At 38.8% G+C, this 209,517-nt stretch overlaps 2 protein-coding genes, 1 long non-coding RNA gene and 1 other non-coding gene across 9 annotated transcripts in view; 2 read left to right on the plus strand and 2 right to left on the minus strand.

Annotated features, from left to right (window-relative positions):
- Positions 1–3,192: 3,192 nt before the first annotated feature.
- On the plus strand, positions 3,193–139,732 carry adamts3 (ADAM metallopeptidase with thrombospondin type 1 motif, 3). Its single transcript, XM_044195949.1, has 22 exons — positions 3,193–3,594; positions 3,996–4,017; positions 12,123–12,559; positions 28,996–29,152; positions 60,036–60,229; positions 71,627–71,710; positions 73,334–73,490; positions 82,451–82,556; positions 89,156–89,299; positions 91,227–91,359; positions 97,587–97,700; positions 98,186–98,331; positions 99,341–99,516; positions 101,547–101,680; positions 102,743–102,866; positions 108,781–108,861; positions 115,186–115,349; positions 118,205–118,361; positions 118,907–119,039; positions 129,003–129,210; positions 131,752–131,869; positions 134,962–139,732. Exons 1-22 carry the CDS (start codon positions 3,535–3,537, stop codon positions 135,444–135,446), a joined length of 3,534 nt encoding a protein of 1,177 aa, XP_044051884.1. The 5' UTR covers positions 3,193–3,534; the 3' UTR covers positions 135,447–139,732.
- On the minus strand, positions 52,624–52,705 carry trnal-aag. The gene has a single exon. It is a non-coding gene; the product is annotated as a tRNA-Leu (tRNA).
- An 11,265-nt stretch (positions 139,733–150,997) lies between the features above and the next one.
- The window catches only part of LOC122876069, an 85,086-nt gene continuing 26,566 nt past the window's right edge, over positions 150,998–209,517 (plus strand). For 3 of the 5 annotated variants that reach the window (XR_006377994.1, XR_006377995.1, XR_006377997.1), the window contains exons 1-5: positions 150,998–151,157; positions 151,277–151,324; positions 153,181–153,272; positions 153,776–153,856; positions 179,939–180,034. This is a non-coding gene — a long non-coding RNA (uncharacterized LOC122876069). Of the gene's footprint in view, positions 151,158–151,276; positions 151,325–153,180; positions 153,273–153,775; positions 153,857–179,938; positions 180,043–184,120; positions 185,695–209,517 lie in introns of those variants that run through there. The other 2 variants (XR_006377996.1, XR_006377993.1) reach the window with 2 other exon arrangements.
- On the minus strand, positions 166,480–188,718 carry npffr2a (neuropeptide FF receptor 2a). Of its 2 annotated transcripts, none has more exons than XM_044195953.1 (4): positions 188,432–188,718; positions 179,821–180,155; positions 172,666–172,765; positions 166,480–169,081 (listed from the first exon to the last, which is right to left on the minus strand). In XM_044195953.1, the coding sequence occupies exons 2-4, from the start codon at positions 180,146–180,148 to the stop codon at positions 168,229–168,231; spliced, it is 1,281 nt and encodes a 426-aa protein (XP_044051888.1). In that variant the 5' UTR covers positions 180,149–180,155; positions 188,432–188,718; the 3' UTR covers positions 166,480–168,228. The 2 variants fall into 2 exon arrangements, with proteins under 2 accessions (XP_044051888.1, XP_044051889.1); XM_044195954.1 differs by lacking the exon at positions 188,432–188,718 and adding an exon at positions 184,044–184,076.

Below are 209,517 nucleotides of genomic sequence, written 5' to 3' on the forward strand. Positions count from 1 at the left end.
TCAAAACTTAGAAACCTGACTTGTTCTGACTTTTGACTTGAAATGATGAGTTCACTCAACTCATTCAATACATTTTCTAAAGAAACATGATCAGCATATTTGCAGACTCACTGATTGAGGGTTAGAAACTCTCCAAAGACCCCTCTACATACACGATAGAAACATGCTGGGTGTTTTTAACATGTTAAACTAAGTTACGGTATAATAATGAAAACAACGAGAACCACAATGAAGTATCGAGGTCAGTTCCAACCCTCATATACTTTTAATTTAACGCGGTCACTGGAGGCAGCCTCGCACGTTGTCTTTCTACTAATTCTGCTACAAAATGGCTGACACAACAGTTGTTGATCCAACTAATATCAAGTTTATCGAACTTGTTTTCTTAAGTTCAATGAACTTGTCTCAGGGCAGCCGGGAAACTTACGTGTTTCAGTTGAACCAGCTTGAAGTGTTTTACAGGAGACATTTCCCCTCTAAACTTCAAATGAAAACTCATATGGTTTCATTTAAATAACAGTTTGAGGCCCAAAGAAATCAAAGTATCCAATATTTCACAACAAAGCAAAGATTATTGAAAAAAATGAATACAGATTTATGTAGCAGAACTTTGTTTTTCCTCTTTACCACCTAATTAATCATCTCATGATCAAATTTATAGTGGGACCCTCTGGAGGGGGCCCTGACCCCTAGATTGGACTAAACTACCTATCTGTATATAAATATGGACAAAGGTCCAGTGCTAAATAAACACTGATGCATCAGTAACAATCTAATGGTGTAATAATAATAATAATATGTCAGTCACAGGGGCCAACTTTCTGCAGAACCAGTAGTTTTACTTTTGAAACTTTAAGTGCATTTCAGATTATACTTACGCACTTTCACTTAGGTAGGATTTGAATGCAGGACTTATAATTGTAGTAGAGTGTTTTTAGATCTGAATACTTCCTCTCAGTAGGTACCTGCTGCTGGGAAATCACGTTTGCAGGTTAGAGGTGTTTAATTAGCATGCCCTGTTCATGAGAATCCATCAGTATTTAGAAATGTATTCAGAAAGTGTGGGCCCGAGCCATTTGTCTGCTTGTTCAGTCGACATTCAATGGAGACATTTACAATAATTTATTCTCCCAAAGTTTCACAGATCTCTCTGCTGATCTGGCCGGAGGTGTCCCTATTTGCTCATGCTGAGTTTCTGTATTAATATTCAAACGCCACACTGGACCTTTCTTAAATCTGACGTAATGGCATTTCTACCTTAGCGAGAACCCTGGAAGAAGACAGAGACAGAGAGAGTCAGAAGCATATGATTTGCAGTCAGTAATGAGGCAGACTACAGTTCATATTATTGTAAATGATTGCTAGGCCCCCCCCAACCTGATTTTGCATGCAGCTCTCGCCCTCTTGAGCTTTTCGGTCTGCTGAGAGAGGAACTCTGCTGCGCTCACAAATGGTTCATGTGTAATGTATTCAGTTGTTGGAATATTTCACGACTTACAGTCAGATACATGAGAAATGTAGCAGAAGAGAGAAATATTCAACTGTAAAAAGCATCGATTATAAAACGAAAGCAACTTCTGAAATTTCTTCCAAAATTTAAAGCTATTTGAGTTATTATTAGTATATAACTGCTTGATTTAATAGAGATTCATGTATATTTTATAATGCATTGCCTTATAATTACCAGTATTTGTTCACTTTTCCTTATCAGTTTGGGTTGTAGAAATTGGGTGCCTCTCCTTGTTCTCCTGTCCCACCATGTGTTCAGATGAGGAAGGGTAGGCGTTATAATTATTATTGCTAGTAGCACTTCAATCAGTATTAACACGCACCACGGCAGTTTCCAACATATGGGTCAGGACCTCACCAAGATTATTAAAGAAATAAGAAAAAAAAGATGTTTCACAAAATTCTGTTTATTTTTTATGACTTTTATTTCTTTTCTTTTTTTTTTCATTTTTACCAGTTAAATATTGAATTCTTTCCTGCCTTCAGGCCTCTAAAAATCCATCAAATGAAACACTCTGAGAAATAAAAATCGTTCTTCGGTTGAACTGCTCACAGCTAATCTCAAATCTCAAAGCTAATTTAAGGAAATAACCCGTGATAAGGGGTCACAAAAAAGTTTGGCAATGTGTAAGAGCTGTATTGGTCAGAGTGGGAGTCAGCGCAGTCTAGATTAGAAATGTGTTTCAACCCCTCTTCTCTGTTCCTCTTCTCTTCAAAAATGTCAGTTCAGGGTTATTTTATTTTTATTTTTCATTGTGGTATTGTCCCCCTGCTCTCTGACCCAACTCTTTTTTTTCTCTTTTTTAACAATGGAAGGTATCAGGCATCAACCAGCAGCTAAAGTCTGGTCCCAGACCTCTGGATCAGTTACTTAAAGCCTTACTTAAGTAAAAGTATAGTATTATCAGCAGAATTTACTCAAGTATCAAAAGTAAAAGTACTCATTGTGCAGTAAAATGGTTCCTGTCAGTGTTGTACTGTTATATATGATGTTTTTGGATTAATATTACTGCCGTATTAATGTGTATGTTGCATTTTACTGCTGTAGATGTTTAAGGTTGAGCTACTTTTAACTACTTTATGTACTGCTGGGTAGTTTTCTTCTACAGCAATGCATCCTGGTCTATAAGAACATCATATGTTTGTAGCGTCGCTGTCCTGTGAGAACCACGTATCAAAGACTCATACCTCCAAGGTGTTCCACAGAGCGGCACAGGAAATCCTTCCTGCCGGTGGCCATCAGACTTTTTCACTCATCCCCACTCTGTGCAGTGTGGACATCAGTGGACCAGGAGGCTGCTGAGGTCCTACTGGACTCTAACTGGACCTGCAATTACATTCTCTGTAACATGAGAATTTCCTCCTGGGTCTAAATAAAGTAGCCTATCTATCTATCTATCTATCTATCTATCTATCTATCTATCTATCTATCTATCTATCTTGAGTAATTGCACTTAAATGCTATATGTGTGGGGGAGGGTTAAAATGAAGTTACCATATATTTATCATTAATGTTGAGCCTTGTGTCTCATCCTGTCCTGTCCTGGGATGAGGTTAGGGAAGGGGTGGTCTTCCTCCTCCTCATCCTCCTCCTCTTGTCCCTCCATGTGTTCAGGCTCGAAGAAAGGCCAGCGTGACGTCACGCAGGGCTGGTCTTGCCGTTTATTAGCCAGGGGAGCCAAGTGCCAGGTTGCAAGAGCTTCACACTGCAGCTCTGTCCGGCCAGCGGCAGAGGGGATGTCCTACTAACTCCACCAAAACTTTCTAGAAACTCAGTCAACAGAAAAAACACTGACTGACAAAAGTGTCGCAACTCGCCTCACTCCTGTTTTAATGAAACTTTAACTACTTTATGTGTGTTTTTTTTTTTGTTGGTCTTTTTTTAACTAAAACAGAGGCAGTCTGCACATCCACTTTGATAACTCCTGAATGAGCCGGGTCACGTTTGCGTAGAGCTTTTTCCCCCCTTTTATTTTAATTTTTTTACGTTGGGATAAAGCTTTTCTTTATCATTTAAGACTCGTGATGGCTGTCCTGTCACTAGCGCTACTACTTGTAGGATTTGTATTGACTTCAGCTGACAAGGTAAGTGTCTGTATCGCTTTACTCTCAAAGTGTTTTGCGCAATATTGCCCCTCAAACTGAAACCCCGGTAATATTAAATAAATTCAGCTTTAAAGCGGAAAAAAAAGTGGGCCGACACAGCAACAGGTTTTCAAGTGGCTCACAACTTTCACATTTGGCTCTGTGAATGCGCACACTGCTTCCTCTGTGAAATACATGTTGCTACACACGCACAAGTTTAGCCTGTTACATAAGACATGTAAAATAGAGGCATTTTTGTTAAATCTTTACAAGCAGCTCAGCCTCCAGTAAACTGCTGCAGGGCGGTAGTGTGGCTGCTGCTGGACATCTCAGACGCTCACATTATGATTTCCTTCTGGCTTGTACCGCATTTAACGGGCTTTTTTGTTTCCCTCTTACAGGCTGGTGAAGTAGATAGAGAGGGTAAGTCCTGTTTTAAATGTTTGTGTTAATAATTAAATGTAAGTTGTTAGAAAACTGAAGCAATGTGCCTCCAGACACTGATACAAACTCAGGAGAACAACATTGGTACACTGAGATCAAAGTGGGAGGGGAGTTGGTGTGCGAGGAGCTCTGTAATACACCAACTCCTGTACCCTCCGCTTCCCCCACACACACACACACACACACACACACACACACACTTACTATATTACATGAGCGAACTGCTTCAAGGGCTTTGTTATACGGAAAGAAAATTCCACTAAATCCTGCACATCTGTTATCCATTCTGAGGTTAAGAAACAAGTGAGCTGCAACAGTGTCCACGTAGGATCCTTTTACACCCTCCGTTATCTTCTGAACACCTCAAGGGTCCTCACACAGCAAGATGACAGCTGCCAGTTGGACCGCGGTGGGCGTTTGTGGTCACCCTTTGCCTGTAGTTTGCCACTGTTGGCTCTTCTTGGCCATTATCAGCCTTTTAAAGCAGTTATTTCACCCATTAAGTGTGGTTTCTCTTAAATTTTCACCTCTCACTTTTCTTCTTCCTCAAGTTAAAGTCTGTGGGCCTCGTGCAAGAGCCACTTGTACGAACATATTTTGTTCCTAAGTGATTTACGAGAACTTGTTGCATTCAAAAGTGTTCTCACATTTAGAGTTTTCTCTAAAGTTCACGAAGAGTACAGACCTGTCATACAAGTCATGAACAGATTTTAATGGCATATTTTGGCATGAGAACTTACGTATTACTGGTTAAGTTGCAACTTAAGTATTCTTCACGCAAAGTGCTTGTCAGGTCGTCTAACAGCGTCTGAAACCGCCTTTCGGCTGTGGAATTGGTGTCAGATAATCCAGTACTCATGCCTGTTTTATGCAGCGATTGGCCAGGTATGTAGAAGTGTGAAAGTAGGCGGATTTGAAACTTTTTTTAGGATTAAAACACAGATTAGTTTTCTCCTCGCACCTTCATCCACCCCAGCGGTCAGCTGGTCGCTAAAGTCTTTGTGGTTTGTTTAAGTTCACAAGCTTTAAAGTTGAGGTGATGCATCACTCAGTCATAGTCGGCGCTAGTTCTTTGAGGGCAGCTGGGTGTGTCAGGGCTCTAAAGGCATCAGTATGCTACAACTGAAGTGCTTGTCAGATGATCGAATAGCATCTAATATCCAGCTCCCCCCCACACCTGTCATCCAACACCGGCAATCTGAAAATTACAGCCACTTTGCAGCGGCCAGCCAGGTGTGCGGAGGTGTGAAAGTATGCAGGGTTGAACATATATCTCAAGCTCTCTTGCTTCACACAACTACTTCCATCCAACAATTGAGTGCAACACCATGAATGCCTGAGGAGAGACTGTCTGAAAGTGTGCGCAGTTATCCCCGTTTATACAATTCATCCCTACGACGGCAGGCTTTTTGTCCTGACCTTTCGGCTATAAACACTTTTGCCTTCAGACGTGGTCAGGTAACACATTGTACAAACTAGGTTGTTGGAAGCATACTGACACCTTAAGCTTATAACGAGCCTGTGCAATCATATTCATGGTGGCGTGAACATGGTTGGTTTGTTGGTTTTGTCTTTCCCCGTCGGCTAAAGTCTCTGTGGTGTGGTCAAGTTCCCAAGTTTTCAAGTTCAGCCATTCCTTGTCACCGCTACTTCTTTGAGGTCAGCGTGGTGTGTCAGGTCTTTAAGACGTACAGGTGTCCATAAAGGCTGGTGACAAATTAAAGGAACATTAAGTGTCTTAGTAAGGTGTTGGGCCACCGCAAGCTTCCAGAACAGTTGCAGTGCTCCTTGGCATAGATTTTCCAAGTTTCGGAAGTCTACTAGAGGGGTGAACACCATTCTTCCAAAAGATATTCCCTCATTTGGTGTTTTGATGAGGTGGTGGAGAGTTGTGTAACATATCGCTTCAAAATATCCCAGTGGGTTGAGATCTGGTGACTGTGAAGGCCATAGCATTTGATTCACATCGTTTTCGTACTCATGAAACCATTCAGGTGCGCTTCGTTCTCTATATGGCAGCATGTGCATACTTAAGTTTCTCCTGTCAGGTTATCCAGGTTTTTCCTTTTAATTTGTCACTTGTTAATATCTTGAATCACCAGATTGTGAACATGCATGGGGAAGGGGGAACACAATGTTTTTCATGCCCCCTTTTCTGATGGTGCCCACTAAGTGCTTTCTTTATACTACAGATTCATCAGCCTTTATAGAAAAAAAAAAATCTATCCCTCAGTCCCTCTATTCATTTATTAACTGAACTTTAAAACAGCTACTGATGATTTGTATTTGTGGGTTCAGATGTGGACAACAATATACAGTATATATTTTGCTGGTTTGAAAACACAAGGTGTTCAAGCGTTTTAAAACTGCTACAATAAATGTCAGGATTAAATGTGAGACCCTCACAATCAAAGAACAAGAGCGGCTTTGGAGAACTGCCGTTTTGCACCAATCTCAACAATCATGCAGATGGAGAAATCCATCACAGCAGTGGTAGAGTGACCAATTTTACCACTCACAGTAGCAGAAAGTAGACTGTACTTGTAGTAAGGGACGCCACTTTTACCTTTGCTCTTTGTCTGCACACTGGCTCTGCAAAACAAGCCCACAGACTTTGAGTGTGGTCTGACAAGGCTGAATGGGCATTTGTTGAGGACGGGGAGGTCGTGGAAACCAGAAATACCTTTAATCAATCAATTTAATGAAGCAATTCACTTTCTTTCAGACCTGAAAGGTCCAGTGTGTAACATTTAGGAGGAGCTATTGGCAGAAATGGAATATAATACTCGTATGTTTTCATTCGTGTATAATCGCCTAAAAATAAGAATCGTGTTTTCATTACCTCAGAATAAGCCGCTTTTATCTACAGAGTGAGTGGGTCCCCTTTCACGGAGGTCGGCATGTTTCTACAGTAGCCCAGAATGGACAAACCAAACACTGGCTCTAGATAGGGCCTTTCACGTTTTTTGCGAGTTTCGTGGCCACCGTAGTTTCTCCTTCACGCTTGGAAAGGGAGGATGAGCTGAGCGGTATTCAAATGGTTGCAAACTGTAATTTCACCACTAGATGCCACTAAATCCTACACACTGGACCTTTAAGTCTTACGTTTAATAATAATAATGATAAGACAAGAAAACGAGACAAAAGAAAGAAGAGAAATATAGACAGATCTCCAGATCCAGATGTGCATGAAAGTACATACAGAATAGACAATCATCCAATTAAATTACATCCTGTCCAGTAATATTAGGCCTGAAATAGGATTAGGGATTAATTGTGCCAAATTTATAGTTAGTCAGACTAATGACCACTTGCCTTTGGTTATTCAAATTTATCTTGATGAGGTAGCACCATCTATAGGTGTTACGGACAGAACAGACCGGAGACACCGTGAGGAGACTGAGATTGTTTATTGCACACAAGGGAATATGAAAAGGTGAAGATGATAAAGCTACCGTCCTTTTAACTGGGAGTAGTGGAGCTCTGGGGTTGAGTAGACACACACAGGAGAGTTGAGACACACGGGCGACTGGAGATGACTGGAACCGGGATCGAGGCTCTGGAGACGGTTAGGTGATTTGCTGAAGCGTAGGTGAGTCCGTGGCTTAGTGGGGGCAGGATAAAGCGTTCTGTCCTTAATCCAAACGAGACCGGACACTGACTGTGGTGAGGGATTGTGTTTTATAGGGGAGTGGAGTGATGATTAGGTGCAGGTGTGTGATAGGTGACAGGTGATGGGAATTAGTACTCGGGTGAGGGAGTGCGGTGTGTGTGTGGTGTAGTGGAGCCTGGCGTGTCTGTGACAATAGGTGAAATTCCATCAAATAATGCAGGATTGCTTGGATTAGATGTGTGCACCTATCATCAACATTTGGTTGCAATTGTATAATGTATTTAGGAGTTTTAGCAATTTATGTCAAATAGGCAACCTCTACAATAATTTGGTGATTTATACTGGAAAATGATATGGTTGATCTAATTTGGGCCTGCTAAAAATAGGTGAAGACTGTATGAAATTTGTAGGAGGACTGGTGAATATACTGTTTAGCAAAAATTCTAAATGGCACTGAATCTGTTTAGGCGAGAATTGGCAGTGCTTTTACCTAAAGATTTGCCTTGTACCAAAGAATCTAGGAACAAGGCTTGTATCTACACCTCATAGTTCAGGAGACATGAGCTAATGTGCTTTATAAATTACCACATGGTGGCGCCGTCTGCACCAAAAACTAATCACATATGCCTTGGGCTATGGCTTTCCACCAAATTCAACAGAAATCTCTCATATAAATAAGCACGCAAACAAACAAACTTACGGGACTGATAACCATTGTGGAGACAGATATGACTCTATTTGACTGCTGTCATCTGTATCTGATGCTAATGTGTCTTCTGAGGGTGTGCTGTGTTGAAGCTGCAACAATGAACTGGGTACCTCATGAAAGTAGAGATGTGTGGCTCCTAAGCATCTCAAAAGCCAGATACCATTTTATTTTAAATTGAAAATGTTCCTTTCAGTGTGCACATGCAGTATTTTATTTTGAACATTTTCACTGCTGTTTGACATGTGTACATTATAGGTGCTAACAGTTTGAAATGTTAGGATTAAACAAGCCAAATCCATTTGCTAACTACTCAATCTGTACTTTCATTGAATTATTCTCAGGGTAAAAACTCTTAACAGTTTATGCTGTAATAAACTGTCTAACATTCTAACATTGTAGCTTCAGTGTTATATAGTTGGATGATATTGGTATCAATTGGTTTTAGATGGTGTTTTATTACCTTCTGTAACCATGGAAGTCAATGGAGAAAGTGAAAAACCTTCCACATAAACTTTTCTAGCCTTGGCTTTTCACAGAATGACAGAATGCATCACTTCGAATCGACTCAGAGAAAATGAGAGGTACTGTAAATGCATTCTGAACTAACTTTGCAGCACTGAAGTGCCAAATCATATTTTTTATTTTTTTGGTGACACAATGAAGGATGGGCCTTGGAGTGGATGACCTTTTAGAATAATCTAACGGGAAGACTGTAAGTGCTGTCTGGCCTTGCTACTCACTGAATGTATTTCATATTTCACTCAAAACTGTGAGCAATTCACAGTTAAAATGTGACTTTGTAAAACTTCCAACTGGTGTTTTTCTGCTTTTTTCAGAAAAACACCAGAAAGTAAGCCTTTTTTCTCCTTTTTAAAAAATATATGAATTCAAATCCATGGTTCAATATTTCCAGCTCAGTTCAGTAGATCTTTATATTCCCTCAAGAGCAAGTCTTTAGGGTCTATTCAAAGTAAATGTTCCTTTAAATGTCAGTCTCTAAGAAGAATACCCTCAATACTTAAATCAACAGCACTGAAAATTCATTCGAGGCAGAACATTTTCTCTAAATTTGCTCCAATCCCATTTCATTTGCTAGGGTTGGCCTAGACTCGTTGCCTCGTTTTGTAGATGCATTTTTGTTGCTGCACTAACCACAGTGACACATTGCTTTTCCTGTGGCTGCTTCACAATAAAATCCACCAGTCAACTGGTGTTTTGCCAGTTGATGTGAATCAGTAGCTGTAGGACGTAACTTAGGAGATCGAACATGAAATTATTAAGCTGTTACTGGTGACATAAAATTGCGCTGGATTTCATGCATGCATCGCTTTCCTGTGAATCCCTCGTGCTTAGGTTTGCAATCTGAATCAGTGTGGGAATGGCGGACTCCACCACTGCCGTTAAAAACTACTAAATAGAGAGATAATTAGTAAATGTGAATGCATTCATTGGCTATTGCATAAAAAATGCTGACCGTAAATAGTATCTAAATGGGGTTTGATTTCATGAAAATCTTAAGGATTATAATTTAAATAAATGATAACTAAAGATGTTATTTCTGAAATCTTGATTTTTGCTTATTTTGTCATAAATATTTGTAGGTCTGAATAAAGTAGTAGAGCGTACAGAGATCTGCTCTTTTTCTTCTATGTAAGTAGGAGAAATGGCTCTTGAGATTAGACCCGGGCCTCCTGAGGATTAAGCAGTGAAACCCTGCTCTTCAAATACTCACTAATGAACAGAGCTAATTCTTGGCTCCTCTTTGACCCTATAGCTTTTTCATCCCTTAAAGATTTGTCACACCAGCTTTACTACAGAAAGCAAACCGTGGGGAAATGTGTAATACTCTGTCTAAACTTACATCAGTCCTACACATGTTGCACAACCATTTCACATATCAGTATCAAACAACCAACTCTGTGTCATTCATGTTTGCAGAAGAGTAAAGTTAACAGGATGTATATGTGAGGTATTTTCCCTGTAAAAAAGTGCCTGCAGTTTGCTTTGGTTGTGGAGTTATGACAAAAGTGCTAAAAGTTTCCTTATCTGTGTAAACCCTCACAGCTCAATGTGTGTAATTTTATCAGAATCATCATCAAATTGGCTGTATGATATCTGCATGTTTTTTTTTCTCAAAAGACTGCGTTTTACATTACATTTGTCCTGAGTGTGCACACTACAGTAAGATTTATAAAGCATGTTATTTCCTCAGACGTGTAATTTGAGTTTCACCATTGACACCTGTTTGAATGTCTTGTAGTCAAAACCTACAAGATAATTACAAGGTTTCGATATTCATGTTACATTTTTTCCAACCAAAACCAACGCAAGATTTTTGAATGTGTCTGCCATTGCACACGTTTAGAAAAGCAAACCAAGCCTGGGTGGAAATTTCCTTTTAAACTGAGTGTTTCAAGGCCCACAGATTTCCTTGTACAATTGAGTTGACCACAAATTAGCCAATGAACAAGGGCCTGAGGGTAAATGATGCACTACGCCAAGATGATATTGATTACCGTCCAGTATAGGATGCATATTTTTGTGTGTTAGGTATTTATTTTGGACATTTTAAAGGCAGTAATGGCTTCTCATGAACTTCGGGAAAGGAGGTTTTTTTATTCTCTACGCTCTGTAACTGAAATGCTTCAGCCTGTAGTTCTAAAAGCATCATGGCTTAAAAGAGACATTGGCATCAGTCTTGATGAAATTCTGGTCGTGCCCATCTGTAACAAGGCCATGTATAGAACGATGATAGCCCAAAAAAACCACAGCCTCCCTATTCATTTCAAAGACCAATGGATTGGCAACATTGTGCCATTGCAAAGAAACACAGGCTCGTCAGGCAAAACAGGCAGTCCTGGCTTAACTTTTGCCTAAGTGCTGTCCAACGTCCATTGTACTGGCCAATCGAATATATGCAAGCTCAAATTCCAGGTCGAATACCTTGTAGTGTGTACGTGTGTATCATGGTGCTAACTCTATGGTTTACCTTTAAAGTATCGAGACAGAGCAGCAAACTAATGCTGTCATGATAGCTTTGCAGCTTTGTTTAATCCAAATCTTGCCTCAAAGGAGAATTAATGCTTGTTTAGTGTCTTGGCATCTTTAAGTCTTCAAACGGGACTTTCTGGTTTCTATTTCATCTTCTCACCTGTACCTGGCTCTCACCTACCCTTTTTTTGTTCTTTCATGATGATAAGGATGATAGTAATATTGATACTAATAACATGGCCTAAAGCCTCGGTAAAGACCTGATGTTAGATCGTGTGCTGAAACTATTTGTCGATTAATAAATCAGTTGATAGAAACTTCATCATTAGTAATTTAGTTAGGCAAAAATACCAAACATTCCATGGGTCCAGCTTCTCAAATGTGAGGATTTGCTGATTTTCTCTGTTTTACTGTATATAATTTTAATTTGAATATCATTGGGTTTTGGACTGTTGGTCAGACTAAACAAGCAATTTAAAGACGTTAGCTCTGACTCTGGAAACTTGTGATGGGTATTTTTGTTTTTTCAAACTTTTTTTAGTTGCAACCCTAGTTAGATCCACTCAAAAATAATGGCCACGTGGAGCATGGAGCCACAGATATAAGAGACTTCATTATATTCTCTTAACATCACATGAAAATTTTGACTGAAAAAGACATTGAAAAAGTTATTGCACTTATTTTAGAAACATTCAGTAGTGTGTTCTTAATTTTTCTACTTCCTGTTGCCTTGAAAAAAAAAGGTCTCATTGTTATTATGTTATTTTACAGACCAGCTGAGGAGCCGGCTGAAGGAATACGGCCTCGTCACTCCCTTCAGCACCGACTCTCATGGACACTACCTATCACACCTGCTCTCTGCCACTCACAAGCAGCGCGTCAAGAGGGAGGTGTTTTCTTCTGGTGAATCCGAACAGAAACTTTTCTTCAACATCTCCGCCTTTGGGAAGGAGTTTCACCTTCGTCTGCGCCCAAACAACAGGTTGGTGGCTCCAGGTGCGATGGTGGAGTGGCACGATGAGGTCCAAGGCTTTGGGAACGTCAGCGACAGCGCTGAAGATGCCAGTACAGGCGTCAACCAGACTGAACCCACCAGCGGGACAGAGAGGATACTGCATCGTGAGCTGCTAAAGACAGACTGCACCTTTATCGGTGACATCACAGACGTCCCTGGGGCTGCGGTTGCCATTAACAACTGTGACGGACTGGTAAGTGCCCTTCATCCATAAAGCGCCTTACTCCCCCACCCCCTCAAACCCTGTCTTTTCATTACAAAAGTGCCATGACCTTATCAACTGACACTAATGGATTTAAGATGTTCGTAACTCCTTTAGTTTAGCCTTTCTTTACGTCAGCACTCAGCATTTATACAGCACATTGTTCTCGGAGATATTCTTCAGGCGGGTAGACGGAATAGCTTTTTGTACAGAAGTTTGTCACGGGTGAGTGGCCATCCATTGCACCCACAAATCCAACGGATTTTCCCCCCAACCTCTTCCCAACATAAAACACGAGTTCCCTTTGTGCTGCACAAAAGTCTGCAGTCCTATCCTCCCAATCACCCCTCATAAAACACTTGAGCAGTAATTGGTGAATGACCTGGGCCAAAATCTTTCAGAGTAGGCCAACGAAACATCTCTGGATTCAAGGAAAAGACTGTTAGCCAAACCCAAAGACCGAATGAAGTTATCTGCTGAAATGCTGCAGACTTTAAAAGCAACACAAAGGATGAATTGTAACTCATGACTCTTCATACGCATTCAGAATCAACATGTTAAAAAGATAAAGCTGGTGTTATTTTATCTTTTTATTATTAACAGCAATTCTGCTGAAGAAAGTGAACCAACAATTAATTAAAGTGTAGTTTATTCCCTAAGAGGATGTTAGTTTTCCCCAAAACAGATTAGAAAAAAGAACAAGAACAAAAAAGTCAGGAATTGGTAATGACACATTGGTACAAAAAGTAAAATGATCATGTAAAGTCTTGTTCATTTACGGTAAGCATTATACCTGGAAAACGTCAACATGTTAGCGTTGTCATTGTGAGCATGTTAGCATGCTGGCGTTAGCATTTAGCCTAAAGCACCACTGTGACTGATCACAGCCTCACAGAGCCATTAACATAGCTATAAAATCTTTGCCCTGTTAATAATTTTGGACGCCAGTGGAGGTGTATGGCATGAAGGCCATCTGCCGCTGCCGTTGGACATACATGCATACAGAGAGACAGGGACTCCTTCCATCATCTCCGGTCACTCTTTCTTTATCTGTTCTTGAATGTCCTGTAGCGAGCTGTACCCAGCATGCAGTTAATAGGGGTCCCCTCTCAGTACACTACACCTGTGTGTGCTTCTGCGGTAGTAGTGCACTACTAATAAATACGTCCCGTAAATCTCAAGAGCTCGCACTCAACACTGCACTTCCATCCTCAGCAATACACCCACCAAGTGTGAAGTCAATTGGATGAACGGTTGTCAAGAAAACTGCAGGACAGACAGACAGACAGACAGACAGACAGACAGACAGACAGACAGACAGACAGAGAGATACTCCTTTCATTTTAGTTAGATGTGTGTGTGTGTGTGTGTGTGTTTCCTCAGGATTTGATTCTCAGAGGATGACCAAAGGTGCTCTGCGGGGGTTCACTTTATTCTCTCCACATTACAAAACTTGTTACAAGGCAGCACATGCAGAGAGAGATTCTCACAGGCAGGCGTGGGGGTGTGAGGTTTTGACAATGTTGCTGGCCAGCCAAAACTGACTATGTGCTATTGACCTGCGTTTTTTTAAAGGTGGTGGGAGGAAAGTCTCATGAAAAATCACATTTTTAGGCAACAACAAACCCTCCAGGAATTGTAAATGACTATCATAGTGATGAGAATTGTATACGATTATATTACATAATACTTTTCAAGCAAAGGTTATAAAGTGTTTTTACAGATACCAATTATTAGGTTTAGGGGGCAATCACTTTTTCACACAGGGCCATGTAGGTTTGGATTTTGTTTTCCCTTAATAATAACAACCTTCATTTAAAAACTGCATTTTGTGTTTACTTGTGTTATCTTTGACTACTATTTAAATTTGTTTGATGATCTGAAACATTTAAGTGTGACAAACATGTGAAAAAAATAAGAAATCAGGAAGGGGGCAAACACTTTTTCACACCACTGTATATAATGGTTGCACTTGCAGATTTGCATATCATAGAAGACTGGTCTGCGCTCTCCGAGTGCCCTTCTAGTCTGAGAATAGTTTTGTGACATTTAGCTGACGTCTGACAGGCAGCTCTGTATAGAAGCAATTAAAGGACATTTTGTATTTCCAAGTGATATGACCTAAGGGGGAGTATATATACAGGAGAGACAAAAGAATCAGAATATGTATGAAACCTTGCTGCATGACTCATGTAATGTGTAGGTCTAACTCAGTTATTAAACCTTTGTTTTTTTTACCCCAGAGGCCTCAGCTCTGCCTTTGAGAAATGCTAATTTGTTCAATAACTAAGTGAGTGAGAAGACATGTCACAAGACATTTAATACTGTACAGAATAACAATCACTGTATTGATTTTATTTTTGGATGCCAAGCCTAAAGGAGTTCATGTTTCTGTCAGTGCATCATCAGGGACAGTGTAATGAAGTATGAAGCTCACACTGTATCACACTAAACCAAATATTGCAGCAGAAAACTCTGATTCAGAGTTTGAAGTCATTTTATTTTACAGTTGAATTTCAATTTGAATTCTCTTTGTGTCGCTCACAGGACAATATGTTGACAATATGGACGTATTTTCATGTATTCACTGTTAAAGCAATATTCTGTTTCTGTTTGTCACTCTTTGTGATGCTGCAGATGAGGTTACTTCAAAAATCAAAGCTATAAAGATATATATAAGCTAGATACAATGATATAAAATATCAAAGCAGTCTAACCACTTCATTCTTTCTGAACTGAACAACTGCAGCGTCTCTGTGTGCACTCCTAAATATAATCTCTAAAAATAGTACAATGTCAGTGTCAAGCACATATCCTAAACAAAGATAATGCCAGTCTGACCTTTAAGTCACTCCTCTGCACTACAGGAGTTGGCCATTTCCTTTGATTGGAGCAGGAGGAAGCAGTTCATCACTTGGGCAGATTCAGTCTCTCCAAGACATTTATAGTTGAACCTTCAGGCCTGAGAGGGGGCCACACAGGATGTGAGAGTTTTGCTTTGTAAATACTGTTGTGGCAGGATGTCACTTTGAAGACGCCAACAGCCATCAAAGCTCAGTCGCTTTGCCCAGGGGAAGGCTGATTTGAAAAGACTGCTGCTGCATACAACACTGTATGATATCTCACTATAGTGTACCATACTATCAGCGGTTATTTTGGTTATTTAAAAAAAATCAACAATTAATGATACTAAAATCTGGATCAAATCTGAATTTAAGTCAAATACTTATTGTTGTTTTAGCACACACTGTAATCAGAATGTTTTGATTTGTCCCTTTGTCCATTTTTTTCTCTCCATTTTCTGTTAGCGGAAGCATTTTCTAAGCTGTCAACATCACAAGAGGACTTTCTTTACTATAAGAAAAGCAGTGGTCTGGTACAACACATCTAATTTCCAAATAATGTGATTTAAAAAAAATAAAATCTGGGGGAAAGTTAGTTTAACCTGACCAACCTTTTAAATTTTTTTATTTTTGTCAGTAAATAAGTAAAAACCAAAATAATTATACCATACTATACTAATAAAATCCAGGAATTTATTAGTGCTTGTTTTTATTGGAAAACAAATTAATTGGAAAACAGACAATAATAGAAAAAAACGTGGAAAATTATGTTGACAATTTGTCAACTGTTGTCAGTTGTTAATTTGACCATTTCTTGCTTGTATAACTCAACGTCTTCAAATGGAGACTAGCACATATTCAGCAGCTCTTTTTTTCTTTTTCTCCAATTTTTCTTGTCTCTTTCTCTGATCAGAAGTATTTTGTCAACATCACAAGACTTAATTTGCTGCAGTGATCAATGCCCTGTTACAACAGGAAACAACACATTTTGGATGTGTTTGGGACATACAATAGTCCAAAAAATAATACAAAATCATTTTAAAATGATCTGCCTCTAACAAAAAAGGTAATTTTAAAAATGACTGTTATTACTCTTAAAAAAAAAAATTGATTAGCATACACTATACTATGGTACTACGCAATTCTAAATATACTGTACTATACTCTGCACCTTTACTGATTGATCTTCTGGCTGCTGAATGCAGGACATTATCGTCTTTTCTCCTCACATTGTTTGCAGCCTGAATGCAAAGCATGCAGGACTGCATAACTCGAGATCAAACACTCACCAAACCAGTAGTTGCTGATGAAAAAGCCTGTCGTTGAGGGCCAGTGGTCTTTGATCTCAAGTGGTAGCCCTAGCCCTCGCTAGGTGTGTGTTTTACTGTTTCCTAATTATAGCCAGGCTGCTGTCTGGAAGTCTTTACTGGAGCAAGGAGGCAGGCAGTCAGGCCGCTTGAATGCTAAATGCTTATGAGGCAGATACTTCCTCTGCTTCAGCAGCAGCGTGTGGGTGTAGCGCGGGTGATCTTCGCTGGCCTGTGTGGGAGTCAGCCTTCATGTTGCATGTATGTCAGAGAAACCAGGGAGAGGGGTTTCTTGATAAAAGCAGATGAAATATATTATTGCTGAGCTCTGTTTTCTGCCTCTTTTGGTCTAATGTGTGGAGTAGAAACAAATCTGTCAGGGTCACAGCAGAGGGCACATTCAAATGTGGTGCAAAGCAGAGTCTGTCAGCGCATTAGCCCATTTATTTCACATATTCACTCCAATGATTTATTATAAGAATCCTGCTACAACACCTGAATCATTTTCCAACTCATTACCAGACTTAGGGCTTTACATTCTTTAAGTTACATTTTTTGAAGGTCTGAGGTCCATAACGCCGTAAATAAAGTGAGTACAAGTGATTGACAGTGTGCAGGATTTCTTTTGGTTCCTTCATAGTCTGAATTTATGATCCAGTGCACCTGTATAAAAGACTTTCTGGAGCACACATAACATTTTCAAGGATTGATTACACTGATGGACTACTAGATTGCTTTAAAGGTAAGGAGATGGTATATTTTGAAGATTCCAATTGCAAACTCTGCTGTACAGTGCTTTCTTTTAAAAATGACCACACTAACTGTTGATATCTCTCTCCCTCTGTAGATATAATCCGCTTATTCTAAGGTAATGAAAACACAACGATTCTTATTTTCAGGCGATTATACACTAATGAAAACATACTTAGAAATATTATATTCCATTTCTCCCAATAGCTCCTCCTAAATGTTACACACTGTAGATGTGTGGAGCTTTATGAAGATCGATTAGACTGAAAGGTCCAAAAACTTACAACCCTGTACCCATCTTCTGTATCTTATGCATGTACAGTAAAGATCAAAGAGCAGACACACAAAACTGGTGTTAGTCTGAAATCTTTAAAACGCGGCCTGTCTTTTCAACTTTTTCAGTGTTTTTGGCTCCATGAAGGCATTTGCTTCCGTTTACTAGATATAATGACAGTGTTTGATCCTTGAAACACACCTGGTCTGTATGAAAGATTTTTGTGAAAGGACGGAAGTACAGAAAGTACAGTACATCCATCGTAAACAGTCAGAAGGAGGGACTTTTTCACGTGGATGAAACATACAGCACATGGCTCTTTAAAAAAAGGGGGATTAGAGCAAACAACGAAGGAATGCGACTGACCTCAAGATGTCAGAAGTGGATGTAAACTGTATCATGCCTATCCTCTTCCTCCTTCCCCAACATGACTCTAAGTTCGTGTCTGGCCTCTCCTCATGTACACTCGCGTGCTCACAGGGTTCCCTTGTCACAGATTTGATGGTTCACATACTGCAGATGTTTTATTGTGGAGTTGTCACCCTGAAAGGAAAAGAGGGGAAGCTTCTCACGTCTGATGTATTTTTGGATTTAAGGACTCAGGACATAATCTCGGCATCTGTTTTTTGTCTAGCTGTGCAGCGCAGGGAAGACGATCGAGGAGTATAAATTAATCATCTGTTTCGCTAACTGATTTGAGCTGAGTAACTCCCTCGTGCTGTTATAAATGACAACAACGGTAATGAAGCCCCTGGCTTCAAAAACATTCAAACTTTAATTTCCTCTCAGCCTTCAGAGGCAAACATTGAAATCTGTTAAGCCACCAGTGAACTTGATTTTAATTTTTAAATTGATGCTTTGGGCTGGTGGTAATTTATTATTTTGGAGGATTCTTAATATGTCCTCTAGGATGTAAGGCACATTTGACACCAGTATTTACTCACAGCGATGTTGAAATGCAACACTTGCAGATTAGGAATAACTATACAACTCACCTCACTTCTGGTGTGAGTTTTAAATGCATTAAGATGTATCCTAAATACCATTTAAGTCATCTGCTTAGCTCTGTATGTTTTTAGCCATGCTGGCGGTGAGGCTCTAGGGATGGCAATGACGGTCCACCACTTTGGTCCAGGCTGAAATATTTCAACAATTATTAGATATATTACCATGAAATCTGGTGATTATGACTTTGGTGATCCTCTGACTTTCCCTCTAGAGCCACCATGAGGTTGATGTTTGTGGTTTTGAGTGAAATGTCTCGATAACTGCTGGATGGATTTCCAAGACATTTGGTACACTCATTCATGTCCCCCTCGGGATGATTTGTAATAACTTTGGTACTCCCCTGACTTTTCTTCTAGCACCACCATCAGTTCAAAATTTAAATTTGTCCAATACTTTGGTTTATAATCAAATACCTGCAAAACTAATGACATTTTCATCAGCTTTATCTCTATTTTGTGCTTAGTGCTAATTAACAAATATTAGCATGTTAACATGTCAAACTAAGATGGCAAACATGGTAAACATTATACCTGCTAAACATCAGCATGTTAGCATTGTCATTAAAAGCTTGTTAGCATGCTGACATTAGCATTTAGCTCAAAGCACTTCTGTGCCTAAGTTCAGCCTCACGCAGCTGCAGGCATGGCTTTAGGCTGTTAGTCTTGCTATGTAATTCTTCCATGCTAATGTCTGCTGGGCTTTACTGGAATAGTTAGAATAAGTTGTCTTGATGAATTATGCAGTTTGTTATTCTCACTGTTTATATTGAGGCAGATGCAGGCTTTGTTTACTTGATAGGTATCAACTGTGTAAAGACTGATCTAACTGCGATCTTTATTTGTTGTAAATCATTGCGCTGTGAATATGTCAGCTGTTGAAAACATTCCAACACAGTAGAACCAGAGTGTGGCGATATGCGAGGTAAATGAGATTTGTAAACTCCATAGAGAGGTTGTTATACCATGGCATCTATACCTTTAATATCACTGCTTGTACTTGTGTTGCAGATCAATGATCAGGACTGCCTCACGGCAATATTGGATTTGCAGAATTTTTGTCCCTTGATTTGTCAGGTATTTAATTCACTAAATCTGCCAAAATAACACATTCCCGTCTCGTTATCTTATATACAAACATCTCTCCCCACATATGACCACTTATCACATGGCCGAAGTTCCACACTTGGGTCACGCGATGACGCCTGAGTAAACTCCGTTCACTAGCGACAACCATAAGATGCGTTTAAAAAGCTCAGAGAAAAACTAGTTAGTGGACCTTTGCGTTGAGATTAGTTTGTCACAAAAGGTCAAGAATGGACATCAGACATCATGTCTGTTTGCCCTTTTTTTGAATGAGATTTTGTAGGCAAAAGTATGTGGAGTGCTGCTTTTGTAGATGAGAAGCTGTACTTTAACTTCGGTATTTTTTCAGATGAAGAAAAGCTGTTAAAATCCTCTCCAAAACCTCCTCTCCAACAGATCCACTTTGATCTCCACTGATATTATACAAAATACTGTCGAAAACTATATGAAGCACTGCAGGAGGTATTATAAAACACCACAGAAAAGCAGAAAAGCTGTCATGCAGGCCAGGCTGTATTTTTTTATTTCAGAGCTTAGGATGTCAACGTAAATGTGATTGTCTTTACAGTCACGTATAGGCATGAATATAGGCATACTTTCAACACACATGCTCCAGCTGTATTATGTAGGAAAATATACAGTAATTTTCAGACTGGTCTAGTGGCAGATATTTATTAATAAAGGAAATTGGGACCAGGGACAAGAAAATCAAAGTGGCATACCTCCTTATTGTCATTGCTTCGCTGACAGATTGTGATTTGAGCGTTCAAATAGAAATCTGTTTGATTTGGTTCTGTATATCCATGTGGCTCAGAACTGCATGCAGGTTTTTCCAATTCCTGCTGATTACGGAACATCAGATCTGTGTCACATGTGAGAGGGAAAAAAAATCAGACTTTCAGCTGCAGTATGAAGTACATCTATGTGCCATGAATTACCAGCTTTTATTTCATCTTGACAAACAAACTGTAAGCTGCCTGGAAATGCCTTAAAGCAACCATGAAATACTGCTTGAGCCTCACTCATTTGTTTCCATGAAGCAGGACAGCTGGAACAAAAACCTTCTCTTACCCTGTGTTGCATGAAGGAGAATGTTTTTTTCAAGCAGGCCTTGGCAGACGGACCAACTGATCGACTGACAGATACAGACAGACAGAGGCAGAGCTGACCTGAGAACAGCACCGACTGGATGTCTGACTGTTGATATTAACCTTTACCTCGCCAGAGGCTCTGTAAAACTTGGCCACCTCTTAATGTGTGTCATGTTGCATAATCGTCTCTGCCAGCCAAAAGGGTGAGGCACTGCTGTGTCTGTGGCGTGTGAGACTCACAAGTGTAAACACACTACAGGCCTGATGGGTAATGCATCAGTTAGAGTATCCTTTCAGAGCAAAACCCTGCCTGTTGGAGGACATTTTTACTGAAATCTCTCCTGATCCTTCGCTGTCAGTCCAACCAGGCAGTTTTAACACCTCCTCCTCCTCAGACTCCTCCGGCAAGACTCGCCTCGGAGGAAACGTTTACAACGCTGAGATTCATGAAGAGTGACAAAATGAGCAAATAAGATATGTTAATGTTTTGCTAAAAGCTACGTGTGTTCAGTGGCCTTAACTTTTGGCCTTGGAGACATAAAAGAGCATTTTGGACGTGCACAGCTCCTGACATATCTGGAGCTGCCGTGGAGGGGAAAAAAGCAAAGAAAATATCCTATTTGATTAGAAAGAAAGTGAGCCAGTTCCTCTTTGCAGTGAACTGTAGTCAGGCACAAGAGTTTTATTCACTAATAGTTCTTAATGTTCCTTGTTGACTTAGCCAAGACTTGTTGCAGAGGCTTGACCCCAGAGCTGTTTGGGTATATGGTTTGAGGTACATGAGGGGAGGCACACCAAGATATGCAAAGCCTAGCTATTTCTTCCAAGTTTTCTCTTCAGCAGTGGAAGGTTCAGTTCAGTGTGTACTGCCGGGGTGCTTTTATTGATATTTATGTGTTTAAACATTTTTAATCATGACCTATATAAACTTAAGAGGAGCCCACATTTTCTGTTGTCGTTACGGACAGACATTGAGAGCCATTCACCGGCATGAGGTTTTATTTTAAGACCTCACCGCCTCCTCAAAGCTGTCTGTAAATGTTTGCTCTGTTTGGCGGAGCAGCACAAAAAGACAAACCTAAAATACATTTTTATATTGTTTCTCACAGTGCAGCATGTTTCACCTTTCTCTGCCCTGCACTTTTACCAAATACTCCAGAAGGCAACAAAACCTGCTTGAATACATCTGAGGTTGAACACACACAGATATGCAAGAAAAAGCAAATGTATTGACGATATGGACAAGATGATTTATTATCATGTAAACTTCTGAAATATTTTTGCAAATGTCTGTTTATTATTGTTAAACATTCTCAAAAATAGTTTCTACTTCTCCTCAAATGGATTGAAGACTTTCAGTAGCCCCCCTGCAAATCACAAGAAATTAACTTGTGTATTTTTTTCCCCTTAAAGTTCCTTTAAAGGTTGGGGATGAAAATGGCAGGTAACGATGACGAAGGTTTGCTCACATTTTTGAAAGCAAACACACCTTTGAACAACACCGAGGGTGAAAGGTGGCAGTGTCCTGGCTGAATTCAGACCTTTTTCAACGTTGCAGTACCTCAACCTTTTTTTTTCTCTTTTAAACGAAAGCACGTTCATACCGACCTCCTTAAGAAGTTTAGACTGAAAGAGACTGTTTTTGAAAAACTGGAGCCCTTCAGCTGAATCCCATATGTTTTTTTTGGCAGACGAGTGCTGTCTGCTTGGCTGGGACTGATGTTGGGGATATTAAACTGATGGAACACAGGACTCTTGATCCCTTTTTTGAGGGGTGTGTTTAGGTACCAACTGGCTGAGCCTCTGTCAGACACCTGTCATTGTCTCCTCTGACATTGGTTAACACCGAATACTGGGTGGCAAAGAATGTGCCATCAGAACCCCTTCTGCTGTGGAACCAAACTTGAGATCGCAGAGAGGTTTTTTAAGAGTTTCAAGTCATGTGTAATGTGAAAGTGTGTTTTTAAAACCAGGTGTTGCACTACGTTATGGGATTGTTGCCAAGTAATCATCCACAAGGCATTTTATCTTGCAGACTTGCCCTCCCAGAGATGTAATTTCCATTTGGAGATGTATTTTCCTGATGTTTTTTGTTTGGAAAAGAGATTCCTGCATGATAATTAGTAGTTTTGATGAGGGTGATGTGATGCATGAATACCATACATAGGGGTCTGTTCAGATAATAACATGCTTGCGTTGGTCCACACATCAGTTCACCTGAAGTTGACCTTGCTGATATTCAGCAGATTAAATAAAGTCATTGGAAAACCAGACTGGTTTGAGGTTATGTTAAAAGGTTAAAAGAGAAGAAAACAGAAAGAGAGGCAGCAACAACCAAAGCTCAATCTGCCATCTGAAACTACCTGTCCTGAATGCGGAAGAACTTTCAAAGCCAAGATTGGACCATCATCCTCGACCTTGAGGGATAGCTATGATATAATATTTACTTTGAAATACAGCCTTAAAGGTGCAATAAGTCCGATTTTTACAGCCTTGTAGCACTATATGATCTTATCTTTGTGGGTTCAATTACTTTTAGGGTTGCAACCCATAATTATTTTCATTATCCATTTAATCAACAGTTGTTGCCAACCTTTTTGGTTTGTTACTTTTAAAACAAAGCTATGTCTACTCAGGCCCCTCATTTAGGGGTGGCTGTGGTGCAGCAGGTACAAGGAGTCACTTGGTGGTTCGATTTCCGATGTCCTGTCCACCCCCAAGTGTCCTTGAGCAAGAGAATAAACCCAAATTGCTCCCAATGGTCAGGCCAGTGCTGGGGAGCCGGCGGCGGGACAGCCGGACAGGGAGACGGGTGCCCCGGTATGGATTTGGCCCTGTGGGCTGCTTATCTAGCGCCAGTGGATAAAGCCACAGGACGCTGTTCCTATCCACCTCCGAACCAAAGAAGGGTGCCGGTATGGCCCGGGGCATGGCGTAACTGGAGGTGACAGAGCGACTAAGGGAGTGATGGTTGTAATCCTTCGGTATGCAGGAGACACCGATAGGGAGACAGATGTAGGTTTATTAGGATTATAGCCAGAACAGACAGGTGTGCAGGTATGGAGAAGGGGAAGTCCGTTGGAGTGAAGACTCGCTGTCGTGAAGATCGCTGGAGAAGACTTTAGGGGTGATTAAGAATAGCATGTGGAGTCCTTAGATTAACGAGGTCGGACAAATGGCTGAAGTGAGTGCTGGGCTTTTATGCTGGCTGTGATTGGGTGCTCATGGGGAGCAGGAGTGTGATAGGGAGCAGGTGTGGGTGATTAATAGACGGTGGAGCCTGGCGTATCCATGACACTTGCATGGTAGCTTTGCCGCCATTGGTTTGTGATGGGGGAATGAGAGTCATATTGTAAAGTGCTTTGTCTGTGAAGGTAGAAAAGTGCTATATAAGAGCAGTCCATTCATCATTTTAGCTGCAACCTCTTGTCACCAGTTCTATGCACTTATTTCCACAGGTTTTTACTTTATTTTAGAGCCCTGAGGAGATAAGATTGTCCAGGAATCCACAAGAAAAAAACATTGTATTGTATTTTTGCTGAGGGTTTTAGAGAGAAATGTGTCTGACAGTGATCACATAGTATAACCTTTGGCCTGCTCACTCGAGTTGGGTTTCAAGCTTTCAACTTGACTTTAAAACCATCATCAGGACCAGGCAGAGGTGACGGGAAACAACTTCTAATAAATAGCGGGTGTGCTATCTTAGGCTGATCAGTTAGCCTGATGATGATATCTCAGGCCTAAACTGCTTGGAATAACACAGGAACATCCAAAAAACTGATTTCTAAAGTAAAACCGAAAGCTTGAAACTGGAGTAATGCTTATGTCCTTTTTTGGTTCTGGTTCATATTTCATCATATTTTATCTGGATGGGTCATTCACTTGATTTTTCACTTCCTGTGAGCCACGAAAGCCTTCTCGCTATGAGGCGACAGTGCTAACTGCTGGCCTAAAACAGTCACGCTGCACAGTTCTCTAATTAATAGATAATTACATTATGTTACTCCAGGTAAAATAATTACTCAAGTATTTCCTTCAATTATTCATCCAGCAGCCGTCCAAATGACTTTTTTTAATAAGGATGTTTCTGTGTGAGTGAGAGAAAATCACTGTGCAAAGAGTGACTCCATAATCCTATTTCCTTTAATTTTCTCTTTTATTTTTTCCTTTATTTTTTTGTCTGTTACAGCAGGTAACACACAGATGATGAATCATGTTGAGATAAAGATACATCTGGACAGTACTGATGCCGCCCTTGACCTACGATTTAATAATATTGACCGATTGAATATTCCTGCTTCATAGTCAGTATTATAAAGAGCCGAAGAGCCTGTTGATTGGACTTGACATATCTAATTTATTGTCAGTATTGTGGTAAATGCTGTCTTTAAATCTTTCATCATCTTAAATCTGTCATTCCAAGTACAGTATTACCAGCCCAATTACTAAAAAAAAAAATATAGAAAAAGTCTTTTCACAAATAGCTTCATTGACCTGAAAATGAACTCTCTGGCTGTACACAGTATAGTCTCATGTCCTTTTGTCCAGAAATGTTCCTTTGTGTCCTCCTAAAGGCCACAGTGGCCCAAGACAAATACTATTGGTCAATAATAACTGTACCTTGGAGATGGAACAAAATAATGAAATTTTCTCCAAATGTGTGGTCGGTAGTATTCGTCTCAGAGGTCTCAATTTCTTTTTAGAGCAACAATGTGCTTCAGTGAGCTAAAAATATCACATGTAATATTTCTACACCAAAAAACACAACATAATAAGTGTGTAATATTGCTGGCTATGGTAGTCAGATTTTGATAATGTAACGCGACACACCGTGAAACACTGCATTGTAGTTTCTTTCCTTGCATGTCAGAGACAATTTGTGTGTGTGTGTTTGGTTTGTGTGCACCTCAATAACAACATTACACTTACTTGAGTTAAGTATCCAGTTATTTTTACTAATTGTTGGACGTACTACCATAATCATTGCAGCCAAGTTGTTGCTGAATCACCAAAAAACACAATGTATCTGAACTATGGGCATATGGAAATATGTTAAACTAATGATTGTACAGGTTTTAGCTGTTATTAGATTTGATACAGCCATTCATGGTCTCCAGAGGATGAATACTAATGACTTTGTTGATCCCCTGACTTTTCCTGTAGCACCACCATGAGGTAAAAATGTCCACACACTTTGGTTCATGGCAGGATACCTCTAAACTATTGACTAATTTCCTGTTAGCTTGTTTGAGGTTACCGAGAGCCCAGACTGAAAACAGCACTTTGTTAAAAAAAATGCAAGGGCCGGTGTTGTCAGGGGCGTTAAGGTTTTCCCGTTTCAAATTGACAGTCAGCATAGTTTTTTTCAAAGCATGGCCATGGCTGTTCCATAACCCCAACCACGTGCTTATTACAGCCTTAACAAAGTACTTATTTTAACCCAAACCATGATGCTACTCGAAACCTAACCAAACCTTAACCATAACATTGTCAAATCATAAAACAGATTTATTTTTCAACGTTGATTTGTAACGGTTTTGGGAGGCTGATGACAAATCATGTCATCCTGCTGATAGTGGTGTCAGATCGGAAAACCGATTATGTGTCGTTTTAGAGGGCATGGACCAACTACGTATTTTGTCATTTAATTCAGAGGACTTGTTGAAAGGGAGGCTGTTTGATGTTCCTTAGTTTCACCACTATTCTGTTAATTGACAGTTAGGGGAAATGCACCAGCAAAAGATGGGAAAGAAGAAGACTGCTAGCTGATGGAAGCATGGATGTAAACAATGCAGGTTTCAAAGTATTGAAAAATCTCTTTGCTAATGTTTTATGAGGAAGGAAATGCATGCAACATGTTTATTAGACCTCAAGGATACGCACCATATGTTTTGGTTAGAAACACTGAATGTAAACGTAACTGTGTTTGTTTACAAGGAAACTCAACAGGGTGCGTTTAAACAGGTGTATCCAGGGCTGGAGGGTGTGCCAGCAAGTCATTTTTATCATTTTAATGTTAAAGCAGAGGTTTGATGATTCAGTCACAAGTAAATTCCGTACATTTTTGCAACATTTTAGTCCCAAGCCGATAGAAATAGATGCATTTTCAAGATATTTATTTTCGGTTTGTAGCTCCTCATGTCAACACCCATGATGAGAAATGATGCCAAATGACAGGTGGCAGTGCAGCTGGCAACCCGAATAATCCAATTTTCATGTGACGTATGTCAGCATCATAACCTGGTTTGAATACTTTGGCAAGGAGTAAACCTGGCTGCGTTGCCAGAAGAAACCTGGTCCTGTTGCAACAAATCAGACTAACACAGCATTATCGCTACATTATGATGTCAGAAAGTGGCAGCAAGCCCTACTAATTTGTGGGATGATCATGTCTGCTGCACAAGTAAGAGGTCATTTGGATGCTGAACCTTTTAATTTACTTTTACTGGCAGTTCATCTATGTATAGCACACCTCTGGACATGAATGTGTGTTAATGTGTTTATTAATGGCAGTGGGGAGACTCAGTTGCACAGTATCAAAGTTACATTTAAACTTGAATAAGAGCTTAAATTGGAGTCCAGCAAGTAGTGCATGTAAATAGGAGGCGAGAGGGTGGGAGTTGGAAATGAGTTCAGTGTGCGTGTTGGTTGCAAAGCACCATATGTGCACAGCCCAACAGAGTGTTAGTGAAGAGGCCAGAGCGAGGTAAGGCCTGCGAGGTGCAGCAGTGGAGCTGGACCAACGGATCAGCCGGCTGACCGAGAGCTGGAACAAATTCCTCTGGAGCTCTGTGAGAGGTGGCTCTGTCTGCGTACAGGTGCACAGTAACAGCATTTTTTTCTGCCAAGGCAACCCGCTCTCTGGATGAATGTGATTGTTAAACATTAAATCATTAGTGCTCCTTTGTGTCTTTGTGGATGCCGCTGGATTTCGCAGCAAAGTGACACATATTTTGAGCGCTGCACAGCCCAGATGAGCAGATCACACATATTTATTTGTCTTTGAATCAAAACATCACACAAGGCTGAGGCTTTATTAGCATTCTGAATTGCATTTTTGAAAGTTCTGAAGGGCACATTTGTAATATTTGTGTAGGGAACATGCTCAGTAATTACAGAAAATGCCTATAGATGGTTTAGCAAAGTGCAGTGCTAGGTCACATGCTCTAGCAGCTTATCATGGTGTGTTTTGACGCAGCTTCACTCGGCCTTCACACGTGTGACACCTGCTTTAGCACATCATTTGGATTTGATGAGCTGTACATCCAATTCGTTTGTACATCATTATGTTATCTGGACAGTGTAACCCTTTATTTCCAGCCTAAACTACGGGCATCACTGGCAATCTGAAGGCGCCACGTAGCGATCACAAAACAATTTCGTTCCAATGTGTCACTGATGAAGTCGAGCTTTCTGATCACCACCTAACCAGCTGATGATTGCAAACAGATTGTAAGTTGCAGGAAAAGAATCAAAACAACATGCCACAGTCTCACACGGAAAGACCTAAATACATTTTAGCAGGTAATTAGTACCTAGAAACATTCTCTCTTGAATAAATGACTAAATATTACATTAGCACATCTGTCTTTTCATTGTCATATATTTTATGCATCTATGTGTTACTAGGACATTGTTGGGTAGGGCATTATGGTTTCATTATTTATGTCTGTCTGTCTGTGTGCTCAGAAGTTAAGACAAATAAATGAAAGAGATTTAATTTCACCAGAAGTCGATGTGGCATTAGATTTTTGAAAACCCTGCTGCATAAATTTACATTAAAAAACAGATTTTTTTGAACATACTGTCACAGCTTAATACAATAATTATCTTGATTGATTTGTTACCCTATTAGCATTGGTGCTTAATAGATCACGGTAAATTATGGTTGGGCGTAAAGAGGTCTAATGCCACTTTTTGGCAATGTCAGAGCCTTAATGCTATTCAGGTATTTGGTGAGCAAGTTTCCATATCTGTCCATGCATACTCTTTCCTCTCAGTACAGAAGCAGGTTCACATGCTGAATGAGTAGCGTGGTTCTGCACACTCACTGAAATGGTAATGTGTTGCAGGCTGGGATGATCCGCACTGACTCAGATGAGTACTTCATCGAGCCGTTGGAGAGAGGCGCTCAGGAGCTGGAGGACCAGGGCAGGGTCCACGTGGTTTACCGCAGGTCGGCTCTGCTGCAGACCCCATCCGACATTTCTGTGGACTACCAGATACAAGGTAGGACATGCAACCGCAACATTTACTGCTACTGGGGCAGATAGCAGTCCAGAGGGTGTTGCTTCAGTAGTACTGCTAGTACTTTTACCTACTGCTGTTATTTCTATGATGACACTACACTACTTTTTATACTACCACTGGCCAGTTCATAATGTGACTTTCTGTTTTGGTTTAATCTTTCAGATGAAGTGAGGAGTTATATTTAGGGTTCTATAGTCAAGCAATCAATTTTCTATAAATAATCAATGCTTAATTCAACTCAGTGATGTGTGTCATATGATACGACCTGCTGTCAAACTCAAACATCACGCCCATATGGGAAAACCTACTGACTTCTCTCAAACTGTTCAATACAGAAAGAAAAATCACTTGACGATATGTCTTCACAACCACAAAACTGGTTAGCTATTGTATATCACCAAAATAAAAATCAAAAACTGTTTGTTCACATATGACACAAGGAATTATACTTCATTATATTCATGGATTTAGATGATGAATCTGATAGAAAGCTGGGAGGCTTTTTATGAAAAGCGGATGGTTTTTGTAATTATTTTCAAGAAGGGGGGGGCATTAGCCTGGTCCCAGACCTATGAAATACTGCCCACAATTTTTCATCGATTCAGATTTGGTGTTGATGGCTTTGTGATGAATAGGGACATCATCTTCCTTTGCCAGAGCCAGAAAAATAGCTACATTCATGAAAATTAGAGACAGAAAAAATTGCCAAAAATTGTGACATTTTGACAAGAGATTGACTCAGCTACACAGGTTGTTTTAAGTCGACTTAACAGAAATAACTTTTAAATATTGTATATCTGGGATCGTTATGGGAAACTGCTCCTAGCAACCACTATCACAGCTTCTGTGTTGACTGAAAATGACGTCAATGGGGCAGATGTGTCACCAGCTAGTGATTGCTTAGGGCAAAACAAAATAACCTCCTTCCAAACAGAAATCAGCTAACATGAACACAATGTCAGGCTGAATATGGAAGTGAAATTAAATGGCACTTCAGTCAGATTATCAGGCTGGGATTGCATCCCCTTCCTTCCCTTTTCTGCCCTGCCTAGTACTGCAACTACCACTTCTTCTACCGCTTCTCCTACAAGACAGTCTATAGGTTACTAGTGTTGGTAATAAGGCAACTCTTTTTTTCTGCTGCAATAACAATTAGTGCTTCTTGTAACTTATACCTATGCAGCTGTTGCCATTATCACTGTGACTAACTTACTACTTCTTATTACTGTTTAGTACTATTTCTACTAGTACTGCTAGAGTAGCATGTTTCTTACAGGGCCATCCAGAGGGTACAAGTGCTAGTGGTAATGCTACCACTTCTACAACTACTTTTACTACAACTACAAGTACAACTACAAGTACAATTACTACTCTCAGACATGGAAGGTCATGCTTGACCTGACTTGGGAACAGTATGCATGACAAAAAATCTCATCTCAAAGGTCAACTTATTAGCTTTCGTAAGCTTTCAACCATGTCTCATGATCTTCATCAGCTAATAGACCTGATTCAGGTGACAGTCCTTCCACACTTCACACGTCACATGGTGAAAATGGACCCAGTTCCATTTGCCACCGAAGACCTTGTGAGATGCAGTTAAAAGCTCAGAAAAAGCTAATGATTTTTTTGTCACACAAATTACTCGTTCACTACTGCAGCTGCTGCTACCATTATTATTAATGCTGACAGATGTCACTGCTTGCTCTAAATACACAGCTTGCCCTCTATTTATACCAAACAAATGTCACTGTTGCTGCTGATGGAAACATGTAATGCATCACATCCAATGTGCCCAGAAAAGACTTCTTTCTGTGAATCACTTTGTGTTTAGGAACAACAAATGTTAGAGCTTCCATGAGTCACTTTTTATGTTTTATCAATTTGCTATAAGGAGTAGTAAAAATTGAAAGTTATTCATATTAAAAGGTTTCCCAGTGAGCCAAAATATATATTAATCCTTCCATTGAGAGTCACACTCAGTTGGTAAAAGTACTTGGCTGAGTCGCGCTCCATCTAGATTTGGCTGTGGTGTAAACAGAGCTGAAATACTGGTTTTGAGCCAGACAGGCTGTATCATCATGTGCATGATGTGCATATGTATGCTGTGCTGATGAATGCATGAGAGTATGATCTGAACTTGTCACAGCAGCTTCTGACAGACTCACTAAGCGTTGCATATCCTTTGAGATTTCCACATAAAATCATCTGCCAGTGGAGATATTTGCCCTGATTGCTGCTATAGAAACCATTTTCTCTGACTTCACAATGGGTCAAAACTGGCAGTAGTTATTTAAGACATTATGGAGCATCTGAATTCATAAATAGAGATTGGAGAAAAAGGGATTGTTTTTGGCTGATAAAGTTCATATCTCCAATAGCTCCAAAGGTTTGAGGAGCAGCAGCTGTTGCGCTATATTGAATATTGAATAAATAAAAAAGACATTATGAAGTAAATAATAATGTTATTTCATCATTCATTTTCATAATAAATGACGTTGCATACAGCTTAGTGCAGTGAGGAAGAGATCTCCTAAATTTAAGACACATAAAACGTAGATAGAGAAATATTTGGCCAAATAATCACAAACTCACTATAGGGACATTGTGTATTTGAAGTAAAAAGTTTTTAAACTTTTTCTTTTAAACCTACAAATGGAGGGAGAAGATAAAATGAACAATTTAAATATTTACAAGATCAAAGAAAATATTTACATATTTACAACATGTAGTAACATCTTAATTCAGTGAGAGAGAGAGAGTGAGAGAGAAGCACAAACAAACTATTTACATATTTCAAGCTATAAACATCCTACTCCAGAGATCCGGAGGGAAAGAGTGAAGACGCCACACACTGACTACAGCGCGAGAGGAGAGGAGGAGAGACACTGTGAAGAGCCGCAGCATGCATGGGAATGAATTACAATATAATATATTTAAATATATTTCTCGCCTTTTCCCTGATGGTCTGAATAGGCCGCTAAATTTGTCGCTAGTCGCTTTTTAGAAATAAATTCGCTAAGAGGGTCTGAAAAGTCGCGAAATCTAGTGACAAAGTCGCCAAGTTGGCAACACTGGTTATCTGCCTAGCCAGCTAATTAGCTAGATCGGCTTGTGAGCTTGGATTATTACTCAGCATCCAAGTAGACTTTTTTTGAAGAAAAAAAGTCTTTCTTTGAAGAATATCATAGATATTCGAAGCAAATCTAAATTGACCAGCTAAAGTTAGCTGCTTCTATTCACACCGTCTCTTCACTTTGATGCTGAATAATAAACAGTGTTGGGGGTAACAGTAATATATTACTTTTAGCAGTAACAAAGTAATATAATGCGTTACTAATAGTATTCTGTAATATTATTATTATTTATTTATTTATTATTTGGTATATTATTATTATAATATATATATCCAACGGGGAGGAATAAGCAAAATCGTGGTGGAAATAAACACAACAAGGCTGTCACAAGCAGCAAACGACGATCTGGTGATCTGAGAATGCTTTTGTATTTGAATTATTGATGGAGAAGAAGATTCAGTATGAAGCTGCACTGATTGCAGTGATCACAGGAGGTTCTTGGTGTGTGCAGTATTGTTATCAGATTCTGTGAATGCATGTAAATGGTCAACTAATTATTTTATGAGCTGTAATCAGGAAGCTGCAATGTAGAGAAGCTTTCCATCCCTCCAAGTGACAGGAGCGGCAGGAGATTTAGAATCAGCTTTATTGCCAAGTGGGTTTTTGGTGCAAAACAATAAACATAGTAGAAATATAAAGAAAGATAAAGCAAGTACTGCAGGTCAAGAATCATAAATATAAAATAGAATTGACAATAATAATATTAAAGAATACTAAAAAAATATAAGAGAATAAGAATATGTACAATATATCTAGTTATTTAAATTACAGTTAAAGTTTGTGCAATGTGCAAAGGTTTACAGTTTTACTGTACTTGTTGATGAGGCCGGCTGCAGACCGAAATAAACTGTTTTTGTGGCATGAGGTTTTGGTCCTGACGGACTGCAGCCTCCCACCAGACGTGACTGTCTGAAACAGTTTGTGTCCAGGGTGGGAGGGGTCAGCCACAATCTTTCCTGCTCGCCTCAGGGTCCTGGAGGCGTACAGGTCCTGGAGGGAAAGTAGATTGCAGCCAGTCACCATCTCTGCAGAGCGAATGACACGCTGCAGTCGGCCCTTGTCCTTGGCAGTGGCAGCAGCGTACCAGATGGTGATGGAGGAGGTGAGGATGGACTCAATGATGCCGGTGTAGAAGTGCACCACTTCAGCTGCCGCAGGAAGTACATCCTCTGCTGGGCTTTCTTGGTGAGCTCCCACTTGAGGTCCTGGGTGACGATGGTGCCCAGGAAGTGGGCACACCTGTAGGCGGACTCATCCCCATCACAGATGAACCCAATGAGGGTGGTGTCATCCGCAAACTTCAGGAGCTTAACGGACTGGTGACAGAATGCAGTCTTGGGGGGAACTGGTGCTGATGGTCCGGGAGTCAGAGACATGTTTCCCAGCCTCCTGTTGGACAGGAAGTCTGTGATCCACCTGCAGGTGGAGTCAGGCACACTCAGCTGGGAGAGCTTGTCCTGCAACAGAGCTGGGATGATAGTGTTGAAGGCGAAGCTGATATTCACAAACAGGATTCTGGCGTAGGTTCCTGAGGAGTCCAGGTGCTGGAGGATGAAGTGGATGGCCATGTTTACTGCATCGTCTACAGACCTGTTGTCTCTGTAGGCGAACTGCAAGAGGTCCAGGAGTGGGTCGGGATGGATTTGAGGTGGGACAACACAAGGCGCTCAAAAGACTTCATTACCACAGAGGTCAGGGCGACGGGTCTGTAGTCCTGTGGTCCTTGGTTTTTAGGGAACAGGGATGATGGTGGAGGATTTGAAGCAGGCTGGCACATGGCATGTCTCCAGTGAGGTGTTAAAGATGTCTGTGAACACCGGAGACAGCTGAGCAGCATAGTGCTTCAGGGTGGATGGAGAGACACAGTCTGGCCAATTAAATTAAATTTAAATTTCCACACATGAAGTGATAAGATGAACATGTTTCATCTTATTCCTTCATGCATTCACTCCATTTAGAGAAACCTGGACTCCCCGCTGTCACCTCTTTTTCTTCTCTGATGTCTTTGAAATTAAACACCACGGAACAGCCAGATGTGGTAAACATGTGGTGTACAGTGCTAAACAACATGCTCATGTCCTGATGTGACCCTTAATAAGTAATTATAATCCCTGTGTTAATTCTGTGTCAGAACAACCACAGCAGATGTGTGTCCTACTGCTGCAATATTTTTTCAGAAAATCAATTCCACTCAACACCTGTTAAGTGTTTACAGGTTACATGGATGCTAACGTATGATAGTCAAAGGAGATAAAGGTTTGCTGCTCCTCTTACACAAATTAAGCATCTTAGTGAATGTAAAAACAGCTTGGTAGTGTTAATTCAATCTAAAAATATTTTTATGTGGCACAAATCTGCTCAACAGCCCAGACCCACTTCTTAATACAGTGTTCATTTGACCATGATGGCGTGCCACTTGCTACATAGCAGCAAGGGAGTGCAGGTGACATATGAGGTGGGAGGTGTGACATTAACCAAAAAGCATGCTGCGGTAAACTTTGATTTCATCTTTTTACAGCTATTAAGTGTTGCCAGCGACAGTGCAGCGCCTTTTCCATTTGGATTCAGCCAACACAAGCCATGGGAAATTGACAAGTACATGATTGTGAATATTAAACATTAAGAGTTGTAGTTGCTTGTTGCCTCTTTGTAGAACCCTGTTTTAGAATCCTGCTTATACATGGAACAACAGTTCATTTTAAAAGAAGTTAATTTGCTTTCAGATTCTAGGTCAATTTTGGATTAATTCAGCGACACTGTCACAGTGTTTTTTTGCAGATTGTAATGACGTTGCATTCTGAAAAATACTACAGCTCAGATTTGTGCCTCTGGCTGCCTTCTTTACCACAGCAATTGCTTCTGAAGCTCACGGATATCACTGTATTCAGAGCAAATCCCCATGTCAAACTGATCTGAAATAATCCATTTTAGGTTTAAATATTTTTAACCAATTGCAATAATAAGCTTATAGTGTTAAATAATTAAGGAGATTCCACTGCTTCTATGTTACGTAAAATTGAGGTAGTTTAGAAGTGAACAATGAGGAAAATACTTCTATTACTGACTTAGCTGCTCTGTGTGAACTGACATTATGAGTTATGGTGGAGCAAGAGCTGGCAGGAGAGTGGAATTTGCAGTGCCGTAACGGGGTTTCTCGTCTGTTTTCTACCTTTTTAGATGTTGTTTTAGAAATGTTGAACAGTGACAATGAATAACAATTTTGATTTGAATAATATTGCTTGCTGTGCTCAATTGTGAAGTTGGGAACATTTCTTTGATACAGATTTTGTGGAGCAGGGTTTCAGTATTAGACCAGCATCACATGACAAAGACTCACCATGCAGACATGTTCAATACTCTCTCAACATTTTAAGGCCGACCTGCTACTTCCATCATGGGAAGTTACCAAGTGCAGTTTTACCTTATTACATGAGATATAGCATTAAGCTATCTAACAAACAAGTAAAAAACAACCTTCTTCTCTTGACTAATAAAGGGTTAACATTGATCCTGGCAGGTGCTGTGGAAGATTATTTGCACTGTACAGCAGAACCATCACCGCTGTTTGATTCTTGGAACTGCTCCCGTCTTGTGATATTTTGGTGTTGATTGGATTTCATACCTTGAACCAATGTTATGTCCTGTGACTAGAGGATTGTAAAATTGATTTTCCAGACTCACTCTGGGTGACGGCAGCGGGTGAGTAATTCCTCCCTTCTCTTAACAAGAACTGCTCTGATGTCTCTGAGCGAGGCACGTCCTCCATTTGAGAAGCGGCCCAAGCAGGTGAAATCTGCAGCTTTCATGGGTGTTATTTTGTAGGTTAAAACTTTATTTCATATAACAGTACATAAGAGTTTTCCTGACATTGGAATATCTAATCTAAGCCCATGATTCTCCTTGGATCCACATGTAATGATTTTCATATATTTCACTTTAATGAATTTCTGATCATACTGTAGACAAGGCAGCACTGTGTACGTCTGTTTACCACACTGGGAGCTGATGGTATGCAACCTTTGATATGTTTGCATTTAATGTCAATGATATTGAATAGTTTCTGTGAATTTATACAATGAGCCAGAGTCCTGGTTTTCCTCCAGGCAGTATTAGATAAGTCAACATCCACTGTGAATGGGCTTCACAGGAACAGAGAGGGCGAGGGGAGGTTAGAACGTGTTGCTTGCCTACAATCCTCCTGATCTCAGTAGTGTGTGCGGTTAAGACGCTGTGTTTGTTTCAGCACCTCTTTCTCCTGAGAGTCAGATTAAGAGCAGCAGCGGTTTGTGAAAACAAAGATGCTGAGGAAGCTGCACCTTAGCAACACTTGGCTTCCCAGAGTTTTGCTCAGAGTAACTGTTTTTTTCTTTAACTTATAATGTGCATGAAAAGAAACTAGATGGCCAAAAGAATGTAGACACTTTAACCAAGTATGTTATCTGTGATAAAATATTTAAAGCTCAAGGTTCTCATACTAACTTTTACTAGAGTTTCAACAGTATCCCATAGCTTCTACAGCAAATACAACTTGCTCAGGTGTCATCACATAAATTAAAGGGACAGTGCACCCCAAAATCATAAATACATAATTTTCCCCTTACCTGTAGTTCTATTTACCCATCTAGATTGGTTTGGTGTGAGTTGCTGAGTTTTGGAGATATCGGCCATAGAGATGTCTGCATTTTTTGAATGTAATGGGACTAAATGGAACTTGGCTTGTGGTGCTCAAAACACCAAATAAATAAATTTGAAAAACTCATTACGAACAGCATTTCAAACTCTTTTCTTTTGACCGATATTTCCTACATAAAACTGCTCACAGCAAGGTCTGTGGATTATCTTAAATAATCGGGTCATGATTTCTGGAAAGAGACATTGGATAAATAGCACTAGTAAGTAAGTAAGTAAGTGGAAAAATCTGTATTTTTGATTTTGGGGTGAACTATTCCTTTAAGCACAAAACTTCACATCATAATGTTGGTCCAGAAAAAAGCTAGTGAACTTTGAGGCTAGAATATTTTATCAAAGATTTGTGTTTCCAAGGCCAAGAATGAATCTTCATGCTTAAGAAGTACTTCATGTATGACATGAAACACACACATTTCATTCCAAAATCCTGGTCTGCTGCTATAACAGCCTCCACTCTTCTGGTTTCAGGCCAGAGTGAGGTCCAACACTGATGTTGGGCGATAAGGCTGAGTTCAGACAGACAGTATAGCACTGTGTGAAAAAATGCAGCCCACCTTTATCATGTTGAAACAGGAAAGGGCCTTTGCCAATACAGAGGACCCAGCTAAAAAAAAGGAGGGTCATCCAGCAGCAAAGTTGAGCCTGGTTCAATTTTTGCTGTAACACAATGCAGTGTCATCTAGCAAGGTTTCAAATCTAGCAAACTTTCAGTCTCAACTTCCTTATAGTAGTAGGTGCATAGTGTTTTGGCATTTGATAAGCCTTCAAACTCATGGACCTAGGAAACTGATCTTTCTGGGTTGATTTTCATCGTCATACCTGATACAACAAACCCCTATTAACACATTTCTTTAATGCAAGTGGCAGTCGGTGTTCCAGTTCATCCCAGAGGTGTTGGATGGGGGTTGAGGTCAGGGCTCTTTGCAGACCAGTCAAGTTCTTCCACACCAAACTTGGAAAATCATTTATTTATGGACCTGGCTTTGTGCACAACACAAACAGGAGAGGGTCTACAAGACTGTAGAATTGATAAAGCATGTCCACATACTTTCAGCCATAAAGTGTATTTTTCAGCATGGTTTTTGATTAGGGTCGACTTTCGCTTTCAGCCGATAGTGAGGGAGTATTGTAAACTTTTGTTAAGGTTACCTTGACTGTGGGAATTGTGCCTGTTGCGGCCTCACCTATAACAAAAGATTATCTCGCCGTTTGTGGAACAAGATTCTGAATAAATAACTCTCAACGTCTTTGCTTAATTTCTCAGTTTTAACAATTCAGTTTGTAGAAACGGGATTCTGCTGACACTCCTGCAAGTAAAACAGCCGTGAGCATTTTCTGTTTTCCTATATAACAAATTTCTGTGATATGAGATGCCAAAGAAAGCAAACAAAAGCCAGAGGATTACACATGGAAAAGTGCTAATAATTATCCAAAACATTGTTTCTTTTCAGAGCTCCACTGGATCAACAGTTTGATTCATGGAAGAGATTTTTATCTGAAAAGGACTCTTACAGATCACAATGTTGTCCATGTTTGAAAGTTACCATAAATTTTCTCACTAGGGACTCAATTACTTATCTTCTGGTATTTTGTAAAAACTGGACTAGCAATACAATTCCTTTAAATGGTGCTTACTTCATATTATCTTGCAAAATTTAGACTGCAGTAGATCACACACACTATGAAAATATTAAGTAAGTACATAAAGTTAGGGTTTTAAGTTAGTTCTTGTTTAATGCAATTTAAAATTGTTAGATTTTTTTGCCTGCATGTCGGCAGGTTTTCAACACAGGCTAAATATCTGTACAGGAAGGGATAGGGGAGAGTGTCAGGGTTCTTTAAGTGGATTTAAGGATGTTTTTCCACAATGGACATCACAGATATTGATATCTCCAGAAAGGGAGTCACGCTGAAACTAAAAATATGCGTACCATGTCTGTATGTGAGTATGAAATGTACGAGTGTCCAAAAAAAAAAAGGAACGTTGAAAATCTACAATTCCATGGCAACAGGGTAAACTCTATTGGCTCATGAAGATCATGTAATATGATAAAAAAAGCTCCAGAACAGCTACAAAGTTTACCTTGTGATGAGATTGTTTGCTCAACCAAATGAAATTGGTGTTTGTACATCAATTGCAAAATGAAATCACATTGTAGACTTTCTGTCAGCAATGATTCTGAGAAAACGCTAATCCCGTACTGCTCACACCCCAGTCCTGTATCCATCCTGTGAACGCTCTCTCGCACTGTGAATACTCCTGATTTTCCCAGAGGGCTCAAAGGAACACGCAAACAAAAGATGAGAGATGCTCACTGTGAGCAAAGAAGTTTTCTGGAGCAAAAACAACAAACAAATGGAAAACGTGCCTGGAATCACAAAGTGAAGGGGACTGATTGTGTTGGTGATAAATTGACACACCTCCACCACCTTCAGCTCTGCTCCTTGGTGGAAGAGAAGAAGTCCTCGGGGTGACTCTTACTATGTATACCAGGTAAAGGCATAAAGAAAGATATTCAATTCTGCTTTTGTCCAGGTTTCCAGGTTTCTGCCGCATGTTGGTGTTTCTCCAGGGAAGCTCCAGTAATTTCCCACAAACCTCAATGTGTCTGCAAAAGCGAGTTGTAATAGATCAAACAATTTCTCTGAAAGCTCGAGGAGTGAGAAGGCTCGGCTCAGGCTCATCCAGCCGGGGAGTAGACTTTATTAGTAGTATTACTATTGTCATGTATCTACTCGAGGTCTTCCTTGACAATAATAATTAAAACATGTGACCTTTTGTCATAAGGGACATTCCAGATTTGTTGATCAATTTTTATTATTTTCCCTCTTCCATAAATCATTATATAGTAAGACAGCTACAGTATATGTCATGATCAAAAGATTACATCCTTTTTGCATCATTTTGTTATAAAACTCCATGGTACTATAGGGTGTATGGCTCAAAAAATCACTTTAGAAATTGTGGCCAGATATGTAGATATATTGTACTTTTTTCTTCACTATTCTGACTTTGACTCGGCTTTGTATAAAGATGGGCAGGTGGAGCGGTACAGTATATTATTTTCATTGCAGCAATGCAACATAGACAATAAGAAGAAAAGTGCTGTTTATATAAAAGCAACATTAATGTGCACATCAACTTAGTGACTAACAATAAACTGTCTCTACAATATAAATCAACAATTTGGCACCCATAGGAAGAACAAAAATGCCGGTATTTCAAATGAAAACATTTAGCATTTTTACATCAACGCTTGACCAATACTGAATTTATGAGGCCAATACTAATATGGATATTTTACATGATATTTTACTGATAACAATATATCAGAAAATATACATTTTTTTTAACATAATCGCATAACATAAACAAATATTTTTGACAAGTATTCCTTAAAGTTGGTTATTAAGTGGTGTCCAAGATACTGTATGTACTGAACAGGATATTTTAACTTGTCAGTGATCTCTGATGGACAAATAATGTAATGGTGACACAGTTTGTAAATTACATTAAACATATCTTCAGCATTTTTATATAAGCGAACGTAAAAGGACACAACCAAGTGAGATTTGTGTTGCAAGAGGAAGGAAAAGTTTTGTGGGTCATGTAGTCTTAAATTTGAGGAAACTTGCACTAACAGTTCCTCTAACACTTGATGATAATATATAGGGCTGCAACTAACAGTTGCTTTCATTATCAATTAATCAGTCAATTATTTTTTTCCCAATAAGTTAATTAATAGTTTATTCTTTAAAAAGTCAGAAAATGTGAAAAATGCAAAAAACACAATTCCCCAAGAGTCCAAAACCACATGGTATTCTGTTTTTATTACAATCACATAAAACAAGAAAAATAGCAAATCCTCACACTGCAAGAAACTGCAACCTGCAACATTTTTACATTTTTTCTTGATAAATGACTCAACCAACTGATTGATTAAATTATTTATTAAATTATTATTATTAAAATTGTTGCTGATTAATTTTCTGTCGGTCAAGTAATCGATTGATCAATAATAGCTATAGCTCTAATAATACATAGAAGTTTAAAATGCTACCTGGAGCCCCCCTAATAGTCAGGTTATCACACACACACACACACACACACACACAGTCAATCGTGTTTACAGAGGGGTGTGTATGATCCCAGTGTGCTCCTGAGCTGATCTCCTATTATCTGGCCTGACGCCCAGGTGAGAGATTCACCCTCTGCAGCACTTGGATATTAGGTTTTATTTTCACATGGTAGTGAAAATACAGTGAGAAACTAGTGAAAGACCTCGTGTCTGAGGGCGTATCGATGACTTTCACGATCCGGTGGCGCTCAGGAAAATAAGCCGAGCTCTGAGAGAGACAGACAAAGAAAAAAAAAGATTCAGAGGGAGAGAAAGAGAGATCCTTACGGTAAAGGAAAACGGTGATTTATATTTGTCACACAGATGTGTTTAGCAGAGTGGGGACTGGCTGAGTGTGGAGGAATTTAGTGAGCTGGCAGGAATGAAAAACATTCAGGGGAGGAAGAGACAAAAAAAGCAAAAGAAAATAGTCTATAGTTTATAATCTTGCTAAAAAATTGCCTGAAAATGTGATCTAGCAGGGAAGGGGAGTAAATAAAATGAAGTCTGTAATTCGCAATAGACGATAAGCTGGAGGAAGACACCTTCACCGCTGCTGGCTTACTATTACTTATTTACTAATTATGAATAGCTGTGAATAGCTATTACTAATAGCTATTCACTATTACAGCAGACAACTCACAAGTGCAGCTGAAGCAGACACAAATCTCAGTGTAAAACCTTCCAATTTTCCCCTGTTAGACCTATACAGTCCGGAGGCAGGTTAGAAAATGCACGCAGAACTTATTTCATTGGCCCATCGCAGCTGTTAAGAAATCGATTTTGAGGTTGGGTCAGGTAATTACTTCATACATTGTAGTTAGCTTCCTCTTGTGGGTAGTCAGGGCAGAGGGAATTGAATGACTTAAGCTGCTCAGTCAATGTGTCCAATGCAAAGTAGGGCGCTGCTAAACGCAAGCATGTGTGCTCAGCAAACCTCGCCTGGAAGAAAAGGTTTTTGCAAGGTACCTGTGTGCTTGGCTCTCTCTTTACGCTTTTGTGTGGAGGTTGAACGTACACAGCCTGGCCCTTTTTTCTCCCTGACTTTGAATGCAGATACTGTACTCTTTTGTGAGAGGATCAACCAAATCAGTCCTCCTCTTCGGGATCAGGATTCCTTTGATTTCCAGAAGAGCTCCACAAAAGCTTCCAGAGGTCTGCGTTAAACCAGTGATGTCGGTGAAAGATGAATGCTGTTTGATCATCTGTTTCCAGGTGAAGCAGACGGAGGTCACGCTTCTTTCTTTCTGAGAAGGGTTTTATGTCTGCCACGGGCATGTGCCAGACTGAGAAATGGAACAACTTGTCACTTGCTGGCTGTAAGAGATGGTACTCTTGGGGATGAAAGCCAAGTGGTTTTCACTTGTGGAACTTGTGAGGCTCAGCAGTTATGTTCCTGAGATCTTCAGGAAAATGCACACTTGCTTCTCTTTCTAAATTGCATTTGAGCAAGGTATATCACATTGAACTGCTCTAGTGAACCTGCTCAGTGGTCATTATTAGGAGATAGGTTAATGTCATGCTCATGTAGGACTGATTGTTTCCAACAACATCCAAGTCATAGTTGGCCAACCCTCTGCACTGCCCCTTTTACTCAATGCACCAATCATACATAGCTAATCGTGAACCCACTAAACCTCTGACAACCTTGATTCCGTTCTAATGCTCTGATTCAGCCACCGAGTGCTTACATAAACATGCCTTGCCTTGGGGATATGTAACAGCAGGGATGGAAAGCGTACTAGAATATTATACTCAAGTAAAAGTATTGTTACTTTAAAGACATTTTACTCAAATAAAAGTAAAAAGTAGGTCAGTTAAAATGCACTCGTTACTGCGTTTGTTGTTGTTTGTATAACCATTCTGTGAGCCTTGAGCACCACAAAGTCCTTTACAATCTGCACATTCATTCTCAAAGCATAATATAAGCAGTCCACTCAACCTCTCTGTCCCACTATAACCAGTCCACTCAACCTCTTTTGTCCCACTGCGTTCCTCAAATAGTTTTCAAAGTTTTGAGCTGAATGAGCCCCCAGCATACATCTCACTGAAGGTAGAAGTAAATGTAGAAGTCACCGCTGGAGGATCCATCATGAGCGTCTTTGCATTTAGCATGTTAGCCAGACCCAGCGTGCGTTTGTTGGTCATGCGACATTGTGGGTGTGTTTCATTTGGGTCACTAAAGCTGCATTTCCACCACGCATTCCAGTTCAGTTCCGTTCGTTACACATTAGAACGGTTATTTTCGCATTTCCATTGGCAAAAGTTGTGGATGGTACTAATAGAACCTAGCACACTGATCCGGGACTTAAAGGTGGAACAAGAAACACTGCAGTCCATTAATTGGTCAACAGAATTTTTACTTCTTGCGCGACACAGGGATGCATAAACTCTTGTCTCCTTGTTGTAATAAACAGCCACATACCGAGAAGAAAGAACACAAATATGATGTCATGCTACTTGACGCGGCTATCTCTCCTACATTTAAGAGTACTGTCTGCGGTGGAAACGCAAAACAGATCTAGGGTTTAGGTAGGTACAAGTTAGGTATGTGTTTCAACGGTACTATACCGAACGTGTTTGGTGGAAACGCAGCTTCAGCGTGCTCAGTGGGTGCTGCATTAAATCAGTGATTTATTAGGGTAGATGCAATGTTTTTTTAACTGTACCGAGGTACAGTGCTAACCTTACCATACCCCATAATGTCATGATCCTTAATTTAATTGCATTGTTGTGCTCTTCACTAACTTCTGGACCCGGTCCGGGTGCCAGTGAACATAAACACGAAGAACATGTATGTTTCAGAGTGTCAGCTGAGTGCAGAGTGTCACCTCTCTGGACACGGAGCTCTCTGGAGCTCTGCCCTCCTGCTTCTTCTCTGCTGCAGCTGCTGATTTGGCTCCTTTCTTTTGTTCCTTTCTCACATTATTTATCAGGACTTTTTAATGTGACTTTTGTTCTTTGTAACGGATGCGACTTGAAATGTAGCGAAGTACAATACTTGTGATAAAAAGTACTGAAGTAAAAATAAAATTACAGATACACAAAAAGTACAAAGTACACAAAAAATGTCTTTGTTACGAGAGTATTTGTAATGTGTGTTTCCTCCACGCATGTGTAACAGTGACACACAATATCTTGACTTTGTAGACTAGGATCAATTGTAATTATGACAGGGATAATCAGATTTTTCTGAAATCACCAATATATTCTAAAAATAATATAGGCTTACCTGAAAACAAACATGCATGCCTCGCCTCATCTAGACTCTGTTGTTCAAGGTGATCAAATGCTGATTTAATGATTTAGTACTATATTGACCACGTACAGTATTTAGTAACCCTCACACGACAAACTCTACCATTATACCGCAGTCACACAGTGAACACAGTGTTCAAATTATACCTGTTATTAGAAGCCAGTAATAGAGAGTTTTGCTAGCAAAAATGTGTTAGCTAGGTAGTATCACTTGAGATATACTCTTAAGAATTATAGCTAATGTTTGTGCTTCTTTTCCTTTTTTGTCAGTATTTATTAATGCCAGTGTGGTTCTGATTTGGAATCAAAACAACGATTTAAAGTAAAGACTAAGACTTTAAGGCAACTGGAATTTTATTACTTATTTATTTTATTTTTGTCATTTTCAGTGCATAACTTTGTATATAGTCTCATAATGTATATAATATTCTTTTTAAGGATACTTATCAATGCCATGCGTGTTCTTGTATTTCCTTTGCTGCTGTGGCACTTCAATTTCCCTTCAATACAGTGGATATTATCTTAATCTCCAGTAATGAATAAAAAGGAATAAGAGTGGGAGCAGCAATCTTGTGTTGTCTGGTCTAAAAAATTGAATATGTCCCATCTCCCTTCAATCCACATGAACGCAGCATTACCTGTACTAAATGCTAATGTTGGCATGTTAACAAGCCTACAGCTAGCATGCATGTCAACGCTATTTGTAAAATAATGAATAATAATTTGTACATTTTATGCACAGTATCTTTATAATTATATTATCAGTTCACTCAGTATATAGTGTTCTTTGCAACAGCAATTATTTGCCTTTTAAAGTGAAAATCTATTAATTAAACACTCAAAGCCAAAACAAAATCTGTGACATAGCCTTGTACTCCACGCCCCCAAAGCAAAAGTATTTAATATCTCTTTCTGCCGTTCTTTCTATGAATAGCCACAACTTCATACAGTAACCCAGCCCAGCATATCACCAACTGAACACACCCACAGCCAGTGACTTGTACGTCAGAACATCGTCAACCAAGTGTGAGGTATCAGACTGAGGACAACACACAATTGCTTGTTTAAAGATCAGTTTATCTCCTAACCATAGCAATATTTAGTTACAGAGCTGCACTGAATTGTGTTCATATTCCTCAGCTTCTTGAATCTTCCTCACACAGAGAAAGTAAGCTGTAGGTAATCTGCCAGCGGAGTGCTGATATTATGCTGCAGTTGTTGCTGTACAGCCATTTTCTTTGCCGCTTGCCAGCTGTTTTCTGTCGTTTGTTTTGGTTTATTTGTGCCCTGATGAACTTCAGCCTCGTTAACTTCATCACACCATCCACAGCAGATGTGTTTTGCAGCATTGTTTTTTTATGTGTTTGATATCTTGAGTTTAAATACAAAGATATATCACCACAGGTTGGGCAAATAAATTCTGTGTACGTGACAATGCTGAGATTTAATGTATTTTGTACTCATTTCACAGTTTCAACAGTTGTTACTTTCTGCACAAAGCTCAGCACTGCAAGCAAAACAAAAGAGCTTGTGAACTAATTAATTGCTCTGTCTGCTGTGCTGAGCTTTATTTAATGAATAGCTTGTGCTCTCACGTTTTGTGATAACAGCAAATGAATCCTCAGAAGAAGCTAATGGCTTTTACTTCACACTCAGTAGTGTTGTAATTTGACTTCCTTGCACAGGTATCTAAAACATAAAAACACATCACTCTGAACTTTTCTTTCCCATTTCAAACATGATTGAGCTTGACGAACTCATAAAAAAAGGTACATCACCTTCTGATTTCTATTGTCGGGACGTGAGGCATGTGTTTTAAATTACAGTATGTGGATGTGAGAGGTGTGTTTAGTGATAGGAAAAGCAATTTACCTTAAGTAATTCAAAAACATTAAAGGTTTTCAGGTGTTTGCTTTGTGCATTGTGACATTTTAGCAATGTCAGAGGTGAGTTGGAACACTCACAATCCTCTCCCCTCAGGAGTGTGTGTGTGTGTGTGTGTGATGCCTGAAAAAAATGTAACCGACCACAAAAGCTTTGAAGTCTTCTGCAGATTCTCAATGCTCAAGATCAGTGCAGCGTAAATCCAGAGATGCCGAATACAACGGACGCCCCTCGCTCTTCAGTGTCAGCAGCAAAGTAAATCATTCTTTAACCAAGCTGATTATACGTCTGATATCTTTACCCTTCCCTATTTGCATGATGAACCAGCAGTTTGGAAAGATATTATCCACAATGCCTCGCATCTTCAGAAGTATGAACCCTGAATGCATCTGATGATTTCTTTCCATTTGAAACCTGGTGATAATTAGCGTCTGCGGCCCAAGCCAAGGATCTGGAGAAAGGGTGGAAAAGACCTTGGAAGCATTGAGCAATATTTTGAATCAAGCAACGCTTGGTTGTGTTCTCTCCTGACTGTGTCATCGAGTTGCTTTCCAAAAGTCACATGGCTGCTGGAAGGGGCTCATGAGCGTCTCTTTCTCTTCTTTCCATCGAGTCTGCATGCCTGCTAGAGCAAAATACTTAAAATTCTTGCTTCTTGTTGCGATACTACATCCACTGTGTCCTTTACAGAGAAATACAGATCCAAATAAAAGAGAGAGGAGACAGGATTGCAGCTGTTTGTGGGAGACAAATGGAGATTTGTGTGTTTAGCATTCCCGGGTATTGCAACACTTGAGTTTTCTTCGCCTGACTCGAATGTCTCTGAATTGTGTAAGAATCTGAAAGCTGCAATAACACTGCCCATATGACTAGAAGTTACCACATGCACATCAAAGAAATAGCCCAGCACTCGTTTTGTGATGTGTTGTTGTAAGTGTTGTTGAAGGTGGGAGATTTTAATCTGAAACACTGCTTTCTCAGTTGTTTATAATCAGTGACAGGAGTTGTACCTCATGTATTTCCTACCTACTTTTACTACATAGCTTTAGCTCTTCTATATATATATTTATATTTGAAATCCTTGTTTTAGTGTCAGACTGTTGTAAATTATATATGGACATTTAGTCTTTTAGGAAGAAGAAGGAAATGAATGGTTTGCCAAACATGTAGTTATTGTTGTAATTACAGTTGGCTGTTACATTATGGTCACTAAACTGACATCATAGTATACTCATCTTTAGATTTACCACTGCACTAAAACAGTTATTTCATGATTTATTGATTGATTTTCAGTAGGATTAGAAACACAAGTTTTTAGTTTGGCAAAATAATCGTATCACAAGATAAATGTACTATTTTTTCCAGCGCTTTCTACCGCATCTCACTGTCTTCATCAGCAGTTTTGCTCAGTTGAAAGCTCTGGAAAAAGCCAGTACAGTAAGTTTATCTTGTGTTTGTGATTATTTTGTCAAACTATTATTCCCAAAGTCAAGAATAAACATAAACACTCCAAACTTTTTAAGGATTTTCATCACTGAAATGGTATAATAGTAAAAGAATAGAGTTGATTACTTCAGTGATATATGTATACATGTGTGACAAAGTTAAAATATGTGAACTGTGACCTGAAAGGGAAAATCACACTTAAGAGCTGTTGTGAATTTAATCAAAGGTGTAATTTCCACTGGGGATGGAGGGACATGTCTTCCTCACTTTTGAAGATCCTGTTTTTGTCCCCTCTGCTTTTACAGTTTTAGTTTGATTTACTTACTAGAATCTCTCTAAACAGTGTCATAATTGGGATAAGTTATTAATATGCTCATCTACGTTGCCTTCGATTCATAGTGCATACTCAGCAATTAAGCTTTACGAGCAGCAGAGTTATTTGTAGACTTTTTTTTGTTCTGGGTTTTGCCTCTCATACAACACTGAAGCAGTTCTATCTTACTGCTGGATGTGAATTACTGATACAGAGATTTACATTTCATTTTATATAATTATTATGGAAAGCACAATAACCAGGTTCATCATATTTGTTGCCAAAAAAACTGCCCTGTTTTATTCAGAGGAAGCTCCCGCACCAGTCAGTTTCACTACCAAACCCAGCCACCATTCAAGTAAGCAGAAAACATTTGGATTGACAAGACGAGGCATTTGTGTTGGCTGGCTGCCTCGTCACTTTTGGTCAGGCTGGACTATAACGGACAGGACAAACTCATCGGGGAAGTCATCAGCAGTAAAGTCAGCTGCAGCCGTGATTACTTGGAAAAACCTGCAGACTCTCAGTCCTCTGAGCGATGCCAAAATTATAGTTTTACATTTCATTTCGTCAGTTAGTTTGTCAATTTCTATTTTTTATTTTTTCACTTTCAAATCAAGATAAAAGATGAACTTGAAAAGAATAAAAAAAGATGAACTTGAAAGAATAAAACAAAAAAACTCTCTGTCAAGGCTCCACACTCTTTAAAATGTGTTATTTTAAAATAACTTTTTCATCTGCATCTGGATCCGGGCCTGCTTTAAAGAAACATAGTGGTAGACAATCATGGGATATATGTGCCAGAGTCAAGTAACTAGTATGACCTAATACTCACAAAATTTCATTGTACTTATAGTTTTCAAGATATTCTGGCATTCATTCATATTCATGGCAGAGATTAAAAAAAAGAAAGAGGCTTTATTCACAATCTTACATCACCCCCAACTTTTTTGTCGTTTTTTGTGTTTTAGGTTCTTACATTTCTGCGTTTTATCAGTTGTGTTGGGCAGGGAGAGAGAGTGGAAACAGTTTGTCACTTGACCGATGACATTGGGTTGTTTGTTGTTTAAGAGAAAGAGAGAAAAAAAAAACGGATGCAGGTCACCAAAATATATTGAACTCCCTGAAAGGAAATACAGTGAGCATTTCTTCCAAAAAGGCAGTTCGCACCCTTCCATGAATGAAGCCTAAGTTTTGCTGCATGTTGAAACTGACCGACCCCAACAAGGCCTACCGTTGTCTGCTTCAAGACTCTCTCCCTCTCTGCCTCTCTTAACTCACACACAAACACACTCCACACAAGTTTAATATTCTGTTACTCAACAGCACAACAACTACAGCACAACACCAGACAAGCAAGTTTGCAACAGAGAAACACTTAAACTTGTGTCTGAGTGTAAACAGTACGCAGGTTCAAGTTAAACAAATAGGTCTTATTGAAAGCGAGATAAGAAGATTGATATCACTCTCATGTTTTTGCCAGTACGAAGCTCGAGTCAGAAGACTGGAAGCAGAGGAAAACAGCCTGGCTCCGTCCAAGTTTTAAAAAATATGCCTATCAAACACCTCTAAAGCTCACTATTTAACACGTTTTATCTCATTTGTTTAACCCGTACATGAACATAAATGAAAAAACAACAATTTGTGATTGTGATTTTGTACTCTACGAACAACAGCTGCACAGAAATACAGTACCTCTGTGTGGCGTGTCAGGCTGTTGTGTGGGTTGCCAGAAGCAGTGCATGAGCACAGGTTTTTATTCTGATGTTAATATCAGAGCTGTTTTTGAGTTTGTTCTCCAAACACAAAAATAATGGAGAGGCCAAGTGCTCAATCAGTTTCACGTCCAGGGGACCTTAAGGTGCTCTTGAAGTTGAAAAGTCAGGTCACAAAAAAGAAAACACTCCTCAGACGCAAAACAAAGAGAAAAGGTTTAATGGTTTAAAACACAGAAACCAGCTGGTGTTTTAAACAATTATGGCCTTTTTCTACTTGCTGTGCCTGAGAGTGCCTGAAGAACGTTTTCTTTTCTGTGACCTGTGTTTAAGTGTTTTGAGGCAAGTAAAAGTCAAGTCTCAAGTCTGTTAGTGCAAGCCTCAAGTAAAGTCAAGACTTCGAAGTCTCTGAATCCTGACCATTAAAATGGCATGGCATTAAGACATTTTTCTGTCATAGCTGTTAATAGTATTAGTAGGGGTTTCTCTATTCTTTAAGATTGTTGACCCCAAGTCCCTTTAAAGTAATAATTATAGAATAATTCCAGTTTATAACATCAAGCTGGATCTTATTTTTGTAGATTTGGTCATCCGCTCTTTGAGTTATGATGACATTGTTCCCACCAAAGTGATTGCTGAGATCTGGGAAAACATCACTAAAAAGAAGTCAAGCGGGGCAAGAAACAGGAGCAATCTTGATTATGCTATCGTGATTATTTTCAGTTCTTCTGGGATTTTACCAGGTCAAAACCTCATTCTTAAATGTTTTGCTTTCATGTCAGTTGTTTCTCAAGTTGTCTCAAGTTGTGATTTTGTGACTCAAGTCTGAGTCAAGCCCAGGTCTCAATTCTAAAGCTCAGATTCAGTACCCATAATAAACTTTCACTTTCTTAATATGTTACTTTAATGTCAAAAATCAACAAAATCATTGTCATTAAAACAAAACAAACTCAAGTGCATCTCAGATGCATCAGTGTATGGGTACAACAAATTTCTATTTTAATTATTGATTAATCTACCGATTTATTTTTCTAATAACTGATTAGTTATTTGGTATGGTGGCCCTGAGAGCTCAACACACTGCATCTTTACCACTTTGACAACACATGCTCAGCATTTAGAAAAAAATGCTACAAAGTGAGACAACACAACCAAATACAGAAACGCTGCAAGTACCACACACAACATCGGAAATTGTTTCCAGGGGACACTAAAAAGTGATGAACATGCTGGGACACGCTTGTTTTTTTCTATTTGCATGTGTTTTCTTAAGTTGCATTGTGTTCATCCATTACAGTTTAAAGGGTCCATCGTGACGTCTCCAAATGTCTTGTTTTGTCCAACCATTAGTCCAAACCCCAAATTTATTCAATTTACTATTATAGAAGACTAAGAAAACCAGCACATTTTCACAAGATTAAAAGGTCAAATAAAAGGCTTATCTTAGACTTAATGCAAGATCAACAGATACTAAATTAAAGAGAAATGGCCAACATTGTTGAAGAGCAAGTATCAGCTGTCATCAGGATCCTGATGAGCTTTTAATCAGATTAAGAGACAGCTTTTTCAAAATAGCCCCATGAATGACTTGTTATTGCTTGTAATTATTATTTATAAGACCTTTGCATCACTAAATACACTACTAGTATTAATTAGCTGAGCTCCACAGCTACTGTCATGTTCATCAAAGGGCTGCAGTAAGAATAGTGTCTTAATAGTGTCAAATTTGAATATGCTAATTTTAATAGTCACAGCAAAAATGGGTCTCAGCAGCACTGTATGACATATCAAAGTTGCTTACTGAAATGGTAAAATGTTTCATTTTTCCATTATGCATAACTACACAGCACACACACAACCTTCAAGTTTAGGTGTGCCGATTCTCCGCTGTGACCAGCAGCATCTGAGTTTATTTTCCAGCCCTCAGTGTCCTACAGGCATACAAAATGACTCCTTTAGAAGCAGACACATTGGCAAATTGTCAGATACCACCTTGGTGTGTTTGCTCCAGTATATATTTGATGTCAGCAAGTGTTATTTTTACCTTTTCATGTTGTCAGTTTTGCCTGCTAACCATTAACGTGACATTTTTCCTACCAAAGAAGCATGACCACAAAGATTATGTTCCAGCAGGATAATAGAGCAGGTTTTGACTGTGGCGACAAATTTTGAATTTGATGTTAAATCCTCCAGCAGGTGGTTAAATTAAAATTTAATGAGGGAGTGAAATTTTATTGCAAGTTTGATGTGAAGATGTTCCTGTTTGTCTTGTGTAAGTTATTTTTGCATCCCTGGCCTATATGAGGATAAGTTTGGCTTATCCATAACCTCAGGACTGCACTCTGTATCACCCATGCAATGTCCTCTTGCAAGGTCCGTTTGCCTGGTAGACCTCTATTGGCTTTCGCCAGCCTGCGCCTCGCTTGATGTGGGAAGTTCAGGTTTTATTTAATGGGTTAAAGGGTGGATGCCAAAGTTCAAAATTGTTACGCAGTCCAAAATAACAAATTACCCTTGCTGAATCGTCCCAGTGTGGCACAAACATATATCCACCATTGCTCTCCTGGCTTCTCCCGAAGGTGCGCTGCATCAGTAGCTAACAAATGAGCTGATCCTCCTATCTTCTTGCATCCTATTGAGTTAAATTATAATTATACATTTTGTTAAAATATAAATTTCTACGACAATTGTTTTCATGTACTGCAGATTTTCAGGGTCCGCAGGCTAGCTAACTAGCTTACCTGGACAGCTAATGGCTAGTGTGGCTAGTTTGAACACAGAAGGTGAGCGGTATCAACTCAGATTGTGGTGTTTTCATTAGTTGAAGCAGTATTAGAATCAGAAATACTGATCCCCGTAGGGAAACTCTTTAAAACTACTCACCACGAAACACTGGCAGCGGTGGGATTCGAACCCACGCCCCCTAAGGGACTGGAGCCTTAATCCAGCGCCTTGGACCGCTCGGCCACACTACCGCAAAGTTAATCACTATTAATAGATAGTTTTGCCACTTAGGAGCAGCAACACAAGCTGATAACTCAACACTGACATATTATGACATATTACCTTTAAAAGTTGTTATGGTGAACGTGTTAGCAAACAGTTGCCTATTTACAACCAGCGGACACAGAGCAACATTAGCATTCCTTTGAAGTCGTGTTTCTGACCACTTGACAAATGTATGTCGAATATTCACTTTCCTTTTAGCTCTGTTTTTGGTCTCCACCAACTCCTGAGGGAAATATCTGAAAACAGTGAGACTGAACGAAAACATAAAGTTGCGGGCAGTTAAACCAAAACAATGAGCTGAAATATGCTAAAAACCTCCATGGGTTACATGCAGAGTCAGGTGATAGTTCTCTGTGGGCTGTTCAGTATTAGCGACACCTTTCACATTAGCATGTGGTCATTTGACCTATTGTTGAATGATTGATTAGAGCAACTCAAGTGCCTCTAAACATCTTCTTTTGGACTGGAACTTTTGTAAACTGCTTCATACAGCAAGTTAATTGAATATCTAATCCTGCCTTTGTTTCAAGCGCTATTGATGGCACTAATGGTACTTTGATCCATATGTCCTGTGCCATATTGTGTCTAAACACCAAAATCAACCTTTTTTTAATTTCCATTTACATACAGTATGTGGTGACAAGCATTCTTCACCATTAGTGTGGGTAAAAGCATCTCTGACAAGCTTCATAAGGAACATTTCTATGATAAATGGTCCTTTACTTTTGCAATGAAAGACTCTTGAGTTTATGTTCTTAGGAAATCCAGCCAAGACTTAGAAATCATTAGTAATGCTTTAATATAAGGCCCAGTGGGAGCAGGAGTGTTGGCTTCAATTTTATGCCTAAAACTCCCCACGAGCCGGGTTAATAGTGTTTCAGAAGCTTCGGGTGGGCCACAGAGAATGCACATAGACACAAACACACCTTTTAAAATCTCCAGCCCACTTCAACACAGAACCACAAACCTACACGACGTCTCCACCATGTCAAATGCCTCGGCCAGCATCTTTTCTCCTGTTGCGGGGCTCCGCTGGTAATTAGGCTGCTGTTGTTGCTGCTGTCACCACTCATTTTCAACTCTATTCAGACAGAGGGAAGAAAAAGGCTAAAACAATATTGCCTCGGTCATAAAATCCAGTGTAATTATCCTAGGGTTTATGTGCCCTAGGGAGTCAAAAATTCCCTTACATGACAAGAAGTTCATTGCCAGCAGTAAATCAACGGCAGCTTCAGAACACCTTGGTGCTGGAACCACCACACTGCCAAAATGATAAAGCTAGAAATTATGGTAATTTTGTTTTCGATTCGATGTCAAGGTGTAATTTGTGGTCTTGTGCACATACTGAAATAGGGCATCTGATTTCAGGCCATTGTTCACTGACCCATATCCAGCTCCAAACAAAATGAAATTGTGCAGCAACAGCATAACAAACATTATTCAAGGCTACTGTAAAATGAGATGTCAACCAAGAAAGATTTGTGGCATTAATGGCTTTGGTCACACATAATTTTCTTCGTACGGACTAATAGAGGACATACATCAAACCATTTGGTGTTTCATATTAAGAAAAATGGGAAGAAAAGAAACCCCTGATCAGCACCATGTTCTGCCCTTCCAACAGCTGTCACACATCGCTGCAATGATTAAAACAAGGGACCCACAGTGTCCCAGTGTTAAAGCTGACCAAGCAGGCATCAATGTCAACTGCCTGTGGTTGATTGATGGAGAGTGCTTTCCATGGATAGTGTGTTTAAGTTGGTGTGGCCAGGTTATTGACATTGTTTTAGCTGAATGTTTCTGAAAATATATCTGGACAGCTCGTGTGATAGGACAGGGGACATTATCTTGTCTGACACTGTGACTTATTTTTGAGTTTTGGACAGTTGGCTAGATAAAACAAGCAAATTGATGACATCACCTTGGATTTAAGGGAAATTATGAAGGCCAATTATCACTATTTGTCGATTAATCAAGACAGCAATCAACAATTGAATCAAAAACGAAAAAAAATCATTAATTGTAACACTAAACACTGAAATTATGTTGAAACAGTGGCTATGTAATCTAAATGTCTAAAAAAAATCTTTCATTTTACAACCAAATTTAGTTCTGAATGCTTACTGGACATGTATGATGGCATGATGGGAGGTTATTTACAACAAGGGTCCCCAACCTTTTTTGCACCAAGGACTGTTTTTATATTGACAATATTCTTGCGGATCGGCCAATGGAGAGGGGGCTTTATCGCACCTGAAATAAACTTTATTTACCCTACCTCCTCTAAACAAAACTTTGAAGCAGCATTTGGTTTTGGTTTTTATCCATTTTAGCCAGTTAGTTGCCGCAGTAATAGCAATGCAGCATACACGGATCGAGTAGCTAGCAGGATTGTGACAGATTGGTGACATTATGTACTGGTGATGCACTTTAAAATCTGTATCTTTTGTTTGTCTTAAAGGCAAGCAGTCTCTCTATTGATGAATTCACTATGTCTGACCTTTGAACCCTCTCCTGTGAGAGAACCATCAGCTCATCAGGCTCAAACTTGGTTAAAGTATGGTTTTACCATTAAGTCCCTTTCAGATGCTCAGTCATTAAAATAATGTCTGGTATTATAGTTTCAACTGTGAAGCTTCTCATCAAGTATGAACAGTCAGTGACATCATTTCCATCTGCTCTAACAAAACAACTGCAGAAAAATTATCCAGCTCCCTCCTGTGGTGTGTTTGTCCCACTTTGTGAGCTGAAAGTAATTTGTCTCATGTGGCAAAACTAAGGGGTAAAACAGAGTAGATTTTATGCAAATTCCCATCCCAAGTTTAAATGTGCATTTCCTTATCATTTCATACACAAGGTACAGTATATAGGCCAATCCTGCAGCCCCACTACATAGCAGAAACAGATAAAAGGATTATGGCCCATATTTTAATCCAAAAATGCTGCTTATTGTCGCTGTAATACCCTGGATACTTGTAGGGCATTTTTCCATAAATGACGATGTTGTGTGCTTTTTCTGTCAGATGTACTAACATTTATGATTAGAAATATATAGATCTACATCCTCAGAGAAGCTTTGCCTTATATGTTTATGCAATTCAATATGAACAAACAAATGCAAATTTACTCCTCTTTTTTTCCAGCCAGGTTTTACAATATACAGTATGTCATTCTGGCGATATCTGTGTCCATTCTCCTAATGGGATTGCTGGAGTGAGTGTCTATGAATGGTGGAGTGTGGATATTAATGCCATCACAGCAGACACAGTAGATTTCCACTCTAGGCTGATGGCAAGTTGCCTGTCGCCTACCCCTGTGCCATTTTTAGTCTGCGGCGGCTCTGGCTAGCCTCGTTGTCACCTTGCCGCACAGTGCCACGTGTGGGCAAACGCAGGCTGGGGGCCTCTCCCATCTCCTGGGCTGCTGCTGCTGCTACATGGTGGGGCTCCCATGGGACTGGGCTGTGTGTGTGTGGGGGGGGGGGGTATACTCGCCGCTGACTGAAGCACACTAGCGGTCTTAAGGAGCGCTGCTGAGGGGAAGTCCTGTGCGTTTGAAGTAAGGACCTCAGAAAGCCTGTTTACTCAGGAGGGGGAGGGGGGAGCTGGCCCGCTGCACAAGAATGCCTGTGTCATGACGGGAGCGGCGGAGAGGAGGAATGCACTCCACAATCCCAACACTGTCGGAGCTGGGCCAGGGCTGAGGTGGCAGCCATTTCTTCCTATTTATTTTAGCTCCCTCTCCACTCAATCACTGGCCCTGTCTGTGGCCCTAAGCATCCCTGGAAAAATGAAAAATGGCCTGCGCTTTTATTTATGGCTTGAGATTTCCAAGTATTTGCCAGCGCAGTATCTTCACCCAATGTGGATGAAATATAAAAACTTTTTTTTTTTTTTTGATTTAATCATTTATTTATTCAGGGGAAGTTCTCAGAGCACAGAGGAGTTCTCTGCCTTACCTTCTTCAAGTACAGACATTCATACTTAGGAGATTTCAGCGGAATCATAGTTCAGTCTTTCACACTAAATATATTCTGGGTGCTTTGCAAAAGAATTTAGTCTTCATATTCAGTTAATTTGATCAGGTGAGAACTCAAAAAAACTTTACTGAGATGCATGAAAATGTCCCAGAGCCCTGCACCGTGGGTCAGTACCAGTGCATAAGGTGGAATGATTATAAATAGATGCTTATATTCATCTGATTCTTCATGTGAGCTTAACTGGTTTGAAGACCAGAGAAGGTTAATTCTAGTACAGAGCGCAGGTTCAGCTAAATTCACAGGCACTAGAACGAGATTTGTTTTGACTCACCCCGCTGCCAAATTTTATAGCAAGGCAGGATGAAATGACCAAAACGTCTTTAATACACAAGTTACGTGTGAGTCCATGTGACATTTGTTTACCAACCCTGGTTTGTTTGTAAATGGGCTGCGTGAACCTACATGAACCCAATTTTTAGTTCAAGGCTAGCAGTGTGCTGGCAGAGTACAGGCAGAGGTTTATGGACATTACCAAATGGAAGATGACCTCCTTCGCCTTCAGTTTATATTTAGTGCTGGTTGTAAACAAATACAAAAGGACCCCAGGTGGCCACAGGCAGGGGGGGTCAATTTTTTTCTAAAAAAAACTTGCAATTCTACAAGTGGGGACCATTTCCACCAAGCTGTGCAATACAAAACATATACCACTGTGTGCATTTGTAGATGGATCTTTGATGACTGACAGAGAGGTTTTGTTAGCATTTAACAAGAATTAAAAGTTAATTTCATTGTTTGACAGTCGTAAAAGCATTACAGGGATTACATATTCACACCATGTACTTGTTTTTTTTGGGTGGGGGGGTTTTTCAAGATCATTTTTTTGGGACATTTTGCCTTTAATGGACAGTGATAGCTGTACAGACTTGCAGCAAAGACTGCTAGAATCTAAGCCGGGCCACTGCGGTAAGGACTCAGCCTTAATGGTTTGCGCTCTGCCAGTTGAGCTACAGGGGCGCCCTCACACCATGTACTTGTAAAATGGAATTTTTAGTGCACAGAAAAAGCTAGCAGAAAATTTGGATCCTTTTCTTTGCTCATGGAAAAATTCAAATTGCAGTGTTTCTGTTTATGAAATGTTTCAGAGTTTAATAAACTGTAGATTATAATAAGTAGCAAACTTGTGCTTGAGTGATGTTGTAATAACGAAGGTCTCAACAATCTCTTCTGCATGAAAACACTTCATTTTAATTTGAGATTATGTCAAACGAGATTAAATGGATCAAATACAAAACTAACAAACAGTAGGCGTAATCACAGCCTTACTGTTGGCCAGCAGTTCCAGCAGAGCAAAAACAGTCTTGCTCAAAGAGACCCTCATGATTCATTCACATCCCTGCCAAGTTTTTCCTCGCTGGGTTTTCAACCTGCAACTGTACTGCTGGCTACTACTTTCTTTTTTGGGGGGCTTTTTGCCTTTATTTGATAGGAACAGCTGAAGAAAGACAAGAAATGTAAGGGGGTGGGGGGACAGGTTGGATTTGAACCCAGGCCGCTGCAGTAAGGACTCAGCCTTGTAAATGCGGCTCGCGCTCTGCCAGGTGAGCTACCGGGGCGCACCGGGGGTTTGTTTGTCAGTCATTATGGTGGAGCTGTAAAGCAGCAAAGTGTAAAGTAAGGGATATCACTCGATCAGTTCTCATAGTAGGAGTTGTTTGCTCTCAGGATTACAGAGGGGACCAGATGAAGGATTTCATAACAGCAGTGCTCCCTGAGAGGTTTGACAGAGACGGCCTCAGCCTTCAGAGTGTAAAGCTAAGCAGTATTAGGGGGTTGTTAAGTACTGGCATGCCATTCCATCAAAGGAGAACTATTAGCAATTTCATGGTCTGATTCAGCAAGTGCAGAGGGGACCGAATACTGTCAATTCAGATAATTTACTTTATCTCCATATTGAGTGGAAACAGAAACTTGCTTTGAATTCAAATCAGATTTTCCTGTTATATAACCGCAGCAAACAAGAGAATTTACAAATAGAATTGTAAAAATGCCTTAGAATAGCTATAGATTGTTTTATAGTGCTGTTACTGGCAGTGAATCACATCAGCTTTTATTCATAAAAAAAATTTGCCATGGTTTGAATGACCTGATAGCAGTTCAGCAGTGTATGCTTTTACTACAGTGTCACTGCTATCCCTGCACACTCAAGAGATTTCTAGCATTAATGTTGGCTTTCAGCATCATGAACTCTTAAGTCTTCAGGTTTTTCAGAACGTTTATCTGACAAAGCCAGCAGCCCAAGGCCTCATTAACATCCATCAGTGAAAGCATAGTATGTCAGAAACATTCGCTGTGTGTGGTACAGTATGTTGCATGTTAATTGAAACACACACTTCTACTTCAGGGCATGGATGTGAATGCACACTAAAATGTGAAAGACAGAAATGCAAACTACTATATCAGTGGTTTTGTGCCATTCTGACTAAATGAAAAATACGTTCACAATGTTACAAATGTAAGATTGACTGTTTTTTTGATAAAACCCTAATCAGGTATAAAGAGCAGTTTAAAATAAAGAGTATTCTATAGCAAAAGCAATAAAGAGTGTTTCCAGTTGGAATCAACTTATATAAAAACTAACAGAATAAAATGAAGTCAAACACTTTCACAGACAAAATAAAAAATGTATTTGTAAACAAGTGTTGTATGGCCAACTTTTTTTGTCTTATGCTTTTCAGAGTCTGTTTTTGTAATCAAGTTTAGGGCTACAATTTAAGATTCTTTTCACTTTTGAATAATCTGAAATAATTGATCAATTGTTTAGTCTATAAAATGTCAAAAAAATAGTGAAAAATGTCCATCATAGTTTTCCAGAGCCCAAAGTGCCATCTTCAGATTGACTTGTTCGACCAACAGTCCAAAACGATATTCAAATTACAATGACATAAAACAGAGAAACGCAGCAAATCAACTTACTTGAGAACTAAACAATGAACTTGGCATTTCAACCAATGACCACCATCGACAAATGGTTGGGTGGTTTGTTTGCAGTTGTCAAATATAAAACATATGTATAAACAACCAGGAATCACCATGTCATTAAAATGTAACATAAAAGCCCTATAGCAACTGTTGTAGACGGAAACATTTGTGTTTTTCAGGTAACCATTTGTGATGTGACCCATATCCAAAATGATTAAATGTATTTGTTGTTATTTTGAGACTAAAATGAAAAGGCATGCAGTTTGCAGCTATCATGAATTCTTGTTTTTGTCGTCCACGTTAACACTTCTATCTCCCCTGTCTTGATCCCTGTACAGAACCAGATCTGGATGTACCCGGGACTCTCGACTCTGTGGCCCGGCAGGTCAATGAGACTGTCCGCCACCGTCGCCGCCGAGACGCCGGAGAGGACGACTACAACATTGAAATCCTGCTGGGAGTTGATGACTCGGTGGTTCGATTTCACGGCAAGGAGCACGTGCAGAACTACCTCCTCACTCTCATGAATATCGTAAGTCACTGCCGCTTGTTTTTGTTACTGGCTTGAATACTGGAGTTGCAGTGTAATGCACTTTGAATCTGAGTTGTGTATATGCATTGGTCTTCGTGCTGGACAGAATGTAACAGGGATGTGCATTTTAGTAAGCATAGTAGGTACTGTGACTTTATTAGACATGCCAGACTGTATTTATACCAATGTAAGAAGCTTGAAAAGATAAAAACTGTGGGAATCCAGATATAGAAAGCCAAAATCCTCACACCACTTCCTGTCTGGCATCTCTTCCACTATCTTGAGTAAAGCTTTGTTTTCCTGATGATCAGTATCCATGTTCTAAGAGGAGTATCTACTAGAGTACTTGATTTTAGGAGTTGAAACGTTTATTTTCTTAACCTCATTAAACATTAACATCATTTTCTTCAGTTGTGTCGAGTCAACATTTCTGTTTTTAGCCTCTTTTAGCCAGTAGTTTTGATTTTGCAGCACATTTACTGTATGGTTAATCTCAGTACTCGCATCAACCCCTGTTTCTAGAAGCAGCAACAGGCAGCTGTGTTCAGCCGACAAGCTCTGATAAACACACTGTACACTACCTGCTCTGCACCAAACAACAAGCAGACAAAGTTAGTGACTAGTTGGTGAAAGAAGGGGAACATCTAGCAGCTAAAAAAATAGATATTATTCTCAGGCTCTGATAGAGATCAGTACAGAGCAAGAAGAAGACTGAATATTGGACTTATTTCTTCAATCCACTGAGCTACAAAGAAAACTCCAAATTAATACGTTTCCCTGTGTTTGTTCTTCTACCAAGTGTCCAAAAGAATCAATGAATCCGTCTTTATATAGAGATGTAAAGGAGGCAGTGGTAATTATTTATCCAGATTTCCTTTTTAAATCGCATTGGTTTAAAGTTTTCAACATAAAACAGAAACTTCAGTTTTTCTGTTTTTTTCCCATGCCTTTTGAGAGCTGAGTCAGTACTTTTCCCCACGGCTAGAAACAACACAGAGGAGGTTACAGTACTCTCTAATCAGAAATAATATGCCATAACAATCACATACAGTTTGTGACTGGTCATGATTTGAGTATACGAGCCGTCAGCTTTAACAACAGTTTCTCTCGTGCAAGCCCTCTGCTGTGGTTCAGTGTTATAGACAAGTGATCACAGACAAACACACAGCTGTTGGGAAGACTAAAGCATCTGTGAATTTACACTGTTGAACGCACCAGGATGCCAATGCTGCCCTCTCTAGAAATGATTACCTCTGTTCAAACACAAAGGAGTGTACCATCAAATCCCAAGCAGGGATTATCGTACCTTCTGTGTACATCTGTTTTTGGCTGTAGTTGCACCTCAGCAGGGTCATTTAATCAAGATGCTCTTCATTGGCATTTGACAGTCGATTCAGACATTTCAGTCATTTGCTTTGTGGGGCAGATTCGAATTGTAGTGTTTACACAGATGCCATAGAAAAGCCACAGTAGTGGTGGAAGAAATTGGCCATATGTGCCACCATTTGCCAGCTACACAGTGAGACATTCCTTTAATGAGACATTTTAATGCAGATGGAGAATCAGCCACACTGTTTTTAATGCTTTCTGGGGAGAGTGGCTTCACTGTGGAAGCTGCTGTTCTCAGCATCAAGTCTGCTGATGATCAAAGCCTCCTCGAGGGATTGGGGATGGGTTGAAGATGATTGTGTGCCGCACATAATTATACACACACAAATTCTGATAGGCGTTAGATAACGTTTTTTTATACTGTCGATGACATGTTGCGGGGGAGAAGACGTGAAACATGAAAGCAGCGAGCCGACAAAAATCAAAGAAACGAAAGTAATCGTTGACAAGAAGGTGGAGATATATGAGCCAGCCATGAATAGGATTGTGCTGTCGTTGATTTTATCAGGGTGATATTGAGTGTGTGTCATTGTTTTGGCCCACTAACTTTTGACTGCCAAAAGAACTGGCTGTATTCCTGATGACTTGCCATGCGCTTCCTGTGAAGGCATTGTCCCAGAAATATTTAAAAATCCCTTTTCAGCCAGCACTACAAAAGATAATCCTTTCAAATACATATGTTCAGAAGCAGTGAATGAATCATTTTGTTTACACTCTTTCTCCACAGTCCTTTTGTCTTGTGTTCTTGTTTTGTCTGAGGATGTGGGAAAACACAGGACTGTTTCTCGCAAACCCTGTTTTTATTGAGCATTATAGTCCCATGTAGTGTGTATTGTGTTATTGAAATGAATGCAGTAGTCAAAAGCTGAAATGAATGCCTACATTGAAAAACTGTCACAATACTGGACCCTGACTGGCTTCCACCACTTCCACCACCACTATCACATAATATTGACTTGATACCTTAGAATTTTGACTTACCATCTCATAATTGTGGCTAAATAAGTCAAACATTTGACTTAGTATTTTATTTATTATCTCATAATTTTGAATGAATTTTGAGGCGCGGACCATGAACTACAACGTGCCCATGTCCTGCTGGGGGCCTTTGTTGCTTGTCATCTCTCTCTCTCCCCTAGTTTACTGTCGTCTCTCTACTTTCACTATCTAATAAAAGCATAAAATGCTCAAAAAATACATCCTGGCTTCGACTGGAGGCAGCTTGGGCTCTGGCCTCTGAACACTGATTGACAACAGTGTCCAGTTCCAGCCTGCTATGTGTGTGTCTGGACCTGTATCTGCTGCTCTCTCTTTCTATCTGGCTCTATCTCTCACGCCCTCTCTGGTTCTCTCACACTCTCTTAGATGCACTCAGACCTGCAGACACACTCTGCTCTCAGATAAACCTTTTTATTTCCTCGCCTTGTCCTCACCTCTTCACTCTTCTCTTCCCCTCTCAATTCAATTCAGTTCAGTATGCTTTATTGGCATGAATGTCGGGTGAACAATAGGGGCCTATCCTATTCAAGGATAATACAATTCAATAATGAGATGAAAAAAAGGGAAAAAATACAATTCATTAAGTAAAATAAATAAATAAACAGAAAGAAAAAGAAAATGGCATGCCGTGTGTGTGATAGGCTATGTCAGGGTAATTATTTCTCACATTAAGTCATGTTGTTTTAATTATGTGTACCTCAGTTTGTGACATTCATATAATCATATTGTGCAGCTGCATCTGTTGCTTTTCACTGTCATCTAGCTCTGTGAAGTTTGATTTGAACAAATCCAATTTCTTAGCTTCTTAAGTACTTCTTAAGTACAAGTGTGTCACTAGAGAGGTGTTTTCACATTCCTCTACTGAAGGGGGAGATGGCTGTACACTTAAAATCTGAGAACCAAACAGACTCCAGGCGAGCTAGATTTGGGACGTCACAAATTCGAAAACCAGTCGCAATGCCACTGGCAAAAAACCCTGAAACCTCCAGCGTAGAACAGACGTGTCAGCACAGATGTATAGAGTGTGCAGTTTTTGGATTTAAACCAGACCCTGGAGTTTCCTTCAACTATCTACTAAGATGCTGTGTCAGCCACTGCCAGTTGCAAGCTAACAAGCTAACAAACACCATTTTGATATGTATGCTAGTCGTCGATTTTGGTGCACAATAGACTCCTCATCTGGGTCTGACTGAGGCTCAAACATGTACGGCTGAATCTGATGTTTCCTGTAAATCTAGCCATGTAGATGCGCACCGCTCTCTAACCCACATCCATGCTCTCGCCAGCCCCTTTTCAGAGAGTTTTTTTACTTTTTATGTGTGATAACCATGTTAATCAAAATATTAATCATAGCAGAGTATTTTTTACGTAAGTTCCCCTCCAAAACGTGTCTGGAGGGGAACTTCTAAGTATTCCACTCTGATATTATATATTTGTCACATATACCTCACCTTTCCTCTGTTGGTGGCCAGCACTTCTTGTGTCGTCCTTTCTCTATGGCTAGACTGTGGTCACTGAGTCTGTATTTATCTGTCCTCTCTTCTTCCCTGCTGTCTTTCTTTCCCCCTGCCCCCCTCTTATCCTTCCAAATGGTAAATGGCTGCATTTATATAGCAGCTTTTATGCGAAGCGTTTTACAATTAGCCCCTCATTCAGCCTTTCTCACACACTGATGGCAGTGAGCTACCATGCAAGCTGCCCTCCTGACCGGGAACAATTTGTGGTTCAGTGTCTTGCTCAAGGACACATCACCAACCCTGTGATTAGTGGGTGACCCGCTCTACCTCCTCAGCAATGCCGCCCTCTCTTCTCTCCCCTCATCTTCTCTTCACCTTTTCTCTCCTCTTCCCTTCTATCCGTTCTCCTCTACTCTGCTCTCCTTGCCTCTTTTCTCCCCTTCTATCCTTCTGTTAGCTGCTCTCCTCTCATCTTCTCTCCTCTTTTCTCTTGTCTTCTTTTCTCCTCTCCTCTCTCCTTCCATCCTTTTTCCCTCCCTCCTCTACTGTCCTCCTCCCTTCTACCCTTCTAGTCTCCCTTCTTTGCTGTCATCTCGTTTTGTCTCATCTCCTTTCTTCTCCTCTCCTTTTCTCACCTCCTTTTCACTTCCCTTCTATCTTCCCTTCTCGCCTCTTCTTCTCTCATCTTCTCTTTTTCCTCTGGTCTCATCTCCTTTTCTCTTCTCTCCTGTCCCCTCCTCTCCTCTTCCCTTCTGTCCTTCTATTATCCCTTCTCTCCCTTTCTCTTCTATCCTTCTATCCGTTCCTCTCTCCTCTCATCTTTTGTCCTCTTTGCCTCTTATCTCCTCTTCTCTCCTCTCTTCTCTTTTTTCTCCTTTTCCCTCCTCTCCTCCACCTTTAAAATTTGAAAATTTAATGAGCTTGTATGTAGGTACTGTATGTGTGTGTGTGTATGTATGTATGTGTGTGTGTGTGTGCATCTAAACCAGTGACATTACTGTCAAAAATGTGATCAACAACAATTTAGTTTTTAGTGCAGACACACACAAACCTATACACACTGTATTACTTTAATCTGTTTAGTACTGCTCCAGCTTTACATTTGGTCCCAGATCTGCCACAGTAAATGAGATAAGAATAAAGTCCCGTATTTTATTGTCACATCCTTCGTCATTAATGAGACTCCATTAGCGAGTGTAGCGCAGGCTTTCCTACTTATCACTACTGTCAGAGGGAGGGAGTCGGGCAAGTCTGCTTTTTTGGGACAATTTGTCTTCATTGAATCAGCGATCTGAGCTCCCATCGCAGGAACTGTCCTCTGTATTTTTTCTCTTCTCTTTGATTTGTGGCTGTTTTTGTCCGTCTGTATGTCCGTCTGCATCTCTCACTCATAACATGCATGGCTGCTCTGTGCATTCAGCTGTACTCTGCAATAGTTAAATGCATGCTTCATTTGGTTCTGTGATGTTCACAAATTATGCAAAATGAGTGCTCAAACTTTTGAGAATATGTCTGTATAATTTTGATTTTATACGTTTATTTTTGTTATATTTTATGCTTAAAATTGTTGTAATTTTAAAATTTTGACCTGTCTGTTACAGTGAAGGGAAATGTGCCTCGAAGGTCTCACGCCATTTCTATGTATGGATCTTTTTTCACTGGAGTCTTGAATCAAGATTGTGCCTGCTGCTGTGTACACATAAAAAGACACACATGGGAATGAAATTGCTTCCCCTGGTGGCATTAGTTTTTTTTCTCTCAAGCTGTTAGCGATCAATAACAGCTTCATATTTGGTTCACATTTCTCATGAAAGTGTTGGACGGGAGCTATTACACATCGACTCATTCACCATGATGGGTTATGTCCTGTGCAATCTGTTTTCTCCAGAAATTACACCTCTAACATCTAAGATAACTGAGGCAGTGCAGAGTTTGTAGTGTTTTGTCAAGATGAGAATCTGTATTTCCGCTATCAGAATCAAAGAAAAAGATACAAATTGTGTACATATGAGTTTAGAGGAGAGGTTCCATATTACCAGTGGTGGAATGTAACAATTCATTTACTTAGGTACTGCACTTATACATATTTAGATTATTAATGCAAAATATAAATCAACTAATACGTTATGATGTATTTTTATGGATTAAGCTATCCAGCAGTGTATAAAGTAATCAAAATTATCTCCAACCCTGTGATTAGTGGGTGACCCGCTCTACCTGCTCAGCAATGCCGCCCTCCCTCCTCTCCCCTCATCTTCTCTTCACCTCCTCTCTCCTCTTCCCTTCTATCCGTTCTCCTCTACTCTGCTCTCCCTTCCTCTATTCTCCCCTTCTATCCTTCTGTGTTAACTGCTCTCCTCTCATCTTCTCTCCTCTTTTCTCTTGTCTTCTTTTCTCCTCTCCTCTCTCCTTCCATCCTTTTTTCCTCCCTCCTCTACTGTCCTCCTCTCATCTTCTCTTTTTCCTTTTACCAGCCGCAACATTAGTGATGTTTAATATATATTATTCTGAAATGGGCCATTCTGCATAATGAGTACTTTTACTTTTGGTACTTTAAGTATATTTTGATGCTAATACTTCAGTACTTTTACTTAAGTACATTTTTTTAATACTGGACTTTTACTTGTAACAGAGTATGTGTACACTGTAATATTGCTACTTTTACTTAAGTAAAAGATCTGAGTACTTCTTCCACCACTGCACATTACTGAGCTTCACTAATGAGTCCTCTTAATGGGACATAAAGTCATGCGTGACTTTTATGGACCTCTGTTGGTGACATTTAGGTACTGCAACAACATTCACATTTAAATATATACTGAGTTGCCAGTTTATAAGGCATACCTTTGCAATTTAATTCAACCCAAAACAACAGCTACGTTTCAGAAAAGTGTCTTGTTCACTATAATGGAGTCCAGTACAACACCATGTCTCACTACAGGCTCAAGTATCACTATAGAGTTCAATCAACACCCCTTTTATGACACAGTGTCACCATTAACTAAACATTACAAGCGTCAATTTATTGCACAGTTGTTGTATTGGATTGCATTATCATCATGTAGAAAATGCAGGAGAAAGTGTTGCATGCTTGCTACTGTAGACCTGGGTCCCACCTAAAAATAATACTTATCACAGCAGGAAAACAAAACACTGAGGTGGTGGTCACTGCTAGAAAAGCCTATGCAATATGCCCTTTTCCATGCAGTATGTAGACAAAAATATAAGGACACCTGAACATTTTACCCATATGGAATTTTTCAAAATCTCATTCAAAAACCATGGACATTAATCTGCTGCTATACCCGCCTCCACTCCTCTGGTTTCAGGCTTTCCACCAGATGGTTGCAGGGATTTGCTCACATTCAGCCAGAGCATGAGTGAGGTCCAACACTGATGTTGGGAGATATGGTCTGGCTCGCAGTCAGCATTCCAGCTCATGCCAAAGGTGTTTGATGGGGTTGAGGTCAGGCCTCTGTGCAGGCCGTTAAGTTCTTCGACACCAAACTGAGAAAACCATTTCTTTATGGACGTGGCCTTGTGCATTGTCCTGTTGAAACAGGAACGAGCCACAAACTGTTGCCACAGGTGGAGGCACACTATTGTCTAAAATATTATTGAATGCTGTAGACTTAAGATTTCCTTTGGGTGGAAGTATGGGCAAACCACCAAAACATGAAAAATAGCCCCAGACCAAAAATACACAAAAGCAAGTGGACAGGGGTGTCCATATACTTTTCACATATACAGGTTAATAGGCTATTATCGTATTCCTTCAGTGTAACATGCTTTAGAGGAAGACTGTGATCCATTATCTGAACGTAATTGAATTTAGTGGGGGAAAAAAAAGTTTAAAAAAAAGTTGTCTTTGGCTAAAAGTCTTAAAGCGGAACTCCACCGATTTTACACAACAAAGCTTGCATGAAGTCTGAAAAATTGCCTCAAGTGAAATCACTTAAAAAGCAGTGAGGCTAGTGGCTACATTGGGAAATGTAGTCAGAGTTGTATTGTGGGTAATGTAGGCGATGCGTTTTGACAAGGAAGAAGAATTCATACATTTTTTTAGCTGTTGCTTTGATCAGTTTTGCTATTTTCAGGGTTTAACTGTCTGTTTCTCAAAGAAAATCTGTTTCTGTCCTATAACTTTGGGATTGGTGGTCTATTAACTAATCAGTACTGACAGCCTTCATACAGTATGGCATGACACACATGCAGACTCTCTTTATGTTTCTCTGTCTGCAACTACTTTTGTCTATGTGACGCCTGTGCATCTCATGGGCATAAAAGACAGCAGGACAAACAAACATTGATGCTGCCACCTGAGCTGTGATGAAACACTGAAATGTAATTGAAAAATGTAAACTGAGTTTTATATCATTAGTTGCCATATGATACGCCACGGATGGCACTATGTAAGGGAAATCCTGCTCTGTATGCACTGTTGCATTAATGTCTTACTAACACATTAATCAGCTCAGATGAACCAGAATTTAATGCATCAATATAGATGGCCCTAGAAAGAAACCTTTCTAGATTTAATACAAAAGTAAGTTTTGAGATGGACATGTCAGCTGAGGAAGCAGTCAAGTTAGTGGTATTGATCGGTGACCGCATCAATCGCCCGCTTACCTCTGAAGAGATGTATTCTGGTCATTTTGAGCTATGGACCAGTGAACGTGAGCTGGACAAATAAAATGTGAGACTGAACACATTAAGTGAGATGAAGGGAGTCCTACTGTAAATGGAGGGCTGCGGAGGAAGCTGTTTATAAGTTGCTGTGATGTCTAGTACATAGCTATGACCAACCTTTGAAAGCGAGCAGATCAGTGTGTGGGAGAAAGATAACATATGATGTTAGGAGAGGCTCACGATGCAGCTACTGCATGAGAAGCAAGTTCCGAATAAGCAATGTTTATCTTTTTTTTTCCTCTTCTGAATAAAGCACCCATCTGCGGCGCTGGTAATGTTCAGCCAGATTGTTGCTTCATACAGTCCAAAGCGGTGAGCAATGGAATCTGCTGGACCTCAAGAAATACCGCAGTTTGGAGTTTGGTGCCCTGCTCCTCCGGCGCCGTGGCACCCTAAAAAGTCGATAAGGCGAAAACAATGCTCTGAGGACAATTTAGTATGGGATTATATGCTGCTGGAATATTTTTTTTTACCCTGTGTGGAGAACACTGACATATTGTGCAATGAGGCGGATAAGCTCAATTAGAAATCACTGGCCCAAAGATAATGAGAACCACTGTGACGCTGCCTGTCACTTCAGTCCAAATGCTCCTGTTTGCTAATGAGGTCTTCTCATATACAGTGTCAGAGAGCTGGACAAGATGTTGATTTGTTCACTGATTCGATTGGTACTGACTGAACGGTCAGTCAGTTAGTGGCAAAACAACAGTGCTAAAGATGGAGTGATGGGCGACCACACACATCACACTGAGCCTTTTAAAGGTCAGCTGTCAATAAAATGCATGTTGCTCTTGTTTTCGGTTGTCAAGTGATACAGGCATGACATCTCTGAAAAATATTTAATATAATATAAAGAATTATAGGATCAAAAATCTAAATCAAAACTCCCTTGCATTCCTGGCTTGTTTTTATATATCCAGTAATTCTCTTGCATCTGTCAATAAGTCAAAACTCCAAACAAGGGTGAAGCGCTGGTCATCTGATGCTTTATTAAACAGTTTGCATTTTGGGAAATAAGCGTATTCGCTTTCTTGTAGTAAGTATGGAGTTGCAGCTGGGAGGCGATTAGCCTAGCTTAGCATAATGCTGTGTTCAAAATTCCCAAGTATGTCTACCAGTATCTAATACACAAGTTTCAAAATGTAAAACTAATGTCAAAATGATTCTCGCTAATAATAAACAGAATTATCATAATAGTTAAATTCCCAGACCTATGAAATAATACAGTACACAATAACAAGCTTAACTTAATGGAGTTTTGCGTTACTTAAGGCAGAGCACTGAACTTGCACTTACTTCAGCTGTTTCATTCATGCTTCGCCATCACTACCTCATTCATCAGCTTGGCTACCAGCTGACTAGTAACATCCAATCAAATTCATGCAGGTGTACATGGTGGCCTTGTTAAGGGGGGATTTGTTCTCCCAGCAGAATCCTCATTGCTAGTAAGATTATAATATATTATATAATATAATACAATATCATTTCTATTATTGTTGTTGTCTGTTAATTTCTCTATTATTATATTACATTTGGATATTGTCTGGCATGAATTTCTTACCAAGGTTAAGTGTCTCAAAGATATATAAAAAATACATGCAAACAAATGCATCTTCAGCTAGATAAGTGCATGCATGTGGACTAACAGCAAATCCATCAGTGTATATATTATGTCCCAGATAACTGCAGATAAAGTGAGCAAATCTGACCCCTGAAGGGGAAATTTGATCCCTGTGGCTGATTAAAAAAACACACACAAAACATGTCTGTGGAAGATAACAGTGTTGAGAAAATGAGGTGTAAAACAGTGTGATGAGTGCTAAAAACGGGGGCCACAGTTGGAGCTTGTGTGCTTGAAAAGGAGCTCACTTGACTTTTTCCCTCAGGTTTTAGCCTGTGGAAAACGTTAGTAAGGCTACCTGTAGAGAGTCCATCATCATCTCTCACCCAGTTCTCTTTACATTACTTCCGAGGCTGCAGGGAGCTATAATGACCTGAAAACTAAACATGCTTCTTTCTTGCTCTTTCTGTTCCTCTATGCATCTGTTTTATTCTCTGCAGTCTTTTATCATTTTAAAGGCAGAAATTATCTGTGAGGCTGTCCCACTCTCACATAAGAACATTTTACCCATCTCAAGGAGCTTTACAATCTGTTTAGCATATGACCCTCTGTCCTTAGACCCTTAATTTGGAAAAGGAAAAACTCCCCCCAAAAAAATGGGAGAAACCTCAGGAAGAGGAACAGAGGAGGGATCCCTCTCCCAGGACAGACACACATGCAATAATGTCTTGTGTACAGAATAGACCAACATAGTAAATAATTACAGAATGGACAATCAGGATGCTAAAATTACAGATATGTTGTAAACATATATGATACCTACAGTATGTTTACATATGTCACAAACAACCCTAGTTTTCATAAATCCAGACATGGCTATGCATCTGCACGCACACACACACACACACACACACACACACACACACACACACACACACACACACACAAACACACACATATGCATATCCAACCAAAAGCTCCTTTTTCCTGAAAACGTATGTGTGCACAAACTGCAGGCACTATTATTTAGATGCTGATTTTGTCTTCTTTTTTTAATTTTCTGGTATGGCCACCATGTCTTGCGAGGAACATGGTGATAGGACACTCCTCTGTGATTACAGTCATTCATGGAGTGGTTTGTAATGAGTAGTTTGTTTCTCTCGCTCTCTCCCTTTGATGAGTGGAAAGTAGAAGCCCAGAATTAACAAGACAGGGGATGTAGCATCAATGACGCAGATGCCTTAAAAGAAATGCTATTTCTGTGAGCAATTGAAAATCCTCTGTCTCTTCCATGCTTCTCAGGTGAACGAGATTTACCATGACGAGTCACTGGGAGTCCACATCAACGTGGTCCTGGTGAGGATGATCATGCTGGGGTATGCCAAGGTGAGTTTCACAGTTAATTTCTGTTGATTTGCCTTGTTTTTGAAATGCAGAAAAACTATTATTAGAAAATGGTAGAAGCTCAGTCAGAAAAGCATTTCCCCCCCAGAGTGCAACATGATGGGTGTGTGGGAGAAGACTACTGTAGCTAAGAGACAGAAAAATGTTCCACACCTCTCCATGGACTGAGTTTGATGACATCACAAAGAAACTGAAGTCTCAGTGCCAAAACACTCTTCATAACAGGGCTGCAACTAGTGATTATTTTCATTATCAATTAATCTATGAATCATTTAAACCAGCAAATGTTTAAAAAACAAATTGAAAAATTGGCCTCACAATTTCCCAGAGCCAAAGGTCTTCTGCCCTCACTATGCATGTATGTGCACAGCTGCAGTATGGAGCCACTAAACACCCTTCAAATGAAGGTAAAAGACAGAAATTGGCCCTTACAATCTTTCAGTTGAAGCAATTGTGAAAGTGCAGTTTTGCAAACATAACAAATTCAATAATAGTGGTTACAAATTTAACAAAAAAGATGCAGTATAATAAAAAACAAGTTAGACAAGGGAAGCCTATAATAACAGTGAATTTGTACAGTAACAAGAAAACTGAATGGAAAATGGAAATGACAGGAAGAAGCAAAGTATGTCCAGTGAAAGAACAATATATAGTAGTTCCCATAGGAACAACATAAGTACAAGACAGCAACTAATAAACATATACAGAGTCCACAAGAGTAAACGTAATAAGAGGAAAATACATAACATCAGTTAGCTCAACACTTAATATATATTAATATGTGTTGGAAATTGATTTAAAAAGATTCACAGTAGCTACACATTTTGTGAAGTTATCCTCAACAATTGCTGTCATTTCATGTATTTTGCCGTTTGATATTATATGAATATTTTCCTGCTTTGCAGTCTTGAGCCCAGATAACCGTTACCTTAACCCATCATCACTTTCTGTAACAGCAAACAAATAGAAAAAGAAAGGCACAAACATTTCTGCCTCAGTTGGATAAAAGTGCAAAAATGTCATCCCAGGAGAACACAAACAGAACCAAGACTTCTATAGAGCAATACATTGTCTATTTGCAATGCAAAATTCATTTTTAATCTGTTTTATATGCAAAATCACAATAAAACCAATTTACAACACACAGCATTCAGTCCACACAAGTCATAATTTTGTTAGCATTAATGCCTTTTGTTTTCATGCTGATATTTCAATTAGAAATGTGTATGCATGCTAGCGATACGTCCATAGCCATTAATGATGGAGCAGAGATGCTAAATAGGGAAGAAAATGTAGGCAGATTGCAGGGGTCAACCTCTCTCGCTTCCTTTCATACACACTGTAAAAACACATGCATCCATGCTCCCATTCCATCCAGAAAATCTGTAATCTGTGATGACATATCAGTGATACATGTTTGCCCAGCCTTTTTTTTAGATTTTAGAGAGGAAATTCTGTTTGCTATACACGTATTATCACCCCAGAGGTCCCATGTTTAATCAGTGAATACTGCTCATACCTGCCAGGATTAACAATCTATGTAATTTTTGGCTGCTGACAGAATACTAATGTTAAGCATTTCTCTCTCTCGCTCTTGCCTGTCAGTCCATCAGCCTCATTGAAAGAGGCAACCCATCACGGAGCCTGGAGAATGTGTGCCGCTGGGCGTTTGTGCAACAGAAAGGCGATCCTGATCATGCCGAACACCACGACCACGCAATTTTCCTCACTCGCCAAGGTTTCGGCCCCACTGGGATGCAGGGTAAGGCCCTGGAGGGCACACTGGCGTGGTTCAAATGAGAATGTGTGGTTGCCTGCAGCATTTTGACCTGCCCTGTGTGGTTGATCTGAATACAGTTACAAGAAGTTATCCATCATAATACACAGCAGTAAAAGCATCCTATCTGCAACATTTGCAATTTGTTAATCAGGACTGATTCTTTTGTTTAATCTTGAAGGGATTACACATCTTGTCTTGAGGTTAAAAGTTGAACTATTAAGCTATTTTAATGTTGCAAGTTTCATTCGTGAATTCTGTCCAGATTCTCTCTGATTGCATTTTAAATGCAATTATAACAAGTCTTTTTGCCCCAGTTGCTTGAGTTAAAAACACATGGCTTTTGTCTGACTCAGAAAAACAAGCCTTGAAAAAGCACTGAAGCAATCAAAAAGCCCCTTTATCACCACTATCAAACACAAATAGCACAACCGATCATCCAAGGGTAACACCCCAAAGCCCTCTTGTGCTTCATATTTGGCACATTTTCTTAATTTCTATTCCTGTGAATGCAGACCTTGAAAGGCGTCTCAAGGCATTTTACACACGTCTGCCAGATACTGACTGCTCGCCGCGCTTCTTATTTCCTCCACATCAGCCAAACTGATGCCAAACAATGAGAGCAACTAACTGTCTAGGCCCATTCAACTTGCCTTTTTTATTTGCCCCTTTGAACATTGAGCATTTATTCTTCACTTGAAAGTGAACATTGTGTGCTTTGGCTTTGGCTAATCTGCTAATTCTTTTTGTGGAGACAAAAGGGAAGGAACTTATAAAGTGTAGTATATAGGCATGTACCAGACATGTTTTACATTACCTGACAAGAACCCTAAAGCACAAAATATCATGGGCAGTGACGGAGTTGTATCTAAAATGAGCGCCAGAAGAGGTAAATTACTGCAGACAGTGTAAATGAGATTGTTGTGATTTGCTGAAGTTACATGGATTGGAATCCTATTTCTTTTGACACAGCTAGTTTTGCAGTGGTAAAACGGTACAATTGGACGATAATGGAGTCTCGTATTGTGTAGTGGTGTGGTCGTCCTGATGTGGGTGTGTTATAAATATTCTACTAACAGTGTTCAGCTTTTTAGGAAGTCAACTTGCAAATTAATCTTTTCTGCTTCATTTGTAAAAAGAAAAAAAAAATTAATAAAATACAACTCTGGACAGAAGGACGCCCGGACTGAGTTGAAAATATAAACTGCAATAAAAGCCAAGAGGACTGAAAACATACCAGAAAAAATATCATAAACTCCTTGTGGAGTAGATGTGTTATAATATGATGTGATACAATCAGGAGGTATGATATAAACAAGATTACAGAGTCTACAGCCATGCTCTGTGAGACTGTACATGAGCTAATTGCTAACATCAGAACTGCCTTCTTGATGTTCAGCAGCCAATCAACAGGACAAATGACCACCATGTGACCGTGACAGTTCTACAGAGCAGGAACTGCCACTGCCACTCACAGATCAGCTGTTGTGTTGTCATGATTTTAGCTGCAGGTTTAACTGTGTTAGAAAACGTTTTGCCTTTACACACATGGACAGAGTGGGCCATCTCATTTGACCTTGTAGACATGGAGTAATAGCTCTTTATTAGGCTTTGTCAATGGTAAAGTGGTAACATTAATACAATTGTATACATTTATACCAAGGTAGCTATCCCTTTAATAGCGCTGGTTGTGGGCAATCAGTAAGAAGCACGTATTTATGGCAATATTGGATTGACAGGATTTTTGCATCATTGTGATGAAGTACCTTTTTTTAGGAAGGCTATTTAATTCACTGGATCAATCAACAAAAAACAGACATTCATATGTGGTTATTTATATATCTATGAACAGTTTATCCTTTTTAATTCAGTTTTTATTGCGATATAAAATAAAATACACTGTGATAAAAGATTTTATCCATATCGCCCACCCCTACTCTTTATGTTGATGACCTAATCTGATACTGATTATAGTCTGGCCTTTGTAAACCACAATCCAAAACTTGCATCCCTTCTTTGACCAACAGTTTGCGTGATATCAGATATGGCGTAGTTAGTGGTTAGTTAGGTTCATAGTTAGTGAGGTCACCCCAAGTTGAGGGCTTTGGTTTGATCCCATGAGCAACACACTGAACCATTTCAGGGACACAAGCTGAGGCAGATTGCGTAATTAATAATCAGTGCTTGCCTGCACACTGTAAGTGGACAAAACCTTTTATCTTTTTCATCTTCACTTCACTATCGCCTTGTATATAAAGTACTGTGTTAAGAAAAATAGTAAAAGGATCCCTGAGGTATTTGCATTCCCCACTAGGCCTGGCACACATAGAAAAAGGTCAGTTTGTGTTCGTATTTTAAATGTGCAGCAAGCGATGCATCTATTTCACAGCTGAAGCATCAGTGACAGCTAGAAGATCAGCTCGTGACTCCTGCACTTTATAAAAGCCAGGAGACGCTGTACTGTAGTGGTCTGTTCCCTGTGGGAATGCTCTGTAACTGAACTCCAGTTCAAAGCTGCATCAAAACATTTTACCCACAGGATTAAAACTGTTCAACCAATGTCTTCTTGCCTGCAGTCACTCACAGTACAGAGGGGTTGTTTTTTGATGCCAACTCTTGCAATTTCTATCTGTCTAGTGCTTCACAGTTCTTCATAGTAACTAGAATAAACAAAAAGAGCAAGCAAGCATTATTTCATTGTGAAAATTCACAACAGTTTTTTCATGGGACCAAGTCCTTACTTTGCTTGTTGTAAATTCTCATTTGAGTCATGGAGATTTTGTCAAAAGCAATGTGATATGCTATATTTTATTTAGGCCCAAGGTGTGCAATATTAAATACATTTAAAAAAGAAATTATCATATGAATAAATACAGCATCTTTTATGGCAAATTGCCTTTTCTTTTAATTTCTCACATTTTAATTGAGATGTGTAGTAATTCAGAGGTCTGGAACCAGGCTCTAAAGTCTTCCTGGTGTGTTAAAAGTATTAGTTATTCTAGTTCATCATATAACATTCTGTGCATGTTTGTACAGCAGCCTTTTTTGAAGAACAAGAGGCAGAAAGCTGGTTTTGTACTTTTATTATACTGTCTGACACTGTTTCAACCTATCATTGATTTTCAGAATATAGAATTTACATCTCTTACTGAAGTCTTCTGTCTTTTATTTCTGTGCAAAACCCAAATCTTTTGAAGCTCCTTATCATTTTTTTCCAGTATAAGACACAGGAGAGAGTGTGCTATCATCCTCCATCCACCACACACAGCTAGCCAACACTTATTTCTCAAAAGTGGAGAGAAAAATAATTTGTTGAATTGAGTTGTTCTGTATATGGCACGCTTACTGCCAGGCCATTTGTATTGTAGACTTATGAATGAATACAAGGTGATGTTTAATGATATATGCTCTAGCTACAGGGTTTCATCAGTTTCAAGCTGAAATCTATTGGGAGAAATAAACCAATAGCTGCTCACGTTGTATATCAGTCAAATATGACAATTCCCACACCGAGCAGCCTCAGTTTTCTTTGATGGCATTAAGGACATCAGGGCATGAATGGCTTCATGGCTGCTTGTAGGACTCCATTAGTCAAAGGCAGAATTAATTCAATGCTGTCCGGGGGAAACATCTTACAATCACTTCTCTGCAGTCTTCTTTTGAGCCATTGTTAGATTTTGAAAAGCACAGAGCCACACTGTAAGCATGATATTATTAAGCTTCTCTGTTTGAGTGTGCCATGTTTTGAAATGGAATCATTTTCAAAGGCTGAAATAAACAAAGCAATTGACCAGATTTTACCCCACAGACAGTGAACAGACAATAAGGGCTTGATAGAAAATGTTGATGGTAAAGATGGAAATGCCTTCCCTAAATAGCAAATCTAATCCATCAAACACCACACAAACAAACAAAACCTTTTCCCGCTGCATTACATTGGATCCTTTTACAAGGTTGTGATCCTGCATTCCCTCCAGTAAATCTACTTACATACTTAAGCAACATAATTAACGTCAGATATCCTTCACTCCTTTCTTATCACACAATGGAGACATTCCTCTCCAAAAAAACCTCCAGCAATATAGGTCTTTTGTCCATCCTAAAACAACCTGTTCTTACAACTCAATTATACGTTAACAATATGGCTTGCAGATCAGAAAACGCTCATTCTTGTTTTGTCATCAGGACTTGTTGGCTGTTGAGACTTAAACTTTGAGAGGCAGAGCAGATGTTCTGACCATTTCCAGCTGATGTCTTAGTATGAGCTACTGTAGAGTGGATTAAGTGCTTTAAAGTGAGACATCTAATTCTGTAACGTGGGAAATAGTCTGTCTATTTAAATGGACTACCAAATCTGCTTAAAAATAAGGCAGGTCATTCTGTCAAGTGGAGAAAAGCTTTCAAAAACCTGAGAAATTAGCTTCCTTTTTTAAGCACATTTATATGTATAATACTTTTCGAAGTAGTAGTAGTAGTTTAGTTTCGAAGTGCTGAGAGACATTTCAGATGCAATTTTCTGCACAGACAACTGTATGGCAGGCAGTTTGAGCACTTCCATGGCTTGAATGGGCACGAAACTCCCCTCTCTGAATCATCAGTGCCTTTGGTCATACAAGCAAATGATGTGCGCCATTCTTCGAACCCACACTGTCTTTGGTGAAAGTGCTTTTAAAGTTTTTTCACCCTCATCTTGATGTGAGCTACAGAGTCACCTTAACCTAGATTATTTTATAAGCATAGAAGAATATAAAAACGGGATTTAGGACTATTTGACCACTGAATGCACATGTCCTGTTACTGAACACTGCTAATTCATTGTTTGATGTAATATGCTGTTTAAGTTTGTTGTTTGTTCTTTTATGTGAAACTTTTTATGCTGCTGTCTTGGCCAGGACTCCCTTGTAAACGAGATTTCAGTAAAATAAAGCTTTGAAAGAAAAGATGAGCAACTGGGCTCTTTGATTAAAAAGTCAAAAAACTGTCAAACAGGAATTTCTGTAACCAGTGGCTCCTCTCCCACTTGATATCTATTTCCTATACATAATAGAAAGACCTACTTTTTAAATAACTCAATGATACAATGACAGAATTGGCTCCATTTAAAGCCAATTAATGTCAAAGCTGTGCAAAAAAAACATGTTGTCACTAAGCAGCCTACTGTATTGCTAATGTTAGCCAGGTAAGCTAGCTAACTACTCTTTGCTGTTGGGGCAAAATGATCAATTCATCGCATTACGTTGACCAACATTCTACAAACATCATCATTCGAAACATACTTTCATTGTGTTTTGTATTGCTAGCTGTTTGTCAGTTTGTTCAGAAATGTAATACGGTACATGAAACTTGTGAGGAATGCTAATGTTAGCTTTTACTGCTAGCTGGATTCTTGTCTGTAAATATTTAGTAATGTTTGGTAGAAATACAAACATTTGTTAATGTTCAGCGTCAGGTTTATCTGTGAAGCCAGCGGTAAGCTTAAAATTTAGTCACAGAATTTGCTTGGTTGAGTACACATGTTTGCTAATGTTGGTCACTACTGGTTTTACTGATAAAATCTATGCTTTATCTCTTTTAATTGGCTTTTATATGCATTTCTCTTATCTAAGATCATATTGTTTTCTTGTATATATATCTGGCAACACACATCTACAAAAAGAAGGAAGAAATGTATTTTTCTAACACAGGGTTAGGCTTGTTATTCATAACAACCAGAAATAAAGTCAGTTTTTTATAACTTTTTTCCTCTGATAAACATAGATATAAGGTAAGAATAAATGGTCTCCCAGGAGAGTTACACTCTTTTTACAAAACAAAGAGACTAATCAATGTCTACCAATTACACTGAGGCAAAACACACGTAGGCCTACCATTCATTCACACATATCTTATAGACTTTTCTCCAGGCGATAATGGCTCCTCAGATGAGCTTCTTTCTGTACTGAAACCTTTCAGAGTAGACTGTATTCTGAACAAGGTGTCTCTGTACTGAAGTGGTGTATTGGGGTTGTGTGGTCTGGGGGGTCCAGATGTGGTCATTGTTCCAGGAACATCCTGGTTCCTGGATTTTAGATGTTTATCAGGGATTATCTGCCCTGATGCCCTGCCTCTGATTCACATGTTGTTTCCATGTGTGACAACACTATCATGGACTACATACTTCGCTCGGTCATTCTTCCGTAACGAATATAGATGCTTTCTTAATTATTGTATTATTAATGCATTAACACTTCTGAACAACACATGATATAGACCCTAGCTGCTATCCTTTCAGATGGTGCTTATGCATATCTGCAAAGCAGTAAGGCACTGCAATAAAGTGTTGAAATTGACCTTTGAAGTTATAGACATATTGTCAATATTGCAACTTGAGTTCAAAACTGAAAGGGTTATGAAATGTAGTATAAACAGTTTAGTTTAGGTTATCAGTGATTAGGACCATGGCTTGAGGATGCTAATCACAGAAAATGAGCCCAGACTTATGTGCTACCCGAGGCCTTAAAATGATCCCAGGTTGCTCTCCACTGCAGCTTTTGGTGTGAGTGCATATTAACGTTGAACTAATCTGGATATTTATATATCATTCCATAATATTTTCTAGATTATGGCAGCTGGGCTGAAAGAGGGCACTGTTTAGAGATTCACCCAAACTGTAAATCCAAGAGGGAAAAAAATAGATTTTGAGAACTTTAACCCTCCCCCCTCTCCAATTCCCACAGTAAATACACCCTTGGGAAAGCATAAGTCAATTATGTTTGTTTGAGGTAGCCCTGAGAGTGTTTCCCCTGCTGGATGCCACAGAGCAGGGTTAATTAAGACATGTTTTTCTTTGCTTTTCCATTCAAGTTTCTTTCCTCTTTCATTCTTCATTTAATGTTAAGAGTTTTTGTTGTTTGTTTTTTATTTAATTTCAGCTACAGTTTTTGTATTTGTTGTAGAGATGCAATTGTTTTAAATATGAATGACTTCAAAATAGGTATTAGGTAACATTTATTCTGTTATTGTCTCCAAACAGACAGGCCAAAGTTAGCTTCAGTTGAACAAAATCAGCAGTTTCTTTTTTACAATAACACTCAGTTTTCATCTTTTCTATACTCATCATCTTTACTGCAGTATGATAATAGATGAAACTTTAAAATCCAAAGCAGAAACCATGGAGACAGGAGACATCTATTCAATCAAGCAGTTCACAAGAAGAATGAGAAATGATGAAAAGAGTGATTTGATCTGCAGCTTGGAGGTCTGCATGATCAACAATTTTATTTTAAAGTCAGTACAGGTCATTATTAGTGGCACTGTGCCAAATGTATATTAGCAGTGCAGCGGCAAAATCTATAATCCCTAATGTCTATCTTTGGCTGGTAGTCTGTGGTTCACTTCTTGTAAAATGTATCAACATTTGTGGTTTGGTGACAAGCAAGGTTAATGTCTATTCATTATGTTGCAGCTACAGTAGGTGTGTTACTTTCAGTAAAGTGACAGAGCAAGAACTAAACGAGGAAACACATGTTTGTTCTAATTTTGGCACAGTTAAGGTTCGTCAGTGCTTCCAGCTGTAGGTTCCATTCTGTCAGTTATCAATGTCAACAATGTGTCCGCATGCATATACAGTATAGCAGGAAATAGATGAACAGATGAATTTCAATCATCATTAATAATCATGAAGCTGACAAACATGGAAATGCTCCCTTCCTTCCATGACTGTCCCGGTTTGCCTCCCCCTCCTGCTATGTTTGTATTATCTGTTACCTGTTTTTGTTGCAGAGCTCATCATCACATGTATCATCACAATCATGATGCCCATGTGACACGCGTAAACACACAGAGTACATACACAGACAGAAATACTTACGGATCTGTCCTACTTAAAGGATAAGTTCAGCCCCTAACCCGTTTAGCCGTGCAGATAGCTTGAGTTTTACCTGCCTGTGGATGGGATTTATCTTGTGGGGCTCAAAGCGTGGAAAAATTACATTTAAAAAAACTCAGCAGCAACATCTCTCTCCGGAGACATTGTCCTAGTTACTCTGAATTATCTGCAGACTATTTCTTTGGGAGTAAGTGTTTTGACTGAAAACTGTTGATAGCAAGGTCTGTTGATTTTCCAAATAACTAGGACAGTGTTTTTAAAAATACGAGCCGCTTGAGCTGTCAAGTTTTTTAAATCCATTTTTAGTGCTTTGATCACTGCAATAAAACTCTGTTTGCCTCAATAGTTTTTGGACAAGAGCAGAAATCTCAGAACCTCCAGAGATAAAACGAATGCTATCTGCATGTCTCCTAAAAATTATGTTCACTTACAATTAATTTCTAATCTAATTACAACTAATCATACGAAAAAAATCTAAATAACAAGTAAACTTATATGTTGAATGAATCTGCAGTGTCACTGCCAATGTATTTCATTTGTTTTGCCTACAGTATTCTGGTAACGAAAGCGTGATGAATGTTTTTGTAATAATTTTTTGGCATCTTTGTTGAGGTCAGGGAAAGATTGTTATCTTGTTTGAATATTGAAAAAGTCAACGCTGACTTAAAGCATGAGAAGGGCTGTGCTGACTTTTTCGATATGTAACCAAAACCTCCCTCTTTTCCTAACCTTAACTTTGCAAGTGTTTTAGTAGCCTAAACCTATCAACAGGATGTTAACCCCAGTCTCTGGTGTTAAAGTCCTGTGTTTTGCATGTCCAACCATCCACCCTGGCTACCTAACTTGTGCAGTGTAAGGAGGTTTTGTAACAACATTTTTGTAGAGGATAGGTTTGCTGTAATGCACATAGGGCTGTGTTTCATTTGAATTAAGCAGCCATGCAAGAACTTTGCTTAATAAAACAGTGTAAAATTGGGAAACTCGTGATGTAAATCAGAAACTGTTTGATCGAAGAATAAGGAATGAAGAGTAATCATTTCATACAATAACCTTCATCCTTTCTCCTGATGTCCTTCAGGTTATGCTCCAGTCACAGGAATGTGCCACCCAGTCCGGAGCTGCACCCTCAACCATGAAGACGGCTTCTCCTCAGCCTTCGTTGTGGCTCACGAGACTGGACATGTGTAGGTTCTTATGTTATGTTATGTTCTTCCTTCTTTGTCTGTGTATGTGTTTGAAGCTCCTAAACACACACATTCATCTTCTCAAGATGACACTGTAGTAGCGCGAGGGACATTATTGTCCTTCAGCTCAATACCTCAGCTGCACATGTTAAGTGTGAACATCTTTCTGGGGCTTTTTTTCCCGTGATCTCGATGTTAACTGACGTGAGGGTCCTTGAAGCAGATTGGTCTTTAGCACTCTCACAGTGTTAGCCTTTATTGAATTTCATGGTTTGTTTATCAAGCGCATGTCCAAAAACACAAGCACAGTCACTGTTTGTTATCATGTCTCTTTTCCATTTTCCGGCCCTTGAATACATCTTACACATTTTCCACACTTCCTTCAACATATTTCACGTCTGAAGTACAGATCACAACACCACCACTTTCTCTCACTTTCTCACACACACATAAAGAGACACCAAACACACTCACATGAGCTGGAAACACAGCTGGGGGAATGATTGAAGCCTGCAAACAACACCAGAAATAAGCACATATTGAATGAGTAAATGCACAACAACGCACTGAGCAACAGGTTATGTTTAGTCATGTCACCAAATGCTCAAAAATCAAACGCACATTACCATCAAAAACATGCAGGTTGAACTTGCCTTGCTCATTTATGCGACACAGAAAAGGTAAAGAAACAGAGAAAAAGACAAATTTGGTGGGAATTATGGATGAAGTGTGGATGCATTAAGAGAGCTTATACAGGCTATGTCTGAAATCACTCACTTTTTACTACCGTAGTGCACTACATTCACCAGCTGCCATTTTATTTGAATGTCTAAATCTTGTCTAAAATTGTTACACAAAAATTTTGATGTTTCTTTTGCGTAGACTGGAGGAAAATAACATGAATTCCCTTATTTTCTGCAAAGAAACATACCAAAGTCAAATATTTACTACATTGTTTGAATTCTCAGTGTGAAATGTATGAACTGTATAGTTGTCGACACCTGGCACGCCGATGTTTTGGGTCACAGAATCTGATGGGTCACAGATTTTTGAAAGGACACAGCGAGCTGAAGCATCCTACCAGTCTTGGGGAAATATCTGTGAGTGAATGATGATCACAAGAAATCATTAAAGAGTAAGACCAGGAGCCAACAGCCGCAAAGTTCCTCCACCCAAGTCAAACTCACAGCATTTTGTAAAGGAAAAAAACAGAAGAAATGAACGTGAACTAGTTTATTTTATTTGAATGTTGAGTTTTTAAATTTATACACATTTTTACGTAGACTGGAGGAAAATAACATGAATTCCCTTATTTTCTGCAAACAAACATACCAACGTCAAAGAATTTGCTACAATGTTTGAATTCTCAGTGTGAAATGTATGCACTATATTGTTCTCTACTTTCTGCTAACAGTTCCACAAAGCAATAGTCACATTTGATAAATGCTGAAATTACAATCATGTGACACTACCCCTGGCAGTGATGATGCAAAATGATGATAATTAACCAGGTCTGAAATCTTAATTTACTGCTCATTATAAAGTCTATTATATAGGTAATAGTGAATGAGTGACAGCCTACGTTTAGAGTCATGTTGCTTGCCAACCCCCAAATCAGGCGAAAACACAAATTCTCACACATGATGCAATCCAAAACAAAAATAGACATCCATCAAAAGATTAATTACCATGATAATTAATACTCATGCTCCCACTGAGTCAGACAGCAGCTACACAACACAAGAGCCACAGACTTTGAACAACAACCCACATTAGCTTCATGCTAAAGTCTTCTTCTTATCTAACTTACAAACATGAATCTTCTTACTGCACCTTAGCTTGTTGAACATGCCACCAAACAAACATTCACTGAGGAAAAGCGCTAACGTCAGTTGCGTGAAGCAGTATCATCAGGACAGAGGCAGAGATTCAGCCGATCTGATCACCATCTGCAGGGCAGAGCCAAACTAACAGGACAGCAAATACAACTATATATTTGTTGCTGTTTTTGTTTGTGCTTGTTGGAAATGAAATGATTTGGAAAGGGAGGCAGGACGGTGGTGTAGAGAAAAGAGAAGCTGTCCTTCAGCAGGAGCAGCAGCTGGTTGACAACCAGTCAACCAGCTGAGACAGCAAGGATCTGTCCTGCTGAATGTCCCAGAGCGAGACACCAAATCCGCCAACTTCACAGTTGTTGCTCTGCAGCTGACCCTGGGGCAAGTGAACAGACGGTTTCATCTTCAGGGATCAATAGAGTTTCCCAGGAAACAAATCTGATAAAAACAATGTGGAAACCAGAGGCTGTACTGCATACACACACAGCTTTCTTGTGCTGAGAGGCGATCCTACAGGGGGAATTCTGAGACAATTCAGTTTCAACATTAACTCTTAGTAAAGTTAAAATAAAATCCTGAGACAGCTGCTAAGCTTCTAAGCTGAAGAACAGTTAGGAAAAGGACGAACGATGTTTGGAAATCTTTAGTGCTTCCCAAGTTGAGGAGATAAATGCATGAGGCGGAGATATTAAAATGCTGCTAGTGAAGCACAACAATTGGCGTTCTCACAGGTTGTGCGGGGTCGTCTTCCACCAGTGTGTTTTCTAGTGTCATAAGGTTTATGCTCAAAAAATCTGTACACATTGGTGGAAACAATTCTTATGTCGTTTGTTCAGTCTTCGTAGGTTTCAGTTCTTCAGGTTTGTCCCAAGCTTAAGCCACGAGGGCTCCACCTTTAAACGTTTTTAACAATGATTCTTTAATCAAGTATGTCAGTTTAAGAGTTGTTATTTCCGTTAATTGGCTTACAAAACCCCTTATATCTGCATCACTCTTATCCACAGTTGTGGCCATTTTTTTGTGTTTCCATATTTCATGGATGCGCAAGCTAGCTAGCTGTGTATGAAGATAATAACGGGGGAAAGGGCCATCAATCCGTCAGTTAGCATAACACCAGACCTATTTGAATCGGAGATGTGGACAGTAATTCAGAGGGCTGGAAAAACACTTGGCGCTTCCCTGCTTTTGCAGTCAGCTCACCACATAGCTGGCCTCAACTGCGGCATCACAATCAGTTTTTGTTTGCTGCATGGACAGGACTTTCTGTCTTTCCCTCCTTTCGCCTCTACCTCATTCTGTACCAACTGCTCCACATTTTTAGTAAAGTAATGCCGCTTGAGATTGTATTACCAGCAGCAGCTTTTTCCTTTCAGATGAGACAGCTAGCTGTCTACCTCTCTTGAAACAGTCTGTGCTCCATGTCAACCTTTCTGTAAGTTTACAGAGACTTTTTGATGCGAGGTGCACCTCCTCCTTAGCTGGGGCTACTTTCTAGCTCCTTGCTTCTCTCAAAACAGAGATGTAAGCGTTGTTCTTAAAGGACTGAATTATTGCACTTCCACCTAACTTTTGTAAAATTAGTCCTAAACATCTGTACAATGGGATTTTTGATTGAGGATGAGCAACTTTGGATCACAAGGGCGCTAGCAATATAATGCAAATGATCATCTTTCAAACCAGGACTAATTATATTGAGGTGATGAGATGAGCAGTGGTGGAGCTTCAGGACCTCCTGTCTCCTCATTTGACTCCCATACTGATGTCTTCAGTGACCACCAACAAAGGATATGAAATCCAAGAGCAGACACGTACCGTCTTTGATTTTAATACATATTTTATAAAGAACTATATGAGGTTTCTGAAAATGTAGTCCATTTGAACACTTACACAGTACGAGTCCGAGGGGACTTTGATTTAATCAGCAGCAAAGAGAACAGAAGACAGACAGGGTGACAATGAAGAGATGCACTGAGAAAACCAACAAAGAGGAAGTCGTGAACAAGATGTGTCAGACTCACTCACCCATACAGTACATTGTGTTGAAAGCTGAGTCTGGGTGCGTACTTGGTCCTTTTTGCTGAAAGACAATCTGTCACCACCATATGTAAGTGATAACATAAAGTGCCCTGATATATAGAAATAAATATGGACGAGTTATGAACCCCCACAAGCTGAAACCTTTATTTGATCAGAACTCCTGAGGGTGTGTTATTTTGTTTATACCATGGCCATTTACAACAGGCAAAAAGAGAAAGCATGCAAATTATCAGACATTTTTTAAAGCTTGTTTGTAGCCAGTTTTAGGACATCATCATTATGCTTCAAGTGCATAATCAAGTGCTTGTCAGTTCTAACAGCATCTGAAGCCCCCGCACTTTTCTGATGTCAACAATTTTTGTGACTTTCTGAAACCGACAATACGACAATCACACCCACTTCACTCAGCTATTGGCCAGGTGAGCAGGGTGAGAAAGCAGTCAGAATTTAAATTTTTTTATGACCTCTTTTTTTTTTTCAATGACCTCATTTTTCACTTGTACAAACGAGTGCCGCACAGAAAGTGCGTGATTCATTGCATCAAGACAACAAAGATGCACAAAATTCCTGAGAAATCAGGGATGCAGTGTGATGCAGCAGGGAGGGGGCTATGACCTGCTTCGTTACAAGCATACTTAACCTTTAACCCGTGCATAGGTTAATTTATCTTATAATTGTAACAAAGCACAAAGCAGGGGAACAATTGCTGTAATTTTCTGCAATTTAATAGAACTCGCACACTGCTTTAGAATAGCATTTAAATACTGACTCAAGCTTAGGTTTGAAGTTTCCTGATATACTACATGTTTTTTAACAGACATCCACCAGCCATCAGAAATTAGTACTTTCTATTGCATTGCTTAAGTTGACTAAATATCAGTATTGTTGATAAAATGTGATTATATGAAGGCCTTAGTGAAAGGAATAAAAAGTAAATAAAAGTAAAAAGTTATGTAACAAACTAAACCAGTAAGGTTCAACTCTCCCTTACCCAGAGGTGAGCATTAATAAATTGTATTCTAGAAAATTGTTTAATTTTTATGTCAAACTAATTTTGACATAAAAATAAAAAGTATACAACGCAATATAGTTAAAAATGAAGCATATTTGAGCATGAAAGTTCATTCTTGACCTTGGAAATAGCAGTTTGACAATAAAAATTAAAAAAGTGGGGACAATTTCACAAGCTGATATCGCAGCTGCAGAACGGCTTCAACATTTCATGCATTTCTAAGAATAACTGAAGAGGAATTTGTGTTGGTAGCGTTGGAACACACAGTATTGATACCTCATCTGCTGACAAATATTTTTTGATGCTCACTGTGCGTTAGAAAAGCATGACCTCTCATTCAGAGCAAGGACAGTACGGGATGTGAGGCAGAGCACAATGAACACATCAGCTTCTATCAAACCTTATTTTTTAAGCTTTCACTGTTCATTCAGTCTGTGTGATGTGTCGGAGGTTGAAGAACAGCAAAGAATACATCCTCAGTATCGGCTGAAAATCCAAAATGATTAGAAAAAAACCATATAACTCTATTAAAACTCTATGGTAATCTATAATGTGTTTTCTCTCAACATGCAGCATTCAACTTTCTAATAAGGAACTCTAACACTGTGTTTACTAGATTGTAAATGTGTATGACAGGAGATGCAGCCATTGGAAAGAACAGAATATCAAGACAAATGATGCATAATGAGTGTTAAAGCCCAAAAGAGCCACATGCAGTAAAAACTCACTAAACAAAGAGGAGCACCATCTGTCCTCTTTATAAACCTATTCTTTTTTATTGTGATTATATATTATTATGATTTTATCCATTGCGCTTTCAGGACTTCTCGTCTGTGTTAATTTTGAAATTTCATTCTTGACCTTCGAGATAGTCGTTTTATAGAACAATACCAAAGCTCCATCCACTGATGAAGACTATGTAAGTTGAAAGCACCGGAAAAAGCAAGTAAGCAGACGTTAACGACCATTAACTGCAATGTCCCCAGATGAGTTTGGATTGTTTTGTCAAACATTTTGAATATATGTCCCTATTTTCTGTTTCTCAAGTGAACAACTTAATAGGATTTTGAATAAGTGTGTCTTCTAGTTAAAAAGTGACATTTACATTCTTACTTCTGAATGGATGATGGTAAGCTTTCAAAGATCCACCTGCTGCAGAAAAACAAAGTTGTTTGGAAATGTCACGCCAAACAAATGTAACAAGATTTTTTACATTTGAGTAGAAGTCATTTGTTTAGTAATAAATCAGGACAGGTAAAGAATCACAGTTACAAATGCCACTGGTGGAAAATAGTCATAAAATAGGGTGCTGTTTTAATAAAATGTGAAATATCTCTGTGGTTGGACTAACATGCATCCCGAAAGAAACACTTCACATTTTCAATGTCGTGAAATATTTAAAAATATCAGTATCATGAAATATCAAGAAAGATGGAAATGACAGAAGGAAGACAAGAAAGTAAGAATGCAAGGAAGAAAATATGGAAGGAAGAAAAGGGACACAATAATACTGATATTTACACATATAGTTCACATAGCTCATATAACAACTGTAAGATACTGCAATAGTAGTGGAATTAAATTAGATAACACAAGATTTTGTATTATAAAAATGGTGTGAAAGCAGCTTATTTACTTAAAACTCCTTGGGGATTGCCATATCTTGATATCCAGCAGTTTTGTAAATGTTTGCTTGTCTCTCCCTACGGGAGCAGATTGGGCATGGAGCACGACGGCCAAGGCAACCGCTGTGGGGACGAAACGGCAATGGGAAGCGTGATGGCTCCTCTGGTGCAGGCGGCCTTCCATCGATACCATTGGTCCATGTGCAGCGGACAGGAGCTGAAGAGATACATCCAGTGAGTTCATGTTTGCAGTTAACATTCACAGCAAAGTGTCTGGCCGGTAACAAACAGCCAGTATTTTTGTAGTTTCATAGTTTTGATATGGCATCCAAAAGAGTAGCAATGCTGTTCTGTTATTGACCATATTTGACTTCATAGCTGTCTTTATTCTGTCTACTATTTTAGCAGTGGTAAAAGATATCTAAGATGGAGCCTAAATGGATGAAAGGTTGAAAGGATTATGGATGTGACACGGTTGAAGAGTCACAGGCATTGATGACAAAATCATTGCTTTATATAAAGCACTCAGAGAACTCATGCCTCTACCAAGGCCACACAACCCTCCAAATTGGTTATTTCAATGCTAGAAAATCATGCTGAAAAAGGTTTTCACTTAAATCTTTGTTAGTAAGCAGGATATCTCAAAGAATTGCTCCAGACAAACACATATTTGGGGCTGATAAAATAAGCTCAAGGAGGTAATAATTATCACTACACTGTATTACATTATGTTTGAATTTTAAGTAAGGTGAGAAGAAAGCTTCATTTTATTGTCTTGGAAACCAACTTGAGGAAATCTGAATCATTAACCTGCAGCTGAAGTAGCTGAAGCTCATGATTTTTCTCAAAGCATTGACAATGTTGGATGCACTTCAGCATTTGAAATGTGTTCTTTTAACTAAAACAGCATCATGCCATCTGCAAACAGCACACTGACAGAGCTCGTATGAGCCTCAGCAAATGCATCCGTAGTGTTCAGTTCATGGACATCAAGTTTTTTACTTAGCTGTAAAAGATTCAGTTTCTGACAGCAAATGGCAAAGTGAAAGTGAAAGTGCGTGATGACAATGGCAATGTGCAATCATTGGCCATACAGTATACTGTTTTTAGAGCAGCTCCTGGCTATTATGAGTGGACCTATTGCAGAGAAAAATCAACATATATCGTGTGAAAGGTGTTACTGCAGCACGATAACAAGAGAAAGCTTGGCGAGGCACCTGTGAAATCATCAAATCATTTTATAAAATAATGTTATACTTACAAAAGGCACATATGACTTGTCTGACTGAGCAGGGTTTTGCTGAGTCCCTTGCCTTGAAAATTTTTTTCAAATGAGCCACTTTTCACCACCTGGCCACATGCAGCCAAATCTGTCCATAACCTGAAATATAAATGCATAACTCGTATTGAAAAAGGAAACAAAACAAGTTGTTACAGAGTTTATCTGAAAGCTTTGTGTAGCATTTATTAACAATATTCACAGGTATCAAAGTGGTGCATGTTTAAACAAGTGAGCAATCAGGAGCTACATAAAACCAAAATACTAAATTGTAGGATGTTTGCTGCTTACTTAGAGCTGAAATTAAATGTTGAATCCAGGCACATTCAATCTGTTTTCTATTTTCAAAACATGGCTCTCTTTTGGTTTGTTGGCTAATTAATTAGGTGGTAAATTAAAGTGTGTGATGCGACCTCAAGGCCCAAGCATGCTGAGGTTAGAACATACAGTAAATTCTCAAATAAAAGCCAGTATTCAATGGTGGCCGAGTCTCAAATAAAGTCCATGTAAAAAAAAATTGAGAGCAGTGACATTACCTGTACAGCGATGACTTACGTGGTAAATTCCACATTAATATACGTTTTTACAGCACTAACCTTCATCAGTACAAGAGCAGTCCTGTCATATTCCATTCAGAGTTTCCATTCACTTATACTATGCTGTTTTTTCTAGCAATTTTAAATTACTGTCGATGAAAATTAAAGGAGCATTGTCTTCTCCGTTTTTGCTCTAATATGGTTTGCTCTGCAGCTGAGGTAAATAAAGGCCCCAGGCCACAAATCCATTTCCAAAAATACTTTAATGTCTTAATCAGGATGTTCAGTATTGAGTCTCTGTTCAGTGTTTGACACCAGTGACACCTCTTTTTTCATTTCTTGACAGCACGTATGACTGTCTGCTGGATGACCCCTTCAAACACGATTGGCCGCAGCTTCCTGAACTTCCTGGCATCAACTACTCGATGGATGAGCAGTGTCGGTTTGACTTTGGAGTGGGCTATAAGATCTGCACTTCAGTGAGTATAGGCCTCAGGCTTCCATTTAGTGGATAGGTGCAAACTGCACAGCATGTACCCTGTCCCAAAAATATGTCTGTAAGTGAAACTCAGCAGAGAAGAAGGGAAAAAATAGAATCCATAGAACCTTAATTTGTCCTCAAAGACCTCAGAAAAATAAGATGTCATCCAACTGAAAGTGTCTCTGGCTTTAGATCTGGGACTTGAGATGAGCAGAATTGAGAAGTTCTGGTGAGCTTTTTGCAGAAAGACGTGCAGGAGCCTTCTGAGAAACTGACTTTTAAATATCAGCAGACTCATATGAGCAGAATCAGATGCTAGATTAGTGAGCACTTCAAACAAACGTCTGCGTACAGTACTTTACCGCAGTCACACTTGCTATCTGGCTAGTTCTCTGAAGATGGCTATATTCTGTCATCACTTTCACTGGTCACATCACCTTGATCTACACTGGCCTATCATTGATGTCACATTTTTATCGAAGGGATAAGTGAAGATGCTAATTAGAGTGGTGATCTAACAGAAATACAACGTTGCTCTATCACAAAATACTGGAAAAGTAATATTTTATCGTTTGCTTTTTTGTGTTTGTCAGAATGTTTTATGACGAGGTTTGGTTCAATTTTGAGCAGCTGAAAATGAAAATAGGTGGTAGTTCTATTTGGTGGACTTGAATGGGAACGTTTTGTTCTAAAACAGAGTACAGGCTACAAAAGTATGTTTAAAAAGTCAGAAATTGCAGCACCTGATGAGTATTGATTTGATGATGTTGATCGTGCCCAGCCATGCAGAAAACATCAACAAGACTTGTTTCTGTCATTTATTACCTTAAAAAAAGCTCAAAACTGGCAGGGGATGAGTCATCTTAGTAGTAGAGTGTGTGTATACTGTAAGGACTGTGCAGAGACCTTGGGGTGGGGGTGGGGGGTTCTGGCTGAGATCTTCACTTGATGACTAAGCGCTTGACTTTAAATCAAGGTTGAAATTTCTTTGAAAGCATTTTTGATTTTGACGAACTCCTGGTTATTCGGCCCCACTAGGGATGAAGGCTGCATCGTTTGATTTCAACATATAAAAGAATCAGGAGGTCAGCCGGCTCCATCTGAGGTTTAATACAATCCTGCTGGATTTTTCAGTTGACCCAGAGAGGTTTTGTTGCAGTTTGCTCTTTGTAAATTACTCTGAAGGTTAATTTGTGGTCCTTATTATACATGGTTTCTTGATATATTACACTTTCCCTTTTTTGTATTTTTTTTTTACAAGACACCAAAACTGCTAAGACCAGCCACTGCCTAGGAAATGTAATTTGCTTTTTCTTAAGCAGCTAAGGATTTTACAAAACTCCAGCAGTTATTCGTATCTGGAGCCATTACCAGTGGTGGAAGAATTACCAATGCATCAAAGTACTTGTGCTGTATGTAAAAGAGGGTTGCCCATCATAAGTGACAAACCCACAGAGAATTCTAGCTGAATTATAGTGAGTCGGGGCCGGGCATTTTGAGGAGGAAGAAGAAGAGGGAAAAACAGAAGACAAATGCAGTGCATCCTAGACCAAAGTTATTAGATCTTGAAGTCACACGTCTCTAATCCGCACAGCTTAATGCCTGAGTAGTCATTAGCATGTTTAATCTGCATCCTCCAGGGATCGAGCTCGCAACCTTAGACACTAAGGGAAAGTCACGATCTTGCTAAGCTACCTTCCAAGGAAGAAACCTTTTCTTAGTATGGTGATAATTGAGCAAAAAAACGTGGGAGCAAGCAGCTGAATCTTGTCAAGGGCTGGATTATGAGTTAATAATTAGAATCAGGTGTGTTAGAGTGGAGAGATACCTAAAATATGCATGGCAATAGCTCTCAAGGAGCAGGGTTGATGACTACTGATATAAGATGTTCATTGTGAATGAACCGGGGTTGTGTCCTTTGCTGGCAAAGCTCTATCTGTTGACGCTGAATCCTGAAAAATGAGATATATTCGAGAACAATTCAATCAAACACACACAGCACCAGACCCATGCAGACATAAAAAGGACATCCTTGTTGTTTTTCTTTCTTTCTTTTAGCCTTTTTTAGAATGAAATAAAATCTAGGAATGTTTTGTTTCCAAGTGGATAATATCTATCAGTAAACTGAATGCTCATTGACATTAATAATCACCAACATACATTTCAGGGATCTGCTCATTTTTAGTGCAACAGCAAAAATTGAGAGGCCTTATGTGAGCATAAAAAGAATGAAAAATTGGGTCTGAGGGAGTGCATCTGCTGTGGAAACATTGTAATGGCCATGAAGAATGAAAGAAGTGAGAATGAGATAGCACCAGGCACTTTCAAAGAATGTGTGTGTGTGTGCCTCCTGATGTTTGCCTTTTGAAAGCAGACCTCATGTAATTAGAAATGCTGTATAAGGTACAACCATCTTGAGAATGTTAGAAAAAAGACGTCCAGTATTTTTCATGCAGGTGTGTCAGAGAGGAGCTCAGTATTTCATAGAAAGAGATTCCCTGCACACTGAATCAGTGCATCAAATGAACGATTCAGTCCCTGCAGACTTTGCGAATATACTCTGATAATACATGGACTGAATGCAAGAGCAGCGTTGGGGATATGCAACGTAGTGTAATAATCTTGTTTCTATTCACTTCTGGAATAAAGTGTCACTGACTCAACAAAAAAAAGTTGCTGGAAACACTCAAAGTGACAGATTTTTCACTTGTTTTAATGGAAAAAAAGATATTTAGACCCAGAACAAGTGACTCACTAAGTGACTTGTTAAGGCAGGTCTTTCTTGCAGTGTGGAGGTTATAACAAAGGTATGCATTGATTTTATATTTGAAAATGACATTTAGATTCTTTGATTTCACATTTAACAACAGGCTGACTGTTCCTTTCAAACTAGCTGAGATTTAAACCCCAACCTGCAATTGCTGATCACGGGTCTGCTGATGCCGAGTGAAGAATTACAAACACACAACCTTTCAGTTGTTTTCTCCACCGCCTTCACACACACACACACACACACACACTCAAAATTGAGTCCAACAGAATGTCACAACAAGCAGTTATCAATTTTCTTTCACCATCATAACCAAAACATACCACAATTGGGGTCAGCCTCCCTAGTTAGCCTGAAGTGACAAACATGCACAAGCTGTTTGAGCAGGCAGTTTTCTAGACTCCTTTGTTTACACTCCATGTAAACCAGAGATGAGAGCCAGAGCTGCAATTGGAGTATTGGGGGCCACCGCACAGCAATTGTGTATCGGGGCCCAATGGATTATTTTCGTGTCACAAGCTAAAAAGGTTTTTGTTTTTTAGAAAAAAGTAATTCAATCCAGCTAATTATCATGTGTGCTTCTGCAAACAAAGGAACCAAATGTTCAAGTATTTTAGTTAATTCTGTCAATTCCTAATAAATGAGATTGATAGAGGAAGTGGTTCTAAATCAGTGACCCTTGTATAGGTGAACTGAACACCGATAGGCGACACTCCTTTTGTGAGAATGAACTGGTGTCATGCCAGCATTTAACTGCATTGTGTAACAACTGGTAAGTCAGAGGAAATGGACTCAACTTCAAACACAGTACGCCAGGAGATAAGGTAAGAACAGTCTTTACTTTCCAGTAAGCAGGTTCGGTACATAGGCAGGCAGTCAGGAGATAGCAAACAAATCCAACAGGGTAACACAGAAGAAAGGTCAAAAACAAAGGCAGGGTTCAAACATCCAGGAATACAGGAAATGACTGCTGGAACATGAGACATAAGTGTACTGCAATGAACTGGCACTGAGTGCAGAAAGACGGCAGACTATATATAGACTATACACAGGTGAGTGAAGACAATAGGACGCAGGTGCATCTAATTAAGGCTGAGCATGCAGTCAGGTTGGCAGGAAAACACACGAGGGGCAGGAAGTGAAGTGATCTGAAACGAGAGGAGAGAGGAGTAAACAGTATAAAACAGGAAACACTCAATATAATGGAAATAAATTTACTGGAAGACTCACGTGAAGTGGAGGGGCAATTGGGTTCTCCCAGAAGTAGCAATAATAATACATATGATTAAAGGTCTGTCTTCATCTAATACAGAATTTCCACCAATCTGATGAAACTCAAAGACCTCCAATACCTCCGGCAAGGCCTCGACATACACCTAACAATAGACAATGATGCTGATTGTCTGAGGATGGCCAGTTTTTTTAGAGAGTATTTAAATCTTGTCCAGGAATATTAGAGATTTGTACAAGGATGAATTCATTCATTTAAGTGAGTCAGACTTGTGAGTACGGAGCTATTAAAATTTTAATTTATCACTCTGCTGTAGCGCAGTGAAGCAGAAAGTATGGTGCTAATTCAGTGGGGGGATGGATGTGTAATGCATCCAACTTTCATCCAGGAGACCAGAGTTTGTTTCCTGTCACAGTTCAACATTAAAGTTAAATACTTTATTTATCCTTATGGAAATTGCTCGTTTGCTTTTTTAAAACTGTAACCACAGTCTTTCCCGAACTTTACCCTACTGTTTTAGTTGCCTAACCCTTACCATACCTTAACCATGTGTGGATTAACCTGCTAGAGTGCGCCAGCTAAAGATGAACTGCTAGGCTCCTGTCAACCACCCATTCCTTCTCTCTTTCTTAAGGACCTTATCATTTTCAGTTGAAATTAATCAAATCAGTAGCTGGGATGTGCAGATCCGGAAAGCGGATGCAAACAAATCCCTGTTTTTCTGAAGAGCTGACGCACGACAAGGCTAAGACAGCGATGGGTGCAGGTGTTATATGGCGCTGCTGTGTTTTGCCCTTAAGAAAGAGTGGAGTCAGGTTCACTTTATGAACACCAACAAAATGAAAATCATAAAAATCATTATATTTGGCTGATCGTAGAAAAGGTTTCAGTCATAGTCATCTGGACACTGTTTTCAGAATCAAGACGTTTCGGCTCCCATCTGGAAGTCATTCTCAATTGTGAAAAAATTGGACGGGAACTGGAAATTTAAGCTACTCTGAGTTACATAAGCCCTGCCCTCAGGAAGGAATCTGCCTGAGTATCTTCCTGAGGGCAGGGCTTATTGACTTCCGGATGGGAGCCGAAACGTCTTGACTCTTGACTATGACTGAAACCTTTTCTACAATAGAACACTCCTGGACGAATGAAGGACTACACCGTCATATTTGGCTGAGGTATATAATTTTTTTGCACCTTCAAAACAAATTGTTTTCAGAGCACAGACTTTCATTAGTGTCATGTTGTGGTAGAAAGATCAGCTACAGTAGTAAAATCAGCTTAGGAGGCAGTGGTAGGTTCAGCATAAGGTGGTTATTAAAAGAAAATGCATGTATATATACATTTCCAGCAATTTTTAAATATGGATGTCTTAAATGTATGGATTTGATAAAAGTAATTACATAATAATGCTGGTTAAGGTAACTTAAACTGGAGTTATTTGATCTCACCTTGAGTAAAAACTGCATTCTGAATATGCTGCAGATGAGAAAGAGCAGAGAACAATGTCAGCCAGAAAAGGAAAGCGATTGACCAGTTTGAGAAATATGTTGAAAGGAACAGGTCTTAAGGGTAATTTTAGGGCTCATGTTGTTCACAAAGCCTCTTGGCAAAGGGATGCTCCAGGCAGCTGAAAGGCCCGTTTTTGAGTTCTCTCACATCAGTCTGATGATCCGTTCTAATCCTTGAAAAAAAAAAAGAGGAGGTTAACAGTAAACTGTACCCAAAGAAAACCTTCTCAATCTACTCTGCTTTAGTACCTCTGATAGTGGAGGCCATAACACTTATTGGGTCTGCAGGGTGTCAGCTGTCTGTTAGATATAGAGGACTGTCACTGTGGGATACTTTTAGTGAATCTGCCTCTTCTATCAGACTTTATAACACCAGTTTTTATGTGTATCAAACCCATTTTAATCATCATAATCCACAATACTGGGCCTTAATTGCATCTGTGCATAGTGGGTAATAATGTCCAGTTCTTGTGCAATCCTTAGTATAGGCATTTTTAAATGTTACAGCTGGATTTATTCTTTGAAATCAGTGATGTAACACAATGCAGGATACAGAATATATGAAAATCTGACAGTCGCTATTTCTCAGAAGGTGTTACAAGAAAACATTTTCACAATTTCAGCCTGTGGGTTATGCATATACAGTATTTCAGTTCATATACAGTACGCCAGCTCAGTTACCTTAAGGCGCGATTTTCCTCTTTTTTGTGTTTCAGTTTCGTACATTTGACCCATGTAAACAGCTGTGGTGCAGTCACCCGGACAACCCTTACTTCTGCAAAACCAAGAAGGGGCCTCCTCTCGATGGGACGGAGTGCGCTCCTGGAAAGGTAAGTTTGTCTTTTACATATACAAAAGTATGTGGACACACAAAAAAGTGCCTGGACATAGAGGTGATTAACATGTTAATTACAAAAGCCTTGTTTCATCCCTTGTTTGAAGTAAGTCAGCATCAACATTACATCGATATATGTTATTGTTGAACACTTCATTACAAAACCAAGGGCCTCCACTCCTGAAAAATTTTCCACCAAATGTTGGAACCTGAGGGGATTTGCTCCCATTCAGCCACAAGAGCATTAATAGGGTCCAACACTGATGTTGGGCGATAAGGTCGGCTCGCAGTCGGTGTCCCCGTGTATCGCAAAGCGTGCTGGATGTGACTGAGATCAGGGCTCTGTGCAGGCCAGTCAAGTTCTTCCACGCCACAGAGGGAAACTATTTTTACCCTGTATTATCATTTACTGAGTCTAGAAAGGTGGCTTTTATGTTTGGCTTACTTTTCCTCTCTCTTCAACCCTTTCATTCTCTGTAGTGGTGCTACAAAGGTCACTGCATGTGGAAAAACCCTAATCAGGTCAAGCAAGACGGCACCTGGGGCTCCTGGAGCAAATATGGCTCCTGCTCGCGCTCCTGTGGAACTGGAGTTCGCTTCCGCACACGTCAGTGCAACAACCCAGCGTAAGTGGCAAAAGCAACAATAACATGATTTGATTCTGTGAGGCATCATGAATGATTGTCGAGTCAAATCATTTTTTTTTTTTAAATATAGCGCAATATCAGAAATCACAAAAGTGGCTTTACAATCTATATAGTATTTGACACCCTCTATCCTTAGACCCTCGATTTGGATAAGGAAAAACTTCCCCCCCAAAAAAAGGAAGAAACCTCAGAGGAGGGATCCCTCTCCCAGGACAGACAGGAAATTAGAGCCGAGAGTTAGATGAGAACATTGATACCACTCTCGTGTCTACAGAAAGTAAGGGTTCTGATTCAGTGTAACTATGGGCATTTAATACATCCGACTTTAATGCAGGTGACCATAGTTCACGCCCAAGCCCAGTTAGATAAAGTACTTTATTAACCCAATGGAAAATTGCCAACCTCAACCAAGTGTAATACGAAGCTACAGCTAGCAGCCGGTTAGCTTAGCTTAGCATAACGACTGGAAACAGGAGCAAACAGCTACTGTAGCCTGGCTAGCTGTTTCCCCTGTCAGTATGTTGTATTTAAATACATACTGACTTGTATTTAAATGGTCAGATTAAAATTCAGGTAGGCCTTCAAGCATTATTCATTACACATTAAAATATCAAGAGGGTTGAAATAAATCATGTAAGCACCTCATAGAAAAAGTCTATATAGTAAATTAATCACTCCATAGGTGGGTGATATTAATGTATGGTGGTGTCAATGGTCATTTAGCTGCATTTGTAAGCCATGACAAACAGCACCTTGATATGTTGAGTTTTTTTAAAGCAACGTGAGACAACTCACAGGGCTCCAAAGAGGCTGAATCCTTTTTGCCCAAACTGCAGGTGCAATGTTAAAAATAATCCCAATCTTTCATATAAGCTTCTTAGCATTTTGCATCACTTTTCAGGGAGGATTTGTTTTCACATTCTTGGTTTCAAAGAAATACCCACCGTCTAATCAGCTTCCCTGATGTTCGTGTGTTTCCTTCCCCCAGGCCCTCCAATGGCGGCCAGGACTGCCCAGGAATAAACTACGAGTTTCAGCTGTGCAACACTGACGACTGCCCCAAGCACTTCGAAGATTTCCGAGCCCAGCAGTGCCAGCTCCGCAACTCCCACTTTGAGTTTCAAAATGCCAAACACCATTGGCTGCCCTACGAGCATCCTGACAGTAAGCCAGAAAAATGTCAACAGATTATTTTGTTCAAACATCAGGCTGTTGTGTTTTTTTTATGCCACAAAAGAACAATAAAAGTCGACGAGGGCAGGGGATCTGGCTTCTCACAGCCAGAGCTGAAGAAAGGTATTGTATATTCAAAACAGGGATGTTCCCTGCAGTTTTGGACAGTTTCAACATACTGACGACACTCTATTGTGTAAAGGGAACATCTTCAAGTTTGTTTTGTGTCTGGTTTTCTTTTTTGTTTGTAGTTTCTGTATTCTCTTCCATTTGCCTTCTCTTTTACTTTCTTTGGTCTCCAGTCACAAGCTCAAAATGTGCCCTTTCTGCAAAGGTGATGGATCTCTACAGTGCAGATACAAAACCTGTATCCTATTTCAAACTCTGCTCATTTTCAGACATTGCTTTTATCTGGCTTTGCTCCATGGAGCTGTTTGCCACTTATTGCACCTAAATTGGTCTGGGTTTTGAAAGTCTGTCATGTAGAAAAGAAGTAGGAAAACTTACTGAGAAACTGCAGGGAGGCCAGACAGCACAGTAGGAGCCCATTGTTCCTTGGAAGGTTAAGAGCTTTTCTGAAGAGTGACTTACAATTTGACAATAAGGTACAATAGAAAGTCCATTTGGTTTTATATGGGGTTATGTGTGAATTCAGATTGTACTGTTAATGTCAGGGCTTAATATGTACTTTTTAGAGTAGTGTGTATGCACAAATGAATAACTTTAGTGGGACTTTATTGTTTTTGACTGTTTTAAAGGTACGACAGTAGTAGTACAGCAGCTGACTGGACTGTACGTGTAATTAATCACCACAGCCTTTCATTTCTCCTGTACCCAACTCTTTAGTGCATAGCTTGCTGTGTTAAGGTTACATTAATGAAAACAGCAGAAGCACTGACGTACATTTTCCACAAGTTTTGCAAATAATGTACCGCTTTTTATTGGTCATTATTACACAGTTAGAGGGTCTCTCAATTGTATTCATAACCTGCCAAGTCAGCTAGTGACCACAATTATTTTTTACCTGAATTAGTTTTTTATGGGTGTTAATTTCAAGATTGTTATTGTCAGTCGGCGATTTGAGGGGGGACGAGAGGGGATGCCATCTCCCTTGTTAGCAAAATGACCAAAATCCATCTGCTCAAAAGATGCTCTGTGCTTTGTCTCGTAGTTGTGCTTTACATTGCCGCTTTTAATAATCACCACGATCTCGGAACATATGAGACACACTGGTTTTGAACTGCCTGTGGGAAGATTGGGCATGTAAGAGTCTGTCCATTCTTCATTAAAAGCTCTGTTTCCGCTTTCTACTTATCTTTTTTGTAGAGCAGGCCAAGTGAACTGATTTCTCCGACTCGTCTCGTCTCAGCCTGTGTGCGTAACTTACCTCACTCACAGAATCGACTCGCTGGCCGTTAAGCCAATACCGTAAAGGAAAGAAAAGCTGCGCCGGTTCAAATAGAAACGCTCCATCAAAATGGAATAATTCTCAACAATTTACAGCAGATGGGGAGAAAGAGAAAGTGTGACAGCAGCATGACAGAGGCCAGGTTAGAAATTAACAGAGCCTGAAAGTGCCCTCACGATGTTTTCTTTTTCCTTTTTATGTTCTCACTTATTTTTTTCATACATTATTGTTTTGTTCAAAATTAACAAATTGCCTTCTGGTTATTGCAATCCCTGCAGCAACAGCAGTGGGAAAGTGTGTCAGTCCTTTGGGCAAAAAGATTAAAAATTTTGGTCATTCTAGCAGTTGCCATTTTAAAAACATAATGCATGGGTTTAGAAGTATAAACTGGTACAATCTGACAGAGTGGGTGTAGGCTTACTGTGATTCATTTCCATTATGTGACTCAGATCTTTTAATGTTACAGGAGATATGTTTTACTTAGGAAAGTATGTAAAAAATTATGTAAAAACACATTAATAATCTATTAAATTTAAAAAAAACCTTTCATAATATTCAGTTTTTCCAAGATGGACTTTCTACCTAATAATTCTAATAATCTTTTGTCTTGTAGCCAACAAGAGATGCCACTTGTACTGCCAGTCAAAGGAGACATTAGACGTGGCGTACATGAAGCAGTTGGTGCACGATGGGACACGATGCTCCTACAAAGATGCCTACAGTATCTGTGTGCGTGGAGAATGTGTGGTAAGGACGTGTTTAGACTACATGATTTTGACATACTATATTAAAAGCTGCATTAGGCAAACATGTTAGTAGCCGCAGGCTGGTTGAATTTCACAGGCTTCGAAGGATTTAATTAAATTACACATCATGATGTTGGTAAAATGTATTTTCATCATCAGGTTCAACTTTTAACGTGCTGTGATTAGTTGCAGAATGCTCGCTCATTACTTGTTTTAGAAGCAGCATTATTACACAGCAGAAACTTTTTGATTCATTACTACTCACGTGTCCCTAAGATTCCCCCACCCCCACCCCACCCCCGACAGCAGAAATTAATTATAGCAGAGTGTCATACATAAGTACATGTAGGTAGGTACATGTCATTCCTGTTGCTGCCTTCTTTTCATGTAACGTTAGCTGCTATTCCACTGTGTGTTCAGGGGTTATAGAAGTTTAGGTGAAATATTCCACAGCTAGAATAATTTGGCAACTAATAGCAGTAAAACAGTATGTCAAATCAAAAGCAAATGATGTAAGTAAGTAAATTATAAAAGCAAATTGTTTCCAGTTATGTTAAATACCAAATTTGGAGAAGATGAGATGGATTTTGTAAAAACTCACGGTACGAGAATTATGAGTCACCTTATAAAGTACCTTATGAACGCCCACATGCTGGCACTATTATAACTTGACCTATATAACTTGTTTATTGGCACACAGTTCAACTTTTCACCACATTTAATTCAAATCTATGAACAACATTTTGAGATATCCTGCTGTCCAACAAACAAACTCTTGGCTGAGTTGACAGAGAGATTAACTCGATGTGTCTGAATGTCTAAATGAGGACATGCCTCCTCTGACACCTCTGAACAAATGACAGCATGGGTGTGAACTTGTCCTCCAACTCCAGAGGCAGTCTGCTAACACAAGCTTGTGTCCAGTCAGCACTGATAATCCGATAGCTAATGAAGTCTTTTTTTAAAACATCTGACAGGTCGGCTCTCATCAAACCATGTTGTGAATTTTACAGTTACAAAAGGAATCTCAGCTCATCTGTCTAATTGGTTTCTTGGTCTCCAGAAAGTTGGCTGTGACAGAGAGATTGGCTCCATCAAAGTTGAGGACAAATGTGGCGTTTGTGGTGGGGATAATTCCCACTGCCGCACAGTTAAAGGAACCTTCACCCGAACACCAAAGAAAGCTGGTAAGAACTGAAACAATTCTTTTATAACAAAGTTTCACAAAGATTATTTTTCCCTGCATGTTTTCTCCAGTTTGTTCATTGATGCAGCTTGTCATTAATAATGAATGTTAATATTCCGTGATACACTGTGACTAAATGATATACCTTAATTAGACATATAAATACTGAACTGTTGTTTTGCAATCATGACTACTTTAATAATTTATTAATGACAATATAAGAAGATAATTGATAAGGTGGAGGCAAAGCTTTGACGCAATGCAGCGTGGCATTACCTGTCCATTGTTTTACATTTACATGAATTTATCTGGCAGAAGCTTTTGTCCAAAGAGACATACAAATGTACACATTTAACTGCATTATCGTGCTTAAACCTCTCCATAACTGATTTACCATTAAGGGATAAGGCTGGTGTTATTCTATAATTTTTTATCGTCAAGACCAAAACCAACAATTTACTTAGTCCGCCTCTCAGTACTTTCTGACTTCCTGACTTTGTCTGTGGCACTCAGCCCCAAAAGTAAATCTTAAAAAATAGCTCACCAATACATTTAGAAAATAATTTCCCAAAACAGCAAAAGTATGTACAGAAGCAGGACATGTATGTAGGACTGAGTCAAAATAAACTACAGTGTCCATGTTAATCATAATGAAGGAACATGTCACCCAATAGTTTATGGACAACAGTGGAGCTCTGTGGCACAGAGGAATACGATATATCAGGCTTTGGCTACCCGGAAAACACTGGTTTGTAGGATACATTCATTATTGGTTTTGGTCTATTATCTTTCAATGGGATATGTTGACAGTAAGACAAGTATAGCTTAGCTTCAGCCTTATCCTTAAATACTGATTCATCACTGTCTAACAGCATTCTGTTTCAACATAAATTACATCACAAGGAAGTATGATTAAATCATTAATATAGAAATTATTATCCAATGTATTTTTTAGTCAGTTTAACCCATGGTTAAGCAATCTGGTAATGTAGGATAAAGCATTAGGGTTGTTGCAATGGTACACCATGCACACTGCTTTGAAACGGTGGTTTAATTGTTAAAGACTCTCAAGAAACCGCTATGACCTACAGACAGAGACAGCCAAAGACATCAATAGGCCACTTTTTGGTTAAAAAAAAAACAACACATAAAACAACATGATATAACCCACAGCCAGTGTGGTCTGTAAAATAACACTGTAATAGTAGCTCGCACAGCTAGTGGTAAACTAGCAATGAACATTCTAGCAGATTAGCTCACTAGCTGGAGTGCTAGCTTCATTCACATTACCCTCACCTTGCAGGTCATATCGTTTCCTGGAGAGTCTCCCTAAATTCTTGCCCCCATGTTTGAGGTGTACCGATATATAATCTGAATGGAAACCTACCAACCAATCAGAAGTCGAAGCCTCTGGATTATCTGCCTATACTGTTACAGAGGAATTTAAATTCCCATCATACGTCCCCTTTAATTTATATTTATCCATATCTTCCTTCGATTTAAAGGGAACTCACACTATTTCCTCTACATGTGACATACACTTCTGATAAAATCTGAGCAATAATTGAGGAAATTAAATGTGGAGTGCAGTTTTTCTCCGCCTCCATAACTTTGATGAGAGCATGCAATCCTTCAAGCACTGATTAAAAAGCAAAGTGGCTAGAGCTGAAAAACAGATCTCGATTAGCCGACCTTTAGTTTTCTTTTTTTCCCCCATTATTGAAATATTTTTTTCTTGTTTGACTTCTTTTAACATGACAGCATCCCCTACTAACAGAGTCTGATTTCTGAAAAAGAAGAATAGCCGTGACTCATGGTCATCAAGGCTAAAGTGGACCAAAAAAACATTCCTTTTCCTTGTGGAATACTAATTCTGATTCACTGAGAAACTGCACTTAAAGGTCCATTGTGTAGGATTTAGTGGTATCTAGCAGTGAAATTTTGCAACCATTTGAACACCGCTTGCATCACCCTCCCCTTCCAAGTGTGTAGGAGAAACTACGGTGGCCGCGAAACTCATGAAAAATGCGCACAGCCCTATCTAGAGCCAGTGTTTGGTTTGTCCGTTCTGAGCTACTGTAAAAACATGGCGGTACAACATGGCAGCCTCCGTGGAAGGGGACCCGCTCCCTATGTAGATATTATTCTAAGGTAATGAAAACACAACAATTTTTATTTTCAGGTGATTATACACGAATGAAAACATACTTATAAATATTAGATTCCATTTCTGCCAGTAGCTCCTCCTAAATGTTATACACTGGACCTTTAATGTAAAAAGGATAAGTGTCGAGTGACCTGTCATAGCATCTTTCCAGATTCCATAGCTCAGATTCGTCTGGTAAACAGCAGAAAGCTCACTGACGTGAAGCTAAACTGAAATAAGGAATTTATCCATCTACATTTTCCTGGCAGCTGGCAGTTGACTCTGCAGTGCATTCATGCAGCTGGGAGCAAATACAATAATAACCCCATGAACACATTCATCCTGACTACTACAAATGAGCTTTCTTAGTAAAAAATTTGAAAAAAAAAAAGATGATAATTGCATTAACGTCACTCTTCTGGAGGTGGATGCAACAAACAGACTACACCTATGTACATTTTAGATAAATAGAAAACTGTACAAACAGTAAATATTAATGCAGTTTAATAGATACTGGGTAGCATCAGTAATGTTGTTAAGAGTGTGAGCTGTACTGTTGCAAAAGTAAAGCCAGGAAAAACTTTTGCCTGAGCAGTGGTCGCTTCAAATAAAGGAGGAAGCCTGCATGTGATTTCTTGCCGCAGTGCTGTTGTCTCCTTGAAGGGGCTCTTAAACTATAGCCATGTTCCAATTCCTTACTGTATACTAATTATAAGCAGGTTTTGAGTTGAGCTTGAAGGTTCATTCTTGAAATAGAAAATTTTTGCTAACATGCTCACAATGATATTGCTTAAATGCAAGAATGTGTTACTAATTTCATGGCATTCCATCCAATAGTTGTTGAGACATTTCACTCAAAACCTCATGGTGGCACTACAGGAAAAGTCAGGGGGCCAGCAAAGTCATGAGGATCCATCCTCTGGGGACCATGAATGTCTGTACAGAAGTTCATGGCAATCCATCAAATAGTTGTTGAGATATTTCAGTTTGGACCAAAGTGCTGGACCGATCGGTTGCCGCTAGCATGGCTAAAAAGTCAGTTTGCATACTGAAAATTACTTCATTTTGTGTGTGATGTACACTATTGTCCCACAATGCAATGCACAAAAGATTGAGGAGCTACTCACAGCTGCAAAAACAAATTATAAATTGCATGTGTGAGTGAAACGGCAACAGAAAGCTCTAGGAACACAATAACAACAACAACTAAGTATAAGTATTTAATCTTTGGCAAAGAAGTTCTATTGGCAGTGGCATTCCAAGTTCACAGTTTGATTGATGTCCTTTTATTTAAAAATAAAACAAACGGTTAACGTGTACTGTGCAAAAACAGTATATTTTGACAATTAGTAATAAGTGTATACTACTGTATTTGCAGTTAGTACATAGTATAGAATTAGGACAAACAGTTGGGTTCATTTGGATTAAGGCCCTTTTTAATTAGCAGAGAAATAATTAAGCACCTCTTTTATTTCTTTCTTTATATATTTAGTGTTTAAGTTCATTAACAAATAATACTTTCCCTTTATACAAACGTCTTTAATTCAAGCTGCTTCCCTCAGGTTATCTGCCCTCTGCAGACACACAGGGCACACACACTTGCTCGCACACACACACACACACACACACACACACACACACACAAAATTAGAACACAACTTGGTCCACTGATGTTTTGCCTGCCAATACAAAACTCACCCACTGTGCAGTGTTAAGCGGAATGAGTAAGTGGTTAATTTCTTTTTTGAAAAATTTGTCACATTAACCGCCAGCATGAAGAAAATAACTTAATGAATGACCAATGCATTTACTTAAACGGTTTCATGATGATTCATCATCATGTCTTCTAAAATCCATTTCTGATGCCAGCCTCATCTGTCATGAATAATTTGTCATCAGACTTTTATTGAAGCAAAGTGATGTCATAAAGTGAATAGAGAGTTGAAAATGGACTTTCTGACACCCTCGACATGACGGCTTCATCAAACCGTTTCAGGATGTGCTTTATCGAAACTGTGATCATTCGTTTTTTTTTCTTAACATCTCACTCTCATTTAACCACTCACATTTTTCAACAGGGAAACAGTTAAGCAAGAGAGCCCAAAAAGAAAACCCTTTGTTGGAAAACTCAATATGCAAGTATCCAGTGTTACTGAATCCCTCACAACCTCTTTTCCAGCATTTTCTGTCCAGCTTGTAGTGCAGATGGATGACTAACACTGTAGAGACCTAGAGACATGAGTGATATAAGCTGCTGTTTCCTCTGATCCTTGTTACTAATTAAGTGTCTATTTAGGTCCGACTCAACTGTCGTGACTGTTACAGGGTGATTATCCCATCAAGTCTCTAAAACTCTATAAGAAGTTATTTTTACGTATGGTCACTTAATGTAAATGTCTCTTGAGCAGTTGCTTCAACAGCCTAACAAACTAACTTTAAAGTCTTTGTGTAGTTGTCACATTAAACAAACCTGCAGAGGCAATCTGGGATGTTGTAGGCCATTTACAATCTGACTTATTGAACCTCAACTGGCATGCTGATGCTCGGTTCAACCCAAGCATCCTCACCTAAAGGGTCTTTTTAGACAACTAGTTTGTCCAGTATTTCCTGTCAGTCTACCAAAAACTCTGTAATCAAACTGTAATTTCTGTCGAGCGGCTTGTGGTTCTGAAATTGGCTGCCATCACAGGATGTTCTCTCAGAGGCGAGAGGGCATCTTTTGCCATTTTCCAAAAGTTAGATTGCAATTTATGTTTTCAATATACTGTAGAGTGAGCAGCTCCCGCTATTCTGCCACCTGTTGTAACCTTGTGTGAACCCTGCCACAGTGCGTCACTTGCATTCATAATCACCTCGGTGACACCGCTGTGTCTGCATCAGCAGGCCCCGAGTGCCGGGCCTGCCGGTCAAATTTAAGGGCGAGTAATTACACTGCTGCAGTTCAGTCCTGGTGATTGGCAAGTACCACCCTGCCAGCAAAAATACTTTGCCTCCTCATCCAATGTGAATTCCCCTGTTCCCTGCTATGCTAATTAAATATGCCTCCACTGTAGGTGATGTTTTTGCAGAGAAACAGTGAGACGGTGAAATGGAGAGAAGAGGAAACACTGCGAGACTAACTGATTCATTTCATTTTGAAGGGAAGACCAGAGGAGCCTTCTCTTTGCCCAAAGGAGCTCGAAATGTGTTTTTAAATGAAACAGAAGACTTTAGAAATGTACTTGGTGAGTCACGGTAGGTTTGTAAGCGGTGGACATCCCTGACAGAAGGCGACTTTGCTGCCCTATAGTCTGAAAAACCTGTTAGCTTATGATGCCTCATTGAAACATGACTGAAGGCTCTTTTTATTCATATCCTGTCTGCACACAGTCAATATGAACTCAAAGGAAGGGATGTGTAGTTCATTTGAGAGACTTTCTGCCGTGATAATACGTTGTGAAATAGCAGTAAAAGGACATACTGATATTTCTAATAGTCCTTTGATGACACAACAGATGGATGTGAATGAATGGCCTGTTTCAATGAAAGTTTTACCTACAGGCTTCTATAAACAGGAGGAAAGCAGACATAGACATTTACCATCTTTTTTTCTCAAACTTCTTCAAACGCCTTTGTAGAGCAAAGTGAACAAAACTTCTGAAACATGCGTGATGTCCACCACTGCAAACAAACAGATTATTTCTGTATCTGCTTAACTTACCTCTCTCTGTCTTATCTTTCATAACCCCCCTCTTCTGCTTCTGCTGCTGCTGCTACAAACTTGGCAAAGGTTACCTTAAGATGTTTCTCATTCCTCCTGGAGCTAGACATGTGATCATCCAAGAACATGAGGCCTCCCCTCAAATTCTTGGTAAGTCTGACTTCCTGACACGAACACATGTATGAAAGAGGATGCCTAAAAATAGCTCATCACCATTTTCCACATGTTTCCCTTGAAGACTAATGGGAACATATATTGTAAATAATAGATTATAGACTTTGCATCATTTATCACTTCCCAGGCTGAGAAAATGAGTCTTCATATTGCTCATTTGTTATTCACCAATCTGTTAAAGTACTGTGAAGCATACTCAGAAAGAATCAGACCAGGATAATAGAAACATGGAATAAGTCAGTATGGAATATCTTCAGATTCATATATAAGTGTAACCTCTGCAGAATCGTGTCTAGAACATTTTGACATCTGGCACAGAGTCAGAGGAGAGGAACCATGATCAATTTGTACAGTAGAGAAAAACAACAGCTGTCTGTGCAAATGCCCAATATTGGGATATGTTTATGTTCAAGTGACAAAGACCTCTAATGGCTATAGGAGTTGGCTGTTTGAGAGCAAAGGAGGAAGAAGTGTGGCGTTATTATAGAGCCACAAAGTTCTCAGAAGGGGGAGGTAGGGATAGACATGTCTCTTGACGACCGCCACGAACTAGAAGGCGAGGGTCACATGACCGACAGCTGAAAGCGTCAGGCTTGTACTTGTAGTATAAAAGAAGGTAAAGAGTGAAGAAGCACATAACACAACTGTCCTTGAAAATTAGTACAACTCCGTACAGCAAATGAAAAAAATGCACTAAAGTTTGTTAGTCAACTTTCATTCTTTCATTTATATTTAGTTTTGACAACTAACAATTTTACCGACTATAAACATTGGTTTCTTTTAACCATGATAACAGTCGTTCCCCATGTTTAGTATCCCAACAGTAATGAAATATAGGTCAATTATTTGAACCTAAACCATGATCTTTCCCTAACCCTAGTTGAGTAGTTTTTGTGCCTAAACCTAACCAAACCTTAACCATAGCAATGTCAGATCATTATTGAAGGGCAAACAACGTATTTTGCATTTACATTTTTTTGGAGGACTTGTTGGTGGAGTATATAATGTTCATAGGTACAGGGCTTTTTCAGACCATATATTGAATCTTGGGGCGTAGGCACTAGTGTTGGTCAATCAGATTGCAGTGGGGCTGGTAAAATAATGTTAAGGCTGCCTTCATCGTTTTTCTGCCACTGGGGGCAGAAGAACCCCCAAACAAGCTGACAGACATACAGTCCTGACATATTTTAAAATTTGTAATGGCTAGGTGTTAGTAAAAACATTCACATTCATTTGGAGTTGTGTCAAATGTAACTCCATTATTAAGTCTCCTTTTAGCTCTGGTTTGGTCTTCACTGAGAAAGGCTCTGTAGCTGTTTGATGCTCCACCATGTTCACCAACTAGTATCTAACTTTGTCTTCTTCCAAAGTTGGGTGTTAATTCTTTCTGAGTTTGTCTTTTTATCCAGTGTTAGTATAAGGAATACTGGTTTATAGAGCTTTAAATGAACAAACACAACTTATCAGACATTCAAAGTTAATTTGTAACAAACAAATTAAGTGAGCACATCTGCGTACACCTGAAAGCAAAGTACAAACGTAAGCGTTCAAAAAAACACATCAGAAAAATAGATAAAAGTTATTTATTCCCTGTAAACAAATAAGCATAGGATCCATATAAAGACTTTGTCAGACGCTATAACGAGTAATGAGTTTGGTTGAAGTATCCCAAACCAAATAAAGAGCAGGGCAGAGCTGCTATTACTCTAAACTCATCTCAACACAGTGGCTGTTCCAAAGCTATGATTGGGTGATTGCTGTTCAGGAAAAGGGGTTTAATAAACAGTCAATCGTGTCTTTCTTAAGAGGAGCTTGTCATATATGTATTTGAAAGTCATGCTTTGGAAGAAGATATTTTTACCCCTTATGAGTATAACTCTTAATCAAGTCAAGTCAGTTGTAATAAAAAGCCATCGAGATTGTCTGATATAAAGACTCTGTCGCTACATTTATTAATCCACTGCCAAAGTATAGTGACCATCACCTTCCATTTTTCATAAATGCATAAATCAAATGTAGGTTAAGTGTGACGCATTTCACTGTCTTATTACAAGGTGTTGACCCCTGCTGATCAAGATGAAAATGATGCCATCAGAGGCTCTGAATAATTGGTAATTTCCCCTAATTTGCCTCCCCCAGACTGGGTTTCATGACAAGCTTTGACAGGCAGGAAGACGTTTTCCAGCTCAATCCCTAATTAGACTCAATCACAGACATTCAAGGAGGTAATTCTAGGGTGGATTGGCATGGACTGGAGAGACACTGATTTTTATTTCATATATGACAGGAGGATGATTAAAAAAGAAAGAAAAAGGAAAGGGATTTATTCGTAAAATGTTTATTTAAGTCATTTTAGTGATGTACTTATGCATCTACAAACTGCAAATGGAACTAAAACCTGGAATGTTTGGCATTTTTGTCCTTTTATGTTGCAGATATATAACCTTGAACTGTGTACCTTCCTGTGAAAGAAGGTGCATATGGGCCATTTAAGTAATTTAGAGGAAATTATCATCACATTTGTAGCCAAATTTACAAAACTGCACAAGTGTTGTTACACTTGAAAGGCTGTTGTTGACTGCTGTTTTGAATTTGAGAATTTGATAACTTTTGTTTTCAGGACAAATTAGATTTGTTAGGTTTTCAATTTCATACAAGAAATTTGCGATAACAGTAATAACCTCACCCTTAAACTGACTTTCTAGTGTTAATGAAGGCTTTCTCTCCTAAATTACTTCTTTAAAAAAGCTTTCAGAAACAGCCTCATCAACTACTTTAAACAGCTGAGCAAGAGGTCGATGCACATTAACTTTAGTTGTTTCTTAAAGCTGAACTGCAGTACCCCAATAATGTAGCAGTAGACATCTCATCAGTGGAGATTCATGCCCCTCAGCTACAGCGTGCCTTTATTTGCTCTGAGAGAGAATACTGGTCTGGGAGGTCGACTTCAAAGAAACTTAAAGGATAAGGCTGGTATTATTGTGTATTTTCCTGCTGTTAAAACATATTGCAAAAAGACCAAAACCAACAATGTATTACTTTCTGACTTCCCTCCGTCTGTGGAACTCAGCCTCAAGCCCGTTGGTTCACAACAAAGACACAAATCGTTAAAAAATGCTCACAAATATATAGTTTCATTCTTTAAAATAAGACGGTGTAGTCCCTCATTCGTCCAGGAGTGTTCTATCGTAGAAAAGGTTTCAGTCGTAGTCATCTGGACACTGTTTTCAGAATCAAGGCGTTTGGCTCCCATCCGAAGTCATTCTCAATTCTCAATCTCACAATTGAGAATGACTTCCGGATGGGAGCCAAACGTCTTGATTCTGAAAACAGTGTCCAGATGACTACGACTGAAACCTTTTCTACGTCTTTAAAATAAGGCTCAGTAATTTCCTAAAACAGCTGGGCACTGTAGTTGTTACTCAAACAAGCGTAAACAATGCATATGTCAGGGACTATTTTCAGACATGGATTAATGCACATTTGGTGCTCTATTGAGTATTTATAAGGATAGACTATCACCAGCCTTATCCTTTAAATAATATTGATTTGGTCAAAATAAACACCTTCTGATGTATTACATCTTATAGAATCGGTCCAGTCATCCTTGGCCATGTCCATCAAACTCTCCAACCCATTAACACCGTGGTTGCTGGTGATAAGCCTTTATTAGATGAATGTGCATCTTGTATAAAGGGAGCAATTAGTTCTGCTACAGTGGTTCTCAAACATTAAGGATTGTGGCTCTTTAAAATAAAGCCAAACTGAGTTGCAACCCCACATCACCAGCTGTATTATATGTGCAGAAGAACAGTACAGTGGCAGATATATTTTCTCTGTTTGTTATTTCAGTGATTTTCTATTAGAGAAAACCTTCAAACTGAAAAAAGCAAATAATTTGTCCATAATCAGAAGAGATTCTACAGCAGAAATGTAATTTCCAGTTCTTTATCATCTCGTAACAACACATCCTCCAAATTAAACGACAAAATACATTGTTTGTTCTTGCCCTGTAGAAAGATACAGAGAAGTGTTTTCTGATCTGATGCCACTATCAGCAGGGCGACATCATTTGTCTATGCCTTCCTTCATCACTGTTACAAATCACTGGTGAGAAATAAATCTGTTTTATGACCGGGCAATGCTATGGTTCAGGTTTGGACAGGTTTAGGCACAAACAGGACTTGGTTAGGGTTAGAGAAAAGATCATGGTTTGGTTTTGAATAAGTACTTTGTTAAGGTTAGGAAAACATTGTAAGTCGGGCACGTCTCTTCAGAAACCTATGGGTGACGTCACACTACGTCTATGTTTCATACAGTCTATGACATAAACATATGTAGTTTTGCAGCACTTGCTGAAACGTCGTTCTTCTTGGGAGGACAGTCTCTCTCGTAATCTCTCCGTTAGCAAGATATTAGTGATTACCCAGCATTCCTAAAGAGTATAACCATAATAGTGCACACGCTTTCTCGAGCCAGCTGTGATGGCCTGTGATGGAGCATTCTCCTGCATTATGAAGCTGAAAGTCCCAGTGAGTGGTTAGTGGCTACTGTGAAGGAATATTGACTCTTTGCTTCAGTAGAGAACTGGACTGTGCCAGATGAAATAGCCTCCATCAACACAAAGCAACATTCACTGAGAAACGTCTGTAAGATGTAATAGCCTTTATTTTGACCAAATCCTGCAGGTCTGGAAGAAAAAAAGAAACTGTCCTTGCAGAAGCTGTCTCTGTAGGAAAGAAGCAAGAGTGATAAAAAAATACACACTATAACACCTGTTAAATAGGTTTTATAAACATTTCATCTAGAGTGTACATCTGGCTTTTGATGAAGCATGTGAACATCTTGTGCTTGAAAAAAAGCTGTCAATTTTAGCATCAGAATTATTGCTCTGCTGTAGTTTTGTAAACAGCATCCATCCTTCCTGTCTGTCATTATCTGTGAATGACACGATGGATCACTGTGAAGATTTTCCTGACTTGCTTACATTTCAAGGTTTCCTGCTGTTAGTTCTGCATTTCTGTCAATGTGTCAATATTTCATATATACTGTGGAAGCGCTGACGCAGTAAATAATCAGAATTGAGTCATCATGACTTCAAAACTAAAACAGCAGGGTTTTGGGACATTCAAAGGACTCACCTGTTAAAATCATTTTGTCTGGTGCTCCAGGCTAACACAGATGTAAAAAGAGGAACAGTTAATGGTCCTAATCATTTTTCATTTGCAAATGCAGTTTTAGTTTGAAAACAAATATTATATATCCACAGTTCACAACAACCTTCTGTACCATTACAGTTCTATAGGTTTGTACTATACTTTTATAACTGCTGACTAAAGCAACTTTTATGGATAAGACCAACAATTGAGTACATTTGTGGCCAGTGGGGGTGATTAAGATATGTTCTAAAAACTGGTCTTTAGTTTACAACAATTGATTAGTATTGTTGTTATTGGTGAACCAGAATAAAGAAAATATAATGTAAGAATAAAGAAGTGGTATAAACCAGCAGGCACAGCTTTCTCTGTTTTCTATAGTAAGTGAAAGTGGTGAGTGTTGGGATACCGTGTACTATTAAAAGATTATTACATAACTGATGACTGCTTAGTTGATCATCTGAAATAGTCTGAAACATAAACCAGGGTTTTACTACATTACTACTTTTTTACTAACTGGTTTGTAAAGGCTGATAAAGGGAAGGCCACGCACTCATAACTCCCTTCTTCAAGATAAGATGCAACAGTCACCTAATAAACAAACACATTTTTAAATAAAATATTTATTGCACCACCAGAAGTTTGTCTCTAATTCAAGGAATTTAGCACAAAAAGGAAAAAACATTTAACAGTTGAACAGTAAATAAGTAAAATGTGAAAAGTTCTAAATAATAAGAACATTACAACTGACTTTTTACCTCCAAAAAACAATGCTGTTTTCTTGCTATCACTCAGCATAATGTAGGCGTAAGTGAAAGACTTGAGCACCAGAGAAAATGATCTATAGCGGAGTCATGTGGACCGTTTTAGCATCTCGTTTTGCCCCATGGGATGCATTTAAATGAATCAGATGTATTTAAAGCAGCTGACAAACAAGCTCATTTTCATTTCAGCCTCTCACTTCTGACAATTTGTATCATATTAGAAGTTTGGCAGCTTGTTTTGTATAAATTAGAGAATAAAGATTCCATGAATCACCCTTTTCAGAACACAATTTGAGCTTTTTTTCTCAGTGAACTATTCAGAGCTTTTGTAATTGATAGAGTAAAGCCATTTCAACTTCATAACAAATGACTGATTACAGCAATCAAGAACCAGGCAACGGGGCATTACATTCTCAATGGAAAAGGAGAGGAGGTCAAGTCCAGAAGCTTCATTGACTTGGGCGTGGAGTGGCACTACATTATGGAGGACGACGTGGAGACGCTGCACACTGACGGACCTCTTCATGACCCCGTGGTGGTTCTGGTAATAATACGTCCTTCTCTATCAAAGCTTATGTTTGAATTAATCTAAAAAAGCTATTTGCTTGACATGAGCACTGTATAAAAGAAGCAGGTCAGCCATCCAGTTCAATCCCTCCGACCCCCATTTTTCTCATTAATTTTCTGTCACTATCCTTCTTGATTTTAATTAATGAAACTCATTCATTAACAAATTAAATATTAATTCTGAACCTTTTAAAGATATTTTTAGTATAAAAACTAACAGATTATTAAAAAACAATAATTAATGATTTAGAGCATTGAAATAAAACATAAGAGGATGCCAAAAGAGGAATTTCCAGTTTTAGATCCAAAACTTAAGGGTATGAGTCTGAGCATGCAAAGTTTTCAAAACCAGCAATAATATCTTTAATTTTATTGCAAAATTGATAGGCAGCCAGTGAAGTGGAGGAAGATTTGGGGGTAATATGATCACTTCTCTTGGAGCATGTTAGTAGTCTGGCAGCAGCTGAGTGAGATACTGCGAGCTGCATTAATCAAACATGGGAGAGATAAAAGCATGGATGACCTTCTTCAGGTCTGCCAAAGAAAGAAAATACTTTTCACGTGTCTTAGTTGATTACAACACCACTTTAGTTACTTGAACATCTAATCACAGTTGCAGGCTTTTAGCCTCACATTTATCGATAGGCTGCCCAGACTAGACATAAGATATTTAATGGTGCCAGTGCTGGAAATGAAAGGACAAATTATAAGGATCTCTCACTTGAAATGATTCAGTACAAGGAAACTTTTAGACAACTGGTGCTTAACACCAAAGAGAGGTGACATACATGCATGACACATCTAAGCCTTCTAAGGACATACATATATAGCTGTGTGTCATCCATATAGTAGTATTAAATACAATAGAATTCAATTTTGTGCCTGTGGATGCCCTCAGGGGAGCTTATATGCAGAGAATAATAAGGGACCCAATATAGATCCCACGGGAACACCAGAAGAGAGTGGGGTACCCGATGAGGAGACATTGATAAGCAACTAATGATTATTTCCGATCGATTCATTCTATGATTAAGATTGTATCTCGTTTGTTTAATCTGTAGACAAAAAAATTTAATAAAGACAATTTGTGGTTTTAGAGCGAGTTACATAGTGTAACTATTTCATGTATTGATGTACAACAGTTTATCTGTCTGCTTAACACTTCTGTGCAGTGTCTCCACTGTTTGTCTGGAAACCTCATGGTGATGACAAGACTCCGGGAAGTTTCTGTTCCTTGCTGTTGTTAGCCAAGTAATACTTTAGTTACAACACATAACTCTACTAACGTTTTTAAATTTTTGTTTGTGTAAGGATTAAACAAACTACATTGCATTTACGTAACGGACACATGCCTAAATGACAAAAAGCAGTTCAACAGATAGATGAAGCCAGGAATGTTACATATTCAATATCTGAAAAAGGCTCTTCTGTGCTTCAGTCATCCTGACAGGAATGAGGAAAATGGAACTAGTGAATGAAATGGAGCTAATTCCCAGAAGATTTTCAGATAGAGGGCTATTAAACCAGTTTAAAGAGCAGTTCCCCTGACTTTTCCTACAGGATTCAAACCATCCACTTTAGAAAGTTTCTTTCAGTTATGCTAAAGAAGTAATTCAGTAGTTCTTACTGTTCACTAGTACTGCTTACAAAACACTGTGTGACCAGTGCCAACTATTTTCAAGTAGCTAGATTACGTCACATAATTGTATATTCCTCATAACGTATCTATTTACATATATACAAGATTTTAAAACATAAAAGTTAAAAAAAATGTATTCAAGATAAACTAGCTTGAGACTCTAAATAGCTTTGTCGTTTTTCAAACTGCTATCTCATCAATATGCATCTAAATCTACTGCTCATTTCAAAAACTGTTTATGAAGGCTGTTGTGTAAACTGTGAAACTGAAGAGTCAATTGGGAGGATCCAGATTTTTTTTCTTCCTTTTCTAAGTTAAAAAACCCATTAACAATAAAATGAAAAATCACTTTGACATTTCTTTTGACTGCAAACAGGAATGGCTAAATGTGATATCAGTTGGCATTTAAGTCAGCTCGGGGTATTTTCAGTGCTGACTCTGATCTCTCTTCATGGCTATAGTTCACAGGTTATATTACTAATTATTTGATTATATGCATTATATGATGACATAAAAAGTATGATGTACATCATGAATAATAGCTTGATTTAATATTAGATGGTCTTACAAATTTAAAGACTTGTTGATAATTCCACATACTGTTTTCTAAGAACATGTGGAATATTCCTGTTCTTTCAGCCTACATTGGCAGTTACATAATGGAAGTAATCTGTGTGTGTGTTAATCCCTCAAGCCTAATACCCACACCAACACCTTTTTCCAAGTTTCTGTTTCCGTATTCCTGCAGAGTATTTTATTCTGCCAGCAGTTTTCATTTGGAATTGACCTCTCTAATCCACTCTGCAGCAACCCTGTAAAATATACCTGATCCAGAGAAAAGCTCAGAGACAGCAGACGAGATCAGGAAGAATATGTTTCTGCAGTCCATGCCACAATGGCTTCAGTCTCATCTTATGCATGAACTCTCCTATTGTCAGAGAATTGCCTGTCCTGTCTTCAATCAATTACCCTCCTGTATTGACACCATTTAATATCTGTCACTGAACCTTGAGTCGTGTTTGTGGAAAATGCTGTGGCGATTTCTTCTTTCTTGAAAGTAATCATAATGCATTCATTTGCACAAATTTGCACTTTTCTATTATCTATCCATTTTAATTAAAATATGCTGCATAGAGGATGATTCTATAATGAGAATGTGTTTAGTTTTATTTTTGTCTTCCCGTGGTTTGCAGATTATACCCAAGGACAATGAAACACGGTCTACTTTAATGTATAAATACATTATCCATGAAGATTCAGTGCCTGTCAACAACAACAATGTCATCCAGGAGGACACGTATGAGTGGGCTCTGAAGAGCTGGTCTCCTTGTTCCAAGCCTTGTGCAGGAGGTAATGGAAAATTATCAAAGTATAAAAGAATAGAGAGGAATAATTTCTTTCTACTTTTACAAATATGATTATCTGAATTTTATACTTACTGCAGCTGTTGTATGTCAGCAGCCTTCAATTTCACAGTAATAGATCCTTGTTTTTAATCCACTTTTAGTTCCCTATACTTGTTTCAATTCTTTAAGAAATATAAATGTTTTATATAATATAGAAATATAGAAATTCTTTTTATCTATTTAACAAAATAAGCCAGACTTTCTAAATGCTAAATGTTGTCTTAACACAAGTCAAGTAAGTGTAAAATTGAAAAAAAAAAATTATAATTTGAATCAGAAATGTTCTTGAACAACAACAAAAGATTACAAATCTGAGCAAGCATTCAGTGCAAGCTTTCTGTATTTGACAAGTTTTGATGAGGTTTGATTCCCAGCCTGGCTGGGTATTGATTACATTTTAATTGATTCTTTCCTTAAATGTTCACTGCGTCTTTTTTTTTATGGATTCCACAAAGATTTCAAAACAAAAAATCTTCACTTCTTTCACAGGGTTTCAGTATACCAAATATGGCTGCCGAAAGAAAGGAGACACCAAGATGGTCCATCGAGGTTACTGCGACGCCAGCAAGAAGCCAAAGCCCATCCGCAGGATGTGTAACCTTCAGGACTGCACGCAGCCTCAGTGAGTACAGACTTCACTACTTCCCTCACAGGAAAAGATACCGGACAGTTTTTACAAGTGTTGATTAGATTTAAACTGGGACTTAGCTGGAGCCTATTAAGATAAAATGTTAAAGTGGCTTCTCTCAGCATGAGTTAAATAAAGATAACTTCTCCTTAACTGTAGTGTCTGTGGTAGAAGTCACCTCTGATGTGGCGGTTGTGTTTTCACTTCCATTTTATGTGTGTGTGTGTGTGTGTGTGTGTGTGTGTGTGTGTTTGTCCGAGCCCTTTACGTTTTGGCTCATAACTCTTGAGGCGTAGAAACAAAATTATTTCTTTTCCTGGATTTCTTTGCGCTCCACAGATCTATCAGTATAGGTGACACCTAAAGGGAGTGGGGCAGTATGGATGAAATATGTCATTATATTATGATACGGTACATTTTCTGGAAAATCACTTGAGAAACTGTGAATGGATACAATAACCAGACAAGAATGTGTGTTTTGTCAAATCCAGGATATTAAAAACCTGACAAATCAAAGTACTACATCATACTGATGCAAAATCATATAAAGATCTAAAATGACCATAAAGGAGTCCTGCTCACTGCCTTGCAACATTGCCCACACAGTTTCACAAATTCTCCAAAAGACTTTCATATAATAATTTGCCAAATGGTTGTAAGTGCTGCCGATTTCATATAAACTGTCATATATCTTGAACACATTGTGCAACTGTAACCAAATTCAGATGACAGATACATATCAACTCCAAACAATCCTGCAAAATTTGATGGCAATGTGCGTACAGTGGGATGTTAACTTTAAATGGCCATAACTTAGTGGTCATAAGTCTGACTCATTTTTGCAGTTTCACACAATTCATCCTTCCGCAAAGCCTTAAAATTCCCAGAATGGCTACCAGTAGTATTCTGTGTTTTGTGTATTTTGATTCAGTCATGCAGGGGTACTCCTGTGATTTAGTGTTGCACTTCCTTAAAGACGACTGGCTTGTGAGAGAGATTAATAATAGAATGATTACAATTATAGCAGCAGAAGCCGAGATATCCTGACTTTTACACCCTGTTCGCACATACATACTAAAAGTAGCAGGCTCTCTAGTGTTAAGCAGGTAATTTACATATCAGCTCTGCTTGGACAGTTATTCTCTCCCATTGCCACTATACTGGCGCACAACTAATTAGTTCATTACCTGAGTGATGTTTTTCCTCACTCATCAATTTGAAGTCCCAGTAGCTCGTTAAAATTATATACTGAATAGGGAAGCTGTTGACAGCGATGATGGTTTTTTTTGCCACATTTGTTTGAGATGGAGTAAACCACTTAGCTGCTCTCAGCTTTTCCAGAGAGAATCAAAACAAGAGTGATTGGTTGTCTCCTGTGCGTCAGAGGAAACATGCATAAAGTTGAACCTTTCTCTACTTTTCCTGGAGTCTGGAGGCACCAGGGTGTTATTTGAAGGTTACATTGACAATGAATGACAGCCTGTCACTCCTCTAGTGAGTCCTTATATGTGAAAGGGGGGGTTCGTCCCTGATATGAGTCAAGATTCAAAAACTCTGGATCCTACAATTCCCATAATTCAATAGCATCATTCATTAGGCCTTCCTTGTCTGTTAAATGCCTGCATCTTTTAAATCCATTTATAAATGCAGACATTTTAAATCACACACCCCCGAGTTTGTAAGACGGGCTTTCTGTTAAAAATTTCGAGTGTCAAGCTAAAACATCATCTTGGTTATTTTGTCGGACTTTTGAAAACTCCTCCAGAGCCACAGAAGACATTTTTAAACTATTTTAACGAGTAAACTAATCATCATGTATAAAAGTCATGTGCCCTTTAACATTTTTATTGTTTAAAAAAACAAACTTATTATGCAAATACTGTATATTGTTTTCCTGATGCTAAATATGAATGTGTTTATTGTTGCCCTGAAGAGCTCTAATCAAACTAATCAGAACAATCGAGTTCTAATCAGGTACAAGAAGTGGAACGTACACACAAGGACCTGTAATAATGATGGCCAATAAGTGTTAAAATAGGTTAATAATAGAAATACATGCAAACTTCATCAAGGATTAATTCACAAATATTAGGAAAAATTAAGTTACAGAAACTGTAAAATTAGCACAAATGAGAAATTGAATTAATGTAACTTAATGGAGTCATTATTTCAGTACTTCAGATATGTTCATGTTTCTGCTTTTGCTGGGAGTGCTGCCAGGTTTCACCTTTACTTTTAACTGACAAAGCTGACAAAAACCAAAAAAGCTTCACATCTTCACCACAGATTACAGCAGCCATTTCTCTCATCTGAACTGCATTTGAGCAGCAGCATTAATCTGAAGTTATACTTGCCTCTTAATGTTTGTTTTACCGCTTCTTTCAGTCTAAGATGGGCTCAAACCTTCAGAAACCCGGCCAAAGTCGATAAATCTCTACAAAGCAACACAGGAATGCTTTTACGCTGTGTAGCTTTATATCTCCTGTTCCTGAACAGGTCTACTTTTTATCAATACATCCTTTCATTCTGACTTGTAAGGAGAGCAATCATACCAAATTATTTAAAAAATTATGACAGCTGGGTGAGAGACAAGATAATGTGAATGTAAAACGGCCTGTCTGGGTGAAAAAACACTCTGCAGAAAGTAGGAAATGAATGTGTTGGCTAAGGTGATGGAGGGTCATGACAGAAAAGGCCTGCAGGTAAAAGAAATGGTTTGAAGGAGAAGGATGTATAAGTGGATTAGAGGTGGAGGCTGTAAAACACCAAGACGAAAGGGAAGTGTAACAGCAGCTGCCCTTAAAAAACTGTAGCCAAAATTGTTCATCCAAATTTCGCAACTGCATGAGGCAGCTTCTTTGTGTTATCAGCCAACTTCAATACTGGGAGATGATGCAACATAACACTCTGAAGACCTCACACTGTCTACCCACCGGCTGTTCTGTTCAGTTTTAAACCAAAGGAACGAAGGAGGCGAGAGATCTAAAGCTGCTGTGATCTGACGCTGGATGAAACTCTCTACCTTTTTGGAAACTGTTTGTATTTCTCTCTTAAGTTCTGATCGACATCTCTTTGGGATGGAGATTTTACTCACTGCTGATTTTGCTCACTGCAGAACTTTATTTGAACAAATAAAGCAAACATCTCAGGGATGGGACTTTTTTGTTTTTTTCAGGGAGATACTGTAGGGAAAATTATATATAAAACAACCATGCCTCGTCCATCTTAGTGGACAAACTTTACTTCATCAAAAGTAGTGTTTATGAGACTCTCTTGCCTTTTAGCAATGCTAGCAGCATGGCTCTAGGGATGGCAATACTGGTCTGTCGGTCCACCACTTTGATCCAGTCTGAAATATCCCAGGAACTTTTAAGTTGGATTGCCATGAAATTTTGTACAGACATTCATGTTCTCCAGTGGATGAATCCTACAGACTTTGGTGATCCCCTGACTTTTCTTCTAGCGCCACCAGCAATTCAAATTTTCCACTTATCCAGTGAAGTACCTCAACATCTACTGGATCGATTGGCACAACATTTAGTACAAGCATGGTTTCCAGACAATAACTGTTTTTTTCTGTGTTGTCACCATTCTTTTTGGTTTTGAGTGAAATATCTCAACTATGGGACGGATTGCCATGAAATTTTGTAAAGCCATTTATTGGCTCCTCAGGGTGACTTGTGAGAACGTTGGTGCTCCCTTAACTTTTTATCTAGCACCATTATCAGGTCAATCTTTCATTTATCTGATACGTTGTAGGTATTTGGTCATTAAACAAAATGAATGACATTCCCATCAGCCTTAGCTTGTGTTTAGCTATTTTAAAATGTTAGCATGCCAACATGCTTACCATGACAATCTTAACATGCTGATGTTTATCAGATATAATGTTTACCATGTTCACCATCTTAGTTTAGAGCGTTAGCATTTAGCCCGCAGCTATTTAGCTAAGTAGCTAGCCGCTAGCATGGCTGTAGACTCTAAAGGAAAACACATCAGCGGAGTGTGACGCGCGTCAAAACACCACCAACTGCTGGAGACTTGACATGCATTATCCGGGTTGAAGCGAGTGGACGCATCGGCATATGTCACCGTCCTATTAGCCCAGAAAAATACTTTCAACAAAAAACTCGAGTACAAACATGTATAATCCCCTCTAACAACTAGGTACAACAGTTCAAAGATGTCCTCACAACATGCTCATGGCTCACAATTTCTTTGGCAGTTTTCTTCTCAGACAGTGTTCTTTTCAAAAAGCCAGCAGCACTGAAAACAAAATGCAGACGGGTTTTTCAGTCTTAATGAGGAGTTCTGTAACTTTTGTTTACTTCATCTACTTCTAAAATACTGCAGCCTCTGAATGTTTTATGTTGGTGTGTAAACAGCAGAGGCAAAATCTTATCACAGCCCTAGAAATCCAGAAAGTCTAATTTCATACAACCTGGGCCTAACATCCATGGTTTGGGCCATCGTTTGGTGGTAATAATAATGTTGCACTCTCTAAGTTAATTAATGAAATCTGGGAACACGGAAATATAGCTAAAGACAAGTCTGACAGAGCAAGAAACAGGAAAAGTCGGACGATCAGACGGGTTCTAAACAAACCCTCAGGTTAGCCAAACTTATTTGGAAGAGAAAGCAAAGGTGAGCAGTAAAATAATGACCCATACTGTCTGTTGTAAACATCCTTTACAGTTTACAGACTGACTTGGTTCAACTTTGACCTACAGTATTTCCCGTAGTTGTGCATGCACGCAGTTTTCCTGTACAATGAGGATTATTACTGATAAATCGGGTGCGCTTACTGTTGGCTTGTTTAAAACCGGTCTGAATGTCTAACTGCTTGTGTTTCTTGCCCGGTCGGACTTTCAGCAATGAACTTGATAAGCGCAGAGGTAGAAATTATGGCCCAAACTACAAAAATTTGAGTCAGGTTGTAATAAACTGGTATTTTCCTCCCCACCCATCTAGCCACATAATAGATCATTTGTAGAACTCAAAACATCCCAAAATTACAACTGAAAAACTCAACAAGAATTTGTTTTTCTACAAAAAAAAATCTCCCGGTTACCCTGAAATACTTACTCACTGGCAACAGTACTTAATAGGAACTATTTTCCTATTAAGTAGAAAAAGTGGAAAACTGCCCACAAGTTTCAGTTGCTGAGATTGCAAAACCTCCACAAATAAATCAATATCTGTACCACTAGTGGTATGTATATGTGATTTGGGTAAACTAACCCTTTAAAAAATACACCTCGTGGCTGATCGAGCTGCGTGTTGAAAGAATCTTATGGGTAATTTTGAGTGCTTCCAAATATATGTTCAAAGAATTCTCCATTACCTACACCATCTCATTATCATGTGTAGATATTAATGCTGTCTCACTCACTCACTCACTCACTCACTCACTCACTCACTCACTCACTCACTCACACACACACACACACACACACACACACACACACACACACACACACACAGTGTCCTTGGCAAATTGCCTTCATTGAGAGGTTTCTGGGGAAGACAACAGTCATAAAGAGGATTTTTGATGTTTATATAAGTGATTGATTTCATTTATGCCAGTATCAGTTTAATCATGGGTGAAATGAATTTAAAGAAATCACCCAAGACTTTTGACCAAAAAAAAGTGCGTCAGTCAGTTAGCATGACAGCTTTCTGTATCGAGGAGTCTTTTGGCATTTAAATTTAGGTGGAGGAAGCGTCAGCAGAATTGTGACCTTCTTAGCTCAAGTCTCAACTTCTCTGAGAAGTTTGGAGTCTGGTTGCATTCAGAGCGCTCAGACTTTGTGTTTAGAAAACATTTTACAGCTGCATGCTACTTCTTTGTAAGTCATTTCTATCCAAAGTCAATGAATGGTGCGTTCAAAGCATTTCACGCCTGCTCCTGAATTCCATGCTCGATTCTTTGCTGGTCTGCAAAGAAGCCTGAAATGCATCACATTCCATTGTATTTACCGTCTCAACAGCCTGGATGTGATCGCAGGTCCATAAATATTGTGAGGAGTTTGTTTTCACAAGTCTGTGAAAGATTTCAGAACCCATCGAATTAAACACAAAAAAAGTCGAGGAGGATAAAAGACATGTAGCAACATGGAGTCCCAAGAGTACCTCTGAATGTATACGGGTGTATACATATCTTCAATTGGTCTTTTAAAATCTTGACCTCAACCTTCAGAGCTCTCACTAAATTGTAAGTCTAACCATGTATACAGTTTTTAGTGTAAATATTAGGCCAATTGAAGGGCACGTGGGAGACGTTTGACTTCAGGGCTTTCTGCCTTTCTTTTTTCCTACCCCTAACCAAGTATTAAGGCTTTCTGGCAGAAAGCCCAGGCAAACTTCTCCCATGTGGAGAATGGAGGTCTGATCAGAGGTTTGGTGGAAAAGATTATCTTGTAGTGTGACGGGATTACAGATTCAGACCTCGATCAGTCATCTTGCAGACTTACCAGAGGCCTGTCATTACACAGCGAGATTACTGGGTTTGTGAGACAAGTTTGGGTTTAACCCTGAGGCTTTTGTCTCACAGAGATTGCTCACTTTGAATTGGAGTCGATCAAATTTTCAGCCTTTTCTGAAACTAGAAACTTATCAAAGAGGTAGACTGATGTAAATTGATTTTAATGCAGCTTTATGTTCCCTTGCAGCAAAAAGTTGTTCACTGTTCAGTAGAGTGGCAACAGTTTAATCGATTAATCAATTAGCCAATCAACAGAAAATTAATCAGCAACTATTTTAATAATTGTTTAGTCATTTAAGACATTTTTCAAGCAAAAATGCCAAGTATTTCATAGTTCCAGATTATCAAATGTGAGAATTTGCTGGTTTTCTCTGTTTTTTTTATCATTGTATACTGACTATCTGACTATAGACCAAGCAATAAATCAGTGGATCAAATAATCAGCAGAATCAATTGTGAAAATAAGCTGCACAAACTACACAACTGTACTTAGTCGAGTTGTACTGACAAGATTGTTCCAGTTGGATCGCGACTGGTGCGAATGACACAATATTCAATACTCATCTCCAAGGTGCTACAACCACAAAGACATCTTGCTTTTGGCTGCGATAAAATCATACCTGTTTGAAAATTGTTATAGTGTCATAACAGCTCACAATGACTTGAAGACACGGCCAAACTTGACGCCCTGTTTGCGCTAACTCGAGTTTTTCTCTAAGATTTCAAAAATGTGTCTTGGACAGGCATATTGTGGTAAAAGCCATATAGCCATAAAGTCTGCACTAGGCTTAGAGAAAAATGGGGAGAAGATATATATATATATATATATATATATATATATATATATATATATATATATATATATATATATATACTTAAAGTCTACAGCAATACCAGCCAATAATTTTTGCAGGTATTTGGCCATAAACCAAAATATTGGACAAATGTGAAAAAAGTCAGGGGATCACCAAAGTCAGTAGGATTCTTCGACTCTGAACCATTAACGTCTGGACTGAAGTTGTGGACCAACCAACCAACATCGCCATCCCTAGAGCCACTCTGCTAGCATGGCTAAAAATGTTGATTGCACTGCAAACCTTTGTGATTCTCAAATACCAAAATATCGAAAGCCTGTCTTCTATTACATGTTTGCATATGACATACAGTACATGTCATGTACAAAACATTTATGATGTACCAAACTACTATACACAAAACAAAGAAAACTGCGTTTTCGAGGAAGAAAATGTTTACATAGTAGACGTATTATCAAATGACATACAGTATGTGATTCTTATATACATTTATATATGGGATGTCCAAATCAATGAATGGACACTGAGTGTGTATGCTTCAAGTTCTGCTCCAGTCGATTCTTCTGTCAATGAGGTTTTCTTTGATGATAAGATGGTACAGTAATTATTGTCACAGTAGTCTGTAAAAATTCTCAATTTGATGTCTATAAGGGTTTTTTGTGGAGTTATTCCTCATCCGAATTCAGGGTCAGAGGACAGACGGTGTCGTTTGCTGTACAGATTGTAAAGCCCCTCGAGGCAAATTTGTAATTAGTGATATTGGGCTATATATATAAACAAGGAATTGTCATACAAATAGATATGATCTGCTGCTGCTGAGCCATCTGTTAATTTCTACAAGAGAGAAAAACAGTGAAATACAAGGAAGATCAATATGACAGCCCAATACTGGTTTCTGTCCCTGCAGTCAGGTGTACAAAGGGTTAATAGCAATTATGAACCTGTCAACAGCAGTATCACAAGTCATTTGGTGTGAGATACAGTACGGCAGACTGCAGGCTGGTGATGATTTCGAGTGTATTCATTGGAAACATTTAAATGCTTTTATGCAGCATTGAGTGGATACTAAGTATCATCCCTGCTGTGGGGACAGCAGAATGATCAGAAGATGAAGCACTTTACAGATTATTTTATGAAATTGTCCTGTGCAGTGACGCATTAATAGCTGATTGTTTTATGTCAATCCTGCAAAACTAACAGCATCCACATTTGTTTGTTTATTTAACTATGAATTTGAAGAGAGGCTCTATTTATTCTTTTAGAATGAAGATGTTTTTTATTCAAATTGATTAACTGAGCTCTTGTCACCGCTGCTGATTGTAAACTATGTTCAGGGCTCATTCACTATAAATGAAGCATTTATTTGACCTGTGGAGTGTTTGTTGTGTTAGTTTGATTGATACCTGCAGTAGAGAACAAGCAGGAATTCCTCAGGACATACCAATCATTTTGTAATTTCATTATGCACAATGCTGAAAATTAGTATGTAAAAGTTACAGAGCCCCTGAAGTCCCTAAAGATAATATTCTCTGGGAATGTCTGTCGATGAGTCTGCCCAACACTTTGGTCAAGAGTAGACTGTATCTCAACTATGAGATGGATTAATTTTTTTTTTTTTTGCAGCTGTGAGTAGCTCCTCAACCTTTTGTGCATTGCATTGTGTCCATCACACTCAGAAATTAAGTGATTTTCAGTACGCAAAGTGACTTTTTAGCCTTGAATGGCCATGAAATTTTGTATATAGACATTCATGGCCCCCAGAGGATGAATCATAACGACTTTAGTGATCCTGTGACTTCCTCTAGCACCACCATCAGGGTAGGCATGTGTTTTTGAGTGAAATGTCTCAACAACTATTTAATGGATTGCCATTAAATTTGAAACACACATTCATGTCCCCCTCAGAATAAATTGTAATAACTTTGACAATCCCCTCTGACTTTTCATCCAGCACCACCATCAAGTCAAAATTTTTGACAAAATACCTGCAAAACGAATGACATTCCCATCAGCCTCAGCTGTACTTTGTGTTAGTGCTAATTAGCAAGTGTTAGTATGCTTTGCTGAAACTCTAAGCTATGATGGTGAACATGGGAAACATTATACCTGCCTAACATCAGCATGTTAGCATTGACACTGTGAGCATGTTACCATGCCGATGTTAGTATTCAGCTCAAAGCACTACTGTACAGCCTCGCATACTCCACTACAGTTCAGAGGGAAATAGTGTTACTCTTATTACTGCACTACATTTATTGACAATGACAGTTACTAGTTACTTTTCAGATGAATCTATCCTGTAATGTCATATATAATAATTTATTAGTCACACGGGACATTTTACTGCAGAACTTACTCAAGTAGGATTATAAATGTAGGACTTTCACTTGTAATGAACTACTTTTACATTTGTGTATTGGTACTTTTAATTCAGTTCAATTTTATTTATATAGTGCCAATTCATAACAGAAGTTATCTCATTGTACTTTTCCTATAGAGCAGGTCTATACCGTACTCTATAATATTGCTTACTTTTTTTTTAAAGATCTGAATACTTCTCCCACCACTGTCCTTCTTAAATGTGTATCTTTTTCTTCTAACATGATCTAATAAACCTGCTGTATATGCTCAGTAATCGACTCACTTTGAATTGTCCAGATGGATCTCAGAGGAATGGGAGCATTGTACCAAAACCTGTAGCAGCCTGGGCTTTCAGATCCGGACCGTTCGCTGCGTGCAGTCCCTCCACGAAGGCACCAACCGCTCTGTCCACAGCAAGTACTGCAGCGGGGAGAAGCCAGAGAGCCGGAGGCCCTGTAACAGAGTCCCATGTCCTGCCCAGTGGAGGACCGGAGCGTGGTCAGAGGTTCAGTATCCACATCATCTATTTGAAAGAGTTTGAAAGCGATTACAGGGCTCCAGTTTGTGCAGCTGATCACATTTCTAGAGGTTAAACTTTGTCCTTCTTCATTTAGTTTCATATGGACTCGCAACACTGTAGAATGCTCCTTCTCAAAAACAGTTTTCTTTAATTCATTTAACAAGAGTACAACATTTCGAAGCCAGGTTGGCTCTTCATCAGGTGCAAAGGCATGTTGGGAGTCCTTGGACCCAGTACCTGGACAAAAGATATGTGTGTTTGTTTTACATTCTGAGTGTGGATTATTTAGCCACAGAGGCACCTGATTGATTTTATTTTTAATGTCATCTTGTTTCCAATTAACTAATGTCAGCTTACTCACTATCAGCTGCAGATTTGTGTTGATACAGCAACAGCTTTAATGTGCAGATATGACTATGATTTCATAACTTGATGATCTGATATTTAATTTAGAGCAGTCTCACATCTCATCTGAAAATATGTCAGTTTTAGTTCCTCCATTTCGCCAAATGAGACCTTTGAAACCATTTAAAAATCGAGTAAATCAGATGTCCAGCTGGGGTGAGCAGATACGAGCTAATGAGACACAATTCTTCATGTCAGTGGTTAATTTGCGTGAGTTGTGTTCAGATTTTTGATATCATGGTCTTTCTATGTGTTGGAATATAGCTCTTTATATGCGTGTGCATATTTGAGCACTCAATGATATTAGTAGTGCAATAGTAAAATAACAGTAGTTTATTTATTTTGTTAAATTGTCCCATTTATTTGTGAGTTAGTAGTAGATCTTGTGACATGGATAATAGTCTCTTAATAGTAAATTAATCATAAAAATGAGAATTTCTCCTAGGGGCTTTAACTTTATTCATTTATTTTGCATTAGTCACACAAACTGAGTTTATTCAACATTTTACCATTTAAGATTTTTTATTAAAATGCCTAAGCTTTAATTGCTGTCTCACAACCAGTTAATTCAAAGTTTTCATCGAGAACATTTGAGAGACAGAGCATTTCTCAGTGTTGTCTCATTCAGGAGTTCAACAGATTTCAGACTAATTGTCTCCCTGACATTTTCATTCAGTCAGAGTTTGGTGTCATTAGCAGGAGATCAAAAACAAGTCTAAAAACATCCAACTAAGGTAACATCAAGATAAAGATCCACCAAAGATGAATGGTTTGTTTGCTGCTTCGGCCTCTGATCACCCCAGAAATTGATTGTCGCGTGGTTTCCACAGTACAAAATGCCTACTTGATTTAAGGTTTTATGTAAGCTTTTCTATTTATGTGCATACTTGTCAGATTGTTGTTTTCTCCCAGTTTTGATGTGTGAGAGAAGTGTGGAGGGAGGGGATTTCAGACTCTGTTTGACGATGCAACAATCACTAGGTTTAAAGCACACTGATCCTGGCCCAGCTTTGCTGCCGTCCAGCCAAAAAAACGCAAAATTTGCATAGGTCGGGTCCATTTCTGCCAGAACACTTTTCATCATCCCTCCTACAAATTCTATTCAGTCTTCAGCATATTTGGCACATAGCATATTTTGATTACCCCAAAGTAATACATAGTTCATTGGTTTTTTGATATGCCGTAATGTGTTATTATAGTTGGACGACAAATTCTTGCAGGTGTAGCCTGTTTGACATGAACTGACATAACTCTTGAACGCAATGTGCACATACATCCAAATTTAGAAGGCATGTACACAGATCTACTCTGAGTGAGTCTGAACAATTTGCGTTTGGCCAATAGTTTAAATGGGCATGTCTCAGTGTTCGAGAGGCTGACTCTCTTAAAATTTGCCACAACTCATCTTTGTGCAAAGCTCTAATTTTAAGGATTTGGGTATTCTCCAAAAATCATGGCTACCAAATGGCGATCATTATGTTTATTTTGCAGCTGCCAGATGGAGATATAAAAAAAAACCTATTGCTACTTTTATAAAAAACTAATTCAGATTCAATTGTGCTGTGCTTTTTAGTTATGAATTAATTCACAAAAAGCCATTCAGGGTCATGAAGCGTGATAGTCTCTCAGCTTTTTTGAATTTTACTGCGACGTTACTAAAATATTGGAATTAACTTATAAAGTTGAGGTGCCCCCTCTTCGACAAACTCTTCAGCTAAGTAAGGAAAATCCATCCAGACACTGTGAACCTGCTCTGTAAAGTAAAAGTATTACCACTGTAACCAACAGCAAAGGACGTTTTCAGTTATCCAGGAGACAAAATGTTTTGGTGGTGAGTGACTGACTTTATTCCCTGCAGATTTTTCCTGTGCACTCTCATAGAGAAATCCAATCTCAAAAGGGATAGATAAAAGTATCTGCGCTGATATTTTTGCCAGGTCAACTGTGTAGCGAAACATTTTGTTTCTAGGTGGAGATTGAACTTCAAGTCAGCTTGTTATCCCACCCAATTATCCTGACATTTACTGTTGCCTGCATGACCTGCCTCCACTCATATCAGCTCTGCCCTCCAAAAACTGTGTGCCTTTGCTGTGTTTGAATGAGCATGTTTGCACTCCACAGTGCTCTGTGACCTGTGGAGAGGGGATGGAGAGGCGTCTGGTCACTTGCCGGATTGGAGATCAATGTAATGGAGAAAAACCTGAAACTGTGAGACCATGCAGAACGGGACCCTGCCATGGTAAGCATGCCATTCACTGAGAACGGAAGGAAAACAAATACCTATTCAACCAACACCATAACAGTTTAAAAATGCAGTTTCTATTCAATTCTATGGATCAACATTTAAGCACATTTTGCATTCTGCATAATAAAAGCCAGTAAGCTCATGAAGCATTTGTTTCAAATTGAGAAGTCCTCCAGAATCAACCACAAAATACATAATTTGTCTATTCCAAAATCCATTTTTGCAGGATTCCCCTCCTTAACTACAAATCATGTATAGTCCCGACCTTCCAGGCAGCCATTAGTTTCCATTCATTTCCGTATGGCATAAAAATCAATTGGCAGACCCTTCAAACTTGCTTGAGTTGACGTCAAGTCTGCATTCATTTGTTTTAAAGTTCCATTATTGTTGGGTGGTAAATGCAGTTCATGCGCAGATTTACTGGAAAAGTCTGCACTCACCTCACAACAATAGTACTTTCTTGGTCTGGTATGACCAGTAGCATACAGAGGCTAATGTTAGCAAGCCTGTCTAACTGAGGGAGTAAACACATCATACCACACCAGGAGACATGTTTGTTGTTTACTGCTTGGGGTCCCGTTCCACTCACTCTAGTCAGGTTGTGTAATGATGATGTCTTTAAAGCAGCTGACTCAAGAGAATCTTGGATAATGCATGGACATTAAATGTGCCATTTTCCTGTAATTGCCATTTGTGCATTACATAATCTCGCATTAACAGCCTATATCATTCCTCTACGAGCTTTCCTAACATTCATTTTAAAAAGAGCATCTTATATTGACAGTGTCAGTTAAAGTATGTCGTTCTTAAATGTCGATGCCAGTTGCTTTTTTGAATTCTTTCGATAACACATAAATGCCAAGTTGATATTTGCAGCCGAGGGATAAACGAGGACGAGGATGCAAATAACAAACATTCTCTCTTTATTAGGAGCGTTCATTAAATCACATACTGTACATCCAATATTGATCTACAGTTAATGTGGCTGCTGTAGAATATTACTTATAAGGGTCTCTAGAGCTTTAAAATCAGCATGGCTTTCTGAATATGTTCTGAGTAATGATTAAACCACATCAGTACTTACAATACATACCTACAGTATCATGGATATTTCCTCATTTCATTAAGTATACTGATGAGATGAATTCAGGGAAAAACCCATCTCCCTTATTAGTATGCTGTAGTACATTTATACCATTCAAAATAGAAAGAGAGATAACGAGATGAAGAATTTTGAAACAGATAAGATAAAGATTGAGTGGACAAAAGGCTGAAACTCAGGAAGATGTCCCAATATGTTTTACTTTCAGGGCAGGTTGAGATTCGTTTGGAGTTTAAAGAGGGCTTTATTGAAAGCTGAGAAACCAAATGATGTGTCCCAATGCCATAATACATACTGTACGTTATTGTGTACACATTTTTACTAAGTATGCAGTATGTAAAATATACTAATTGTCATAGAAAACTGTTTTGTATAGGTACTTTGCAGTTTTGTACTAAAATGAAGCGATTCAATTCAGGGACAAATAAAGTATTTTGAATTTAATTGATTTTTCAAAGGACCTGTAACTTATTTTGGCACTCCTCGATTTTCTTCGTGTGTTAGACACTACTGATACAGTAGTGTCTATAAACAGCACAGTTGACGTACGTTGGTCACTTTTTTTGTGTCCTGAAACTACATACTCAAAACTAATCCCAGTTTGTGCCTCTCGTGAATTAGCGTTAAATTTGCGTCATGGCTATAACCCTCAAAGACTCTTTTAACAATCTGGATGACAAAAATTTCTGTCCAGTGCACAATAAAAAAGATTTTAGCCATCGGCTACCATCTTTGTGTGGATTAGGAGTCACAACCACAGATCTTTTTTTTAAATTATGCAGCGGACATATTTTTATTCATGGTTAAAAGTAGGGATGGGACAATATATAATTTTATTTCAGATCAGGATAAAAAACACTCAAGATAAGTTGATCGCGGTGAATTTCCATTATCGGGATAATTGTGAATCTGGATAATTGTGAATATCCTCACGAGCTGTCTAACTCGCTAACATACAGTCCTATATTGATTTCCTGATTTATTTTGAATTGCTAAGGTTTGGCACATCTCACTCTCTAGGCCACAAGGCTAGCAGTACTGTTTGATGACAGAAAAGGGCCACTGTGTTGTTCAGGCGTTCTTACTAAAACGGGTCCAAAGTAGTACATTTTGTCTCTATACCACAATGTCAGTTAAACTTTATTTTTGTTAAAGGATAATTCCTGTGTTTCTTAAGTCAGGGGTGAATTATATATACTGATGCAATTGATTAAATTGTTGTCTGTACCATTTGACATCATGGCAGAGAAGTGAAAAGAGAGCCTGATTTTAAAAAAAATACAGCAATTATCATGTAAGAAAGAACAGGCTCACACAGTGTTGCTATTATTTATTTATGTATTTATCCTTTATTTATGCAGGGGGACTTTATGATTTCTTGACCTTATTAAAAATTATTATTTCACTAAAAAGGATGCTCACTAAAAAGATGTGTCCTGTCTGTGATGCAATAACAATATGTAAATGTAAGGTAAAGTGATTTCATTATGTTTTAAGAGTTTGAAGCATATTTTGATGATTATAGAGATAATATCGTGAATGGCAATTATTTTGGCCAGGATAATCGTGACAAGAAATTTCCATATCGTCAAATTGCCTAGTGGGAGAAAGAGTCTTTGAGGATTCTGGAAATACCTTCAGAACAGCGGTAACCCTAATGGATCTTTTTCAAACATATTTATCTTTTAGAGAAACAGATGCTTACAAATGTTACTCGAATATAATGCTAATGCTAATACATGAGAGGCACACACTGGGGCTAACTCAGAACATGCTTAGAATTAGTATGTACAGTAGTATGGAACTGGGACACAGCTCTTGCCTAAGCAGACTTCAGAATGAGCATCATTCTGCTGAATGTGCTGTGGCTGAAATGTACTATACTATGTTTTTCTGTGGCATAAACACAGCTATTAGTCTCTGTTTAAAAGCAATGCCTCAGTGCTCTGTAATGAACCAACACTATATGCTCTTTGACCTTCAGATGAGCCCTGTAATGGCGACAAATCCATCTTCTGCCAAATGGAGGTTCTAGCGCGATACTGCTCTATTCCAGGCTACAACAAACTGTGCTGTGACTCCTGCAGCAAGCGCATTGGAGCTCTGTCTCTGTTCTCAGAGGCGGCTGAGACGGAGGAGCACGGCCGCTTTGGATCAGCCTCCCAGCTGCTAGAGACATTAACAGCCTCTGTAGCGGCCAACAACACTCGCAGTGGTAAACAAGGCTCAGGCAGAGGATCCACCACATCAGGCAATGCTGCGAAACACGTCACCACCCCTGACCCGCTTAAGAAAACCCAATCAAAGATCACTACAGCACCAAGGCGGGTTCCACGACACATGGGTCTCACTGGCAGGAAGCTGCCCGCTATGGCACCATCCCCACTGGCAGATCATACTGAGTGTCAAAGGTCGAGCAGCTTGACAGATAGTGGGTGGCCTACAGCATATTCTGAAGTGGAGAGATGAAAGTGACGCCCTTCCCCTTCAGAACTCTTAATGTACAGTAGATAATCCAGCTTCATCCTGAGTCTTCTCACGCCAAAAACACCACAGACAGAGAAACAGAGAGAGAGAAAGAAAAGTGCTGGTTCACTTTGTTGTCAAGAATTTCCCTTTTGACCCTGATATTGACTTCAAATATGACTGACGTTTTACAGAGAGTATTCGGACTTAAACAGCTGTGTTGCTTTACTTTCATACTTTATATTGAGAGGAGAAAAAATTACAATAATTTCAAGGTAAAGGGGCATATGGTCCGAAGGGAATTTTCATCCGTGTCAAATGAAAAGCTTAATAAAACACAGCTTCGTAGTTCATAGTGAATAACTTTAGTGATACAAAATAGTCAAAGGACAGATTAATATTCAAAAGAAGCATCTGTTCTGCTATACTGGCTCCAAACTTTTAACATCTCAGTATTACAAAGAAATAGTTGCTTAAATCCAACCAAACTCTTGATTTTTTTGACCCAACAAGTATTCTTTGAATTCACCTACAGTGTCACAACTGAGGTGAGAGGTGCAGAAAGGTGTCTGCATTTCCCCTCTGATTGGTCTTTTCTCTGGTCTTGTCATTTAGTGTGTGTCTGCAGAGCGTTGCAGCGGGTCCTCCAGCAAACGCTCAGCAGACGGCGAGAGAGAAAATGTCAACAGGTGCAGTCATTACAGCTGACTCAATTTGTGAAAATTCACAAAAATAGATACAGGAATTGGTGCAGAAATACAGGTTGCACTTCATGCCACAACACAACTTGAGCTTAAATAGTTACATTCACCATGTTGTTAATCTTTAGGTGACTCCAAGATGCTTTGCGTTTGATTAACAGCCTCGCTTAAACGGCATGTGACAACTAATAAAACACCTCCTTGTCAGATCTCTAGACTGTCACCTTTGACCTGGATGGGAAGTTTAGTGTGCTATGAATTTGAAGTGGAAGTTGATGGACAAAAAGTTCTAAAACAGATCATTTGATTCAGCTGAAAATCCCCTTTTACTTGAATGTTACAAACTGCCATTTTTCTTGCCAAATGTGTATGAAACTTGACTTACAGAGAACTGTTCCAGTACTTGAGGAGTCACTGCATATACAAAATCAAACACCGGACTTTATATGGCCGCATATGGAAAGTGGCCAGAGATGAACCAGTGAAAACCATAAGGAAAATGGTTTTAGTTGTATAGATTTTTTTTTATATCCAGCAATCTCCTTTAAATGGCGCTCTACAGTTTCTATGGAAATGGGTATTTATAAAGGTTCCTGTAAATACTGTACATGAAAATATCAGTATTATTTTAAGAAGCTGAGGATACTTTCAAACACCCTTTTAATCAATCAAGTCAATTTTATTTATATAGCCCAATATCATGAATCACAAATTTGCCTCAAGGGGCTGTACAATCTGTACAGCATCCTCAGACCCTCGATTCGGATAACCCCTTTAACCAGGGAAAAAGTGGAAGAAACCTCAGGGAGAGCAACAGAGGGATCCCTCTCCCAGGATGGACAGACATGCAATAGAAGTTGTGTGTACTGAATAGACCAACGTAAAATTACAGTATGGACAATCAGGATGACAAAATGATAGATAGTCATAGTCAAACATATATGAAGAATGGATCTGGGAGGACGTCAAGCAACTTCAGGTGCTGCCAAACAGACCTAAGCCACACGACCTCCTGTCCACCATGGAGACCTGGAAAGAGGACAGACTACACAAACACACAAGAGGCAAATTAGAATAACAAAGATTATTCCTAATGTTTACCTTTTTAGCAGCGGTGTTAAATTGACACTCTAAATGCTGGTGCAAGGTTCTCTGGGGGCGTTTTTAAAAGAATAGTTCAACATTTTGAGAAATACGCTTTCATACCACTGTCATATCTGTACGGTAAATATGAAGCTTCAGCCAGGAGATGTTAGCTTAGCTTAGCATAGCATAAAAATTGGAAGCAGGGGGGACTGCTAGCCTGGCTCTGTCCAAAGTTCAAAAGTATGCCTACCAACAGCTCTAATGCTCAGTAATTAATATGTTATATCTCGTTTGTTTAATCTGCACAAAACGAAACATAAAGATTTTGTTACCTTTGGACAGAGCCAGGCTAGCCATTTCTCCTGGTTTCTAGTGGTTGTGCCGTCTCCTGGCTGTCATTTCATGTTTAACATTACAGACAAGAGTGATATCGATCTTCTCCTGTAACATTTGGCAAGAAAGCAAGTAAGCACATTTCCCAAAATGTCCAATTATTCATTGAAGAAGCATCTTATACACGTTGCTTCATCCCAATCTTTACCTGTTTCTGAATCAGATGTTTGAGTGGTGCTTGACCTTTTTGACTCTTTGTATTTCCCTCCTTGTGAAAGTTTTTGCTCAGAAAGGTTGAAGTTGTTAGATCAAAGAAGGGAACTAAGTAGGGAAAATATTTAACAAATGTTCTCAATACTGTATATTATATACAGCGGGCTCTTGTTAGCTTGAACTTCTTAAAGAAGTGAAAATTTCACCATGCAACTGAAATGTGTTTTGAAATTTTTACTTTGATGTGACCATGAAAGACTCAAACACTCATCTTGAAATGCTGTTTCATGTTGGATTTGCAGATTATTTTTATAGTGACATATATATGCTATCAAACTTACAAACACTTAAAGCTTCATTAAGCGTTTTTTGACCACTAGGGAGCAGAAAGACTCCCAAACAAACTCACAGTACCACAGTCCAGATGTACCTATTCACCTATGTTACTGTTAGCAAACAGTGGCATATTTACACATCCAGCGGAAACAGAGCTATCCCACTGAGTCATGCTTCTGTCCACCTGATGAATGTAAGTCCAGTATTAACTTTTGGTCTTTACCAACTCCTGAGAGAAATATGTCTCTTCAGCTGCTAGATGTTCCACTTTCCTCACCAGCTACTTGTTTATTTCAGCTCTCTGCTGTTTGGTGCTGGCTTACATACACTCAGCTTTTTGATTTAACTTGGGGAGTTGACGAGAGCCAAACCAATGTGCTGTAAGTTGTGTAGTGTTGCAGAGTTGGGTGTTAACTCTCAGTGGGTTCAGAGGAATGAGCAACCCTTTCACATTACACACAGTCATTTTATCCAATTTTAATATCAAAAATCTCGCTTAATGGAGCTTTAAACTCATTACACTCTGTCACATTCAGTCTGAACAAGGTTGTATTGTACATTTTGTGTTTGCAGGAACAAGGCCTCATTGTAAGCACAATAAGCTGGACTTTCAAAAAAGTTTTACTGATTGTGGAACATGTTTTTGTTTCCAAAGTATTTCCTAAATGGCTTTTTTACGGTGGAAGAAGGTTCAGGAGAGAGAAAGCTATTTTTTAAAGGATTTCCTCACAACCACCATGCATCTGACTGCAATAGCAAAGACACAGTTTTGTGTTTTCAGCAAAGAAATAGCTCGCAACTATTCACACTCACTCCTGTGTGCCAATGTATAGTACATGTATATAGCATTGAGTACATAAATATTTATTGAAAGTTAAAGGGTTCTGCTTTGTTTTTACAGTATGTGCGGTGCCAGCTGTTCAATAAGCTGCAGCAGAATAACCATTGAAAACTGATCACATTCATGACAACCTTATTTTTTCATCCAGATTTTCAAATTTGAAATGGATTTCTACTTTTTAACATTGTGATAGACTAGAAATGACATTGTTTTTTGCAAACAATTAGATGTAAATATACATGCTCAATTTTGAGATGTTTTACTTGTCAGAAAGCTGTCTTTTCACAGCTGTTTTGTAGAAGTTGTTAACAGAGCTGTTACATCACAGCGACATGTACTGACCAGACAAATGCTATATTTTTAACCAATAAAACATAGTGTAGTACCAGTAAAATGGTTTTTATGCTGTTTGTAGTTGTCAGTATTGTCTAGCCATTTTACATTTTCCTCCCCTGTTCTTTTCACATCCTTTACTTGCTGCCTATATAACATTGCTGCTAATGTTATACAGAGCTTGTATTGATAAATAGGGTAGTTGTAGATGTTACATTGACAATCCCTGAGCCTCAGACAGATATTACTGCATAGGATTCTCCATGTACTGTATCAATACCCCTGTGCTATCCAAGCATTGAAGTATATTGATTGTCATGACTGTCAGTCACTCTCTGCTCTATTTGCTTTTCTATGTATTTGTGTAGATTGAAGTGTACACTACTGATGCTGTTTGTTGTAATGGGGAGCACATAGCAATAAAAGACAATTAACTACTCTCTCTATTCTACTCGATTTCTTGCTTTCAGGCTTTCTCTACCATTATTTGTGAGGTTCAGTATTGCAGCATTAAAGACAAATTCTGGTATATCATATATATAAAGTCAAGTTAAGTTTGATGTTTGTACAATATAAGACACCGTCTATCTTTAGATCCTCAATTCAGATAAGGAAAACTGGGCGTGAAAGTTCATGCTTGACCTTGCGAGTAGTAGTTTAAAAGCAAGCTAGCAGCTAAAATGCTAACTGTTTACTGCTGCAAAATAATACTTTGTTGTTTCTATTTCGTAAATCCTAGCAAAAAATGCTCAGTACAGCCTTCAAGAGGAGATTCTAAGCTTTCAAACGAGGTATGAATATATTCACTTTTAAAATGTGAATATGAGAATGATAACTTTTTGAATTATTATACACAAATTGCCGGTCGCCGATGACACGCTGTAAATGGCTTGTGGAGTATAAATTCTCCGTTTTTATAGCTGAACACCAACATAGATTCACTAACATTCAACTATAAACATCCAATTAGCAGTGCCACCAGAAGTACCTTTTTGTTTTTGTAGGGATTGAACAAACAAGACAAATATATTAATTTGTGAGCTTTAGATGTGATAGATTTATGAACTTTAGAGAGAGGTAGGCTAGCTGTTTCCCGATGTTTCCAGTCTTTACGCTAAACTAGGCTAACCGCCTCCTGGTTCTTGCTCCATACTTAACACACGGACATGAGTTGTCATCTAATTCTCGGAAATATAACGCAATAATAACGCAAATAAGCACATTTTCCAAAATGTCAAACTAATTCTTTAACATTACAAAGGTTTTCTCAAAACACAGCTTGAATGAGCTCAAAGCTAATGCTAAAGCTATTGTGTAATGTGTAGCTTACATGCTCAAACCAGAAGGGAGGTGTACTTTTGCACAAGACCTGCCTATAAACAATACACAAGTTAAGGGGGGACACCCCTGGTGAATAGGGTAAAAGAAAATTAACAAATATATATCACCATGAAACTTCCCCAGTTGATTAGTTACATTAAGACCATTATTTTTTGTATTACAATTTTTCATTTTGCAAATGAGGTATTATCTAATTAAAAATGTGCTAACTTGCATACATTTCCACAACATTTTCACCATGTTTTTAGGAACAAAATTTTATATAAATCAGGCTCTGAATGATATATGAACAAACCCCTCTGTAAAAACCTTCAGAATATAGATAGGAATAAAACTGGAAAGTTTGGTATATGTAAGTGCTACTTAAGTGGAGATTTCTGGCTCCATGTATGAGAAAAAAACTTTCGAGAAAACAGCCTTTAAAGATGTGTATTGTAAAATTCTATACATTTAGCAAGACACTACAGGTGAATATGGTAAAAAAAAAAATTGTAACTAATAGATATCACCATGAAACTTCCCCAGTTGGTTACTTAAGACAATTCTGAAATTCTGAAATGTTATGTTTAAATATGCAAATGAGGCATTATCTAATGGTAACTTTTTGTGAATTTAGGAGAAATCTACAGACACAAATAGCCAAAGTGTAGTAAAATAAACACCTAAATGTGTATTTTGGGTTTTCTTTCCAATAGTCTGAAAGAAGACATGTTATGGAAGCAAAATAGCCCAAAATCTCAAAATTGACCAGTGCATGAAAAAGTTTTTGCCTATGGTGTCTCCAAGTGTAATAACTTGAAGGATAAGGCTGGCATTATTCTATATTTGTCTCTCAACACTTTATAACTTCCCTACCCTGTCTGTGTCACTTAGACCCAAACCCATTCATATTAAAAAAGTAATTTTTTTAAACAGCTCACAAATATATAGTTTAATGTTTTTAAAAGGGTCATTAATTTCCTAAAACAGCTGGGAACTGTAGTTTTTAGCAAATGTTTCTCAAACAGGAGTAAATAGTGAATTTTTAAGAGACTATTTTCAGCGGCGGATTAATACACATTTAGTGCTCTAGTGTCCGGCAGCAGGATAGTGTATGTGTGATTGACTTCAAATAAACTACAGTGTGTGTGTGTGTTCATGGTAAAGCAGGAAAATGTCACCCAGTGCAACAGTGTGGCTCATTAGTGTGTTTTTAATAGCTTTGGACAACAATGAAGCTCTTAAGGCACAGAGAAATAAAATATATCAGACTTTGTATTCACAGGCAACACTTGCTAGTAGGATCAGTTTATTGTTGGTTTTGGTTTGTTGATTGATTTTCTGATAATAAGAAAAATAAAGAATATTGCCAGCCACATACCTTAAATAGAAAGGAGCACTTAGGAATGACAGATATACAGGAAATGTAAATTAATAAGCTACATCTTGATTTGTTACTAATAGCTGTGAAGATGACCTGTCAATTAAACTATGTGGGCAGTCCTGTGGCGCCTTCCTTGCATTGTCTATTGATAATGTTCCAGCAATTGTCAGAGATTTCATTAAGTCAATACTACACTGTGGCTTTAATCACTGTTTAGTCATGTGTGTCAGCAGTAGTTAGTGGTAAACCCATTGTCTATTTGAAAATGTCAGGCATAATTACTGTTAGCAATGTTGTACATTTACTTGAAAATTTAATTAAGTGTGGATGAGACCTGTGTAGCGACAGACTCCGAGCTAGTGCGCCCTTATGTCTGAATTGATTCTTGACTTTTATTTAACCGCAAGGCTTGACGAAGACATTCATTACATCCTTACTTTCAGCACCAGCAGCAGGTTACCAGCTGAAGAGAAAGTCTCCGTTAAACCTAATTTACTCTTTGAACCATAAACACTTGAGCATCTGTGATTGGCATCGACATGATTTGACATTGATTGCTTGGAAAATTAATGAAAACAAAATCCTGTCATATGTCACGACAACACCTGCGTCATTGGCAGGGCTTATTTTTATATCTTCGCAGAAATGCAGCAGCATTTGAGAGGTTTCTAAATTAAGCTGTAGTACAGTTACAGAAGTACAGCGAATAAAATGTCGTAATTAATTAAAGATGTTATTTTATGCAAATGAAAGGGGGGAAAAGCATCATGCTTGGTCCCTTGCACCACATGGACAAATATTGTGGGTTGTACCCCAAGTAAAATCATTCACCATTACATCATGGAATATTGCTCATAATTACAATCATTTCCTCCCTTTCTTTACTCAGTCTCCTGCTCCAAAATGAGGTTGACATTTGCTGCACTAATCACATCTCTGACTGAATAAGTCGATTGATTTATTGATTTATGGTCAGTAGGACTGATTAACATTTAGACTAACATGGTTTGGACTTTCTGTGGCTCACAGAGACACATTTCAGAAGTGTTACTGGCCAGCTTTACTGGTTAAAGTGAAAGGTTTTAATTGTCTGATACACTATGCCTCTTAGTTGCAATTAAGGCAAAATGTAATGTAACCGCACACAATATTTTAATTTAGACAATTGTGTGCTGCTACCTTTGTGGAACCAGTGTGATGTATTATTGTATTATAGATATTTTTGATATCTGCAACTACATTCTGGCTAGTAGTCAGAAACCCTTTAAAGATGTCTATAATGGTGTCACAGAAATCATCATGCCATTTTATCATTCATTATGTCTCCAGATATCTCCTAAGTAAGATCTGCCTATAGTCATAACTCCTTTGAAGATATCTTGAAAGGAATTGTGACTAGTAGTAACTCAAATTCAAGATATCTCCACTGTAGTTTTGACTGATCCAGTTTCAGATATCCACAATTGAATTTAGACTAGTAATATCTTGGTTTGAGATGTCCAAAAATATAATTAAGATATCTTTAAATGTACACAATAAAAGATACACTTAATTGACATTAAGGGTATCTAAATTAGTTTTGACTATTCATAAATTAAATGGAGATATCTGGCATTCACATTTTGAATAGGCAAAACTGAACTGTAGAATTAGAATTAGACTCTCCATACAACTCAGTGGTTCGTTCTTACTAGTTGAGAGTGTAATTAGAGATGTCTTAAATTAAAGTTTTGACTGGTCATCAAATGCAATGCTGATATCTTAAATGTAAATCCTGTCAATCTTAAAATATTAAAAGGGGTTGCCATATGGAGGCTGTAACAGCATCATAATAATGCCCATGAGATCACAACCATCACATATGGGTGAGATGTTTCTTTACAAAAACTGTTTGTTATTCATTTTAAGTATAGTTTTTATGTAAAACTTGTGTAAATATTAAGTGGTATTGCATAATCTCGTTTAGCAATGCATTTTTGACTTTCTGACATCTTGACATCACAATGCTTTTTAGTGGTGTTCATAGCTGCAAAGAAGACATTTTCCTGACATGTTTGTCAGGAAGGACTTAGTGACAAATGACTCAGTGATTCTATTTACTCTAATCTAATCTAAGCAGTGGTATTCGTGGAATTAACCTCTTAGGTCCAATTCTGGGAAATGTGGTTCGCAAACTTTTTGGCTTGTGACTCCGTAAAACAAAACAATGTCTACTTGGGACCCCTCATGATTGTTTTCATGTGTCTACCAGTTGTGACCAGTTCAACTGATTTTTTTCCTTGTTTTAGTAGAATAATGTTTAGAGTTTCGAAAACAAAAGTATTCAGAAATTTACAAAAAAGCAGATGTTAGAGGGAAGTCTGAAAACTGTGTAGCATAAATATGTTTTTTCTGTTTTCCTTATCTGTTAATCATCTCGCAACCCCTTAAATGTGTCCTTGGTTAGGAACCACTGTTTAGACAATGTGTGCTCCCAACTAGTAAATGGACAGCATTTTTATAGCGGTTTATTCCAAAGTGCTTTACAGCCTCCCATTCACCCATTCACATACTGGCCCATACATCAATAGCAACTGGGGTTCATTGTCTTGTTCAAGGACACTGTGACATGTGGAAAGGAGAAGTCGGGGGGGTTAAACAAAGAGTCAGCTGTAAAGTCTACTCTGCCTCCAGAGGACCGGCCACAGTCAATATCCACAGCGGATGTAAGAAGAACCCTGCTGAGAGTGAATGTGAGTAAAGCTGCTAGGCCTGATAACACATCTGGCTGTGCACTGAAAACGTGCCAATCAGCTAGTTGATGTTATTACTGACATGTTTAACACATCACTGTCACAGGAGATTGTTCCCACCTGCTTCAAGACAGCCACAATCGTCCCTGTGGCTAAAACGTCTACAGTGTCTAGTCTAATTGACTACCGCCCTGTGGCTCTCACCCCCGTTCTGATGAAGTGCTTTGAGGAACTGGTTCTCCAGCACATAAAGAACAACATCCCAGCCAGCCTGGACCCTCACCAGTTTGCTTTCGGAACCAACAGATCCACAGAGGATGCCATCTCCACTGCCCTCCACTCAGTCTTCACACACCTTGAGAACAACACCACCTTCATCAGAATGCTCTTTGTTTGTTTCAGCTCAGCATTCAACACAATCTCTCCCATGAAACTGATTGGAAAACTTAACGCTCTGGACTTGAGTACCACACTGGATATTGTACTTTCTCACAAACAGACCCCAGACAGTTCAGATTGGTGGTCACACCTCCTCTACTCTAGTGCTCATGTCATGGTGCCAGCTAGTCTTCCTTGTTTATCCCTGTGTTTCACCTTCCTTGTGTCTTGTGAGTCCCCTGTTGGGTTTTTTTCCCCCGTCTCTGTGTGTATGTGTGTGTCTCTCTCGGCGTGGCACTCCTTCAACCACCTGACTCGCCCACTCATCCTGCTACACACCTGAGGCGCAACACTGAATCCCCCCCATGGCTGTGTGCTCAGTCCCCTCCTGTTCATGCTGTACACCCAACACTGCAGCCTCCAGCATGGAGATAACTCTATTGTGAAGTTTGCAGATGACACCACCATGATATCGGTGAGGTGTCTGTGCAGAGCCCAAAGGATACTAAAGGACAGCACCCAGCCAGCCACAGCCTGTTCACCCTGCTGCCGTCTGGAAAGAGAAACGGAAGCATCCGCTGTCGGACCACCAGACTGCAGAGCAATTTCTTCCCTCAGGCTGTGAGACTGCTAAATTCATCCTCAGCACTCCCACATGTAAAATAGTTTTCATTTCTATGACTTATTTCTATGACTTATTTATTCACTGATCTACTGTATATATATATATAATATATATATTTTTTGATAGCATAAAGGGAACTACAGGAAAAAATCTCATTATACAACCCTGTGTTGTAAAATGATCAATACATCTATCTTGTAGAGGAAGTCAGGTGACTGTCAATGTTGTTTTTCTTAAGCATGACCACGATCGTTCCAAAACCTAAACCATGTGTTTATTACTGTAACCATGACTACGATTTAACCCAAACTACGATGTTTTGGATTAAAATGCAGAAGAGCCATTTCTGAAAATGCAAGCCTAGTTACCAAACGCTGACTTAATGCAATCATCCAAAGGAAATGCAGTCACCTCATTGATAGGCATCAGTATTTATTGTGAAGTACCTGCAATGCACAATAAAGCGCTGCACACATAACTGGCCGACGATCCATCGTGACTACTGACTGCAAGGGCAGGTGCATTCCATTTAAATCTCCTGCTCGTCCCCACCCACTTTCCCTCTGCTCTCCAAGTGGCTTCTGTGCGATATAGGCCTGTGCTGTTATGTGGCCTAATACCAAGGGCAAATTCTCAAATGTTGCTAAATCCTGATTGGTGACCCCCTTTTTCTAATTGATTTTCACCCACCTCAAACTAGCCAAAAAAGGAGAGACAAAAACTCAAATACAGAAATCTCTCATGTGAAATAACCAGAAAATAGTGTGTTCCCATCACTCATATTGAGAAGCTGCTTGAGAAAATAATTTTTCTGGGTTTTATTTTAAATTTATAGTACTTTGACGTCTATTGTTACTCTGCATGGAAAAGTAAAATGGCATAGTAAAAATATACTGGAAATAGATTTCTTTAATTTCAGCCTCACGTTCAACATAAAGTCTGCTCTGACGATGAAAGGACTTTGTCACAGGTGTTGAGGGCTCTACATCAAATATCTGAAACCAGGGACGCGTACAAGAGCTGCGTCATTCCTAAGAAAAAAAACCCATTTACAGGTGATTTCATGGTTGCAGTGGTAACTGTATGCATCCAGTCAGGGAAGGGATGAATGTTTTTAACAGCTTTTGCAGCATACACAGCCAAATCAGCAGTCCATCCCAGTGGTTGGCAGCCAAGTGGCCTCAGCCTGTGTGAACATTTGCATGACAGTGTCTCCAATTGTGTGAGCTCCTCTGAATGAGGGGGGAGCTCGCTAAAATGTTTTGATGAGATGGCTCGGCTTTGAAGACATGCAAGGGGTTTTTGACAAACTTTTGGCGGAACAATGATCGTTTCATGGGGTAAAATATCTGTGATTTGACTGATGACTCCTTTGTTAGCTGAGAGAACAGACTGACAGTGGCATTCTCAAATGAAGTGCGAGAGGGGCCCACTCAAAACGGAAATGCTTGTTATTATCTGTTCGTGGAGGTTAAAAGACTAATCTCATGGGTATGTAACACTTTTTTATTTTAATCTCCATGTGGAGATTCAAAAATAATGGAAAGAAGACACCTCCAGCATGAATTAGTCTTCCCAATCCCAATGCCTTCATGGAAGTCCAAAAGATTTACATTTACACCAGTATTCAGAGAATGCAGTATTCAGAGAATGATGACAGGTCCTCTAAACACAGACAAACTTTGATAATCTAACATGATATAAAATATATAATATATAAAAAGCACACAGACAGATTTAGCTCACTCCACCTCACTACACTCTGGTATTAATAGGTGATCTGCCCCGCACACCGCAGGATGTGTTTGGGATTTGCAGGTGTTGGCTGATAATAAAAAACACACATACACGCTCAAGTGTGTTCCTAAGTGGATCACAGTGGATGAGATGACATCTGTGAACTATTTTGCAATCACTTATCATTTTTCCTGACATTGAGCAGCAGCCACACAGGGAGGAATCCTTCATGCAAGTAGCAGAGCTATTCATTTCTCCACAGGCAGTGGCCTCAATAGACCACAATGCAATGCGTAAGTCGTGGCTGCAACCACAAAGGCCCCAGTGTTCATGTACTATTCATATCCTCATGCATCAACCTTTTATCGTAACAGACAGGTTTGTTTTCATTCTGTTGGAGCTGTCAAATTGCATTCAGGGAGCTCAATGTAGGGAATCAGTAACGATGTAGCAGTAGTCGAGGCGGGATGAGGAGAAGTGCTTAAGCCTTTAAAAATAAATTATAGCTCTTCATTACGGGCTACAAATGCTCTGAGCATCACAAACTGATGACATCCAAGCACCTGGATATGGATTTTCACAAGCTGCTTAACTCAATAAATAAATAAATACATGAGGAGAAGTTGTCTCCGGTTGCCTCTCAGTGCGCAGGAGACTCTTCCACAGGAATGTTTTGATTCGACTCTTGTGCTCATTGGGAGTAAACTGTGGTCTCCCATTGTTCCCCTCCCTGTGGTTTAATTTGGGAGCAGTATGAAGGGTTACAACCCGCTGCATGTGGGCTTGTTCGCTACACTAATGTTTCCACTCAGGCATGTTGTTCCAGGGCTGAATTTTACCAGACAATTTAGTCCAGTGTCTCACTTTATCCTTTCTATGTCAATTGAAGGATAGGTTCACAGTTTTCCAAGTCTTAAAACAAGTATCAGGTGCCCATATGAACATTGAAACATATAACGTGTAACCTCCTCCAAGCTGCCTGCATCACACTGCTTCCCTGAACTCTCCAAGAATTCAGCATCTTTTGCATGTTTTTGTAGTCTCAACGCTATGAATCATTCAAATGGGGATAATGGCTTACACTGAGACTGGCAGTCTCTCCTCAAGCATTCAAGGTGTTGAACTAATGAAAAGTAATAGAAATAGTTATGTGAAGGATAAAAATAAGAGAGCTTGAGAGAGAAGTTTAAACCCTGTCTACTTTTACACCTCCACACACCCGGCCAACCGCTGCGTAAAGTGGGCGGATTGTCTGTTTCAGAAAGTAACAAAAATTGTCGGACGCAGATTTTATAATTATACTTCTGTTTAATTCTGATTTTGTAGCAGATTTTGTGTTATGATGTTTGTCTGCAAATCATTGTTATATCTTTTCCAGAATACAGATACAGATAGAGATGTTTTTTTAATCTTAGCAATGACAGCCTGGTTAAATAAAGGTTAAATACCTTCTTCTTTTTTTTTTAAATATCTAGCTGTCCAGGATAAAACAAGGCTTGATTTGGTTGGAAAGATAGAAGACATATAACTATTGTTGCAACAGCATTTAAATGACTATATTTCAATATGAAGCAGGTCCTAACTACACAAAATATAGACATTAAACTCCACTGGGCCTGAATGAGTCTATACTGCAGCATCGGCTGTGTTGTGAATTATGTGTGCATGGCTGCTCTGACTCCACACCATGAGAGCTGGTGCTTATCCACCCAGTTTATTGATTCAGCCTCACTGCACCCCTCACTGTCCCCCGCAGCATATAGCTTCTCATTAATCTGCATTATTAGCCAAACTGTGGTGAGCACGCCACTGTATCTAAGTGTGTTATGAAGCTTTACTGTTAATGCTTTAATGGGCATGAATGGGCATTTCCCAAGTTGAACATGTAATGAGAGTAAAATTCATAGGATTAAGGTTGCATTTGTTATGCTAACCAGGGTGCTTGGTTTTGATGTAGGCCGCCAAGGTGGAGTTGAACGATTAAGAACCAAAGCTTGATGAATGGCGTGCCACATGATAACCTGAGGCATGGAGAAAATCATATGGCTAATATGATTATGCAACATTTTCACAGTTGTTCATTTGATTTTTAAACCAAAGATGTGATAATGAGGTGATCAATTCTCCCTCTCTCTCTCTCCCCTGGCTGTCAGTGCCTCATTATGGATCTCAATCTCCAGGAGATTCAGCCTCTCCCTCTTGTCTCTCTCTCTCCCTTGTGTGCAAGTTGTCCTTCTCTCTCTCTCCCCCTCTGTGTGTGCTTGTTTCTTTTCTACCACCTGTTTGAATGGTGTGCTTCAGTTTTGCCTCTTGTCTGTGTAGTCTGTCCTCTTTTCAGGTCTTCGTGGTTGAGAGGAGGTCATGTGGCTCAGCGTCCTCCTGGATCCATTCCTCATTTATGTTTACAATCTACAATCAATCTTTTGCATATCTGTCCACCCTGTGAGAGGGATCCTTCCTCTGTTGCTCTTCCTGAGGTTTCTTCCATTTTTTCCCTGTTACAGGTGCTTTTTGGGGAATTTTTCCTTATCCAAATTGATAGAGGGTGTCATAAGCTGTACCGATTGTAAAGCCCCTTGAGGCAAATTTGAGATTTGTTATATTGGGCTATTATATAAATACTGACTTTACATTATGGCCTGTAAAAGTCCAAAATTGTATTACTACAGGTAGGCCTGCCTATTTTTATTGTTATAAAACATGTGTGCCAAATGTTTAGAATAAAAGCATTTATATGTAGACTAACATCTGAGCTGTTATTTATATGAAACATCTTGGGAAAATGTACATAGCTGCTTATCATTCACAACTGACAATGTACCCACATTTAACTTCACTCCCACACTTTCTAAGAGATTGATATAGGCTATAGAAACTTAATATCAACATAACCTGATCAAATAATTTAATTAAGGTCATGGCTTAAACATAGGTCCTTCCTTCTTCTTTTTTTAATTAATGAATTTAGAATCAGGTCTTAACCCAATTAGCTATAATGTTTCACTAATGTCTTTCTTTGTGTCTGTTTCTGTCACAGATTTGCCATTAAACAGGACCTTACACAGTGAATGTAGGCCTGTTGTTGATAATGTTGCAAGTATGTTCCCCTAGTTGCATTGTAAAAAAAAATAAAAATAAAATCGATTATACAGTTGAGGAATGTCAGTTATCTTGTACATTTTAAAATAACAGTCCTGTGATGCTTTCATGTTGATGTGTCTTTCATTAGGGAACTGTCACCACCTGTTGAACTGTAAGGTGCGTTTGTTTTGTTCATGTTTTTGCATCACCGGCGGGACTGTCACGGCTGCCAGGTGGGAGCCATGGATGTATTAGTGTGTTATTCTTTTAATAAATCGCTCTTCTAATAATCCATTGTTTGAGCGCGTCAAACAGCAAACCGTGGCTTTCAGCATCTGAATATGGAGTCCTGTCTCCGCCTTTCTGGGGGACTTTCGGCGTACGCCGGGTGAAATTTAGTGCACTGTAAAAAATCCGGTTACTTGAAGACCATCTACTGCGCATGTCAGAGGACAAAACCTACCTGTATTGGTTTATGTCGTTAACCGGTTCGAGTTATATTGTACAGGTGGCAGACATTAACGCTAGCTAATGTTAGCTAGCTATAGCTTTACGTTGTATTAACTTAGTTAACCTGATAATTGAAGAGGGCAACTACAATGCAGAGACAGACTGTGAGTTAACAGTGCACCTAAAGTTAATGTTATGTTCAGTGTAACATGGTTGTGATGTTAAGCATTATTTTGAACGCTCTCTGAGTTTTTCTTGATTGATTTTCTCGCTCTTCATCCAGGTCATGGGCTGCATGTGAGATGCATTGACCAACATGGTCAGACAAGTGGTAAGTAACGTTACAGCCTTTGATTCCTGTCTAGTACATCACATTTTTGCAGAACTGCTCTTAGCTGTTACTTCAGATGATTATAGTATGCCCCTGAAAAGATGTAGTATGTGATGATATGTTAGAATATGCAAAGGTAGCTACTTTGGTGAGGTGATATAATAGAATTCAAGGCTTGCTAAGTAAAATGCAGGGCTGATCATTGCTAATCAGGAAAAGGCCTTTCATTTAAAATAGGCTACAGTTTCTGCATATCTTGCAAAACTCTGGAAATCTGTAATTCAGCTTTCCAGTCATGGAAAAAAAAGTGTGGTTTCCCTTTGAAATTGTTTGTCTTGTCTCATGATCGATTAAGTTCGTAGATGATTGTCTCTAAACCAGTAGTTCTCAAATGGATGTCCAGGGGGAAGAATGTTGAGCGGACCTAAAGTTGCATGAATGTGATTCATGTGGTGACATAAACAAACAAAAGTGCTGTGATACGAGCAAGGCTATCTTGCTAACCTGAATCTTTTGTTCATTTCATTAAAATTCAACTTGGCTTGTTTTCTTAGTAGTTTCCCCAGTGTTGTTAATGATTGATTAAAATGAAAATTGCTTTTGCTGGGGTGGGTATGATTTATTTTTTCAGCTTCTGAAGGAAGGCATGACAGAAAAAGCTGAGAACTACTGGTCTAAACAATAACCACACTCGTTAAAGGTCCAGTGTGTAACATTTAGGAGGAGCTATTTGCAGAAATGGAATATAATATTTATAAGTACGTTTTCATTAGTGTATAATCACCTGAAAATAAGAACGGTTGTGTTTTCATTACCTTAGAATAAGCCGTTTTTATCTACAGAGGGAGCGGGTCCCTTTCCACGGAGGTCACCATGTTGCACCGCCATGTTTCTACAGTAGCTCAAAACGGACAACCAAGATAGGGCTGTTTGCGTTTTTCACGAGTTTTGCTGCCACCGTAGTTTCTTCTACACGCTTGAAACGGTGAGGCCAGCATCATTCAAATGGTTGCAAACTGCAATTTCACAGCTAGATGCCACTAAATCCTACACACTGGACCTTTTTAAATATGTGGAATTTGCTGTGTGACAGAGTGCTTCTTTTCTCCCCAAAGTTAATGTTTTATTTCATTAAAGTATAATTTTGTTTTCATTACTTTACACTATGTGATATGCTGCAGGAAACCTGGAAAAAAAATGGATAGAAATGTCCCGGAATAAATGAATCGTTGTAGAAAAGTTTTTATTGTAAAGATACCTTTTGTGAACTTTATGAGCATCACAATCCCCCAGTTCTTTATTGCTAATGTCCTAGCAGCAGCTGGCAGATGAAATTCCAGCTCTGTTCAGGGACAAGGTAAAGATGAAATCATACAGGATCACCATTTGATTGGTAATTGCTTTTAAAAGTTCCCACAAACACAATTCAGACTCATTCCACTATTCACTGGGTGAATTTAACTTCTACTAAATCAGCTCTTCTCAAACTAAGAAATTTAGATTTGCTCCATCAATACTAAAGATTTCAGATGAGCCTTTTTTCTGAACTCTTACCCTGGTCTCATCGTTGACTTACGCTAACTGTTTCTTTTGTTTTTTTTAAATGAATTACACAAAGAAACATATTCTCCTGGTCATGCACCTTGAGATGTCCTGGAAAGTGATTTCTGTGAATGATTGCGGACCTTGAGGGAACACAGTTGCAAAATGATTATAACCTAAAAAACAATGTGGCAATATGACCTCCCTGACATCAGCCTCAGTGCAGCTTGTTAGCTTGACTGACTGCTTGTTAGTCTTTTCAGAGTCAGTGCACAGGATGTCACTGTACTAATACATTTCTCATAAATTTACAGGTGACTGCTCGCTGAGAGACCTGATCAAAACCTTCTGAAGAACAGAAGTTGCCTAAAGAAAGATCATCAACATCCAGGCTGTGTTAGATAAGGTATGAGTTGTCTTAGATATGAATACATAAATAGAAAAATAAATATCGAATTTTGAGTTGGTTATTTATTTTTCTTGCTTGAATTGTTTTGTTTTCCATGGTATTTAGTTGTGGGTGCATTTTATCTGGCGTTGTACTTGATGTAGTTTCTCTAAACTTCAAAGCATATCAGTCTACAATGAAGATTATTCAAATGTGCAATATGTTCAGTCATCAGTCATTTTTGTTTTGTTTGGTATTGTGAGTGGCTTTTGTGAAAACATGTTAGTGTAGCAAAGTGAAATCTTTTGAAGAAACGTGTAATTTCATTTCAATTTCAAGTGACAAATCATCCACGATTTCGATGCAGTCATATCAGTTACTTTATTGGGTTGAATGGTAGTAGCTTTTGCAAAGCTGCTGTATTGGATTCCATTGTATTGTACAGGTCTTTTTGCCAATCCATGATGAGCAGGTTACTCTGCAGAAGTATTTTCCTCAAACTTTTTTTTCTTTAAACCCAGGCTGTTTCCATCGATGGCTTGAATCTTCATGTGTGTTACGCCCTCTTGGTGAATAGAAAAAAATAAACGTATGCCAAACAAGTAAGTACCAACAGTGTGAGTGGGATTGGCTCTTGCATATTGGGAGAAAAATGAAAAAAATTAATCCATGGAAATTATGGGAAATTGTCCTTGAGAAACACAAAAATTCTAAACTAAATGTAGCTGTAAGTGGACAGTTTTGATGTTTTGTCCACTGAAGTTGATTGATTGTTGGCATTTCTCCACCCTCTTCCCACAGAATATGTAGCTTTTGAATTGTGTTTTAGGACAAGAAAATCTGTTTCCCAAAATCTCTTGTTCCAAATACAGTTTACTACGTGCAATCTATACAACCTTTCGTTTATTTTGAAATAGATGATGTAAAGTAAAAGGCAAAGTCAGTCATTCTGCCAATAAACATAAAACCCACTAGCAAAGTTTTCACAATGTTTGTTGTGTGGATTAGGCAGCCAGCTTGTGGGTTTTGTTTGTTTGCTCTGTTGGCAAAGGTTTTATCATTTATACACGCATTCCTTAATGAACTGTGCAAAAAAAAAAGCACCAGCTCCTACAGATTTCTGAAATGATGAAATATGACAAAAAAACCTTAAATATTTCAACTGTCTTAAAGGGCACCTATAATGCTTTTCCTTATTTTCTGTCATATGTATATGTGTGTGCGTGCATGGCCAAAGTTTCAAAAAATGAGGTAAATGTATGTAAAAGTAATCCCTGTGAGCAAAAAGCTCAGGCTTCAGACTGCTGTGAATACTAAGTTTCCAACGTTTTTTTTTTTTTTTATACTTGCGTGTTAAGCCGACGTCAGCTCACCACGGATGCCCTTATACGGTCATCTGCTTATGATCTGCTGCAGGCACCGCATGCAGCCATCCAGCCACTTATTATCTTATGTGAGGGTTGATGAGATGTCTGAAGTTACAGAATTACTGGAAATGAAGCAGTGTGACACTCAAATATTGTCTTCACTAAGGTAATGAAAAATGTTTTGGAAAAGTAAAAACAATTTGTTTTGCTTTTTACACTCAAGGTATTATATCTGGACAAACACTTTTTTAGCTTCTGTAATTAATTTCTCTATTGAATCTAAACGTCAGGGCGAGCTGTGAAAGTACTCGGTTTTGCTCATAATTTGAACATCTTCACTGTAGTCCGTTCACACAGATGGACACATGGACAAATAAAAGAAGTGTTAAAACTTGACGTTTTCATTGAGACTAGTTAGAAAAGGTTGATAAGGTTCTTCACAGGTTTTGTGAAAATTGTTATTGCTTTTGTTTTGAGGGAGAAAGCCCCATAATGCTTCATGCCAGACCAGGCAATAGGTGTGTAACTCAAATTTCAAAAGGACATTTACTTAATAATCTTACCTAAAACATGAACAAAAAGACCTGAAAAGAAGACAGCAAGTGTGAACACTCACTTTAAGGGCCATGTTACTTGCATACATAGAATAAAGGTTTACATGATGAACTCTAGCAGTTGTGCCGATTACCTCTAAAACTATCTAACTTGCTGCCATCTAATATAATGGTGCTTCTTGCATATGGTGCTATAAATAACATTTCTTAATTTCTTACATGGTTCTGACCTGGCACAACCCTAAGAGAGAACCACGTTCAGTTATTAAACCAAACCAATTTTGGTAACAGTGAACAAACCTAGTGATATTTAAGTATTTAGCCTCAAGAACAGACCAGAGACATAGACTACTGTACATCGACATCAATTATATGTAAATGGAAAGCTCATTCTTCTTTTCCCTGACTTGTCAATGCACACTGGGGTATGTAAGTGAAGATAATGGTAGATTTATGTACATACTGTACGCCTTCTGGGAGGGTGATGGGATACAATATATAATCCCACAGCCATGTAATTTGTCCACTGAATGACTGACTAAAAGGAAGCCACTAATCTTAGCCTAAAGAAAATGGATTCAGAATTAATTGTTGAGGTACATGTTGGAAGAGATAATTACACAGCAACTGAAGCCATATCTGTAGCTGAATTTATCTCCTTACAGGCTCAAAGTCATACAGTAGCTTGTAGGATGTACTGTAGCACAGGCTAACTCTCTTTATATCTGGCTCATATCCAGTGATTTGATTTATTTTATTAAACACTGATAACAGGTGTTTGATTCTAGGGCTGCCACTAATGACTATTTTTCTATCAATGAAACTATTGAGTATTTTACAGCTTAATCTAAACGATTAATTTTCCTCCAGAAAATCAAATTGACCATTTGAGTTCATTTTATTTTGACAAACTGTATGTTATTGTATAATGCATATTAACTGCAAAACTGTAGGTTTTAACCTGCTCCAACATGATAAAAACACCAACATAATCAAATAAACACACACACACTGGCACTGTCAATCAGTGTAAAACAAGCCTAGATTCTAACCTAAATATTTTCTCACACTTATTCAATGGAATTTCTAAGGTAGCAGACAGACAACTGTATGGCTTTATATTAAACAGCTACAAGGACAAAAGATATTAAAAAGCACTCCTTACTAATGAACAGACAACACTATGTTTTCAGAAACGCAACCCAACTTTGCGCTGCCGTAGCCAATCTGGCGATCAGACCGGTCAAACGGCTCCACAGTCAGTAAAACAGTTCATGGGCCAAACTATGATACTCTCCCAGTGTCCTCACTTGGTTCGTGTACCCAGCTCAGACCCAGACATCTGTGTCTGGCTTGCATATATGCTGAAAAATTGTGTGTAGAGTTAATAAGGAGAGGGAGCGCCGGTAGAAGAAAGCTGGTTAATCAGAGAAATAAAACGTTTACGTGATTTTTCTGATGGTTTCACAGCAGTTACGTTCTAAAGCACAAATAAACATCCCCGCACCTCTGCGCTGTCGTCATGACACAGCAATTACTTAGTGATATTGAAGAAAAACAATGAATATAAAAAATATAAGTTATGACTATAACTATGGATCAATGAGACCGAACGATGACTATCACCACAGTCTTTACCCTGAATGATGCCATCATCTATTAGGCTTGGCTCGCCACCCATAAAAGCATGCATGTGAGCATGCCTCCTCCTCTTGCCTGGAATGCCTTAGCCAGTTCTGAGCGACAAGAGATGGTGACGGTCTGAGTGAGGTTGAAATAGATCGTAAGTTATGACTATAACTATGGATCCAGGACACCAAACGGTCTTTACCTTGGGTGACTAGTATCATCAGCGTTGCGAGGAGGACTCCACTCCCTCACCACCTCGCCCAGCACTCGATGTTGCTGCTGCACAGATTTCCGAAAGAGGAACCCCTTTTAAAGCGGCCCAGGAGTGAGCTACCAGATTACCGTGGTGACAATCCAATAAGAAAAACACTGTTTATACACAGGGAGCCCCAAATTATTATTTTTTTTATTGGAACAGACAAATAATATAGTGTGAGCGCCTCAGACTGAGTGTGTGCAATATAAGCCCTTAGTGCCCTCACTGGACACAAAGTAAGCAGGTCTACTTCACCCTGGGGGAGAGCCGGATTGAGTTGAAATGCGCTGATCTCAATATAATTCACCATTAGTGGGAATGATCATTTTTGCATCACAATTTTTATTTTCACTGAAAGAAACTATTAAAATCATGATTATGTGACATTTGTTGGGGTCTGTATCAAACAAACATGTTTTCTTACATCTGGAGAACAAGATTTATAGGCCAGGGCATCACTGCAGCACTACAGTACTTAATTATAATGCTGTTTTTCCACACATTTGAAACACAAATTGCAGCTTCTGTGATTTGGTTATTGCACTTGGCCATATTGCAATTTTGATAAATTTTGCAGCCCTAGTCTGAGGGTTTACCACTTTAGGCAAAAATGAGGAATTTGGCCAGAGAGACACGCCTGTTATCAGCCTTCCATCTCAAACATTTCTCACTTACAGACAGAGCATGTAACTCACCTACTCTCTTGGCAGAACAAAATAGCCAGGAGGAAAGCTGTTTTGTGAGACAGAAACTTAAAGTTGGACTGCTCTATGGGTTCATAAGGAGCTCGAGTCAGCGATCTTAGTACCAAATTGAGGTCCCACGATGGCACTCTGAGAGTCCTCCCTGGTCACAGGTGGTACTTAATGAACTGAGACACTAAGGGATGTAGGGCTGGGTACCGAACTTCGATACTTTTATGGCACGACCAAATTGCTTTGATACCATCAAGTATAAAATAATGCCTTGTCATTCGTTACCAAATTTCGATACCTAAGAAGGAAATCTCATCAGCGTCAGTGCGCCAATAAGCATGCAGCATGCTTGCGCCAAGATCTAATAATGCTGGTGATTGGCTGTCAAACGTTGCACGTCGTACAGGCATGCAGGAAAAACACTACGTTATGCCCAGAGACGGGGTTCACTGTTTTTTTACTCTGTTACTTATTTGCACAGATAACTAAGTGTACTTTGTGAAAGAGAGATATGGAGGCAGTGCACACCTAATATTGCTAGTCGCCCTTTCTGAGTCCAAGAGTGACTAAAGAAAGCGGAGAGCCACCTCGATGGGGCAAGTGGCTGGATCTACCAGCCTAGAACACCCTCCACTTCTGGTCATAGTTAGCACGAGTAGAGGCAGCACTGGCATTGCCTATGGTCTTTAAGACAGCCTCATCTAACCCTTAGAGGGGTACTGAAAATGGGTCAAGCCCAGAGCTGCATGATGGCTGGTTTGGGGTACCATATTTGACCCTTTGCCTGGGAGTGAAGGTCCGCCCTGACTGTCAGTGGCCAAGGACCGTGAACAAAGCAAAAAAGTGTTGGGAACCAAGGCCTCCTTGGCCACCGGGGGGCTATTAACAGCACCCTGTAATGGCTCAGGGCAATCCTGTTGAGTACCTGGGGTATGAGAGGAAATATTGGAGGAAAAGCGTATAACAATCCTTCTGGCCACTCGTGAGACAGCGCATCCAAACCCAGGGGACCTCCCTGACCCTTCAGGGAGAACCACATCCTGCAATGGGTTGTCTCTGCTGACGCAAAGTAAGTAATTACTTACAAGTAATCCTTGATCTGTGTCTCAAACTATGCCGTGTTGTCTGGCTAGACTGCGCCCACATGCACAAATCAACATGACAGATTTTGGTTAATACTTGACCCCAGAGCATTCACGTTGAATTTGGTGAAATTCTGTCCACCAGGTTTTGAGGTAAAGTTTTTTGCATTTATGGCGCCCCCTATGGGTTGGGCTCAAAATGCTTTGGCATGCGTATTCCCAAAGACGGACTGAACACATCGTCAATCGAACACACAAATCGTTAATAAGTTATGGCCCTTTTCCTGCCAAGCCCCACCTTTGCGAAGATATTTTGATTGATGTTTGTTGGTACATGTTTTTTGACTAATGTTGCTCATTTATAATAGAAATGTGTATCTCAGTCCTGCAATGCTGTATCCCAAATTTGGTGTTGATAGTTTGGTGTTTGGTGTCCAAAAGGTAGATGTCACTTTACTGTCACATTATGCAAATTATCAAAAAATCCATCATGGCGGACTTTAATGGTCCAAGAGGCTTTTTTGTAGAGCACATTGAGCTGGACTTTTGTGAGGAAATGTCATGTCAATTGGACTTATGGTGTGAGGGGCGTGTCCTTTCAAAAATTGCATTTTTGGGCCTTAATTACAGCATCACAACGGTCCTTAGATTACACTGCCCAAATTTGAAGGCGATCTGATTTATTCTCTAGGAGGAATTTGTTAAAGTACGGAGCCTGTAAAAATGTAAAATTCAAAATGGCTTACTTCCTGTTGGGCTTAGCGTATGGCTCCAAGAGGTTTTTTTAAAAGTCTAGACATGATACATCTGCCTCCCAAATTTTGTACATCATAGTGAAACGTACTGCGGTGGCTTTGTTGGATTTTTGTAGGGGCGCTATCAAGCCATTTTGCCACACCCAAGCCCCATACTATATCAGAAAACAAAACACACCCCTTCTGACAAGAGTTTTTGACCATCAAGCACCTCAAAAATGCATTCTTCTCCCAAGAAGCCCCACCAACCACCTCGTTCACCTCTCCTTCATATGATCCATCTGGACTTGCTCCTTGCACACTTAACATACAGTACTCCAAACCTATACCTGCTTTTTGTGTGTTCTTGCAACTCCATAATCTGTGTCAGCGTTTCACATGTCACATTGATAACCTGCAGTTGATAATTTCAGTTGCTGTAAACAAACTTAACAACATAATATTACTGTCTATTTGTGGTGTCCCACCAACAGATAAAGCAGTCCAACAGCGAAAAAGTAAAAATATAACATGCAGCTAATAAATACATACATCTAATAAAAAATTACAAATCATAATACTAAAAATGTCTGTTTTGATATTCACTGACCAATTTAAGTATTTTTCAGTTAAAGCTACTGTACTGTATTTAACAATTGCAATGCCTAAAAAAATCTACAAATGTTAAAACAAAATAAAAAAATAAGACTTTATATACAACTTTAGTCTTTCCTTTAGAATTGTATTTGTTTCAAAATGGAAAAGCCTCTGAATTATCCATATAATTATGTGATAATAAACCTCTTTCATTAAAATTAAATGAAAATATTAGGTTAAGGTTATGGGATGAAGCAGCTGTAACAGCAGGTTTAACAGACTGCCATTCCTGAAGCTTTAGAAGAAAATCAAATCCTCGCCTGATACAAAAATATATTGCAGCTTCAGTCTGTAAATTTCATAGCTCTAGATTCACATCTTCTGAATGTTCATCACTAGTTAAAAAAACACTAAAACAAAGTTCAAACAACTTGTAGAGATTTTAGTAATATATTATACCAGCCACTCAGTCAGTTTTGTCTGTCTGTGATTTTTGTTTTGGAGAAAAATAAAGAGTACCCAAACTTAAGGCAAATGACACATGTACCTTGGCAAATTCCCTGACATTTCTCTTTAGTATAGTTACTCAGTGGTTTCAAATCTGCTTTTAAGCACTATTGGCAGCAAAGATCAGTGTCAACTGAATCTCAGTGCTCTCATAAGGTCCCATGAGTTAAAAGAGCTGAACAGTGATCAATGATTAATTTACAGATTTCAGCAGTCTGATGAATCAGACTTATTACTGTAAACTGCAATGTGTTGCATGGTTTCTTTGGATTGTTCTTCTATATTTACACTTAATCAATTACTGTGCCAGGGTGAGATTTTAGTACTTTATTGTTAATTAGTTAAGAACAATTTCTTTATTAATGACTGTTTGAATATTTTGCTGTTCACAAGAACACAGATGCACCCTCTCACAGTTTGGGCACATTGAAATATATCTTGATACAAAGGCAAGACAGAAATGAGCTTGACAATTTTTTCAAGCATAAACACAACCACAACTTTTTTTTTCTCCATTGATTCAATACTCTTTACATTTTATCAAAAAGGAAATACACACTCATTGACCAGAGAAATGGAACCTCTGCTCCTGCAGAGGATCATTCATTCCTTTTCTGCTGTGATCATGGTCAAGACTGCCGAGTGGGAGGCAGTCCTTGGTGAATGAATGTGGGAGACATCGGGCTTTCAACTGGTGTGCACTGGTTCCTTCAATACCTGGAGGTCAAAACCAACCATGATGCCAGAGCTCAACTTAACATCAGTATTGTCCAGGTTCAGCCACTCATGGACATTATGTATCTCCAAAGGAATGAACCAAGGAATGACTGAAACCTTGATTGCCTCTTTGGGAATCTGATGAATGATGGGTCTTCAGAACATAAACATAAAAAAACAAAGCTATTAGACAGTGTGCACATGGTAAGACTTAAAAATTTGTGTTGATGGGACAAAACACTGAGCATATACAGAAAGCATATAGATAAAAGAGATGATGCCTCTTTTTGAACAGACATTACATCCTTTCTTAGTTCAGGAACCCAAGGAATGGTTCAAGGAACATTCACGTGAAATAATGTTAATGCGTTTGCTGACATAATACCCTGATATCAGTACCATCGGCCTTGGCCATGCATCACATACTGAATCCTACATTTTTAACACCAGCATGCTATAGGAACCTTGTTGTCTCTGCCACAATGCTTTAGAGCTCTTGTAAGGGCCAAAAGTGGTTCAAGGTGTTACTAAACAGGGGTCTCTTTTTCTGGTCACTGAGTGTATATAGAACACAGAAAGATAGAAGGCAAGCATCGAGCTTTTCAGCTAAGTAGAAAGAAAGCAACTCAAAGAATGGAAAGTTTGTGTCAGAAATCACTCCCTACTCACAATACGGGCTGTTTGGTGTGTTGGTTGGTAAATTTATAAGACAATATGAGACATTATTCTGGTCATGGCTCTGTGTCAAAAGTCATTTCTGTTCTGGATCTTAGTGCTGTGATAGTAACCATCGCTTGGTCTCAAATGTTCATGTTATACTGTGGGATAGTTTGAGTACACTTAGGGTATACTAATTCTTACTGCAACAGGATAAAATGGCAAACACCAATTAGTAGACTATGAATAGTGAACGATTTCAGACGCAGCCTTATTGTTACCCTTGTTCCCCTGGAGATAAATGACACATTTCCATCTTTTCTCATAGACAAAATAATTAGAATAGTTAAGAATAACCCTGTATTTGTTGAAAATAAATAATACAACAACAGTATGAATTATATGATGAGCAGTGTTCACTGTTTCACAGATCTTGAAAGAAAAAAAATATTTCAAGGAAGGAAAGCACCATGCCTGGATGAATTCAGCGCACAGATATTGCTCTGGTCAATTCTTACCATCCTTATCACAGCAAAAGAACAAGCATGTTTGTCTCATCCACATTTCTTAGCGAAACTACAGTAATTTACAATAAATATTTGGTGTTTATTTTGCTTTTGCCAAGATTTCAAATAGTTTGCAAATGTAGTTGTTGCTACGTAGTCAAAAGAAATTTTTAAGAAGAATAGTGTACATTTTTATATAGTCGTCCTCAAAATAGCTTCTAGCTGTACATAAATACTTGATTTCCAGAGTTGTCTACTGGGTTGTCAAAGGATTTGGCTTGAATGAGTCACTATGAGGCATGGTATGTTTTATTCTATTCTGCTTCCAAACAACCCAGCTGAATCATTCACTGACATTTTATATAAACAATGATTATCAGAATATTGACCTTTATTCTGAATAAAATGTTGTTTTGATTAGGCTGTGTTGAATTATTACATTGACATTCCAGTTTACTTGAAATGGGGCATCACCTGAAGTGTTACTATGACCATAGAAAATACTCATTACTGATTAGTTGTGTCGGTTTAAATTGTGTATTTATGATAATGGTTAATAGTTTAGCCACTGGTCTAAATCATTGTGTAACATGTATTAAACTGCAGATACCCAACCAAACATTACTTCGGCTACATTACTAGTTAACTCTCACTGGTGAAACTAACATTAAACCAACTACAAACACACAAATAGAAACAGTTTCAGTTTGAAAAAAGCCTATCTTCTCCTTTGGTCACTGGCCACAGTAAAAGAGCGATAATCCACTCTGAGCTGCTCTGATATATTCCTGGTGAAGGAAAAGTCCCATGCATCATGGTCTTCATCTTCACCTTGTCTGTTGTTTTCATATAAATCAGAACTCCTCATTGTGCATTGCTTACATAATGGCCCCCTCTACATTTCATTGCAAAGCCAGTGACCTTCCAGTATCTTTCTTTTATGCTACTTGTAAGTTAATTTTGATGACATTTCAGTTTTAAGTTAGCAGCTTGGGTGCCAACGCAGAGGGGCTCCAGCAGAACAATGCAGGGTCGTCCAGCAAAAAAAGTTGCACCTGGCTTTTGCTACAACACGACATCTGGCAATGCAATGCAATATAATGATTATATTATTGTAGTAAATGTGCATAAATGTTGTTACTTGGCACATTTTGTATTCCAAAGTTTAGAAGAGATTTGGGGCAAAATGTTTGAAATTTTAATTCATTAAGGGAGTTAGCTTTTTCCTAGAGGCAAAGCAGTTTTTATCATTTTAAGTCTTCTAGTAATTAAATTATCGATCCCCTTTGTATATAGCAAATTACATCCGAGTATGTGCAAAGAAAAATGTTATTATACCACTAATGCCAAAAAGCAGTAGCATTGAAAGGCCTTTGTTAATACCCAGAAGCTTTACTATTTACCTCAGTTATATTTTGTACAGACAATCACAGAGGTAATAGATAATGCGATGAATAGCCCTTCACAATTAAATAGGACACCATTTACCTCCTCACTTTCTGTAAAAACCTACTATCTCTGTTAAAAATGCAATCAGCATTTGTGTCCCAACAAATAAATATTTTAAATTTGTTATTTAACATTATTTAACAACATGTAGGTGCAGACACAAAAAGCACACATGCTAGTACACAAGATATTCACATGCAGACTATACAAAGGTACCAAGAGTCTCTAGATCCAAAAAAAAGAAGTTCATAGTATTAACCCATACTTGTTTGGAAAAAAAAAAATTGAAGCAGAAAGTTTTTTTTTACCACAGGCACCAAAAAGTACAAATATTACATTCAATACTGGAGTGTCACACTTAACATCTTGTTTTTGCCGAATGTCTCACACGCAATGCTTTGAATGCTATCATGAGTCTTGTAGTGTTTTTAAATTATTGTAGATACCCCTGACTACTTTGGCAGGAGTAAATCAATGCAAATGGCTGCTTAGAACCCAGAAGAACATAACAGCTATTAGAAAACAAAACTTAAAATTGTGACAAAATGTTTATACAGTTTTTACAACTTTCTCTATTTTTAGTTTTACTGTGTAGTAGGAAATGCAGAATTATAAGCTGAAGTTGTGAGTAGAGCTGGGTATTGAACCTTAATACTTGTAAGAGTACCGACTGACATTAAGTATCAAAAATTGCTGAGTATTGAAAGTTGGCATCAAAGGGTTAGTCTGATTCTTGTGCTTGTTTATGTATTATTTGATCATTTTTCCTGACCTGGGAACTTACAACTATATTTCTATGTAGGTAAAGTTAACCTTAACTTAAAATTTCAGAAAGCTAAACCAAACTAGTGAATTCGAAATAATTTAGATTTGATACTGATTTAGATTCAGTTAAATGCTATCAGACCCCAACCATGACCTATGGCCCACAATGCTTTGTAGCGTACATAACACTAACAGATGCACTCAGTATGTTCAGTAGCTTATAGGAATTGCATCTAATTATAAACCGGATATGTGAACAAGGTTCCCAGATGGTTGGTCAGCCAGAAAATCACATGAAGATTCTGTCCGAATGTATAATAGATAGCAGCACTCGCCCCAAGTGAGTAGCAGTATTGAATGAAGAGATGTGAACTGGCTCTGGGTCAAATCAGGGTCGCAAAGGGGCCTTGCTCCTGCATGTGCTCATGCAACACATCACACAGCCATACTCAAAAGGGAGACATTTTTCACTGGAGAAGTCAAGGTCTTACTGCTGGAGTTTGAGCACAAAGAACAAGGGTGTGAGTACAGTATAGAGACTAAGGTGTTAGAAAATTAATTATTAATTATAAATTAGCAGATGTTGTTGCTGATTTATTAATTTTTTTTTCTTTTTACGGTTTTTACATCTTACAAATTTTCAAAATGGGCCCCTTTAAAAATGTAACAGACACCACCAACAGTAGAGATTTTAAAGAATGTAAAACACCTTTGAACCAAAAGTTGTTTAGTACCCTACCCTGCAAGAATTTTTCCAATAGTCTGTTCACACAGACAGATTGATATTATCACTTGTAATCTAAGTTTTAGACTCATTAACATATACTTACAACAGACGAAACATGTTTTGGGACCAATGCAGGCCCTCTGTTTTTCCCATTTACTGTATGGGTTTACTGCACAAGACTGTTCATAGAGAGATACAAATAAAATGACAGCAAAACACTTTGTCTGAAATTTACATGGCACATTCATAATAACAGGCTAATGAGATGAATAAATAATATTAAATTGAGCATCATTACACTTTTTTATGTACATGTTTACAGAGCAGATTTCAGAACAAAAGCTTGGATAAAAATATAATTTCTAAATAGTCGGCCACATACCAATATAATCATAGCTTTCTTCTCTTCTCTGCACGAAAAGGTTTTTCAAGCCCCATTTAAAAAAAAAAAAAAAAACAGTGCTAATGTGTGTCACCTGCAGAATTGGCTCTTTGCATGTGTGTACAAATTTTGTCTGCTTTCCTGTTTAATATTCATGTCTGCTCTGTCATTAAATAAAACTGTAATTTTAATGGCTAAGGTGAAGTACTTTAACTGACTGAGACAAACTAACTATCCATTGGGTTGCTCTATTTCAAGTAACAGCTTTATAAGTAAAGGTTCTTGCATTTTAACACCAACAAATTATTAGCACACAAATTGTTAGACATTAGTTTAATTACCGTTAGCGAAAGTAGACCAATGGCGAGACATTTAGTTGCTTCTGTCAGCGTCTGTACTATATTTGCATTGTGTTCCACTGGTTTGTAATCATATCTGCAGGTTATCGTAGAAAGACACTGTTTTTCAGAATCAAGGCGTTTGGCTCCCATCCGGAAGTCATTCTCAATTGAGAATGACTTCCGGATGGGAGCCAAACGTCTTGATTCTGAAAACAGTGTCCAGATGACTACGACTGAAACCTTTTCTCTACGATATAGAACACTCCTGGACGAATGAGGGACTACACCATATCTGCAGGTTCCAAACCTTTATGAATCACTGTCCACATTATTATTATTTTTTTCTCTCTGTGATTCAAATCAGTCTGTTGTTTTACTCATTGATGGTTGCTTTCCCTGGTTGGAAATACAATCGAGCCAATCAAGAGCTATGTCCAGGATTTAGTATAGGGATGTCACCTTCCTGGGCCATAGCCAAATAAATAAGAACAGAAAAATGGCCACAAAAAGGGTCACAAGTGTGGATGAGATTCACACAGTTGTGCACGTTGTTGTAAGTCGACTCAAAGAAATAACTCCTAAATCAACAGACTGTATTTCTTCAATCGACATTACAAATGGCACAAAATAGTAGAAGGGTGTTTTTCTTCTGCTGCAGACTAAGTTAAAGCTTTTAGAAGTTTTATGACAGATGCAGGGACAAGTGAAAAGCAGATTGGAGGGGGGGGGAATAAACACCTTTTCCATTTACTAAATTTCCCATTCAGTAAATTGAAAGCAAAAACTTTTGACCAAAGACATTTTCCGAGGAAGTTGGGACATGTGGCCTGAATTTTAAAAAACACCAGCAACAACAGTTGTACTGGCATGAGTGTTCCAACATTACAGTAATTATACCAAGGTTTATTTAACTCATTAATCAGTATGAGTCCCAGTCATTGGCATGCTGTCAAAGCCTCTTGTGATGTAATTGGTGAATGCTAATGAGTAATCTTTGTTAAAATGACAAGGTGTTCAAATTTGCTAGCCTGTACGCTAATATAAAGATAAAACCTACATTTGATTTGATGTTTGAACCCTTTGACTTTTAAACCTTGGTTAAAAAATAGTTTTAAAAACTTCTGCTTTATAAATTACATGACTTTAATTTTACAGGTCACAGAAGTTTTCCTATTCAAGCTTTGAAAGTACCTAAGGCAAGAATCAAACAGAAGACAGAAGAACTGTTAGATCTGCAGATCTTCTGTTTGATTCTTGCTTTTTGATCCAGCACCAGGTTTTTGGATGTGCTACACCCTTTTTGTCTTGAAAGTACTTAAGTATTTCTGAGTAGCAGAGAACAATACTGAAGTCAAAAGCAGAATAGAAGATTGTTCCATCGAATGTGCCAATCTACAAGGACATTAAATAAAAAATGTGATTTGTCTAAGTGACTTTTCTGCTCTGCAAACATCACAGTACATACAGTATATGTTTGATGCATCTTTATACATTTGTACATACATACAGTTTTATAAGGTATGTCATGGAACAGTTGTTGGAGCTGTTATCAATGCAATATTAACCAATCCTAATTGATTAACTATGCACTTGCCAACCAGATTTGTTTTCCCTTTTTTGATAACTGCAGTTCCAACAGCACAACCTGCTTCCATTTTAAACATGGCACAATATGTGCAACATACATTGTGTGCCTTTAAAGGTGATAAGTAAAGATTAACAACCAAAATGAGTATTCTCTTTTCAAACTGCCAATTTAATTGTTTGTTTTATACATGTATTTGTTTCATGCGCAAACACTGTGAGGTAGCTTGCTGCATTAATTGTGTAAAAGTGTTGCAGGACAGTCACAAGGAAAAATCACTGCTTTAAATGTCATTTTTTGACAGTATTGAAATTGCCGTAAATGTTAGCTTCTAAAGCTGGACTTGGGTTTTAATCATAAGGGCACATTTTTTTGAAATGTAAACACCTTTGCTTATCACCTAGAAGAATGTCTCTGTGTCTCCTTAAATAGACACTGCTGTCACACCCCCACTGCTGCAAGATGCCTTCTCCAGGTCCTCCATGACCAAGTCTTGTTCAGTGACATGGTTGAGACGCCTGGAAGTGTTCTTATCTAGGCTGTTGAGAGAAATAGGCTCCAAGGAGGTTTGTGCATTATTAGCTGGGAGGACAGAGTTTCCCTGCAGCCTGTGCGAGTAGGTTTTCTTCCGCTGCCCATCCGCCGTGCATAGGCTGAACTTGAACACAACTTGAAATCCTCTACGGAAATTCTCATTGAAGAAACCGTAGATGATGGGGTTGACGCTGCTGTTGAAGAAGGCTAGCCAGTGGGCAAAGGGGTAAATGTAAATGTTGATGATTCTGTACTGCTGCTCAGTCAGGCTGGCATAGTCGCTCAACATCATGAGGGTCCACAGAGGCAGCCAGGAAAGGATGAAAAGCAAAGCAACTATAAGAAGCATTTTAATCACCCTTTGCTTTTTCTTTGACACAGTGTGGCGGTTGTCGTTGCCCGGCTTTCCTCCCGTTGGAACTGCTGTTTTGAAAAGTGTAATGCCAATCCGGGCGTACATGATCACGATGAGGGAAAGAGGAGCAAGGTAGATATTTGCAAACAGGACAGTGGTGTAAATCTTCCTCATCTCCTGGTTTGGCCAGTTCTCTCTGCACCAATAAAACGGGCTTGTTTTGTTGTCATAGCCCAGTAACACCCGAATGGTTTGCTCCTTGCTCACTTGTAGCATCACCCCAGAGGGACACATGATGGATATGGCCAGAACCCAGATAATGACTATTATCAAGGTGGCTGTGGATATGGTCAGCTTTTGCTTGAATGGGTAGACAATGCATCTGAATCTGCAAAAGGATTAAAAAGAGACTGGATAAGGAAGATGCATGTAGACATTTAATCTGCTTTTAAAAATATATTTTCCACAAGAAGTTGAGCGACAGTAAAGAACATGTACTTTAAATGGCACAACATTATATAGTTAGTTACTGTGATTCATAAAAAATCAGATGGAGGGGTTGTACGTATAAAGGGTGCACATGCAAAAAATAGATGTGCAGGTTAGTATTTATGAAATAAATGTGAGCAACAAAGTGAAAGCAAATCCACAAACAAAATTTTATTTGGCTTGAGAATTACAAATACTGTGCGACTGCTGCTCTCACTCTGTGTGCTCGACTTGTGTTCATTTTGAATAAAGAACGCTGACTCTCGCTGCAGTCTCCAACAGTCCGGCCAGCAGCAGGGTAATTAAGGATGGCAGCCATTATCAGGTGAGAGAGTGTTGGGTGACATCTCCTCGAGTAGCTGTGACTCTGCTGTTGGGGTGGCTAATATACTTTTTGGTCTTCCTTTTGAAGTCAGAACCATCTTTCTTTATTTCTGTTACCTTGCAGTGCTGAAAACATATATGACTTACCACATCAGTGACCCTCTGGCTAATCTATTTTTCTATTTATTTTTTTAAATGCCACTGCTGAACCCTTACAAAATGCTACTGCCCTTCCTCAGGGTCTTTTCTCACCAGCTATTGACTTATACTTTACCACGTATGTGTAGGTAAATATAGAGTTGACACTTGCATGCTCACATGCACACAATCCCACACTAATTTCCTGGTGACATAGTGATTTACAAACAAAAGCTTCACCGTATCTGGAAAAACTGTCCTCATGCAGAAACCCAGGAAAATATGTATGCATCTTGTTGTTAATTCTGTACAAACATTCATACATATGGCTCCTGGAGTTTGAAAATGAGAGCTTCCTGTATGCTACTGACCTCCATCCCTGCATCAGTCATTACTTTCAGACACTATTTATTCATCTATTTATTGTCCAAATGAATAATTAATAGACATAATTCCATGTGATATGACTCATTCAAGATAATATATATTTTTGATCTATGTGGATATCCTTGTTTGCTTTCATAGTCACCAGCAACACATAATAAATAGGACTTTTCTAATCTCCAACAAAAAACAGAACGTTTTAACAGTCAGCATTTTGTGGGACCGAACTTATTAACCTCCCATCTCTGCCGACCCCATCAGAAGCATCTTCAGACAATGAAGTTTTCCTGTAAATGCAAACTTATTCAGAAGGACGTAGCAGTCGTGGAGGAAGTATTCAGGTCCTTTACTAAAGTAAAAGTAGTGATAAAACAATGTAAAAAAATAAAATTTAAATTTATTTTACTGGGTAGTATTACTGATGCATGGACATATAAGAAGCCTTTTAATGTTGTAGCTGGTCTTAGTTAAGCATTAAGTATATATTTTTTGGCAGTTTAATCTGCAACAATAAAATCTCAATCTGCACAGTAACTTTAACTGTCCAATAAATGTAGTGGAGTAAAAAGTACAATATTTCCCTATGAAATGTAGTTAGAGTATAGTATAAATTAGCAGAAAATAGAAATACCTCAAAGTAGAACAGATTAGTAGTTTACTTGAATAAATGTACTTACATTACAAACATAGTTACATTCCACCACTGGGAGCAAGGAAGGTCATGAAGGACACAAGCTTTCAAAAAGTTTACATAATCAGATATTACCCATGCTTAAAAAAAAATCTATGCACTTGTAAAACAAAAGTGGAAGTACTGGCAGAGCTGGAATCATTTGCTGTGAAGCAGGTGTGGGATGTAGACAGACACAGAGGGGAAAAACACTTGTTAAAACTTGTTCTGAATCTAGATTTCTAAATGTGGCACTTTTTGCCAGCGGATCAGTTCGAAACATTCCAGGGGATGGATGGAAATCATTGTTACAGCTGAGAAAAAACTGGCAACTCCCATGTTAGGCAGGGGGTGGATTGACAAATTGAGAACGAATCTTGTGATTGTTAGAGAACAGAGGCATGCAGAGACATCCAGACTTAGATAGTTGGTGTTGACGTTAAAAAATAAAGGAAAAGGGGGATTTTGTTGGCCACTATGAGATGTCAAACCTCAGTCATCCCAACACAGTATTGAGAATAATGGTATAATCTATAATGCTATGATAGCAATAAAGTCATATTAGGATAGATACAGTAGTAGTAGACTGCAAAGTGATCTGGCTTATCTGTGCATGAATACACTGGCCAAAGGCAGACAAGAGAGCCCTTTATCTCCTCACTAGGGCTGAAACGATTCTTCGAGTAACTCGATTACAAAAAATGATCAATGCAAATTATTTGCGGGATCAGAGATGGTTCGGAGCGTCTTTGGTGTGATCTGACAGCGCGGATTATAAAAAGAGAGTAAATACCGAGGAGCGCAGAGAAGAGACGGGCCAGAGTGTGTCTATTGTAAAACCAAACTCGGCTGTCACAATAGCACGTCGTCTAAGCTTCAGCATCTCAGCAGAAAGCATCCAGTCCACAGAGTGGACCCGACACAAGCTATATGAAGGCTAGTAAAGAATGTAGAATAATGGCTAACGTTATATGTAATGGCTAGTAACATAAATCAGTGTGGTGGCTATTAATGATGTCCCTAAGTTAGCTAGGTTTTGCTCAAGAAAATAACCACAGAAAATAAAATGCTGCGGTCATTTTGTTAAAGCCTGAGCTTCATTCATGTTATTTATTATTATGATAGTCACAGTTCCTGTCCACTTGTTTTTGCCTCCTACAAATGCCACAAAGAAGACAGTAAAGGCTTACGTTATGCCTGAGCTGTAGTTAGGTTGAAACTTGTAGTTCTGAAAGTTAAGTGTGTGTGTGAGTGTATGCATACCTTTTTTTTAAAGCAAGAATGTAACATGGCACTTAAATGCACTAAATTGGTTGAGTTTTGACATATATTATGGTATGCAATTTAAGCAATTAAAATGTAGATTTTTCTAAAAATGAAACTAATTAGTTGTTCATTTTAAGAGACCTGTCTTACCTTTTCTTTTGCATATTTACTATTGCTCTTTTAATAAAGCAAAAGTATTTCTTATCCGATTAATCGTTGGAATAATCAGTAGAATACTCAATTACTAAAATAATCAATAGCAGCAGCCCTACTCCTCACCCATTCAAATCTAATTTTAATCATGTGGCTGAAAGATATGTAAGGTGACTATGACTTTTGGATGTCAAAGCATTTCAAACTCCATCTGTCCTTTCCAGAGGCACAGACACCCTCCAGTGATTTTCAAATTGTGACGTCATTGCACGTCTAGTGGCTGAGGACCAGGCGATGATAAAATACCAGCTCTGTCATTTCTACAGCTTGGAGAATTATAACTCCACTGGATCTAAAGTTAACCTTGAGTTTTGGATATTTTATCACATAAGTTGATTTTGCAGCTTTTGTGGAGGTTTGTGCTCTCTGGGTGGTTTCTGGTATTATCTGTTCTTTTTTAGGGTGCAATTCAAGTGTGAAAGGTGCTGGGAAAAGAAAATGTACTGTTGTATTATATGTAGCAGTAGTAGTAAAATACACCACTGTACCTGTCAACAGCAATAGCAACCAGAGTGAAGACGGATGCTGACACAGAGATCCCTTGAACCATGCCGCTCATTTTGCAGACCAGGCTTCCAAAAGGCCATCCTGTTGACAGGAAATATACATTCAGCTGATTTACTGCTAAGACATCAAGTTAAGACAGAACAGCAGTTCATGTATGAATTCAGACTGCCTCAAACAGATTCACACCCACAAACACATCAGAGTACAGAGGGGTATAATATATATATATATATATATATATATATATATATATATATATATATATATATATATGATAGAGATGTACCATAATATATATATATATATATATATATATATATATATATATATATATATATATATATATAACCAACCACACTATGGTTCTGTGGCTCTAAAGGGAGCGTTGTAAAGTTTGAAAAAATTAGATTAGATTCAACTTTATTGTCATTACACATGTACAAGTACAGGGCAACGAAATGCAGTTTAGGTCTAACCAGAAGTGCAATAAGCAAGTGCAGGTTATCTTTGCTTGGGCTTCAGCTGGAGGTGTGGGGTATGAAAGAAGTGGGCATTTAGAAGGCCGGGGGGTCTAGGGTCTAATGAAAGATGCTCGAGTTGCATTATGGGAATTATAGGATCTAGCACTTTTGGAGCTTAACCTATACTGGGGACTAAAAATCTGAATTTCTCAGCCTCTGCTGCTTCAATTTTGACAATCCTTTTTTAAATATGTCACTTGTGAGTCCCACAACTTTATGAACGTGCAATGCTAAATTGCTTGAGCACCCCTTTTTAAGGAAGGGTTTGGTGGGCAACATATGCTAAGCAGGATGAGAGATGATAGAGATGGAAGAAGTTCTTCTTCGCATTTTTTCCTTTGGTCAAGAACATTAAATGATCTACATTTCATACCATGTAGTGACGGTAATACACCATTTTGGTTTGCCAACGTCCATGAAACGACACAGAAAGACATTTGCTTAGAACAAATTTTTGCTAGTGGTTTGACTTCCCCGACATTATAAGACCAGAATGAAAGTGCAATAAGCAAGTAGCCGTTTGTTTTTGTTTTTTGTCAGTGCACAGGCTGTTTCACTACGTGGTGGAGGAAACATGCACATAGTGTGCCCCTTGAGGAGAAAAACATGTATCTAAAAATACCTTTTAATTTGATAAGCAATCTGTTAGGTTGTCTACACATGATCAGTGGAAGAACTGCTTTGTGTCAGCTTGAGCTCTTGTTTTCCAATAGAATGAGTGATGACGCTGAAGCTCATGGCAGCAGTACTTTGGTTGTTTCCACTGCCCTGATTTTACACCTCCCTGCTCTGCATTGAAATTCAAATGATTTGAACTTTAACCTTGGTCAATGCTGACCTTGGAAAGCATGTCCAATCAGATTACAGATGACAAAGAGGCATAAAGGCAGAGAAATCAATATAGATTGGTCTAATTTTAAAGTATGTGTTGGCATTTCTGCAGCTCTTCAGTTCTTGTTTATATATTATGTCAATTTTATATGATGATGGCTTGAAACTCTTGAAACTATCTCTGTGACCAACACAGCAGTAGTGCAGCTCAGTCTGCTTGTTATAGGTACCCTTGTGGAGGTTGGAGTAACAAAGAGTCCTGATCTTTGTTCTGATAATTGGATGGTGAAAGTAACAATTAACTGAAATGTCAGCTCTGTGGTCTTTTTTTAACTGTTGTTTTAAGCTTCTACTTATTCTTTTTTAAAAGGAAATACTGCACTGTTGGAATGCAAACAGCTTCTTAATCCTTTGTCAAAACTGAAACCTCCACTTAGAGCATAGCCAGACTCCTTTTCAAAAATGTCTTCTTCAATGAAGGCATAAAACACTAATTACCATGGCCTAAGCCTCTGACAGATCTTGAGCTGCCTAGCAACTGCATGTCTGGTATCACAACCCACAGGGATAGTCCAGTATCTGTTTTTTTCAAGAACACTATTACTATTACATACATTAAACTCATGTACTGATTCTTGGTTGTTATAAGACAGGTGAGTTTGCAATTGCTTAGACTCTTTCTAAGAAAAATCCAACTGTTACATTTCTATCCACAAAAAATGCAAAAGGTTTTAAATACTAATAGGTTAAAGCGACACTAATACAACTAATGTGTTATTTATGAAGCTGCAGAAGTTATGCGGTGTGATATGAAATCCCATTACCCTCAGCACCTTGTTGAAAAGTAAATTGATCGATGTTGAGCAGATACGGAGACCACTTCTGGGTGACATTGTCACTTTCATCTCCTCCTTGTGATGCTTCTTTCATGTGGTTCAGAAATTGTAAGGGGCCAATAAGCATTGATGCAGATGACTAAACCACCATCATCAATTAAAGCATTATGCGCTGTAAACATCCTAATGGTGCATTAGATGAAAGCTTTCTTTGAGAGACTGGCAGATTGCTAGTTGTCCAGTCTTGACAGAGCACTCAGTTGCCAAACAAAAGGCTCATATCACTGCAGCCGGAAAGCTACACATAATGCTCTGTGTAACTGATCTCTCATCTTGGGTTTTTTCATCTACAACAAACCACAAACGCAGAGGCGGAGGGACACACACGTCACATCACTGATAAACATATCCACAGGAGATTTAAATGTTCTATAAGATCACTTTTTTGAAGGCACTGTAATCTAGAAAATGTAATTTGAACCAACACTTGTCCCTCAGACGGGTGTCCAGTATTCAGCTGTACGTCACTGTCCTTAGAGTGATTCATTACCCGGTCAAATGTCATTGGCTGTCCCACTCCTTGCTGCTGAAAAGCACTGCACAGCATGAGGCTGTCATCACAAAGCTTCCTGGTAGAGATGCTACTAGACTTGTGATGAGCTCTGCCCACTTTCTTTGTTATAGCTGAGTGAGTTCAATTTTCATCTCTGTGACACCAACAAGTCTTTCACCTTCTGCTCTCTGAGTCTTTCATGTGCCTTTTTTGCAAACTGCAGCCTGACTCAACTTGACCGTTTTTTTTCCAGGCGCCACTTTCTCAGTTACTCCCGCTCTGCTCAGGTTTGAGAAGTGCTACTGACTGTTGTGCTTCCAGCAGGATCTCCCTTGGCAGCCAAAGAGCAATACTCTTTTTTTAGTCTATGATCCTTGGCTTCTTGGTCTCCTCCCTGAGGAAGATCCTTCCCTCGTTGTTCAGTTTGTGGGATGACCAGTTGTAGGAAAAATCTGAGTATTTCCATATCCGTTAAATGCCAGTCAACTGGAATGACTGATGGTGCTCTCCCTCCCCCTCCTGTAATGTCTGCCTCCCCCACTAGGATATGACAACATACTTGGGTGGACAAAATGACAAGCAAAATGCTGCACAATAGACTGCAGTAAATAGCCATTTGGTGAAGCCCTTAATGTTCCTTTTGAAAGAGCATGATTGGCAACTAGTTGTGATGTCACAAAATCATTTCTCATGTACACACCTTCAACTGAGATTTAGCATAGAGAAACTTTCCCTCTTCAGCAGATGAATGTGAAAACAACGTTCTAGTGTCAAACTCTGCACATGCATCATTCTGTGTGGTCACAGTGAAGGTCAAACATCCAAGTAAAGTAACAATAAAAGATACACATTTGAGTGGAGGGGGACTTTTCTTGTTTCTGGTTTGATGTGTACAATTCTTGTCATGCTGTGCATTACATTACATGACATTCATTTTAGAGACACTTTTGTCCAAAGCAACGTACAATAAGTGCATCAATCTTGATAGGAACATGAGCTAGATGTCATCAAAATTGGAAGTGCAGCCCTCTCAAACAAGCAACTAAAAATATGTTTAGTGTTACAGTACTAAGTGCTTATTTTTTCCATCTGATGCCTGATTGATTGCTTCTTTCAGTACACTTACACTGCATTTTCTTTCTCTTTTTTGGTAGAAAGTGTAGAGTAGCAAAGTGGGCAGAGCTGCAGGTTCCATTAGTATTTTCCCTTGTAAATTTGTAAGTACGACCTCAATGTTCTGCAACATACAAACACAACATCTCAATTTAATTTGATTTGGCCCCTTGTTGTTTAACAGCAATGGTAATATGGACTGTAAAGCAAAGTTTATAATTTGTTCATCTGTTGAAATTTGTGAGGAAGAAAAAATGTGATAAACAATTCTAGGCCACATTGTCCCTACAGGTTTTTCATCATACTTTAATACTTATGACCGGAGTAACCCTGATACAGTAAGCCGTTGTAAGACGTCATTTTGGCTCTACTAACGTGATGGCCGTTGGTCAGTATTTTTGACGTTTCATGGACTAGACTAGATTATCCAAAAAAGAAATGATAGACTAATCAATAATGAGAAGTAGTAGGAGTTAATTGCAGCCCTAGTTCAGTGCCAGTTATGTTGACGATGTCTGGCCACATTACCAATCACGTTCTCAAGAGACTGCTACACTAATTTTAGCGAATCACCAACAGTTCAAAATTTCCCCTTGACCAACACTTTGGTCAATGATAAACAGCAACTAATCAACAAAATGGGTAGTTTGCCTTCCAAGGTGACCCATATGAGCGTTTTCTGATCTGACGCCTCTATGAACTGGATGACATCAGTGGTCACGCCTCTGAACACTGTTACAAATGTCAGTTACAAAAACTATTTATATGACCGTTTTCTGATCTGCCACTCATGTAGTTAAGGTTTGGTTAGGTTTTGGCAACTAAAACTACTAAGCTGAGGCTATGGAAAGTAGTGTACAAACTAGTGTTCATTGTTGAAATGAGACAGGATGAAAAGGGTGGTCTTCTGTGTTGCCAGGAAACAAATACAAATCGTTGTAAGTGTTTGAACAAACAAACCCATATGGTCATTTTTCTGGGGAGGACAAAAAGTATCTTGAAAACTAAAGGCCAAAAATGAATGAAATTTGCATCGTTCCCACATGGCTAAGTCTATATGTTTTTGCTGACCTCTTGATCTGTCCTCTATTGAACTGTCAGGCCAAAGAAATGTCTAATAGGCAGATTACATCCAATTTATTTGGACTTTCATGCTCCACAGGGGATGAACCAGCACCACCCACAGGATTAAAAAAATAAATAAATCTTTGCCCCACTACTGGCTCTAAAAATCTAAATAATGTACTTCGATAGAATTAAAATATTACAAGAAAGCAACTCTTTGAAGGTCTCTCAAGAGCCACATTGTAAAGTCAACTACAAATTATTGATGTTTTTTCTACTAAAGAAAATGTTATTTTGTGCTCAGTAGGTAGAGATTTCAGAGCCCGCTCACTAGTCTGTTGCTGAACACGTAGGAGCAAACTTGATGGAATTCTATTGTAGGTTTCACTAAGATAAGCCAGTTTTATTTTTACATTTCTGCACCATACTGTGAGGTCATTAACGGTCCACACCTCAGGAGTGTTTTTTTTCTGACTATTTGTGTATAAAAATACTGTGAGACAACACATTTTGTATGAGGATGGATGTTCTCTGCCAAAGAGATTCCTAAACTTGGCATAATTTTAAATGTGATAATCTACTGCAAAGCTAATAAGCTTTCATTCTTGTTTACTTCTGGTAGCTGCAAGCTGTCCATCATATTTCACTTATGTTATTGCAGCAGGGATTTAATCATACAAAGCACTCTGCCAGCTGGATTTCCCCAAAGTCCATGTCAGGGTCTGACATGTTTCTGATGCAGACAATAATGATTACACTGTTTTTGCTGCTCTTTTAAAGAGGAAATAGGTGAATAATTGGTGAATAATTATTTATTTAATCATAGTACCCATTCTTAAATGATCTCTGGAAGTGAATAAGGCAATTTAGTCGTTCCACAGTCACTGCAATCGCAGAAAATTCTTTTGTCATTCAATTGAAAAACTTATGGATATCAAAAAAAAGACGTACTTGCAGGCTTTATTTTGTTACTATTTTCAAGCTGACCCTCCACACTGGGTTAGATCCAAATCTAACTCTGAGAATGTGTGTGAATAGATTTTTGTCTTTGTCTATCGTCTTCTGAAAAATAATGGTCTTGATTTTAGCCAGTTGAGAGGAAACTTGGATCATCGTGAATTATTTCTGATTTTCATTGCTTTTTGTTTTAAAACTGAAAAGCTACTGTAGACAGCCTATATGAAGACTCTGAACTCTCAGCCGCTATCACTCGCCTTAAGAATCCCTCATGTGAGATTTGTGTCATTGAGAGCCAACTGTCAAGTCCAATCAGCACAATGTGTAAAAAGCCCTGGTTTTATTCATGCATGCAGTGAAGACTGTTTCCTCCATGACAAATCACAATGTCAACTCCTCTGAGCCTTCTTTACTTTTGATCACCACAGGCTGTCAGTCCATCATCGTAACAAGGTTCATGGCCTTGACGTACACCTTAGTAGTCCATATTAATGCAAGTCTAAACCAAAAAAACAAAGGCATCCCTGCAGTGAAATAAATAATATCAATGATGTGGGATCAAGGTTGATCATAGGATTAACAAGGCTAGCAGCTCTGCAAAGCAGTAATGCTTCATTGTGCACCAGAAAGCAAAAGTGACAACTTTGCCACATAGATCTTTTATGTCTTGTAGGGCAAAAAATGTGGCCATTTTAGGATAGCACAGGTCTTTGTCACATTTACTTCAACATCCATCAACTTCAGTTGTACTTCATCACCTTAACTGTTCTTAGACGAAGTTGTCGTTCAAGCTCAATACTAATGTGAGGCTATATTACAGTATTTACATGTGCACATTAATGCTCAGATTGCACGATATTCGAGCCGATTAATCCCCAGTTTGCATCTCCGGAGAACTGTGGGAGGTTTCTGGTCCAGACCCTCATTAGATGCTGATGACTATCTGCTAATTTCAGATGTTTGTGGATAAGATTTTGTAGCATGTTTGCATACCATCTCAGCATTAAACTGCAACTGAGGCTGACCGCAATTAGGGAATTAGTTTATGAGGTATCCTTTCATTAACTGTGTTAAGTGTTGGAAATTTTGACCTGTTGCTAACAAATTGAAAGGCAGTCCATCCAATATTTGTTGGCCCAAAGTGTTGAAATGACCAACTGACTGATAGCACTATCTCTACGACCACACAGCCAGCTTGGCAAACAGTTCCTAGTCTGCAACAACGATACAATGAAAGCTTCTAATTACTGTCCTGCTCACCTGTAATTATGTTGTCAAGAAGAGTTGTGGGCATGCAGAAAATCCCAACCAGGAGGTCACTCACAGCAAGGTTTAGGATGAACAAGTTGGTAACAGTCCGCATGTTTTTGCTCTTCAGCACAATGAAGCACACCACTCCGTTTCCCACCATGCACACGAGGAAGATCAGCAAGTAGGACACGATGAAGATGGTTGCTGTGGACGGCTGATGCAGGTAAAATCCAACGTAGGTGATGTTGTTCCTGGGTATGACGGACTCCACGGAGGAGTTGTAAAATGTCCAGTTGTCATACAGTTGAGTCAAGTTGTTCTCAAGTCCTTCGTTCATTTTAAACCTGAAAAATGAAAGACAAGACTTCATGGTGAATCAGCTTAGTTTCTTGTGCAGTTTCAAAGAATGGGAAAGTATTGAAGGCATGTATTATAGGCATCTAAGTTTTAGAAATGCTTGTTTTTTTATATTCTCAGATTGAAATCCCATTACTTTCTCTACTTACTGATTAAAAGAAGGAAAAAAGATTTCTTCAGCCAAAAAAACAACAACTTTGAAAGTCACTAATGGCATCATAGAACAACAATGCATTTTTCTGCAAAAAAAAAACCTTACAAAAACGTACAGAATTTACTAATGAAAAGTCTAAATTTGGCCATGTTCAGATTATATGTAAAGAGGTTTTAGTTTCGGGGCACTTTTAAACACTTCTTGATCCTGTCCCAACATAGTGTATTGTTTAATCAAATAATGGAAACTAGACACCTTGACGAAATGCTTAGTATATGTTCTGTGTGTTAGCCAAGTTAAATTACATGGACAAAATTCTAAAATATTGAAGCTTAAACCTTCATTAAAAGAGTGCGGGACTTTTACATATAAATTAACGTTTGTTGCATTCAAGCCCTTTCCAAACGAGTTCACACAATGCTGATTAAGCCTATCACCGCGAGGTAAATCTCTCTGTATTTCGCGGTATACCGGAGTTTTTAAATCTGGTATCTGTGGCGACATTCCTGTGCTGGCGCACCGGTAGTGATGCGTTTCATATCAACCAGCAATGACTGGTTTGGCAGAGCTGAAGGGGGGGAGCAACAGTAGCGACGCACTAGGCTGCAGCAGTTAGGAGTTATGGCAGTGCCTATGGCAGAAAAACCTAAAAAGTGTCCAAGAAAAGTTTCTGATGCTCCAGCTAAAAAAATTCAAAAAAAGAAAGTGATTGACGACGAGGACAAACATGGATAACCACTGGTGTAGCTTTTCCTCGCTGGAGAGCACTGAAAGAAGAGAAAAGACTGAGGGCAGACACTGATGTTGCATTACTGCTCTTGGACAGGTTGGTATTTGTAAAATATTTGGAGTAGGCTATGTAGCTGTTACATTTACTCTACCTAAAGAATGGATTATTGTCTTGGAACTGTGGAAATGTCTCTGTATTTTTGTAACTATTTGTGAACACGAGCCTGGGGCGAGCTCACCTGTAGACATATGTCATAAGCAAGTGTGGACAGTGTTTGTGTAATTACTCTCACTGCCAGAAGGGGGAGCCAAAAGTTCCACACTGCAGGTTTAACTAGCTATAAACACAACTCTGACCTATTATCAACTTATAAGGTTGATTTGGCAAACAGTTGTCCGTTTACACATCCAGAAGAGCAACATTACTAATCATTTGAGTCAGTGTTTGTGTCCACCTGAGTTTAAGTTAAATATTCACTTTTCTTCAGCTCTGGTTTGGTCTACACCAACTACTGGTGGAAATTTCTGGCTCTTTAGCTGCTGAATTATTCACTAGGTAGTTGCTAATTTTGTCAGTTTGCAGCTTGATGCTGGGCAGGTAATGTACAGTGGGTTTAGCGGAACATTTTCGCTGAAAACAGCTGACTGCTGTGACTGGAAACAGTTACAGTATGACGTTCTCCCGTTGTTTCCATTTATGAGGAGTTGGAGTTCACCAGCGCTTATATGGAAATCAAACAGCCTCAGCTCGTCACACATTTACCTGTAAAAGTACTGTATGTTTCAGGACATTCACAAGTTAATGCCGGAAGTTAAGTGATCATGCCAAAGCACCCATTAAGATCCCTGACAATATGACATGTAGTAATATTTATCTTATTTTAAATTTTATATTTATGGTTCTTTACCTGCAGTACTTGCTTTATATTTCTACAATGTTTGTTTTTGCACCAAAATACCAAAGCAAATTCCTTGTATGTATAAACCTACTTGGCAATAAAGCTGATTCTGACATACAGTGGGGCTTTTCAAGCAGTCTGTCAGACTACAGTGGCTGCCTTACATGAGAGTGAGAAGTAACAGAACTGAGGCTATAAAGTTTTTAAAAAATGACATTACAGTGATCTGACTTCAGCAAAGACATACATGAAGAGTTTAATCTTTGTACTATAATGATGTTCAGAAAAGACCAATGATTGAAATGAAGCATTGCTCTTTCTGCTCTAACATCAATCTGTGCTGTTGAGTGCACTTCAGAGGTTACTGTATTTTTATGATGAAGTGCTATCGGTCTGCCTAGTTGCCCTCAGCCGCTACTTAAGTTAGTGGGGTTTTTTTTGGGTTTTTTTTCCAAAATTACTTTAAATAGCCCTCAGAGAAGGAGCTTTACTTGTTTGCTGCAGGTATGAACAGGTGAAGAGAGAGCAATAACAATAGCAGAGTGAGGTTGCTTCCAGTTTTCTTTCAAGGGAACAGAACAATGCCAAAGTCAACGACAGATCCTCAAACAAGAAGAGGGCTGCGATGCATTTTGGTTTGTCTTCTGTCTATAAAGAAACTAGTCTCTCAGCCTCTTTTTTTTTTTTTTTTTTTTTTTTTGGATTGATTTCTTACTGTTTGATTGATGGTGAGTTTGGACAGACGACCTTACTCTTTGATTCTGATGGTTTGCTACCAAAACCTGATGTTTACTGTTGATACTTAAAATGGTAGAAAGTAGGGCTGATTATTATTAACAATTATTTTCATCATCAATTAATCTGCCCTTATCATTATTATTATTATTATTATTATTTTGTTTTGTTTTTTTGGTTAATCATGGTCTACAAAATGTCTGAAAATACAAATTGCTTGTCACAATTTCCCAAAGCCCAAGGTGACGACTACAAGCTGCTAGTTTTGTCCAAAGATATTCAGTTTATGATCACATACGATAAAAAAGCAGCACATCCTTACAATTGAGAAGCTAGAACAATGTTTGGCATCTTTGCTAGAAAAAATGACAACAATAACAATGATCAAAATAGTTGCCGATATATCGATTCATTGTTCAGCTTGAAACATGGACATTAACTACAATAATCTGACAAGTACTGAAACAATTAATTGATGATCGATCAATAGAACATTTGATTTTGACAATTGAATTACCTTAAGTAATTTACTGCTTGCTAAGTTGCTGGTTTTTCCTGCTTTTCCATGGTTTATTGTAAATAATTGATTGGATTTTTGGACTCTCAATGTCACCTTGGGCTCTGGTAACCTTTGACTATTTCTGGCATGTTGTAGATTAATAGTCATCAAAAAATGAAAACATTAATCTGTTGCAGCCCTGAGTCTAACTATTGATCCTCCTGCTGATAGTAGCCATTTCCTTTTATAACTACATATTCCTGTTTCCATGCTATGGACCAGAACCCATTAAGTGGCTGAAGAAAGATCTTTTACATTATGCCACAAAGTAGATTATTTTGTTAAAGTTTGTTTTTAATGGGTTTCTGTTTATCACTGGAAGGTTTAGGTGTCGGTCTATGTGTAGAAAAATCTGGCAAAACTTCCATTACAGAAAATTCCTTTCAGTAATGCCACTAAAATTGAAACAGTCAATTAACATTGTCTGTAGTCCTTGTAAACATCATCTGCTGTCTGACTCCGTTGTAGCTCCACTGGATAAGGACACATTCAGAGAAATAAGAAAATTACTCTTTACAAGTGGACAACAAAATGGGCCCAGAAATGCAAATTTTGCCATTTCTGTCCCTAACAGCTGTGTCTGAGGTTTTAAAGTGGCTTTTTCCTCCAAGTCAACAGCAAATACACAGCTGTGACAGTATCTACGTGAAATGACAGAGTAGAGATTTGTATCAGATATGTGGAGCTGTTGTGATTAGAAATCCTGCTCATTATGTCTCATTCTAACGGTGTGGAACCGTGAGTGGGCACTGCTTGAGGGCAATAGCAACATTTTCATGGAATAAAATGGATTTATTACCTGTCACGCTGACCTTCTGGGCTTTGTTGATGTTTGCGCCTTTAAAGTATTTCCTTCATTTAACATCCATTCTTTAGGACTGATGCCAGTAGAAATGCCTCCAGGAACAAAGCCATTTTCTGGAGTTTGGCTCCACGTCACTGACAGCCTCACCGGGGCGAATTCACAAAGAATGAACTGCGGCCGCTGACAGCGCCATGAATTGCGCATCATCACGTCTCAAGGTCCGATTCACAAAAGATATTGCACTAATGATATTGCAGCGCAAAAACACCCATAAAGTTCTGGAGCGGAGTGCAATTTGCAACTGTTTTGTGTATGTTAAATGTTGATTTGCAATTTTCTGTAGTGGTCCCAGTAATATTTTTTCTTAAGGTGTACTGAAGTAGCATATCACATGACATGGTTAAGCAACGTTTGAGTCAAAAAATGTTATAAATGCAGTTGCAAGAACGATACTTTCCACTCATGTGGAAAGAGATGTTTGATTTGAAAGAGAACTTATTCTAATTCTAACTCCTCTAATTATCTATTAACTCCCCCTGCTTTCTCATTCGTTTCTATCTGCAGGATGTCTCTTATTTTTCTATGACTCACTCAGTATGGAGTGATTGTTCTTTGTGGTGCTTTAACTGTGCGCTCTCTCTCTCGTGCCTCTGGGCGCATGGAGAGCTGTTTCCTCTCCTACTCTGCTCTGTGTTACAGTGCGTAACCACCATCTCCGTTTCTCCCAGCAGCAGGATTTATGTTGTTTTACAGTTTCATTCCCTCATGGTGAATATCTGTCTGTGCCATTCGTTGTACTGTGATGCGCTATTGCTTCGCCTGGCTACAGTCGCTGCTGCCACGATCACTGGAAAGTCGGGGCGTGACACCCCTCATGAAGGCGCTTCAGTTACCACCAACTCTCCGAAGACGCTAATCATTTCACTAACTGCGTGCGGCTATTAGCGCTGGTGTTTGTGAATTGGACATATTTTTTTTTGCATTGAGGCTCATTTGCATAGCAAGGGGCCAGTTTTGCGCCAAATGTCTCCATATTACCTCATTTACATACCTGCAAGTAGCACCGGAGCACCGAGCCGCTTTTTGCTTGGCAACACAGTTAGAGGTGCAGTTCACCCTTGGCGGGTGCTTTGAGAATTGGAGCGGTTTCTTTTTGTCGTATTTATGCAGAATTAGCGGCTGCAAAAGCTGTGCAATCCTTTTGTGAATTCGCCCCACAGTTTGTTAAAACACAGTGGGCTTACTGCTGCTTTGTCCTGCTTACTGCTGCTTTCTCCGTGTGAGTGAGTTGAATAAAAAATAAGTGTGAATAAAACATGAATGGGCAAATAGAGGGCATGGGTGGCTAATTGAAGGAACTGGGGAAGTAAAGACTTTGAAAGCTCTTTTTAATGTGCACCCAACTCTGCAGTTTTAATTACTTATTTATAGAAACTTAAATGTGTCTTGGTGCGATGTTGTGTATCTGAGCATTGAGAAACAGAAAAGGCATTGGTGAAGGTAGACCTAATCATGGCTAAAATTATACATTTCCTGAGTTTTCAATCACCGTCCTCGCTGCATCCTGTGGACAGAGTTCATGGTGTTTCTCAGTGTTGGTCAGTTTCTTCTTGCTTTCTCGCAGCCTGGCAACTCAGCAGGTGTGGGCAAGGCAGCAAGATAATGACCTGCAAAAATCTAATATGATCACAAGGGCCTTTGTCTGAAATCCTCAGACAAAGAGAGATGTTTAGTATCCAAACTGAACAATGTCGCCACTGACTTGAAAATGCGTTTTCACTTTTCTACATAAAAGTAAATGGACTGTACTTACATAGCGCTTTTCTAGTCTTTTCTGACTACTCAAAGCGCTTCAACTGCAGAGATCACATTCACCCCATTCACACGCATTCATACACTGATGGCAGATGCTACCTGCTCATCAGTTCAAAGAAAGTAAATCATTCACACACACACTCACACAATTGGAGCAATTTGGGGTTCAGTGTCTTGCCCAAGGACACTTCGACGTGTGGGCTGAGGGGAAGCCGGAGTCAAACCGGCGACCTTCTGATTGGGGGACGATCCGCTCTACCACTAAGCGCCCCTGCCGTTAAGTAGAATAATGCTCTAAAAGCAATTTTATTTAGAAACTGTGCCGGTTTCCTGCAGAGACGAGCACATTTTGCCAAAAAGAAGAAAAAGCTCATGCATCAGTCATTTCAGACAGTAAATGGCAGAAAAATGCCACCCTAAATATGAATGTAGGTCCTCATTATTCCCCTGGATCAGATTTTTTAGGGTGTGTTGGCTGATGCATTGTGGGATTCAACCTCATTTCACCTATTTCTCTTCATCTTTGGCCTAAATCTGATATCTCACATTTGATGTTGAACCTGGGGTGACAGATTTCAGATGACCTCTTCCTGATTAAGCATCCAGATTTGATGATTTAATACTTCTGTCCTTACACTGGTTCAAACTCTCTAAAACAGAAAAGGATTTGCTTTACTCGCATGTTCCCAAGGGTTTAAATAAGTCAAATGTGCCTGTGGATGCTTGAGCGTAGGGCTGGACGATATGACCTAAAATCAAAATCTTGATTAATTGAACATTTTACCTCAATCACGATTAATTATTTATTCTTTACTGAAGCCAAAATGTGTCCAAACGACGGACACTGCGTTTTTTTTTTCTTTTGCACAAGCTGCTCCTGTTGCTCAGTTGACTGTTTGCGTTCTCCTCCATCTTGCTTCCATGCCGCTGACTGGAAGGGGCGGAGTCACGTGACTACACACGCCATAGTATGTTTTTGAGGGGAAAGTAGTAACAGAATTAAAAAAACAAAATAACCGACATGGGAAAATTACGTCGGTTAGAGGTTCTGAATTTCGGTTTCGATTAACGATATAACCAACTGTAAGGTTTACGATTTGGTGTTTGGTGTTTGGGGCATTGGCAAAGCATAGTCCAATGCAATACATCTACTAGTATCTCATGTTCTATTACTTTTAGATTAACTAAACCCTATTTCTATATTAATATACAGACACATTACAAATGAATATACAGAGCTTAATCAAACTACATCCTACCAAAGAGCAAAGTCTTCTTAATGTTGATCTCAATATCTGTGCATTGATTGTTAAAGCCTTGATTGCTAAAGACAATAAATGGCTCCTTTATGCATTTTTTTTTTTATCCATAAGATTCAGTAAATTGCTTCCACACTCTGCTGCTGATATGATGGAAATTCCTGTTTCACCCACAGCTAGTGATTTAGTTATTTTAATCAATTGTTCAGAGAGAAATCAATAGTGTGGTATGGTAGTTCTTGCTCTCTCAGAATGTCAGTCTCTGTGTTAGTCGGTAAAATACGCCTATCCCTGATAGTGCAGCTAATTTGGGTTTTAATGGAAGCTAATAACTCTAATTCATGGCATTGTTCATGCTAAAACTTCAAGCTTTGGCACAATTGTCCAGATTCAATAATGCTTCCTATTTTTATCAGTGCACCATAACGGCCTGTTCATTAACAGTCATATGACTTTACTCTGAGCAGGACTGCAGGCCCGGGAGGGCTTCCCGTCTGACTCATGCCCACTAAATCCATTTATCAAGACAACAGAAGAGGATTTCCGTCTGTCAGCTACAAGCTTCTCATTACGTCATGTTTCCCTCACATTATCCCGCTACTTGAGTTTCACTAATATTAGCAGGTTACAGAAGCAACAACAGGGCTTGCAGCGAACACTGTCCAGATGTCCCAGAGATGTCAAAACATGATTTTCGAGTTGAGCTAAGGCTTTCACTGTTCATTTATCCCATAAATAATATAAAGTGTCTCCCAAAGACACCTACTAACATAAACCAGAGGATATAGGGATGTACATTTTGTGCCAACATTGCGCGCGGAGCCACTTCACCTGCGCTGATGGGAAAGGAACTGTCACCACGGCCGTTTTGCTTCTGCCTGTTCTCCTTGGCTGGGACCTTTTGGCGCATGAAATTGCGCGATTGTGATCAGGATGCAAACCTGAGGAGCTGACTGTGCGCAAAGACACGCATGACTGACCGCTCCTGGACAAAGAGGTTACTGTGTTCAGATGGAGATCGCTGCATCAAAGCGGGGGACACTGGCCGGACAGAGAGCAGGACGGGGAGGAGGACGGGCGCGCCCCGAAACACTTAGTCAGTGACCTGAAAGCTCTGTGCCTTAATAGTCTATAACAAGCACTTATTGAGCTTTAGCTGCAGTTAGTCCGATTCAAACTTTAAGAACTCAATCAAAAAAGAAAATTATTTTTTTGAATTAATTTCACAGATACATATCCACACTGTGGGTTGGCATTTCAACGTTTTGTAGTGTTTTGACTTTTTTAAATAACGCTAATTAAACTTACCTTGGTTTATTTCAAATCAAGCTGACGACGGGCTGTGCGCTCTGAGGAAAAGAAAAGTATAAAAATGTCCACTTTCCTCTGAACAAGACATACGTAGATCAAAGAGAAATGAAATACACAGACGAGCATGGGAAAAAAAAAATTAGTCAGGCTCCGTCCCCCCTCTGCCTTCACTTTCAGTCCGGTTTGATGTGCGTCGCTGGGCAGCGCTTCATGTGGGTACAGGATGCGCTCAGCCAGCCGCTCAGAGCGCAAGTGGAGGATTTACAGCCGGATCCGTCCGTATTTGATGCGGTGACGTCGGGAGTGAAAGGGGTGGGATGAGAGGATAGTGGTTGAGTGATACCCCCCCCATCTCTTCCAGCTGCTGTCTCTGAAATGTGAAGGGTCTGCTATTAAAAAACACTGTGATGCTGAGAGTGAGAAGGCAGGTCACAGATGGTCTCAGCCGCGCAGCGCACTGCTGCTGCACATTTTACTGTATGGAAACCAGAACTAAGCAAAAACACATGCTGCTGACATTATTCAGATTATAGTCCCGTGAATTCTTAAATATACCAATAAATCCAAATTGATGCAGGTGAGAGGGTGTTGTTGAACCCAAACCTGTGGAAGCCCCAAGGTGTCGGAATTTAATAATTAAATTACAAGAATTTGTTTAAAAATGATCCAGTAAAATTCATTCTTTCTAATGTTGGGCTATGGACAATAAACCCCTATGTAATTTGTTTTAAATTACATTAATATAAAGTATAGCCTAAATTATAATATTACATTTATTTGCCTAATTAAGAATGCACTGTAGCTTCCACAGTTTCTCATTTTTAATTGATAAAACTGACTAAATGATGACCTTGATTAATTGAATTTTAAGTGGAACACAGGCATTTGTTTAAATTTTAAATCATTGAGCAGAGTTGTATCTGTTCAGAACACAGCTTTGAGAGCTGCTGCAGCTGTCGTTGTGTTTACCGCAGCTCAAACACCACCACCACAGAGGGCTTCAAACTTCAGTATGAAACGGAACAAAGAGGTGTGGACAGGAGTTGTGAAGTTTTGAAGGGTGCAAATGCGCAGAAAGCTGATGATGAATGGCCACAGGCAACAGCTGGTTGCACACAGTACCCTTTGCTTAAAGTTACCTCGCTGTCAAGTCAGCTTTAACTACTTTTACCTACTAACTCACTGATTGCCGTCTCACAGAGGGATCGTTTTACTAAATCTAACTCCCTCCACCCAAGTCTCGAAAGTAGATTGTGAAGTAGTTCTGTAACTGACAGTCACTGTCATCATTGAGACGTCTTGGTGGCTCAGGGGTTTAAGATGCTGACCATGTAATCACTGCATCTCTGGTTCGAGTCTGGCCGAGGACATTTTTTCATCCCTCTATCTCTCCCCTCTCTTCCTGTCATCGCTGTACTGTATTTCTAGCAGACAGAAAAGCCTTAAACATTTTCATCATCAGTTATTCTGTCAATTGTTTTTTCTGTTCAAATTGGACAGTGCAAAACCCAAAGAAATTTACAATGATATAAAACAGAGAAAAGCAGCAAATCCTCACATTTGAGAAGCTGGAACTGACAAATGTTTGGCTTTTTTTTGTTGTTAAATTACTTATTTTCATTAGAATTGAATCTGCTGATTATTTTCTCCATTAACAATTTGGTCCATAAAATGCCAGGAAATGGTAGACTCGACCGTCAGAATTTTCCATAGCCCAAGGTTTCGTCTTAAATAGCTTTTCTTTTGTCTGATCAACAGTCCAAAGAATATTCAATTCACAGTGGGTACAGAAAGTATTCAGACCCCTTTAAATTTTTCACTCTTTGTGAAACAAAGAGTGAAAAATTTAAAGGGGTCTGCATACTTTCCGTATCCACTGTAACACTGAAGACTAAGAAAACCAGCATTCACATTTGAAAAGCTGGAACCAGCAAATTTTTGCTTAAAAAATTACATTACATTTATTTAGCTGATGCTTTAATCCAAAGCGACTTTTTTGGCGGGGGGGGTTTAGCTCGTTCCACCATTGTGAAGCCAGCACAGCAAACAGTTGACATTTTTGGTGAGTGGTAGCTGGGCCCCCCTCGTAGTGAGGGAGTCGTAAGCAAGCCGACAGTAGCAGAGCGTAGTGGACCGGCTAGGGTGTATGATTCGACCATGTCCTGGATGTAGGATGGGCCTGAGCCATTTTCAGCACAGTAGACAAGTACCAGTGTCTTGAATCGGATTTTGAGAAGTAGCCGGTGCGGGGTGCGGAGGAGTGGTGTAGTGTGGGAGAATCTAAACTGTTGTTGATTACACTAATGTGAAGATCATATCTGCACACCATAACAAGACCAATAGTCTATAGCCATGTTTGCTGCTCTGTGAGGCTGTGTCTGATGCTAATGCTAGCATGGCAATGCAATGACATACCAAATATACTGTTTACCATGTTCATCAGCAGAATTGGCTAATTAGCATTAAACAAAGTTCAGCTGAAGCTGATGAGAATGTCATTAGTTTTGCAGGTATTTGGTCATAAACCAAAGTATATTGGACAAATGAAAATTTTGACCTGATGATGCTGCTAGATGGAAAAAGTCAGATGATCACCAAAGTTGTTTGAAGAATTCATCCTGAGGAGGTCTAACCAAATTTCATGACAATCCATTCAATAGTGTTTCAGTCTGGACTGACAAAATGTATTTTTAAGGTTAGTTAAGCTAATGTAGTTAGGTAATTTGGTAAGAGAACTTGCTATAAATGAAAACCTCATATTAGGAAACTCATTAATTCAGTTGAGAATTGAACTGTGGGTATTAGTTTGCTCAACTTTCTCTGAGTCCCTCTTTTGAGTTCCACCTGCAGTAGAGGAGACTGGCTGATAGATGGTTCATATTAAGGGTCAATAGACCTAACTCTATTCAGCCTACATGGCTCCAGGCTCTTTAAGGACAGTTTGAGCTGCCACTTATCCCTTTCTATGGGGTATTTCTATCATTTTGCATTAGAAGCCATGCCTGAGCACCGAGGTCCAAGCCTTGAAATTCTGTACTAGATTAAAGCTTTGAAGTGGCAGATTGCACAACAGATGAGAGGTCTGATGCTCCAGATTTACATACTACCTCGACTGCACCCAAAATGAACACTGCTGCTGGGTTCATGGATTCAGCATTAATGTACTATTAATGCTGAATCCATGAATCCAACTCAGCTGAGGTTCTGCAGTTTTCGCTGATTTGAAATATCAACAAATTCTGGTGAACTCGAGTACAGCCGAGTGCATTAAAAGACACAAATCGTAGGAACGTGGACTTCAGTTCTCAGCTTGCCAGCAGCAAATCTGTGAAGCAAATCTGCTCATCAAGCAGCATCACTAAGAAACCGAAAAGGCTCAAAATAAGAAACTGTACCTTCTTCCTGTGATAGACAGAAACCCCGTTGTTCTCGATGGAGGAGGAATGTTTGACTCTTAATGTAATGCTTCTTGGTATGTGAGTGTTTTAGAGGTGACGAGGGATTTTTGTAGAAAAGCATGTAGGCTGATAGCGGATGTGTGAAGGAGTTACTGGTGGTAAAAGTGGATTTGAAACCCTTCAACAAGTCTGCATGTACAGTATGTGAAAGTTTATATACAGTAGAGGACTGCTGGATTATAATTATTTCCAAATGGTAAATGTAATCATCTGTCAAACAGTCAATGCAGTGCAATTCCTTATCTACATGCTTTCTATGTGGTGTAGCTACAGTATTAGGGTTGCACAATTATTCAAAATCACAATATGGCCAAGTGCAATATCCAAATTGCAGAAGCTGCAATTTTTTGATAAAGGTAAAATGTGTGGGGGGGAAAAAACAGCATTATAATGAAGTACTGTGGTGCTGCGGAGATGTCCCGGCCTACAAATCTTCAGGTGTAAGAAAACACGATTGTTTGGTACAGACCCCAACAAATGTCACATCATCATGATTTTAATAGTTTTTTCAGTGAGAATGAAAACTGTGATGCAAACATGATCATTCCTACTAATCGTGAATTACATCGCAGTCGTAATATCTGTCAAAATAATCACAATGTGATTGTATTTATTTATTTTTTTTACCATATCATGCAGCCCTATACAGTATATACATTTTCTATATTTTTGCTTCCCCTCTACCATCTCTCAGATTTGTCTTATTCTGCAAACATCCGTCTTTAGGATTCTTGTCCATCTCTGCCAGCATTTAGCTTTGCTCTGTCTAAGGAGCTTTGGCTGCAGAAGTCAGTTTCATGTCATAAATCACTTCCTAAAACGTTTTGTGGAGACAGGCATTTACATAATTTGGTTTAATGCACTGTATTCCCATCTGACCTTTCTGTTTCTTTCAGCCAAGTTTTTATTTTTTCTATGTAATTTATACGGTTTATTCTCAAAAAAGTATGGTTATTAATGAATCTATCATTTTTACTCATTACTCATTTAGTCAATAAAATGTTGACAAATAATGGCCGATGCCAAACACAAGTTCTCAGAGGCCAAAGGGAAGTTTTCAAATAGCTTGTTTTGTCTGACCAACAGTCAGAAAACTGACAAGTATTAACTTTAAAGGGAAATGAGACACATTTTGAAAGCTGAAACCAACATGTCATTTAACTTAAATGACAAGTAATACATTATTTTAACTGTCAGTAATTATTTTTTATGTTCAGCTGTTGTGGAGGCGAGCAGCCTTTTTCCCTCTGAGGTGATCAGCCCACGAATCGTTTTCATTGTTTTTGGTGTTGGGTTTAAAACTTTAAAATAATAGATTTTTCATTTATGACTATTGCAACCTGTTCTCTGTCTACCTTATTATACAAACCAAACATTTTACCAAATAAAGACTAGCTGGCACATTGAAAGAACAGGTGTACCCTGCTAAATCTGGCACACCTTACTTATTTTTTAGGAACTACTTGATCCAAATACTGTTGGTCCTGGTTCAAAACTATTAAGATGATAAACTTATATTATAGATATGATATGAATAAAAGTTTAACTGGGAGAATGTGACTCCTGAAATTGACGCGACACCATCTGCTGATCGTTTTACTAGAGAAGACGTATCGCTCTGTTGGAGTTTTTGGAACTACAATAACACTGTAAAACCACGAGTGGCCTAAGTGGAGCTTCTTCCCTCACAAATGATCTTTACAGACACCGGCCTGCAGAGAGCACTTTAACCACAAAACTAAGCATAACCTAAAAATAAGAAGCTGCTACCTGAATGTAATTTTTCCCATTCACTCACACTCTTGCTCTTAATTTTTTGTGAATATTTTCTGTAAATAATGATTTTGTTGGGTTAAACCTGTGAAGCATCTTATTAGACAAGTCTTTAACTTTGTTGATTTAAATAAAAACCTTATGTGGCAACAATTTAACTTTGCTCAAACATATAATTTCATCAGAATAGTTTCAGTGAGATACAGCAGGACGTCCTCTCGCAAAGTCTTGCTGAAAATATTTTATTGTCCTATTGTTTTTAGGAGAATGTTCAGTATAATTTGCTTTACAACTTTTTGAAAGTTAGACAACACCTGAGGGAACAGCTTAAAAAACTATTGTGAATTCTGTCTGGGTGTCAAGGAGCTGAAAGTGATAAATAGACTCAATTTAGTTATAAAGGTAGCTGTCTCGGCCAAACAAGTTTAACCAGGACAATATTGTTATCTAACTACCACTAAAACAACGTTTTTTTTTTTTTTTTGTAGAAACATGATGCAGCCTAAAAGCGTGAGTTTCTAAAACCATGAGAATTTGATAGGAATTCTGTCAGCATCACTGTTTAGCAGTTTAACAGTATAAACCATTGAAAACTTGAAGGACATCCATCACCCAAAAATTATGTAACAGGGTTTTTGTGAACTCAGTTCTCCGAGTTATTTTGCTTATGTTGACATCAGAAAACTGTGGTGAACTCTTGAGGCTCAAGTGTAGATGAAGGTCCCTGTCTTGCCTCTGTTAGGTTTGTGTTATTTCACAACTGAAAAGACTACTTAGAAATTAGAAAACTAATTCCAGTGTCACAGGGGCCCACAGGGAGCAGGACAAAACAAGTTATTAAATGTGTTCTCTGAACTATAAAGGGTAAAAGCCTCTCAAAACACCTTCATCTGAAGGAGGCAAGTGAAGTACGTAGTTATGAAACTGTTATGCAAATTATGATTTCTCTCTTGAAGCTCGGCCAATATACAGTACAGCTCATAATTAACTGCTATCAGCATTTGTTTGTTGAAAACATGATGCATTCACATTCAGGTGTTTTATGTTGTTTTGAAGTAATGAAGTGATGCCATGCCTGTAGGTTAGACAAAGGTTGAGTTTCCAAACTTTCTCCATGGATATGAATACAAATTTGAGCGTAGCGAAGTGGATGCACACACGTTTATTTGATCTCCTGCTCCGTTTGTTTTGTCAAAAAAACAGATGTGTAACCAGACTTAGGTTTGGTTGAGCTCCAACTTCACGCTTGGCTGCTTCTTCATTTACTCAATTCATTGATTCATTTTCTCTACCACAATGTCATCTTTAAACCCGCATAGTTCTTCATTGTCCTTTCACTGCGTTCTTTTATACACTATTGCGTTTGTTTCATTCTTGTACTATTTTCTTCGTATTTGCGTTACATGTTAAATTTTTTTTCTTTTTTTTTAGACTTTGCCTCCATTTTATAACTTTGTTCTTTTCTAAAATATTTTAGTACAGACAGGTCAGACTTTGGCCTGATGGTCCAGTGTTGAGTGTTGATATACCTACCAAGTGACTGTGTGTCAGTAAAAAGTGTCATATTACCATTAGCCACAGATGCACCAGAGGGGCAAGTGGCACCGTGTTGAACACCTACATTTTTTCCACAAGCATAAAAAAAACTCCTCAGTGACAGATCCAGAGCAGAGTAGTGTTCCCGGCTCCTTGCTTTTGCTGTTATAAGAAATAGTACTGATGAGTAACTGTGCCTCCTGGGAGAAAATGGTTATTTACTGCTATTATTTGTAAAAATTACATGTTGGAGAAATAACAATCAAGCAAAGCAACTTAAAACACTTTTTATGTTTGTATGAACACAATAATGAATGTATGTGAGCAAAATCAATTAATTTCAATGGAATCACCTGATTAGTGGATTTGCTTGTAAGTCACTAAATTTCTTTCACAAGGAGGTCAGCTCTGAACTTTGACACACAAACTGAGGGTCTAAGGATAGAGGGGGTCCTGTGCTGAACAGACTGCAAAGTTCCTTGGGGCAAATTTGTGATATTGGTACAAATATAAATAAAATTGACTTGACTTGAAATGTGCACTCTTGTCAAATTGCAAATAATCTTGAATGTTGATTCTGAAGGTTAATTCTTGACTTTAGAAACCTGTCTTAAGCTTTCAACCACATATTGTGAGTTGCCTCGGCTGTGTAGGTGGTTTAGTACAAGTACAGTAGTTTAACAATCAAGCCATAGGAGGCATTGCATAACATGCAGTTAGTTACTATGTCAGCAGCCTTCAGCACCATGTATTTTGTGAGGACATGGAATTAAAGGCATCAGTGTACACTTAAAGCGTCATATGCTTCAAACTAAGTGCTGGGGGGGGGACTGCATCTCACAATCTTTACTTCATCTCAGTAGGCCAGCTGTGCAGCGGTGAGAAAGCAAGCAGGGTTTGAACTTCTCAATTAAGCTCTCTATTTTCATTCAATGTCCTTTTTGTATTTGTACACAAACAATGCAATGCAACAAAATGAATGCCTTCCAGGAAAGACTTATGCAGTGTTATCACCATATTTAAATGATTATTGTTTCTCGCCCCTCTCTCTGACAGCCACCTTTTCACCCCGACTAAGAGCCATATGGAACAAATATAAACACTTTTGACTTCAGATGTAGTCAGACAACAAGTAGTACGAACTCCTTCTTTTCGAGCATACCCCCACCTTTAGGGAGGAGATTGTTGTGGATGGTCAGGCATACAAAGGCTGCGGCTCATGTCCTACCTGTAGTCAACATTGGTTTCTTTTAACAACGAGGTCGTTCTTTCCCTAAACGTAACCAAGTAGTTTTAGTTAACTAAACTTAACCAAACCTTAACCATAGAGGAAGCACATCCAAAAACGTCTGTGATTCGTTTTTAAGGCACTGAGTGACAAAATAATCTCACCAGAAGGTCCATGTAGTAACTGTTCTGGAGCTTTTGATCATATCACATGATCTTCATTAGCAGATGGACTTATATGGAATTATAGATGTTTATTATAGAAGTCAAATTTCCATTTTTTTCTAAGCATTTTAAAGACTTCACATCCATGTTGGCTTTAAAGTTCATTCTTGATCTTGGAGATGGCCACTGACAAAAATAATCTCACCACAAATTCCATTTAGTAGCAGTTATGAAGCTTTGGATCTTCATCTTCAATAGCGGATGGAGTTTTTTCATTTGTGGTTAAGGCATGGACCTTTTTGGGAGTACTAGCATTTGTGATTTTTGCCCAAACAAGCCTGGAGATGAGAAAGAAATTCGCTGCTGTCCTCGAGCGGTCTGGGGTGCAACATGTGGCTCAGTTTAGCCGCATAGCTGCGGGATAAGAGACTTTAGACTTTTGCTCTTGCCTCCAAAGTCTTCTATCTGTAAAGAGTCTGCTATCATAGTCCAGTACTGATGTGGAGACAGCAAACAGGGCCAGCCAGAGGGGTGTACGTCCACCAGCTGGCTGATTAAATTTTCATGGACGAGGTCCCTCTGGAAAGTAAATCCCGTCTGAACTCACTTTGATCGTCAGCACCGTTTTCATCATTTCGTCATTACTTTTGTATTTAAAAAAAAAAGTGCAAAATAAATAAAGTTGCCTTGCTTTTTGAAGCTGTCTTTGTGGTCATATGCTGTGGTTATGACTTAGACTTCTGAAGGCTGATTTTCTGGACGTATCTTAACATTTGAACAAATTTCAGCCTAAAGAAGACATGACTCTCTATTCAAAGCAGAATAGAGAAGAGTCTGAAACTGCCTGTAAATAAATGACATTTACAGAAAACAGCTGAATAATAAGGGGAAAAACACGTGAAAAACAAGAAAACATATTTATGCCTTCCATGTATGATCCTTAGTCAAACTATAAAGACAGTGATGAAATTGCCTGCCAGGGTATATAATCAGTGAATAGAATACATTAGCATATATTCTGAATAATTGGGCTATATCCAATCCTGTGGTGTATATGGTCCTGTGCCTGCAATGTAGTGGTTGTTGTGGTTGAAAGAAAATTGTCCAGTATGCTGTATCTGATCATTAAAATGATTTGCACTGTACTTCACCATTCTCTATCTAGCTACAGCGCATGTCATGTAACCGCAACATCGCCGGTTTGACTCGCCAGTGGCCTTTGTTGCATGTCATGCCCCCCCCCATCTCCTCTCTGCCTCTTCACTCTGTCTCTGTCCAATAAAGATGAAGGGAAAAATCTTTAAGAAAATCTATGCTTTTAAATGCTTGCCTTCTTTGCTTCTAGTATTTAATTCATGCATATATTTTACAGTACATTAGGTACATAAAGGGGACAGAATTAAGTTGTTTTTCCCAAAGAACTTATCCATAAAACAAAATGCAGCTTTAAATTTTAAAAGTGAGGATTAGACATCAGATGTGAAATTTAAATTAGAATATTTGTTTTTAGTGTCTGGAAATGGTGAACTAAACTTAAGCCCTCTAGTTGCTCATTTATCTAATCAAGCCAGACAAAAACCTCTTCCCATCATAAAGCTGTATGTGCATCATGGTTTAGAAACCTTTTTTTTTATTTTATTTTTTTATCCCAAATCAAGCACATATGAAAGTCACCATGGTAACAAGAAGGCAGTCTCCTGTAGCGGATGGCAGATACCGTGCAATTGTGCGAGTGAACACAGCATGAGCAATAGTAGTGTTTTATATGCACAGAACCGGCAGAGAGTGGGGGTGATCAGCTTGGATTATTTGAAAAGTGTCAAAAACTTGACTACTAATGGGGATCTGTTTGTGTTTTGTTTACAAATAAATTCACATCGGGATGCGTGAATTATGGTTTTCCAAAGTGGTTTGTGACCAAGCTAGGAGAGTTAATTCGAAATAACCTGAACTTTACAGACGAAAGACAAATTTTTCTGTTTTGGCCAAAAGTAAAAACTCATAAATAAAGGTGAAATCCAATTACAGGCTGTGGGGGGGGACAGAACTATAAATAGGAAAATTAGAAAAACAATGCATGTTTCTATAACCCATCTCAAATATAGGCCTGATTTTCTCATCAGTTGTTCAGTCAAAGTAAAAATAGAAAATTGAACCTCGAGGTGCACCACATAGTGTCCTAAGCCACTATTGGAGAATTTACATATTCATATTTTTGTCCTGGGTTTAAGCTGCTGACACAGATGTCATCCATCCTTAAGATGCCAACACATGATGATGGTCTGAGCAGCACTCGCGTTACAGTTGGGCACAGAGTCACAGTGCCAATATGCTGATGTATCATCACATAATCATTGTCATTATAATCATCAAACACCTTCAAATTAAAGCTGTGAGTCAGCACTTTAACTTCATATATTATATAATATTCCAGTATGCTGTAGTGCAACTATAACACGATCTACTCTGCACAACAGCAGTCAGTCTACTCTGCTATCAGGGTTACAAATAACTTATGAGCTGAACTCATTACTTAATTAATCGATTAGTTCATCAATATATCCATCCACCGTTTTCTGCTGCCGGAGGCCGGGTAGCGGTAGTAGCAGGCTAAGCAAAGTAGTCCAGATATTCTCACCCTGGCAGCGTTTTCCAGCTCCTCCTGAGGGATCCTGAGACGTTCCCAAGCCAGATGAGATATAAAATCTCTCCAGCGTGTTCTGGGTCTACCAGAGAGACCAGTTCAACGTGCCCGGAAAACCTCCAAAAGACGGCACCCAGGAGCCATCCTGATCAGATGCCCAATCAACTGGTCTGATCATCTCTGACCTGATTAGTTGATCGCCAGAAAATGAATTGGCAACATATTGGATAGCCTGTTAATCATTTAAATCACTTTTTAAGCAAAATGCCAAAATTTAAATGATTGTGAATATTCACTGTTTTTCATAGTTTTTAATGATAGTAAATCTTTGGGACGTTAGGTCGGACAAAACAAGACATTTGAACTTTTGGACAATGGATTTTTGTTCTGGACATTTTTCAGTATTTTGTGACATTTTATAGACTAAACTAGTCAAATAAGCAACAAAAATAATTGGCAGGTTAATCGAATAAGAAAAAGAAAGAAAAGGTCTGGTGGAAAATGGCAAACTACTGGAGCTATTCATGACAGCAAGTGTCATGATTTTGACTTTTTTTAAACAGACTGCAAAAACAATCCAGCAATCAAATTTGTGTCAATAAAGTGAGACAAAAATCAGCTCCCCATTCAGTCTGAACACAACTGAAGGTATCAGGTGTGAGCTGTGATTAAACCATGATGTAAGAGATACCGGGTGGTCGTCTCGAACACGTGGTTAGAATTCAAGATCTGGATTTGTAGTGGTTTTCCTCTTACCTTTTGCAGATAGATCAGTTTCAGTTAGGATTAATAACTTTACATCATCATCTGTATGTTATTTCATGTGCTGTACCTCAAGGTTAGATTTTAGGGCTTTTTTTCAATTATACTTTCATTAGTATCTGTTTTTTGAAAAACAATGAAAACAAATTTTTTTAAATTGTTTTTAACGTTTGGGCACATTTCGGATTTAATTACTTAAAGGTGGGGTATGCGATTCTGGAGAAATCCAATACCATGACAAATACCATGATATAGAGCAAACAAGGACACAGCAAGTAATGTGATTAACGTTAGCTAGGTTGTGGGTGAGCCAGCACAGCAGCTCCAGACAGCGATACTCACAACTCTCCTGCTACTACAGCTAACATCACAACAACAGCATATCTTGGCAAACTAGAAAGGAAGCTGAATGTCTGTGGGCAAGTCATTTAACGTTACCTGACACACGAATCATGGCTGGAATGGCTGGAATATTGTTGTGTGGCCCGGTCCGAGTCTTTTTCAGCACACACACAGAACGGACAGCTAGCGGACCTTGATGAGAGATTTGCTGAATTTGACAAAATTCGGTCGGTTTTAAAAGTGTTTAGGAAGCCTAGTTCAATCTACGGAATCTTTTGACGGCTCATGTAACGTGTTTTATAGCCATGGACGAAATAAATGAATGACACGAAAACAAGTCCAAAGCGTGTCCTGATGTTGACTGCAGAAACACATCAGGGTCTGAATAATCTGTCAAGCAGCAAAGAATTACTGCTGTCACGGATGATGAGAAGGTCAAAAAGACTGTCTGAAAAATGCTAACTGTCAAAGAAAGTTTGAGTTAGGTGACTGATGGACAAGCTACACAAATGTGGGGTTTATGTTATTCATGATTTACTTTTACGTCCTATAATCAGGGTTGTCTAATATTTTTTAATTTCTTCTGTGCAATTACTTTACTGTCTACAAGAACATATGTTAAAAGAAACAACTATATGTTAAAAAATACTTTAAACTTTGCTGCTCTCAATCTGCATATGTCTTACTTTTAACTTTGCCAACAATTGCAAAGCAAACTGTCTGCTTTTTGTCTAATTTTTGCTTCTATTCAAAACAGTTTGTCCTACATTTAGTCCTATTTATCCCCCATTGCTGCATTTTTGGTCATCTGAGATACATTTTTTGTCTTTTGACCAAGCAGAGTATGTTGATTGGTTTGGAAGTAATTTGGACATTTTTATACCACAATCATTTATTTGTTAAAAGACATTGAATCATATCTTACAGGAACAATAAGGAAGTCTGAGAGTGAGTTTTTCTTCAGGGTGGTTGAAGGGTTGAAGCATCTGTCAGGCATTTTTCCCTCTGAAGTATTGTACACACAGCAGTGTGTTTGTCTCCAGTGACAGTGCAAACAGGATGCTAATCGCAGTGACTGCTTTAGCCCCAGGGATCACTTCATGAGTTCTGAGTTTTCGAACTGGCAGGGGATTGAAAATCCCTCAGACTCTGGCAGGATAGTGTCTGCACAAGTCCCCTCCGAGCTGGTAGATTCCCAAACGTTTTAAGTGTTAGGCAGCAAGAGTTCACACACAGGAAAGAGGAAACTACAACCTCAATGTGAATTTGAAGGGTTTTTAAGATTATAAACTTGTCATTTCAATCTTTTTAGGGGGGACTTTTTAATGCCTTCAGTTTCTCAGTGTTGCATGATATTTGAGTCACAAGCATTGGAAGACTTTGCTGGTGCAAAGGCTTAAAATACACATAGTTAGGTCCAGAACTATCAAATTATGCAGTGTTATTGTAATTATAGTATTAATTTTAATTATTTTGAGCACTTTTTCTTCACAAGACATTCGTGTTGGATAGTTTGACTGGTGTGAGTGTGTGACCACCATAACAGGGGCCCACTACACCAAATTTGCAGCATTCACGCTTGCAGCATGAAATAATTTACTCTTGCTTGTTTTGACATGTTTCATTAATCAATGCATTAGCATGCAAGAGCCTTGTAGGAATGTAATGTATCTGCAATTTGTGAGCAATAATCATTTGAGTGCAGAATGGCAGTGAAATGTGACCTTACCGCCATTTTCCATCTGCATGACTGCAGGGAACAGAAATTGCTTTTGTGAAATGGATCCATGAATAGAATAGAATAAAATACATTATTTTCCATGGCACACGTACATGGACATCAGAATGTTACACCCACAAGTGATTGTTGAACATGCCATTCCAAAACCATGGGCATTAATCTGCTGCCATAACAGCCTTCAGTCTTCTCGGAAGACTTCCCACCAGATGCAGGGATTTACTCCCATTCAGCCACAAGAGCATTAATGAGGTCCAACACTGACGATGGGCAATAAGGTCTGGCTCGTAGTCTGCATTCCAATTAATCCTAAAGTTGTTGGATGGGATGGCTTTGTGTAGGCCAGTCAAGTTCTTCCACACAAAACTGGGAAAACCATTTCTTTATGGGCCTCACTTTGTCTTTGGCTCTTTCCTGTTCCCTGTGCACAAACACAAAACATTAGAAGAACACTATTGTCTAAAATATCACTGTATGCTGAAGCATTAAGATTTACTGTCACTGGAATAGGGCCATAGAGTGTGTAGCAGAATAAATAAAGATATCTAACCACTTTCAAAAAATGGGGCATTATATAAAATACTAACAGCATACAAACAGCATTGGTACATACCCAGGCATAACTGACCACTTAACGCAGGGACACAGGATTACAACTTGGAAAATGTATTTGTTATCTAATTGTGTTTTTAAAATGCGAATGGCACCGGAAATGTCTTTAAAATAATCTTGGTTGCTAAAGAGTAGCTACTGTGTCTGAGTGAATAAAGGATGTCTGTCAGGATGTTCATGGCTATATTTCTTTTCTGCCCTTATACAAGTCGTCTGCATTTGGGATTTCCCATCTATTTTACCAGCCATAACTATTCTGACAACCTCACTCCTGAACCTGCAGTTCATATAACCAAACCATGATGTTAAGCGGAGTTAACTCTAGGTGATGGGTGCTCTGCAGAAGAGTAGACAGTTGTGGGATAAATGCACAGCAGGTACAAAGCCTGGATCCTGATTGGCAAAGACATCAGGGTCGAGTTCAGCCGATACCAACTGACACGTCTGCCTCTAACCACCTGAAAGGCTGTTCTCTCAGGGCCACAGGTTCATCAGCATCACAAATTTTGGTTCTGTCTATATCTGTTCACGCATGCATTTGGACACATACACGCAAGCTCCAACCCCATTTCACAAAGCCTCTGATGCACGTTAGAGGAAAATCAATAGCCTTCTTTTATTGCATCAGCCGTTCAGTGTTCAGTAAGAAACTGAAATTATATTTCTTTACCTTGGCATATTTACTCTGTTATGTTGTCTATCTGTGTTAATTCTTCATTAAAGAGACTGATTGTTTGCCGGAGTTTCAGCCACCACACACCACTTAATCGAAGCACTGCAGTGTTTAGGTGTCACATCGGGCAGAAATACAGTTGCCTTGAGAAATTTTGCTTGTGTTTTTTGGCATAAAAATTTTAAAAACGTACTACTGGCAACTTAATCCGAGAAATATTTGAAGTTTGATACAAGTTCCTTTTTTTGTATTATCTGTAGAATTTACATACATGTATATTCCTGTTTTTGTTAAAGGAGAAAGCTGGCATTACTATATATATTTCTTACTGTCATCAAATCCCATTAAAAGACCATAACCAACAATGTGGGTTAAACAAGTCTGTTTCACAATACTTTATGGCTTCCATACCCTGTCTGTGGCAGTCAGCTCGAAGGCCATTCATTCCTTCTGAAGATGGAAATCTTTAAAAACAGATCACAAATATAGGTAGTTTTTAAAAAGGCTCAGTAATTCACTAAAACATCTGTTTTAGTCATTTCTTTTTAGAAAATGTTACTCAAACAGGAGAAAATAGTGCATTTGTTGGGGACTATTTCTGGCTGCAGATTAATACACATTTGATGCTGTAATGAGAGTTTCTGGCAGGAGGACGGTGTATGTGGGATTGAGACAAAAGAAACTACAGTGGCCGTTTTCATGGTTATGAAGGAACTTGTCACCCAGTGCAACACTGTGTTTTTAATAGTTTTCAGACAACAATGGAGCTCTATGGCACAGAGGAATAAGATATATCAAGCTTTACACACAATACATGTTAGTAGAATCAATTCATTGTTGGTTGTGGTCTTTTCGTGGGATTTTTGACAGCAACTTGGCGCTGCTTTTGGGATTCCTCTTTAAGAAGCTTGACTGTGCGCTCAAGCTTAAAGACTAAATATGCAATCACCTGAGAGTCGATTCCCCCAAACATTGTCATGTTGCCATCTGCCAGAAATAATATTTCCTGCTAGGCGAAGCTTGCTTTGGCTTGCAAACACAAACCCATATTTATTTCATCCGCGCATTGTGGCTATATGAATAGTACATAAAAGGCTATTGTGTAGCTGTATTAGAAGAAAATACAATGAGGTCTATGGATTGCACTTTTCTCACATCTTGAGAATCTGCAATGAAAAAAGAAGAAACTCAAAATAACTTGATGTTGTTGATATAATTATCCTATAAGCCTCTGGTAAGAAGCTTACAGGTTGTTTGAAGTACAGCTGGTATATCTAGTAGTAGTAGTAGTAGTAGTAGTAGTAGTAGTAATTACACATTCTCAATTTTCACCCGAAGCCAAACTGGAACAGCGAAGGTGGGAAGTAGTGACAGCGGCAGTTGGATTTTTGCAACCAAGGTGATCTTCCTTTTTATCCAGCAGGAATCAAGAGCTGCTGGAAACCTTTTGAAATGGAAATATCAATGTAAAAACCAGGAGGCCAATTAATAAGGAAGAGCTGTTTCACATGAGGCACTTCAGCCCCACTAGAACCCCGATATCTGCTCTCACCTCTGATCCCCACAGGAGGGTTATCCATCAATCTTCTTTAAGGTGCAGCTCGGATTAGACAAGCACATGTGCGCAAAAATAATAATAAGAAAAAGCTTTTTCTTGAGTCAGTTTGCAAATCTGTTTCACAAATTGCTGCTGTGTAGCAAAAATTTTTTTTGACATAATGAAACTGTCATGTCATGTCTAATGAATAAAGCTGGTTACATAACAATGGGCAAAAAAACACAATTATGCAACAGTCTGTCAGTTTAAAAGATAAACTCAGAAGTGAGGCAGTTCAGAAGATGCCAGTTAAAACCAGCACATTGTTCCATATTCAAGAAGTCCAGATGGCAAAGTCACGTTCACCTTTTTGATTTTCAGTCTAGACTTTTGGGACAACAGACATGTCCTTGCTTGAGGATTATAGAGCCAAGAGACAGCTGTGTCTCCCTGGATGTGTTGGTTTCTGAATACATGTTCTCGGGCATTGACCTCAGGTTGTGTACATTTTGGGGCATCCAGTCGCAGAAAGGCAGACTGTGGTGTGCAGTGCAGAAGGTATTGACCCAAAAAACATTTTAAAAAAACAAAAATATAGTGCAAAAACTGCGTCTGCTTTAGTTTTGGTTTAAATTAAATCACCTGATCATTTCAGCATAACATACTTATACACATTGGACATTAAGTTGCATCTGAACTGAGTTTGTCATGTAAAATTTTATCACCATTCTACAGTACACATTAAAAAAGCACCTGCCAAGCAAAATCGTGTTCTCTACAGATACATTCACCAACCAAATTCTTCTAAGACCTTAAGCTTTTAGATGAAATTCAGCTTCTTTCATTAAAAACAGTGATAAGTCTAAATGCAAGACACCATCCTTGGCTCTGGAAACACAGTAGTCTATTTTTCACCTTAAAGGGAGAAGTAGTTAGTAATGAGAATTAGTATGCCGTCTATGTTCCACTCTGTATGCCTTTGTAGTTCTCCCAAGCGATCCTCTGCTTGACGGCAACATTTCTTCAGAAAACTCATTCTACTAACACCTGATATGCGTTAATGGCTGTGCTATGGCTAACAAACGTCTGATGGTCATAGTTTTGTTTGTTTGCAGAAAAATATTAGTAATTAACCATGAAGTCTTTGAACATCTGACAAAGTAGATACAGTTTAGGCTTTTGTTGTCATGAGTATTCAAACAAACATACAGCCTCCCTTTTTATGGTGCAAAAAAAATTGCTTTTATTCAACCTCATCCTCTAAGAATTACATTGATATGCAACTAGTGCAACTAATTTTCAACTTTAAGAACGTGCACACACAGCGAGGTGCAGACCGGTGTGAGTCTCACTACTAATCTATCAAAATTGGTTGGTAGTCGTGCAAATGCAGGACTTTGGCTCCAGAGTCCGGGGTTAAACCAAGATCATGGTCTTTTCCTAACCATACCCAGGTGTTGCAGTCCCTAAACAAGTTTAATAAGTTTATTAATGCTCAAGTCACTACACTACGGTATTAAGTTTCCTTCAAAAAGTATTTTATGTTGCAAACTAGTCACATATAAACACAATTTTTAGGACAGAGAGTTGCAGAGCGGTATATGAGGTTGTCTACGGTTTCTTTATATAGTCCATTCATTAGGCATATGATTCACCAAGATATTAAGTATAAAAATACAAAATAGTGTTACAAAATAAATTTTGTACTCCTAATGCATTAAAAAGGTTTACACTATATATATATATATATATATAAATAAAATATAAAATATAAAATATTATTGTTGGTTTTTTTACACAATACAATATTCAATCTTTATCCAGCAATGGATAAAAAATGATAGAATAGGTAGGATAGACCTCCTTGTGTCTTTCTTCATCAGTTGCTGTTAAGTGGGTGTTTTCATGGAACGGTTGTTAACACAAAGACAACCTAACACACAATGTGTCTGTTAAAGCTTTCAGGAACTGTCTAAAGATTAAATCACCACTCGGATGTAAAGTGGAAGATCAAACCGTTCATTTACTCCCTCTTTTCACTCAATTTCTATATAGTCTTCTTTTTGCTCAGTGGCTCTGTCTATGTACAGGGTTCAACTGCATTATAGGAGCGCTCTCACGCTGCTGAAAGCCTTTTGATTTTGATAGATGATGAATATGGAGATGCAGTCCTGCTTGCTGCCTCTTGATTCTCTCACTGCAGTTTGTAACGTGGCTCGTGCCAGCTGCAAAGCACAATCTGAAAAGCTGAAAGTTGATAAGTTATTTCAGTTTAATTAAAATTACTTGACACTGCTGTTGTTGACAGCAAGAAAAATGATGAATAATCCTACTTTCACTGATTATCCATTATATTTTTTATTAATGTGATGTATTTAGCAGTCAGGAGGGATTTTGTTGTCTGTATTTTGTAGATAGCAAGTACTGTATAGTGTTGCTTATGTTTTGGAAGCCGTCTTTTATGAACAAGTCTTATGGATTGATTTAGACAGCGAGCAGTTACTGCTACTTCTGCTGCAGGGCAACGTTGTGTTCTGTATTTTGAATGGGCGGCAGCAAAGCGCAACTCCCCCGCTACAGCTACTGGCTACAATCACTAAAGTTTGCTGCCATCCTACTCTATTGTGATCATAGCCAAATAAAGTGGGTTGCAGCTGAAAACAGAGGAGATGGTTGATTATTAATATAGCAAGTTTAAACTAGGGTTTCTGTAATTGATACATTTGTTCACTCACTGAAGGATTCAGGGAACTTGGATACCAGTAAAGTCGGCTCCTGCATTGTTTTCCTCGATGTGTTTTCTGCGGTTAACACGGCCATGTAGGAAGCTGCAGCAGCAGCAAGCTGAAACAAACTTCAACAATCAAATAGCTGTGCACCCTCACAAGAGCAGCGGTGGCGGGAATCTCTCTGTCTCAAAGTACCCTCAGTAGTCACATTTTCATCCAAATTTAGCACACATTTAAAAAACAAACAAACAACGAAGACATTTCAAATTTCCAGCATTTCCACTCAAATTGAAAATGTGCATATAAACTGGTGGATGGAAACACACTCACTGTTGATCAGTTTACTCACTGATGAAGGTCTTCTTAATAAAGTGAGTGCAAGTGATCAACAGTGTGTGGGATTCTGCTGCTTTGTCACAGCCAGTCTGATGAACAGGCTGACGCAGGCAAATCAAATAGCACAAAATTTTACCAACATATACTCAGGTATTCAGTGTCACCCATTACACTACAGCTGAATGAATAAGAGTACATTACTGTATCTGCTGTGCGAGGGTGTAATAATGTTTAATTTATTTTTGCTTTTTTATAGGTCAGTAATACCGCTTGCTAATCAACCGTATGAGTTGTGTTCTTATAGTTGTCTTGACAGATCTGACAAGTCTGTAATTGTTCCCATGTTGCACAACATTAATTCTAATATTATTTCATTCTACAAAGAGAATTGATGCCAGATATTTATCACAGAAAAACAGAGGGTTTGTCTTGAGGCCGAGCAAAATATTTAGTTGCTTTCTTTAGAACGGCAAGACGTGTCCAAGCAGCAAGAATTTCACTAACTCCCTCTGAAAGAGATGATGAGCACATAGCATGGACCGATGCTTTCCTTAACCAAAAGACTTTACTCTAAATTTGATAAAATTGTCAATAATGGTAGCAATACACGTTAGAATGTATCCGAGAGAAAGGCATTTCAAAGTAAAATTGCAATGAAATGGATTTTTTGCTAGTAAATGGCACTCTGAAATGAAAGCTTAACCTGAGTTGAATTGAAAAAGCCAGCAGTTCATGGCGTGTTACATTTCATATATGAGAGGACAGTGATTTTTCCAAAAGCCAGAACATTATTGCCTGCCAGGTTTCCTCCAATGCCACATCCAGCACTTGAGCAAACATTTGGAGGGGAATATTGGCTTTAATCTGATCAGAGGACAACACACATGCTTTTTGCATTTAGAGAGAAACCATTGTTACATAAAAAATGAATTTCACTCCTCGCTTACATAAAGCAAGGATGTGATGCTATAAAGCCACAAATTTACCATCTATAAACAATGTTTTTCCCAGAGGAGAGGTGAGGTTCACATCTCCGTGCTGTGTGTGAAGGGTCATAACGCTAGACTGACACACATCTGTAGCACTTTAAATATTTCACAAACTGAGCTTCTGTTGGCTGTCTCTATCAGGGTGAAGCTTCCTCTTGTCCATGGGAGTCTGAACAGGCTGCTCAGGCTTATTTAAAGTCAGTCAGTCATGATATACACAGTTTATTCTTCCAAGACATGGTCAGTCAAATTTCTTCTTCAAACATTTCTTCTCGTTGGTTTGGTTTCATTGTGGTTTCAGGCAGCGCTGTGTGGGTGTAAAGCTAAAGAAGTATTTGATTAAAGAAAAAAAAAAACAACAGTCACTTGTAAACCACTGAGACTGTTTGCTCTGGCACTAATGTTCTCTGAGTCCGAGGATCAGGTGGATCAGTCAAACTTCTTTTTTGGACATTGAGTGCGCATGAAACCAGATGAGTAATGTTAAGGGGTTGTGTGCCCTCCCCCCCTTATTTTAACTTGGATAGTGCTAATTCTACATTTTCTCAGAGGACCAGAGTAG

Source organism: Siniperca chuatsi, linkage group LG5, assembly GCF_020085105.1.
Source record: "Siniperca chuatsi isolate FFG_IHB_CAS linkage group LG5, ASM2008510v1, whole genome shotgun sequence".
In the NCBI taxonomy this organism is placed as follows: Eukaryota; Metazoa; Chordata; class Actinopteri; order Centrarchiformes; family Sinipercidae; genus Siniperca; species Siniperca chuatsi.

Bases quoted from the DNA above. Each gene is read 5' to 3' on its own strand.
- adamts3 (XM_044195949.1), top strand. From the start codon at position 3,535: ATGGCTGTCCTGTCACTAGCGCTACTACTTGTAGGATTTGTATTGACT. The intron at 12,560-28,995 runs GTAAGTGCCCTT...AATGTGTTGCAG, and splicing joins TTAACAACTGTGACGGACTG to GCTGGGATGATCCGCACTGA. The intron at 98,332-99,340 runs GTAAGTGGCAAA...TCCTTCCCCCAG, and splicing joins CGTCAGTGCAACAACCCAGC to GCCCTCCAATGGCGGCCAGG.
- npffr2a (XM_044195953.1), bottom strand. From the start codon at position 180,148: ATGAACGAAGGACTTGAGAACAACTTGACTCAACTGTATGACAACTGG. The intron at 172,766-179,820 runs GTGAGCAGGACA...TCCTGTCAACAG, and splicing joins TCTTGACAACATAATTACAG to GATGGCCTTTTGGAAGCCTG. The intron at 169,082-172,665 runs GTACAGTGGTGT...ATCCTTTTGCAG, and splicing joins GTTGCTATTGCTGTTGACAG to ATTCAGATGCATTGTCTACC.